Here is a 263,856-nt window from a genome sequence, read left to right on the forward strand (position 1 = left end):
TCAGGTCATGATCTCAAGGTTCATGAGTTTAAGCCCCACATTGGGCTCCGACCTTATAGCAATGAGCTTGTTTGGGATTCTTTCTCTCCCTCTCTCTTGCTCTCATGCTCTCATTCTCTCTCACTCAAAATAAATAAAACTTTAAAAAACAAAAAAGAAAATGCTTTTATGGAATGTAGAGTGAGACCTTTTCTTTGTTTTTTTGTTGAAGTGAAATTCACAAAACATAAAAACCATTTTAAAGTGCACAATTCAGGGGCACCTGGGTGGCTCAGTCGGTAGAATGTCCAACCTGAGCTTAGGTCATGATCTCACTGTGGGTTCAAGTTCCATGTCAGGCTTTCTGCTGACAGCTCAGAGCCTGCTTCGTTCGGATTCTGTCTCAATTCTCTCTGCCCCTCCTCTGCTCACACACTCTCTCAAAAATAAACAAACACTGAAAAAAAGTTAAGTGCACAATTCAGGGGTGCTTGCAATTATCTCCACCTACCCCCTCTATCTTGTTCTAAAACAACTTTGTAACCCCCAGGTGCAATCGATTTTTAAAAGGGTTCACTCATCAAGCCTGGAGAATTGTGGGCAGGCATTTTCTTTTTTTTTTTTTTTTAATTTTTTTTTTTAACGTTTATTTATTTTTGACACAGAGAGAGACAGAGCATGAACGGGGGAGGGTCAGAGAGAGGGAGACACAGAATCTGAAACAGGCTCCAGGCTCTGAGCTGTCAGCACAGAGCCCGACGTGGGGCTTGAACTCACAGACCGCGAGATCATGACCTGAGCCGAAGTCGGCCACTTAACCGACTGAGCCACCCAGGTGCCCCTTGGGCAGGCATTTTCTAACAAGGAAATTGTGGGGGGAATTATTTCTAGAATGCTAGCAGTTGGGATATGAAGCATCTCAAAGGGAAGGTAGTGTGTGGGAAGGAGGCCTGTAGTAAGTCTTCTTAGTACAGGGATGCAGGGTCCTTCCTCTTCCAAGTTAACAAATACTAAACCTTTGTTATCAATCCTTTTGTTTCTCTGATAGAATTGTTTAGAATTGCACAAAATAAAAGCAAATGGGTAGTGACTGAGAAACCTAGGTTAGAAATAACCCAGAACCAGGCATGTAAAAGACAAAAGCCCTGTGGACTTGGGACAGCCTGGCAACAACTGAGGAAACCGGAGCTGGAATCCAGGTTTAACACCTTTGCTGAACTGGAATTTTTTTTTTTTTAATGTTTATTTATTTTTGAGACAGAGACAGAGCATGAACAGGGGAGGGGCAGAGAGAGAGGGAGACACAGAATCTGAAACAGGCTCCAGGTTCTGAGCTGTCAGCACAGAGCCCGATGAGGGGCTCCAACCCACAAACTGTGAGATCATGACTTGAGCCGAAGTCAGATGCTTAACCAACTGAGCCACCTAGGTGCCCCATGAACTGGAAATTTTTTTAACCAGTGAAGTAATTTCAGTTAAATCAGTAACTTTTAAATCTCCCTGCTATGTTCACCTGTGCAAGTCAAACACTACCTAAACTTGGTGTGGTGGAATGAGAATAAACACATAGCCCGAAAACGGTGCCTGGTACCTAAGGGCACTGAACTACTGGGTCCTTCTCTTGGGGCACCAAACTCAAGGACAAACTGCTTGAAGATACCGGATACTTAAAATGTAAATAACCAAAGCCAGAAATGTGACATTTCTATCCAAGTAACCTCTCGGAAATGAGAAGTAAAGGCTGAGGCACCAGGCAAAACAAACAAACAAACAAACCCTTTCATTTTAACACATGAGAACTAGAGATCAGGGTGGCATATGCATAACTGGGCAAGCCAGTGCCTGAACTCACATTTCCTCACTACCAATTTAGGACTCACCTGTTCTTTCATGCTGAAACCAGATTATATATCATTGCTCTGACATATCAGGTGTACTTACAGGAACAGGCAGGCATGGCCTTACTCCCTAACTGCCTCTCCTTTTTGTCAGCTTCTCCAGTAACATCCCCATTCCCCCCTCTTTTGAGGCCACCCTTACATAAGGTCACCCCCCTCACCAACTTGACACCACTATGTCAGTAGCCTGTAATTTTTTCTGCATCCACAGACCCAACCCACTCATACCAAGCATTTGTTTCAACTCTCCCAAGGATACCATTCGCTTGAAAGAAATAGATCACAAGGCAATATACAGACATACTTCTCCAGATCCCTGACCTTTATCTAAGATACAAATTACCATTCAACTTTAGACTAACAAGACAACCTATCCAAATTATTCTAACCTCAAAACAAAACACAGAAACAGTCAAGATAATCAAATTATTGAGTTTATTTACTCTACAGAAAACAGTCAAAACAATAAAACAAAAAGGCCTGAGTTTGGGATGAATATTACAAAAAAGAAAATGCACAAAAGATGGCAGTATAAATTCTTGCTAGGTTTAGACTCTACAAAAAAAAAAAAGGAACTTCATCATTTCACCAAAGGAGACAGTCGAAACTTGGCAAACAAGTTGCAAAGTTGAGAGGTGATGAAATGCAGATATATAAGGCAATACAAAAGGCATGAATCCCAACCATCTCCTCAACAAACACGAGCAATCTGGGGAAGAACTCCTAATCCACCTCCTCAATGGTGGGGCCTGCCCCAGAGCCCCCTCTGGGGGCCTGAGCCCCAAAGCCACCAGCCCCAGGGCCACCCGCCCCCTGGTACAGTCCGCTGATGATGGGGTTACACACCTGCTCCAGCTCCTTCCTCTTGTGCTCAAACTCGTCCTTCTCCGCCAAGGTGTTGGCGTCCAGCCAGGAAATGACCTCCTGGCACTTGTCCAGCACCTTCTTCTTGTCGGCCTCGCTGATCTTCCCCTTGAGACCCTCATCCTCCACGGCACTCTTCATGTTGAAGGCGTACGACTCCAGCGCGTTCTTGGCAGACACCCTCTCGCGCTGCACCTCGTCCTCGGCTTTGTACTTCTCCGCCTCCTGCACCATGCGCTCGATCTCCTCCTTGCTCAGCCGGCCCTTGTCGTTGGTGATGGTGATCTTGTTGGCTTTGCCCGTGCTCTTGTCCGTGGCCGTGACGTTCAGGATGCCATTGGCATCGATGTCGAAGGTCACCTCGATCTGGGGCACTCCCCGTGGGGCCGGGGGGATGCCGCTCAGCTCGAAGCGCCCCAGCAGGTTATTGTCCCGCGTCATGGCCCTCTCGCCCTCGTACACCTGGATCAGCACTCCGGGCTGGTTGTCCGAGTAGGTGGTGAAGATCTGCGTCTGCTTGGTGGGGATGGTGGAGTTGCGCTTGATCAGGGCAGTCATCACGCCGCCGGCCGTCTCCAGCCCCAGCGACAGGGGCGCCACGTCCAGCAGCAACAGGTCCTGCACGTTCTCAGACTTGTCCCCCATCAGGATGGCCGCCTGCACCGCCGCCCCGTAGGCCACTGCCTCGTCGGGGTTGATGCTCTTGTTGAGATCGCGCCCGTTGAAGAAGTCTTGCAGCAGCTTCTGCACCTTGGGGATGCGGGTGGAGCCCCCCACCAGGACCAGGTCGTGGATCTGGGCCTTGTCCAGCTTGGCGTCGCGCAGAGCCTTCTCCACCGGCTCCAGGGTGCTCCGGAACAGGTCCGAGCACAGCTCCTCGAACCGCGCCCTCGTGATGGACGTGTAGAAGTCGATGCCCTCGAACAGGGAGTCGATCTCCAGGCTGGCCTGGGTGCTGGACGACAGGGTCCTCTTGGCCCGCTCGCAGGCGGTGCGCAGCCGCCTCACGGCTCGCTTGTTCTGGCTGATGTCCTTCTTGTGCTTCCTCTTGAACTCCTCCACGAAGTGGTTCACCAGCCTGTTGTCAAAGTCCTCCCCACCCAGGTGGGTGTCCCCCGCCGTGGCCTTCACCTCGAAGATGCCGTCGTCGATCGTCAGGATGGACACGTCGAAGGTGCCCCCGCCCAGGTCAAAGATGAGCACGTTGCGCTCCCCCTTGCCCGTCCTGTCCAGGCCGTAGGCGATGGCGGCGGCCGTGGGCTCGTTGATGATCCGCAGCACGTTCAGCCCCGCGATCACCCCCGCGTCCTTGGTGGCCTGCCGCTGCGAGTCGTTGAAGTAGGCCGGCACGGTGATCACCGCGTTGGTCACCGGGTAGCCCAGGTACGCCTCGGCGATCTCCTTCATCTTGGTCAGCACCATGGACGAGATCTCCTCGGGGTAGAACGCCTTGGTCTCCCCCTTGTAGCTCACCTGCACCTTGGGCTTATCTCCGTCGTTGATCACCCGGAAAGGCCAGTGCTTCATATCCGACTGCACCACCGGGTCGCCGAACTTGCGGCCGATCAGCCGCTTCGCGTCGAACACGGTGTTCTGCGGGTTCAGCGCCACCTGGTTCTTGGCCGCATCCCCGATGAGCCGCTCGGTGTCCGTGAAGGCCACGTAGCTGGGGGTGGTGCGGTTGCCCTGGTCGTTGGCGATGATCTCTACCTTGCCGTGCTGGAACACCCCCACGCATGAGTAGGTGGTGCCCAGGTCGATGCCGATGGCTGCGGTTTTAGCCATGTCGGTGTCCTGCTCCCTTGCCCGGCGCTGAGGTTCAGCCTTTGTGAACGTCGGTCGGGATACGCGACGCGGAACTCGGTCTGTTCCGAAGCTGCAAACTCGAACTTGCTGGGAGCCCGACTCAGCCGGTCTGCGGAAATTGCGCTAGCGGTCACCGCCTGAATCCCGAAGGTTTCTCTGCAGGCTTGCTGTTTTTCGGGACGGGGCGGCTCTGTGTTTATAACGCCTCATCGAGCCCCACCTTTTCTGTCCTCAGCCAATCACGGAGCTCTGCGGGGCTGCCAGGCCGGGAATATTCCAGCGGTTTCGCATCGCGTCCTGCCTCCAGGCTTTCTGGGACCAATCAGCGTTCTGGGTGCCGCCCCTCCCAGAACTCTCCAGACTCTTCTGGGGCTTGCTGGGCTTGCAAAGCTTCGAGGAGGGCGGGGGTCGGCGCGAGGAGGTGGGAGGGGCTGGCAGGGCAGGAGGCAGGGCGGGGGCGGGTATGTTGACGCTGGCTCCCCAGACGCGTTACAATGGGGGTGCTGCCTCTGACCTCATGGGCTATTTAGGAATCGGGATGGTAGGGGATGGTAAGTCCGGAGTCCGCTCAAAGTTGTAGGGCGGGGCGGGTGGGGGGTGGGGGAACACCGGCTGCGCCGTTTGGATGTTAAAGGAGCCCCCCACGCACAGGGGCTCCGCAGTTGGAACATTATTAAACTGGATCGAAGGCGGCGGGACAATAGGTGAGCCAGGAGGGCTCTGATTGAAATGGAATGATAATAGGCAAGACTAGTAGATCCATGTTTGAGAAAGTGCTGGAAAGTTCTGTAGTTTCAATCTATGGGGTGCATTGACTAATCAGGGAAGGGGGAATCCTTTGGTAAGGAGTCAAGGTGGGTGGGATTTGTCAGAGCTGCTGGAAAGAAGTGGAGGAGCTGATCTGTTAATGTCTTCAGATAGTTTTATTCCAGAGAAGATTGGAGAGATTGCTTGTCACGCTTTATCTCGTCTGAGAAAGTTTGTGAGGGTTAGATTAGGTTCCTAGTAGCCATTTTCAGACTAGCCCAATAGTATGCCAACTAATGCCTAATGGAGGGTAAAGGAGTTGTGGAAGGTAGCTAAACCGAAAGATGGAGATTAATGTCTGGTGAAGGGACCAGAACATAAGATAATCTTAGTTCAGCAGGAGACAGTTACAATCTCAGAATAAAATATCACAGATAAAGAAACAGGACAATGAAGTTACACTCTGTGAAAATTAAACAGAATATATGCCAACTGTCCTCCCTCTTACTTCCAATTCGCTAAGAATACTTTACTCCAAAAAGCACTCTCCGTGAGAGAAGAGACTGGAATAGTTGTACACTAGCAATAAACTTGTTCATGGAGTTTATGACAGCACTATTCTCAATAGCCATAAGGTAGAAGCAGCCCAAGTGTCCAAGGAAGGAATGAATATACAAAATGTGCCCCATAAATAATGCCCCTATATATATATATATATATATATATATATATATATATATATATATATAATTAATATTATTCAGGCTTAAGTAAACTCTGACACATGCTGTAACACATACTTAAACTTTTGAGGATATCTTGCTAAGTGAAAAAAAAAGTTACAAAAAGAAATTACTGTATAATTGTATTATTATGAAGAACTAGAGTAATCAAATTCATAGAGACAGAAAATAGAATAGTTGTTGTCAGGGGCTGGAGAGAGAAGGGGAATGGAGGTTTGTTTAGTGAATATAGAATTTCAGTTTTGAAAGATAAAAAGATTTTTGGAGGTTGTTTGGCCAGCAATGTGAATGAACTTACTGCTAAACAGTACACTTAAAAAATGGTTAGGATGGTAAATTTCACATTATGTGTATTTTAGTACAATGGAAAGTAATAAGGGTGCCTGGATGGCTCACTCCGTTGAGCATCCAACTCTTTTTTCAGCTCAAGTCATGATCTCAGGATTGTGGGATCAATCCTGTGTTGAGTTCCATGCTGAACGTGAATCCTGTTTAAGATTCTCTCTCTGTTCCTCTGCCCCTCTCCCTTGCTCGTTCGTGTTCTCCATCTGTCTAAATTAAAAAAGTAATAAAGTAAAAAAAAAAAAAAAAAAGCACTCTGCCAAAACTTTATCTCATTTCTTTCTTCTCAGGCCTCGGAAGACCATGGCTGCTGCTAAGGGAATGGCCATTGGCATCGACCTGGGCACCACCTACTCATGTGTGGGGGTGTTCCAGCACGGTAAGGTAGAGATCATTGCCAATGACCAGGGCAACCGCACCACCCCCAGCTATGTGGCCTTCACCGACACGGAACGGCTCATTGGGGATGCGGCCAAGAACCAGGTAGCCATGAATCCCCAGAACACTGTCTTTGACGCCAAACGTCTGATTGGCAGGAAATTTAATGATCCTGTAGTGCAGGCAGATATGAAACACTGGCCTTTTCAAGTAATCAATGAAGGAGGCAAGCCCAAGGTAACAGTGTCCTACAAAGGGGAGAAAAAAGCTTTCTATCCTGAGGAAATCTCTTCTATGGTACTGACAAAGATGAAGGAGACTGCTGAGGCCTTTTTGGGCCACCCTGTCACCAATGCTGTGATAACTGTGCCAGCTTATTTCAATGATTCTCAGCGTCAAGCCACCAAGGATGCAGGTGTGATTGCGGGTCTGAATGTGCTAAGAATTATCAATGAACCCACAGCTGCTGCCATTGCATATGGCTTAGATAAAGCAGGTCAGGGAGAGCGACATGTCTTGATCTTTGACCTGGGTGGAGGAACATTTGATGTGTCCATCCTGACCATAGATGATGGAATCTTTGAAGTAAAGGCCACAGCTGGGGACACCCACCTTGGTGGAGAGGACTTTGACAACAGGCTTGTGAGCCACTTTGTGGAGGAATTCAAGAGGAAGTACAAGAAGGACATCGTCCAGAACAAGCGAGCCGTGAGGCGGCTGCGCACCGCCTGCGAGCGGGCCAAGAGGACTTTGTCGTCCAGCACCCAGGCCAACTTGGAAATTGATTCACTTTATGAAGGCGTCGACTTCTACACGTCCATCACCAGAGCCCGATTTGAAGAGTTGTGTGCAGACCTGTTTAGAGGCACGTTGGAACCTGTGGAGAAGGCTCTTCAGGATGCCAAGATGGATAAGGCTAAGATCCATGACATTGTTTTAGTAGGGGGCTCCACCCGCATCCCTAAGGTTCAGAGGCTGCTACAGGACTACTTTAATGGTCATGATCTCAATAAGAGCATCAATCCAGATGAGGCAGTGGCCTATGGGGCTGCTGTACAGGCAGCCATTTTGATGGGGGACAAATCTGAAAAGGTACAGGACCTGCTTTTGCTGGATGTGGCTCCCTTGTCCCTAGGGTTGGAAACAGCCGGGGGTGTGATGACTGTCCTGATCAAGCGCAACTCTACCATCCCCACCAAGCAGACGCAGATCTTCACCACCTATTCAGATAACCAGCCAGGGGTATTGATCCAGGTGTATGAGGGCGAGAGGGCCATGACCCGAGACAACAACCTGCTGGGGCGCTTTGACCTGACTGGAATCCCTCCTGCACCCAGGGGAGTGCCTCAGATTGAAGTGACCTTTGACATCGATGCCAACGGTATTCTCAATGTAACAGCCATGGACAAGAGCACGGGCAAGGCCAACAAGATCACCATCACCAACGACAAGGGCCGGCTGAGCAAGGAGGAGATTGAACGCATGGTCCTGGATGCTGAGAAGTACAAAGCTGAGGATGAGGTCCAAAGAGAGAAAATCACTGCAAAAAATGCCTTAGAATCTTATGCTTTTAACATGAAGAGTGCTGTGAGTGATGAGGGCTTGAAGGGCAAGATTAGTGAGTCTGATAAAAAGAAAATACTGGATAAATGCAATGAGGTCCTTTCGTGGCTGGAGGCCAATCAACTGGCTGAGAAAGAAGAGTTTGATCACAAGAGAAAGGAATTGGAGCAGGTGTGTAACCCAGTCATCACCAAACTCTACCAGGGAGGATGCGCTGGGCCTACCTGTGGGACAGGGTATACTCCTGGAAGGGCTGCCACAGGCCCCACCATCGAAGAAGTAGATTAATCTTATCTGGAGCTGGAGGGCTCTAGGGTGCCTCTAAGGTGAATTTTGTTCCCCTCATCTTCAAACATTGTTATGATTCTTGAATTGACTGGACCTGAACCTGTTACCATCCCTTTCAGATTCTGACAAAAGAGTCTTGTATACCACCTTTTCACAATCCGTGTTTCTGACTCTTAGGAAAACTAGGCCCCTCTTTGAGCCATTTGATGAATTTGAATGTCTGTTATTTATTTCCAACCTTCCCAACTTTCTTCTTCCTGTGTGGATGGTTATTTGTCACTCAGTAAATTTGTTCCTAAAACAAAAATTTTTTCTGGTATCTTTATTTTTTTATTTTTTTACCTTTTTAAAGTTTATTTTTATTTTTTAAAATATATTTAAGTGCATTTAGGTCATCTTTACCTCCAACGTGAAGCTTGAACTCATGACCCCAAGATGAAGAGTCACATGTTCTTCCTGCTGAGCTAGATAGGTGCCCCTCTTCTGGTATCTTTAGACTGTTACTGTACCTTGAAAATAGGAAAAGAAGAATCAATGAAGAGAGAGTGTGTGTGGTCTGATTGTGAGCTCATTGTGAATCATTAAACTGGTAAGTGGAAAGTATTTGAATTTTCATGAGCTAATTGTTTTAAGCGGGAAAATAGCTTTTTGTAAAGTTTATTTATTTATTCACTCGGAGAGTGAGTGACCACAGGGAGAGGCAGAGAGAGAGAGAGAAGAGAAGAGAGAGAAGAGAGAGAATCCCAAGTAGGCTCCACACTGTGCCATTAGCGCAGAGCCTTATGCAGGGTGCGAACCCAGGAACTGTGAGATCATGACTTGAGCTGAAATCAAGAGTCAGATGCTTAACCAGCTGAGACCCCCAGGCGTCCCTGAAGCAGGAAAATAACTTTTGATCATCAGCCTCCTTTAGCTCCAGGTAGAGCAGTTGCTATGCTTGTACTCAGTGATAGAGTGGTTTAGGTGCTTAGGGTTCAGCTGGGGGGCGGGGGGTGGGGACAAACTTCTGCTTGATATCCTTATGATACTTATAGTGGGGTCAGAAGATCCAAGATCTGTGTATTCAGAGTCGATTATTACATCTTTTACATGCAGAAAACATTTCTACAACAAAGTGCTGACAAATGGGTACTTTTGTGCAAGATGAGAAATGGAGGATTTGTAGTCTTATTGAAAAATATTTTCACCTATTGTGTCATATCCCATATTTATAAAACCCTTGGGGACAGGAGCATAGACGTATGTGTAACAGCACTTGTGTCCCTTTGTGTTTTAAGTGAAATGTTACAATGGGAATTTCTAGCCCTGAGCAAGTTTCTGTTTGGTTTTACTCAGTCCTTTACAGGCAAAAGGGTCTGAGAAATATGGACTGAGATTGGGTCCTTGGGAGAAATATGTTACTGGGAGCCTTTGATAGAATCAAGGAGTGCTCAGGCTCCTGATTTCGGGGGTTCTGCACCATGTTATTTTCTAAAGTTTTTATCGAAGTGTGACAGATATAGAAAAGTGTACAAATCAGGAGTTTTCGCAAATTCCTCCACAGTTGTCAGCAGAATGTAAGGTGTGAGCAATCGTGCTGTGGATGGCACTGTCAGTGAAAAAAACCTCTAAGAGGCGGTGTACCTCTTGAAACAGCTGGGGCCCGCGCCTGCGTGTTTGGAAGCCCGCCACTCGGGAGGAAGTGGAAAGGCAGGAAGACCCGCCCTTTCCCGGCTCAAGCGCCCCCTCGGCTCTCCCCTGCTAGCGCTCCCAGCGGTGCGACCCTGCCGCGTGCCGTAGTGCTTGCTCGGAGTTCCCTCCGAGCTTCTCGTGGCGCCTGCGCGACCCCGCCCATTCCCACGCGCGGGCTAGCGTCTCGGTTGCGGTCCGGCCCCAGTCCCGCGGTTCCCGGCTCTCGCTCTCCCGGCCCGGCCGGCAGCGGCTTGAGCACCATGGTAGGTACCGTGACGTCACAAGGGGGCGCCCGGGCGGAGCGCGGGCGTGCCGGCGGTTAGTAGTCGGGGTGGTGTCTAGGCTTTGACCCGCGGGGTCGGAGTTGGGCCCAGGGGTCTTGCCTCCATCCTTAGTTCTCACGCCTCAAATTCTGGGGTGCGGGGGAAGACACCTGGGAGCAAATGGGGATTTTCCTTCTTCTGTTTCTTTCTTTTTAAACTTATGAGGGAAACAAAACAAACGCGGGAGAGAGTTGGAAACAAGGGGAGGGAAAAAGCGAGACCTCAGAAGGCTTTGGGAGGGTGCGAATGGGATACTTTGTACAATTCTGTTCACTGGGGCGAGTGGACAGGGCCCCAGGAGAGGTGGGGGATTGAGAGACGCACCCGGAGAGCCCGAGGAGTGCAGGGCAGAGCGTCTCTCTGGGGCTTTCAGCCAGGGGCTCAGTGAAGGGTGCAGAATCATTTGCGCTTCAGGCGGTCGTCCCTATCAGTATTCTTTCCTGTGAAGTTTTGAGAACTTGCCAGAGATGTGGTGGGGATCCCAATACCAGTATTTGGGGATACTGGCAAAGGAGCACTCCTCCCTACTGTGTGCCTTCCCATATGATGGTTTTCCCCCTCTCGCCCAATAGCTCTTCTATTCCTTTTTCAAGTCCCTCGTGGGCAAGGATGTGGTCGTGGAACTCAAGAATGACCTGAGGTAGGTACCCATTCTGTAGGGGGCGAAGATATGCAGGGCTCTGGAACCTCTTTGACAAGTATTTGAGGGCTGGGCACAGTGGGAGAGCTACAGAAGAAATAAATGACCAGTGCCTTAAGTTTAAAGTACTAGAAAGAGGGCAGCGCAGGCATCAGTAACATTTTTTCCTTCTTTGCGAAACGAACATAGTTTTGGTTTTTTCTGACCAAATCATAGACTCCTTTGACCCAGCTTACAGAAATGTACGAATCCGTGCCACAGGTAAAGATGTATGTGCAAAGAGGTTTGTGGTTTTACTTTCAATAGCCCCAAATTGGAAACAAATAGCTGTCTACAGGGAATGGGTTGATTGAGTTGTGGTACTTCCATATTATACAGCTGTCACAGAGGAATACGATGCATTGATATGGAGAGCTGTTGCAGAATAGTATATATGGCACAATCTTCCTTTTGTTAAAGAAAATGTAAAGGGTAAGCCAAAGACCAATGCAATCCCTTAGGTCTATGCTGCTTTTACATCCTCTACCCCCTTGTATCATTAGTTCCTAATTACTGTTCAGGACTTGGAGTAAGTGCTGTATCCTTGGAGACACTTTTTTCCTGGTCCGTCTAGCCATATAAAGTCTGTCATATAGTCTAATTTTCTTCCTAGTGGGTGCTTCTCAAATTGTGGTTTCATAGAAATGTTTATGGTTTATGTCCTGTCCTTCCTACAGGGCCAGAACCTCAGCTCACCATTGTGTATCTAGCATAGGCCTGGTATATAGTAGGTGCTTAATAGCTGTGTGCCGAAAGAAAGAAAAATAGCTAACATTTGAGAACCTTCTATCAACTAAGCACTATTCTGAATACTTTGTATGTATGAATTTATTTAATTCTCATAACATGTCCATATGACATATACTATTGTTGCTGTCTTACACATGAGGAAACTGAAGCATAGACATACATGTTAAGAAACTTGCTCAAGTCTACACAGTTAGTGAATGACACAGTCAGAACTGAAGTCCAGTTCTGTCTGGTGTGTGCACACGTGCGTGCACGCTCCCTTAAATTAAAAACAGAGCAAGACAAATACCATATGATTTCACTCATACATAGAATTTAAGAAACAAAACAAATGAACATAGGCGGTGGGAAAGAGGCAAACCAGAAAATAGATTCTTAACTATAGAGAATAAATTGAGGATCACTGGAGAGGAGGTGGGCAGGGAGTGGACTAGATGAGTGAGGGATATTAAGGAGGGCACTTGTGATGAACACTGTGTGTTGTATGTAAGTGTTGAGCCACTAAATTCTACACCTGAAACTAATATTACACTATATGTTAACTAGAGTTTAAATAAAAACTTGAAAAAAAGGGTCATATTCTTTATGCAGTTGTGAAACTTGCTTTTCATCTGACAGTATGTTGTGGATATTTTCCATGTCAATAAAGTTGATCTTTAACATTCTTAATGTCTGTATGGCATTTTTATTCGCTGGCTGGAACTACTTTAACCGACTTTGCTGTTGCACATTTAGGCTGTTTCCAGTCCCTTGTTTTTATAAATCATGCTGCCCTGGACATCCTCATGCATGCATCTTTGTTCCCATCTCTTTCTTTAGGAAAAAAAATCCTTTGAAGTGTACATTTAAAGTATCATTACTTATTACCTGACTCTCCTTTAGAAACTTTATTTTTTTAACTTTATTTTCCAAGTTTTTATTTAAATTCCAGCTAACATACAGTGTAATATTCGCTTCAGGTGTAGAATTTAGTGATTCATCACTTAACATACAACCAGTGCTCATCACAAGTGCCCTCCTTAATACCCAACTTTTTTTTTTTAATATTTATTTATTTTGGGGAGAGCACAAGCAGGGGAGGCGCAGAAAGAGGGGGACAGAGGATCCAAAGCAGCCTCTGTGCTGATAGGCTGACAGCAGCAAGCCTGATGTGGGGCTTGAGCTCACGAACTGCGAGATGGTGACCTGAGCCGAAGTCAGATGTTCAACCAACTGAGCACCCCAGGTGCCCCTCAATTTTTTTAAGATTTTATTTTTAAGTGATCTCTACTCCCAGTGTGGGACTCAACCCCACAACCCCAAGGTCAAGAGTCACACGCTCTACTGAGACAGCCAAGCGTCCCTCTTTTAGAAACTTTGAATCAGTGTATTCCCCACCCCCAACAATATCTTCCATGTTTCTTTGTGAGGTAATTTCTTAGTTGGGGAAACGTTGATGTCGTAAGGAATGATGAAGAGAGGGACTTGCCTTTATTTATTTTTAAGATTTTATTTTTTAAAGTAGTCTCTACACCCAATGTGGGGCTTGAATTCATAACTTCGAGATCAAGAGTTGCGTGCTCTTCCGATTGAGTGAGCTAGGCACCCTAGACTTGCCTTTTAGATCAGAGATTCCCATTTATGGCACTAGTGATGCATATGGTATTGATGGTATACAGGTTGGGGCCATATAGAGAGACAAGTGTGGAAGCCAAAACCACCCTAGGCAATTCTGTGAGATGATTTGTTTTTGGTTTTCCTCTTCTCTCCTTCCTGGGTCTTCTACATGGCAATAATAGCTTATGTCCCGTGCCCTACAACAGGGACTTACAAGATTTGAAAGTAGTCCATTGGGTTGGGGGAAGAGCTTGTTTCTCTCATGCTTGATGTCATACTATTTTTCTGCCAGATACTGTTAAAGGACTGAATGAAATGACACCACCTTACACAATTCCTGAAAGTTACTTCGCTGTTACAGATGGTAGTAGGGTGCTCTCAAAGGCTTTTCAGCAGCCAGGGATGTGGGGAAGCCACCACTGAGGCAGTATGTCTCTGGATTTCAGAGACTTAGAATTTAACAAAAATTGGGGTCCACAGAGAACTGCCAATTTATTTTTGGCAAGGACATTTCTAAAATTACCATTTATTATAATCATTTTTATTAAAAATTTTTGTTCATACCAGAAAGTAAGGGCAATTAAAGAGTTATTCTTAGGGAAGAATATTGGTAATCTTTAGCACACTACATACACACTCAACACACGCTATATTAACTTGTGTTTTGTTTTTAATGTTTGTTTATTTTTCAGAGAAAGGCAGAGCGTGAGCAGGAGAGGAGCAGAGAGAGAGGGAGACACAGAATCTGAAGCAAGCTCCAGGCTTTGAGCTGTCAGCACAGAGCCCGACTCGGGGCTCGAACTCACAAGCAGTGAGATCGTGAGCTGAAGTCAGACGCTCAACTGACTGAGCCACCCAGGCGCCCCAACCTGTGTTTCTTTTGTCACAGACTTAAGAAACCTTTGAGCACACATCAGTGTTTGAGAACCACAGTCCTAAGGAACATAGAATTGTGATGACATGCGGGGCGGCCAGGATGGAAGCTGACCTGGATTGAGGTGTAATTAGACCTTGGTTTGTAGAAGTCAAATTGGAAAGAGAATTACGGAAATGTTAGAAAAATGTCATCAAATGATGGGGACATGGGTCATGGAGGATGGTGAAGTACTACTCAGGATTTGAGGTTGTAAGACTGTTGAAGCCATTGACAGAAATTAAAGAGGTTGGGAAAGAGAGGTAGCATGACTTGGAGTACTGGTGTTCTGATAGCATTCCTCATTCACATTTCAGAGGGCCCAGGGATTGAGGAAGGGACAGGACATCCCTGTGCCTGCATCAAGAACAATGTTAAGCTATTTTGTCTACTTTACCTATGGGGCTCTGGTTCCAAGGCAAGAAATGTTTGAAAATAGCTGATGGTTTGGGGAATCAGACAGACCTGGACTCAAGTCCCTGTTTGTCCTAAACGTGGGCACCTTACACAATCTCTGAGTCCCTAGAGGGTAATGGCTATCTTGCAAAGTGGCTAGAAAGACTGCAAATATGTGGAATACAGGTCTAGTGCATGACAGTTGTTTAATGGTAGCTGTTAAGAGTGAGTTGGTTTGGGGGCGCCTGGGTGGCTCAGTCGGTTAAGTGCCAACTTTGGCTCAGGTCATGATCTTGCAGTTTGTGAGTTCAAGCTCCATGTCGGGCTCTGTGCTGACAGCTTGGAGCCTAGACCCTTTTTGGATTCTGTGTCTCCCTCTCTGTCTGCTCCTCCCCTGCTCACACTCTGTCTCTCTCTCTCAAAAATAAAAAAAAAATTTTAAAAAGTGAGTTGGTTCTAGGAGAGGAGACATGAGATCTAAAATAACACATTGCATGGGTACCTGGGCAGCTCAGTCGATTAAGTGTCTGACTTTGGCTCAGGTCATGATTCCACAGTTCATGAGTTCAAGCCTCGAGTCAGGCTCTGTGCTGACAGCTCAAATCCTGGAGCTTGCTTCAGATTATGTGTCTTCCTCTCTGCCCCTCCCCCGCTCATGCGCTCACGTTCTCTCTCTCTCTCAAAAATAAATAAACATTTAAAAACTAAATAAGTAAAATAACATATTGCAGTAAAAGCATTGTCTTTCTTGCTCCTGGGTTTAGGAATGCCCCCTTTTGGTTCTACGTTTTCTGGCGTCCTTAAGTCCTTGACTTCCCCCAACCATGTTCTTATCCATGCTCTGAAGACATCTCTGTTTATTTTGGTTTAAACTGATTTGGTTCTCTCCTCCATCTCCCCCGACAGCATCTGTGGAACCCTCCATTCTGTGGATCAGGTGAGATATCGTAGGAGCCTAGAATTGGGTCTTGGGGAAGGAGAGGGGAGAGTTTCGGTGCTGGGTACTTGCATGTTTTCTCTAGAGCCGATGATGCTATTCATCTTCTTTTCTTAGTATCTCAACATCAAACTAACTGACATCAGTGTCACAGACCCTGAGAAATACCCTCACATGGTGAGTTGGAGATGGTGAAGAGGAAACAGAAGCAGGATGCTCCCGGGTGGATAGCAGATATTTTTAAGGGTGTTTTCACATTTGTCTATCTTGGTCTAGTTATCAGTGAAGAACTGCTTCATCCGGGGCTCAGTGGTCCGCTATGTGCAGTTGCCGGCAGATGAGGTCGACACACAGTTGCTACAGGACGCAGCAAGGAAGGAGGCCCTGCAGCAGAAACAGTGATGGTTCCTTCTCCTCCCTGTCCCTCTTCTATTGGTGACCTTTAACCTCAAGTCCCAGCCAGGACCCCTCCCTCCCCATATTGAGGATTTGTTGTCTTTTTTTTTTTAAATAGTGGAGCCTTTTTTTTTTTTCCTATTATTTCAGCGATGAGTGGATGAGAGGAAATAGTGTGGAGCAGCTCTCCTCTGTTGAGGAGGGGAGGATAAGTAGGCTGGGGAACTGCAAAGTCTGCCTTGTCCTCAGCATCTGTCCTTCTCACTCCTTCCCTGGAGTGGGAAGAATCTCCTAGATTCTGGTGGAAGAATCTCCTAGATTTCTCCAGGGCACCATGTGATTCGTTTTGGGGATGGAAGGAATCTGTCCCGCATCGGGAATAAACTTATGATGCACATTTGAGTTCTAGTTCTGTGTGTGTTTGGGGAAGGAGCCTGGAGGGTGGGAAAGGGATGTTGCATTCATCCAAGCCCTGCTACTCTCATCACCTCAGCCAAGAATCCAACCCAACTTCCCAGCATTGTCTGCCCCTCTTCTTGGCGTAAACCATGTAATACCTCACCTGGCTACACCATGTTTCTTGAACATGCCCCTGCCTACCGTGGTCTTCTGCTTATACCCACAACGAGTACTTGCTGCCCTTCCATCTCTGTCCTTCTGTTAACCTGACAGTTAATGAGACACCAACATGCATTTGATGCTGCTCTATCATGCCGCCTCAACCCAGCCAAATCACTACACGCTTCCTGAATATCTATAGAGGTTTAACATAAGTGACAATTTTTATTGTGGAGAGTTTAACTGGGAATTAACTGAATTCTTAACTGGCTGATTCAGCAAATAGGAGTTTTCTATACAGATGAGTTCTCAGCGCTAGAGGACCTTACGGGCCCTCCAGCTTGACTCCCTCTTCTTTGCGGAGGGAATGAGGCTCCGAGAAGAGGCGGGGCGCCCTCTTGGCCTCGGCCGGCAGGTTCCCGGACTGCCCGCTGGGCACCGCCCTCCTCTGGCCCGCCCGAGGACCCGTGCAAGGTGCCCGCGGTGGCGCCTGACCGAAGAGCGGTTGCGGGGCCGTCCTCCGCTCCCGCGTCCGCGTCCCGCGCGGTCCCTCGTGAGCGCGGTCGGCGGCGGGTGGCGCGGCCCCGGGCCAGTGTCGGGCAGGGCCGCACCCGCACACGCAGGCGGAGCACGGCCGCCCGCGCCAGGACCCGCGGGCCCGGAAACGCTTGTTGTCACAAAGGGGGGGGAACACGTGGGCACACACGGCCCGGCGGCGGTCGCAGGGAGCTAGGATCGCCCGGAGAACCGCCCACCGTCCCTGCCCGCCGGACTTCTCGGCCCCGGCCTCCAGGCCGGTCCACCTTCGGCCGGCGCCCGGCCGTGAGGTGGCTGTCCGGCTGGGCCTGACCACCTCTCTCCAGTACGTACCGGCGGCCCGAGCCCGCGTCCTGCCGCTCGCCGAGGGTCTATCCCGCAGTCCCCGAGCACGCGCGATCCTGGGGAGTTTCCCACTGGCACTGCCACTCCGAGAGCCGGGCCCTTGGCTTTTAAGGCCCTATCAGACCTCCAGTCCTGGGGGTCTCGGGCACCTGCGGTACAGGAGTCCCCACGGGGGTGCCCTCTCTCCTCCAGTAGGACGCCCCTGGGTTCCTCAGTCTTCCCGTCTTTCCTTCTCCTTAGGTTTTTGTCCACCTCGTTCGGACCCCCTGAGTAACCATGTCCATCCTGTATGTCTCCCCTCATCCCGATGCCTTCCCCAGCCTCCGTGCCCTTATCGCTGCGCGTTATGGGGAGGCCGGGGAGGGACCGGGCTGGGGAGGAGACCACCCCCGCGTCTGTCTTCAGCCACCCCCGACCAGCAGGACTCCCTTTCCCCCACCCCGCCTGCCCGCCCTGGAGCAGGGGCCCGGCGGGCTCTGGGTGTGGGGGGCCACCGCTGTGGCCCAGCTGCTGTGGCCAGCAGGCCTGGGGGGCCCTGGCGGTAGCCGGGCCGCCGTCCTGGTCCAACAGTGGGTCAGTTACGCCGACACGGAGCTAATACCAGCTGCCTGTGGAGCATCGCTGCCGGCCTTGGGACTCCGAAGCTCTGCCCAGGACCCCCAGGTGATTGGGGAGAAGGGAAGAGGGAGAGGGGGAAATTTAGAAGAAAGTCGGTGGAATGGGTAGTGAAGATAGCATGTCAGATGTGGAGAAACACTGATCAAATCCCAGATTGCCGCCTGGTATGATAACCTTGGGCCGGTTTCTTAAACTCTGAAGCCTTGGTCTTCCCGTTGATGAAAAGAGAAAGTTTCATGTTGAGGAACTCGAGAAGATTAAAAGAAGTGTGCAGAGCAGTCTGGTGCCAGGTGTTTTAAAGTCTGGGCACAGAAGTTTGAGGAGTCTGAGGCTGATGAAGGCCGTGGTTACTGTGAAGTGTAGAAAATAAAGACTGGGTGAAGGAGAGATGAGAGGCAAGTGGGGTGCGAGAGGTGGCCCCTGCTGGAAGGAGATGAGGGAGAGGGAAATGAGGAAGGGCTGGAAGGGAGAGGAGAGAGAACTGTACCAGACTGTAGCCAGGAATTCTTCAAAGCAACCACCTCCTTGCAGAGTTTTGAGCACATGGTGGATACTTCATATTTCTTGAATGAATGAATGAATGGATGAATGGATGAATGAAATGAATATATGACTTAGACCCTGACTTGCTTCCTTATATCCTGCTTATTCTGTCTAAAATAGAGGTTCCCTCTCTGGAATTCCTTGTCCCCACTTCAGCCTGATTTATTTTTCTTTAGAGCACTTAGGAAGAAAAATAGGGTAATGTGTTATATATTTGCATATGTATTGTCTGTCTCCCCCACTAGAGTGTTAACTCCACCAGGCAGGGTCTGTTTTCATCTCCTCATTCTTAGAGAAGTGTCTGGCCTGTAGTAGGTACTTAATACTTCTTGAAGCAGTTACTGTGCTGTCTCATGTAATCTTAACATTAACTTCTTGTGTTTGATATATTGCATCTGACACATAGTAAGTGTTCAGCAGGAATTCATTGAACAAATGGGAATATTTTTATGACCATTTGACCTCAGAGGTGGTGATTTGTGGAGTAGAAGGGGGTCACCTGGATTGGGTGGGGATAAGGGGTGGGATTGAGGTGGGCCAAGCCTTATCATATTCATAACCTCTTCCCTTTCCTGCTAGGCTGCCCTGGGGGCCCTGGGGAGGGCTCTGAGCCCCTTGGAAGAGTGGCTTCGGCTGCACACCTACCTGGCTGGGGAGGCTCCCACTCTGGCTGACCTGGCGGCTGTCACAGCCTTGCTGCTGCCTTTCCGTTACGTAAGTCACCGGGGCCTAGAGAAGAATGACAGAAGCTCCCCTCAGACCTCATTATAGGGTGACTAAGGCTATTTCAATTCTTGTCACCATCCCAGGTCCTGGACCCCTCTGCGCGCCGGATCTGGGGTAATGTGACACGCTGGTTTATCACCTGTGTCCAGCAGCCAGAATTCCGTGCAGTGCTGGGGGAAGTGGTTCTGTACTCAGGGGCCAGACTGCTCTCCCAACAGCCAGGTGAGTCAGGGTAGGGAGTAAAATGGGAGGGGTCCCTCTGGGCTTTCCGTGTAGCTCACTTTCTTTTTTTTTTTTCTTATGAATGGTGGAATCACTGGGGAAGGGGCCTGAGGAAGGGTGAGATGGGAGACCAGCATGGAGGAGCACTTGGGCAGCTGGAATAGCCCGTCTGAAACATAGTAGTAAGGTTCACAGAGGGTCCCCAATGGGCCAAGTTGGCATTTCTGTGCCTCTGCCTAGGCTCTGAGGTCCCTGCACCCCCAAAGACTGCTACGCAACTCAAGAAAGAGGCAAAGAAACGGGAGAAGCTAGAGAAATTCCAGCAGAAGCAGAAGAGCCAACAGCAGCAGCCACCCCCAGGGGAGGTGAGAAGCTAAGGGTAGGACTGGAAGAAAGCTGGTAGCACACATGGGTGGATGATATCTGTGCCTGTATCTCTTCCCTCCCAAGCAGAAGAAACCAAAACCAGAGAAGAGGGGGAAACGGGATCCTGGGGTCATTACCTACGACCTCCCAACCCCATCTGGGGAAAAGAAAGGTACTAGAAGGGGGTAGGGACCCCAGCACTTCACATCCACCCTCTTCTGCTGCTGCGCAGTGTTACCTCTTCCTACTCTGCCGTTGCTCCCACTGCTTGGCTTGTGAGGATTTGCACAGCCCCTGGATCTCCCAATGCCTGTCCTGTGATGTAAGCACCAAAGGCCCATCGGCCCAGCTGCTCCCAGCCTCAGGCACTGACCCTCCCCTTCTCTCCCCCAGATGTCAGTGGCACCATGCCTGACTCCTACAGCCCTCAGTACGTGGAAGCTGCCTGGTACCCTTGGTGGGAGCAGCAGGGCTTCTTCAAGCCCGAGTATGGAGTGAGTGGCCTCCACTGCCCAGGCCTGGAGGAGATGTGGGAGGGGGACAGCAGGGCCAGAGAACAGGTTGCCTGGGAGGGGGCCGGGAGAGGTGACATGAGGCCTTATCATGTGCCCGTCCTTCCTCCCCCATCAGCGTGCCAGCGTGTCAGCACCAAATCCCCGGGGAATCTTCATGATGTGCATCCCACCCCCCAATGTGACAGGCTCCCTGCACCTGGGCCACGCACTCACCAACGCCATCCAGGACTCCCTGACCCGATGGTGAGTTCCTGTCCTCTCCTTCAACGGGTTCCCTGTGCCTTCTCTGGCTTCTCACTCCTGTCCTCCCTTCTGTTCCCTGACAGGCCATCTGTCCTCCCTTCTTCCATATTGGCCCTCAGCTGTGCCCCCTGGTGGTGCTACACTTCTCTCGTAATCATTCCCATCATCCTCAGCATGCTCCCCCAGTCAAGCAACCAACACCCCTCATTTGCAGATGCTGTTCTCTCCCTGCTCTTGCTATGGAAAATAACATTATTTTGAGTTAAACAAGAAATCTGTGAATATGTTTTTGTAAGAAATTTAAAGCTTCAAGTCTCTTTGCGTCTCTCTAGACCTACTCCCTCCTGAAACATAGCCATTATTACCACTTTGATGTGTATCATTCCAGATCTTTCCTATCTACTTACAAATATGCATGCCCATAGAACTGTATAATTTTTCTTTTGAGTGGGTTTTTCTTTTTCTCTTCTTTAACATAAAGGGCTCACCCCAAACATATTACTCTACGACTTTTTTATTTTTTTTTTACACTTAGCAGTTTACTTTGGAGATCTTTTCCTTGTTCTTATACATAGACTGATCTCATTCTCTTTCATTGCTCCATAGCATTCTATAATGTGGCTGTGCTGTAATAATCACTTTTTTTTTTTTTTTTAATTTTATTTTAGAGTAAGTGCACAAGATGGGGAGAGGAGCAGAGGGGGAGAGAGAGAGAATCTTAAGCAGGCTCTTAAGAGTCAGTCATTGAACTGACTAAGCCACTTAGGTGCCCTGGAATCACTTTTTTATTAATGGCTGTTTCTGATTTTTCTCTCGAAAACCTTGCTGGAATACACATTCCTGTATATGCTTTCTCAAGCGCGAGTGGAAGGATTCTCTGATATACTATCAGGAAGTGAAACTTCTGGGTCTGAGGGACATGCTTATATTAAGTTGCCCCCAAAGCAGCTTCAGTGATTTATACTTCTGTGAACTGCATGTGAGAGTATTCATTTCCCTGTTCCCTTTCCGACCCTGGACATATCCGTGTTTGTTTGTGATTACTGAGTCTGTGCCTGTTCATGTTTGGGCGGTCAGGTTTCCTTTTATATGAATCGTCTGTACCCATCTTTTGTCCATTTTTCTATTGATTCTTTGTTTTTTGGTTTTTTTTTTTCTTTAATTGGTTTGTTGGAAGATTCTTTAATATTCAGATATTGATTTTTTTTGGTTTGTTGTGTATGTTTTCTCCTGTTCTAGTACTTGTTCCTTCCTAATTTTTACTATTTTAATATTTTAATTAGTTAACAATTTATATAATTTAATATTCCAGATGGCAAGTTTCTTTAAAAATGTACTTAATTCAATTTATTTATTTACTTTTATTTTAGAGAGAGTGCTAGCAGGGAAGAGGGGCAGAAGGAGACAGACAGAGAGAGAGAGAGAGACAGAGAGAATTTTAAGCAGGCTCCACACTTAGCAAAGAGCCCAAAGCAGAGCTCGATTCCACAATCCTGGAATCATGACCTGAGTTGAAATCAAGAGTCAGATGCTCAACCGACTAAGCCACTCAGGTGCCCCTAGAAAAGTATTTTAAAACAACTTTTTATCTTTAGAAGCCAGGGTTTATTTAATTTTAATTTAAGTTCTGAGAAATTTTTCTGGAGTCTTATTTACTAACTTAATTTGGTTGGGAGTACTTACCAGGCATCACGATGTGCCAGCTGTGCTCTGGGCACTAGGGATACAACATCAGATTTAGAATTTTGTGAGGAATTGAAAGCTGAAAATACAGAGTTGTGTTAAATACATGTAACATACAACGGTCAACTTAGTAACACTAGGAAAGAATGAACACTTCTTAGAAAACTTTTTAAGGTGGGGCCCCTGGGTGGATCCAGCTCTGAGTCAGGCTCTACACTGACAGGGCAGAGCCTGCTTGGGATTCTCTCTCTGCTCCCCTGCTCACATTCTCTCTCTCTCTCTCTCAAAATAAAGAAATAAACTTAAAAAAAAGAAGCAAATGACATTAAAAAAAAGAACTTTTAAGATAGCAGCCTTTTTTCTAATGAACATGGCCTAAATAAAATGTTAGAAACTCCCATTTACTTAAATGGAATAGATTTCTATCAACATTTTAGAATCAAAAATAACAGGGGTGCCTGGGTGGCTCGGTTGGTTAAGTGTCCGACTTCGGCTCAGGTCATGACCTCGTGGTTCATGGGTTTGAGCCCCACATTGGGCTCTGTGCTGAATGCTTGCTTGGAGCCTGGAGCCTGCTTCAGATTCTGTGTCTCCTCTCTCTGCCCCACCTCCACTCATGCTCTGTCTCATTCTGTCTCTCAAAAATAAATAAATGTAAATATAAAAAAAAAAATAACATGTGAAACACAACATTAAATATTTCCATCAACAAAACATTATTAATAAAAGTGGGTTGTATATCTATATTTTTTCTTTTTCTCCCCAGCAGAGAATAGGGTACTTTCATGCAAATACCTATGACATTTTACTGATTTTTTTTTTTTTTTTGGTCAACTTTATACAAACCCTGAGAAATGCTTTTAGTAAAATATTCTTTGTGTTTTCTTTTTTTTAATGTTTATTTTATTTTTGACAGAGAGAGACAGGGCATGAACAGGGGAGGGGCAGAGAGAGAGGGAGACAGAGAATCCAAAGCAGGCTCCAGGCTCTGAGCTGTCAGCACAGAGCCCAGCACGGGGCTCGAACTCACAGACAAGACCGCGATATCATGACCTGAGCCGAGGTCGGACGCTCAACCTACTGAGCCACCTAGGCGCCCCTATTCTTTGTATTTTCATTTGTTATGCTTTACTTCTTTGGTAATACCTAACAAATACCAGATTTCATAAAACATATTTGTATCCAGTACATGTTTTTATTTTTGAGACAGAGACAGAGCATGAGCAGGAGAGGGGCAGAGAGAATGGGAGATACAGAATTTAAAGCAGGCTCCAGGCTCTGAGCTGTCAGCACAGAGCCCGATGCGGGGCTCAAACTCGAAGACCGCGAGATCATGACCTGAGCTGAAGTCAGACGCTTAGCCGACTGAGCCAACCAGGCACCCCTGTATCCAGTACATGTTTAACCAACACTTTGAGGATCGAAGAGCTCAGGAGAATGGAGTCGCTTTAGTCCCTATTCCCAAGGACCCAAGGAGATCTAACTGTAGTGGGGATGATCAGATTATAAAGTAATGAATATAATATAGTTTGATGAGTCTTTGAAAGTGATGTATAGGTAGTGTTTCTTTGTTATTTTTTTAATATCTTTATTTTATTTTATTTCATTATTATTATTTTTAAGGAGGCTCCAGGCCCAACGCAGGGTTTGAACCTGAGATCAAGAGTCAAAAGCTGAATGGGCTGAGCCACCCAGTTGCCTCTGTTTATATAATAATTTCCTCTCCCCGCTTTAATGTGCTTAGTTCGAAAAGGTCACAGAAAAGGTCATTGGAATTTAATGGCTTTATGTGCCACATCAGCAGAGAGCTTGAGCATAAGCTGCACGAACTTGAACCAGAGCGTGGCAGATGTAGCCCTGCAATGCTACTCTATTTTCTCTAATTCACCTCCTGATTAGTTCCCTAATGTGTTATTAGCTTCTAGTCACTTCCCCCTAAATGGCCTATCACTTGCTTTTTAACTTTACTTAGGGGTCTTATTCTGAGATTTTTACATTTTGGTCTAGTTGATTTGTCAGTGTTCTTTAGCTTTATCTTTGCATCTTGTTAACAAAGGCCTCTCTTACCTCAGAGTCACAGTCTCATCTGTGTCTTGGTCTTTTTTTTAGTTTGAAAAGTGTGTTATTTTTTTCTAATGCTTTTCTGATAGTGTTGAGTTCATCAGTCTGATTAGAATTTATCGTTGTTGAGTGTTGGGAAGTAGGGAACTAATTAGCTAGCTGTCCTAAACAGACTTATTCAGTAGCTCATCCTTTCCCTACTGATAAGAAATGCGACTTTTGACAAATACTGAATGTGCTTGCATCTGTTTTTAGACCCGGTTTGGTTCCCTTTATCTGTAACTTTGTTTCTATGTAGTAACTTACTGTTTATTTTTTTTTATTTATTTATTTATTTATTTATTTATTTATTTTTTAGTAACTTACTGTTTAATAATCATAACTTTCTCATGCGGCAAGAGCGTCTTTGTTTCTTTGTTCTTTTGCCAGATTGCTCTGGCTGTCCTTGCACATTGCTCCCTGACTAGAACATTTAAAAAAAAAATTTTTTTTTTTAACATTTATTTATTTTTGAGAGACAGAGACAGAGCATGAGTGGGGGAGGGGCAGAGAGGGAAACATAGAATCCGAAGCAGGCTCCAGGATCTGAGTTGTCAGCATAGAGCCCAACATGGCGCTCGAACCCATGAACCATGAGATCATGACCTGAGCTGAAGTCGGACACCTAACTGACTGAGCCATCCAGGCGCCCCTCCCTGACTATAACTTTAGAATTGGGCCCCTTTCTTTCCTGAGTCCATTGACTCCTTGCCCAGGAGCCCCTTCTTCCTTTGATGCCAGGTCCACCAGCCCACTCCCCTTGGGTCCTCGTGTTCTTCCCATAGGCACCGCATGCGAGGGGAGACCACCCTGTGGAACCCTGGCTGTGACCACGCTGGCATTGCCACTCAGGTGGTCGTGGAGAAGAAACTCTGGCGTGAACGGGGGCTGAGCCGGCACCAGCTGGGCCGAGAGGCCTTCCTACGGGAGGTCTGGAAGTGGAAAGAGGAGTGAGTATGCAGCCCCCCCGCCCAACTCCTGTCCCCCTGTCCAGATAAGATCTCTGTAGCCTCTGGCCTTGGCTGCAGAGCCAGACCCTCATGGAGGCTGAGGGTCAGTGGGCTCTGGGGCCCAGGTCATTTTCAGAGGGACGGGTGAAAATACCCCATCAGCTGCTCAGTGTCTCTCTCCAGCCCAGGCCTGAGTGCTGATCCCGGCCTGTTTGTCCACTTCCAGGAAGGGTGACCGGATTTACCACCAGCTGAAGAAGCTTGGCAGCTCCTTGGACTGGAATCGAGCCTGTTTCACCATGGACCCTGTGAGTAGGAGGGGTCTTGGGGCTGAGGCAGGACAGGGAAGCTCCCAGAGCACCCACAGAAGAGAGCACCCTTCCCCTAGGAGGGGAGCCCACTGCTCATAGGAAACCACTAAGGGCTCAGCTGCAAATACCACTTCTTGCCCCTTATCATGGCCCTTTGTCACCCAGTCTGGGAGCTCACATTCTTTCAGGTGGCACACATTTGGGGCCTCACTCTCCTATGGAGCCTGAACTCCCAGGATTCTCTTCACCAGCACCTGTCCCTAGCTGAGTGGCTTCCCTGCCATCTTCAGAGTCTTCAGGCTTGTTGCCTGCCTTTGTGTTCCCGTAGTTCTCTCTCCTGCTCAAGAAAAATACTTCTGCCCTCTAGCCCTCAAAGGGGTCTGTGTGCTGACGGTGGGACTCTGGACAGCCCAAGTCTTGCCAGATCCCACTGCTTTGGCAAGTCTGCCTGGGTCCCTAGGCACCTGGGCCCATGCGTGACTCCCCCTGCTCCCTAGAAACTCTCAGCAGCTGTGACAGAGGCCTTCGTCCGGCTCCATGAGGAAGGAGTCATCTACCGCAGCACCCGTCTCGTCAACTGGTCCTGCACCCTCAACTCTGCGATCTCTGACATCGAGGTGTGTCCCCACCCCCACCCCAGGCTCTCTCCATCTCCGCGCCCCCACTCCAGCTCCCTGGCTATTTAACACCCATCTCACAGGTGGATAAGAAGGAGCTGACAGGTCGCACTCTGCTCTCCGTGCCTGGCTACAAGGAGAAGGTGGAGTTTGGGGTCCTTGTCTCCTTTGCCTACAAGGTCCAAGGCTCAGGTAGGAGCCAGGGGCATCAGGGTCCCGGGCTGGGTGAGGTAGGAGGTGAGAAGGGGCCAGAGCTGAGACCACAAGTCCTCGTGTCACCCTAGACAGTGATGAGGAGGTGGTAGTGGCGACAACTCGGATTGAAACGATGCTGGGAGACGTGGCCGTAGCTGTGCACCCCAAAGACCCGAGATACCAGGTGTGGCAGGGGTGCTGCCCACAGCTGGGGAGGAGTGCTGGTTGGAAGGGGCTCCTACACTGTGAATGAGGTTGGGATGGGCGCTCAGCCTCTTGGCTGAGAGAAAATTGCATCAGAAACTCATTTTCAGCTCCTTTTTGGCCCTGGGTGTTGGGACAATCAGGGACCTGGGTAAGAGGAATTGGGTCCAGCCTGTTTTGAATTTTTTTTCATCTTTGAAATGATTTATTGTTTGCTTTTGCCTTCTTGTATTTTTGATGTCTCCCTCTGCCCCCAGCACCTGAAGGGGAGGAGCGTGATTCACCCATTCTCGTCTCAGAGCCTCCCCATCGTCTTTGACGATTTTGTGGACATGGAGTTTGGCACAGGTGAGCCGGGGGCTGTTCTCTGGAGAGAGAAGGAGGCACCCTTTGGTCATTCATCTTCCCCCTGGAAGAAAAAGAAGAAGCTTTTCCTAAACCAGCAGGACTTGGGCTGGGTTTCAGGGGGCTGTACTCGAGAGGTGGGAGACAAGGGTGGTCTGGGGGCCACATCTTTCAGCAAAAGAGGGTGTGTATAGAGACTCCACTGAGTCCTCGTGACCCCGGCACCCCCATGTACACCCCAGGTGCAGTGAAGATCACCCCCGCACATGACCAGAATGACTATGAAGTCGGGCAGCGGCACGGGCTGGAGGCCATCAGCATCATGGACTCCCGAGGGGCCCTCATCAACGTGCCCCCGCCTTTCCTGGTGAGACTACCTGGGGTGTGGTGGCCAGGTCGAGAGATGGTGGGGTACGTAGGCATGGCCGTGATGAGGCCTGTCTCATACCCAGGGCCTACCGAGGTTTGAGGCCAGGAAGGCAGTGCTGGCGGCACTGAAGGAGCGGGGACTGTTCCGAGGCATTGAGGACAACCCCATGGTGGTGCCGCTTTGCAAGTGAGGACGGGGGCCTGGGAAGAGGGCAGGGGAGGGGCTCCTCAGGGTGCTCACCTCTTGATCTCCCACCCGTGTGTTCTCACAGCCGGTCCAAGGACGTGGTGGAGCCTCTCCTGCGGCCACAGTGGTACGTGCGCTGTGGGGAGATGGCCCAGGCCGCTAGTGCTGCTGTGACACGGGGTGACCTCCGCATCCTACCTGAGGCCCATCAACGGACATGGCACGCCTGGATGGACAACATTCGGTGCGTCAGGGCCCTTGATGTGGGAGGGTGATTGGGTGAGAGGCTAAGCAGGGCACAGGCCGGGGCACCTCCCTCCCCTGCCTGATTCACGTCCCTTCCCCCTAATCCCCCTACCCCCCACCATTTGCAGGGACTGGTGTATCTCCCGGCAGCTGTGGTGGGGCCATCGCATCCCAGCCTACTTCATCACAGTTAGTGACCCAGCTGTGCCCCCAGGAGAGGTGAGAACTGGGCCAGAGCTGGACACTGGCACATCTCAGGGAATTGTGGGTCTGTGGGGTCCTTGCTGGGGGGAGGGGTCAGGGCAAGGCAGAGGGACCCCCTTGGCACTCACCCTACCTCCGGCAGGACCCTGATGGGCGGTACTGGGTGAGTGGGCGCAGCGAGGCCGAGGCCCGGGAGAAGGCAGCCAAGGAATTTGGAGTGTCCCCTGACAAGATCAGTCTCCAGCAAGGCAAGTCAGGACCTTGGGGGTGAAGGGCAGAGCTGGGGTTCTGATCCTCATCTGTGTCCCCTCTGATCTCTGACCTTTGGCCTCCCTCAGATGAGGATGTGTTGGACACCTGGTTCTCCTCTGGCCTCTTCCCCTTCTCCATCCTGGGCTGGCCCAACCACGTATGTTCCTGGGGGACCAGCCCAGGGTGGAATGGTGGTCTTGGAGGTGGTGCTTGGCTCCCCATCATGCCCTGCTCTGCCCCCAGTCAGAAGATCTGAATGTGTTCTACCCGGGGACGCTGCTGGAGACGGGCCATGACATCCTGTTCTTCTGGGTGGCCAGGATGGTCATGCTTGGCCTGAAGCTCACTGGCAAGCTGCCTTTCAGAGAGGTGATAAGACTGCCGACACCCTTCCCACAGTCCCTACCATCACCCACCCTCCTGTGCCACAGCTCAGGCTCAGCACACATGGGGACACAGCACAGCCCACGGACAGCTGTGGGTGGGCCTAGCGAGGGAGGGCTTGTGGGGACTGAAAGCCAGCCCGGGTTCCACTCAGTGATTCCGTGCCATGGCTTCCTAGATGAGGGAGCGCCTCTAATTCCCATGAAAGTGCCAAATGCACTGGCAGGGGTACCGTGGGGGCCTGAGGTTCAGAACGGGGCAGACCGGATGCAGGGCCCCGGCAGGCATTGTGGTGTGGGTGAGGAGACACATTGTCATGGGCCTTCCCTGCCCTTGCTTGTCAGGTCTACCTCCACGCCATCGTGCGAGATGCCCATGGCCGAAAGATGAGCAAGTCTCTAGGCAACGTCATCGACCCCCTGGACGTCATCCACGGAGTCTCCCTACAGGTGGGGCTGCGCCCTGGGCTGGGCTGGGAAGGGCTGTGGGGCTGTGGCCACGGCCCCCTGACCACTCCCACCTCACCCTCAGGGCCTCCACGACCAGTTACTGAACAGCAACCTGGATCCCAGTGAGGTGGAGAAGGCTAAAGAAGGGCAGGTACTGAGGACAGGCTCTGGGGCTACAGTGTGGGCTGAGGTAGGTGAGGCTGCCTCAGGACGCCCTCGACTGACTCCTCCCCACAGAAGGCAGACTTCCCGGCGGGGATTCCCGAGTGCGGCACCGATGCCCTCCGGTTTGGACTGTGTGCCTACACGTCCCAGGGTATGGCCTCCAAAACCTCTTCACTGAGTCCCTCCTCCTTCCCTGAGCCCACCCTTCTCCTTCGCCATGGGCACGAGTTGGGAGGGAGAATAGTGAGGAGTCATACTTCACACCCGCCCAGGTCGCGACATCAACCTGGATGTGAACCGGATATTGGGATACCGCCACTTCTGCAACAAGCTCTGGAACGCCACAAAGTTTGCCCTGCGTGGCCTTGGGAAGGGTTTTGTGCCGTCACCCACCTCTGAGGTGAGGGCCTGGTAGGCGGCAGGGTGGGCAGCACCCACACAGGCAGCTTGTCTGCTGCTCAGGCATCGAGCATGGTCCGTGCTGTGTTGCGATTGTAGCCACTGAGTCAGGAGGCCCAGCACCTGCCCCGGAGGAGCCTTCCTGTAACAGGCGGGACAGATAGATACAGGGAAAGCCTGAGCATCGGGGTCCTCCGAGAAGGGGGTGGGGGTCCTTTTTCCTCCAGATGCTGGGCACATGGTGGTTGCTTCAGACGTATCAGGTTGCTGGAATGCCGATCTGCCCATGGTTCCTGCCGCCCATGGGCTTCTGCCTCCTTCCCCCTTGGGCTTATGGTACTTCCTCGCTGATGTGCCTCTTCTTCCCAAGCCTGGAGGCCATGAGAGCCTGGTGGACCGCTGGATCCGCAGCCGGCTGACTGAGGCCGTGAGGCTCAGCAACCAAGGTTTCCAGGCCTATGATTTCCCAGCTGTCACCACTGCCCAGTACAGCTTCTGGCTCTATGAGCTTTGTGATGTCTACCTGGTGAGGAGGAGCTGAGAGACGGGTGGGGGGCGGCAGAGCCCCGGACCTCACGTTGCCAGTGGTTGGCCACGAGACCTGAGCCAACCTGTCCCCTTCCTGGTCCTCACAGGCACAGTGAGGGCTGCAGGCTGGGCCTTTTCCGTCCCTGAGCCTCGTGCTCTGTGCTTCCTGGTCCCCTAGGAGTGCCTGAAGCCCGTGCTGAATGGGGTGGACCAGGTGGTGGCCGAGTGTGCTCGCCAGACCCTCTATACCTGCCTGGACGTTGGCCTGCGGCTGCTGTCACCCTTCATGCCCTTCGTGACCGAGGAGCTGTTCCAGAGGCTGCCCCGGCGGACACTACAAGCTCCGCCTAGCCTCTGTATTACCTCCTATCCGGAGCCCTCGGAGGTATGGGGTGTAGCCTAGAGGGGGGCTCTGGCCTGCCCCCCTGCCTCCCTCACTCCTTCTCCCATCCCACAGTGCTCCTGGAAGGACCCTGAGGCAGAAGCTGCCATGGAACTGGCCCTAAGCATCACACGAGCTGTGCGCTCCCTGCGTGCCGACTACAACCTCACCCGGATCCGGCCTGACTGTGAGCCACCTCGTCCCACTGGCCCCTCAGTCCACTCTGGGACCCTTGTCCGACGTGGTTGCCTCCTCTCGCGTCTCCTGGGGGCCACATCTCACCTTCCTCCCTCCCCGCAGGTTTCCTAGAAGTGACTGATGAGGCCACGGGCGCTCTGGCGTCGGCTGTGTCAGGCTACGTGCAGGCGCTGGCCAGCGCGGGCGTGGTGGCTGTCCTGGCCCTGGGGGCTCCCGCGCCACAGGGCTGTGCTGTGGCCCTGGCCTCTGACCGCTGCTCCGTCCACCTGCAGCTGCAGGGACTGGTGGACCCGGCCCGGGAGCTGGGCAAGCTGCAGGCCAAGCGTGGTGAGGCACAGCGGCAGGCACAGCGTCTGCGGGAGCGCCGCGCTGCCTCGAACTACCCTACGAAGGTGCCCCTTGACGTCCAGGAGGCAGACAAAGTCAAGGTGTGTGGTGTGGGTGGGCATTCCTTCTCCACTGCCCACACCATCTGCTCCCTCCATCATCAGGCCCAGCCCTGGGCAGCCATGGGGGAGCAGGCCGCCCGGGCTCCTTGCATAGGCGGGGCCCACGTAATCCCTCCTCTTACATGAGAAAGGGTCAGCAGCAGAGGCACAGCCCAAGGTCACACAAGCAAGGTGAAGACAGACCTAGAACCAGGTATCCTGCCTCCCAGCCAGAGCCCTCGTGCCCCACCCAGTGCCCAGAACATCCTGAGTGCCTGGTGCTGGTCTCAGGACCAGTTACAGCCAGGAAGCCTGGCGGGCTCACCTGGGATCTCTCCAGGGAGGAGCAGTGGGGTGAACCACATGGACGCAGAGAGAAATGAGCGGAGGCTGCGTTACGGAGCCTTGGTCGCTGAGCAGGGCTCAGTCCAATCTCCCGGAAACCTGCTCAGGGCAGGGGGTGTCCCCATTGCCATTTTACAAATGAAGGCCCAGTGCCTGCCTGGGAGGCTGCGTCCCTAACCCCTGTGTGCTGCCGTCCAGCTGGGGGTCAGGCTGCCGGCTAGGGTACATGGGCTCCTTTGTTTTGGGGGACTGACCACTCTGGCAAAAGGCAAGACCTGAGAGGCCAGTGATGATGGAGGGGAAGGTGGGTGCTGATGGGGAGGTTGGTGAGAATTTGGAGGGAACAGGCCAGCCGAGCTCACACAGTCCCCAAACTACTCCCTGCTGCGGTCCCCACCCATCTTTCCAACTGGGACCCCTGTGCCATCGCGAGCATTTGGAGGTCTCTCTTGGGCCTGAATCCTCACCACCCACCACCCCCTTTCCCTTGTTCCACCCCCAGCTCCAGCAGACAGAAGCAGAGCTCAGGAAGGTGGACGAGGCCATCGCGCTATTTCAGAAGATGCTGTGATGCACCCAACTCTGACCCTCATAACCCCCAGCAGTCCGCCATGGGGGTGGCAGCAATAAAATATTTTGCCACAAAATCATCTCTTGTCTGTGTGTGGTGGGGCCGGGGAGGGGCACTGAGGGCCCGTGTCTGGGAAGGTAGTGGAAGGGCGGCAGGCTGAGCAAGAGGCGCCGGGTGGGCAGAGAGGTGCGTCTGCCTGGGTCTGTCCCTGGCGCTGAGCCAGGCCTGAGTCATGTTGCTCACTCATTCCTCCCAGCTCTTCTCCACTCACCTCTGCACTGCTGCTGAGGGAGCCCCGCCCTGGTGCCGGCTGCCGCTTGTGGCCTCGGGCGGGCACGAGTAGAGGGGCCAGGGGCTGTCTGGCCTGCCCCCATCCTGCCGGTGCCTCCCTCCCCCTCCACTCGTCCTGAGTTAATTATAACTCTGACCTAAGTGCCCTGTGACACCACGCCCCAGCGGCCCTGCGGGAGACCCAGCAACCAGGTAGGGGAGAGGCCTAGAGAGGAGGCTCATCAGGTTTTCTGTGCTGGGTGTTTGGGGGTGTGGGTGTCGGTCTGGGGGTGGGGAAGGGGGTCTTGGGGAAGGAGCCTCAGTTCCTTCCTGCAGGTGTTTGTCCCCATTAGCCCATTAAGGCCCTCAGGTTGTCTAGGCAACTGAGAGGGGAGGCCAGGCTGGGGCAGATCCAGGTGCTTCAGGCAAAGCAGAGGAAGGGCCCAAAGCAGGTGCCGGTGGAGACAAAGAGCTAAAGAGCTGGGCCTGCCCTGGACCCGCTGCTGCTTCCTGCTCTCGAGAGCCTTCTGTCCCTCAGGTCCATGTCCCAGCCATGCTCCCTGCAGACGTGCCCCTGGCCCACCTGAATCCTTCACTGCTGCTGCTGCTGCTATTGCAGCTGCTGCCCCCTGCAACCTCCTTCTTCCCCAACATCTGGAGCCTCCTGGCTGCCCCCGGGTCCGTCACCCACCAGGACCTGACCGAGGAGGCGGCGCTCAATGTCACCCTGCAGCTCTTCCTGGAGCAGCCACCCCCGGGCCGTCCCCCGCTTCGTCTTGAGGATTTCCTGGTGAGCGTCCCCAGGTCCTGTCACATCCCAGCTGGACTCCCCAATTCCCTGGGACTTCTACTTCTTCAGGGCCCTGCTGGCCAAGAGGAGGGACATCCTTCTCTTCCTTGGCTACCCACCTCTACCCCTTGCAGTAACAATACCCAAGTGTCCTGGTCCTAAAATCAGGAGTCCCCCCCCCCCCCTCCTCCTTAGAAAGGTCCAGAATTGCCCTTCCTTCGTAAGGCCCAGGACCTTCAATTCCCTGCACACCCAACCTGAATGCCAGTTGCTAAGAAAACGTGGGCAATGGTGCAACCCAAGGGTCCCCTCTCCCCTAACCCACTCTCTCCAGGGCCACACCCTTCTTGCTGACAACCTCTTTGCTGCCTACTTTGGACCTGGGTCTCCTTCCCGGAGGTTCCGAGCAGCCTTAGGTGAGGTCTCCCGTGCCAACGCAGCCCAGGACTTTCTGCCAACATCCAGGAATGACCCTGACCTGCACTTTGATGCTGAGCGGCTGGGCCAGGGGCGCACACGCCTAGTGGGGGCTCTCCGGGAGGCCCTGGTGGCAGCCAGAGCTCTTGACCACACCCTGGCCCGCCAGCGCCTTGGGGCTGCACTTCATGCTTTGCAGGTGAGAACTGCATAAAATGGGCAGGGGTTTCTTCACCCCGGGTCTTCCTGTCCCCCAGATACAGACTTCCTCCTGGCACCTCCTCCTTCTCCTTCTTCTCCTCCTCCTTCTTCTTCTTCTTCTTCTTTTAATGTTTATTTATTTATTTTGAGAGAGACAGAAAGCAGGGGAGGGGCAGAGAGAGAGGGAGAGAGAGAATCCCAAATGGGCTTTGCACCATCAGCGCTTGATCTTACCAACCACAAGATCAGGACCTGAACAGATATCAAGAGTCTGACGCTTAACTGACTGAGCCACCCAGGCGCCCCCTCATGGTGCCTTCTTAATCACACCTCCCCCAACTCAAGAAGTGATGGGGCACTGCTTGCCAGTGCCCTGAGACTGGTCCCTAGTTCCCCCACCTCCAAACTGGCAGCTCTCCCTGTGGGAAGAGCCAGGAGGCCATTGTGGCTGGAGAAAAGCGAGGAGGCGTGAGGTTGGGAGTGGGCCTTGAAGGCCACCGGAAGGCCTTTGGTTGGACTCTGAGTGGGATGGGAGGAAAAACCGGGAGGCTCCCACCTGGGGAGAGCTCTGTTCTGGGCGACAGGCAGAGGGTGTGGAGGGCACTTGGGGTATCTGACAGCAGCAGCAGGGGTAGGAGGAGGCTTTCCAAGAGGAAGAATAAGCGCTGGAGATTGTGAGAATGGTCAGACAGCGCCTCATTCCCCTTCGCCCTCCCTCCCCCCAGGATTTCTACAGTCACAGCAACTGGGTGGAACTGGGACAGCAGCAGCCACACCCTCACCTCCTCTGGCCTAGGCAGGAGCTCCGGAGCCTGGCACAAGGTACGGCCATGACCCTGGGGGATGGGGGAAGCCCACTAAAGCCATGTCCTCTCAGCCTCCCCAGACACTGTGTCACATCCTCAGGTCACATAGGATGTGACATGGCTTCTTCTCTGGAACGACCTGTGAGGTCCCCCAGTCCAGCCAAAGGCCAGGTCAGTTAGATAGCTTCCCCAAGGTCACAGGGGTGGACAGAGCCAGGACCAAGGTCTGCAGACCTCAGCTGAGTTCTCTCTCGTGTGGCTTCCTCCCCCAACATGGGATGGAACATACAGGGCTGTTCCTCACAGTCCCCTCATCCTTCCACCTGAGCTATGACGCGGCCTCCTGTCCATTACAAGTTCACTTCCTGTCCACAGCTCACGCTTCCGGGTTTCCTAGCACAGTCCCGGTCTCACATATTCAGTCTCATCACTAGATGACCTCTAGGTTTTTGTTCAGAAATCCTAGAAGGGTACATTTGGGCTTTTGCCAGCTCAGGGAAAAGCCAAAGTTTGGATGGATGGGGATAAAGGTCAGTGGTGGCAGGATCTTGGGATCTAGACCCCTGTCCTCTCTTCCCAGTGGACGATCCTACCTGCTCTGATTGCGAGGAGTTGAGCTGCCCCGGGAATTTGCTGGGCTTTACACTCCTCACCTCTGGCTACTTTGGAACTCATCCCTCCAAACCTCCAGGTACCAGGCAGAAGTAAGGGGAGAAAGTCACTTCCTTTCCCCTGACCCTCTCCCTAGGGATCTCAGAACTGTAGGCCCTTGTCCCATTTCCTATGGCATCACTTCTGGAAGGAGTGGATGCTGGGGATGGGGTAGATGGATGGAGGCCCACTGAGGTGGCCATGATTGTTGGGTGGGGGAATATCTTCTTATTCAACCAGTAAGACTTCTCCATTACCCAAGGGTAGCTTTGGGGGATGGACTGGAGGGATTAGGGGATCCACCATGTACTGTGATGACTGACCCCTCTGGATTTACTCCAGATTGGCCCTCCACAAATGTCATCTTTCTTGCTGATCCTTTGCTGAAGAGTGAGAGGTCAGGCCAGGTCAAAAAGGGCCTCATTTTCTTAGGAGGCAGTGGGTTTTTTACCTCCACCCGCCAGATCTCTTTCCCCAAACCAGGGAAATGTAGCCATGGGGGCCGTTTTGACCAGAGCAGCTCCCAGCCACCACGGGGAGGCATCAACAAGGATAGCACATCCCCAGGCTTCTCTCCCCATCACATGCTGCACCTCCAGGCAGCAAAGCTGGCCCTTCTGGCCTCCATCCAGGCCCTCAGTCTCCTGCGAAACCGGCTGGGAGACAGGGGTTTCTCCAGGTGAGTGGCCTCTGGGCGATGTGCTCCTTAATGCGCATGTGGTCCTAGGGGAGCTGAGTAAATGGGGGCTGGGGACAAATGTGCAGACTCCTCACCGTATCTCTGGCCTGCTCCCCAGGCTCCTGGACATCAGCCCAGCCTCCAGTCTGAGCTTCGTCCTAGACACCACAGGCAGTATGGGTGAGGAGATCAATGCTGCCAAAATCCAGGTTCGCCACATTGTGGAACAGCGACGGGGCAGCCCCATGGAGCCTGTCCACTACATCCTGGTCCCTTTCCATGATCCAGGTAACTGTGGTCTGGCGAGGATAGCGGAAGGAAGGAAAGTCTAGGGCAAGGGGTAAATGCCACTGGTGGGGGAAAGGGCCTCATGGCTCCACTTCCTTAAAATGGTGACGTTTCCTATGGTTGAGCCTTTACTGGTACCTCTGTGTGTACGATCGGCCACTTCTTCCTCTGTTTCCAAAATGGCAGCACTTTCCATATGAGGTTAATCATGATCTGTGCTTAGCCAGGGGCCTCTGCTTTCTTAGGCTTCCATGTTAATCAGTGATTTTCAATTCTCCCCATTTTCTGTACACAGAGGTTGGGATGAGGATGGGTCCAGGCCTCTGTGAAGCCTCTGAGACAGATTGGAAGTTAGACCGACTGACCCGGGTTGACCAGTCACTGTGCATGCTTAGGCTGATCATTTAGACTTTTTTTGCCTCAGTTTCATCATCGATAAAATGAGTCAGTACTTGACCCATATTATCTGATGGCCATTTCAACCCTAGAAGATAGGCAGGATTTTCTAGGGTTGAAATGGCCATCAAATAAAATAGCTACAGCGCTGAGAATTCCCTAAAGGCAAGCGTTGAGTCTGATTTACCTGCATAAATCTCATAGTAGCTGGAATTTAACGGGGGTTTATCACATATTATTTTTAATTTTTTTTAATGTTTATTTATTTTTGAGTCAGAGAGAGACAGAGCATGAACAGGGGAGGGTCAGAGAGAGGGAGACACAGAATCTGAAGCAGGCTCCGGGTTCCGAGCCGTTAGCACAGAGCCTGACGCGGGGCTCGAACTCACAGAGTGTGAGATCATGACCTGAGCCGAAGTCAGACGCTTAACTGACTGAGCCACCCAGGTGCCCTGGTTTATCACATATTTGATGAAGCTTTGAGTTTAGCATTAATTATATGTCAAGTCACTATTCTAAGGTTTACAAAATCAACTCATTTAGTCCTTCTAATGACACTCTGAGGTAGGTACCATTATCTCTCTGGTTTTTCCGGTGAGGAATCTGAGGCCCCAGGTGTTTTTTTATACTTATGCACATATCCAATAAAGACCCTCTCAGGACCACAGGAAATGCTGCCATTTTGTTAAGGAAATGAGGTCCACTTCCCCGCAAAGGTAACTAGCCCTTACCCAGCCCTGCCTATAGAAATATCAGAGAATATTATTATTTCAATACTTGTTCACCCCAGGAGCACAGCGAGGCCTCTTGACTGGGGGGTGAGAGGTGGCCCTGGGTAGGGATGAGGGGAGACCTCTCGTCACTCATCTCAACCTTCTTTCTTCCTCCCCAGGGTTTGGCCCTGTCTTTACCACCAGTGACCCTGACAGCTTCTGGCAACAACTCAATGAGATCCATGCCTTGGGGGGTGGAGATGAGCCCGAGATGTGTCTGTCAGCCCTGGAGGTCTGCCCTCCCCCTCCCCCTTCCCTTCTTCCCCCTTCCTTTCCAGTTCCCACCACCAAGGGGAACTAGAGGCTTCCTGGGACCTCCACCCTCCACCCCACCTTCAGAGCCTAGTTCCACTAGCTTCACTCCAGGGTTCCAGGGCCATATTTCTTTCTATTCTGCCCTCCCTTCCTCTACCCATTCCTCTGCTGCTGCCATTTTTAACACAAGCACTTTCCCTCTCTGCCAGCTGGCTCTGCTGCACACACCTCCACTCTCAGACATCTTTGTCTTCACTGACGCCTCCCCCAAGGATGCCTTTCTCACCAACCGGGTGGAGTCCCTGACTCAGGAGCGGCGCTGCAGAGTGAGCACAGCTGATGGGACATCCGATGTTAGCCACCCAGAGATATGGGGTTTCCCATACCTTGTTGATGACTATCTCGTAACAAGGATCACACCACACCCTGGTGGTTGAACCAGCCTTTGGCATGGGGTGGGAGAAGCAGACAATGAGTATAACACATCCTGATCCCTTACATGATGCTGAATGCATATTTGAACTGGTCTCCAATAAACCATTTGAAGAACTGGAGATCTAGTTGCCAGCAATCCACTGTGGATGACAAATGGAGACAGTTACAAGGGAGTGGCAACTACTAACTGAAGGCCTGGGGCTGTGTCATTGGGAGACTCTGCAGGAACAGTCAGAGGGTAGACCAAGACCTTACTCCTCCTCATCAGCTCCGCAGAACACTTGAGCACAGATCCTCATTGACAATGGTAGACAGCACTTGGAGTACTCAGTACTGGCCTCTTTTTCTGGGCACAGGTAACATTCCTAGTGACGGAGGACCCATCGAGGGTTCAGGGCCGAGCTCGGCGTGAGGTCTTGTCCCCTCTGCGTTTTGAGCCCTATGAAGCAGTGGCCTTGGCCTCAGGAGGAGAGGTAATCTTCACCAAAGACCAGCACATTCAGGATGTGGCAGCTGTTGTTGGGGACAGCATGGCTGACCTGGTAAGTATGAGGGCCGGAGTATGCTTTTGGCTCAGAACTGAGGGTACAGGTAACACGGCACTGCTCTTTCTCATAGGTTAATAGTTTAACACTGCTTGCTGTGTTGCCACTGCAGTCAGAAGGGTGGGAAAGGAAGTTTCTCTCTCTCTCTGAGATCCATGGCTACCCAACTTCCACGTTGCTCCTTCCCTATTAGCACCGCCCCCTGTCCCCCAGTCTTGGCCTCCAGTAGTCTGTCCTCGGAAGTCCTGCCATCTTTTAAGGAGGGACAAGAAGCAATCACCTCACCCTTAATCCCTTGCCTCCAATTTGTTGTTGACCGTAACTTCATCCCTGGTCCTGGGCCCCTCTTTCACTGGTATCCCTTCTCCATGTGTGACTTAGTTTCTTTCTGTCTCCACCTTTCTCCTGTCTTTGTTCCCACTTCATTCAATGCCTCATCTTCTCCCCTATTTTTTGGCTCTGCCCATCCCTCTAGGTTACCCTTCCCCTGGAACCTCCTGTTGTAGTGTCTGGAAGGCCACTTGTGTTCAGCGTGGATGCACTGCTCCAGAGGGTCACAATCCGGATCCATGGGGAGGTCAGCAGCTTCTGGATCAGGAACCCTGCAGGTATTTCCACGTGTGTGTCTCAAGGCAGAGGGAAGAATGGAGAATGAAGGGTGACATCCTAAGGGACAGGAGCTAGCTCATGTGCCAATCTCTTGCTCCCCCACCCCCATCAGGGGTCTCCCAGGGCCAGGAGGAAGGCGAGGGACCTCTAGGTCACACTCGCCGCTTTGGGCAGTTCTGGATAGTTACCATCAGTGACCCCCCACAGACAGGGACCTGGGAGATCCTGGTCACAGCCGAGAGCACACCCCGGGTGAGAGTGCAAGGTAAGGAGGGAGATATTGCTGGGAAGGGAAGGGACGGGAAGGCTGCAGAGCTCAGAGAGCGGTATCAATCACATTCATCTCAGAAAGGTCTCTGATTGCCTTGGCCCTCCTCAGCCCAGACATCCCTGGACTTCCTCTTCTACTTTGGGATCCCTGTGGAGGATGGCCCCCACCCTGGCCTCTACCCCCTGACTCAGCCAGTTGCAGGTACGTCTACCCACCCCCCCAACTTGTCCATTAATATATATACATGTATATATTGTATATGTATATGTCTCTCTCTATATATATGTATTGTATATTGTGTATGTATATTATGTGTGTGTGTGTATATATATATATATATATATATATATCCTTTTATTGGAGTTATAACTTGCATATAATGAAGTACACTAAACTTAAGTATACAGCTGGGTGGATTTCATATAATGCACTCATGTAACCATCACTCGACTCAAGATTTAGAACATTTTCAGCATCCCAGAATCTTTCCTGACCCTGCCCAACAATAGCCCTCCGAGGTAACCCCTTTTCTCCATTCATACTCATCCCCAGAGGTAACCCCTATTCTAAAAGCCGATCATTCCTTTCTCCCTGTCTCTGAATCTCATGTGGACCAGTGTTCTCCCCTCCCCTCCCCTGTCCCAGGCCTCCAGACCCAGCTGCTGGTAGAGGTGACAGGGCTGGGCTCCAGAGGCAACCCTGGAGCTCCTCTGCCGCATTTCTCTCACGTCGTCCTACGAGGGGTCCCGGAAGGTGCCGAGCTGGGCCGGGTGCCTTTGGAGCCCACGGGACCGCTGGAGCGAGGTTTCCTCGCCGCCTCACTACCGTCCGCACTTCTGTCCACTGTGGGACCTTTCTCTCTGGAGTTGATTGGCCGGGACGGAGAGGGGCAGAGCCTGCACCGAGCTGCTCCCCAGCCCTGCACCGTGGTCCCTGTCCTTCTGGAGGTGAGACGCAGGAAGAAGGTGCAGGTAGGGCTGAAGAGAGCTGCAGCCTCCTCGCCGCCTGACCCGCTCCTCCTCGCCTGACCCGCTCCTCCTCGCCTGACCCGCCCTCCTCCGTAGCTCAGCGGCTCCCCGGGATTCCTGGCTCCAGGCAGCAAGGCCCCGCTCAGCCTCCGCATCGCCAGCTTCTCGGGCCCTCAGGATCTCGATCTTAGGACATCTGTCAAGCCCAGCTTCGCTCTCACCTCCAACCTCTCCAGGTATTGCCCCTGAACTCTCCGGTTCAGTTCCGGCCCACCTTTCGGTTCCCCTGGCGTGGGAGCTGGTACTTTAAGCCCCGCCCACAGCAGCCACTTTCGCTTGGCCCTCAGATTCTCGCCTCCCCTCCCCTCCCCTCCAGCTTTGGGCGCGGATCCTGGGCTCTCAACTATTCGAGAGCTTGGGCCTTCAGCCCGGCGTCCGTACTCGACAGGGTTCGCCTGGAACCAAATGAGACCGCCTGGGGGCGCCTGTGGTTGGAGATCCCGGACTCAGCGGCTCCAGACTCCGTGGTGATGGTGACTGTGACTGCGACAGGTCCAGAAGCCAGCCCAGTGCCCCCGACCCATGCCTTCCTCCGGCTCCTGGTGCTGGCCCCCACCCCGCAGGTGAGGCACCCCCACTTTCCATCGCAGGATAAGCAGTGTAAGGGGTGGTAGGTGCAGGCTTAATTTGGGTGCAGACACGCTGACCGGCTCTCCCTCTTCTCCCTAGGACCCGCTGGCTGCCCCTGCCCACTCATCTGGCCCTATCCTCGCCTCCACCAGCCCTGCCTCCACTTCGGTGACTCAGGGAAGGGCTGGGGGAGGGCTGGTGGGCAACCCCTGGTGGGGCACAGTTGGAGGGGTGCTGCTTCTGCTAGGCCTGGCCTCCTGGTGACACCAGAACCCCTAGAGGGATGTGCCTGCAGCGCTATTTTTAGTCTGGCCCCACTGGTGAGAAGGCAACCGGGCCTTGGGACCCGACCTCTCCCAACTGGGATGGAGGTTTTCCTTCTCACACACTTGTCCCTCTCTTTCTTTGTGAGATTGGGATAGAGGGCAATGGACTTTCCCACAATGCACTTTCCCCAACCCTGCTGGGAACCAAAGCAAATACTCCTTTTTGGAGAAAATTGGCCTCTATTTCTCTGTAGCAAAATCTCTTTACTCCACTATTTATTCATGCTTTCCTAAGCTCAGGTAGAAGGAAAGATATATGGGGAGGAGACTAAAGTTGAGAGTGGGGGGTTTATAGAATTGTTCTTACTTGAAATTCTGAGGAAGCTCCTATTTTATTTTTGTATTTAAAGCTGAAGGACAGTTTCAATAAACATGTCTTCTCTAGAGAGGGATTTCAAAGAAAGATCATTTATGCAGATCACTTAAGGGCGAGTGAGGGCATAAGACACCAAGCAGATGAAATGAAGTTTTCAGTTGTGGAGAAGAAACTTTACACCAAGATGTTAGGAATTCAGTTGGCCCACCACCTGGAGCCATTTATCTGTTAAGTCAAGAAGCAGGATAAGGAGACTGGGGGTTCTGACTCAGCCTCCCCTGTCACCAACTGAGGAAATCGAGAGGAGGCTTCACACACGGGTGGGGCCCCTCCGCATATTGGGGCAGCCCAGCTGAGCAGTCTCCCCTTTGGGCTGAGTGCCTCCTTTCTGCTGCCTTGACAACTGGAGAGGAGGAGAGAACCGGTGTGGGCATCTGTGCTCCTCTCCGCCTGCGGGCCGGGGCTTCCGCCCTGCCCCCCACTTCCCTACAGTTTACCTGCTGCTGCCATGCCGTCTGCTTCCTTGGCCTTCCCTTCCAGTCCTGGGTGGCACAGGAACTAGCCTGATTCGAGGGATGTGGGGAGAACTGGGAGGGAGAGGAGGCTGGGATTTGCTTTTCTCTGTTAAACCAGTGCTGACCCCAAGTCCCCTCTCTACCCCCACTTCCCGAGAGTACACACTAAAAACAATAAACTCACCTTCTCCTGAATCAGATTCTGCAAACAGATGTTCATATTTTGAATCTGGGCTAACTGGGGGCCACCAGGCTCTGAGTGTAAATCTGATAGAAAATTCTAAAGGAGGAGTTAGAGGCTGACAGCATGGTGAAACCTTGAGGTCCATCTGCCGCTCTTCTGTCACCACAGGCCATTACCTCTCCAGCTGGATCCCCTCACCACAGAACCGCCCCCCCCCCCCCAGACAGGTAGAAAAATCCAGTACTCTCCCTACCATCTCTTTAACAGTCCCGTTTCAACATCCCCCTCAGGTGGGATAGTACCCCTTTCCCTGTTCTTTATGGATCCTCCCTGTCCAGTCCTGACCCATTGGAATAATCCAGGCCACTCCCCCATCTCAATGGAGTGATCCAAATCAGGTCCCTCTGAATGGAATGCAGACCGGCCTCCTCCAATCCCGACAATGAACACCAACCTGCACTTGGTGGCATCCAGTCATTACAATTCATGATCCCTGCCCATTAACTCTTGCCTTTCCAGGGTGGTGCCAGGCTGTGTCCACATGTCCCCCGTGCCCCCAGAGCCCCCCTGCGCCGCACAGAAGCCCCGTACCTCACCAAGAGCCCCCAGATGCAGCTGTTGTTGCTGTGCCTCCCTCAGACGGCCCTCAAACCAGGCCTGGCCGTGCTCCAGCAGCTCCAGCCCCTGCCACAGGGCGTCCTGCTCCCTCTCCAGAGCCTGCATCTTCTGCAGCTGGAAAGGCCAGAAGCAGAGGCTGACTTGCTCCCCAGCAGGGCTCTGAGCCCCGGCCGTTTCTCTCAACCCTTGGTTGGGTTCACTGGTCACTGAGTGTGAACCCAGACTGACCACTGAGCTGGAGGGCAAGGGGAAGCAGGGGAGAAGACTTACGGGTCCTGAAAATTGAGTGGAAATGTAGGGGCAGATCCAGGAAGTAGGCTTCCCTGGGACCTCTTGCTGGGCTAATACTCACCCAGAGGAAGAAGCTCCGGGCCCCTGGGTCTTGGCGGCTTGTCCCTAATGGCAGCAGCAGAACTGTGTAGGGGGCCTGTACCAGGGGCAGCCCTCCGGGCCCCTGGCTCCCCATGGCTCGGAGGTGGGAAGGGTGGAGCCACGCCCACTGGTGCTCAGGGTGGGTCCCTCCCCTTCCCCCTGCCTGGTGCCCATCCCACCTTTTCAGCCTCTCAGAGCCTTTCCTGCTGTGTCTCTGAGGCTGGGGTGTTCCTACTTAAGGGGAAAAGACCACCTCCATTGGGTTTCTCTGTCCTCCTTCTCATCTGCTTTTGTAGGGTCTGTTGAAAGAGCTGGTTCTCATGAAGTCCCCTGGGTAGAACCCAAGGGTCCCCCTACAGCAGTGTCACTGTGTTGTTTTAAGCTTGTTTTTTTAAAGTAATCTCTACACCCAACATGGAGTTCCAACCCACCACCCCGAGATTGAGAGGCACACGCTCCTCTGAGCCAGCCAGGTGCCCCAGTGTCACTGTGTTCTTAATGAGGCAGGGCAGGCCCCTCTGTGGACTTCTGCTTGGTGCTTCATGTCTTTCCTATTGTTTTGTGATGGCTGCTCTAAAGAAACAATACCTTGCTCTGAAATAAACTTTATTCCTAACGTGAAACAGAATTTCCAGGAAAATTGAGAATTTTGGGCCTGAGGGAGACCAGGAAAGAGACAGGGCATGGCAGCTCGCTGGGGTCTTGGGAAGTGGAGGAAAGCCAAGGAGGGACTCTCAAAGGATGCCAGTGGCAGCCGGCAGCACTTCCTGACTCATGAAAATGTCCAGGTCCAAGTTGGGATCTTCCAAATCCAGTTTCAGAAATTTATCTACCAATGTCTGGCAACTAATGGGAGAGAGAAAAATGGGATTTATGGGAGAAGAGATAACTGAGTCCCCAGGCAGAGGAGAGAGGCTGTGGCACAGGGAGCCCAGGAAAATTTAGGGATTTCAGGATAAATCGTGGGTCTCTGAAGGACAAAGAGGCTGAGTCCCTGAAAGGGGGAGAAGAGCTGCAGACATGCTAGAGAGAGCCGGGACACTGGGCCACACACTTACTTTTCCATTTGCTTCTCCTTTAGCAACTCCTTGACAGGCTTGATGGGTTTCCCACTGCGGATCAAATCTGAGACCTAGGAACCAGAAGGAGGGTGGGGGTGGGGGTGGAGGTGGGATGTGGAGGAGGGGGAGTTGGGTAAGAGAACTGGAACTAAGGGTCAGAAATCCCATGGACCCAGAAAGCCAGGCTAACGGAAGGGAGCCCTGATGGAGGTACTTGACGTTTGGATCTCACCTCCTTGCCACGGGCAACGAGATTGCCAGGAAGCCCAGCCTGGGCAGCTGTGTAGGACGCATGGCTGGCATTGGCAATACCTTCACAAACCTGATAGAAGAAGACTAGGTCGTCCCCATCCTCACAGGTCTCCATGGTCTTAAAAGAGATACAAGGGGACAGTGTGTCATCAATGTCTCTGCTTCCTGCCCTGAAACCCTTGGCCAATCCCTGTGGGGAGTGAGAAATGGGAAGGGACGTGGTTCCTGTGCTCAGGGAGCCCCTGTCGTACCTGAAGAGCCTGTCCTCAGTTCTGGTAAATGCTCATCCTATGGATCCCTAGAGGGCTAGATGGGTTTCCTTACCAAATACTGCACAAGGGGCCCCTGTGGCAGCAGCTGTAGCTGAACAAGGCTCAGAAAGTTGGTGGCCACAAAGATGTGAGGGCACATAGGTCCAAGTGCCAGCCAGTGTCGTAGCACAGCAGCTAGAAGCGCAAGCCCATCCACCTGCACAGAGGGCAGGGGTGAGGGTACTGAACCAGAGGTGCCCTGTGTACACCTCTCCACCTGCCCTGGCCTGCCCCATCTCGCACTTTTCTGTTTCTTTCCTGCCCCATGCACTCCTGTTCCTTTCCCGAGGCACAGCGTCACCCTCATGCTCCTTTGTCTTCCCCCGGCTTCCCCTCCTCAGTTTCTCATCCTTTTGTCTCCTCACCGTGTTGGTTCCCTTTCCAAATTCATCAATGAGGACCAGAGACTGCTTGGTGGCATTGTTCACTGCTTTCGCCACCTGCTGGGTACCAGGTGGACAAGGGAGAATTTCATTGGCATTCAAGCCTGTAATGCACTGACCACAGTCTGCCTGTGAATAAAGCTGCTTATATATGTGTCCACCCTACTGGACTGCAGGTTCTTCAGTGGTAAGACACACATTTCATTCATCCTTTCATTGCCAACAGTGTCTCATGCAAATCAAAGGTTCAGTAAAAGTTCATGGTATTGATTCTCCCAGTCTCTGAATTTGGTGCTTCCTGCCCCTAATACAGAAGGCATGCTGCAGAATGAAGATTTTTCTTGTTCTGATCATTTTTCTTTTTAGATTTTTTTTTTCATTTAGAGAGAAAGCATGGGGGGGGGTGTGAAGGGGCAGAGGAAGAGAGAGGGAGGGAGGGAGGGTGGGAGGGAGAGAGAGAGAGAGAGAGAAGAAAATCTTAAGCAGGTTCTATGCTCAGCATGGAGCCCAACACGGGGCTTGATCCCACAACCCTGGGATCATGACCTGAGCTGAAATCAAGAGTCAGACGCCCACCCAACTGAGCCACTCAGGTGCCCCTGATTATTTTTCAAGAGTAGAGTTCCTTCCTTACTAATACCCTCCCACAATCCCACCCCCCCTTTGCTCCCTTTGACCTGGTTAAGGTCGATCATGAAGGTGGAGAGGCCCAAGGAGATGGATTCGCAGCTATGAATCCGGGTGAAGATGGCATCTACCGCCCCAATTTCGGCTTCCTCTGCTGGCACAAAGCTGCCCACCAGGGCCATGAATGTGATCAAGCCTACCTAGAAACGGAGGAGACGGGGCCTGGGGCCTGATGGTGTGGGCTGGGGTAAAGGTGAGTCAAGGCTGAGGGGTGAATTATAGATCAAAGAGGGATGGACACAGTTTAATAGGAGAGTAGAGCCCCTTCAGCTTTCTTTAGAATCAGGAAAAAGGAAGGGGGGAGGGGGCAGAGGCACACCTGGGAATGGCATGGATCTATCCAGAGATGGGGGAGAGGATTTCAGGGCACAGAAAGATCTGTTAGAGCATGGCTCTCCCTCAAGTACAGAATGGGAACACGTGAGGTAGAGGAGCAGGGAGTGTGGACTACAGACTTTTCATGACAGATCGGGTCAGAACACAGGGGAAGAGCTGTAGGGACCCATGTTTGCAGGCAGGTGGGAGATGGAGACAATGAAAAAGATGCCAGAGGCCCAGTGTGCAGGGATTCTCCTCACTTGTTTTTTATTTTATTTTATTATTATTTTTTTATTTGGGGGAGAGTAGAAGTAGGGGAGGAGCAGACAGAGGGGGACAGAGGATCTAAAGCAGGCTCTGTGCTGACAGCAGCGAGCCCGATGTGGGGCTTGAACGCATGAACTGTCAGATCATGACCTGAGCTGAAGTTGGGTGCTCACCTGACTGAGCTACCCATGTGCCCCTCTCCTCACCTGTTTGAGGTATATGCTCTTCCCTGAGGAGTTGGGTCCGGTGATGACTTTGATCCTCCCTTTGTCCCCACCACACTCTGCAGAGTTGGGCACGAAGGTTCGGGCACAGAGTTCCATCAGAGGATGTCTGCAGTGGGTAGAGAGTTACCTCACACATGGCCTGTGAATCCAGATAAATGAAGGCACCAGAGATGGGGCCTTTGGGCCCCTTGTGTCTATGCCTCCAGTCTCTTCTGTTCTCACCTGCCATTCAGGATTCGGACCCCAAGGAGTTGGGGGGAGTAACGGGGCCTTGAGTAGCCATAGTCCCGGGCAGCACTGGCAAGAGCCAGCAGGACGTCCAGGCGGGAGGCAAGGTCCAACACACGGGTCAAGACAGCTGCCCGCGCCAGCACCTGACACTGCAGCTGGTACATCAACAGGGTCTCCTGGTCTAGAGGTAGGGGAGGAAGGGGGTGGACATTAGCTCCAGGAGAAAATGAAGAAGAGACAAAGAAGCCAGCAGAAAGACCTGGAAATAGGCTTGCAGAGAAAGAGTCTGAGACACCCCGAGACATTGAGAAGAAAAGGTACAAAGTCAGAGTGAGAGAGCAGGAAGAAAGGAGCCTGTTAGAATATCCTCCAAGCTGCCCGCTCCCCTCCAGCCTTTTGCTTCTCCTCACCCCGGATATCACAGTGCAGGTCCCCCAGCAATGCATCCAGCTCCTTGGTTCGAGCACTACGATAGTGCAGCTTCTCCTCTGACAGAAACTGGGTGCAAGGGTTCAAAGCTGTGGGCCTTGCATTAATGGTCTCCATCTTCTCTAACATCACCTCCAGCCCCACCCCAACTTTTTTTTTTAACTTTATATTTTATTTATTTAAAAAATTTTTTTTAAATGTTTTTATTTATTTTTGCAACAGAGAGAGACAGAGCATGAGCAGGGGAGGGGCAGAGAGAGAGGGAGACACAGAATCGGAAGCAGGCTCCAGGTTCTGAACTGTCAGCACAGAGCCCGATGCGGGGCTCGAACCCACAGACCGTAAGATCATGACCTGAGCCGAAGTCGGACGTTGAACCGACTGAGCCACCCAGGCGCCCCGTTAACTTTATATTTTAAAATAAAACAGGGCGCCTGGGTGGCTCGGTTAAGCATCTGACTTCTACTGAGGTTGTGATCTCATGGTTCCTGAGTTTGAGCCCCACGTCGGGCTCTGTGCTGACAGCTCAGAGCCTGGAGCCTGCTTCGGATTCTGTGTCTCCCTCTCTCTGCCCCTCCCCCGCTCACAGTCTGTCTCAAAAATAAACATTGAAAGAAAAAAAACTGAATTAAACAAATGTGTAGAAGAATTATTATGAGGCAAATACCCTGTGACTAACCATGTAGGTTACAAATTGAGTTAAGAAATTAAAATTTTGCCAGCTACCCCAGAGAGCCATCCTATCACAACCTTCTCCAGCTCCTCAAAAGTAACCTCTATTCTGACCTTTCTGGGAATCAATTCTTTATTTTCTTTGTAAGTTTATCACCCAAATATTCATTCTTAAACACTAGTTTAGTTATGCCTCCCCTTGATAATTTCTGATATATATATTTTTAATTCTAGTATAATTAACATACGGTGTTATATTAGTTTCAGGTGTACATATAGTGATTCAATACTTCTATGTATACTGTTCAGTGCTTATTAAGGTAAGTGTACTCTTTTTATTTTTATTTTTAACGTTTCTTTTTGAGAGAGAGTGGGTGAGTGGGGAAGGGGCACAGAGAGAGGGAGACATAGAATCTGAAGCAGGCTCCAGGCTCTGAGCTGTCATCACAGAGCCTGACGTGGGGCTCAAACTCACGAACCCTGAGATCATGACCTGAGCCGAAGTTGGATGCTTAACCGACTGAGACACCCAGGTGCCCCAAGATAAATGTACTCTTAATCCACTTCACCTGTTTCACCCATCCCCCCACCCACTTGCCCTCTGGTAACCATCAGTTTGTTCTCTATAGTCAGGAGTCTGTTTTTTGGTTTTGTCTTTTTTCTTTGTTCATTTTTGTTTCTTAAATTCCACATATGAGTGAAATGATATGGAATTTATCTTTCTCTGACTTATCTTACTTAGCATAATACTCTGTAGATCCTTCCATGCCATTGCAAATGGTAAGCTCTCATTCTTTTTTTATGGCTGAGTAATATTCCATTGTGTGTACCACATCTTCTTTATTCATTCACCTATCAGTGGACACTTGGGCTGCTTGCATAGTTTGGCTATTGTAGATAATGCTGCTATAAACATAGGGGAGCATGTATCCCTTTGAATTAGTGTTTTTGTATTCTTTGGGTAGTCAGCAGTGTGATTCCTGGATCATAGGGTAATTCTATTTTTAATTTTCTTTGGAACTTCCATACTGTTTCACACAGTGATGGTACCAGTTTTTGTCCCCACCAACAGTGCAGGAAGGTTCCTTTTTCTCTACATCCTTGCCAACACTTGTTGTTTCCTGAGTTTTTGATTTTAGCCATTCTGACTAAAGTGTGGCTTTAGGTGTGAGGTGATATCTCATTGTGGTTTTGATTTGTATTTCCCTGACAGTGAGTGATGCTCAGCATCTTTTCATGTGTCTGTTGGCCATAGATGTCTTCTTTGGAGAAATGTCTGTTCATGTCTTCTGCCCATTTTTTAATTGGATTATTTGTTTTTTCTTTGTTATTGAGTAATATAAGTTCTTTTTTTTAAATTGTATTTATTTAAGTAATCTTGGGGCCCCTGGGTGGCTTGGTCGGGTAAGGGTTTGACTTCAGCTCAGATGGCGATCTCACCATTGGTGAGTCTGAGCCCCGCGTTGGGCTCTGGGCTGACAGCTCAGAGCCTGGAGCCTGCTTCAGATTCTGTCTCCCTCTCTCTCCCTGCTCCTCCCCGCCCTCTCAAAAATAAATATTTAAAAAATTTTTTAAAGTAATCTCTACACTCAACATGGAGCTCAAACTTACAACTGTGAAATCAAGAGTCGCATGCCAAACGCCCCTATAAGTTCTTTACATATTTTGGATACTAACCCTTTATCATATATGTCATTTGCAAATATCTTCTCCCATTCCACAGTTGCCTTTTAGTTTTTTTGGTTGTTTCCTTTGCTATGCAGAAGGTTCTTATTTTGATGTAGCTCCAATAGTTTATTTTCACTTTTGTTTCCCTTGCCTCAGGAGAGGTATCTAGAAAGATGTTGCTACAACCAATGTCAGATAAATTACTGCCTGTGCTCTCTTTCTAGGATTTTTATGGTTTCCTGTATCACATTTAGGTCCTTAATCCATTTTGAGTTTATTAAGTAGGCTTCATGCCTGGCGTGGAGCCCAATGCAAGGCTTGATTCACGACCTTGAGATCAAGACCTGAGCTGAGACCAAGAGTCAGTCTGACTGACTGAGCCACCCAGGTGCCCCTCTCTATTGCATATTCTGGGCTTTCTATTCTGTCCTATTGATCTATGTGTGTATTTTTGTGCTAGTGCTATATTGTTTTGATTACTACAGCTTTGTAATAAAACTAGAAGTCTGGAATTGTGATACCTCCAGTTTTCTGTTTTTCAAGATTGCTTTGGCTATTCAGGGTCTTTGATGTTCCATACAAATTTTAGGATTCTTTGTTCTATTTCTGTGAAAAATACTGTTAGTATTTTGATAGGGATGGCATTAAATCTGTAAACTGTAGTATCAACATTTTAACAACAATTGTTCTTCCACTTCCAGAGCATGGAATGTCTTTCCATTTCTTTATGTCATCTTCAATTTCTTTCATCATTTTATAGTTTTCAGGGCACAGGTCTTTTATCTCTTTCTCACCTGACTTCTTTCTCTTTTATCTCAGAGCTGGTAAAGATCAAAGTATAACTGTAGAAGAGACATCCCATATTGGGCAGTGCTGATGGGGGAAGGCCCTCCCTCAGCTGCTGACTCATTTCCCTCATCACCCTCCCCCCCCGCCCCGCCATAGAAGTCAAGGGCCTTACCATGAAGTCCAGTCCTTCAATCTCAAAGTCACTAGCCTCTACCATAAAAGGCAGGCGGGGAATACAAAGAAGAAAGCCAATCTGGGGAGAGTGCAGAGGAGTTAAAACAGGGAGTAAAGTACTGGGCACCTTATCTCCCTAGAGGATGCCAGAGATCCCAGTATTCTCCAGTGCTTTTCTCAAGGGCCTAAAGCCACCACGGTGTTCATATTCTTCACACTTCCCCAGGGGTTTTCTTATCCAGCAGTGTGTCCTTCATAAACCTAATATCTCCCATAAAAGACCCCTGGAGGCTACACCCGTCCTCCTACCCTCACCAGAGGGATGTAGATGACACTGCATGAAGGAATACGGGAGTCCAGATTCTCTAGCTCCTTTCGGGCAACCTCAGTGAGGAAACTGGGAAGTCCCATCAGCCTTCGTTTTTCTAGGAGGGTGGAAGACATATGAGTATCGAAAGTAAGGTTCCTGCCCTGTTTGCCATGGTTAGTTAGCCCCAGTTGTAGTGGCCACCTACTGATGATGGTACCCCATCACTGGGCAGGCTCGTGTTTGGGGCCCATAAGCCCCACTGCACACCCAACACTCACTCTCATCAATTTCAGGATCTATGTTGGGGAGGACTGTGAAACGATTTTCAGCAAGACTGCCCTCAAAATCCACCTGAGGAGATAAAAAGTCCAGTTGCTCATCACCCAGAACCATCTCCCAATCCTGCTCCTCACCTCTACTCGGGTCCCAATCCTCCCTGCAGTTCCTGCTTTAACCCTAACCCTCCAAGCAGGTCTCTGACATTCTGACACTTCCTCTCACCATCTCATTCTTTGGTCATCCAACTGACTTTGATGTCTCTCATCTTCCATAGCACATTCCCCAGAGCACAGTCCTTCTGTGTCCTCCAATCCCACCTCTCTTCCCTAGGTCCCCAGGGGTTCTGCCTCTGTCTTCCACTCACCACTTTCCCAATGAGGCTGGCAATATGGTGCAGGTCATCAGAGAACTCTTGGGCAATGTCCTGAAAGAGCTGGATGGACTGGGGCAGGGAGCGGCAGGCATCCCTCAGGCCCAGGGCACTATACACAGTCTGCAGCAGAAATGGACAGAAAATGGGCTGAGGTGAGGGGACAGGGATGGACTGAGAAGAACAGAGAGCAGCAGGGGGAAACACAATATAAAAGACAGAAGATCTCAAAGGCAAAAAAGAAACAGTGAGGAAAATGTCATCTGTAAAATTCTGTGTCAGGCACTACACTAAATAGTGAGACTACAAAGAACTAAAATGGGCCCTGTCCCAGATGAGCTCTTGGTCAAACGAGGAAGACAGAAATACACCCAGAAGATTTAAAAATAGGGGCACCTGGGTGGCTCAGTTGTTTAAGTGTCCGATTCTTCGTTTGGATTCAGGTCATGATCTCACAGTTCTTGGGTTCGAGCCCTCTTGGATTCTGCACCGACAGGGTGGAGCCTGCTTGGGATTCTCTCTCTCCCTCTCTCTGCCCCTCCCCTGCTCGTGCTCTCTCTCTCTCTCAAGAAAAATAAATAAACTTAAAAAATAAATAAATAGGGACACCTGGGTGGCTCCGTTAGTTGGGCCTCTGACTTCAGCTCAGGTCATGATCTCACAGTTTGTGAGTTTGAGCCCCGCATTGGGCTCTGTGCTGGCAGCTCAGAGCCTGGAGCCTGCTTCAGATTCTGTGTCTCCCTCTCTCTCTGACCCTCCCTGGCTCATACTCTGTCTCTTTCTCTCTCAAAAATAAATAAACATTAAAAAAAATAGTAAATAAATAAATAAGTAAAAATAAAGTGGTAGGTGCTTCAGTAGAGGAAAGGATCTTTTAAACTTTTTATTTATTTTTAGTGTTTACTTATTTTTGAGAGAGAGAGGGAGAGAGAGTGCACATGCGCACGCACACAACAGGGGAGGGGCAGAGAGACAGGAAGAGAATCCAAAGAAGGCTCTGAGCTGTCAGCACAAAGCCTGACACAGGGCTCGAACCCATGAACCACAAGATAATGACTTGAGCCAAAGCTGGATGATCAACCAACTGATCCACCCAGGTGCCCCTAAGAGGAAAGGATTTTATACCGAGGAAGGAGAAAGAGAAGTAGAGATATGGAAGGCAGAACAGTAAATGAGCAGAAGGAGCAAGATAGCACTGGGGAAAGACAGCAAGAAGAGAGAAAGGGTGAGAGTCACTGACAGTTAATTACCCAGGGTGAAGCTCAGGGCCCTGAGGTGGCTGCCAAGGTTAGACTGAGCAGACAGACCAAATCCATAGGGCATCTACTGAGCCTTACTTGGTGGTAGAAGATATATGAAGTAAATAAATCAAAGGGTTTATACTCTAGCCATGATGGAAATAAACAAGCAGCAAAAATAATGATACCCACAAAACAGATTGACCAAGTTATGGAACTGATTAAAATTATGAAATAAGTTCAGAGAATAAGACTAATATGGACTAGGGTGCCTGGGTGGCTCAGTCGGTTGAGCATCCGACTTCGGCTCAGGTTATGATCCCGCGGTCTGTGAGTTCGAGCCCCAGGTTGGGCTCTGTGCTGACAGCTCAGAGCCTGGAGCCCGCTTCTGATTCTGTGTCTCCCTCTCTCTCTGCCCCTTCCCCGCTCATGCTGTGTCTGTCAAAAATAAACATTTAAAAAATTTTTAAAAAAAGACTAATATGGGCTATCTTTACAAAAAAAAGGAAATGAACTTGGTTGTGAATAAGGCTATTCAAAAGGAAGGAGAGTATTCTGTTTGAAAGCAAGAGCATGAGTAAATGAATAGAGGTAGGAGTAAGAGCCAACACTTATTGAATGCTTACTAGGTGACAGGCAATGTTCTAAATTCTTCACATATGTTAATTTCATTCATCCTCAAAATAATCTTAGGAGATAGGAATTATCTCCATTTCACAGAGGAGCAACTGGAAGCACAAAGAAATAACATAATTTGCTCAAGGTCTCACAGAGTAAATAAAAGAGCTGGGATTTGAACCCAGGTGTCTGGCTTTTAACCACCACGCTACGTTGAGAACACAGTGTGCAGAGTCCCTGAATGCATAGCCTGGCCTGGCTGATGAATGTTCAGTATTGAGAATGGAAGATACAAATAGTTCCACATATCTGTTCATGTTAAAAGAAACCTGCTGAAGATAATAAGAAGCAGGTTTCTCACTGGCAGAGAAGGAAGTTACAAATGAGGAAAGGAGGAAGTCTGGAGTGAACTCTGTGGTATTGACTGTGGTATAGAGTGAACTCTGTGGTATCAGAGGTATGAGTATGAACTCATGGATTCTTATATAGATAGATCGATTCAGGAATACAGATGTATATGCATGGGTTAGCATACTACATTTATTTCTTTAGCTCTGTCTGTGGTGAAAAGAAGTGACAGATACCCCAGTAGCAATAACCACATCTAGTGTCCAGATCTTGGTTTCTAATACTATTCTCCAAAGAACGTAACCAGGACTCCTTGGAGAAATGGTTGATTCTAGGGCTTAGGCAAGGAAAATATAAGATGACTCTGGAGCATCTTGTAGTGGTAAAAAGTTAGGAAGTGCTCAAAAATGGACTGGGGGCCATGTCAGAAGGGCATATCAAAAGCCTGCGTGAATCTGAAAAGCCAATCTAAAAGCTAAATGGGCATATTTAAAAATACACTTTAAAAAACTATTTAAAAAAGGCGGGGTGTGTGCCTGGGTGCCTCAGTCGGTTAAATGTCGGACTCTTGACTTCAGCTCAGGTCATGATCTCGCGCTCATGAGTTCGAGCTCCACATCAAGATCTGTGCTGGGTGCTGGCAGCACAGAGCCTGCTTGGGATTCTGTCTCCCTCTCTCTGTTCCTCCCCTGCTTGCTCTCTAGCTCTCTCTCAAATAAAAATACACTTTAAAAAACTATTAAAAGATAAATAAATGGGTATATTAAAAGTCAATCTGAAAAGAACTCTTAAGGAACTAAACTAGAAAAATTTGAGTAAAATAAAAATACAACACTGAATTATAACTCATACAAGATTTCTGACATAACTGTACTATGGTTATGTCAACACTGTTTTGGTAATATGTTAACATTAAGGGAAACTGGATGAAGGATATGTGAGAACACCATGTACAATTTTTGCAACTTTTCTTTACATCTTAATTATTAAAAAAAAAAAAAAGAATTTAAAACAAAGCAACAGAAGGATAAATCTTAAAAATTTTTTAAAGAAAATGTTATCTATAGGTGGGGGGGTGGATAGAAATTAGAATTAGTTGACTACATAATAGTTTGGAATTACATAAATATTTTATGTAATTATAAAAATAAATGAAATTTAAAAAATTCTTAAAAATCAAAAATAGAATGAAACAAATGAACATAAATGTATGTCCAGATAGTGACATAACTACACAGAGAGGAACTATTCCAAGTGACTAAAACATAGTAATTTGACTGTATATCCTTAGTAGGGACAAAAAGAACTTCCCTTCTCCTCCCAAAAAATCTTAAATTATTTTCAATAATATCATTGATAGTAGTGCTAGAAGTGTTATACTAAGATCGTTGTGGATGTAATGTAGGAAAAGGCAAATGAATGATATTCTAATCTCCTCATTGCTAGTGTTATTGAGAACCAGAATTTTCAGTATGAAGAAGAAATACTGAAGAAGAGAAGTAAAGGAATATATAAGGTAAGGATGCTGTGCTTCTGAATTTAAATCGGTGGTATCAGTACCAATTTTATCATGCATGTATTTTACTTTTTAAAAGTTCCTATATATGTCCACAGAAAAGTCTTAAAAACAATAAGTAAAACATGCTGTGCACCTCTAGCATTCAGACTGAGACAGCCTGTGATACAATTTTTCACTAAAAGGAACCAGGGCTCCTTGGAGAAATGTCTCATCCTGGGTCAGAACCAGGAGATATGAGATGGAGGGGCACCTGGCTGGCTCAGTCAGAAGAGCATGTGACTCTTGATCTTGGAGTCAAGAGTTCAAGTCCCACTTTGGGTGCAGAGATGACATAAAAAATAATAAAATAAAATAAAATAAAATAAAATAAAATAAAATAAAATAAAACCAGGAAATGTGAATGATATTTTTGTTAGATCCCATCAAATCAGAGAGCAGGAGGGAAGCTGCCAAGTGGGAAAGTCTACTGGGGTCATGTTTAAAGGACTCAGAAGCCAACAGGAAGAGGCTCCCATTGGCCAAAGATGGAATAATCTGAACATGTAGAAAGACTAAAATTGCAGAGGACTGAAACACACGCATAAATCTGAGTTCATGATGATACACAACAACAAAAAACACACTGGCTACCTTGGAGGATGTTAGGGAACCAATTTCCTATATGCTGATAGCTGATAAATAAAAGCAGGGGGAGGGAAATCAAGCAATTTCTATGATATGAAATATATCACTGGGAAACCAAAAAGCAGATGTGAGGGTTTCTCTTTACAGAAATGTTCTCGCTAATAAATGAAGAAAGGATGACAGAATAATACTACTTTGCAATCCATAAGGAAATAATGGACTTAGGTATTAAACATCAAAAGCTGCTAACATCACAAAAGGAGAGACAGACACATGAGACATTATATTCCTCCACTTATAAAACAGTACTGAAAAAAATCTAACTTGGATTTGATCGATCTTCTAGGTTCAACTATTTACTTACAGAAATTCTAGAAGAGCGTAAAACATGTCAAAAACACCTACTGATTACATTCAGCAAAATCCAGGCTAAGGGAAATTCTGTCGGACAAACAATCTAACTTCTTCAACAAATAATTTGCAAGGGGAAAAAGAGAGATAAAGATTGAGATAGAGATGGAGGGAGAATTGTGAAAGGCAAAAGGAACCCACAAAGCAGACTTCAAGAGACATCAAACCATTGGCATATGTTGAACATATTTGCATCCTGATTAAACAAAATGTAATGTTTTAAAAATCATGACATTTAAGAGAGGATAGAAATGTGAACATCAGGAGGGCCTGCATGGCTCAAGTCAGTTGGGCATCCTACTCTTTTTTTTTTTTTTTTTTTTTTTTTTTTTGAGATACAGAGCAAGAGCAGGGAAATAGCAGAGAGAGGAAGACACAGAATCTGAAGCAGGCTCCAGGTTCTGAGCTGTCAGCATAGAGCCCCATGTAGGGTTCGAACTCATGTACCACGAGATCATGACCTGAGCGAAAGTTGTACGCTTAACCGACTGAGCCACCCAGACGCCCCATCTGACTTTTGATTTTGGCTCAAGTCATGATCCCATGGTTCATGAGTTCGAGCCCCAGTTGGGGCTCTATGCTGACAGCATGGAGCCTGCTTGGGATTCTCTCTCTCTCTCTCTCTCTCTCTCTCAAAATAAATAAATAAACATTAAAAAAAAAATGTGGGGCACCTGGGTGGCTCAGTCAGTTAAGCTTCCAACTTTGGCTCAGGTCATGATCTCATGGTTCATGAGTTGGAGCCCCGTGTCAGGCTCTGTGCTGACAGCCTGGAGCCTGCTTTAGATTCTGTGTCTCCCTCTTTCTGCCCCTCCCCCAGTTGCGCTTGCTCTCTCTCTCTCTCTCTCTCTCTGTCAAAAGTAAAACATTACAAAAAATTTTTAAAAACCTGCTCTTAAAAAGAATAGAAATGTGAACATCGGACAATTTGTGATATTCAAGAATTATGCTGATTGTTAGTAAGATAATGATATTGTTATTCCTTTTTATGTTTTTTTAAGTTTTTATTTATATTTATTGTGAGAGAGAGAGCACCCACATAAGTGGGGGAGAGGGACAGAAAGAAAGGGAGAGAGAGAATCCCAAGCAGGCTCCAAAGCATGGCTCAATCCCACAAATGGTGAGATCAAACTTGAGCAGAAACCAAGAGTCTGATGCTTAACTGACTGAGCCACCCAAGCACCCCCATTATTCCTTTTTAAAAGTAGTTTTGGGGGGCACCTCTCTCTCGGCCCCTCTCATGTTCATGCTCTGTCTCTCAATAATAAATAAACATTAAAAAAAAATTTTAAAGTAATTTTTGGGGCACCTGGGTGGCTCAGTCAGTTGAGCATCTGACTTCAGCTCAGGTCATGATCTCATGGTTCATGAGTTCAAGCCCCACATTGGGCTAGCTGCTATCAGTGCAGAGCCCACTTCTGATACTCTGTCTCCCTCTCTCTCTGCCCCTCTCATGCTCATACTCTTTCTCTCAAAAATAAATAAGCATTAAAAAAATTTTTTTTTAATGTTTATTTCTGAGAGAGACAGAGACAGAGTGTGAGTGAAGGAGGGGCAGAGAGAGAGAGGGAGACAAAGAATCCAAAGCAGGCTCCAGGCTCTGAGCTGTCAGCACAGAGCCTGATGCGAGGCTTGAATCTGCGAACCGCAAGATCATGACCTGAGCTGAAGTCAGACGCTTAACCGACTGAGCCACTCAGGTGCCCCCAAAATAAATAAGCATTTAAAAAAAAAGAGAAATTTTCTTTTAGAAATCATGTTAACATATTTATGGGTGAAATTATATGATGGCTGGAATTTGCTTCAAAGTAATCCAGGAAGGGGAAAGCAAGGAGAAGATATACATGAAACAAGATTGGCATGAGTCCAAGTGTCAAAGCTGCATGGTGGGTACATGGAGGCTCATTATATTACTCTAAATTTTTTTTTTCACAACTTCTACAATACGAAGTTTTTTTCTTGTTTTTTTTAAGTGTTGGGATAGGGTGCCTGGGTGGCTCAGTCGAGCATCCAACTCTTGATTTCAGCTCAGGTCATGATCCCAGGGTCTGGGGAATCGAGCCCCGAGTCGTGCTCTGAGCTGAGCATGGAGCCTGCTTAAGATTCTCTCTCTCTCGGGGTGCCTGGGTGGCTCTGTCGGTTAAGCATCTGACTTCAGCTCAGGTCATGATCTCACGGTCTATGAGTTCAAGCCCCGCGTCGGGCTCTGTGCTGACAGCTCAGAGCCTGGAGCCTGTTTCAGGTTCTGTGTCTCCCTCTCTCTCTGACCCTCCCCGGTTCATGCTCTGTCTCTCTCTCTGTGTCTCAAAAATAAATAAATGTTAAAAAAAAAAAAAAAAAAGATTCTCTCTCTCTCTCTCCCCCTCTTTTTCTGCCCCCCCCCCCCCCCCCCCGGCTCATGCTTGCTCTCACTCGTGCACTCTCTCTCTCTCAAAATAAATAAATAAAAAAAAAAAGTGTCAGGATAAAGTTGGAGAGGGTGACCAGAGTACAGAAGGTCTGGATCACATGCTGAGGGACTTAACTTGGACTTCTGGGATTCAAGAAGGAAGAACTTACCTTGTACAGAACTTGCCAGTCGCTGACCTTGGTGTGGGACAGCTTCATGCGTTTCAAAATCAGCTACAGTCAAAGGGACAGCCATTGTTTTCCCTCTCCCACTCTAATGCTCCTCAAAAAGCCCCATGTCCAATATTGACCGTCAAACTCCTTCCCCACCTCCCGGCCCCCACCCCTGGCTCACAGGCACATTCTTGATATGACCCAGCAACCGATGCAGCATTTGAGCCATGTCCAGATTCTGGGGTAGTAGGAAAAACTGAATGACATCCAACCGAGAATTTAGCTCTCCCAGGTCGTGAGTCGGACGTGTGAACCATAGCCTGGAAGTGAGGCATGACACGGGGGGTGGGGACAGAAATTACATCTGTTCTCGTTGTTGTCTTGATCCCAGTTTGTGAAAATGTGTGTCTGGAGGTCCCTGGGGATTGGGGTAATCAGTATCTGTACTGGCAAGTATCTATGCGGGCGTGTTTACACAGATCTACTAAAAATCTCTGCATGTGAGCACGACTCTGTTTATCATGGTTTTGATGGATGTAACCATGTGTCATTCCATGTGGATATGTAATGGAGCTTGTCAATATTTAGAGGGAGTGTAGCGTATTGAGGTATTTGTGTGCCAACACTCTAGTTCTCTCTGCAGCTGAGTAGGAGACGGTGAGTCAGCGTGAGTTTATCTGCATTTAGCTGTGAAAGTGTCTCTGGGTGTAATTGCACACACGTTCATCTTCTCTTGTTGTTCTGTAAAAGTATATAACCATTCCATGTGGAGTGATAATCCTCAATTCATGATAATGGTCATCTCTGCAGAGAAGGATTGGGAAGGATACTGAAGAGGCTTCAATGACATTGTCTTTTTTTTTTTTTCTTAAGTAAGTTCTATACCCACTCTGGGGCTCAAGCTCATGACCCCAAGATCAAGAGTCATATGCTTGGGGTGCATGGGTGGCTCAGTCAGTTGAGCGTCTGACTTCAGCTCAGGTCATGACCTCGCAGTCTGTGAGTTCAAGCCCTGTGTCGGGCTCTGTGCTGACAGCTCAGAGCCTGGAGCTTGCTTTGGCTTCTGTGTCTCCCTCTCTCTCTGCCCCTCCCCTGCTCATGCTCTGTCTCTCTCTCTGTCAAAAACATTAAAAAAAAAAATGTTTTAAAAAAAGAGTCATATGCTCTACCAACTGATCCAGCCAGGCGCCCCTTCAAAAACATTGCCTTATTCTTAAATTTGTTCGTGCAAACATAGACGTTTGTATTATTATTACTTCCACATTTTGTGTGCCTGAGGTATTTCCTAATAAATTAGTATATGGTAATAAATGTTTCTTCTGTGTTTGTCTAATTCTGGGTGCCCCTATCTTCTCTATGGCTATGAAGAGTGTGAGACTCTGCAAGGACCTGTGAGCCCATGAATTCTTTTCTGTATTAGAGCAAGCCATTAGGCATGCTATTTTACTTTATTTATTTTTTTAATGTTTATATATTTTGGGGGGGAGGGGCAGAGAGGGAGGGAGACAGAGGATCCAAAGAAGGCTCTGAGCTCTCAGCGCAAAGCCCGATGCAGGGTTCAAATCCCCAAACTGTGAGATGATGACCTGAGCCAAAGTCAACGGACTGAGCCACCCAGCCACCCCAGGCATGCTACTTTATATAAAGAACCAACCTATGGAGACACTATGGCCTGAGGATATGTATCTCACACTATATAGTCTATGGCCAGTTACCCTGGGTTAGAACACCTCAGGTTAGAGTAAAGTGGAGAATTAGGTTGGATTCGAGGGTAGGTTTTAGGCACCTCTGCTCCTTAGCCACAGAGAGCTCCACCAGCAGCTGTGTAGGTCAGTCTGTGAATACTCTTCCCCACCTTGGAGAGTATAAGCAGACTTTCTTGTAAAATACCTAGGTTTTTCAGGGCGCCTGGGTGGCTCAGTCAGTTAAGCATCTGACTTTGGTTCAGGTCATGATGTTGCGGCTTGCAAGTCTGAGCCCTGAATGGGACTCTCTGCTGTCAGCACAGAACCCACTTTGGATTCTCTGCCCCTCCTCCACTTGTGCTCACACTAGCAATCTCTCTCTCTCTCGCTCTCTCTCTCAAAAATAAATAAGCATTAAAAAAATACTTAGGTTTTTCTGACTCATGTACTGCTAGTGCCAGGAGAAATCTTAGTCAAGCTGAACCTCCTAATTCTATAGCTGAGGAAATGAAGCCCTTAGACAAGCAGCTTGTCCAAAATCTAGAGCTGGGTCTCAAACTCAGGTCTCCAGACTGTGAGCACAGTGCTCTTTAGAGCATAATGTGACATTCAGTCACCTTCCTGGTGCCCTGTCCAGTTGGAGGCCAACTGGGTCCTTAGTTCATGATTCAGGTTGTGATTCCATGCCCTGCTGGATCCTACCTGGGGGGATCTGCATTCCTCCCCTCCCCTTTAATGCTGATCTCTTCTCCCCTGAGAATTCCTTCTCTCTCATCCCTGGTTGAGATTAGAGATCTGCACCTGTAGAATGCGTGGGTAATGAAGGCATCCCAATTACCTGGAGATGACCTCAGATTATCCTAAATTAACCTCTAAAAGACACACAGTGCAGGGCAGGTGAGGTGGGTAAAGGATTGCGCACCTGTAGGCTAGCAAAGGTTTCAGCTCTGAGTTTGTACAGATGACTTGACCAATGTGTTTGCATTTGTGTACCTACTCACTCACTCGGTGCTACTACATACAAGGCCATGTGGCAGGCACTGAGGTAACAGGAATGACCGCTGTACGGAGCTCACAGCTATGAGAACAAGCAGATTCACCGACCGCTAACTCCAACCTGATGTGACAGTGCAACTAGAAAACAAACAGGCAACGTGAGAGCAAATGGGAAGGTGTGTGTCAGTCTCCTTATGGGTGCCTGTGAAAGTTTCACCACGAAGGTGATAGTTGGCTTGTACCTTGAAGAAGATGTAAGATTCTGACAGGTGAAGAACAAGGGAAAAACTTTCCAGAGGGAACTGCATAAACATGGGCATGGTGTATTTCCATGATGGAAAGTGGCCCAAATGACTGGACTATAGGGCAGATCCAGTAAGGATGGATTTAGGAAGGGCTTGGGAAAATAATCATGGAAGTTTAAATTGGGGTGAATGGGAGGGGCCCTGAACATCATACTGCTAAAGATGTTAATCTCCATCCCACGGAGAACGGGGAAGTCTGAGGTTTATGTTATTTTGTTTTTACTTAAGGTTTAAAAAAAAAAAAGTGGAGTGACATGCTCAGATCTCTGTTGTGGAATGACAAGTATTTTAGAACGAAGGACAGATTGGAAAAAGAAGAGATTCAAAGCACAGAGACCAATCTGAAGGTGAATACAATGCCCAAGGTTAGAAATGATTGCAGCCAGAGTTAGAGCAGTGGAAAGAGGGAGAGAGATGGCTGAGAAAGACATTTCAGGGTACAATCAATAGGCCTTAGTGAATAATTGAATATGAAGGGTGAAGGAGAAGCATCAATCCAAGGTTGAGAAGCAGTACTGCCAGCGATGCCATTATGCAGATAAAAAAGGATGCAGGAAGACGAACAGGTCGAGTGGGCATCAGTTTAGATGCTCTGAGCTTGAACTGCCTATAGAAATTGCAACTGGTGATGATGTGCGGTGAGCATCCCACATATACAGCTCAGAAATAGAGACACAATTTTGAAAGTCAACAGACAATAGCTCAAATGTGAAGTGTGGTTTTTATAATTAAAGATAGTACCATGTGGGGCCTGGCATGTGACTCTTGATCCTGGGGTCATGAGTCTGAGCGCCACGTTGGGAAGTTGATTGTACTTAAAATAAAATTTAAAAATCTTAAAAAAAGTAAAGATAGTACCATATGAGGTCGAAACTTCCAGTTATTAAAAAAAAGACACAATGTATAGCATAAGGAATATAGTTAATAATACCGTGATAACTTTAAATGGTGACAGATGGTAGCTAGAGTTATCATGGTGATCACTTCGTAACGTATATAAACACTGAATCACTATACTGTATACCTGAAACTAATATAATATTGTATATCAACTACACTTCAATAAAAAAAGATATTACCATGTGTGCATTAGTGTTTTGTGATTGTTTCTGCTGCTTGCATGTGTGCCAGTCTGTACCATCAATGGGCATACGTATATCTGTGCTGACAACACAGAATGAGGATACTAGCTACCACACGGGATTGGTGTGAGGATTAAACGCGTTTAGCCAGCATTTGGGAAATGGCAGTTCTCAGCACTATGAGATGGGGTGGTTTGTGTGAGTCTGTAGAATGAATGCATTAACGTGCAGCACATGTGTGAGACTTACCTGAGCAGCTTCTGTCCCCACTTACAGTGGCATCTATTGAGGATTCCTGTGGGGAGCAGGGGCAGGCAGTGAGCTTGTTACAAGGCAGCGGCAGAAAAAGGAATGTGTGGGTGTGTCTAAACTGAGGCATCCGGGCCAGAGGTTCGGTTAGGACAGAGTTCGGACAGGCTGGCCTGGGGGCGTTCCGCAGATACAGAACACAAAGGCAGCTAAAGCCAGCGACTGGCCACAAGTCTGAGCCAGGATTACCGTCCGTGGGCTTAGGGAGGGATAGCCACTCACAGGAACAGTTGGCCAGAAAAATACACAGAGCAGCTGTGGTTGGATTCACAAAGAGGCCAACACATATATGTAAACATTAGACACAATCCACTGAGGTATGCACAGTAAAACCATGCGGCTACTTGGGGAGATGTCCCCACTACACCCTAAAGCCAGAGACAGCAGACAAAGACTCAATGCAAATAAGTTATGCATAAGTTATGGACAGTTATGCAGTTATATAACTTTCCTCTAAACATAGGGACTCCCAAAGTCCCTAGACAGGTGCACAACCAGCAGAAACATCCATAGAAACCCAAGGAAGGAACATGGAATTGGTAAAGTAAGAGATGATATGCAAATGACACTGGACAACTATGGATGGGGGGGCGGGGAGGATGCCCAAGCTCAGGGAGGGTACAAGGAGCATCAGAAAGCTGGACTGGAGTGGAAGAGACATCTGGCAACAGGAGTGAAGTGGGAGGGAAGAGGGACTGGGACACATGTCGGGAGGCAGCTGCTTTTCTGGCAGCATTTTGTAGTGTGGGATGAGGGAAGGGGCATACCTACCAAACAGACTGAGCCCCTCCTTCAGTCCACTGGCCACTTTGTACACTGAAGGGTGAGACTCACTCTTAAATATCTGCAGAACACTGTAAGGGAGAAGTGAAGGAGCTTGCGGTAACTTGGATTTAAAAAAAATTTTTTTAAGTTTATTTTTGAGAGAGAGAGCAGGGGAGAGGCGGGGGGGGGGGGGGGCGGGCGGGAGAAAGAATCCCAGGCAGGCTCTGCACTGTCAACATGGAGCCTGACACGGGGCTTGAACCCTGAACCATGAGATCATGACCTGAGCTGAAACCAAGAGTCAGACACTTAACCGACTGAGCCACCCAGGAGCCCCAAGGTAACTTGGATTTTTTAAAGGGAATTGAGAAGATGGAAGGGAGATTGGGAACATCCTCCTGAGATAAAATTTTGTTGTAAGGTCTGTCCCTCACTTCTGTATCAGTTTTTCTCTTTAGAAAAGGAAGGTGACACCTTTGGGCTTTTCTCCCTCTCTTCCCTTTTCTTCAAGGAGAGAGACCTTAATAACCCCTGGATTAAAGAAACTGGAGCCTCACTGGGATTATTAGAGTATTAAACTTAATCCTTCTCTCTCCCCAGAGACGACAGCCTGCCTCCATCTCCTTACCTGTAAGTGTCTTGATCTATGCTCACCAGATGGGTCCTGAGGACAGAAAACAAGAAGAAAGAAAGGTGGCTGGGGTAGGAGTGGTGTGAGTTCATTCTTAGGTTCCACCCCCTAGATCCCCCTCCTGGAATACTGTCTCAGTCATCTCCCCGGAGCTCCACACCCCCTTCAGGTGCTCCTATGTGTCCTAGAGCACTTTACCTGATGGGTCACTGCCCACTCCTCCCCCCCCCCCCCACCTTGTCTTGCTATTAAGACCTCCCAATCCCACCTTACTTTGCTTGAGGTTAGGGTAAATCACCTACAACACAAATTTCTTAAAGCCCAGGATGGGGACGCTGACGTTATAATCTTCCAGTTCGACCCCAATTCTTCTTCGACCCAGGAACTTGAGCAGCCCTCCAAGTGCTCGAACCTGGGAGGAAATCAGTAATGGAGTTGAGGTAAATCTCAATGTCCTAGAGGCTGGACAACACCAGAGAAAACTATTATTTTCCAGGATTGGACTAGTACCTCCCAGGACTCAACCCTAGGAATGGGTATTGGTCCCTTTCTCCAACCAGCCCTCATCTCCCAGGACCCTTCCTACCGTGAGGAGGCAGTCAAAGGGAATAATAGAGGAGAGGAAGAGGATTTTCTCAGTGGTGGTCATGGAGTCTGGGATGAAGGAGTAGTTTCCAGCAAGAAGGCGCTGTTTGCTTATCTCCAGACCTATTTTGGGGGAAGAATGAGAGGGAAGGGAAAGGTCTTGTAGCCCAATTTTCACCCCGTTTTAAGAATGAGATGATAGAAGCAAGAGAGAGGATGTGACTTGCCAAGTTGCACAGGCAGTTAATGGAAAGCTGAAACAAGAATCAAATCTTCAGGGGCGACTGGGTGGCTCAGTTGGTTAAGCTTCTGACTCTTGGTTTCAGCTCAAATCATGATCTCATGGTTCAGAGCTCGAGTTTGAGCCCTGCATCTGTGCTGTCGGCATGGAGCCTGCTTGGGATTCTCTCTCTCCTTCTCTGCCCCTCCCTTGCTCACACACTCTCTCAAAATAAAATGATGATGATGATGATGATGATGATGATACTAATAATAATGTACCAAATTTTCAGACTTAGTCTAATTATCTCTTTATTTTACCTAGAATATAAAGATCTTTGGCTGAGAGCACAACCTGAGAAAGACAAGTGATTCAGAATATCTATTCCTAAGGTATCTATTTGGAATTTGGGGTCAAAGGATCATATTAATAGAGGAATGAATAACACTAATGTCTTAATATCTAAGTAGAATAGAACATTCCTTATCTTTTTTACAAACCTGGGAAGGTTTTGTAAAACTTTTTACAAACCTGGGAAGGTTTTGTCTATTTTTTTTTTTTTTTAAGGGACAAATGGCTTTGGCTTAAAGGTAAAAATCCCAACAATCAAAGCTATCCACAAAGTGTCACCACTTCCTCTTCTCAGGGAAGGCCCTCATCCCTAGACACGCCTATGTGGAAACTTCACAAGGTTTCAGGTTATTAAAGGGTAAGGAGCAGGAGAGATCCTGAGGAGACTGCTTATGGGACTTGGAGAACACAAAGGGTTAGGATAAGATAAGGCTGAGGAGAGACTTCTGATGGAGCTCAAGTAGAGTAAGGAGAAAGGGGTAGGAAAAATGGGATGAGGAATTGGGCAAAGGAAAGGAAGTACCAAAATCCACACTTGGCAAAAATACAATTTCAGGTCTCTTAGGCTCTCTGTGTTCCTGGGAGGCTGTGGGGGAAGCAGAGAAAGGGCCATGAGTCTGAACATCTCAGTCCTCTGCCTCTGTCCCACCTTCCCTCTCACCCAATTCTGGCCTCCTGGCTGTTGCTCCTCCAAGACCCTTTAGTCTCCTGGAATATTCCACAGTTCACTCCTTTCCCATTTTTGCTTTTCCCTTTACCCAGTCCTTACCAAGCTTCCCTAGAAACCGAGTCATATTCTCATCCTGTTTGGCACTCGTAACAACAGACCGGGGATTGATTTCATCCAACACTTGGAAGAAGAATGGAGACCAAATGAGTAAAAGGATCCTCTAAGGGGGTATCCATAAGGCCTCCCCTTGCTATTTCCTTCTACTCCCTCCAAAACAAACAAACAAACAAACAAACAAACGCACCCTCATTTCCTCCCTCTAAAAGTAAGAGGTGCTCTGCACATTGGGAGCATAGGTAGGAGTCAGGCATGAGATTGAGGAATGAGAAGACTGGCAGGGTGGCAGGAGGGAAGAGTGACCTGGAGATTGTCACTAGACTCCAAAGCCCTGCAGGACGGACATGACTGATATGCCCAGCACCTGATACATTATAAACAATGTGTTGAATAATGAAATGAATTCCTATAAACAACAGGGGGAACTTCTGGGAGTCAATAAAATAAATTGAGACAGGTAAGGATAGAAGAGTGAAATACACTTCCAGTCTCAGAGTAGAGGAATCCATGGTTCTGCTCCCACCTCTCTGGAGAAGCTTGAGACTCTCATGGTCTGGGGCATCTGGCATGAAGTGGATGATAGAGTCACTAGTGTCATAGTAGGCGATGCCCAAGTATCCTGAAGTCCACAGCGCACACAGATAGATCTATCCCAGGAAGAAGAAAGGAAACCGACAGGAAAGGAAACTGCTGGTAAGTGTAGGGTTATGCCATGTCCTACTTAATTTTAATCATTTTATCAAATCCCTGACTGAGATAAGTATCATCGTCCCCATTCAGTCAGTGTCAAACAGAGCAGAGGCAAGTGACCTGCCAGCTATTCCAAGCCCATTGATTCTAACATCCCGAAGTTCCAACCAACTCCCTGCTCTCAGGATCCAAGCGCCTGCTCCACCAGACATCAGACACCGCCGCCCCAGAGACCTCCGCCGGCTCTTGCTCGTTGTCCTCCTCCTCCTCAGCCTCCCCACGGCCCGACACTGGGGCCAGGCTGGGAAAGCTGGCCGAAGCTGCCCCCGGCTCCGGGCTCTGCGGCGTCCCGCCTGGGATCGTTCCTACGGAGAACATGGCCTAGGACGCTCTGCGGGCGCAGAAAACGAAGACGGTTCAGGAGCGGGATTTCACCGCCAGGAGGCTGGGATAGGGGGTGCGTAGACACGCAAATCCACCCGAACTGGGAGAGGGCTGAGGCGCAGGGCTGCAAGGGCCGGGGAGAGATGCGGTAACGTTTTGTTTTTAACATCTGCGGACATTTTGACGGGCGACTTCTTAGGTATATCACCAAAGTCCAGACTGCAAAACCCCACGTGCCCCACCCACATTCCGGTCACCCGGGGCTTGTACTTTGGCTGGTGGGCCCTGAGGGCCGAGTCTGCACGTCTCCTCTCCCCGCCTCTGCCAACCACGCCCCCACTATCGCTGCCCTAACTTCTCGACTTCCCACCCCAGTTGCGGAAACTCGCGGCACTTTCCCGCGTTTTCAGTCACCTGGGTAGCTACGTGCGCGAAACCGCGTCACTAAGAGCCGCGCTCCCGCAAGAGAGGCACACCTGAGTGGGGGCGGGGTGCGCGCGCACACGCCCCGCCCCTCCAAGCCGCTATTGGCCGGAGAGATCCGGATCCTGCTTAAGATTTCGACAGGACTGGAGGGAGGAGAGGATCGCTGTTGCTAAGACGGCTGGACGCTGATTGGTCTATTCGCATATGGGGCGGTGTCCGAACGTTCAAACTTCCCGCCGCCTGTGCCGTTGCTTAGCACACGGGCCTTAGGCCTTCCCGGTTTGGGCTTTGATTGACGCGGGGTGGAGCCTGTGAAAGTCGGAAGCGGAGCTTGAGTCAGAGCCTACAGAACTAACTGGTCTAGGCGGGTTGGGGGGAGCAGCCTAAAGGGGCAGAGGCGAATTGCATTTTTTTTTTTTCCGGAGAGCGAAGATAAGCACATTATTAAACCTGTACCAACAACTCTAAATTAATATTTGTACCCACTGAACTAGTATTTATGAACAGCTTAGAATAGTGCCTGGTAAACTTACTAAAAGCCACGTGTTTTAAATAAATAAACAGAAATAAGCAAGACTCCTATCCTAGTCCTCTTTTGCCTATATCCTTGGTTCAGGGTATTACCACCCCAACGAGGGAGCTACTGGGTCTCAATTATAATTTTTGTCTCCCACAAGGAAGTGGAAGCATTCGAATTACACCAAAGTCTGGTGGAGAGAAGTAGACCTGATAAGAACAGCTACACTCCTGCTGAGACATGTCTGTACCCCTCCTACAGATGCACACACACCCACATCCCTAAGTACAGAGGGGTGTTATTCATTCACTCAGCAACTATTTAGTGCCTATTCTGGGTCAGGTGGCAGACCCAAAGTACTGAACATTAATTAAGTATGGGCTTCATGAAACTTACTTTTTAGTGTGTGTGACGGGAGGGTAAGTGAGAAGATTGTGAGGGGGACAGAAATAAACAAGTATATACTTTAAAAAATATATCCTCCTCCCCAACTTTGTCCAGGGTACCCTGAGATGGGGAGATCCCATCCAAGAGGTTAGAGAAGATGGTGGGATAATCTGGCTCTGCTAAACAATGATTGGAAAATACCCTCTAGCAAGAAAGCTGGGGAGTGAGTTAAGTGCTAGGTTAATGGTTACCCCTGGCAAACGGTTGAGCAATGGAGCTATGGAAACCTGGAAGAGACCATCATAACTCTAAGGCGTGTCAGAGAGGGACACACCTTCCAATCTGGGGTGAAAAGAGATTAGGGACGGGTTTACCAAGCCAAGGAAAGGGAGGGAGTGAAAAAAGAAACCACCTTTCAAAGAAAAGGATAGATATTAAGATAGGAGAAAAGCAAAGGTAAGGAGATGAGACCAGAGGGACACTTCTCTGATGCAGGATTTGAGGCTGCAACCCCTGGTTTCAAATCCAGGGGGTTCTGCTGAATAGTACCGGGAGAGGGCAGCATTACCTGTCATCTGGGAAATTAAGGCAAAATACCTTTTGGGTAACCAAGCCAGCCAGCCAAAGTCAATATTGATAATCAAGCCAGCCCTAGCCAGAAAGCTGTAGGAGAGAAAAGAGAGGCAGAGAAGCTGCCAAAACCTGTTTCAGCTCAGGGCTGGCCCTATTTGCCTGAGGCGTCTCCCAGAAGGGAGATCTTTGTGGGGCATATTCTCTGATGGACATTGACCAGCTGAAACAGAAGAGGACCCTAGGAATAGGGCTGGTTTGACCTCCTTTCCTCAGATGGAAGGGGTCCTGTGTGCAGAATTTGAGGATAACCCATGGAGAAGACTCCCCCCCTCCCGCCCCCCCCACACACATACACACTCATGGAATCATTCTACAACCTTATAGGATCTTACTATTCAAGGAAGCAAACACAATATATCTCCTCTCTGGGGAGGAGAGAGATAGGCCTTCCCCCAGAGAGGAGAAAACCCACAGAAAAGGAAGCAGGAGAGGAAACCACTAACTGTTAGTTTCCAGGAGCATGTTTCTCACTCTGCCCCAGTCCTCCCCCAAGTCTCTCCCTTTCTTTAAGTGTCAAGGCCTGTTTTGCTCCTATATGCTTGCACTCCACCATGTTTTTCTGGAACTGTAGGTCTCTTGTGAGCAAGTGGTGAGGAAGAAAGAGAAGGTATGGTAGGGTAGGAGGGAGATTCAGGATATGGAGGCTGGAATATATCCAGTTTGGAGGATGTATTATTAAGCCATTTTTCAGCAGATCATAAAGAGTTTGACAGAACCTCGAAAATCAAGCTACTCTTCCTCTGCCTCCCTACTTATTTGTGTCCCCAAGGACTCCACTTACATTATTCCATCTGATCTTTGCTTTTTTTCTTCCATAATAGGACCAGCTACCATCCCCTCCAGGATCAGTGCAGCTCTATTCTGTGGCCATAAAAATCCCACCCTTCCCCACTTCTCCCATCTTCAATCAATCAGTCAGAGAAGGACAAGGGGCACAGGAAGGGGCCCAGAATGGGGGCAGAAGTGGAAGTATTAAAGCTGACCAGGCTACTGAGGAGGAGCAGACCTCCCCCAGTGATGAGGCCCCTTGGCTCAGCTTCTTGTTTCCCTAGCACAAGGCCTGGTTGTCTCCCTTCCCATCCCCTGCCCTACCTTTCACCACTCTCTTCCCCCAATCTCAGTATCCATTTCCAGGTCCCTGTCCTCCTGGAGTCTGGAAGGAATATGGAAAAAGGAATAAACGACCACCTTCACATTCTAAAATTCCCTCCCTAGACCCTCATGGGCTTGACCAAGCTGCTGATGTTGTTTCTCGTGTGAGGGAGGAGTGCGAGTGTCCTCTGATTAATGCAGCAGGGAAACTGAGGCAGGAAAAAAAAATCCTGTGTTCAAAGAGACTGGCGGAGAAACGAGGAGGTTCCCAGGATTCCCTCTCTTTAACACCCCCATCCCTTATCCTCGAAGAGACCTGAGGATCTCCCCTCTGGACCTACTCCCTAGATCGTCGAGTCCCGCCCCCTCCAGTCCCCTCCCCAGGTTCAGGGCGGGGCGGGCCCGGCCCGTGAGTCAGCGGCTCCCCGATCTAGCCCGGGAGCGGATAGAGCTGGAGGAGCGGGGTGCGGGGTACGTTGGGCTGGTGGGGAGGTCGCGTCTCGTGTAAGCGGGTCTGATCCGGCTTGTGCTGCGCCGAAGGGACAGCCCTAGATCTGGGGGTAGAGAATCCCTGCCTGTGAGACCCGCCTTCCCTGGCCCGGGCCCCTCCCAGTTCCCCAGCGCCGACCGCTTCCTGGTCCCCGTCGCAACTATGGCTGAAGAACAACCGCAGGTCGAATTGTTCGTGAAGGTAGGAACACCTTCTCCCTCCTAGGCCAGCTTCCCAATTCCTGGAAGGCAACTCTCACCTTTACCCCGCTCCAGCCTTAACTCCCCAATCTCTTCCCTCCTTGACCCCCTCCCCAACCCCACGTGCAATCTTTAGTGTGTGTGTGTGTGTGTGTGTGTGTGTGTGTGTGTGTGTGTTGGGGGGGGTGGCTTCGGAAAGGGAAGACAATTGTCGTGTGTGTGTTTGTGTGGGGGGGTGGTAATGAGAATTCTATGCCCAATCCTGAAAAGTTTGTAGAAGTTTCCAGCAGCCTTAGGAGGGTTCCCAGGAGTTGAGAATATTGACGAGGCTGGGGAAAGGGTCGGATAGGAAAGACTGGGGGAGAATGGTGCAGTGGGACCCAACAGGGTTTGGAGGGTCAGAGGGAAACATCAGGACAGGTGGTCCTATGAGAAGACCAGAGTGAGGAGTGTCTTGGGGGGAGACTTGGAGAAATGTGCAAGTGTGTGTGTGTGGCAAGGTAGGTTTCAAGGGAGAGGGTGTGGTAAGGGAGGCCGAGAGGGGATCCATGGGGAAGGACTGGTAGGTGGAAGGAAGTGAGAGAGTGGAAGTGGAGTTATAGCAGCGGGGCTGGAGATGGGGTGGGTCCGGAAGGGTACCAGGGACTTGCAGAAGCCAGAAAAAAGGAGGTCGCTAGATGCGAGTTTAGCTGGGGCTCCCACAAGGATAGGTGGAGAGAGGTATCAGAAGGAGGGGGAAGCCTGGGTTAGGGCATTCATGGTTTGGGGGTTTTAGAAACAGGAGAAAAAGAGTCGCCCCAACTCTCTCCTCTCTCTGTGGGTGTGGATGAAGAGCGGTGGTCCTTTGGCCTTTGAGAATATGAAAACACAGACCGCAGACTCCACCGTTGCTGCTCTGCTCCCCTCCCCACTCCAGGGCATTCTTACCCAATCCTGGACCTCATCTCTGCACCTCCCTCTCCATCTGTGTCTCCTTGTTTTCACATTCTCCACACCCTTCACTTTCCTGCCGCCTTTCTCTCCACTTCCCCCTCTTTGTTCGTCCTTCTTTGTGCGTCCTGCCGCTTTCCCCCTTCTTTATGCTTGGGGCTTCTCGGGAAGCCATTCCCTCTCCCTGTGCCCAGCCGTGCCTGGGCCCGCCCCCCTTAGGTGTGGTCCCCACCTCACTCATACTCGCCTCAAGGGCTATTTTTATTCCTGGGTGAGGCTGCTCTACAGAGTCCTGTGTCCTGTGTGAGGACAGTTATCTGCAGCTACGGGCCATGTGCTGGGAGATCCCGCAAGTAGTGTGTGGGGAAGAGGGAGGTGGCCCTCCGCTGCCCAGGCCTCAGCCTCACAGGTCCCTGCCCCCACTCCTTGCCAGGAAGGAAGCTGCTAATGCCGGAGACACAGTGAGATGAATCACCCTCAGCCTAGAGGGAGGTCCCTTGGGGGATGAGGTCACCACTTGCCAATTAGAGGGCAGCCCCCCTCTGCAAAGCCCTCTACATCTTTAGGGTGAGGCTCTGGGCCCCTTGACTCCCCTACCTGGCTGCCAGAAACAGCTTGGTGGAGACATAAAGAACCAGAACCCTGGCTTCCAAACCCTGCTGCACCTTGCCAGTCTGCAGACTCTACTCCGTTCAGGAATCCAGGAATCCAGGCCTCTAACCTACCAAGTCCCTCTCTAAGGATGTGAGGATTAAATAAGTGTTTGTATGTAAAGTGCTGAGAATAGCATATAGAAAACTGCATTACTGTTTAGTCTTCCCTCTCTATGGTCCAGATCCTCCAAGTTCTCCAAAACCCCATCCCTCTGCCTCATTCCCACCTGTCCTGACCCTCTGGGGAACCAGAAGTTGCCCTTTGCAGAAAATGTTCCCAGTGATCTGCGCTAGGTTTGCTCTACCTCCAGAGTGGAGAGCCCACTTCTTGGGGGAGCTTTAACTGGTGAGACTGAATGTTATGATGAGGCAGAAAACAGCTAGATCTGGGAGTAGGAGGTTCAGAGAATGGCCTGGGGTTGGGTGGGGTGTACCAGGCCTAACTTTGGGGTGGGGGTTGCTTTTCAGGCTGGCAGTGATGGGGCCAAGATTGGGAACTGCCCCTTCTCCCAGAGACTGTTCATGGTACTCTGGCTCAAGGGAGTCACCTTCAACGTCACCACTGTTGACACCAAGAGGTGGGCCAATTTCTGTTCCTCTAAACACCCCTGGTGCACACATATGTGCACACATATATGCACACACATACACTCACCTAATCCTAGCCCTTCATCCTGCACCTCCCCCCCCCCCCCCGAGCTCCTTTTTCTTCCCACATCCCTCCATCTCCCCTTTCTGGTTCTCCCTGACCCCCTTTTCCTGTCCTGATGCCTGGCCTCTTCTCCAGGCGGACTGAGACAGTACAGAAGCTGTGCCCAGGAGGGCAGCTCCCATTCCTGCTGTATGGCACCGAAGTGCACACAGACACCAACAAGATTGAGGAGTTTCTGGAGGCCGTGCTGTGCCCTCCCAGGTATAAGGGCACTTGGAAAGGAGGGAGTGGGTAACTGGGAGACTCTAGGAAAAAGAGGTGTTGAAGAAATGGAAAATGGGAATGGTGATGGGCTAGAGCAGGGGAGCTGAGGCTCCTTCCCGGAAGATATCTTATCCTGTTTCTTCCATTGGCTTTCAGGTACCCCAAGTTGGCAGCTCTGAACCCTGAATCCAACACGGCTGGGCTGGACATATTTGCCAAATTTTCTGCATACATCAAGAATTCCAACCCAGCACTCAATGACAGTGAGTTTCAAGGGTTGGAGGCCAGGGTCCTAGGAGTAATGGAGAAGATCTATGGATTGGGAAACATTAGGAGCACCTGGAAATTCAGCTGTCAGGGAGATGGAGCAGATGTTGGCAAACCTTCACTGCCTCTCGCCCAGCCAACTTACTTTTACTTAAGCCCCATATTTCTTCGTATTTATGATGGCTGTGACTTTAAGCTTCTCTCATTTCTTACCTAGTCTCTCCAGCCCCACTGGGGACATTAGTTGGGTTAGCTGCTGGTCTGTTTTCTGGCAGAATAGATTGTGCTTAAGAACAGTAACTCTAGATCCAGACTACCTGAGTACAAACACTACTAGCTGTGTGACTTTGAGCAATTCATTTAATTTCTCTGTAAATCCATTTCCAGATCTATAAAATGAGGATAACAATACCTATTTCATGGGTTGATGTGAGAATTAGATGAGTTGTTGTGTGTAAAGTGCTTAGAATAACACATGGAAAACTACGTTCGTGTTAGGTATTATTCTCTTGGACTGGCCTCACCATTAGTATTCATTCACCCTCCACTCCCTAGGTCCTCCTGGACTATGTTGATCTTTTGATGTTCTTACCAATTCCCCTTTCTTGCACAGATCTGGAGAAGGGGCTCCTGAAAGCCCTGAAAGTTTTAGACAATTACTTGACATCCCCTCTCCCCGAAGAAGTGGATGAGACCAGTGCTGAGGATGAGGGTATCTCTCAGAGGAAGTTTCTGGATGGCAATGAGCTCACTCTGGCTGACTGCAACCTGTTGCCAAAGCTCCACATAGTGCAGGTGGGTGGTCATTGTAGGAGTAGAAGGTGGCCACTGGATGGCTCTTTAAGAAGCTCCCACACAGGTTTCCCATGACAACCACTCCTAAGGTGGTTTCTTTCTTGGGATGGTTTCTGTGGATTGCTACCAATAGCAGATACTACCCCATTCCTTCTCGTCAGCCATTGCTGCAGACCAGGGCTTGAGAGAATTACATTATGTGACATAGGCTGTGGGTGCAGCAGATTGGCCGAGAGTAACATATCCCAGTATTGCTATCAAGAGTGTTCTTCCTATCTCTGTCACTGCCAAATCCCCAGATAAGACAAAGCAGGCTTTTCCTAAAATCAGAGCTTTAACTCTTTTTATAGCATCAGTCTCTACTTCCTCTTGTGATGAAAGATGAAAACTGCCGGTTCCCATGTTTTTGTCTTAGCTTCAAAGCTATGGTTTAGTTTGTGAAACATGGGCCTAATGTCAGTCTGCTACAGACCTCTGTATTGAAAACTGTGTACTGGACGCTGAAAGACACAAAGATGTACAATGATTGGTTCTTGCTCTCAAAGGATTTGAAATCTAGCTGGGAAGATAAAACATTCACATGAAAGTGAATTAATAATACATGATAAAAGGGGCGCCTGGGTGGCGCAGTCGGTTAAGCGTCCGACTTCAGCCAGGTCACGATCTCGCACTCCGTGAGTTCGAGCCCCGCGTCAGGCTCTGGGCTGATGGCTCGGAGCCTGGAGCCTGTTTCCGATTCTGTGTGTCCCTCTTTCTCTGCCCCTCCCCCATTCATGCTCTGTCTCTCTCTGTCCCAAAAATAAATAAAAACGTTGAAAAAAAATTTAAAAAAAAATACATGATAAAAGCCAAATGAAAAATAGGGACAAAAGTTATTGTGGAAATTCAAGGGGAGAATTTTATGATTTGTGAATTATATCTCAATATAATCAAGGAGAGAACTGGCACCATGGAATGGGGTGGTCTGAAAAGGAACAGGTTATAAATGACCAGGATTTCAGTAAATGGAGAGGAAGGGTGAAGACAGTAGGAGAAAGCGAGGAGTTAGAAAGCCCATTGGAGAAAATGATTCATATGGGAGATAAGAATTACAGGAAGAGAAGCCAGATAGTAGAGGTTCTTGAATGCCTGGACAGGAAGGCTAGATTTTATCATGTAAGCCTTGGGAGAAGGGAAAGACCAAGAGCCATTGTGGCTTCCCCTGAGGCTAACATGTTGGTCCCTCTCCTCTCTGCACCCCCAGGTGGTATGTAAGAAGTACAGGGGATTCTCCATCCCAGAGGTGTTCCGCGGAGTGCATCGATACTTGCGCAATGCCTATGCTCGGGAAGAGTTTGCCTCCACCTGTCCAGATGATGAGGAGATCGAGCTGGCTTACGAGCAAGTGGCCAAGGCCCTCAAATAAGCCCCTCCTGGGGCTCTGTGCCCCCCCTCTATTTTCTCCACAAAGGCACCAGGTGGTTTCCACGTGGCTACCCAATGGACACACTCCAAAATGGCCAGTGGGCAGAGAATCCTGGAGCACTTGTGTAGGGCTGACTGGGGGGCTGAGGGGAAAGATGGGGAATCTAGGTAAGATTTTTATTGTGTGGGGGTGTGGGTAGGACAATGTATTTCAGTAATAAAATACAGAATGAAAATGTAGTGTCGTTTTGCACAAAGGGGGCTGCAGTGTGGGTAACACAGAATGAGAGGTGGGTCAGTGACCTTGAGCTCAGGGCAGAAGCCAGGAATTTAGAAGAGGGGTATTTGTGGTCAGGCTTCCATTTTTCGTGCCGGTCCACCATAACGCTGTCTTGCGGTCCATGTCGCATTTGCTGCCCAGCCGACAGGGCCCTCCATATCTGGGTGGGCCTGGGCAGCACTCACGGGGCGGGGCCGAGTTCGGAGAAGGGGAGCGCAGTCCCCGTGGAGCGGGCGCGGCGTAGCAGGGCGGAATGGGCGTGGCCTCGAGGAGCCCCGCCCCGTCCCGCTTAGACAATGCCCCGGAGCCGCCAGACAGTCGCGCCCCCGCCCCACCGTAGTTCTTGAGCTCGCCTCACCCAGGGACCCCTCAAAAGCCAAGAGCTCCAGCCCCCGAGGCTTGAAGACTAGGACTCCCTTCTCCAGCCAACTCTGTCCTCAGGGGGGTGGGGCCCCAGCCAAGAACACAAGAGCGCTGGAGTCTGGGTGGCCGCTAGAGGTAAGTCTAGGGGTTGGAGATGTCCCCCGGACCGTGTGCGGGCCAGAGTTTGAGGTTGCCGGGCCCGTGCCCGATACCCGACAGAGTGCAGGAGGCCGAAATTTGGGTGCGGAGCTGAGCTGGGTAGACTTTGGGGGAGATGGACGGGGAGACGGTCCTGGAGCCGGGAGTGGTGCCCGCTCCCTGGGACCACGCCCCCGGTTTCCCCGCCCCTTGGATTTCGTTTTAGACCTCTCCCAGTCCTCCGGGACTCGGTCTGGTTTCTACTGGGTCGTGCTAGGGGTAGCAGGACCGGCAGGGGTGGAGAGAAGATATTTAACTCCTTAGGCTCTAATTCCTCCCTCGTTGCCCCTCTCTCCCTTTCTTGTTGGGCATTCAGGACTTCCATCTCCCAGGCCCTGACCATCTTCCCAGCTGTCTCCTCCTGTCCCATAACCCCTTTGGGTCCCTTGCCTCACTTCGGGTCCCTATGGCAGCGAGCAGCTGAGGGTTAAGGGGGCGGGACCGTTGCATTTTTAGGGAGTGAGCGCATCCTAGCGGCTGCCAAGAGGGGCGCCTAGCAGGGACCTCGCGAAGCCCCCGAACAGGGGCAACAGGTGTTTTAGAGATTAGGGGTCCCGGTCTTGTTCCTCGGACTCCCTCCAAAGAAGCAGACCCCGAAGGGTGCGGGGTGGAATGGAGTTGGCGGGAGGGGAACGTCTGGAGGGGGTGGGGCGAAGTGGGAGGGGCGCCCGGAGATGGCAGAAGGAAGACCCGGGCGCTCTTAACCACCCCCTACGCCCTTCTGTGCATGTCTCTTTCTTTGCCCTCCTCCCTTTCTGTCTCTTCTTCCAGACAGGTGAAGTAAAAAGAGAAAACTAAGAAATCAGCGCGGCCGGAGGGGGAGACTGTGTGGATGGGATGGGGACGCCGGGGGAGGGGCTGGGCCGCTGCTCCCATGCCCTGATCCGGGGGGTCCCAGAGAGCCTGGCTTCGGGGGAGGGTGCGGGAGCTGGCCTCCCGGCTCTGGACCTGGCTAAAGCCCAGAGGGAGCACGGAGTACTGGGGGGTAAACTGAGGCAGCGATTGGGGCTGCAGCTGCTAGAACTGCCTCCTGAAGAGTCGCTGCCGCTGGGACCGCTTCTCGGTGACACAGCCGTGATCCAAGGGGACACGGCCCTAATCACGCGGCCCTGGAGCCCCGCCCGCAGGCCGGAGGTGAGCGCCAGGAGAGGGGTAGCTGGCCGTACGGGGTTTTAAGAATTGCAGGTGGGAATGTCTCTGCCCCGCGCCCTCTTTTCCTGCCCTAAGGTCGATGGAGTCCGCAAAGCCCTTCAGGACCTTGGGCTCCGGATCGTGGAGATGGGAGATGAGAACGCGACCCTGGATGGCACTGATGTTCTCTTTACCGGTGAGGCTGAGGTGCCTGCATTCCTGGGCTTTGCACTGGGAAGCAGAGTTGAGACTGGGCCATGTCGGGCCTTGTTTCCAACTCACTCTCGCTCTTAAACCCCCGCGGCCTCCCTGGGCTCAGGCCGGGAGTTTTTCGTAGGCCTCTCCAAGTGGACCAATCACCGAGGAGCTGAGATCGTGGCGGACACGTTTCGGGTGAGGAGCAGGACCAGCTTCGTGCTGGGGGAGCCAGGAGCTGATGGGGTAGGAAGGGCGCGGGGTGGGGCGCGGCGTAGGGAGGAGCCAAAAGCAGCTTGTGTTTTAGGGAATCCTCCCACTCCTCCCACTTCCCTGAATTCTTTCCCTTGTTGCCCCTAGGACTTCGCTGTCTCCACAGTGCCAGTCTCCAGCCCCTCCCACCTGCGCGGCCTCTGCGGCATGGGGGGACCCCGCACTGTGGTAGCGGGTAGCAGCGAAGCCGCCCAAAAGGCTGTCAGGGTGAGAGGCGGGGCAGGGGTGGGGCAGGTAGGGTTCGGCCACAAAAGTGGGTGTGGCTCCCGGCCCTAGAGGCTGAAAGCAGGGATGTTCAGAGAATTAAACTCCAAACCCTGCCCTCATGGGGCGGACTATCTAGTGTGAAAACCTGTGAGAAAGCAAGTTGTTATACTAGCAGGACAAGGACAGGGAACACAGCAGATTCACATCATCTTCCCGAGTTTCAAGTAACTCCCAAAAGATGGCAACTAAGTTATGACTTGAAGGATGCATGAAATTGACTGGGAGGGGCTGGAGAGGGGGAGAAGAGGGTTGGAGGTAGAAAGAAGTGCATGTGAGTATGAGGTGGAACAGAGGTAACTAAATCACTTAGAACACTGCCTGACACATACTAAGGGCTAAGTGCTTGCTAGCATTATTATACAGCAAATGTAACTGTGTCCTCAGCCCTCTGAGCTTCAGCACTTCCTCTTTCCTCTCCCTCAGGCGATGGCAGTGTTGACGGACCACCCCTATGCGTCTCTGACGCTCCCAGATGACGCAGCTGCTGACTGTCTCTTTCTGCGTCCTGGGTTGCCTGGTGTGCCCCCTTTTCTCCTGCACCGTGGAGGCGGGGACCTGCCTAATAGCCAGGAGGTGAGGGAAGGCAGCAGCTCCACCACTGCCACCAACCAGAGAGAGGGGTCTCAGGCCTTCTTAGTGGGAGGAAGAAGGGGTACCGTCTCTGGAAGCATGGGTGGTGCCACCCTGAGCTGGCTAGAAGAAGGGCCTGGCTGTGGCCTCAGGATCTTACTCCCCTCTCCTCACTTTATATCCTCCCTGCAGGCACTGCAGAAGCTCTCTGATGTCACGCTGGTACCTGTGTCCTGCTCAGAACTGGAGAAGGCAGGCGCTGGGCTCAGCTCCCTCTGCCTGGTGCTCAGCACACGCCCCCACAGCTGAGGGCCTGGCCTTGGGGTCCTGGCTGGCCAGGGGTAGGGCAGCATAGGGATTAGAAGGGGAAGGAGGCTTAGATAGAGGACAGGGAATAGGTAGTAGTAGGGAGAGGGCCCCAAGATTGGGGGGGGAGGGCTTAGTGTGGGAAAAAGGATAGAGTCCACTGGGTGAGTCATCTTCCTCAGAGATAATAAACAGAACCGACCTTTTAGACTGGGTTGTGGCTTGTGTCTTATTGGGGCAGAGGGGTAGGGGCAGGGCTGAAATCTGGGGTTAGTGCTGGGAAGGAGGCCTCCTTCATTCATCAAACCCTCATTAGGCACTTACTGACTCATTGCCCAGCCCTATCATAGGTGTTTGGGCACAAGATGGACAGGATAGAATTTCTATTGTGGGCAGCACATATGAGGGAGAGAAGAAAGAGTATGGGTGGATCACTCAATTTATCCAAATGTCAGATGATTCAGAAACTGGTAGATTACCAACCCACTCCTAGATGATAGAGAGGAAGAAGTGACACTTCCAGGGACATTCATTTTCATTCACTCATTTACTGAGGCTTAGCAGTAAAATTAAAAAGGGTCGGTCTCCTGATATCAGGGAACTCACAGTACATGAAATTGAAATACAGGTTGTGATGGAACAATTCACAGGATGTTGTTGCTATGAGATAAATAAGGAGACTGCCTAAGGCATCAAGATGTACGCAGAGGTAGGCAAAGAGGGTCAGGAATGGCTTCCCAGGAAAGGCTACATTTCAACTGAGGATAAAGAAGAATTAGCCAGGAAGGTGGTGGGGAGGAGGAGGAAGAGTGATCCAGGAAGAAGGACTTGCATTGCGCAAAGGCATATTTGGAGGCTGGGGAGAATCTCTCCAAGGCTGGCACGTTGTGTGCATGTGGAGTGACAGGGACAAACCTGGAGAGTAGGCAGAGTGCTGCAGCACCTTGTACCCAAAGCTAAGGCCCATGGCTCCAGAGCTGAAGGTTATGGAAAGAAATACTGCAGTTCTGGAATATAGGCCATGAGGAGTAGGTTACCATTTGGGGAGGACCCCTCTGGCTTGAGGAAGGAAGACAAGGGCAAGAGGATGAGGTGGGGCTATGGGTGACCAGGGAAGAAATGAGAGTACATTCAGGTGGTAGCCCTGGGCGTGAAGAAGGGTAGGATTTCACAGTGACATTAAAATAGGACTTGGTTCATTGTGTGGGAGTGAGCGGAAGAAGGTCTGCATGACTCCCAGTTTCTGGCTTAGGCAACTGGGTTGATCAACAGAGAATGCAGAGAAGTATTAAGTGACAATGAGTTGGGTTTTGGATATGCTGTGTGCAAAATGCCTACGGCCAACCAGACAGAGATGTCTCAGGGATAGCTGGGAGATCCCATTCCCAGAAATGTGAGCTGGAGAGAGTTCTGAGTTGTTTGCAGAGGTGAGGGCTGAGAACTGGCTGTGGATGGCAGATTCCCAAAGAGAGGGAAGTCCGATAAAGAAAGGACAAACCTAGAATGGTGGGGAATACCATGGTGGTAGGGAGCAAGGAAAAAGAGTCCAAAAGGAAGACACCAGCATTAAAGAAAAACAGAGCTCAAAGAAGGGCGTGATCAAAGACCAAGCCAGATGAATGCTAAAAAATCTACTGGGTGTGGCCATCAGGACCTCACTGGCAACCTCATGGAGAGCAGATGAGCAGTGGGGGTGGAGTAAAGGAGAAGAAAATATGGGTGTAGGCCCCTGGTTCAAAGAGCTGGACTGTGGAGGGAAGGGAAGAGTAGGACAACTATCTAGGAGTTGTTGATGTCTTAAGATAGGGAGACAGGGCTTGATCAGGTTTAGAAAGAGCACCAGTGGTGAAGGAGACAAGAAAGTTATGAGATGGGGTAGCTGAAGGAGCAAGATCAGTGGCAGAGATAGCCTGGAACCCAGGGCTCCTGATTCTCAGGCTAGTGCTCGATTCTATCCCATGGTGGATTCCTTTTCCAAGTGAGGAGTCAAGGAGGGGCCGAAAGTTGTGGAGAGCTGAGAAGCCCCAGCTTGCGAGGTTCGAGGTTTGGAATAAGGACTTCCCTTCAAACTACAACCGCATAGATGGTGGAGGCATCAGCAGGGACCACTGGGGTTAACCGGAGGGGCCTTCTGAGGGCCAGATGATCCAGGTCTGCATAGAGCAGGCTCTGAAAGGTGGGCAGGAAAGCAGAAGGGTCTCAGAGATCTGACTCCCTGGGGGACACAGGCTTTTCCTCGGGGATTCTGGCCAGCCGTCTTCCAATCCCCAGGCCCTTACCGGCTCCTGGTCCAGCTCCCCTGTGATCTTAGGCTCCTCCTCCTTTGCTGGCCTCTGGGTCTCGACTTTCACCAGTGGATCTATATGGGGGGGACAGAGCTGAAGAATTGAGAGAAAGTGACCAACTTGTCTGCTCCCAGGAAGGGCTCAGACTCAGGAGTTGAGAGATGGGAAGTGTGGGAGCAGTAGAAGGAAAATGAGGTGGAATTAGTCTCACCAAATCTGGGGAGTGGTTGAGGCGGGGGCGGGGGTGATCGCCTGTAACGGATGTGTAGGAGTCTTTGAGTGCCATCAGTTTTGTCTCTCGTTCTCCTCGGGACCAACAGCAACCCAGCAACTCGGAAGGGTCAGACCCACAAACAATTTGGGCTCCACTCCCACCGATAATCCCGCCCATGCTCTGATCCTCCTCCAGCTCTAGCTTCACCTTCCAAGCCAGGGCTCCACACACCAGTCTGTGGCCTTGGCCCAAGTTGTGACCTCCCCCATTTTTCTCTAAACCACATGCCCCAGCTCTAGATCTAGCTAAAGTCTGCGAAGGTTCTAGTCCTGCCCTTCCCGCCTCAAGCCCCTCCCATTGTGCTCACCTGCGCCACCACCAGACCACGCCCAACGCCCCGAGTCCCAGCACTAGTCCAGCGCCCAGCAGTGGGATCAGGAGCTGGGCATACATGGACCCTGGGGAAACGGAGGAGGGGATGGCGGTGGATGCCGAGGTCAGGGGTGCGAGAACAGAGAACTAGCTCTCCAGGTCAAGAACGTCCAGCCAAGGCCTCTCTCCCTCCCCAGGGTCTGTGTTCGAGTTAAGCCCCCGTGCGCAAAGACCTGGACCTACCGTGGGCAGGCCCCGGAGCCCTGCAGTCAGCCCCGTCCCCTAGCACATGCAGCACAGTACGGCTCTCCTCCTCGCGGCGGCCCCTGCAGAAAAAGGTGCCTGAGTCCCCCGCGCTCAGGAGCAGCTCCAGCCGCCGGATACTAGGGTCCAGGGCACGTAGGCGACCAGCAAAGGGCTGGACGGGAGACACAGTGGGGGTCCCGCTGGATGAGGCCCACAGGATTGGGCGGCGTCCTTTGGACAGGCCCCTGCAGGCCGGGAAGCTAGGCGCCCAGGCCCAGCGGATGGGATGCGAGACCCCTACGCAGGAGAAATTCACCCGGTCTCCAGGGCGGCCGTCCAGTGAAGCTGGGTTTGGAGGGAGCAGTGGTTAGGGCAAGTCCACAGTTAGAGACGAATCCCACTCCCGTCTCCTCTCTCTCCCCTCTCCTCTGCTCTCCTGCGCTCCTCATCTTTCCACACACACTACCCTCCCCTCCCCCACCCCGCGCCGCCCCCTGCCTCGGTCTTTCCTGGCACCTATCCCAACTTTCCTGGGGGCATGGCTTACCCCCGGGGTCTCCCTGGGCCCTCGCCAACAGCACCGGCAGCAGTTGCAGAACCAGGGCCATGACTGGGATGTGGTGGGGAGAGGAGGGAGTGATCAGCAGAGGAGACCGGAGGGAAACCAAGGGGTTGGTGGGGGGGGGGGGGGGGGGTCGCGGGTCTGGGCGCTCCGATAAAAGGAGGGCGGGGCTACCAGCTGCCGGGATCCCTCTGGGAGCCCTTCACAGCTCTCAAACAATACTCGGTTAAAAGTGGTGCTCGGGCTGGTGACAGAACACTTTCGCAAAACTTTAACTCCTACAGCTAGCAGGGGCCCAGAGCGTCCGGGCTGGCTGGCTGAGTTCAAATCCTGACTTCACGTGCGGGCAAGTCGCTTAACTTCTCTGGGCCTGTTCGCTCATCTGTAAAACAGGGATAAAAGCACCTACCTCATAGAGGATTGAGAAAGAAAAAGAGTAATACATGTAAAACACCTAGCACAATGGCTGACACATAGGAGCACTAAGTGCTCACCATTATTATTATTATTATTATTATTATTATTATTATTTCTATTCTTATTTTAGCTTCTATTTCACCTCTGTGCCCACGCTGTCCCTCCCAGCCAGTGGTGCCCCACCCAGACTGGCAGGTTTTGATTTGAGAGACACTTTGGAGCAGGTGCACATGCCCCACACCCTGGACTTCATTGGCCCTCACTGAACTAGAACAACCCAGGCCAGACCAAGCCCTAGTTTAGCCAGGGCAAGTTCTGAGAACCTTCTAAGGGCCTGAGGCAGCACCTCCCTAGCAGGCAGCCCCAGCCTATGCCTCTGTTCTTGTGACATCATGGAAGCCCCTGGTGACATCGCAAACCCTTCATCCTTTGTCTTGTGGCTAAGCAGGGATTGGGAAGATCAAGTCAGGGCTGAATCAAGATTAAGTTGGCCTCTTCCATCCTTAATTTCTTTTTTCTTTCTTCTTTTAGAGAGAGAGCACACAAGCAGGGGAGAGGGGTAGAGGGAGAAAAAATTTTAGGCAGGCTCCATGCTCAGCAGTGGAGCCCAATGCGGGGCTCAGTCCCACAGACCCTGAGATCATGACCTGAAATCAAGAGTCAGATGCTCACCTGACTGAGCCACCCAGGAGCCTCTCCATCCTCAGTTTCTGCTCACCTGCCCCTACCAGTTCCCCCCAGGGACCCAAATTTGGCAGTTAATGTAGGCCACATCCCATTGTCCATTTCCCAGGAAGCAGCAGGCACCGCCACCACAGCCACTGTACTATCACAGGGACCTTTGGTGATGCCTCTTCAGAGGACTGGGCAGGCAGGGCTGTCAGCTGGGAACCAGGAGGGGTGTCTTGACCTGAAATCAAGAACCAAAATGGAGTTGGCCACTAGTTCACCTATCCTCCGCTACCTCTCTCTCCCATCCCCACTCCTTCACCCAGTTCTGCTTAGTACCTCCCCATCCCTGGTCAGCTGTGTGTAAATAGAGAAGGAGGGGCCACCAGAGGCAGGGAAGGGAGGGGACCATTGGGATTATAAATTCCAAAAGGCCACTCAACTCCCAGAGCCGGATCCCTGAAAATCTACTGTCAGCTGCTGTACTTGCTACCATTCTCAGGATCCTCATCATGAAAGGTCTTCTGCTGCTCACCCTGTCTGCTCTGCTCTGCTGGGTCTCAGGTGAGCATCTAGGGGCCCCAAGGACTTCTACAGCTTGCCCCACCCACCGCCCTCCATTGCCCACTGCTCAGGATCCCAAGTGCCCCAACTGGTGGCTCAGTTCTCCTGTGCCTCCAGAACCAGGCTTCCCCGTCACAGGGTCTTTGCTCCATTTCTCAAGGATTCCTGGCTCCTTCATACTTCTCCCCACCTCCAAGACCTGCCAGGGCTCCAGGTCCCCTCTCCCCTACTCCGCTACCAAACTCTCTGGGACCCAGCTTACTGCTTTCTCCTCTTACCATCTGCACTCAGCAGAGTCCTCCCAGAAACCTAGGCATCCAGTCTGGGACTTCTTGTGCATCCCACCCTCCCCATCTACTCCATCAGATTTTGTTCTCAGTCATTCTGAGAGGCAGTGGCCTTTTCTAGTGCACCCTTGGGCTTCCCTGGGGAGCATACCCCCAGGGATACAAGCCTTCTGGAGGGTCCCAGGGATCTCTTAGAATCTCCTGGGAAACTGGGGAGATATCCCAGCCTCCTAGGGAGGGAATGCCAAGGCTGCTCACGCCCAGGGTGAAATGGATTTGATGCACAGAGGTGCAGTCACCAGACCCCTCTACTCTTGGACTGAACCCCTCCTTTGCCACACTTGGCTCACCCAAACCTGCAATTAGCTGAGGTGGGAACTTGGAGGGTGACACTTTCTGCTTCCATTCTCTCCCTTTTGGTAAGGTGCTCAGGTGGAATCTGATGATCTGGTTCCCAGATATTTTTCTTTTCTTCCTCAAAGCCGCCAGGATGACAGGATCCCACACTTACGGCGGTCCCAGGTGGTGAGAGTAAATTGCTAAAGCTGACCACGGGGGCACCTGGGTGGCTCAGTCAGTTAAGCGTCCAACTCTTGGTTTGGCTCAGGTCATGATCTCACCGTGAGTTCGAGCCCCGCATTTGGCTCTACGCTGACAGCGCAGCCTCTCTCAAAAATAAATGAGCTTAAAAAAAAAAAAAAAAAAAGCTGGCCTTAGGTGGCTTTCTTGCCAGCCTCAAGTTACAAGCCATTTATGCAAGTGCGGCAAACATCATTCTTATTTGTAATATTTCTTCCAATTTCAAGTCTCCATCTGTGACGTCTTCTGAATTCCTTTATCTTTTCCCCCACCTCCTCCATTCCTTGCCCACGGTATTCTCACATTCCATCTATCCCCAGCCCTGTGTTTTTGTTGGTAGCTCTACCCCTCTTGACTCATCCCCCATGGGGTGGGGTGAAGGACAGTGTTTAGTGTGTGGGCATTCACGGAGCAGTGCTCCACCCTCCCCTACCTCCACTGTTGCTGCTTTACTCACCTCCTCTGTCACTACCAAACCAAACAGGTTAGAACACCTACTTGATTGGCTCTTGTCCACCCTACCCCACAGCTCTGCTGGTCCCCAGGTGAGTCAGACACCCCATCACCTCAGCCTGACTTGTGTCTTCCCAGCTGACATTCGCTGTCACTCCTGCTACAAGGTCCCTGTGCTGGGCTGTGTGGACCGGCAGTCCTGCCGCCTAGAACCAGGACAACAGTGCCTGACAACAAATGTGTACCTCGGTAACATCCCCCTCTTTAGTGGGGAGAGGGGACCGGTGGGAGACTCTATTGGTGAGGGCTGAGGCCCAACTGTAGCTCAGACTGAGATGGAACAGACAATCACAGGAATGATGATATTTGGCCGAGGGTTCTTAGGTACGAGGTACCATTCTCTGACTTTACATGGATTGTTTGAGTTCATGTTCAAGAATCCTATGATGTGGGTGCTCTCATTACACTGAGGAGACAGCCTCAGAAAGAGACACTGACAAGTCCAAGGCCCCACAGCCAACAAGTGATAGGACCAAGACTGGGGTGAGGGGGTGGGGGAAGGAAGTGAAGGAGGACAGTCAGACTTACTGAGAAGAGATAAAGAGGGGAGGGCCAGGGGCAGAGTAGGGAAGGAAGCCTGGGTGGGTGCATGGGGAGGGGAGGTGGGCACAGGCATGCCAGGTGCCCATCCTAGCTGACCCCACTGTCCACTCCTACCCTCAGGTAAGATGTGGGTTTTCTCCAACCTTCGATGTGGCACACCCGAAGAGCCTTGTCGGGAGACCTTCAACCAAACCAACCACAAGCTGGGTCTGACCTATAACACTACTTGCTGCAGCAAGGACAACTGTAACAGCCCAGCCCCTCGGCCCACCCCGGCCCTGGCCCTTGTCCTCCTGACCTCTTTGGCTGGCCTTGGCCTCTGGCTGCTGCACTGAGACTCACTCCATAGCTGCCCCTCCTCCCACTGGCCTTAACTTGAGCTGAGCCCTGTGTCTCTGTGTCCCCCGGCTCCCTACAATGGCCTCTCCTTAGCTCCCTTTGCTCAGAAAAACATTTCTCCAGACTCTTCACATTTCTTTAATTAGACAATGGTCTCTCTACCCATCCTGCCACTTTACATCCTCCACTCTGCTTCTCCTGAGTCCCTGCCCATATCCCTCTAGACCATTCCAAATCTTCCCCAATAGAGTTCCTCACTCTATTTTTCCTCCTGCACTCTACCGTGCCCTACTCCGGGAGCGATGGGGACCTGGGCCTGAAATTGTCTTCTGTCCTGTCCCCAGTGAAGGCTCCTAGGAAGGACCTGATGACCTCACTGTCTGGGGTTGATTCCCCAAACCCTGGCCCCCATACATACCCCATTCCCATGATCACCTCTTTCCATTTTGTGTAATAAATGTCTATGTCTGATAAATTGTGTGTTTATTGTCAACAGACCTCTTGTCAGAGGCCCCCTCTCGGGAAATGATGTTTTCAGCTCCCTCCCTCCCCCAAGAGTCCTTCAGGGGTTTCCCTGAGAGGCTGGGCTGGGGCAAATAGAGAAATGGGTTTTTCAGGCCTCTATCCTTCCTTCCTGTGCCTGAGGTTGGCACACAGGTCTCAGTGTTTGGAGCGACAATTCTTATCCCAAATTTAGGCCACACCTCTGGTGTACTGCCAAGAAGGAGGTGCAGCCTGGCTTCAGGGCTCACCAAAAAGTGTAGGAGAGTTGCATGGGGATGGAATCCAGGACCCTCTTAACAGGCCTCAGTCCCTCAGGTTAGAGTCAAGGGCCTCACTTGGCCAGGCTACTAAGCAGGGCACCAAGCAACCCTCCTAGCATGGTGCTTACGTTTCCTTTCTCAATCCTATAGAGTCACGTTGGGAAGCAAGTGGCAAATGGGAGAAAGGGAAACAAACCCAAACAGTTTCTTTGATTTCTGATGACCCCCACTTAGCCCAGAGACCAGTCCCCTCATGCCCTCATGGTCCTCACTGCCGGGGAAGACTCTCCCTAGCAATAGGACCAGAAGTCACTTAGAGCAGATTCTCCATTGTCCCTTGGGGTTTCATTGGTTAAGGAGTACACCATTATAACTAAGTCCACTGATGCTTGATAACCCCTAAACTAGAGCATGGATGCCCCCATAATACTCCTGCAATTCTCCCATCAAAAAAGATAGAATTTTCCAGTCAGGTCTAGGGTGGTGGATAGATTTTAATGGCTCACAGAGGGCTGTTTGTCTTCTCACCTCGAATCTCCTTTGTTCCCTCGCTCCCTTGTGCCCTTCCCTTCCCTTGAGGCTACTACCCTCTTTACAGTGCTGGCAAGAGCCAGGCCAGTGTGGTGGCTGTTGCAGCCAGGAGGCATGGCAGGGCCACAGTGTTCGCGACGGCGCTGTTGCACAGGTCTCCGACGCAGCAGTCTCTGTGGGTTGTGTAAGTCACATCTCCCACCAACTCTGTTTCCACTTGATTGCAATGATGGGCCGCCACGCAGGCTGGATAGTGATGAATCAAGGTCACTGAGGCTGAGGAGAGAACGAGACTGGGTGTCGGACTCTTCGCATGAGGACTTGCCTTCTAGGGCAGAGTGGATGTGACTTCAAGGAGCCCAAAGGGATTCTCTGCCCCCCTCAAAAAAACAGCTCCATGAAACCAAATGACCCAAATCCACACACTGACACTGTGAACCCTCTAATTCAATGCACTGAAACGGACCAACATCACTTCTGTGCTGTTCTTGCCCAAAACTCATGACTGCAATCTAGAAATCATGAGAAAATATTAGATAAATCTAAATTGAGAGTCTATAAAATAACTTATCAGGACTCTTCAAAAGTGTCAAGGTCATGGAAGACAAAGACTCAGAACTGTCACAGATCAGAGGAGACTAAGAAGACACGAGAGCTAAAATGCAATGTGGGATCCTGGTCTGGGTCCTGGACTGTCAGTTCAGATGCAGAAATGAACACTACAGGTCCTATCAGCCCCAGGCACAGCCGGGCTGGCCAAAGGAACACGTAGCCTAGGCTCAAGGGATAGGAATGTTTGCGTCTCACTCGAAGGAACCTGTAAGACAAGTAATTAAAATCAGCACTATCCTAAAGATATGATCATTAGATGTACCTAATGAAATCTCTAACATAAAGAATAAAGATATTTTTGAGATTCCAAGTCTCTTGAGATGGAAAAGATGTCCGAGGACCAGACGAAGTAGCACTAGAACACCTGCTAGCATGACCTCATGGACTTCCAGTCAACAGTGTCCACTTTCTCAGAAGAACCCTATCCCCACTTTTGTCCTCAAAAACCCTCATGGGCAAGCAGTTGGGGAGGGGGTGGGACTTTGGAGCATCAGCTCCCCATTATCTTGGATGGCACCACACCAATAAATGGCCTATCTTTCTTCTCTGCCAAAGCTCGGTGCCTGTTTTTATTGGCTTGTTGTGCAGCAAGTGGATGAACTCTCGTTCGGTTTGGCTCTAGTACAGGACCCCAAAAAAAGACATGTGTAGAACAACTGGCTAAACTGAATAAGGTCTGGAGATGAGTTGGTAGTACCAGTGTTATTGTTATTTCCTGATTTTGATAATAGTACTGTGGTTATATAAAATGTTAACATTAGAGGAAGGGAGGTGAAGGATATACAGGAACTCTCTGTACTATTTTTACTAAATAGTAAACTCTCTATACTATTTCTACTAAATAATTTTCAAAAATTATTTCAAAATTACATACACACACACACACACACACACACACACACACACCCCTGGTCCTTATCTAATGTCTGCAAGTTTGGTTTACTATTTTGGTCCCTGACCTCAAGGGACAGAACTTTTTCAACCATTTGTGAGTGAATGGGCCTATGAGACTCTGGAGAGTTAAGAGGGGGAAGTAGGAACATAGGGACAGTGGGCTGCTGAGGGGCTGTGCCAGAGCCAGAGGGCTCTAAGACTGCTCTACTCTGCCATGGCACCATCTGCCCAGAGCCAGACTGAGCCTAGAAGGTTCTGAAAACCAGAAGGATCGAAGTAGGAGCTGGAGGCAGGGAAGGGCTGGGGGAAGAGGGAGAAACTGAGGACTCACGGTTTCCAGATAGCTTGTTCGGTCCCAGGCCTGGCTGGGGTTTGCGCTCCAGGAAGCCACAGCGTTCTCCCTCCCTGCAGGTGGCCACGGTTTCTTTGCAGGAGCTGCCGGGGCCTCCTTTGCAGTCATAGCACCTCATTTGGTTTCCTGGCAGGAAAGAAGAGGTGCTTGGCCCGGGCTGACTGAGGAGCCAGTGTGGGTAGAGGGGGATGGGCTGCTCCTTACCCAGGGCAGTCCCCAGCAGGGTGCCAAGCAGGACCCCAACAACTGGGGAGTTCATTGTGTCTGCCTGTGTCAGGATCACCTCTCTCTCCCACCCCCCCTCCCTGGCCCCGCTCTGCCAGCCTTATATCCCCCTTGCCTTGGGCTTTATAGGGCAATAAAAAGGGAGGAAAGAATCTCCCCCAGCAGGCACTGGGGCCCCATTGGGGACAGGGAGGGGCCCCCATGGCAGGAAGAGCCCTCAGCATCCTCTGGAGTCCCCAGATTCTTCCTTCCTCAGCAGCTGTTCTAAAGCTGTGGCTCCCGAATTCCTGGCCCTAAGACCCTTTTGGAAGGTCCTCAGTGTTCTTCCTTTTCCAACTTCATACCTACGTGAGGTCAGATTTTCTTTGTATACTTCGACCAAAACAACATATCCCAATAGACTTTGTGCAGAAGAAGATGTGAAAACCTGGCCATCTTCTCTTAAGCCTGACTTTTATGTAATTCCCCAAAGTGTGGAGGGATACTACTTTTCTATGTTGTTGGGAAAGAAGTTACTTTTCACAAAACTATGTTTTGTTAACATGTAATAGGTTTATTATTTTTATTTTTAAATAAACCTATTTAAACTGCTCTGTTTTGATTTCTAATATAGTAAATACCAATATTAACTCCCACAAAGAAAAACTCTGCTCTGTCTTCAGTAATTTTTAAGAGGTGAAGAGGTCCTGAGATTAAAAAAAAAAATGTTTTGGAGATCTGTCTCCTCTGCCTTCCCTCCTCTATCTTACTCCTGGCACATCCCTGTTCTGATGCCTCAGATCAGGCTCTCCTCCCCAATGTCTTAAACCCAGTTTTCCAGAATCTACCACCACCTTCTAAATCTTATCCCCACATTACTTCCAAGTCTTTCTGAGCCACACACCCCCCCCAGTAGAAACACATCTGTCCCTCTGGCCCCACCCATGATTAATTCCTCCCTCGTGGTAGTAAAGCTGGGAGGGATAATTATAGGGTACAAATGTTGAGGCTTGGGGGGATCAAAGGGATCTGAAGCTGGGTGGGGTCCCACTTAGACAGCTGAGCTTTGTGTGGAGGGGCAGGTGGAAGAGGGTAGTGTTCATTTCACATTCAAACACCACACTGGAGCCATTCTGGGTCAGGGCTTCCAGGAGGGTGACCTTGAGAGACTCAAATGCTTGGAGAGGGGAAAAATGGAGCAAACAAAGACAGGGAGCTGAGTTGACAGAGCCGAGAACAGCTTGAGAGGAGGGGAGGGAGGGAGGAGTGAGGGGGAAGGTGACAGACATAACTCTGGAGCGGCAGACGCAGCCAAGAGTAACAAACACAAAACGGAGAAGACCCTGAAGACTGGAGCAGACTAAAGTAGGGGGCAGAGAGGATGTGAGAGATGTGGGATGCAAGAGCAGAGGCCCAGGACCCTCCCACGTCAGGCTGGTGGATCTGGTCCTGGTTCCACCCCCCTCCCCCCCCAGATTCACTCCCTAGGTGTGTTTGTTTACTGGTCCCTCCCTGTCTCACTCAGATGCTCCAACTCTCGGGACCTCAGGGTGCAGATCACATTCTCCCAGACTCCTGAGCCCTGGGTCCAGCCATGCGCTCCTCCAGCATCTGTCTGTGCCTCCTGTTCCTCTGTGGGGCACTGGGTAAGGGTGGGGCCGGTGGGGAGAAGCGGGGAAGACTGGAGAAGAGAGTTGTAAGGGCTTTAGAAGGAAGAGCTACCGGGAATGGCCTCAGGCCAGGCGAAGGTGGAACAAGAAGTTTCTTTCCGAAGACATTTGAGAATAACTATCTCTTCCTTGCAGCATCTCTTGGACATGCCTCTGACCTCTGTCTCCCCTGTCCTTTATCTCATCTTTTGCTTCTTTACTGGGTCCCTTGGTTAGTGTCAGTGTCGGTTCTTAATTCGCTCTTGTCTGTGGCACCATTCACTTAACCTCTTTACCGCCACCCTGCCTTCCCCGGTCTGGCATTTTGTGTCACTCTCTGCATTCATCTCTGACTCTCGTGGCTTCTGTCATGTCTGTGCACTTCTCACAATCTCTGTATCCCTCTGGCTTCTGTGTCTTTCTCTTTTCCTGAGTTGTCCCCCCACCCTCCTCTGTGTCTTTTTTTCTACTTCTGCCTGCCCTCCTCCCTCCCTTTCACCACTTCCCTCTCCCCACTTTGTGTGTCACATCTCTCTGTGAATCCCTGTCGCAGGTCTGGGCTCGAGCCTCTCACTGGCCTGTTTTCCTCTCTTGATCTCTGCTGACCCCCCAGGTCTCACCACGTCCCCCACCCGGGGACGGCTCCGCTGTTACACCTGCAGCTTCAGCAAACCCTGCTATCCTGTTCTCACCGAGTGTCAGGATGACGAAGTTTGTGGCATCAGTATCGGCACCTCAGGTAGGACTCTGGTCCCATGGCTCTACTCCAGGCCCATCTCCATCCATCCATCCTGCTTTTCCTGCTGCCCCACACACAGTCTTTGCCTCCTTCCTGCCCGGGCCTCAGCATTCCCTCTTTGTCCCACAGAGCAGAGTGAGATCATCGAGCGGAAAGGCTGCCTCCCAAGGGCCCAGTGCCCTCTGCAGGGCCATGCCACCTACTGGTCACGCTCCTATGCTCTGCGGCACCACTGCTGTGAGCAGAACCTGTGCAACACAGCCACCATGCTGCAGCGGCTCCCCAGCCCCCTCCTCATCACCCTGCTCCTCCTCGTGGCCAGCTTCATGTGGGGAGCCCACCTACTCCACTAGCCTCAAACCAGGACTCCTCCACCATCACCACCACCCTGGAAACACCTCATCTGAGATATGCCCAAGAACCTGATTCTGAAGAGACCTCAGGTCTCTGGCCCAATACCTTCCCAGACCCTTCCCAAGGCCTGATTCCTACAGGCACTGCTCTAACCCCTATAGGTACCTGCCCAGAGCCCAGCCTCGTAAAGAACACCTGTTCTATGCCTTTTGTCTTTTCCAGTTGCCCGATGTTGATGCTCTATCTTAGCTCCAGGTCTTGGGCAAGGCAGGTGTTTTGATGGAGCTGTGGGTCCCAGGCACGGGGATTGAAGGGGCACCAGGTATGGTGAGGAGGACAGTCTTGCTAGGAAAGATTAATTTGGCAGGTTAGGAACTCAGGAAGGAGGTTCTTGGGGAACTATGAAGAGTAAATTTAATAAAAGTGCTATTTGTGAGTCTAGGACACTGCTCTGTGTGGTGTGTATGTGCGTGTGCTCTCTAAAAGCAAACTATAGCTGCTTGGTGGGTTTGGTTGGGGTGCTGGAACTAGAACCCTAACTTTCACCTCACTCTCCATCTGTGTCATTCCCGTCCTCCTCCTTGCTAACAGGTCAGCTTAAGCTGCTGTAGCATGAAGGTTTTTGGTGACACTCCTGTGAAAGCTTTTCTCCACGGAGGTCCAAGCTTGAGCACACAAAAGGATGTGGCTGGGAGTCCAGCTCCTTTCTGCCTGAGACCGGGGAGTGGACCAGTTGGGAGCACCAATGCCTGCTTGGCCAGCCCAGACTTGTCCAGGGTTCACTGACAGCCCAGCACACAGGGCCCAATTACACACCCCACCAGTGAATCCACCCGCCCACCCTTGCGGACACTCCCTCTCCCCAGGGAGATACCATGGGACTCTTGGAGCTCCCAGGATGTCAGGATGTTGATAAGCCTCTGCCACTCCGGATGCCACAATGAAGTGCTAGGATAAGGAGGGTGGCTCAGGGTGGGGGCTGAGCACAGCCACCCCTCATCCTGACTCAGTGCCCTCCCCTTCCATGCAAGGAAGTCTGGGGTCTGATTAAAGGTGCCTGTTCTCCCTCACCTTCTTCTCTGGGAAAATGAGACTGAGCAGGGATGAAGGATTGGAGGTGGGGGGTGGTCTGGCTTAATTTAGAGGCCACCTGAGTCTTCTTCCCATTCTCTCTGTCATTCCATCCTCCTACTTGATGCTTCCATTTGTTTCTCTCTGTCCATCTCTTCCTCTTACTTGAGTCCTTGCCTTTCTCTCTTCTTCATTTTCCTCCATTTATCCTTTGGTTTCCCCAAGACTGATACGCCACCATTGCTCAAGTCTCTGGATTCTTCTGTCTCCTCTCTGTCCATCCCCACCCTTCCACACCCCCTGCCCCCTACCCCAGGCTCCCCTCAATCCCATGGGACTGGGCACTTAGGGTCACCCCTTCACTGGCTATTATAAAACAGGAGACCACACTTTCTCATAGGTGATGTCACAAGATAATGCTTCTCCTTTCCTTCAGCAACCCCCCACAACACACAAGCATGCGTACACACACACACACACACACACACACACACACACACACAGCTTGACTGCTGGAGACCAGCTGGACTGTAAAGTAGCACTCTCAGCCCCTCCCCCCTTGCCAGGGTTTTCAGGCGAATCTTTCAGGTGCCAGATGGCTGGAGAGACAGCAGGTCACACTTCCCAGCAGATGTCATCGAGATCATCTGATCTTGTGGGCAGGTGGGCTGTGGGTTTTGTGAAGCAGAAAGATAGATTAAGGATACTTCCATACTCCACCTCCTCAGAATTAGGATTCCACACCCATCCCAACCCCAGTCTCCTCTGGGATTTAAGCCTGTACCCCCTAGTGTTTCTCACCTGAGACGGGCCACATGGATGTTCTCATAGACCTGGATTTCAGGTTTGAAATGAGGAATCGAGGCATCTAAGAAGAAGGAGCCATATGGGGTGCAGCAGAGAAATTATCAGATAATTCAGAGCTATATTCCTTACTGCCCTCCTCCCCTAGAGAAATAGGGTATAGAGGCAACCCTCTGCCTCACACCCACATGCTCTCTTCTTTCCTCTGGGAGGGAGGGACTCACCTCTGCACTGAGCCCTCTGGACCCTCTGTCTCCAGAGCATGATGCTGAGGGCCAGGATGGTGAACCCCTGACCTGCTGCAAGCAACAGCATCAGGATCCAGGATACATCCCAGCCCGTGGCACGGGCACAGAGGGCAGGGGAGGCATCCATGGAGGCTACAGTAGGGGCAAGACAATAGGGATAAGGAGGGAGGTGGTGAGGGGTCTGTTCCCATACCCCAAAGAAAGGCCTCTCCCCATACTCTGGTGGGCTCTTCCCACCAGAAGACCTCATATGCGTCTTTGCCCCCAGTTTCCACCAACCCACTCTGCCCATTTTCAAGCCTCTCATCCTGAGCCTGTGAACCAATAGCAATACACCCCCTCCCATATATGAACAGCTAACTCCAGAGCAGACTGGAAGCCATAACTGGCAGCCATATGAGCAATCTTTCCTCATATCCTTAATAGTAATCCAAAGTTTCAAGAGAAAGTAAAGTGCCTTCCATTCATTCATTCTTTCATTCATTCACTCCATAAGCATTCACTGAGTGCCCACCAAATGCCAGGCGCCACATTAGGTGCTGTAGATGTAGAGAGAAATAAGACCCAGGCACTGCTCATCAACTGGCCTTTGCCTTCCAAACTAATGGCAATTTTCTCCTCCCTCCTGCCTTGTAAATGGGTTATTCTACATCTAATGGCATTCTGTCTGTGTATAATGGATTTTTAATTGTAAAACAATGATACATTTTTTTCTCCTTCTCCTTTCACTCTCAGTAGGCCATTATAACATCAGTGCATATATCTTTTCTTCAAAAGACAACTCCCGGGTGCCTGGGTGGCTCAGTCGGTTAAGTGTCTGACTTCGGCTCAGGTCGTGATCTCCCGGTTCATGGGTTCGAGCCCCGCATCGGGCTCTGTGCTGAACGTTTGCTCAGAGCCCGGAGCCTGTTTCGGATTCTGTGTCTCCTTCTCTCTGCCCCTCCTCCACTCTCACTCTATCTCTCAAAAATAAATAAATGTAAAAAATTTTTAAAAAATTAAAAAAAAGACAAGTCCCCCATCAATAATTCTTATTTACTTCCTCTCTGAAATGGGATAGCCCACAAAAATCCTAGGTTACCCTATTTCTGAATAATGGCATATCCCACTGGAATCCTTCTTGTTCTTCATGGCCAATGGTCTATTCCACCAGAAAGGTGGCTTAATCAACCCCCTTCTCTGTTATAGAGTTGGCCAATGAGAAAAAAGCCTTCTCCCTACAGGTGATGGTCTGCTCCACCAGAAATCACCCCCAACCCAAATCTGGCCAATTACAAAGTCACGTCCTCCTCCCCTGGCCAGCAGGTGCAGAATGTGCCAGAGACAACATCCTCTCCCATATCCTCCTTCAGTTTACCTGCCAGGCTAAAGCTGACCCCTTTGTTATGAGGCATGAGGCAGCTGATGATTCTTGGTCTGTGTTCCCTGGACTCAGAGAGCTGTTCCCCAGGACACACCAAGAGCAGGGCAGCCCCATCGCCCCAAAATGACTGTACATGGCCCCTCACAGGACCCCTTCCCTCTAGCCAGGTCACAGAGTCTAGGCGTCTGGCAGGGGCCACAGAGCATAAAAGGACGGAGCAGGGGGATCCATCCACAGCCCTCGCGGATAGCTGGGATCCTGTGGGGAGAGAGGGACCGCTTAGTTTTTTGCTGGGCTTCCTGGCCCCCGGTGGCCCCCCCATCTGCATGCCTCCACTCACCTCTGAGCACGGAGACATCATACACCCTCCAGTTCTGGTACTTGTGGTGCTGACCCAGAACAGCACACCAGTACCGACCGGCGTCTCCCTCCTTGGACTTTTCCAGCCACAAAGAGTAGTTCCCCAGCAGTTTGAGCCTGGATGCCCTTACAGACTTCCCAGGTTCTGGGGAAGGCCCCCTCCCAGGCCTGGCCACTTGGACTTGGGCCACCAGGGCAGTGGAGGAGCCTGCTGCAGGGCTGCGGAACCAGGACAGGAGTTCGTCTCCACTCAGAGTGGGTGGTGCGGGACATGGCAGCTCCATTGCCTCCCCCAAGGCTACATAGATGGTCTGGATATTGTCTGTGGAGAGGGGGTTTTATGGTGCTAGAAACCTCCATCAGATCAACAGCTCCCACTTGACCTCTAACTCCTGGCTTCTGCTCCTTCTGGGGTCTCCCAGCATGGGTCTTGCTATGAGCACAATTCTCAAATGACAGCTATAAAAAAAGTTGAGGAGGGGAGAAGAGGGTAGGGCTTTCTTCCTCTCTCCTCCAGTGGGTGAGAGAATCTGAAGGCAAGAGAGAAAAGGCTGGAATAGTTGGCACATACCCTTCTCTCTTCCTCTCATTTTTCCTTTTCTAGAAGCACTTATGTGTCTATTCTTATTTTCTAAAGGAAACTGTCCATGATCTGGACGCTCATTTTCTCTGGATCTTCCCCAGAATTAGAGGTAGGGGGAAGTCAGTTGGGGTAAATCTATCTTCTTGAGTCACATGCCATCTGCAGGCCCCTAAGGAGAAACAGCAATAGTTCCTCACGACCTTGCAAATAGCTGAAGAATCCCCCACCTCCCGCTCCTTACCTGCAGCAGCCTGCGGGGGGCCACATAGGAACAGAAGGAGGAATAAGACCGCCATGGGGAGAGCCTGCCAAGTTCTCTTGCCCAGGACCTGGTGCCCCACGGAGGAAACAGAACCCAGATAAAGACTCACACTCCCCGGTCTGGAGTGACACGGTCCTCTTGAGGGGATGGGAATGCTGGGGAGATAAAGCCCAGCTTCCTGTCTACTGGGGAAAAAGTGACCACCACCTTCCAGTCCCAAGGGGGAAAAGACCCAGTCCAGTCTGTTCTGAAGATGATCTCCTCACACTTCTGACTCTACATCAGCTGAAGGACACAGATTAAAGACTCTTCATGCTAAAAAGCCTGCACAGAAGGGAGCACAGCTGTTCACCTCCATTCAGTCTGGAAGTACATTCTGTGCTCTCTCCTTCACCCTAAAAGATGCCAACCATAAATGCAGAAGCTGAATCTTCACGTTGGTCTCCACAGAACTCAGTACAAGACTGCACACCCAGCCAATACCCTATAAATAATTTAGAATGATTTTCCGTGTGGCTTATGGCACACCACACATCTCTTCTGAACCCCTGATGAGTATATTACGTTACTATTAAAAGAAGAGAATAACAAGCGTTTGCAGAATTCACCAATTCACCTCTCTACCCCAGGTAGGATAGGATTCTCAAAACAGATCTTCATATAGCTCTAAGAGTTTTTTTTTTTTTTTTTTGAGAGAGAGAGAGAGCACAAGTGAGTGAGGGGTAGGGAAAGAGAATTACAGGAGGGGCAGAGAGAGAGAGAGAGAGAGAGAAAGAAAGAGAAGCAGGGAAGCAGCGTTCCCCCAAAGCAGGGCTTGTGCTTACCTGATGTGGGACTCAAACTCACAAACTACGACATCATGACATCATGACCTGAGCTGAAGTCAGATGCTTAACAACTGAGCCACCCAGGCACCCTAGCTCTAATAGTTCTTAATGTGTTATTTACTTTTAAAAGTTATTTACTTTTAAAGTAGTATATATGGCATATATATTTTTATATTTTTATTTTTTACTGAGAGAAGAGAGAGAGCACGTGAACAGGGGAGGGATGGGGGGGTGTGGGGGGGTTACAGAGAATCAGAAGCTGGCTCTGCACTGACAGCAGCGAGTCCGATGTGGGGCTCGAACTTGTGAACTGTGAGGTCATGACCTGAGCCAAAGTTGTACGGTCAACTGACTGAGCCACCCAGGAGCCACTTTAATGTTTTTTTATTTTAATTCCAGTTGGTTGACATACAGTGTTATAATAGTTTCAGGTGTACAATATACTGATTCAACATTTCCATGCATCACAGGGTACTCATCCCAACAAGTGCATGCCTTAATCCCCATCACCTATTTAATCCATGTCCCCCCTGCCCCCGGTATTACCTGGATGCTGATTACATCGATATACTCAAATGGTGCACTTTTATGTATACATGCTTACTGCAATAAAAAGCTAAAGAATTTACATATAATGTAGGTGTAACGTACAAAGAAAAGACAAACCTGTCTATTTAATAACAGTATTACCATTTCAAAGATCCTCTATGCTGTGTTACACTATTCCAAATTTGCTCTTTATCTTGCACTTACTTGACCATTAAATTTTCTTTTTGAAACGGGGTGTCAGGTTGTATGTAATCTATGGCTTTCTTTTTTCCAGTCAGTACTACGGTTTTGAGGTTCATCCACGCTTAAGAACGATAATGTATCCTTTATTTTTTAAACCAGTATTTCACACACGTTAACAATACTGAGTCCTCCTATCCATATCCATGACTGCGACGTAGCTCTCCACTTATTCAAGCCTTCAGTTTACCTCTTTCAAAAACTTCTGTAATTCTTTTCATAAAATCTTGCATTTCTTTGATTTGATGTATTCCTAGACACCTTTTCTTTTCCGTTGCTCTGGTCAAGTGCTCCTAATCCTGCCTCTCGTTCCCACCTCGCTCGAGAGTCTGCCAATATTAAGGGACAGAAATAAGTGACTGGACTACACCCGATAAGGTTGTAATTCTCCGCGTTCCAAACGCCTCCAACTAATTTCTGACCATCGCTCTACCCGTAGGTCCAATTGCCCGAAGCCCGTCTCAGGCAGCGTGGAAAATGTCTCCGCTCGGCACGAGGCGGAGCCGGTACGTGCTGACGTCAAGGGCACGCAATACCTTAGAGGCCGGGGAAGGGCGGGGCCAGCAGGGGGACCTGCTGCTGGGAGAGCAGCGGCCCAAGCGGGGGCCATGGCGAAGCTGCTGAGCTGCGTCCTAGGCCCCCGGCTCTACAAAATCTACCGGGAAAGGGACTCGGAAAGGGCCCCGTCCGGCGTCCCCGAGACTCCAACTTCAGTCACTACCCCCCCTTCCAGCTCCTGGGTGAGTCGAGTTCTCCCCTGGTCAAAAACATGGTACGGCCCGAACCCCTTTGCGGCCTTTGCTCCCCAGAAGCGCCCATTATTGGAAATCGGGGGAGCCTGGTTGTCAAGCCAGTTGTCTGCGAAGTGCTCTTTGTGCTTCCTGGTTTAAAGTCACGCCTGCGGACTGGCTGCCTCCTTTATCGCGGTTTGCCACCGCTTTCTCATTCCGACTACCACTCCTTGCTTTTTCCTCTCGCGGCCCCCCACCCTGTCTGTCGTGGTTCGTGCTGGTCCCATTTGACTCTACGTCCTGGAAGAGACCCTGCGCTGATTCGAGAGCTGGATGATTTTGCCGTCAAACTCTCGATTTCTTCCTGCTAGGTGCCTTCCCTGGTTCTGTTTTATCTTCCCTTTACCCTGGCCTTGAATTTCAACATGACTTGAATATGTCACGGACCCGCTGCCCCCCACCCAACCGCCCAACCTACTTTGGAGACCCCAGGGTCCTTGCATTCGTGAAAGCTGAGGGTGGTGGTAGGCTGTGCCCCTACACGGTCTCCACCTTTTTATTGGTAGTCTCAGATTATGTTTACTGTCCTCTACAAACCGTCCACCCTCAGCCACATTCTCTTCTTTAATCACCCCACTGTTATTTCTGTTCTTTCCCTCTTAAAGTTGTTATGGTGCCTTTCCTTTCTGTTGCTCTAACCCCTCTCCCCATATGCACATGCCCACAACCCATCTGAAACTGGGAGCAGAAATCATCCAGTGATGTTTTCACTTTTGCTCCCAAGTCCAGCCCGGTATGTTCTCACGGTCTGGGATAGGAAATGAGGTTTGGAGTGGGGGTGGGGGGTGGGAAGAGGGGCTTCTGTGGGAGACAGGGATGTCCCAGGAGGGATAGCTTTGAAGGCTAGAACCAGAGGACACGAATCAGGGCTTTCAAAAGAGAAGGGGAAGGACTTGTCAATGGACACGGCCCTTGACACAGCCATCTGCTTTGGCAGGATACGTACTATCAACCCCGTGCCCTGGAGAAGCATGCGGACAGCATCCTGGCACTGGTACGTCTGTCCTGCCATCTGGGACTACTGCATCTTTTCCGACCCACTTGCCCTCCCGAATTTTCTCCCCCGCAGCTTGGGAGAAGGCAGTGCCCCCGGGGGTGGGGGATGTTCTGGGCTCTGCAAGAGACTTCAACACACACACGGATGTGCTGTCAAGTGCACATACTTGGCAGTCCCCTTTGGTGTGTGCATTTTTTTTCTCTGGGGCAGCCTGAGCCCTGAGGAAACTGTGCTTACTTTTGGGACCATCTGCAGGTGCTGAGTCCTGTGGTCCCCAGTGACCTGTCCTCCCTGGCAACTAACCTCTCTGGCTGCAAAGACAGCTGTTTTCTCTGGCAGGGTTCCTATGGTGACGTTTGTGCATCTCTTGGGGACCAGGCCAGGTGCTGTCCTGAGTGGGCCGAGTGAAAAGGCTTGATTAACTTGAGTAGAAAGAGAAACTGGCCTTTCAATGTGATGAAATTATGTCTGGAGATGAGAGGAAGAAAACAGAACCCGTACCTAATTTTCCCAGCCTCTGTTATGCTCTGATACGCTGCCTTTTAACAAATATTAAGCACCTACTGTGTCATGCACAGAATAGGTACTTGATATGATCTCCCTCAGGTTATCCACTTTGCTCAGAGGTTAGGCCTGGAAATGGCAGACCTCTGTGTGTGTGTGTGTGTGTGTGTGTGTGTGTGTATTGATTGCTTGTCCCCATCTCTCTGCTGCAGGCTTCAGTCTTCTGGTCCATCTCTTATTACTCCTCTCCCTTCGCCTTCTTCTACTTATACAGGAAAGGTCAGTGTGGTTTCAAAGGTGGTGGGCAGGTTGTTGGCAGCTGAGCTGACCCCCCCTAAAGAGGAGAGGGGACCTGAGAGGATGGCTTGGCTTCCCTCTTCCATCAGGCATCTTCTTCCTCAGAGGGCATGGCTATCCCAAAGAGAGGGTACGGGGTGGGGGTTGGGGCAGTGGGGAGAGCTTCTCATGTGATGCCTCTCCCCTCCCAGGTTACTTGAGTTTGTCCAAAGTGGTGCCGTTTTCTCACTATGCGGGGACACTGCTGCTACTCCTGGCAGGAGTGGCCTGCCTCCGAGGTAGGTTGAGAGGGAGCCTGGTTTGGATCTATCCCTCACTGGGTAAATATTTATGAAGTCACTTCTGCAAATACAGTTTTGTGTTGGGCCCTGAGGGGGAATAATTGGGAATGTTGAAGGCATGATCTTTTTCTTAAAGGGCGTGGTTGTAAGTATGAAAAGCTAATTGGCAGAACACTTTGCTATTATCTAGAAGAGATGCATATACCCTACAATAATTCCACATATGTCTGTATATATGTTTGTAATAATCCGAAACTGGAAACAAGTCCATGGCCACAAATAGTAGGATGGCAGGGAGTCTAGTTCTAGGGCAGAACACAATACAGCAATGCAAATGAACAAATTGAAGCTACACTGAGCAACACAGATGAGTCTCACAATTGTAATGTTGAATGCAAGAAGAAGACTACCAAGGGGCGCCTGGGTGGCTGACTCGGTTAAACGTCCGACTTTGGCTCAGGTCATGATCTCGCCGTCCATGAGTTTGAACCCTGCGTCGGCTCTACGCTGACAGCTTAGAGCCTGGAGCCTGTTTCAGATTCTGTATCTCCCTCTCTCTCTGACCCTAGCCCATTCATGCTCTGTCTCTCTCTCTCTGTCAAAAATAAATAAACATTAAAAAAAAATTTTTTTTAAAGAAGACTAACAAATGATGTATGCAGTGTGTTTCTACTTATGTAAAGTTCAAGAGGGATGCATACAGAAGTGGCAAAACACAGGCATGCTTATCTTGAAAGTCAGGAGAGTGATCACCTGGGAGAGGGAGGGAACAGGATGGGGAGGGCTCCTGGAGGGACGTGACTTTGTTCTCTTCCTTGACTTGGGTGATGGTCACAGGAATGTTTGCTTCGTATTTTTTAAACTGAATATATATTGGACACACGTATGTTATATCTCACAACTTAAAAATGAAGAGAGAGTCCAAATCATTGCCCCTCGGCCGATGCACGTGAAGAAAACTGGGTGAAGGGATGCTTGGAGAGAGGTGGTAGACTAGGAGCTGCATGGCTGCAGTCATATCCAGCCTGGGGTGGGGACCTTCTGCCTTCGGTGTCCTGCCTCCTGATCTCCATTGGGGTGGGCTCCCTCATCAGAGAGGCGTTCCCTGACCACCTCACCTAAAAGTAGCTCCCAGTCCTGGGTTTTGTCTTATTTTTAAATTTTACATATTTATTTAAGTGGTTTTTTTTGTTTGTTTGTTTGTTTGTTTTTTTGAGAGGGAGAGGGGCAGAGAGAGGGAGACCAAGGATCTTGAAGTGCGCTCTGTGCTGACAGCAGAGAGCCTGATGTGGGGCTCAAACTCAAGAACTATGAGATCATGAGTTGGATGCCTAACCAACTGAGCCACCCAGGCAGCCCAAATTTTATTTATTCTTAATTTGGGTACATAAATTAAATATAGAGAAGTCCAGAGAACAAAGTGTCATGAACTGAAATGCTTATATTCTGTCATGTAGCTTCACATACTTTTTGTCAATAAAGTTCTGAAGTATTGCATTCAGAGTTGGCATTCCTGTTGGAATCTTCCCCACTTCTGTGTTCCTCTTTCCCCAGAGGTAACCATTGTCACTTGGTGTGGTTTCTTTCCTGGTCCACATTTTTATCCTTTTATGAAAGATATACCTCATTTGATCAAATCTAAGCTGTTAGGAATTGTAAAATACATTCCAATTTCAGTTTTCAAATGTGAAAAACTATGCATTTTAGAATCTATGAAATATGGTAAGCATAAACCATATATAGCCATTCATTTGTGCATTTTGCCTTTTTGACACAAATGGCATCACATTATACAAATCATTCTGCACCTTCCTTCATTCTTAATATTGTCTGGGGTCTCTACCCTTGATAATAATAGCATTCTAGTTGATTCTGGTTTTCTTTTCTTTATAGCACTTAATCCTCTCTGAAATGTTCTTGTTTACTTGCTTATTGTCTTTCTCCAGCCCCACCCCACCCCCAGCCAAAGTGCTAGCTCTCTGGGCTGGGACCCGTGTGTCTTGTTTCCTGCTATCTCCCATGTCAGGACAGTGCCTGGCACATGACACCTGTCGGGTCAACGGAAGCAGAGAAGTCAGGGTTTGAGACTCCTTGGCAGTGAAGGGAGAGCAGATGTGATCGCCAAAGGGCCAAGTGAAGAGAGGAATGAGTGCAGTGTTGAGGATGGCTCTTATTTCAGAGAGGGAAGTAGAATGGAGGCAGGGGAGGAGCGGTCCAGGATTCAGAAGGTGGCAAAGATGGACCCAGGAAGCAGAGAAGGAGTCTCAGGGGACAGGAATAGTGTAGAGAGGCATAGTTGCAAGAGAGTGGGGATGGAGGAAGGAGACTTTGGATTCAGTGAGGAAGTGATTACGGGGCAAGAGCAGGAGCCATGAGGCCAGATGGCAGGGAGTTAGACTATACAGAAAAGAGATGGAAAGCAAGCAGTGAAGAAGGGTGGCAGGGAAAAAAAGAGAGACTCAGTGTTCACAAGGATGAACAGTAAGGTTGCATGACGGTGTGTTGCATGCAACAGTAAGGTTGCATGACTAGCAAAGTGAACATTCTGGAACGTTGAGGGTTGCCAGCCTATAAAGAAACAAACTGAAGAAGCTGGGTAGCAGAACACTGAAGCCAGTTGCTAGATATGGAGAAAGGGGGTCAGCTCAACTCTCCTATTTCCCCAGACCCTGGGCCACCTGTTCCTTTCCCTCCCACTTCCCTTTCCAGGGCCTTCTCCATGCCCATCTCCAATCCTCTTCCTGAAACTTACTCAGCTTGCTCTTCCCAGTTTTCCTAACACTGTCTCCTATCCTCTCTCTACCAGGCATCGGCCGCTGGACCAACCCCCAGTACCGGCAGTTCATCACCATCTTGGAGGCAACACATAGGAACCACTCTGCAGAAAACAAGGTAAGGGGTCCCAGGAAAGGTGCCAGACAGGTGCCCTGGCAGCAGCTTTCTCAGCTGCCTCTCCAGAGCACTGGGCACCAGCTTCTGCCAGGGCGAGGAGTTGTGTTGCCACCCGTGGCAGTAGGTTTTTGCTTGCACATTGCTGTAGCCCTTCTCCCCTGTGCAAGTGAACTGTCCACCCAGAGAATTTTCCTCCCTACCACTTCTAACGGGATGTTCCACTAGAACAATCCTCCACCCTTCTCCCCTCCATCTGTAAGAATTGTCTAGATGTGGAAATATTCCACATCTTAGAAGGGGGTCTTCTGTCACAGCAGCTCGGTTCTGTAAGTGTTGTTTATTTTGGCTGTGTGCATTGAACACCATGCTAGTTTTGGTCAGGGATGGGTCAAGATGGACAGGTGTGTCCACTGTTGTGCCCAGAAGCACAGCGTGGTGCCAGGAGGGAGAAAAGCCAGGGCATAGTGTCCTTGGAGTTGTGCCAGCCCAGCTGGTGCTGGAGTGTGATTATCTTTGAGAAGGGGCTTTGGGGCCCTATAAAGCTCTTCCCTGTTAGGGATTCCTGGGATCAAAGAGCTGTGACCCTACCATCATCGTGTTACTGGTTGTTCCACGCCGCCGTTTACAGAGCTACGTAATGAAGCTCTACCACGCTGCTGTCTGAGGCATTTTGCGTACGCCCTTCCCAATCCTCACAATAGCCACACGAGGTGGCATTATTATACCGCTGAGGACACAGGAAAAAAGAGGTTAAGTGACAAGCAGAGTCACAGAGCAAAGGAAGGGGCTGGGTCTGGATTTGAGGCCTGGTCTGAGCAAAGCCTGCTTGAAATTTGCTTTTCTTCCGTTTTGTTTTGTTTTGCCATTTACATTTTTGTACAGTGTTTCTGTTGTTCTTCCTTAGTCAAGTTATTTTTGAAAATGTCAAAAAAATTTCCTGTGACAGAAAATAAAAAGAGCTCTCAAAATAGAGCACTGGGAGCTCTCAGGGTGAGGGAGGGGGTACAGCAGAGAGTCAGACACAGCTCCCGCCACCCTCAGAGAGCACGTGGACAGACTTCGTGGGGTGACTGGAGGCATCGATAGCGTGGCTGGCATCACCAGCCCATGGCTGCCGAAGGTGAGAGAAGGGAGATGGCTGTGAGGATGGAGCAGAGAGGGCTTCGTTCAGGAGGTGATTCCAATGCAAAGGAACCACTCACTGTAGACATTACTTTCCCTTGTTCCCTCTCACCCAACCTTAGGACAGTCATTTTGATCCTCTAGGGCAACATCATGTAAAGGACCCGGTGGGGGAAAGGGGTATGACCAGCCAACAGACCCCGCCCCCACTTCCTCCCTGAAAAGCACCAGCACCTCCAGCCACCCCTTCTTGGGGTGGGTCAGTTTTATATTTTGGAAAAGCAAAGAGTGTTGAGTAGTTCTTCTGGAAGCAGACAGGCCAGTTTTGATACCTGATAGGGTATCCTCTCTTGCCTGATTTTTCTGGCTGTGACAGAGCTTACCCTCTATGAACTAGGAGTGTGTTGACCTCGACTTGTCTCCCTATGATGTGTGGGGGCCAGTCCTGTGGATGAGGGTGCCAAGGGTGGGTAGGTGGGCCTGCCCCAATTTCTTAGTTTCCCTTTTCCCCCCCTCCTCTTTCTCTCCCTGCCCACCACAGAGGCAGCTCGCCAACTACAACTTTGACTTCAAGAGCTGGCCAGTGGACTTCCACTGGGAAGAGCCCAGCAGCCGGTGAGGCCCCAGTTCTTTCACTCCATCCTGCTCTGTCCTGTCCCACACCTCCATCCCCATCTTGGGCCCCAGGGCCTCCTTTCCAGTGCCATCTCCTCATTCCTGGACCTCAGCTTGCTGCTTCTGACTCCAACCTCCCCTACATCTTTCCATCCTCAGGAAGGAGTCTCGAGGGGGCCCTTCCCGCCAGGGCGTGGCCCTGCTTCGCCCAGAGCCCCTGCATCGGGGGACAGCAGACACTCTCCTCAACCAGGTCAAGAAGCTGCCTTGTCAGATCACCAGGTGAGAAGCAGCAGGGAAGAGAGGCCATCTGGGGTGGAGGGGACATCAGGTGAGGACTCCAGGACTGGGTGCTATGGATAAAATAGCTGCCATTTATTGGGCCTAGTGCTATGTATTTTGTATTATTTGTGATGGTTTTTAATCTACATTTATATGTGAAGAAAAGAGGCTCAGGGAGGTGTAGTCTCACAGATGGTGAATGAAGGGTTGGGATATTAATAATTCTGACACAAAAGCTCTTTTATTTTATTATTATTTTTAATTAATTAATTTACTTGTTTATAAATGTTTATTTATTTTTGAGAGAGAGAGCTGGGGAGGGGCAGAGAGAGGAAAAGACAGAGGTCCCAAAGTGGGCTCAGTGCTTACAGCAGAGAGCCCAGTGTGGGGCTCGAACCCGCGAATGGCAAGATCATGACCTGAGCCAAAGACAGACGCTTAACTGACAGAGACACCCAGGTGCTGCTAAAATTTATTTAAGTAAGCTCTACACCCAACATGGGCCTTGAACTCACGACCCCAAGAGCAAGAGCCACATGCTTTACCGACTAAGCCAGCCAGATACCCCACAAAAGCCCTTCTAACAAGGCTGAGAGAGAACAATGAGGTTGAGAGTGTGGTGGAGACACATAGCCTTAGCTGGAGTGGCATCTGGTGACAGCTGTGCCCCTGACCTGGCCTCTCTACTCCTAGATTCTTCTGCCTTAAGCAAGCTACAATTTCTGCATCCATGAATAATGCACTTTATAGGATTGGTATATTAAGTAGAGTAACATATTCAGAAGGGTTACTACTTTGCCTGGGTACTTGACAGCAAAGCCCAAGTTGTGGCTACTGATGATGTCAGAAGTGACAACAGTAAGCCTTCCTCCCTTACAGTAGAGCAGATGCTGTGGTAATTTTCTATTGTTGGGGGCTGGGAGGCAGTTCCAAGATACCAAGGAAAGGGATGGATTTAGTGATCAGTGTTGCCTGTGTGACGATTGGTCAGAGGGACAAACCAAATTTGCAGTTTTGAGGGGATGCTGGACAGGGTGGTACATACCTGTTTTTTTCTGGGGACAAATCCTATTTCAGGATTAACTGGAAATGGTTAATTGTCTTTTTCAGATACCTACCACAGCTTATCTGTCTAGATTAGTGCATTTGTTCAGTAAATATTTATTAAGCCCCTCTTTGTCAGGCTCTAGCCACCTGCTACGTGGCAGAATAGGGCATATTGCAGAACAGAACAGTCAGGTCTCTGCCCTAGTGGAGTCTGCAGTCTAGTGTGGTGTATTTCAAACTACCGTCCATTCATGAATCTTGAAATCGAGTGAATTACAGCTGTCATTTTTTAAAGTATTATAGGGGGCCTTTAAATAAGTTGCATTTATACATTAACAGAATCATAGTTGATAATAACTTTGCTTTGGGGTCCGTGTGTGGCTCAGTTGGCTGAGCATCTGACTCTTGATTTCGGCTCAGGTCATGATCTCACAGTCGTGAGATCAAGCCCCGTGTCAGGCTCCACGCTGAGTGTGGAGCCTGCTTGCGATTCTCTCTCTCTCTGTCTCTCTCTCTCTCTCTCTCTCTGCCTCTCTCTCTCTCTCTCTCTCTCCCCCACCTGTGCACGCACTCTCTCTAAATAAATAAATAAACATTTAAAAATTAAAAAGAATAGGGGCGCCTGGGTGGCTCAGTCGGTTAAGCGGCCGACTTTGGCTCAGGTCATGATCTCACGGTCTGTGAGTTCCAGCCCCGCATTAGGCTCTGTCCTGACAGCTCCCAGCCTGGAGCCTGCTTCCGATTCTGTATCTCCCTCTCTCTTAATTAATAAGAATTACTTATCGCATATAGAAAATATTATCTCCTAAAATTTTCAGTATTATAAATATAGATGTGTGTACTGGGCCACAATATAAAATGTGCATATTATAAAGGTTGTAGTAAAAAAAATTTTGAAGAACACCATCCTGGTACATATATTACTTCATTATGTCCTGAAAGAGGAGAACAAAGCTGTAAAGGTCAAGAAACAAAACTGTAAAGGTCAGGGGTGAAGCAGGCCCCAGAGTCTCTGAGTGCTAGGGCTAGGATGATCCCTGGGTCCTACTGAGGTCAAGGGTTCGTTAACCCCATGTTCCCCACAGCTACTTGGTGGCGCACACTCTGGGGCGCCGGATGCTATATCCAGGCTCAGTGTACCTGCTCCAGAAGGCCCTCATGCCCATGCTGCTGCAGGGCCAGGCCCGGCTGGTGGAAGAGGTGAGGCCCCCTGCCCCCACCCCACCCCCGATGGTCCTTCTCCCCCTACCAGGGATGTGACCTCCTGCCCCTCACAACATCTCCCCCACTCAGTGCAACGGGCGCCGGGCAAAGCTGCTGGCCTGCGATGGCAACGAGATTGACACCATGTTTGTGGACCGGCGGGGGACAGCTGAGCCTCAGGGACAGAAGCTGGTGAGAGGGAGCAGGGAGCCCAGCCCAAAAGTGGTGCGGGGAGAGCAGTGGAGGTTCTGGGGACCTCAGTTCTACAGCAGCCCTAAGAAGTACATCTGGGGATAATCCCATCTCCCACCCCACCCTCAAGACATGTTGGTGTAGGAAAACCCTACCACAGGGAAATAGATGAAGTAGGAGTTGACATTCAAGGACCAAAAAGTAATCTTGTAATAGTCACCACTTAGACAGCATTTATCACATAGAAGGCATATATTTAATCCTCAAAACAACCCTGCAGAAGAGGTACTATTTTTAGGAGAGCCCATTTTACAGATGATGAAACTGAGCCTGGGATAATTTTCCCAGACCACACAGTAAGTGAGAGAGCTGGGATTTGAATCCAGGTAGCCTGGCCTCCAGTATATCCTGCCTCCATGAGGGAGCCATGGAAAGAGCACTGAGTCAGCAGTCCAGGGAGCTGACTCCTGGTTCCGGCACTGCCCAGCTGCTATGAGAATCCATGCAAGCTCCACCATCTCTGAGTTTGGGCTCGGGGCCCCATGAAATTAAAGTTTATCTGACTCTAAGTCTGGGGCCCAGAGATGGAAAGTGATTGGCATGCCACACAAAAGAAACAGTCATGAAAAAAATAGACCCAAAAACTAGAAAGGAAAAAAATATCCATAACCCCATTTCTGAGAGCTGTCCTCCTGTGGTCTTCCAAGGAAAACGACACTGCTGAGTGGTCGAGCAGTTCGTCTTCCTCAGTTTGCTAAGCTTTTGCATCCACTCTGCCTCTCATGCACCTTGTAAAATTAGAAGTTTCTATTCCCGTTGAAGACAACAGGCCCTTTCCTCTTCCCTGTAAAGCTCCCACGTCCTGCCACACGGGGGATTTTCAGTCCCAGCTTGGCTCCTTCCCAGCCCTCCTTCCTGCTTCCTTCCGTAGGTGATCTGCTGTGAGGGGAACGCGGGCTTCTATGAGGTGGGCTGCATTTCTACACCTCTGGAAGGTAGGCCCAGGGCACCATACTCGTCTCTGCCCTTTGGAATGGAATGTCCCCACCTTCCCACACCAGTATAACTTCCCTGGGCCAGATCACCTTGTCTGAGTGAGGTTTGAAAGTCTCACATTTGGGGGGAAAGTTTACTCCCCATTCGCTTTGCCAACCTTACATTCCCTCCCTTTGGGCTGTGTCCCTAACATTATGGCCTTCATTCTGTCCCTATGACATAATCACATCTCTCCCTTCTGCTGCCTCAGAACCTCTGGTGTCATCTCCCCGTTCTGAGAAAGCTTGGAGTTACTCATCTCTAAATTTGGGGTTGTTTAGAGCTCCCATGTTGTGTTGGTCTTTCCCCCGGGGCTGGAGGTGGGGGAGGTGTGGGCCACAAGGTCATAGCCCCTCCTCCTCCTCCTCCTGTGTTGCAGCTGGATATTCTGTCCTGGGCTGGAATCATCCAGGCTTTGCTGGAAGCACGGTGAGACACTCTCTGAAATCCCTTTCTTTTCCTGAATTTATGGTTATGGTCTGTCTCCCTCTGGTCAGCCACTGGAATTAGGAAAAGGGGTGTATATTTCTCTGGTGGCTCTCACTCATCTGTCACCTGGGTGCCAAGGACAGGGAACCATGACGCCACCCCACAGTGAGAAGTGGCATTTCTGGAGAGTGCGGGTCCTCTCGCCACCCTTTTCTTCTGCACCCTCTGTCTCTTGTAGGGTAGCTCTGTGCTGGAAGCGTGCAAGTGGCCCATGAACCAGCCTCTGGTGCTAACCCACTCCTGAGTTTGCCCTTCTTCCTGCAGGGGGTGCCATTTCCTCAGAATGAGGCCAATGCCATGGATGTGGTGGTCCAGTTTGCCATCCACCGCCTGGGCTTCCAGCCCCAGGACATCATCATCTATGCCTGGTCCATCGGTGGCTTCACTGGTACCAGCCTACCCCCCTCCCCGGGCAAATTATGCCACCCCCACCTCCCTCAAAGAGCAGTAGGGAAATGCCCTGAGAGCCCAGCAGTGGGGTAGAGGCTTAAGGGAGGAGAGGACGGAGGAGGGATATCTGCGTGTGTCTGGAAGATGGTATCCTATTTGTATACGTTCACATTTCCTTCTACCTTATGCCCATTATGAAAAGAAGCAGACCAGGGTCCTGGAGGGGGGAGATCAGGGAAGTGAAGTTTTCCTCTGCACGTGGTCTTCGATGCACTTTGATATTCCCTCTCCGTCTTCTCCATACAGTGCCCTGGCCAAGTGAAGTGAGGGGTTAAGGGGGACCTGGGGCTAACCTAGTAGAGATGATGGTGTCAGCCTGTAGGGTCAATGGGACAAAGGTGGGGTGGTGGGCAGGAGCCCCTCAGTCCTCACCTTTCTTCCTTGTTCTGGTACCAGCCACATGGGCAGCCATGTCCTACCCAGACATTAGTGCTGTGATCCTGGATGCCTCCTTTGATGACTTGGTGCCCTTGGCCTTGAAGGTTATGCCAGATAGCTGGAGTGAGTGCAGCTCCCAGGCCTGCCTTTCCAGGGAAGGGGTGGGCTGGAACTGGGAACTATTCTAACTGGAGATGGTTCCTTTTTATGTAGGTGGGGAGTGGGTCACCCAACGGGATGAAAAGCAGGAGGGCTCCCCTGTCTGGGGCCTTAGTTTTCTTTGTGAACAGTGGGGAACTATATGTTGTGCAAGGGCTTTGTCTCTGCCATCCCGTCACTCTGATCCCACTCTAGGGGGCCTTGTGACCAGGACCGTGAGGCAGCATCTCAATCTGAACAATGCAGAACAGCTGTGCAGGTGAGGGCAGGCCAGTAACCGGCGTGTAACTCCCTTCCCCACTTCCCCACTGTACAGGCTTTGCTGGGTATTCAAGCAGATCTCCCAGTAAGGCCAGAATGTGGGCCATGCCTGTTCTTAAATATTTTCTCACCCCTGAGTGAAGGGCTAGCCTGTGGGGCCCTGCTATAGTAGGGGGTTAGGCTGCAGCCAGTGCAAGGGTGGGGTGGCCACTTGTCCCCTCTCCCTCTGAGCACCACACTGTCCTCTGAAGGTACCAGGGCCCTGTGTTGCTGATCCGCAGAACCAAGGATGAGATCATCACCACCACGTGAGTGCCTGGGAGCCTCTGCCCTCCTAGATCCCAGATGTAGCTAGGAAGTTGCCCTTCCCACCTCTGCCCACCAGAAACCTAGGTATCCAGACCCTTCCTCCCCAACCTCCAGCCCCTCCAGTGTACACTGTTCTCACCCCCAGGGTTCCTGAGGACATCATGTCCAACCGAGGCAATGACCTCCTGCTGAAGCTCCTACAGTATCGGTAAGCGGGAGTGTGTGTGCGTGCGTGCGCGTGTGCATGTGTTTACTGACACTGGCGTGGCAAGGGAGGGAGGGAAGAGGGTTTAGGGATGAGGAGTGAAGAGAATTGGGTCCTGATCTCTCGTCCTGGTGCTCCCTCTGTAGGTATCCCCGTGTAATGGCAGAGGAGGGTCTTCGAGTGGTGAGGCAGTGGCTGGAAGCCTCCTCACAGCTGGAGGAAGGTGCAGGGGGATGCGGTGAGGCCTTTGGGTGGGGGCCTGGCCGGGCCAGGTCACTGACAAGCCCTCCTTTCTCTCCCTGAGCAGCCTCGATTTATAGCCGTTGGGAGGTGGAGGAGGACTGGTGCCTGTCCGTCCTCCGCTCCTACCAGGCAGAGCACGGGCCTGACTTCCCCTGGAGTGTGGGTAAGGACGTCCTGTGGCAGGAGGGGGTGTTGGGAAGAAGCCAGGAAGGGGGATGAATACCCAGATGTATGGCTCATGTGTGAGCGGCTCTTCTCCACAGGGGAGGACATGAGTGCAGACGGAAGGCGGCAGCTGGCCTTGTTTCTGGTGAGCTGAGGGGTGGCGGGCAGGAAGGGGGTGCCGGGATGGCCAGGGGGCTTGGAGACAGGGATACCATGTAAACATTGGAAGTGGCAGCTTGTAGGGTGTGGGAGGTGGTTTGAGGCTGTGGAGGTGTTTGGGGGTGCTGTATACTGCGGTGCTCTGCACCCCACCTGTCCTGCCCTCTTCCTTCAGGCTCAGAAGTATCTGCACAACTTCGAGGCCACGCACTGCACCCCGCTCCCGGCCCCGAACTTCCAGATGCCCTGGCACCTCTAGGGACCACAGTGGGACTCGTTCTGAAAGAGTGGGATAGGAGGAGACATGAGGAAGGCTCTTCTTATTTGTGATTCTCTGTGTTCACGTTGCTATTTATAGTTTGTGGAAAGTGGGGGGCTGTCCCCCTTCTCACTGCCCTATTGCACGTTTCCCCTCATCCATCTGGCAGTACCTAACCTTCCCCAACATATACCCCGCATTCAGTGAATGGATTATTCCTAATAATTAATAAAAAGGTATTTTTTCTACAGGCTGGCTAATTGTGTGACTTTCCAAGTGTCCAGGAGCTTGGGGCCGGTAGTGGTGACAGCTGAAGCTGCAAAGAGCCAGGCTTCGGGGAACCTGACTCCAGCCGGCCAACTTAACCCTCCCCATCCCTGCTGTTCTCCCAGGCCTCCAGCCCCCAACCTGAGCTCTCCTCATGTAGTGGGTCCCCAAGCCTCCCCATTGGCTAGTGTGTCTAGTAGTATCACACCTGCAGCCTCCCTAGCCTGCGCCCCAGTCCTTCCTGCATAACCCTGCAGCCACTGTAGGAGCTCACGGTTGCCCCCTCTTTGCTAAGAGCTCCAGAGCTTTCACTTACAAAGTGTTTTCTAGTACCTGATTTCCCCTACTTGGCTCTTCTACAGATTTCCAGCTCCAACCTGCATGGCTTCACCTTAAGTATCACCAGTTTTCTTTACTCAGCTCTTGCTGTTCCAAGGGGGAGTGAGGAACAGCCCACTCCCCATGTCTTCTGCGGCAAACCCTACACACCTCTTCACCGTGCCTTTGTTGCTTTCACGCATCTGTTGCAGTTCAGTGACAGGGCCTGCCAGGGACTGAGACTTCCCAGAGCCACACTTCACCTTTCTGGACGCTATTAGAAGAAAATCCCTAAGGTGAACCCAAGGAAATTGGCTTCCTGTAACTTCTGTCCTATTTCCAATCCTCAGACTTCATGGAACAGAATGAGTTTTCCTCCCACCTGTCAGTTTGTTGCCTGGCCACCTTCTTCTTGGGAAACCTCTTTTAGCTGAAACGCTCCCAGGGTTACCCTCCTTGGCCCTCTGTTTTGAACAAGCTCAACGTGGGCAAGCAACAATGTTCTAATATCCTAGATAGCTTCTGGCTAATATCAGTGTCTCCTGGAACCCCAGGGCATGAAGCTCCTCCTCAGTCTCTGGGCAGAGGCTGTCTGCCCTCACCAGCTCACCAGCTCCTTCAGTGGGGGCATACTGAGTCTCCACTGGAAGGGTGATCTGAGACTTGTCAGGTGATATACCTGATAATTGGGGTCAAAAGAGAAGAGGTGGCCACAGCTCCAGAATGCTCCACCTTTAGCAAACACTGGAGAGTTGATACTGGCACTCTGTTCCTCTGTCCCATCCCAGGGGGCAAACAGGTTGGGGAGTGTGGAGCATGAAGCTGTAGGTCCAGCTGGATGGTTCTGAACCTCACCTTCCAGGATACACCAGGACAGTTAGCCTCCTGGAAAACAAGTCTGTTCAGTTAAGGTAACAACCTCCTTGAATGCAAATAGGGGGCACTTAGCCCCACCTCCCACACCCTGGAGACAAAGGACTCCCCCTTCCTGGCCAAGGCCACTAGGGACTCTGTTGACTGACCTCTACCATCACCTCCCCCTTCCCCTTCTTCCTGCATAAAGAACAGTGGATGCCATGAAGAGCCCTCAGATAACTGAAGTGGTTGGGGACAGGGGAGGCTTAACATTTGAATTCTGGACCACCGAACCCCAGGGGCCTCAGTCTACCTCCTTAGATTACTCCCCACGTGATAAAGCTCACATCAGCTCTTTGTTTTTAGAACCACCACCACACACCACCCCCTGCCCCCGGTTGGACCAGCTCCCTGTCCACTCCTCACCCTATATAGCAGGGTTCCAACAGTCCCAGGAGAAGAACAGCCGAGATGCAGACCCCACATCTGCTGGAACTCTGGACCTTGCCTTACTGGGCACCAGGCAAGGTCTGGACGTCCAGGCGCCCCCGAGGAGCTGGGTACACGGGGAGAGAGGATGGAGGCTGGGACAAAGAAGGGTTAACACCTGGGCAGGAAACCTGGGAAGGAGAGGTGGGCCCTGGGCTGGGCCCGGGCTCGCCCTGCGCTGCTTTCAGTGTGAGTTGCGGGAGTAGGCTCAGGGCTTGGTGATTGGGCTGAGGATTTGTTCGACTCCCCCGAGAGGGTCAGGTGTTTCCCTCCCAGCTGTCACAAGTGAGTGAGGGCCAGGTACTTATCCGTTCATTCATCCATCCAACAAGCCATCCCAACTCCCTCAGGAACCAAGTCTTTTTTTTTTTTTTTTTTTTCTTTCATTCATTTATATGCGGGTTAAAGATCGCTGCTCTCTAGTTCCACTCCAGACTGCCTGGTCTAGCTGCTCCGCGAACAGAACTTGGCTCCCCGCCCCCTTGTTTGCCCCGCCCATAGCCCTGACTGTAGCATTCTCTCCTCAGGCCCCACCTCCTTTGTTTCGTCACTCGGCTGCTTACCCCCACTGGTATCCCGCGTCCCCAAGGCACTCCGCGCAGAAACTGTCCTCGGCTGCTATCACCATGGCGACTACAGCAGCGCCCCGCCTCTTCACCCCTGGAAAGCCTCCACCAAGCCCATCACCGCGGCAACGAACTCACCAGGCTCAGCAGGCGCTCTGGCCGCGCCCAGCCGTTTAGACTGAGGAGTAGCAAAATGAAACTGGGACTGGATTAATGGCCCTGAGGCCACGCCCCTTCCGTGGAACCACTCTCCTAGCTCGCACCGAACCCAGCCTCGAAATAACCGCCCCTATCTTCCCTCTGGCTATCCGCAGGCCGGGTTCAGAGGACGCTGTGAAATTCCTTTCTAACTCCTTTCTGCCCCGTTCGCTTCAAGAGGAGCCTCCGCTCTCTGATTCTGTCTACCACTCTGTCGTTCATTCAGCAGACATTTATGCAGGTGCCAGGCGCTCCTCCCCAAATCTTCATTACTCCGACTTTTCAATAATACAATTGTCTGATTTCATTTATCCCAAGGCTCTTGGGCACGCAGTGGCGTGCGTTTTCCTTTCGTATTCTTTCTTTCCTGTCCGTCTTTCTTGGCTCAAATCTGAGTCCATTTCTTCCCATCTTCCCCATCAGCGCCCCGAGGCCACATGATTCTCGGATGGTCTGGGACTGTAAGCAGGGAGCCCTCCCTCAGGGCCGCACCCCAAACCTCCAGACCAGAAACTGGAGCAGGTGGTTCGCTCCTGTACGCCAAGCTCTTCCTACAGCACCCCCGACCCTTAAAGGGAAAACCCTGAGTCTCTCAGAGACCCTGACCTGGCGAGGTGCGTGCTGAGCTGGTCGCTTGAAGGAGCTCAGCGGGCGAACCCTCCAGTAAAGGCGGCCTCCAGCAAAGGACGTGGGCGGGGCTCCTGGGACGCCCACCTCTGCTCTTTGGTTGCGGCGTTAGCCTCCGGCCGGGTGGGTTGGTGGTGCCACAGCGCCTCCTTCCGGGGGAGCCGCGTGGTGCTCTGGGCGTCTGTTAGGGGCGGAAGGCTAGGTCTGACGCCAGGCATGTTTTCCCAGGTTTCATTGCCAGCCAGCCACGCCCCCCCCCCAACCCCCGGCAGAGAACTGAGCGTGGCCAGAGGGCCGCCCCCGCTTCCTCCTGGGAGCCCTGAAGTGCAGTCAGGCCCGGAGAACGAGAGCCCGGTGCCGGAGCCTTGTGGGCGCCGGAGATCAGAGTTACTGACCTGCAGCGGAGCTTAGGCGGGGTGGGGTAAAAGGGGGCGTAAGGAAAGGTGCTGGCTAGTTACCTGGAACCCACAGGGGCCACTGGGCTAAATAGGTCAGTCGGGACTCAGGTGTCCTCGCTTCTAGATTTCTGACAGTTCCACGTTGTTCCCATCTTGAAAAATGGTACCACCAATCACCTCCTTGGGCAAGCCTATCCCCCACTTTTCCTCTTTCCATATTCAGTCTAACTGCAAATCTGTCCAGTCTTCCTTCTAAATAAATGTCAGATTCATTCGTCTTTTCCTTGCCTCTCTTCTGCCAGACCAGGCCGCCATCTTGTGACGGGACTCAGGAATAGCTTCCTAACTGGTTTCCCGGCCTCGGCAATCTTTTACAAACAGAACTCTGATCTTGTTGCTCCTTTGGTCAGTGCTCAGAACTGCCCAGGTGCTCCCGGGAAGTACTCATCCTTCCCCCTCCATCCCCCCATCATTGTTTGTTGTCTCCCCCACTAGACAGCTCTGTGGGGGCAGGGATTTTGTGTAATGTTGTATCCCCAACACCTGATACAGTGATTCAGTAAACTTCTGTAGAATAAATATGAAAAAAAAAAGTTTCCCTCTCATTCCCCTTTTGTCTGGGTCCTGTCCCCAAGCCAGGATGTTAGGTCTTAGAGTGGCCGTGGGTGAGGACACTCTGTTTCTCTGGCTGTTCTGGGACTGATTTCCACCCCAAATGGGTGTTGCCTCTCTCTTTGCTCTTGGCCAACTTCTCTTTCACCAATATAAGCCCCAGCTGGAGGCTAGTAGGCAGCAGGCCCTGCAGTTAGCCGGAGTATGGAGCCCATGGGCCTTCATAGCACCTCCCAAGCCCTGTACATGGTCCTTTTAATAGTGCTGGTCATGAGGAGCTTGGTGTTTGGTAAGTGGCTCTAAGGGGTCAGAAGGGTCTCCTGGTCTGCTGGATAGAGAGACCCACAGATACCAGGTGTCTGGGCACATCTGCCCAGGATGCTCAGGTAAAACCAAGCAGAGGGAAAGATGGGATGGATGGACTTGGTGAGATAATGCCTAGGGACTGGTAATGGACTGCTGTTCACTCTGAGGGGTATCTCTAGTTATTACCCCAGGGCTGTCTCAATAGCAGTGACCTAAATGCAGATACTGAAAGGACTCCATTTAAATCTGGGGCAGTACAGAATAGGGAGGATTCCGAGAACATGCTAGATAACAGAACCGGGATCCACCCAGTAGAACAAGGCTGAATCTAGCCTGATAACCTCCTCAACATGGCTGCAAAACACCGTCTATATAGAAACAGGATTCAAAGTGTTTGTTCAGTATCTGCCTCCCACTAAGTGTTCTGCTGGGTCTGGGGACTCACTGACATGTGATCTGGGCCTGGAACAAGAGGAAGAGGGAGCATATATACACGTAGGTGGGGAAGGCTTTGGTGGACAAAGTTTAATATGGGTCTTTCCAGTGATTAGACCACCAAACAAATAATGTGATGGGGGGCCACTCGAAGTCTCCTGTCCACACAAAGCATAGATTCCTCTTGTCCTGTGGTGATGCACTCTTGTTTTCACTGAACATTACAGATTAAGAACGCATATTCAAAAGGGGGTCCATAGGGGTGGGGAGACTGTGAAACCAAGTCCCAGAAGAAGAACTGTCCTCACAGAACTGCCCAGGCTGGAATTAACTGCCTCTGCTTAGTCTTTGAACTTAGGAGCTTGCCGAGTGCTGGGCACATGGTAGTACCTCAAAATACATGTTGAATGAGTAAATGAATTCCTTAATGATTTCCTTATTTCAGGAGGTATAAGAGCAGAGAATGGAGGTTTTAAAACTGACGAAAGCCTGTGATAGAGGATTAAGCCAGATGGTTTTAAAGAACGGGTGATTTCATGGTTTTCTGAGACGGGAAGCTGGGGAGGGAAGAATGGGCTTGACCAGCCTGGAAATTAGGTGGGGTTGGAGTCAGTGTTGCTCTGTGTTCTAGGTAATTTTGATCCTGTCAATCCGGAACCCCCTCATCCAGCTCAGTTCTCCAAATATCTGCGCTGCTATCGATGCCTCTTGGAGACCAAGGAGTTGGGATGCCTTCTGGGATCTGACATCTGCCTTGCCCCTCCTGGCAGCAGCTGCATGACTCTGCTCATAAAGAACAGTGAGCTGCTTGTCCTTGGCCCGACCCATTCTTGAGCTGCATCTCTCAGCTGTACCCCACAGTCTGGTTCCTACAACCCCTACCTAGATAGTGCTCGTCATGCTCTCTCCTTCCTCACCTTCAGAGCCATTCTGTCTCCACTTCCACCCCTCCTGTTCCCTCATGGGGCTGGCTGGTGTCCACATTTCTTTTTTTAATGTTTTTATTTATTTTTGAGACAGAGAGACAGAGCAGGGCAGGAGAGGGGCAGAGAGAGACGGAGACACAAAATCCGGAGCAGGTTCCAGGCTCTGAGCTGTCCGCACAGAGCCTGACGCGGGGCTCGAACTCACAGACCGTGAGATCATGACCTGAGCTGAAGTCAGACGCCCAACCGACTGAGCCACCCAGGCGCCCCATGGCGTATGTGTTTCTTACAGCACCCGGCCTTGTGGGGGAGGCTTGTGATCACTAGATCCCCTGGCTTCTCCTCAGGCTGCCTTCTCTCAGTTCAGGGAGACCCCTAATGGTTCACGTTCACCAAAATTTAGGCATTAGCTGTCTTCCCACTTCACTCTCCCCAGAGGATTTGCTCTGCTTCCTTATGAATGTGAATGTTAGGCCAAATTGTCGTGTGAAATTGCCCTCTGGACAGCTCCACCTCAGTTTCAACTTCCTGAAACTGCAGTCCCTGTTTCTCATGCCTGCTCTTCCACACGATCCCTCACTCCCCGCCCTCCACCCCTGCTTTTTTTAGTGGGCTCAATGCCCAACATGGGGCTTGAACTCACAACCCCTAGATCAAGGAGTCCTATGCTCTACTGACTGAGCAGCTGGGGGCCCCTCCTCCGCTCTTTTTAACAAACACAGAACACATTATGTGCCAGCACTGTTCTAAGCACTTACCACCCTCTCAGACAGGTTTTTTATTATTGTTATCCCCATTTTACTGATGAGGAAACAGACGCCCAGAAAGGTCAAAATCTTGCCCAACTCTCCTAGAAGCTGAACCACAATTTGTGGTGATTCCAGAGATGGTGCTCTTAACAACACTGCATAAACTTGCCTTCAAGTCCTTTTATTATACTTTTGGTTCAATATCAGAGTACTCAACCGCATCAAAGAGAAGTCTCCCTCCCACTCCTGGCACAAGCCACCCAGCTCTCATGCACAAACAACACAAAACTAATCTTCCTAGTCTCTTTTTTTTCCTAAAGACTTTTTTTCATTTTTAAGTACACCAAACGTGGGGCTCGAACTTACAACTCTGAGATCAAGAGTCACATGCTCTACTGAGCGAGCCAGATGCCCCACATCTTTCCACATTCTTGATATCCTTTCTGTGATCTTTTGTGAACATCTCACTCTATGCAAATATGTTGTTTCACCTCTTTTTCTTTCCTCCATAAACAGTAGCATACCACTGTAAACACTGGTGTGCACTTGCTTTTTATACATTTTTATTAATTAAAAACTTTTAAAAATGTTTATTTAGAGGGGGGGCGGAGAGAGAGACAGAGAGAGAGAGAATCTGAAGCAGGTTCCAGGCTCTGAGCTGTCAGCACAGAGCCCAATGCAGGGCTTGAACTCACAAACCACGAGATCATGGCCGGAGCTGAAGTCAGATGATTAACTGACTGAGCCACCCAGGTGCCTCTATCTATCTATCTATCTATCATCATCTATTTATTTATTTTTGAGAGAAAGAGGTAGAGACAGAGGGAGTGAAGGAGGAAGACGGGGGGGGGGGGGTGGAGAGAGAGAGGGAGAGAGAGAGAGAGAGAGACAGAGAGAGAGAATCCTAAGTAGGCCCCACGCTCAGCACAGAGACCAACGTGGGCCTCAATCCCATGACCCCAGGATCACGATCTGAGCCAAAATCAAGCGTCAGATGCTCAACTGACTCAGCCACCCTGGCACACTGTACTTGGTTTTTTAAAATGAACAGTCATGGGAATTTTAAGTTTCCATATCAGTTTGTAAACAGCTTCCCTGTTCTTCTGACCTGCTGCATGGTTCTCCATGGCACGGGCATAGCAGAGTTTGACAATCCCATTATTGACGGATCTGTAGGTTGCTTCTAATTTTTTCCTCTCTCAAGCAGGGCAGGAATGAATGTCCCTGTGAACACATTTTTTCCCCCTCTAATATATATATAATAGCAAGAGATACCATCTTCTCTTTTGTTCCATAAAATAATGACAAACACCTTTTCTTTGCAATCTGACCTCCAATACATCTCCCGACTTTTTTTTATATGGTCCCAGCTGAAGTGCTGGTTCTCCCCCAGCAAGACCCAACTCAGCCCCCTCCAACCATCACTGTATTTTTAAAAAAATTTTAATATTTATTTATTTTTGAGAGAGAGAGACAGAGAGAGCACAAGTGGGAGAGGGGCAGAGAGAGGGAGATACAGAATCTGAAGCAGGCTCCAGGCTCTGAGCTGTCAGCACAGCGCCAGATGCGGGGCTTGAACTCACGAACTGTGAGACCATGGCCTGAGCCAAAGTCGGATGCTTAACCAACTGAGCCACCCAGGTGCCCCGCATCACTTTATTTTGAATGGCTCTTTCCCACCAACCTTCCACGGGATCCATAGCTGGTGACTCCCTGGCATTCCTGCCCCTGTCCAGTTCCAGGAATCTTGGCATTTGGGGGGGGGGGGGGCGGTCAGGGAAGGGTGTGGAATCAGTGATGGTAAGTCCATGTGGAGGGAGGGGATGGAAGAGTCTGGGATTGTGCCTGGGACCTGAGATGTCTGTATCACTGGTTGCTGCCATCCTTCCCCAGGCAGTGGTTCTGACATCATGGTGAGTGACTGCTGCCGCAAGGAGCAGATGAGTGATTGTTCGTATACCCGCTCTTCTCCAGTGTTTGGCTTCTGGATATTTTCTCGATGCTGCTTCCTGGAGTCTGCAATAACCCTCAGAACAGAGTGTTCTATATTCCTTAGAACTTCCGCAGAGACTTTTAGAATAAAACCCTGCTAGTTGCCATCCATCTTCCTGATTTCCATCTGGGTGGCAGAGCCAGAACAACTTCTAGTCCCTTTTACCGGCCCTATTGGCCTCCTAGTTGACACCCAACACCCCTCTTCCCACTCAGCCCCTCCCCCAGGTCCCCTCTCCAGAATTCTGAGTTTTCCCTTCAAGTCCTCCCGGTTTGATGGCTTTACTCTTCTCTCCTCCCATCTCTCAGCTGCTTCTTGGCCTTGCTTTGCCCCTTCTCCCACCATGGGCCTCTCTAGCCTCAAGTCCCCAGGTGTTCCTCGCAAATAAATTGGTGTACAAACTGTAGAGCTCGTCTCTCTCTTCTGGTAGTTGTGGAGGCTGAGGAAAGCTGAGGTCCCACCTGACTGCCCCACCTCGGGGCTCCCAGCTCTGTTGAACTCTGCTTCTGCCCGACCTCCATGTCTTGGATTCAGCTCTAGGCACAAAAGGTGAAGAACTGGAAGCCTTTCTGTGGCGAAGGGCAAAAGGGCAGTGGGCACCCTTGGCAGTGCTATGTGGGGCCTGGGTTGGGGGAGGTCCACGGTGTGGGAGGTGAGCGCTGGCGGGAGTGGAGCTATGAGGCCTGGGACCAGGCCCAGGGAGAGGGTGGGGGGAAGCACCCTGTGGAAGAGCCGCTAGATCTAGTGGAGCCCTGGCCGGAACCCAGGCTCAGCTTCCCTCTTCAAGGACCATGTGGGAAGTTACTGCCGAATCTTGGGTCTTGGGTTCCTCAGCCTCTGAGACCATCGTCTAGTTTGACTTGCTAGAGCTGTATAAACCTAGACTTCTACACTGAAGTCAGAGATGATGGGGGGAAAGTGGGCCCAGACAGGGGGGCACACTGAAGGTTTGTACTTATTTTTGTACACCTCCCCCCCACACACACTGCTCTCTTACCTACCAATTAATATTGGGGTTTCCTGCCAGAGCATAGGCTATTTAAAGGGCCAGTGATCTCTGCTAACATATGTGCAAAATGTGTAAGAGTATATGCTGCATGATGCCCTTTGTACCAAGCACACAGACAAAATTCCTCTAAGCAGCTACAACTCAGGACAGCGGCTACCCAAGTTAGAAGTGCCTGGGAGGGTGCATGAAGGTTGCTTTGGGTGCTGATATAGGCCTTTATAGTGACTTGAGGACTGGTAATCTGGGTGTGAAGTTTAGAAAAACCCACATTATGGTATGTGTAAGCTTTGGTATGTTTTGGCAGAGGCTTAAAAATAGGCCAGGGGTGTCTGGCTGGCTCAGTTGGTAGAGCATGTGACTCTTGAACTCGGGGTAGTGAGTCAAGCCCCACATTGGGGATAGAGATTCCTTTAAAAAGTAGTGGGGCACCTAGGTGGCTCAGTTGGTTAAGTGTCTGACTCTTGGTTTTGGCTCAGGTCATGATCTCGTGGTGTGAGTTTGAGCCCTGCCATTGGGCTCTGTGCTGCCAGCACAGAGCCTGCTTGGGATTCTCTCTCTCTCAAAATGAATAAAAGTTTTATTTTATTTTTTAAGTTTATGGATTTGAGAGGTCAGGGGAGAGAATGAGTGGGGGAGGGGCAGAGAGAGACACAGAGAATCCCAAGCAGGCTCTATGCTGTCAGCAGAGCCGACGTGGGGCTCAATCTCACGAACTGTGAGATCATGACCTGGGCTGAAACCAAGAGTCGGATGTTTAACCAACTGAGTCATCCAGGCGCCAGTATAAACAAACATTTTTTTTAAGTAGTAGTAATACATACATACATACATACATAAATGCTACAATCTGTAGGTACCTTTGTCCCATGTGTCTATTTTTGAGGCTTTAATTTTCACCTGTGCACACAAACATGCATTCTCTCAATCCTAGGAAGTACTATCCCTCCTTGACAGGTGACCAAAGTGAGACAGAAACCAACTTACCCAAGTGGCAGAGGAGCTGGAATTGGGTCCCCCAACCACAAAGTGCACACTGCTTTTTAGAAAAAGGTTTCACAACCCCAGCACTGGGTTGTGAGATTCAGAAGGGTGGGCACCTGGCTGTACTCAATAACACCACACCCAGAACAGTGTGTTTAACTGCATGTATGAAAAAAGTTACGAATATTCACTACTGTTTTCTGTAGGCTTGTAGTTTTCCAAAAATAAAACATTAAAATCAAAGACCTAAACTGCAGCCTCACCTGTATAAGTTGTGAACATCCCCAACCCCCAAACCTAGCTCCCTAAAGAGGTGGTCCTGGGTGCCAGGATCCTGAAAGAACAGGCAAGAACCCAGGTTCCTCAGCACCAGGGGACTCTCAGATACAGGCCTGGACCCTTTGGTTTGCTCCTGAGTTTTTCTGGTTTAAAGGTGAGTTTTTCCTCCTCTGTTAGATGGAAAAGCCAATGTAACCAGGGTTTAATTCTCTAGGTTTTGTAGGGCAAAGTTTTTTGGTTTTGTTTTGTTAAAGATTTTAAGTAATCTCTACACCCAATGTGGAGTCCAAACTTATAACCCCAAGATTGAGTCACACGCTCTACTGACTGAGCCAGACAGGTGCCCCTGTGGAGTAAGTTAAAGGCTGGGAGAAGTCCTAGCTAATCAGAAGGTGGATGGATACAAGCCCTTTGGGGGCAGGTCATGAGAAAGCCACAAAGGCCAAGTGGAGTGGGCCAGGCTGTAAACTGTTTGCTCCCCATGCCCAATTAACTTTAACAGGTCTACACTTGTCCACACCTGAGCCTGACCCCATCAACAGTGTGACACAGACTTAGCCCAGTCCATTTATTGTGGAGGTTCTGGAGAGTAAACGGGAAATATAGTGCAGAGCAGGGCCGACCCTCGCCTCTCCTCTCCCCTAGAACCCATGGAAGTGGGTGTCAGGACTCAGTGATGTGAAGTGGGGCTGAGGAGGCCAGAGACGGTGGCAAAAGGAGAGAAGCAGGAAACCAGGGCAGGAGTAGAGGTGGAGGCAATGAAGTAGGGACACCAGAGTGCCTAGTCAGGAAATCTGCACAGATGTCTATGCTTCATTCTTCTTGCTACAACTTCAGTCTGGGTCTTAAGATAGGCATGGGCTGCAATCTACAACCAGACCTGAATGGAGATAGCAGGTGGCCGGACTGACAGGGGATTGGAAAGATGAGGGGGCTGATGGACTTGGAAGATGAGAAAGGCACGAGGAAACCACTGTGCCTTCCCTAGGTCAACCTGGGCAGAAAGTGAACTTGGTATTTTCTAGGAGAAAGAAGAGTACTGGTGCAGTACCACAGCGGTTTCTGGGAAGGAAATGAAACCTAAGCCATACAGATGCTGGAAGCACAGAGAAGGGAGGCCTGGAAAATCACAGACCAGAGAATGTGGGTGTTCTAGGAGGGCAGCATTAGGTGCTGGGGTGTTAGGAGAGAGATGCTGGAAGAGTAAAATCCAAGAAGGATAAGGCATCAGGGCCCAGCCCAGGGAAGAACCAAAAGTCCTGAGCTGTTGAGAGACAAGTATACGTGGCGCAGGTCAGCGATGGACAAGCTCAGGTTCAGGGGCAGGGTGGCCAGGGGGTCGAGGCCTTCAGGCTCCTTCCCAGCACGGAAGGTGGGTAGGGGCAGTGAGAAGTTCAGAGCCTTGTAGAACCACTGGATTTGGAACTCCGACAGGGGCAGGGCCAAGGTCCCAGCAGGGGGATCAGGCAGGGAGCTCTGGAGCTGGGGGCTGGACCAGGAGTTGCAGTAATCGTACTGGCAGCACTGGGCCTGGTACCAGTACTCCGAGAAGTAGGTATTGCGTTTTTCCTGGCAGCGGTAAGAATTGTACTGTCCACAGCCTCGGATGAAGAAACGTATCTTGGTATCTGGAGAAGAGGGAACAGCTAATACCCCTGCTGCCTCCCATGGTCCCCAAACCTGGTATCCTCACCCTAGACTCTCCCCATCCCTCACCCAGACCTGACTTCTAGCCCAGACTCCTTCAGAATGGGCCAGAAAAATTGGCTTAGCTGACCCCCGAGAACCCCAGACTCCTCTTTTCAGGATCCTCCTGTCTTCTTCTTGCACCCCAGGCCCTAAGCAGCCCTCATCTATGAGAGGAGAGGAGACCAAGCCACGGGCTATCCCACCAGCAGCTCCCTCCTGGGACTTGACTCACCATAATAGATGGTTATCACCATGCATGGCGACGAGCTACTGATGGTGCACTTCTCTGAGCCGGAAATGCACCCTGTAGAAGGGTCTTCTAAGAGGCAGAGGTGACCGGTCCGGACTTCAGAAACAGGAGCTGGGGAAGCAGAAAACAGGAAGGATGGGAATGTTGGCTCATTCCAAGTTCTCTGCCTTGCAGGGAGCCTGTGAACCTCCGCCCTTCCTGGACTCAGTCACCCCTCCCTCCTTGCCCCTGGGCCCCACTTACCCTTTCCCACTGTGAAGCCCACCATGACCAGCACACCTACAAGTACATGGAACTTCATGATGGAATTCTGAGAAGAGCAGTCCCTGAGGGGTATCCTGAAATCCCACCTTCCTGTGACCATGTTCCTTGCAGGGTGATTTTGATAGTTTGAGCAGGAGCTGCTGTAGACGTAGAGCTATATTCCTTGGCTGGGGGAGGAAGTTATTAACTTGGCTGGAGGGACGACATGTCCTCACCCACAAGGTCAGGTTCCTGGACGTGGGAACAGTGGCCTACACAAGAACAACACCTGGGCCTTTATCCAGTTGTCTATCTGTCTCTCTCATGCCCTGAAAAAATCTATTCCCACACCTCAAGGGTCCATGGACCAGTGTCTGTCTCTGGTACCACCTGCTGTCCTCCCCACACATACAGCGAGTCCCTACCATGCTGGGAAACACTTGGGCCAGGCGCCCAGGGTCCCTCTCCTGAGATGAGCGTGTCAGCTCCCCCAGCAGGGGGCGCACAGACACCACCCAGCAGCAACTCTGGACCTTGTCCCTCTTTCCACCCCTTACCGTTCTATTTATTTCAGGACCACTTTCCCTGTAAAATCAAAACCGAAATATTTTGTTGTTGATTATACTCCTTACAGTATAAATGTACAGCCATAGGTGGCCAAAAAAGAACAAATTATGTCTCCAGTCTTTGAAAGTGGATTTTCCCCTAGGTCTTTTCCATGTGACATTGCACATCTCCGCATCCACTGCTAGTTCTGCTCTACTGCTAAAAACATCACCCAAATCCACTGGGCACAAATCTGTGCTGGTTTTCAACTTGAGGGTGGGCTGGGCCATGAGGGCCCCTGGGATCAAGCACAGCACTACCCTCCCATCCCCCATCCCCAAGCACCAGCAGACCAGCTCATGGCCTTTTCTTCCACTTTATTTCATATTCCCACCACAATAATGACTCCTTTAATTTAAACTAAAAACCATAGAGGGTTCCTGAAAGGGTGGCAGCAAAGGAATAGAGGTGTTAAAGGCAGAGGGACAGGTTGGGTGGGGAATCAGCGAATCGTCTTGACTGGGCTCTTGAAGTTGCTGGCGGCTTGGAGCTGCAGCTGGTAGGCCATTGGATGGATCTTGAAACCGTAGAGCCTGGGCCAGGGCACAGATCAGAGGCAGTAGGGTGAGCCCCACTCTGGCCCTGCCAGTGGCCTGCATTTCCCCCTCCCCACCCCAGCTTCTCCATGGGTCTGCTAAGTGCTTAAGGACAGTGGTTCCCAAACATCTTCCCTCCAGAATACTGGGAAATATACCTTGAATAGCCATTAAAACTCTTATTCTAGGATATACGTAAACATACACACACATACAGGAATGTGACTGCTTGCTTCTGTATGCACTTGTTTCAACAGAACACCAAACTGTTCTTCTCAGTACACATGATGTTCCAGGAAGATAAACCACACTTTCTCCTGGCAAAAGGCTGAGCGCCCGAGATGATGGCAAAAAGTTATCGTTTAAATGGTACTTCCAGTGCCAAATGTTATTCAAAGCAACTCACTATTTAAATATACTCTGTCAGGTATATTTAAATACACTCCGTCAGGCAGGTACTGTCATCACCCCTGTTTCATGGATAAGGGAACTGAGGCACAGGCAATCAAATACCTTCCCCAAGGTCACTTCTTGTGGGAGAAGCAAACCTCAAGAAAGGACCATGCCCTGTCCTCCCTTCTCTCTGGGGAATCCCGAACCTTTCCTTTGACCCATGGTGACTCTAGCCCTGCTCCCCACCTGGGCACAAACTGGTTGGCGGGCCGTTTGGGCCGGTACTCAGGGTGCACCATGAAGAGCATGTGAGGGAAACCGGTGCCGAAGTAGGCGCCGTCCGTGTGATGGTGCCTCGATGACTTGGGTGTGTACACGTCCATGCACTTGGGGCAGTAGAGCTTCACCATGGCCTCACCTGGGATGTCCGAAAGGCCTGGGAGACAGCCAGACTCAGCAGGCCGGGCATCCCCAACCCTGCCCAACCTCCCTCCCACACAGAGGCCCCGACTTGCTGAACCCCAACTCCTTCCCAGAGGACCTGCCATTTGATGTGGCCTCCTTACCCTTCTCTAACACTCACCGATGGGAAGCATTGGCTGATTCTCACAGTACACACGGGGACAGTAGCCAAAGTCTCCTTGCTGGTACTTTTCCAACTGAGGTGAATAAAATGAAAGGGGTTGGTAGGTAGGTACAAAGAGAAGAGGCAATCCCCTCCTCAGCCCAAGCCACGTCACTCTGTCCCCAACTCCTGCCTCTGTCCAGAGACCCCTTCTAAGCAGGCCCAGACAGGCCCTCATACTCCTCTGCTTCCTTTCCTCCAGTTAGGCAGGGTACAGACCATCAGAGCCATTCGCTGTTTGTTCCCTAAGGAAAAGGCAGACTGCAACAACTCCCTGTCCAAGGTCATGTCTCCCTCCCCAAAAACACCTCAGTCAGCACAAACCCCAATTAGGATTTAATTCCCAAGGCCAGGTTGTGGGGTTCTTCCCCTCTTCTCCGCTACATTCCTTGACAAGGTTGAAACATTTGACTCCCGTGCTGCAGGAACCTCTGTTTCCCTTATTGCCTCAGAGGAGTCAAGTGGGAGCAGAGAGGCCTCACCATCTGGGCAATGCCACGGTTGGTGAGGATATAGCGGGCGTGGATCAATCCATAAAGCATCTCGGCTGCCTGCTCAATCAGGTCGCTCTGGTTGGGGTTGTCTTCCAGCTCTTCATCTGAAACATAGCCCCGGCCAATTGCAACCACTTGTCTTACAGCTTTCTTAGATGCCCCACCCACTGCCAGGGATTGCCAGCTACTCAGTGTGCCCCGCACCCATCTTTAAGTCACCCATCACCTGAGCATTTGACCCAGAAACCTGGGCCTCTGACCCTTCCACCAACCCAAGGCAGCTCTGCCTTCTTTCCACATCTCTTCAGCCTCTGCTCTCTCTCCCTCCCAACCCCTCCTCAACACATAAATGCAAAGATGTCAATGCAGAAGATGAAACTGAAAGGTGAAAGGCAAAAAAAAAAAAAAAAAAAAAAAAGCAGGAAAGGTGACCCAAGGAGAAACTAGCATTAGGAGACAGAGCCAAGTTACAGGACCAGAGTGTGGGAACAGGAGGTGTAAGTCACAAAACTGGGCAAGAGTCAGATGGGAGACCAAAATGAAGTAGGGGACTTTGGATAAAGACAGAGAACTAAAAGGAAATATGGAAATCCAAGAAGCAGATAAACAGGAACATGAAAAAAACAAAAAACAAAAAACAAAACCACGAACATATACACACTAAACAACACTGAGGGTGCCTCACCAGGCTCCAGGTCCAAGATCATGTCTAGAGCTTGTCGATAGTGAGGCACTTGCTCATTGAGTCCAGTGAGGTTGAATTTGTCCTGGATATAGTCTTCATCCACCTGTCAGGATGTGGAAGTCAAGATGAAACCCACAGCAGAATCCTCAGCTTTGACTTGGGCACGTTGCTCTAACTGGTGCCTTATTCTTAACACAACTGCTTTGGTTTCCCCTTATTCCTCAACCCCAGCTCAGCAGAAGTACTTGAGTCTCTCTCCCCAGTTCAGATACATAGCCTTCCCATAAAAGCTTTGGCTTTTCTTTTCTACAGATAAGCAGCTACAACAATCTCCTACTTAAAGAGACATTCCTTTCAAAAGCCCTGTTCCCACTCCTGCCCTCACCCCTAGGAACCAGTTTTGTCCTCTCCTTAAGAGCAGCTAGGTCTCTAAGGAAAGTGGAGACTCAACAGCTTCAGTCCTGTGGATAGTTACAATCCTTTATATTATTAGTAGACAACTTTCCACATTACAAAGCATTTTCACATGTGACATTTTAATTCTAATAGACTCCAACGGGAAGCACTCCCAGTACCAGTCTAATAATAACTTTAATAACAATAAAAGGGTTGACTTGTCCCATGTTACAGAGGGTAGCAGGTTTGGGACCTGGGAAGTCTTGCCACTTCACAAATTAGTGAGGGGAGTTACTGACGGGACTCTTCCTTGACAGGAAAAGTTTCTATGGAAACTTGTAAGAGAAGCGTGTGGAAGCTAAATATGTGGGGAAATATAATGCCAAACTTTGTGTAGAGACAGCTGGGAGACTGAGAACTCACTTCACAGAAGAATTCATTGCCACGGAGCCCACAGAACCAGGAAATCCAGGACACCTCCTCTGAGCTGCTCATCTTCACGTCAGCTGGGAAAAAAGAGAGTGTAAGTTAAGTCCAAGCTCTCCCACCTTGCCTCTGGTATCCTCCCTCCTCCCACACTTAGATCTCTAACCATGGAAGAATTTGGGGCAACCTTTTCTTAAAGGATCCCAGACTCTAGAGCACCTCTCTCCGGCCCCTCTTATTCACATCTCAGCCCCTTTTCTCTGAGATCAGAGATTCTTTGGAGTCCCACCGCTTTCAAGAAACCGACAGGTCTTGACCCACCAGTCCTACCCACATCCCTATCGCTCCAGAAGACCAGCCCACTCTCCCTTCCTGTCAACTCCAGCAGAGCCCCAGGCTCGAGCTCCCTACCCCGACGGTCTCTGAATGTCCCTGGCGCCTTTCCCAAGGGTCCCGAAGTTTATCCTTTCCGTGCAAGAGCTGGGACCCTTTTTCTCTCATGGCCTGGGGGTGGCCGTGAAGTCCCTTTCACAGGAGTCCCCACATGCCACCTCCGCCCCTCAGGCCATCCCTCTCTCCCCCGGTTCCGGACCGGGTCACTTCCTTCCCCACCCCCACATCAAGGCGCGGAGACCCCATGTGCCGCGCCTAAGGGCAGGGGGCTAGGCGCGGCGACTACCTCAGACTCACCGGCTGGACGGGGACCGGGACCAGGGTGGGGGAGGGGAGTTGCCGCTTCCAAGAAACCGCGACGGCTACAACGCAGGCCGCGGACCCAACCGCGGCAGGCGAAGTGGGGTGGGGGGAGTGGAAATCGGGGAGGGTGGGGAGAGGGCAACGCGCAAGCGCCAAGGGTCGGGCGCCGCAGCGAACGCCGGGAGATGGAGTCCCCGGTAAAAAGAAACTGGCGAAGCGAGGGAGAGGTGAACTACGAATCCCAGAATGACCCACGCACGACCCTTGTGTCGCGAGGCCCCTGAGCCAGACGCTCGGGGGCGAGCGCAGCGGGGTGCCACCGGAAGCGGAAGTCCAGTACCCGTTCTGGGCCGGGGAGTCTGGGAAATATAGTCGTAGGATCCCGCGACTGAGGGGCCGTGAGGGGGCGGGGAAGTGAACGAGGCTGGCTGGCTTGTTGGTTTCCTGCAGCTCCCCTCACGCAGCGGGGTTGTGTCCCAGGCGCTCCCCTCCTACTCAGGGGACTGACCTCATCCCCGGCTAACCGGCCGGTCCTTATTGCCTTCGAGCCCCTCGCCCGAGTTAGGCCCGCCACTGGAGGCTTCGCGGTGAGGGGGGGGGGGGGGAACTTTGTGTTTCACCCCGGGGTCTGGTCTCCTCGGGCGGGAGGTGAGGCCGGGCTCCCTGCTGAGGGACGTCGGTAGGGTGGGCTCGGCTGAGGTGAGCGATGTGAGAACCGGGACGGCCCCGTGCTCTAACCTGAGGTGGCGCCAGCCATTCTGTTGCTCGTCCCCTTGCACTTCTCCATTTCCTCTTAGGGCTTGAAAGGGGCCTTATGCTGCGGGCACTAAGTATGACCTTCGAACCCTGGTCAGAATAATGGTGAGGGGCAGGGTGATGTTATTTCATTTCACAGCTTCTGTGCATTCCACAGGTTTCCTTCCGCCAACTCAGAGCCTTTCTTAACTCAGAGAGTGGTTTCCCAGTTCCAAAAAATGAGCTCGGAGAGGGGGGCCACGTTCAGGGAGGCAAGAGGCATTGTGGGGGCGTTATGTAAAAGTAGGACCCCAACCGACAGACTGTCCTCGCGCTACTTAAGCACGTGGCATTTTGAGCGGATGCTCTGGAAAAGGTCCCAGGGTGGGGAAGCTGAACCTGGCGCTTAGCACAGGCCTGCGTCCTCAAGTAATGTTTTGTGTTGTTTTGTTGTTTTTTTCCAGTCCCGCATGCGTGTTAGGGGTCGTGTGGCTATTTGATCGTCAGCTCCTTTGCTTAAAGTAGTGCTATTTGCCGTGCGGAGACTACCAAGACTGGAGCTTCTCCCTTAAATCAGCTTCTTGCTTCCGTAGAAGTGTTAAAGTCTGTTCTTGTTTGGGAAGAATACCCCGACCATAGGATCAAGGAAGATTTAAAGGGCCAGGCTGATTGTTTCCTTAATGGTATGTCTTAACTGGTGGTCAAATAGTTTTAGATAGAAGCTGTTTTTATTGTTGTTGAGGATGGGGTTGGTGGCAACTCTCACTGAGTCTTTGTTAAATTAACCTTTAGTAAGGGGCATGGGCTGTTATTGTAGGGTTCTGTTTTTCCACATGACCTATGGTCCTTAGGCCCTGCAGAGTCCTAGGTTGTGGGCTCACTTAGGGAGTGAGAGGGTTTTTTGACTTTAAGGGTATTTTTCCTCATCCCAGCAGGTCTCCGGAGGTGGCTCTGGTCAATGCAGAGCCACGAAGCGATTGGCTTGCTTGTCTCAGCCTCCCTTTGTCTAGTCTCATCCTCCCAGTTTACCCAAGAGCCATGTCCAGGCCCTCCCTCATCACCTTCACCCCGGCCACCAGTGCCAGTGACCTCTGGAAAGATGGACAGCAGCAGTCACAGCCTGAAGAGCTGGAGCCCACCCTGGATGGGGCTGCAGCCCGGGCGTTCTATGAGGCCCTGATTGGCGACGAAAGCAGTGCCCCTGAATCCCAGAGATCTCAGCCTGAACCTGCCAGTAAGAGAAAGAGGAAAAAGAGAAGAATAATGAGGGAAGCTGCTGCAGGAACCTCAGGAGGACATGGACAAAGGAGATCCCTTGAGGCGGAGGACAAAATGACCCAGTGGATACTGAGGGCAGCCCAAGAGGGTGACCTAGCAGAACTAAGAAGGCTGTTGGATCCCCGTGAGGCAGGGGGAGCTGGGGGCAACATCAATGCTCGGGATGCCTTCTGGTGGACCCCCTTGATGTGTGCTGCTCGAGCAGGCCAGGGAGCTGCTGTGCGCTATCTCCTGGGCCGTGGAGCTGCCTGGGTAGGGGTCTGTGAGCTGGGTGGCAAGGATGCTGCTCAGCTGGCTGAAGAAGCAGGCTTCCCTGAGGTGGCCCGCATGGTCAGAGAGAGCCATGGAGAGACAAGGAGTCCAGAGAACCGGTGAGGGGAAGCCTTAGCCCATGCCTCTTTCAGTGTGTTGTCTTTCCTAGCCCCTCTATACCAGAGGGTCCAGAACAGAGCTGAAGGGTTCTCTCCCCGATCCCCCAGTGTAGGCTGATAAGGCAGTGTAGTAGAGTAGTAATGAACATGATCTCCCTGGGTCCAAATTCTGACTACTTGCTTGGGCAATTAATCTAATTTTTATGTCCCTCATTTTCTTTATCTGAGAAATGGGGGCAATAAGATCACTTTTGTTGTAGGGTTGTTAGGATTTAATGGACCAATATATGTAAAGTACTAGAATGATGCTTCCCGTATAATAAGTGCCTTATAAATAATTATGCTTTGCCAAGAGCTTGTGAAGCCTGGTTGCTATTTCTTCTCCTAGCTGTTCCCTTCTGGGTCCCTCATTGCTAAGTGGATTGGAAGGCAGTTTGTTTTTTAACAGAAAGACTAGAAGGACTTCCCACCTTGCCACCCCCCTCTAAGGCCTCAACCCTTCCCCTGCCCTCAACTCTCTCTTTTTTCTCTGCAGGTCACAATCACCCTCCCCCCGGTACTGTGAGACCTGCGATGCCCACTTCCAAGACTCTAACCATTGTACATCCACTGCTCACCTGCTGTCACTGTCCCGCGATCTCAGGTCCCCCAACCTGCCCCTTGGGGTGCCCACCTCCAGCCCAGGCTTCAAGCTGCTGCTGAGGGGAGGCTGGGAGCCTGGAATGGGGCTGGGACCCCGGGGTGAGGGCCGCACCAACCCCATCCCCACTGTCCTCAAGAGGGACCAAGAAGGACTAGGCTACAGATCAGTGCCCCAACCCCGAGTCACACACTTCCTGGCTCGGGATACTCGGGCTGTGGCTGGGAGGGAGAGGACCCCTCGGGTGACCACACTGAGCCGCAGGGAGGAAAGAAAGCAGAAGGAGAAGGACAGGGCCTGGGAGCGGGACCTAAGGACATACATGAACCTTGAGTTGTGACCTTGGTAAGGTCTGATCATGGTCTATTGCTAAGTCTGAACTTGGACATACGCACTTTGGCTTTTACTTCCTGGGGTCTGCCCAGTTTCTAGATCCTCAGGTTTTCTTTAGTGGGCTCTGCCTTTGGGAGAGAGGGGCTGAGCATTGAAAAATAAATCAATCTTCTCCCTCTTTTGTGTTTTATTCACTTTTCTGGAAGCTATTGTGGGAAAACCAAACAAGTCTAGGGGCCACACGCAAGTCCCACCTCAGCCAGGTGGCATAATAGGGTCACCTCCTTGCCAGTCTGGTTCGCTTCCACGTCCTAGCTCCTGCCTGGAATGCCCCACCTATTCTTTGAATCCTCTGAACCAGGAATGGCCCAAGTTCTATGCAAGTCTCACCTACCCCAGGAAGGATCTGACTACTCTAGCCAATTCAATCATTGTTTTTATTCAATCACTGATTTTAAACAAGTTCGTATACTATGTGCTAAGAAGAGTAATAAAAAAAATTCCCAACCTTCTAATTGCTCATAGAGGAGGAGGTGGCTATGTGATCAATATAAAATGCATGGTGTTAGGGGAAACCTGGGAAGGCTGACAGAGGTCATGAGAGTAGGTAGGATCTTGCAAGAAGAGGCCAATGGGTGGGAGGGCCTAGGAATATACATCCTCTACTATGTTAGCTAACCTAGAGCCAGAACTCTGGCCTCCCAAATGTAACCTTTCAGTCAAGGTTCTTCATTTTACTATCTGAAAACTGAGGGCAAGCAGCACATTCTGTTTGTCTGCACTTGTCTTTCCCTCCCTCTTCCCCCTCCTTCCCGCTGCTCATGCCAGGTGCCAGGCACATGGAGAGCTCACTGTTGTCAGATCCAGGAAGTAAAATCTGCGTAGAACGGCAGGGAAGAGCTACACGAGTCCCAGAAAAGCACCTTTCTTTTTCGGAAAACCCTTCCATGAAGTCCTGGACATGAGAAGGAGTGGTGGTGGTGGGGGGTGTTGCAGGGAAGAACCAAAGGGCAGGGGACTAAAGGGAGCGGGCGAGTTTAGGGGAGCACCTGTGGGCGACGAAAATGGGGGGCTAGGTTTACACTCAGGCCCTGGCCCTGCCTGATCTCCACTCGCGCCCTGCGGAGTGGCGCGTACTAAAGGCGCGGGGGCGCGGGGGGCGGTGGATCCGCAGGGTCCGCCCCGCGAGCTTCGGGCTCCGCCCCCGTCTGTCCCTCCAGCCCCGGTGCAGCTGCTTCCGGGCTCTGCGGCTCCAGAAGGCTTGGTGAGGCCGCGGCCCCGACGCCGGGCCCGGGAGGGGTCGCAGCGCACAGCGCCCGGACGCCTGGATCCCCAGGCAGGCCCGCGCTTGGCCTCGAGACGAGGATCTCCCAAGATATTTCTGGCCTGACCTTGCGGAGGCCGCGTCTCAGCTGCGTGCTCGGGTCCCGGTCGGGCCGCTTTGTAGGATTCATAGGTCTCTAAATCAAAGGAAGAACGCTGCTGAGTGGAATTTGCTCAACACCTCTCTCCTAACCCCCCAATAGGAGACTGCCTATTCTTGAGCTCCCTTAGGTCAGCAGTTCAGGACTCTCCAGATTGGGAGCAGCTGAGAACCCAGGGCCACCTTCCTTCCTTCTTGGATGGAGCACCGCCTCCCCAGTTTCTGGGGCACCTTGGGGCGTGGCCTTGGTGAGTGAAACTTGGGGTGCTGCCTGCAGGAAAGGAAACCCGGAAACGCAGGGAGGTCACCGTGGGGGTGACCCAGGCCTTGTCAGATCCTGAGATTCTTGTTCTGAATCTTGTGTGGTGGGGTGGTCGGGGGGGGGGGGGTGGTGGTGGTGAATGAATTTGGATGTGCCTCTCTTCTTTACCTCAGAACTGAAAAGGAAACAAGCTGCTTGTCACACTTGAAGCTGCACGACCATTCAGGAAAGTGTGGAGCCACTTCTGATTTCAGAGTAGGAATCACCAAAAAGATAACAGTTCTTCTGAGCTTGAACAGATCCTGGCTTTTGAGGAGACACTCAGCCCCTAAACCTGAGAATCTAAGCAGTGCTAGGAAGCAGCCGCAGAATTTGGGGGCTCATTACACATCCCAGCCATGTTCCTGCGACGACTTGGTGGCTGGCTACCTCGCCCCTGGGGCCGCCGGAAACCAATGAAACCTGACCTGCCTGCCCCAGAACCCAGACCAGTGGACAGCTCCTCTGAGAATTCAGGGAGTGACTGGGATAGTGCCCCAGAAACCATGGGAGATGTGGGGCCTCCCAAGGCCAAAGACCCAGGGGTACGGAGGAGCTATGGGGCTGCTCCACAGCCAAGCAGGGAGTCCCAAGATGAGCAACTGGGAAGCAAAAGAATGGATTCCCTCAAGTGGGACAAGACTATCTCTAACACTCAAGAGTCTGGGAGACTGGAGACTGGAGGGACCATTCCCAAACTTGGACGGGATCCTGTGGACTCAAGTGGCACCAGGAGATCTGGAGTGTCCCCTGAAGGGGGACTGAGCCCCACCAGGCCTGAAGCCCCAGTGGAGAAGCCAGGGCGGCATCAGAAACTGCTGGGCTGGCTACGGGGGGATCCAGATGGGGGAGCAGGGGCTCCCTTGCAGTACCTGGGGGGCCCAGAGGAGTGTCTGCAGATCTCAACCAACTTGACTCTGCACCTGCTGGAGCTGCTGGCCTCAGCACTGCTGGGGCTGTGCTCAAGGCCTCTGAGGGCAGCTTTGGACGCGTTGGGCCTGCGTGGACCCGTGGGCCTCTGGCTGCATGGACTGCTGTGCTTCCTGGCTGCCCTGCATGGGCTCCATGCTGTGTTGAGCCTACTTACTGCTCACCCCCTGCACTTTGCCTGCCTCTTTGGTCTCCTACAGGCCCTAGTGCTGGCTGTCAGCCTCCGGGAGCCCAGTGGGGATGAGGAGGCCACTGACTTGGAGGGTGAGAAGTTGGAGAGGGAGGGTGAGGAGTGGAGGGGAGATCCGGGAAAGGGGCTGTGACTGCGGGATAGGGGGTGACCGTAGTGCCCCCACCCTGAGTGGGGTGGGAGCAAGGGTGAAGATAGTGTGGCCTTTAGGAGGAGAGTGGGGGTCATGACCCAGATTGTAAGCACAGGGACCTCAGGGATGGGGAATAAACCCCAGGGTATGAGGGCACAGGGCCCCCCCTTCACACACAGGGGAGAATAGAGCTGTTTAGGGTATCTGTTTATGGACAATGGGGATATTGCCCTTGAATTCACCAGCTGTTGTTACTTTTTGCTTTTACGTTTCCCCCACTTTCGTTTTTTTTCTTTCCACCTCTACTTTTTAAAAGAAAAAAAAAAGTGTGGTGGTGACAAATAAAGACTAAAGGGTCCTCTTTACCTTTCAAAACTACCCAGGGCTGGAGGAGACCAGAGGCAGGACAGACAGACCTCTGACTAGGGTTAGAGGGTGGTTGGAGCCACAAGGGATCCCCTTAGATCTTGGGATCTGAGCCATCTAGAGGAGAATGGGACTGTTCTGTGGGTGGATTAGGGGGTGTGGATAGGGACCCCAGGTGACAGGGAGCCTGCAGGGAGGGTCTGGGTGTTCCCAGGAGCCAGGGGAAGTGGGAATGGTGCAGGCAGTATTGGAAGGAGGGCCAGTTCAGTGGGACTGGCAGCTCAGACAGGCAGTATGGGGAAGCATTGGAGCTTGCAGTCTCCACTCTGGGGTTAGGGGTTTGCACACTCAGCAATAAATAACTGTGTCACACCAAATCCTAAATATATCACTACAAAGTGAGACATACCGCCACTCAGTGTCCTTCCTGACGCCGTCCAGCTGGGGGTTTAGGTGGCAGAAGACCCAGGGGGAGTACTGAAATGGAGGTAGTGGGATTGGTGTCTGGAGACAAACCCAAAATGAGATGAGGATTGAAAAACCATCTTTATTACTCTTGAAAGGGAGCTGGGAGTCTCCGGCTTCTCCCTGCAGCACAACTGCAGCTCCCACCATATCCATCTGGGGCACAGATGAAGCCACAGGTCAGTCACTGGACAGCGCACAGGCCTCTGGTGGGAGGAGGGAGAAAAGAGGATGTAAAGGAAGGAAATCCAGGAAGAAAGGCAACACTGGTGGTAACAGGGTAGAGGAGAATGCATTCCTGCTTTTCCCCACATCTAAGAAGGGGTCTCTGAGGCCTTTCCCCCTACATCTCTGCCCCTCTGCCCCATTTATACACCACAAACTCTGAAACCTCTCTTTTGAGTAGCCCAGAGCCCATCCTGGCTCCCTTGGGTGACATCATAGCTCTTGGCCACATCCTTCTGATGCCATCACAGCCTATGACACAAACGGAGGTGTCAACACCGCCATTCTAATGATGTCAGCCTTTGGCCATGTCCTCCGGTGACATCACTTGAGTCCCTTTCATCTGGCACAGAAGACTTGGTGAGTCCTAGTCCTCTTCTGTGGGACTTTACCCCCTCACCTTGATTCCTGGGAGTCAGTAAGAAGGCTTTGGAGTCCAAACAGGAGGTCAGGGACTGAAATTCCTCCACACACTTCTCAGGAGGGTGTGGTGAGCGATCTGGAAGAGCAAGGCAGAACCAGGCAGGCCTATCAAAGTCCCTGCTTCTTAGCACCACCCTGGTGAGGACCTCATGGAGGCACCCAGCCCTTCCTGGGATGATATCATAGGACCCAGAGTGAGAGGCTCCTGCCCTCCAAGTGTTTCCTCCAACCCTTCCTGCCTGGCATCTCCACTCACTGTAGAGGAGGAAGCGCTGATAACCCTGGCCTGACTCTTTCAGCATGATTCCACCTGGGCATGAGCTGGAGAAGAGCTTGGTCTTCATGTCTGGGCGCCCTGTTTGGGGCGGGGAGGTGGGGAGAGTGTCAGGGCAGAGATGCAAAACCAAGCAAGCCCAGGGGACTTGGGGAGCATGAGGGCTGGAGAGAACCAACCTTCAGTTCTGAGATCTGTGCTCCCCTCAGTCAGGTGGTAGATCCATTTCCGGGGCACACAGAGCCCATTTTTCCTGCAGAAGTGGTGACAAGGAGGGAGGGCTGAGTGGCACCCCAACCACACAATACCAACCTCTATTTATCTTACTTCTTTTTGAAGCCTGGATCCCCTTGGTAGTATCAAGCTACCAAGGTATGGTTGGTTAGGCCCATCTCTCTTCAGAAGGAAACTAATAGAACTGTTGACTCAGTGGGCCAAGAATAGCAGATACCCCAAAGAGCCGAGTTCTTTGTGGGTGGGTGCTCATATTTTGAACAGAGACTGCACCTACTGGTGCCTCTGCCTCCTCACCACTCACGTGCGGATGGTAGCACGAAGCTGGAGCTGTGTGGGGGCAGAGCCTGAAGCCATGTTGAAAACAATGTTGTCCACAGGGTCAAAAGTCGCCAATTCCTCCTTGGTGGGAGCTGCCCCTGCGATAAAGTACCACCGGCCCAGGTGTGGCTCTGGGAACTGCAGAGAACCAGGTGGGGGGGAGGGGATCAGAAAAGGGTGGGTCCCCACTACAAGATCCATTCAACCTCTTCATCATCACTCTTAAGACAGCAAGACTTAGGAGTGGAGTGGTGGCTGTTTTTTTCCAACTAAGGTTTGGGTCATGACAGGGAGCCATTAAGTGAGTTTTCCTTTGTCTCCTCTCAATCACCTTGAGTAACCACCCGCCCCCAATTCTACCATGTCTCCACATTGATGGCCATACTACTATTTTTTTTTACTTGTTCTTGCATTCATTGTCACAAACACACACGCCCTTTCTCCCTTTCCCAGTGTGGCATCCGGTCACTCAAGGCCACCCACCCAAATCCTTCAGAGCCCCCACCATAAGCTCCCCCCATTCGCAGTCCATACCTCTTTCCCATCCACTCCCTGAGTTGTCAGTTGACTGAACTCAGGGCACTGGTAGATGGAGTTAAGGAGAATACCATAGAGGTAGAATAGAGCTGCCCATATTTGGTAGAACATCTTCAGGCAGGAGGGAGCTGGTGCTCTTCGTGAAGTGGCTGGTGCCTTAACTGCTCTCTCCCCCTGCTAGTTACTCAGTCCACTCGGCTTCCAGCCCCCTTGCCTTGACCCTTGACCCTTTCACCTGCTAATGAGTAACTTCAACCTTGTTTTCCAACCCAAGCCTGGATTACTTACAGTGTTTGGGCCTTCCTCCCCCTCTTCTAGATGCCAGTACTCCAGAATACACCCTGACATGTCCAAGGGTCTCTCAAGAATTAGGAAAGCTGAGCCCTCTTAAGTAGAAGCCTATGGCCTTTCAACTTATATCTGAGCTGGGTTTCTGCTGTGTTGTGCAGCACTGAAGAGAGGTGGACTGATTCATTCATTCACTTAGCAAACTGTTTTGAGTCCCAGCTGTTTGTCAGCTAAGCCCTAGGGACATAAAAATGAATTACATAGTCCCTGGCCTTGAAGCAGTAAAAGGAAAACTAGCTCTGTAAACAAAAATCATTGCAATACAACCTGGTAAGTTCTTTAGAACAGGTATGAAATAGGCGCTGGGGCCTGGTGGATGGAAACCTTTCCCTCTGAAGCTTATAATTGGGGAAACAATATGTACACCCCTGAGAAAGTTCGCGGACATGAGTCTATTTGCTCAACATTTATTACTACAAGAGGCTACATAATGTAACGGTTAGAGGATAGGTACTGGTGTTAGAGAGGGTGCAAACCCTAACTCCACTATTTGTTAGATCTTGGACAATTTTATGAATCTCTATGTCTGTTTTAAAATGACCAAATCATCAACCTGCTAGGATTAAAAGAGACAATGCACATAAAGTCCTTAACAAAGGCCTGCACATAGTTAAGTCCAAAGTAAATATTCGCTATAACTAATGCTTGTAAAAAGCACTTACTACAGTTTCTGGTGGTTTTTAGGTTCTCAAATAAGAGTAAGGAGAGCCAAGTGGGTGGAGCAGTTAATGCAATGAAAGATGGCTTCCTTAATAGATTATGTATAACCCACAGACTGCCAAAAAATTTGTTCTGAGAGGTGAGGTTGCTATGCACTTGCGATTTAATTAAAAGAACAAAATTTGGGTGATGGGTATATGAGGGCTCATTATTACTATTTAAAGGTAATGTTTGTTACTTTTTATCATAAAAAACAAATACATGTAAAATACAACAACTTATTGGTAGAAGTGCTCTACCCGGGGTCTGGTAGGTCTGGATTTGTCAGTTCTGCCACTTACTTTCGCCTACGTATATTCATCTATAAATTGTAAGTATTAACTATCCTAGGTGTTGAAAGGCTTTTAAGGACAGTACGCAAAACCCTTAGTAAAGTGGCTGACCACAAACCAAGAGCTCTCTAAACAGGTGTTTATTAGAACTCTTAACTGAAATGGTCCTTGGGACCTGGGTAGAAACTACGAATCCCAGAAAGGCTATGGACACCGCAGGCAGGCACACCGGCAGCAACCGGCCTGGCTGGGAAAGTTGCAGCGCCAGGGGGCCAAGGCCCTGGCCCGAGGGCAGCGGGTGGGCTGGAGGGCTTAGGCAGCGAACACCGTCCCGCCTGCCCGCGGACCCGGGGCTTGCGGAAGCCCTTCAACACCCCCTTCAAAACCCCAGGGTCAGATTCTTGTGTTTCGGTCCAATCTGAGTCCACTTGCTCCTAATTCCCAAACTCTGAGGTCCCCTTTTTGACGAAAGTCCTAAAAAACAGTAAATCCTAGTTTCTCCAAAACATGGCGCGTCCCCTTGGCCGCACATCGCCGGCGAGGAACATGGCGCCCACAGCCCGCCAAACGCCCACCGAGCAGAACCGAGGTCAGCCCCAACGACGCGACGGCACGCCCAGCTCGCGAACCACCTCCAACCGTCTAAAGAAAAGATGACTTCCGGAGGCGCCGAAGGAGTAGAGCCTCGAGGGCCAGAGTGACAAGACAGAATTTTAGGAGGCCAGGACAGTGCCGCCTTAAATTCTCTGCCGGCCACGACTTTAATAACATGGATTGATGAGGCGCAATCCCTAGTCCCCAAACTCCAAGTTGCATACAACTGTCCAAAGCTTCTCGAGGCGTAGAGTCTCATCTAGTAATTTTTTTCAGGCATTTATAGTAGCCACCTCAACCTCCCACAGCTCAAGCGCGTGCACAGAAGAAATGAACAGCGTCAGCGGGGGTGGGCGGTGCCTAAGAGTGTACGCATGCGTAGAGTGACGCACGCAGGCGCAGTACGGTCCCCCGGGCGACGGTGGCCGCGGCTCCTCGGGGTGCTCGGCTCCCTCCCATCCAGGCCGGCCCCGGCCCGTCTCGCCCCAAGGAACTCACTGTTGGGGGCCGCGAACTTCCTCATCGTGCCCCACAAAAGTAAATCTTGGGGACCTGGGGGAGCCGGAAGTACCGCCTTGCGATCCCCAAATACTATCGGGGAAACGGAAGTGGCCATCGGTGGCAAGTTGGGGGAGACCGGAAGTGACGGTACCTTGGGGAAGTCGGGGGCGGAGTCCGGGGTGGTGGTAGTGTGTTTGGGGGTGTGGGGGGGGGTGTGTTTGGTGTGTGTTGGTTCCGGCGCTCTGCTGGAGCGTCGAGGGAAGGTGGAAGAGGGGGGCAGTCAGCTAGCCAGTCTGGCCCCCCGTGAGTGTCCGTCATCTCGGGTCTGTCGTGACTTAGGCGGGTTCGATGGGCGTGGCGCGCGTGCGCGAAACCACTGTCTCCGCGGAGTCTGGCGCGACCCCCCCCCCCCCAGCTCTCGCGTGTCCCCCAGGGTTTGCCGAACTTTGGGGCCTTTGTCGTATCGCGACTGATGATGACACTGGTCTCCTTATCTTTCCTGCTTCCTAGCCTGAGTGGCCTTCCCTTACTGTGATTGGCACTGTGGAGCCCCTCCCATCTCCCCGTCTTCCAGCTCTCTGTGCCGTCGATCTTCTGCCCTTTGTGTTTCTCTCCCTGTGCCCCGGAATCAGAAGGGGGATGGGGGCGGGTGTGTGTGTGTGTGTGCTTGTGTGGGAGAAACTCTTTAGGTATTAGGGCGGAGACTCAGGCTGGGAAGGCTTCCGGGTGTATAAAATCTGCTTTGGGCGACAGCAGGCCTCCCTCTCTCCATTCTTCCTTAGAGAGCTGTCGGCCATGGAGCCCAGTGATACTACCAGTACCACTACCAGTATGGAGGAGCCTGACAGCCTGGAGGTGCTGGTGAAGACCTTGGACTCTCAGACTCGGACCTTTATTGTGGGGGCCCAGGTGAGACCCCAGTATTTCTGGAAGACCCCCATTCACCCTTCCTCTTGTAGTCCCCTTATTCTGAGAGAAGAGCCTGGTTTTTTTGGGGGGGGTCCTCAAATCTTCTTTCATCGGTTCCTTTGTTCATGTTCTAGACAGGATACTTTCTGGTGTTGCTTGTTGAGTGGGAAGGTATGGATGAGGCAGATTTCATTCTGCCTTTTTCCACTGTGATAGAACTCATGCAGAGGGAAATATGGAGGAAGGGGGAAATCTATGCCATCATCATGAGGGAACCCCAGCCCAAAGGGACAGACCTAGCTCTTGCTTTTGGGAAGGGAAACAGAATGGAGATCCAAAACACAAGTCTTAAAAGCAAAAATTGGTCAAGTCTGTACTCTGTTTTTAAAGGCTGGAAATCAGAGCCCATAGTGCAGGTAGAGCCCTAATAGGCTATTGAGTGGATTTTCTAGTATTTGTGGCATAATTTGAGTCTTGATGTAATGCCACAGACACAGCTGTTTATGCCATTAATTCCTCTAATACTTGGAGAGAAAATCATGAGGTCTGTAGTTTTTAAAACACATACAAGAAGACCATGTAGACTTTTGTGATTAGATGTATGTAAACATTCTGGTACATCCCAAGAGTATGTTGTCCAGTTAGGAAAGTGTTTGCTCTTTTCTCTTTTTGTACTTAGTTTTCTGGCTTGATTTTTCCACCCCACCTTCCTTATCATTGCGTTTATTTTGGAGATTGCAGAGTTGTATCATTTTGTGTTTGGGGAGGGGTCATTGGTATCTTTAGACACACATTCCTTTGGGAGCCAGGGAGAGAAGTGAAGGTCAGTTAGCTTTTCTGTATCCAGCCATGTGATTTTCTTCTGGGCATATAACCTGAACTTTGTTAACATTTATTGTCTGTTTTGACAGGTGTTAACACGTCTTAGTTTGGGGCTTTGCACAATAATTACCTCACAATCAAGACAAATGGGTAGTGATTTTATGATTGGGTGATTTTTACCCCTCATGCCCAAAAGTCAGTTGTCCGCCTTCTGTCCTTTCCCTTTCCTACATTAGATGATAGTTTTTTATTTCTGTTACCTTGCAGATGAATGTAAAGGAATTTAAGGAGCACATCGCTGCCTCTGTCAGCATTCCCTCTGAGAAACAACGGCTCATCTATCAGGGACGAGTTCTGCAGGATGATAAGAAGCTCCAGGAATACAGTAAGAGTTTGGGGGAGGCAGTTTAGAGGTTGAGGCAGCTGTCTAGAGGGATGAACTGAGGCCTTGAGCTTACCTGATCATATAATGCTTTGGTGTGTATCTTTTTTTTTTTTCCTGCAGATGTTGGGGGAAAGGTTATTCACCTGGTGGAACGGGCTCCTCCTCAGACGCAGCTGCCTTCTGGGGCATCTTCTGGGATAGGGTCTGCCTCAGCCACCCATGGTGGGGGACCCCCGCCTGGTACTCGGGGGCCTGGGGCCTCTGTTCATGACCGGAATGCCAACAGCTATGTCATGGTTGGAACCTTCAATCTTCCTGTAAGCTTGTGTTCCACATAGGATGGTTTTTGTGGGAAGGGTGGTTTGGTTGTGGTAATGGCAGAGAGCTTATAAGACAGGTATTTTGGTCTTTAGATTGGGTTTCCAGGGCCCTGAGGTCTGATATGACCTCAGTCTTTGAGAAAAAGAGTGGGGCTCTAGAGAATGAGTTGAAGGTGTGGGGGCCTTAGTATTTGGCTTCTCCCAGAGCAACTTCCCTTACCCTTTTCTCAGAGTGACGGCTCTGCTGTGGATGTTCACATCAACATGGAACAGGCCCCGATTCAGGTATCACGGGCCTGGGAGGGTCAGGGAAGGGGATCTGGGAGAAGGAGGCCATGAGGTGGGGGTTGAACCTGGCCAAGGAGATGGCTGGGACCTGGTTCAGTGGGTGGTAGAGTTCATGGCTTCATCTCAGGTGTACCCTGATTTTCCCTCTCTTGTCGTAGAGTGAGCCCCGAGTACGGCTGGTGATGGCTCAGCACATGATCAGAGATATACAGACCTTACTTTCCCGGATGGAGGTCAGTGGACAAGGCTGGCTAGGGTCTGTCTGTCTCATCATTCTCCTTTACCCCTCTGGTGGTGAAGGCATGACTGGCCTGGTGGTGAAGGCCAGTGGTGGTGAAGGCATGGTGGTGGCCATATCAGTTGGATTTTCCCTGTCTAATCTGGTCTCTTCTCTGCAGTCTTCAGTCTTCGGGGCAGGAAAAAGTATCTTTGTCAGCCTATCTTGTTCCTGCCAATTCTCTGGGTGCCTGGTATCTGGGAAGTTTGTTTCAAACTTGTGAGATAATTCTCACGGCTGCTTCTTTCAATTATAGAAGCAGTTCGTGCTTTTTTAGTTTCTAAGTTGCTATAGTTGATACTATTTCCATTAGTTTGTGTTGTGGTTGTAGCTTGTGACCTTTCTTTCTTTTTTTGTGGGGATTTAGTGAACCATACTTTTTGTATTTTGCTAGTAATTCACAAGTACAACAGCTATTTGTTGTGCGTCTTATTTAAGTTTTACGTTGGTGGCTAGGGAATCAAAGAGGCCAATGCAAAGCCCTGCCTTCAGGGAGCCCAGCTAGAGCTCCTTCTCCACTCAGTCTCCTTTGTCCTGGGTAATTCTCTGCAGCAGTCTCATCCTGCCTTTGGTATCCTGAATCCCTCTTTAGTGTCGAGGGGGACCCCAAGCACAGCACAGTCAGCCGCCCCCACAGACGCCAACCGTGGCCCCGGAGTCTGTAGCCTTGAGTTCTCAAACATCAGAACCAGTTGAAAGTGAAGTGCCTCCTCGGGAGCCCATGGAGGCCGAAGAAGTGGAGGAGCGTGCCCCAGCCCAGAGCCCGGAGCTCACCCCTTCCGGCCCAGCTCCAGCAGGCTCAACACCTGCCCCAGAGACCAATGCACCCAAGTGAGAAACAGAGGGACCCTTTGGGAGGGGGTTTGGGGATCCCAAGTGAAGTGTGAGAGCCAAGAAGGGTATGATGGGAGAAGACGGCTGCTTGACAGTGTCTCCTGTAGGGCTATTGGGGGTGGGGGGGAGACAGGGAGAGGCTCTGGACCGGCTGATGAGGTTAGAGTTGGCATCTGAGCCAGAAGCACTGCTGTCCTTGGGGCAAGAAAGTCCAGATGGTGTTTCCTGAGCCTGATTAAGATTCTCTCTCTTGAGTTCTCACAGGCCACGCCTCTTTCTTCAGAGTTAGTTTCTTGTCATCACAGGTATAGAATCATGTGGTGGGAAAGGGAGAAGCAGTGTATTTTCTCTTGTCTTCCCGTGGGTACAGGTAAAGCACAGATGCTCTGCTCGTCCCAGAGGGGATTGGGCCAGGGGTCGGGGAGGCTGCGGACAGACAGGGCAGGTGTAGTCTGTGTCAACTTTGAGGTTGGGGGTCTGAGGAGAGCCTTGGCTCACTGCCTCTCGGGGTTGCCCACAGCCATCCTTCCCCTGCGGAGTATGTTGAAGTGCTCCAGGAGCTACAGCGGCTTGAGAGCCGCCTCCAGCCCTTCCTGCAGCGCTATTATGAGGTTCTGGGCGCTGCCGCCACCACGGACTACAACAACAACGTGAGCCCCGCCTACCCCCTCACCCCCATTTGTCCCAAATGGAATAGGCCGAAATACAGCTAATCCTTTCCCCAGAAAAAGACATTGTCTGCAACAGGATGATTCCTCTGTAGACTCGTAAGTGATGTTTTCCTTGTTTATAGGGAGGGTCATCATCTCTGTGATACCTACGGTCTTTGTACCTTTTCATACCTTGGGTTAATTAGGAGACTTAGGCAGAGTAAGGAAATTTAGCAGATGATGCTGTACTGATTTGCTGTAGGGTTTGTTGTAATAGGAAACTTTCCGTGTGCACGAAGTAGACTTTATTTATAGAGGTTGGGTCTACTTGGAAGCTTCTGAGGCTATGCCTGGGGGTGTAGAGAACGTGGTGTCATTCAAAGGTGGTACTGCTTTTGTTATTGACGTTCGTCCCAGCCTAATATTTTTGGTCTTTCTGTGCTTGACCCTGGGGATATAGCAAGAGGGCCGCGAAGAGGACCAGCGCTTGATCAACTTGGTGGGGGAGAGCCTACGGCTGCTGGGCAACACTTTTGTGGCGCTGTCTGACCTGCGCTGCAACCTGGCCTGTGCGCCCCCACGACACCTGCATGTGGTCCGGCCCATGTCTCACTACACCACCCCCATGGTGCTCCAGCAGGCAGCCATTCCCATCCAGGTGGGTCGGAGGGGAGGAGCCTGGTGTGAGGGAGACCGCATGGCTGGTGGTGGCATGACCCACGGTAGCTACCGGGTTTGACAGTAGTGAGAAGAGGTAGGGACTTTAGAAATACGTAGTGATGGAGAATGGGGGAGACTTCGGAAGTATATCACGGAGTGCCGTGGGTTAGGCTCTTATTTTACTCACTTCTGTGTCATTCATCTGTCTCCTCCAGATCAACGTGGGAACCACCGTGACCATGACAGGGAATGGGACTCGGCCCCCCCCGACTTCTAATGCGGAGGCAGCTCCCCCTGGTCCTGGGCAGGCCTCATCCCTGGCTCCCACTTCTACCACTGTCGAGTCCTCAACTGAGGGTGTTCCCCCACCAGGGCCGGCTCCCCCCCCGACCACCAGCCACCCAAGGGTCATCCGGATTTCCCACCAGAGCGTGGAACCTGTAGTCATGATGCACATGAACATCCAAGGTGAGTTAGGATTGGTTGTTGGTAGAGAAGAGCAACGTGGCTTGGGAGGGTGGTCTGTAGCGGGGTGTGAGAGAGGGAGGGTGGGGAAGGGAGAAGTCAGGGCTGATGGAGGTAGCAGGGTTAACCAGACTAGAAACTTTTAGTTGGCATGCGTGGGGAGGGGCAGGAGTGACTGCTTGTCCTTGCAGTTTTGTTTGCATGGTGAAGGGAGTGCCGCCTTCCTGTCTAGATGGAGGGAGAGGCAGGCTTTTTGGTGGGGGGAGTAGCGGCCTGAAGGACGCCAGTCTCAGGAGGATATAGTTAGGCTTTGGCCCCGCCTGTCTCAGGGCTACTCTCTCTGTCTCCTTGCCCAGATTCTGGCACACAGCCCGGTGGAGTTCCGAGTGCTCCCACTGGCCCCCTAGGACCCCCTGGTCATGGCCAAACCCTGGGTAAGAGTGAGGGCATCAGAGCAGGCAGAGCTCTGGGTAGAGAAGGGGTAGGGCCGAATGGGTGGGCTGAAGGGGGTCCAGGTTCAAGGTTACATCAGACCCGCCCCCCAGGCTCCACCCTCATCCAGCTGCCCTCCCTGCCCCCTGAGTTCATGCACGCCGTCGCCCACCAGATCACTCATCAGGCCATGGTGGCAGCTGTTGCCTCCGCGGCCGCAGGTAATGACCTGGAAGGGGAAGTTTGGGAGGCGGGCACGGTCCATGGTGGTGGGTGCCGTTGGCTGGCAGTCAGGGGCCCAGCCTTCAGCCCTCTCTGGTCTCTCCCCTCTGCCACCCACAGGACAGCAGGTGCCGGGTTTCCCAACAGCTCCGACCCGGGTGGTGATTGCTCGGCCCACCCCTCCACAGGCTCGGCCTTCCCATCCTGGGGGGCCCCCAATCTCGGGTACTCTAGTGAGTAAGGGTGGAGGGGTTCTGGTGGGGAAGTTCGGGGAGAGAATCCTGTGGTGGGGAATGAAAAGGGCAGGACTGAAAGCCTCCTTTGTTCTCCCTTCAGCAGGGCGCTGGACTAGGTACCAATGCCTCTTTGGCCCAGATGGTGAGCGGCCTCGTGGGGCAGCTTCTTATGCAGCCCGTTCTTGTGGGTGAGTCCTCGTTCTTCCCTGTCTCCAGCTGTAGTCACTCCCACGGCCCTGCTGATGCTCCTTAATCTCCTTACTGGTGCTTCCCAGTTCTCTTCATAGGTCCTTCGTTCTTGCTTTCCTGCTGGGAAGATCAGAATGGAAATGCTGTAGGGTCTCGTTTCTCTGGATTTCATCTTTTTTTCTTTTGGCCTCTGTAGCTCAGGGGACCCCAGGAATGGCACCACCTCCAGCCCCTGCCACTGCTTCAGCCAGTGCAGGCACCACCAACACAGCAACCACAGCTGGTCCTGCCCCCGGGGGGCCCGCCCAGCCTCCACCCCCTCAACCCTCAGCAGCCGATCTTCAGTTCTCACAGCTCCTAGGGAACCTGCTGGGTCCTGCGGGGCCAGGGGCCGGAGGGCCTGGCATGGCTTCTCCCACCATCACCGTGGCGATGCCTGGTGTCCCTGCCTTTCTCCAGGGCATGACCGACTTTCTGCAGGTAAGTGCCTACCTTGCTCATCACCTCACCCTTCCTTTCCCTTGGCTCGGCCAGGCGCTGGTGCCTTGTTGCTGTGGTATTGCTGCTGGGCTACAGTCTCTGGTGGCATGTTGGTGGGAGGGAGCCTTGGGAATTTGTGGACTCGGATTCCCACCCACCCCTGCCCCGATTCGGAGATGAGGAAATTGAGGCTGTGAAAGCGAAGTAATTGGTGTTGCTGCTTTGTAACCTACCCCATCGAGAGGGAGAGAGGGTCGGTGCTCTGCCCCATCCTGCCGCTGTGTAACTATGTGTGCGCATTGTGCTTTGGGAGTAAAGAGCAGATTACAGCTCTCCATCTTCCACGGTCCTCTTGGTTTGTGCCTTTCTGGTGTCGTTTTACATTCTTGTCTCCGTGCTCACCTTGTGTTCTGTTGTTTGTTCCTTCTCTTTGCCAGGCGACGCAGACGGCCCCTCCGCCCCCCCCGCCACCCCCACCCCCACCCCCAGCCCCAGAGCAACAGACCATGCCCCCACCAGGGTCCCCTTCTGGTGGCGCAGGGAGTCCTGGAGGCCTGGGTCTTGAGAGCCTTTCACCGGAGTTTTTTACCTCCGTGGTGCAGGGCGTGCTGAACTCCCTGCTGGGCTCCCTGGGGGCTCGGGCTGGCAGTAGTGAAAGTATTGCTGCTTTCATACAGCGCCTCAGTGGATCAAGCAACATCTTTGAGCCTGGGGCTGATGGGGCCCTCGGTGAGCAAATTGGGAGTGCCTTGGCCTTCTACAGGGAGGGATAGGTCGATGGTCTCTGTTGAGGGGTATTGCCGAGGTGTGATGAGGCCCATGGGCTTGTGGTGGGTGGGCAGGCCAGGTGGTAGAGGCCACTGCTGACTTCTGTCTCTGTCTCTAGGATTCTTTGGGGCCCTACTCTCTCTGCTGTGCCAGAACTTTTCCATGGTGGATGTGGTGATGCTTCTTCATGGGCATTTCCAGCCACTGCAGCGGCTCCAGCCCCAGCTGCGATCCTTTTTCCACCAGCACTACCTGGGTGGCCAAGAGCCCACACCTGGTAACATACGGGTAAATGAAGATCTTGGACCCCAGGGCTCTCTTTCTCGTCACTTTCTGTTATTTATTCCTGACTCTGTTTATCTGTCATCTAAAGCTATGATTGCTCCAGCTCAAGCCCTGGACTTACTGGAGGTAGAGGGGAGGGCAGTGTCTTGAGGGCTGGGGCTTGGATCTAAACTTGCGCTGTTTCCCCCATAGACGGCAACCCACACGTTGATCACAGGGCTGGAAGAGTACGTGCGGGAGAGTTTTGTGAGTACCCCTTCCACATTCCGTCTTCTCCTGGGTCCCGTCAGGGTAGCTCCTGTTCCTGCTACTGCTTTCGGTTCCTGGTCTCCCAGGGTTCCTGATTCGGAGGGTCTTTGTGTGTGTTGTTTCTCAGTCTTTGGTGCAGGTTCAGCCAGGGGTGGACATCATCCGGACAAACCTGGAATTTCTCCAAGAGCAGTTCAATAGCATCGCTGCTCATGTACTGCACTGCACAGGTCAGGGGCAGCGGGGCTGGGGGGCCGGGGGGCGGGGGTGTTAGATGTGCAGAGCTGTCGGGTGCCAGCATCTCCTCCTTGTGTCTTGCCCATAGACAGTGGATTTGGGGCCCGCCTGCTTGAGTTGTGTAACCAGGGCCTGTTTGAATGCCTGGCCCTCAACCTGCACTGCTTGGGGGGACAGCAGATGGAGCTTGCCGCGGTCATCAATGGCCGAATTGTAAGTACCACCTCTGCCCCAGAGCCGCAGCCTTCTGTTTCCTTGGGTTTCCATTCTCTCTGGTATCATGCGGTTTTTATTTTTTCTCCCCCAACTGCCGTCTTTTACTCTTTGACACTTTTCAAGAGCTCGTTGAAGATGCTGTGTTCTAAGGCTGCTTTTTGCCCTCAGCGTCGCATGTCTCGTGGGGTGAACCCGTCCTTGGTGAGCTGGCTGACCACTATGATGGGACTGAGGCTTCAGGTGGTTTTGGAGCACATGCCCGTAGGCCCTGATGCCATTCTCAGATATGTTCGCAGGGTTGGTGATCCACCCCAGGTAAGGGACCCAGATGGGCTCTGGGGTCAGGGGACTTGAGCGAACTGGAGAGGCCTGAGACAGCTTTCTGTGTTCTCCTTCTTTGTCCAATTTTATAGCCACTTCCCGAGGAGCCAATGGAAGTTCAGGGATCAGAGAGAACTTCCCCTGAGCCTCAGGTACCAGGGAGAGTTGAGGGGCCAGGTGATGTGGAGTGGGGGACCGGGGGCGGGAGGGCTGGAGCTGGGTGTGCTGAAGCCCTTGTCTTCCCACGTGTCTGGCTCCCAGCGGGAGAATGCTTCCCCAGCCCCTGGAACAACAGCAGAAGAGGCCATGTCCCGAGGTCCGCCTCCTGCTCCTGAGGGCGGCGGCTCCCGTGACGAACAGGATGGAGCTTCAGTTGAGACAGAACCTTGGGCGGCCGCAGTCCCCCCAGTAAGTGTCGGGAGGTGGGCCGGTGGGCCAAGGCAGCTGAAAGTTGTGCCAGTTACTCATCCCCTTTTCATCCCCAGGAATGGGTTCCGATTATCCAGCAGGACATTCAGAGCCAGCGGAAGGTGAAGCCGCAGCCTCCCCTGAGCGATGCCTACCTCAGTGGTATGCCTGCCAAGAGACGCAAGGTTGGTCTGCTTCTTCCCTGAGGATCTCTCTTTATCCAAATTCCCCTGTCGTGTTTAGAATCCAATTACTCAGAGTCAGAAGGAATTCTTCCTAGTTTAGTCCCGTCATTTAATGGCTGAGGACACCTTCCCGGGGATTGACTTGCTCACGGTCGCTGCAGCACACCTTCACGTTAGCATTTGCCAGCAGTCCTGTCCTCCCTCAGCTGCCCGGTGGCTAGGAATGTGACTAGGGCCTATTTTCCTTAAGGTGGGCTTCCTCTTGTGGACTAGCCAGCTCAGAGTGCTGGCTGGCCTGACTCATCCTGCCCCTCTTATTTTGAAGAGTGAGTCCAGCACACTCAAATGCCATGTTTCGGCCAGAGCCGAATAAAACTAGGAAGGTATCTCTGCTGTCAAAACCGCCTGGACTAGTCCCCTTCTCTCCACTAGCATAGGAACTCAGTGGTTGACTCCTGGAAAGGGTGAGCTGGGTGGTGGCACTGGATCTGACGTTGATCCTCTTTTCCCTCCCGACCCCCTGTCCCCCAGACGATGCAGGGTGAGGGCCCCCAGCTGCTTCTCTCAGAGGCCGTGAGCCGGGCAGCTAAGGCAGCCGGAGCTCGGCCCCTGACGAGCCCCGAGAGCCTGAGCCGGGACCTGGAGGCACCAGAGGTTCAGGAGAGCTACAGGCAGCAGGTGCCCCCACCTTGAAGCAGGATAGGGATGGTCTAGTGGGAGGGGTTGGGCTAGGGCCCCTCTTTTCTGATCCTTTCAGAGATGAACTGGTCAGTCTGGGGCTACCATGTGATTTTTTTAAAGAGTTTTTCCCTAGTGGCATCTGGGAAGGCTCGGCGATACCATATTGGGCTGACAGTGTGGCTGGTGGGGAAGTGTTAGCTTCTAAGGGATGGCCTTGCGTGCTTGCTGGGATCCTAGGGGCCTGGCCGCTGCCCCTCCGACCTGCTTGCTCTCTCTCTCTAGCTCCGGGCTGATATACAAAAGCGACTGCAGGAAGACCCCAACTACAGCCCCCAGCGCTTCCCTAATGCCCACCGGGCCTTTGCTGATGATCCCTAGCTCTTGTGGCCCTCCCTCATCAGGGGACCATTTCCCCCATCTTCCTTCACAGTATTTAAGAAATAAAAGTCAGATTTTCCTGGCTCTTTGGTCTCTAAATTGTCTTCCTTAAATAGCCTAAGTACTTCAGGGGTGTCTGACTCCGACTCCGGTCATAATCTCAGGGTTCAGGAGTTTTGAGCCCCCATCTGGCTCTCTGCTCTCAGCCTAGAGCCTGCTTCAGAAACTGTTCCCCCTTGCTCTCTGCCCCTCCCCCACTCACACACGCCCTCTCAAAAATGAAAACAGTACATTGTCTTCTCTGAACTTGTTTAAAATTAAGAATTTCTAGGAACCTAGCTGTGTAAGACCACTTTTAACCTTTCCCTGGGAGATGGGCACTACCATGGTTTACTGTTCATGTAGCACAACACTAAAATGAGCCTGTTGACAGCGACAGCCCTTTACAGGGAACATTTTCATGCAGTTTTTTTTTTTTTTTTTTTTTTTAATTTAGAGTGAGGGCCTATGCGTGCGAGTTGGGGATGGGCAGAGAGGGAGAGAGAATCCCAAGCAGGTTCCCGGTTGTCCTTGCCAGAGTTCCACTATTTGGGGCTTGAGCTCACAAACTGAGATCCTGACCTTTAAACGCCTGAGCCACCCAGGCACCCCAAAAGCATTTTACATGTGAATAAAAGAGTTCAGAGAGAACAAAACTTACTCCAGGCTAGCATAGGGCTGTCAGACTATCCAGTAAAAAGCCTTTTAGCTGCAGACCTCAATACACTCTTAGCAGGCCTAGCCAAGTTTGACAATGGTGGAACTCCTCTACCTGGTCCAAGGAGCCTACTGTTCACGCTTGAACGGAGTCCATGACAACTTTAAAGGCATGTCCTCTCAAGTTTGTAGCCAGGACCAAAAAGACACAAGGATGCCAATCCTTTGCTACTCCCTTTGAGATGCAGTTGTGGTCCCCTCCCTGTTTGTTAGCTCCGTGCTGGACCAACTGGATGTGGCAGAAGAGCCCTGCTAAGGCCAGGTCCTACACTTTACAGCAGCCACCAGGACCTCTTTGAGCACTAGCTCAAGGACATAATTGTCACTAATGTCCCTAGTGACAGTCCAGTGGGATTCTACCTTCCAGGTGTGCCACCAAAGCCCCAGACACCTGAGGGTAGCCCTATGTGACCAGCCCAACCATCAGCTGCAGACTGGTAACCAACAGACCTCACTCACTGGCACAAGAAACCGATCGCCCAGTGGAAGCCAGCTCTAATTCCCAGTCCATAAGACTTCAATATACAATAAAATGGTCAAATTTTGAGATAGCTCGTTACAACAGATCACTGGGGTAAGTAAATTCCGTAAAACCACTTCACTGGGGACTGTACTATGGTACAAAAAGATTGCAAACAACCAACCCATCCCCAAAATCATTTCAGAAAAATTTTTTAATCCTTTTATTACTCTTTTTTAACAAACGGCCCCAGGGATAGGGGACCAGGGGAGGGGGGTGGAGGGGAAGTGGGGCCCCAGCCCCACAACCCCTCCCCACCCACCCCTTTCCCCCTTATATATTTATAATCTATATACAAGCCCCGGGGGGTGGGGGGCAAGGGGAACTCCCTCAGCGGGGTGGGGGCAACCCAGGATCCTTGTCCCCTCGAGACCCAGGCTCCTCTGCCCGTCGGGAAGGCCCCTCTCGAGAAGGTGGCCCTGTCCGCTCCCAAGGCTTCGGCATCCAGCGCAGGGCATCCGGTGGGGAGGCCTAGGATACAGGTACATAGAGGTCATACTGGGAAGTCAGGGATGGAAAAGACAGGAACTCAGATGGTAACTCTTGGATTCAGACTTGGGGCCACAGGGGTCTCCCCTTCACCTGCTGGTAGAGGTCGATGCGCTGGGTGCGGAAGACTCCGCTATAGGTAGATGGTGGGGCCTTGAGACGGGAATTGAGGCCAGAGAATGACCTAAAGGAAAAAGTTTTTAAGGCAAGCCTGACCCTTGTTCCCTGGCCCCTTAGTAAGAAAGCCCTTAAGGGTGAGCAGTCTGCATCCCCACTCCCTCCTCTTGCCTTCCAACTGGGGGAGTACGTGACGACCCAGGTCCCCCAAGGTTGCTGCTCAGTTTCCGATAATCCTGGAAGGGCTTTAGTTCCACTGGGTGCAGCTGAAGGAAAAAAAATTCATGAGCCTCCTGCCTCCCAACCCAATTCACCTGGAGATTCTGAATCCCTACCCCTAGCTCTTAGGAGTTCCCTCACACTTCAGTTCCTATACCTTACCTCGGCTCGCCCCAAGCTAGGGGGGAAGGGTCTGGCAGGTGAAGGCAGCACCCGAGTAGCAGGAGCAGGTGGGGGCCGCACAGCCAGGCTGGGGGGCTGCAGAGCAGGGCCCACAGGTAACAGAGAAAGGGGCGGTGGGGCAGGAGGTGGCGCTGGTGGCAGGGAGCCAAAGTTCACCACAGGCAGCTGTGAGTCTACCATGGGTAGAAGCATCTGTAGTTAAGAAATAATGTCGAGGGGAGGGCATTAAGGGCAGGGAGGAATGTCATAAAACCAGAAACAGAGTCAGACAAAAAAGCTAGAAATTGGGTAGAGAAACAATGAGGGACAAGTAACAAAAGGTACCTGTTGGGCAGGGGCCCCTGAGGGGAGGAACCCACTTTGGCCACCAGGTTGCAGAGGAGAATAAAAATCTGAGGGGGATGGCAGATCCTGGCGCACCTGTTGGGAGACAACAGGGAGAAATGTCAACTCCCAAAAGCATTCTCCCCCACCCCTAACTCCCGAAGCCCAGCACCTGCCCACCTCTCACCTGAAGCAAGGGTGGGTCGGGCAAAGGGCTGGGGCAGAAAGCTGGAGAGTAGAGGAAGGAAGGTGGAGGGTAGAGGATTCCCCCAGCTGGCAGCTTCCCCAGCTCTGTTGCTTGCAGTGCGGAGAAATCCAAAAACTGGCCCTTGACAGCTACCCCAGAAAGCAGTGCCGAGGGGGGCGCTGGGCCCGGGGGGAGGTACAGGGGCTGTGATCTGGAGGGGGGGGAAAAAGTCAGGTGGGGAGAAGGAGTCAGGAAACCAGAATCGTTTGTTCCAAGTTAAGTCTACTAGTGTTTCATACCCCAGAAACAGGTCTTCCCCTTCCCTCCCACTGAGACACAGTTGCGTGTCCTTCTGAGATCAACAGTCATTGAGTCTCACCTGTAAGGGTGAAGTGAGGGTGTCCCAGGGCGGAAGCCTCCATTGTTGGGATGTAACTGAGAGTCTATGGCTCCCCCTGAGACCTGAGGGAGAGCAAGGCTGGAATAGCTCATTTTTCTGGTCAAGAAAAGATCTCCCACCCCACCTACTACAGTAAAAGCCAAGGAGAAAAATGAAGTAACAAAATGGCATTTTACAACTACATAAATCAGAAAGACAGACACTAAGGGGCAGCAGGCAGAAAGGGGTCATGGGACAGGAAATAGGACCTACCTGAGAATTGGGAGGCCCAGGGCTGCCATAGAAGACCTCAGGGTACAAACGCTGGCCTGAGGAACTGGGCTCTGGGCCACAGTGCCCAGGACCCAGGTTCTTGGACTGTGGCTCAGCTGAGGCAGAAGCACTGGGGAGTAACTCCCAATCTCGGGATACAGGGATGGCCTATGAGGAAAAAGCCTTGTCAGAAGCAATGTTTGGGCTTCCTGGATTCCAGGTCACACCCAGACATTTTTTCCAAAAACCGAAGGCCTTTCCACCAAACTCATTCTCCCACTCACCTCAGTGACTGATGCTAACTCCTTCTCTGCTTTTAAACTGTCTCCTACCACTAGGCGCAAGTCCGAGTCCTGTGGTAGTGATGCAAGGGAGATTGTCCCATGACTCAAGACCTGTATCCTCCACATCCCACCTCCAGATTTTCCCCTCTTCACCCAACCCAAGGTACTCAGATCCTGCCCATGCAGACCTGGTCACTGGTGCCAAACTGGACCGGGGGCCCAGATCGATGGGACGGCCGGAGGGAGCCGGGCTCTGGGCCTCGGTCCGAACGCTGCAACCGTTCTGTGCCAATGGGGCCAGGGGGCAAAGGCTGCTCCCGGGGCAGCTCCTACATTGGGGAAGTAAAGGAAGTCAAGTCACGTCTCCCAAATGAAAGAATCCCCAAAACACAGAAGCACAGAGGAGACGACAAATGTAGGGCCAAAGTCAGAGGCCCAGAAACATTCCTCTTGTTTTTGGTCTTTTACCTTTCTGTCCCCATCAAGGGGAGCAGGTGGCCGTCTCCTAGGAGGTTCAGAGGATTCAGAGCCAGGTGAACCCTCACCAGGAACAGCATTCAGGGGTGAGGGGTCTCCAGGCCGCTTGGGAGGCCCCTCTGCTGCCCCCTTGAGTCCTCCATCAGGGGAACTTCGCTGGCTGCAGGGACCTGATGACACCTGAGAATCCCCACTCAGGTCCACCCCACTGTCAGACTGACTCATCTGAGAGGAGTGGAAAAAAAGTTAAATCAAAATAAGTCAAGTCAGCAGTCAGTACCTAATGTTTACAAAATATAAACTGAAGAAAAGGGAGAAATTATGTGAGCAAATAGCCCTGGACAACCCAGACCAGGTGGAGAAGCACTACCAGTGCTCAAGAGAATCCCAGCTCAGACACTCCCTTCCCATCGTCACTTACCTCTGTTCCAGCAACATCCTCAAAAGGGCTCAAGGGTTCCATCCAGGGCTCCATGGAGCCAGGCCGGTAACTCTTCCGGCTAGCGGCTGGGTAGAGCACCAGACAGCAGAGATGAGAGGCAGTCCAGAGGCCACCTTGCCCTCTTGGCTCTTTGACATCGCCCTTTTCAACCACTGCTCACTTGTACTCACCAGTATGTAAACGGTTCCAGATGTGAGGAGTCAGGGCCTCTGTCCCTGCCTCTCTGCACTCTCCCTGAGGGCCTGGGCCCTCAGGCTTGGGGCCCAAAAATCCAGAACTATGAGACTGCGGCAAAGATTCCTAAAGGTGAGAAAGGCCAGAAACAAAACGTAAGTGAGGTGGGAACTGGGGAGTGGAAGTGGCTGGGCCAGAATGAGGTGTGGGACAAAAAGGGAGACAAGAAGTGACTAATAATGGAGAATCTGGGGGTAAGGACGCAATGACAGAACAGGAGAAAGTGGAGAAAACATAAGTGAGAACCTTCAGGAGTAAGAGCAGTGAAACACAATCTCAAGCTCCATCCCTCACCTCCTGCAGCAGCTCCGGTTTTCTGGGAGGCCGCTCCCGCCGTTTCGGGGGGAAGGGATTAACCCCGGCAGAGTCCCGGGGAGTTCCGCCCACCCCCCTCACCATCAGCCCTGGCTCCTCGAAGTGGGGGTCTGGGGAAAAGGGGAAATCCGTCAGCATCTGCCTTGGTCTACATCTGATCCTAGTTTTTCCTGTTAGCCCCTCCCAAGCCTTCCACCTTTGGTCAGTGCAGACACCCATCATCAAGGTCCCCAGGGCAGACTCTGCCCCCTTTAGCACCTGACCTTTTCTGGGGATGGAGCCCACCCTTAGCCCCTTCAGCTTACCCGAACCGACGCTGTTGTTGGCCCTCTGAGGGTCATATCGAGTTGGGGGCCGAGGGGAGGGGCCCTGGGGGGTTTGGGGAGGCCCAGGCTTGGGCCTTGGGTGCCCCCCTGGTGCAGCTGCACTCCCTTGGCGGCTGCTGAGTTGGGCCAGAGCCTGTTGGATGCCAGCAGGGTTGCTGTGGATAACTTGGTCCAGGCGGAAGACAGCCGAGCTGCTGGGAGGCGGGGGAGGCAGAGGAAGCCCTGGGGGACGCTCCTCAGGTCTGCTGAAGAGAACAGAGCATCAACTCTAATATTCATGGAATTGTTAACTCTTTCCCTACCAGTCAAGTCTTCCAACTTCTCCCACCTCCCTGTTAAAACCCAGGTGTTTCTAAGCACATCTAACAAATTCTAGGTGTATGGCATGGGTCTACAGAATAGAGAGCAAAGAACAGAGAATATGCATACAATACACACACACTCCAGACTCAATCAACTGCTTTCCGACTATTTTCCCTACATGTGGGTGTTCCAGCGCCCAGCAGCCCATGTGCCCTTAGATCTCAAAGTCCATGGTGCCCAACTTCCCTTTCCTTCAGATTCTCTCCCTTCTCCCTCAGTCTAACCTTAAAATAAACTTAATAGCCTGTCCCTACCCACCTTCGGTTCTTGGGAGAGGGCCAGCTCCTCTTGTCTCCTCGCCCTGGGCCAGTCCTCCCTCCAGGTCCCCCACCTCCTCCACTGCTGCTGCCACTGCTGCCAGCCTTGCTGCCAGGGACTGGGCGCCGGTTCTGCCTTTCCATGCCAGGCCGCTGACTTGAGAAGCTCCGCTTGCTCAAATCCTTGGCTCTCTGGCTTAAATCTCCACGGGACATGGTTGAAATGCCTGGTCCGGTTCCGCCTCCACTGCCCCCGGGAGTTCCCACAGCTTTGGGGGCCAGCAATGCTGGTGGGGGAGCCTCCTTGTCCCCCCTGCGCTCACTGGCAAAGTCGCTGCTCTCTGACGCAGTCTCCCATTCCTCGTTGGCTTGATCGGAGTTCTGGTTTGACAGATCGGGAGACTTGGCAGCTGCCCGGCGCGGGGGTGGGGGCATGGAAACTGTCGTGAGTGTCTCCTCCACTCCAGAGGCAGGGGCTGGAAGGGCTAGGGAAGAGGGCTTGCCCTCAGTCCCTCTGGCTGCATTCTCCCGTTCCTGTTTCAGCCTCCTGAACCGAGGCGGTTTGTCCTGCTGCTGAGCCCTCCCGTGCCTCCTCCGTCGGGGCCGCTCCCCGTCTTCCACACCCATGCCCACGTTGCTGCCTCCACTGCTGCCTCCCCGGGCTATGGGGGACAGAGGACCTGTGATCAGCTTCTCTTTCAAAGGCTCCTTACTCGGTGGCAAAGGAGCTGTCGGAGGCTTCTTGGGGGCCAGGGACTTGGTTGGAGGGCTCCAGCCTGGACAAATGGGCGGAGGGGGCCGCCCTCCTCCTCGACCCCGGCGTGACGGCACTCCCCTGGGAGTGAAGACGCGCCCACCACGGGCGGTGGAAAATCGGGCTGGGGCTGGTGAAGGAGGGGCTCCCGATGGTGGAGGAGCAAGAGGAACCTGGGTGAGCACTCCTTCCTTGGGTGGAGGAGCCTCCTTGTCTGAGGGGGCCAGATCGCTCTCATGGGTCTCACTACCCGTTTCTGAGCCCCGCTGCCGGCGCCGTTTGGGGATTTCTTCATACTCCGAACCCTCACTTCGCGTCTCGCTGGCAGTGCGGCCTCTGGGAGCAGGGGGATGGCTGGGTCCACCTGCACTACCTCCACGCCCGTCATCTCCTCGGAACTCTCGGTAACTGCGGAACTCTCGGCTTCGGGCTCCCCGCCCCCGGCCCCCATAGGTGCCCCGAAAACCCCTCCCTCTGGCAAAATACTCGCCTCGGCCCCGGCCCCGGCAAGAGGTAGGACCCACTCTTTCATAGGAGTAGTCCCTCCGAAGCCTTGGGGCAGGGGAAAGATTCCCACTGGGTGGGGTCTCCTTGGGGACCCCTATCTTCCCCTTTGCCGTCTTGAGGAGGTCTGGCTTTGGAACCTTGGGGCTTTCATCACACTGTTCCAGGGGTTTGGGAGGGAGCTCTTCAGCTTTCGTAGGTGGCAGGGGTTTCTTTATAGGCCCAGCACGGCGGGGAGGGGCCCCTGGTTCCTCTGGAGGGATCCCACGACGACTACTGCCTGGGCGAGGACCCCAGCGGGTCTCAGTGCGGCTCTCTCTGCGAGGTGGAGGGGGGCCTTGGCCTCCAACTCCTCGGGTAGGCTTTCGGTTGGCTTCTGGCCCCGTCAGTTGTGGAGTCTCCTCCTTGGGGGTTTCCTTCTTCGGCGGGGGAGCTTGTATTTTGGTGGCTTCATCATTGCCTGGGGGCCAAGGGAGTGGACGAGGCCCTGCAGGAGCTGGTTCATCCAGAGGGAAGCGAGGGATCGGGGGCCCAGTGGCTCCATTCTCAGGAAAGCCTGGATAACTGGCCAAATAGGGTGGTGGGGGAGGTACTGGAGGAGTCTCACTCCTAAAAGGGCAACAAAAAAACTGGAAATTAGAATGAAAAAAACTGCAACTAGGTGGTGAAAGAGAACACTTTATTACCACCCAGACGCTCCTCTCACACTTATTCCTGTCACTGCACCAATAATCCAAAGAACCTTTTCTCCTAGCCCAGACCCTTTCAGTGGCAATGCACTCACTTCACTACAGACTCACCTCATCCCCTTGTCATCCTCATCAGCCGCCTGGCGCAGTGGGGAGGTGAGCGGGCGGGGGTCAGTGGGCGTGGTGGTGAAGACATCTCCTACCCAGGCCAACTTTGGATCCACTGGTGGGGTGCCCCGATCCCGCAACAGGGGAGGTGCATGGCGCTCGAACGGCTCTGAGCTTGAACCCCCACTGTCTGAGCGCTCCCGGGGAACTAAGCCTAAGAAAACAAGAGGGATGAGAAAGCTAACCCTCTCTTGCATGACAGGCCCTGCAGCTCAAAAAGCATCTCCCCAATCTGCTTCTGTCAGTCACATCAATGTCAACTCCTCTCTTATACCTGCCAAGTCTGGGCCTGATGCACACTCCTGAAAGAGTTACCCTATCCACTCAGTTTCCCCAGACTAAATCAATGAATCCCCCCAAGTAAATCCTGGCCAATGAAAGACCACCGTTTCTTTCCCAAAGATGGTCCTGAAACAAAGAGCCACCTCAGCAATACAACCACATACCTGCCCCAACCTCCTTCACCGGTGACCCTTTATTCCCACAGCAAGATGCTGATACCCACTTCCTAGGACTGAAGTGTCCCCTACCCACTCCCATGCAAGGGCCCTTACCAGTGGGATGCACACCAGGAGGGTAGAAGTCCAGAGGGGGCCGGCCCTGGAGGAGCCGGGGGTCCACATAAGGAGGAATCATCATCCACCGGGGATCAAAGTTCATTGGGGGCATGGGTGGGGGCCGGCCCAGAGCACCTGGGTACAGGGCCTTGGGGGGTGGGGGCGGAGCCTGTGGAGCTGGCACAGCCCCCATGGTCACAGGCTGGGGCGGTGATGGTGGTACCGGAGCGGGTGGGGCAGAACCCTGTTGATGCTGCTGCCACTGCTGCTGTTGCTGTTGCTTCAAAAGCTGCTCCTGGGCAAGGACAGAAGAGGGGATGAGAGAGACCTCCAAACCCCCACACCACCCTCAACAGAAAAAGAGAAACACACAACAAGGCAAAGTTAATACACAGATGTGATCAACACTTGGACGACATGGAAACCAAAGAGACACAAGAGAGACAAGAGGTAGTAGAGGGACCCGGAAGGCAACTTACAAACAGGATAAACATCGAAGCCAGGGACAGAAACAGCTCTTAATGGGGGAAATAACTTGATCTCACCTGCTGCTGCCGCTGGAAACGAGGTGGCAATGACTTCTGATATTTGGGGTAGCCCAAGCCCTGGCTGAGGGGCTGTCGGCTGGGACCAACCCCATCACCCTTGGGTTCCACCTTTGGGGCAGGGGTTGTGGCAGGAGAAGGAACCTCTTCTGGTTGTTCAGAACCCTCTTTTGAGGATAGCTGGGGTTCCACTGCGTTGATAAAAAAGATAATCATCAGTGGCCCAGTACACCAACAGGTATGCCACGAATACCCATCACCTCAGCTCTCACCTCCCTCTCTCAAGATAAGCACCTACTTTTAAGAACAATGACGGTGGCATTCAATTCCCATGAAACCACCAAAATGACAGACGCCTTCTACCCCTTGCTCCAAACTGAGCTTATACGAAGTGGTTTTAGGTCACTACATATCCAGGAATTCAAATATCCACACGAGCAAAGAGCTTTTTTCATCTGCCACAGTCCAATAAACCAACTTCATTTCCTCCCACCCATACCACCTGTACCCTCAGCCCAAACACTGAAGAGCTGGGACACCTGGTAGTACCCTAGCCCCATCTCCATACCTGGGCTGGCTTCGAAGCTGCCACTGCTGGTGCTACTGGTACTGCCACCACCACTCACCAGGGTGGGAGCTGGAGCCACACCTGTAGTGGGGGTGGACTGGGCAGGAGGGGCCTGGGCCGGCTCTTCTGGTTCTTTTTCTGGTGTTGGGGCTGGTGCTGGTGGAGGAACTGGAGGCGCAGAGAGTTCTTTGGGGACTGCAGGTGGTGGAGCCGGGGCAGGAAGGGCAGCAGGTGGGACAGCAGGCTCTGCTTTGAGCCGCTTGTCGGGCGCCCCAAACTTCTCATCAAGTCGCTTGAGCTTTTCGGCACAGGCTGCCCGGCGTTCCTCCTGCATGCGGCGCTCTTCCTCTTCTCGGCGTCGCCGGGCCCGCTCCACAGCCAAGGAGATCTCTGATGAAGATTGTTTTCGCCGCTGCCGCCAGGCCTCATCCTCGTCTTCGGGTGCTGGGGGCTTGCAGGGAGGCCCCCCCCGATCCTGTCAATGGGCAGATCCGGCAAGGCCAGACGTGTCAGTCGTCAGGTTTTTGATCTTTGCACAGACTGATCAACTGTCTCTAGCTGCGGGTGCAGGCACCGGCCTTGGGTTGGCGGCCTCTCTGGGTAGGGGCAAACTCATCCTAATCTTGTTTCTTCTCTCCTTTCAGAGACACCCAGGTCTCCTTGTTCTTCCTCATTAGCATCCCAATTTCCTTTTATAACCCAGACTCCCTTAACACCAAAGATGTTCCAGACCTTTGCAGAGATACTCTACCGCTCTACACGTCCTGTAGCCCATTCTTGGCCCTCCCTCCAGTTTTCTCTATTACTACTGCTTCAACTTCTCAGCCAACACTCATCTCCCACAACTGACCCTTCTTGACCCCTCATTGTAGACACTCACTGGGTAGTCCCCAGGGGGGCCCCAGTTCCCGGCGGGGCCCCGGTGAGGTGGGGGTGGGGGAGGCTTTGGGGCAGGAGGCCCCGGCTCTGTCTCTGGAGGCCGAGAGGTCTCTGCCCAGGCCGTCTTGGGAGGGGGCGGTTCGCTGCCGGGGGAGTTGCCCTTTTTGCCATCTGCTTCAGGGGGCCGTTCCTCACCAGCAGCTGATTGGGACTCCTTGCTGTGAACAGACCAACAGTGGAATTAAAATCAGCTGTAAAACAGCTCACTTAAGAGTTTATTACTTCGAGAAAAACTGAGCCTCTGAACTCACTGGCCCTCAGCTCCCTCCTCATCAGAGTCTCGCCCATCTTCCTCATCACTGAACTTGAGCTTTTCAGTGTAGTCAACCTCTTCATGGGCCCCTGAGGGAAAAGTGAAAAGCAATAACCCAAGTGTTCTCTCCAATCTCAGGTAACTTTCAAAGGGGTCTAGAACTACGTAACAGGATGCACTACTGGAAACGCCAACCCCCCTCTGAGTGAAGTGAATGCCACTGTGAGTCTTGGCATTCCCACACCTCCCAGTTCTTTACCAGGACTTGGCTTTCCCCCCGGTGTCTGCCCTACCCTTTGGTGTCTCCTTTTCTCCCAACACAACCCCCTATTTATTCAGGGGATTTTGCCTTTTGAGACCAAAACACTTCATCCTTCATATCCACTAACCTGCCCAACCATCATCGTTCTCCTGGTCCAACTGGTCAAACTCTTTGAGATTATCCTCTTTAAGAATCGAAGGCCGACCCACAGGTTCTACAAGGCGCATCGGCGGCCCTGAGCCCCGAGGGCCCGCCACACGAGGGAAACGGCTGCATATGAAAAGACAAACGGGAGAGAGAGTGTAAAAGCATGTTACAGAACCACATACAAGAGGTGCCTGGGTGGCTCAGCCGGTTAAGTGTCCAACTCTTGATTTCACTCAGCTCATGACCTCACGGTTTGTCAGTTCTTGTGAGTTTGAGCCCCACATTAGGCTCTGTGCTGACAGTGTGGAGCCTGCTTGGATTCTCTGTCTCCCTCTCTCTCAGCCCCTTGTCCGCTTGCTCCCCCTCTCTCAAAATAAGTAAATAAATGTCAAAAACAAAAGAAAACAAAACCAAAAAAATACACATAGAAGACTCTGGGCCTTGAAGATCATCTCCCTTCCTGGTAGGCTTCCCGTCCCCAATCACAAACCCAGAGCTGGGTTACTCACCTGGGCCCATCAGGAGTAGGATATCGGTAAGGCCCCTGGGGTCCATAGGGCGGAGGGAACGGGAGATACGGGGGATACATCTGCAAAACGTCCCAACAGCAGCTGCTTAGAGGGACAAAGAGCCAACCAGCTCCCTAAACCTATTGTCCTCCCCTCTGTCATAGGCCCCTGCTTTCTCTCTGCCCCCTCCAAAAACTAAGTGCTAATTGCTAAATCTCAAGCTTCAAGCACAACCACTCAAAAACTAGATGTGCAAACTCACAAAGGGCGGCATCATTCCGCGGTATGGAGGGAACTGGGGTGGGCCTGAAGGCTGTAGCGCCCCCCGGGGATCATGGCTGTGATGAAGTTTGGAGTCTGGGCCCTCCAGCTCATCAGGGCCACGCCCACCTCCGTCCCTCCAAGTTGTAGAATCTTTATTTTGGAAAAAGCAAAGGAACATAACTTTAAAATGATGGAGAAGAAGGTGAATAAGCCAACACTTGGCTCTGAGATAGAATAAGGTGTTGCTCTGGGCAAAAAATAACCAACCACTCACCACCCACTCAACTCACAAATGGCAACCACTCACTTTGGGGGCGGAGGCTTGGTCCGGGCCCAGACGACTGTTCGGCAGACTCCCTTTCCTTGGCAGCCTTGTCCTGGTCGCCAGCCGCCTGCAGGGTCGGAAATTCCTCGCGAGAGAATCGTGACAGTAGGCTTGATGCCCTTCCACCTGTTGGGGTTGGGGTGCACAGAAGACAGAAGCATATTTACCATGAAACAACGTACCATGAAAGTGGAAGGCTCTGATAGGCACCAGATCATCAAGTTCCTGTCTTAAAATTCACCCCCTACGCACTGCATACTCATTCCCCAAGAAACAAGGTCAGCTCTGGAACACCACTTCACCCTCCAGTAAAACACATGAATTTGCTTATGTGGCCCATGAAACTGAATACGGGGCCCAAAATTTAGCCAGAGGACTGAGAACACCTTGCTGAAGGTATAGTGCAGGGCTCCTACCTACCACAAGAGCACTGAGCAAGCTCCCCAAGCAGCCCTGCACTCACCATCTCCATGTGCTCCATGGGTGACGCTGGCTTGTGCCCAGGACTTTACCCCGCTTGGAACCGAAGGAGCGTTCTGGGGAAGCAGAAAAATAAATCGTGATGGTGGGTGGTGGAGCTACAAACCATTCTTGCCTCCAGCCCTTCAGTAACATCCAGTTCTTCACATACCTCGGGGGCTGCTGGGGGTCGTTTCTGTTGGTTGGAGGCAGGCGTCTGTGAAGCCGGCAGTGGCTGCGATTCCGGCGGCTGAGCGGTTGAGGCATCGGAACTAAAGGGATGGTAGGACAGGAAAGTTATCCAGAATCTGCGATGCCCTCCCCTACTTCTCCGATTCATGGAGGATAAGTGAACCCAGGCCCATTTGTTACTGTTCACAAGTATTTACGACAAAATACTATAACCTAGTTACCCTATGTAGGCTGTCTGTTGATACCTTCCTGCCACCTGACAGAAAGCTGAAAGTGTCATTCCTTAGTCCTCTAACAGGAGTCCTGGAATAGCCAAGAAAGGGGCTTCCCTCTGTCTCTGGATCTTATGTGGCTGGGCTAGACCAAGCCCCAACTCATTCTGAAGTTCAAAGTTAAAATACTCATCACTCTAGATCCCCCAGGCCTCTGTCTACCTCTTGGGGTCGGACTGCTCCTGTTTGCTTGCCCATCCTGTTCCGTCTTTCGGCACTAGTGAGACGTTGGGGTCATTGCCTTTGTTCTCGGCTTTCAGGCTTGGAAGGTTGGCTGGGGGTGGCATACGCCGGGCAATGGCAACTTTCCCGAGACTCTGCAGGCCATGGCGAGGGGCAACTGGAGAAAAGATGAGAGGGTGAAAAAACATCCCACATGGGTGATCTGACAGCTTTCTCTCCTAAGTCCCGTTTATATGCCCTTAATGTCTTATAGCCCAACTCCTTTTAGAAACCACTCCTTTCTTTGCCTTCAGCAATCCCTGAAATTCCACTGGAAAAACTAAGATGCATTACACTTGATGCTTCTCTGTTGGATGGTTGATCTTGAGCCTGCAGGAAGCAAGCTGGCCCCAGACTTCTCCAAATCCACGTTTTTCTTCCTCCGATTCTTACGTGTCCAAAGACAGGGAACTACAGACACGCCTTTGTAGGAGGGTAAATGGTGTTCATCCAAAGACCAACGTCCCCTATGGGACCTAAAATAAAACTCGGAAGTGTCTAGTGTTTCTCTAGTCTTTTGATATTTGCACTATAACCATTTCCCTTCAAAGAGCTTTAAAATGTATGCCCAGCCTCTAGGAATTAGGAACATCTTCGCAGGACCCTCACCAGCGGGTTTCTGGATCTCTAAGGACTTGCCCTTATACGTATCAAACAGGTTGAGCGAGGAATACTTCTTTCCATCCTTCCCCTTGGCAGTCGGCCCCGAGCGATCGGACATTGCGCTGGAAGCTCATTGAGTACGTTGGGTCCTGCAGGCACCTCCCCCAAAACGTGCCGGAGCCTGTGGGCCAGATACCAAGTGTTTCAGTCTCTGCTCCCTTTACTAACTCCAAAAGAAACCTAGATGGTCCTTTTTGTTCTCATTAGGGACCCAGATATGTGGCCCTCTGGTGTCTTTGCCTCCAGCCTATTCAAAGTCCCCAGTCCCTTAAACTCCCACAGAGCCCAAATGCCATGGTGCCTCTTTCCCCCAGACACCTCTTGCCAAGCAAATCCGGATAAAAAATTTAGTATCCTCCTAGTAGTAAACACACTCTTCCTTTTGTGCCAGGCTATAAAGGGTAGCAGCTACTTCATTATCTCTCTTCATAATCTCTTCTCCCCCCACAGAAATCATTCCAGAGATGTACAATAAAACATGACAAGTCCCAGCCTTAGACAAAAGCAGAAAAAGGCATAAAGCTCCATTCTGCAAGTAACAGAACTTCAGATCCCCCACTTGTTAGACCACCAACTCCCTAACTGCGCCCCAGGTTCCTTTCCCAGAAGCCTCACTCCCATCTGGGGAGGTTTGCACGAAGGTATGCTGGGAGTTTAACAATTTTACGAGCTTGCTCAGCCAGACTGAGGGCTGGTGCCAGGTAATTCCTTATGGAACAACTGGGGCTCTACATACTCCCAAGCTACAGAACCCCAAGTATTTGGAACATTCACCCTATCATTTCCTGCACTTGCCCCTATCCCAGCTCCTGGAAAAAAATCTTGTGTCAAGATGAAATGAACACTGCTGGGCTCTGACTAACCCTACGTAGATGTGAGAAAAACAACATTATGGAGCTACCTCAAGCACACTCCATAATCATAGGGCCAAAACCAGAACCAACTTCATTTTCCTACCCTCAGTAAGAATATCCATCAGCAGTCATTTCTTTCCCCAATATCCCTTCCTCCCTAAGCAGGCCAAACTCTGCATCATCAGTCAGTTCCTGAGTGACCAGGCATTCATTTATAGGAAAGAATGGCGTACAGGAAAGAGATGGAAGGTGGTGGGAAATCCAGGCAAACACAGGGCAAAAAGTGGGTAAAATCAGGATGAAAATCAGGAGAACTTTAAGACAGGTAAGATGAGGGAATGGGGGTTGCTCTGTAGGTGTTTAAAGACTCCGAATGTTTGAAAATAAATATATGAAAGAAAAGGACACAGAAGAATAGTGGAATAACACTAATAAAGAAGGATCAACACGAAAGCAGATGGAAGATAATACACTCAAGCAGAAACGGTAAAGACAGAACAAAGTAAAAGGGCAACGTCAAGACACCCAAGAAGAAAACGGGGGTTGAGTCACAGAGGGGAAAAGACACAGGAAAAACTAAAAAGCAGAGGAAGACTGAGGAACGTAAAAATCAAGGATGCAGGATAAAAACAGGGTTCCAGGGTGGGAGTGACTCGACGCGAACAGGGGGGTCAAGAATGGGGAACCCAAGCACTGGTTGATGGTGGAGGAGGTCCAATATGGAGGAAAGGAGACACTCCGAGGATCGTCGGGCGCGGCCCACCCCAGAGTGGCGGTAGCGAAGGGGACCCACAGATTGGGGTGAAGAGGCCAAGAGCGCAACGGATGGTGTGGAGTTACCGGCCCAAGAAAGGGATCACTCCAAGAAACCAGGACAGTGGGTGATTAGGGGCAGGGCATACACTCTGTGTGAGGGGTTGGAGGTGCGGGTACCAAGCTGGGGGTATCGGAGGGGGAGGGGCAGGCAAGCCCCAGCAGCAGGAGGACAAAATGGCGGCGGCTAATGGCAGCTTCTCCTCCCCCCGGCCCGCCACTGCCGCCGCCGCCGCCGCCACCACCGCTCCCGCGCCGGAAAAGGGCGTTAGCACTCGGCTCCCCAGACTCACCTGGCCGGGTGCGCGGGGGTCCGGGACCGGGGCCTAGGGGCTCCCCGAGGTGGGATGGCGGTGGGGCGGGGGCGGATGGCGGCGGATGGCGCCGGGTTCGGCTCCTCCCGTCTCCCTCGCTCACTCCGCGGCTGGGCTCCGACTAACGGCCCATCCGGGCAACCGCCGCCCCCGGGAGCACCCCCCCCACCTCCCGCCTCCCTCAGCGCACGACACGCCCCTTGATTTGCATAAAGGGCGGGGCACTTCCCACCCTATCCTTCTTTACTTCGAGGGCTGTCCCTATTTAAAAAAAAAAAAAAAAGCAGGGCGTGCGGAGCAGGCACAGGTTATTTGCATAAAGAGGAGGGACTTACAGGCGCTAGGACGCCGGTTGGCTAAAGAGACGCGCCCCCGGCGTCGGCCGTTAAGACGCGTAGAGGGGGCGGGAATGCAGCGTCTGTCGGCGGGGCGGTCGGGGCGCAGAATTTGCACGACGAATAGGGGCGGGTGGGGGGGGAGGGAGGAGAGGCGGAGCGTGCGTCGTGCGTTCGTGGAAAGATGGGAGCGGTGAGACGTAGGGATGCGAAGATGAAGGAAACGATGCAAGGCTGATAGTGCTTTCAGTGGAGGAGACCGAGCGAACGCAGGGGACAGAAAGGATTAGCTGCCGGAGGGCGGAGCCTAGATAATAGGGAAGAGTCCCCGACACACGCGTCCATTTGTAAAGGGCGAAAGCTCCAGAGGGGTGGGGCCTTTTAGTTATTAAATCACGTCATGCAAATGAGGTGGATAGACAGGCCAATCCTGAGGTCCAGGGGAGTGTATCGTCGGCACCGTGCACTGTAGGCATTCTTTCGATAGTTCTGTTTATTTGCATAATACATGCAAATCATTTGAACAAAGATAGGGTAGGAATAACCTCTTCATTAGCATATCAGCAACCAATGACTAAGACATTTAATTTTATAACAATTTTCATGACTGTATTTGTATATCTGATACTATTGGCAGTTTGTATTCTCTTCACAATGGGTTTTATTCTACGAAATGCGGTACTAGTTTCCTCCTTTGTCTTCTATTACTGTGCTCCAATCAGACCTACTAACCGTTCAGTAAATCCTTCGACAACTGTTATGAAGCCGCCGGAGACATCCACAATACATTCTGGAAGTAGAGGAATACAATCATATCCTGCCTGGGGAGGTTCAGAAATGCTTCTAGAAAAACTTGACTCTTACAAAAAAATGTGAAGAACTAGTTAGGATTTAGCCAAGTTTGAGGAAAGGGTGCACAGCTCAGGCCCAGTGAACTGATGAGCAGAGGCATGGTTTTAGGGATCTGTGCCTCAGCTGATGTGACTAAATTAAGAGACTGCCTCTCTAGTATGGAAAATTAGAGCAGAAAAATTAGCAAGAACCAGGTAAGAATTTTATCCTGAGCTTCATTACAATAGTTGAGATGAGTTCAGTTCTTAAACATTCAAAATGATTCTCTTATCCCCTCTTCCAGGTCTCCAACCACAGCAAAATTTTTTGGAAGAGTTATCCATACTTACAGTCAGATTTCCTTCCTGCCATTCATTCTTTTGTCTTTTCTTTTCTTTTCTTTTTTTTTTTAATTTTTTTAAATGTTTACTTATTTTTGAGACAGAGAGAGACAGAGCATGAATGGGAGAGGGTCAGAGAGAGAGGGAGACACAGAATCCGAAACAGGCTCCAGGCTCTGAGCGGTCAGCACAGAGCCTGACACGGGGCTCGAACTCACCGACTGTGAGATCATGACCTGAGCTGAAGTCGGACGCTTAACGACTGAGCCACCCAGGCGCCCCTCTTTTTTTTTTTCTTTTTGAGCGAGATAGGGAGAGCGTGCAAGTGAGCAAGGGGCAGAGAGAGAGAGAGAGAGAGTATCCCAGGAGGGGCAGAGAGAGAAGGGGGGGCTTACCCTAAGTGGGGTTCATGTTCACCCAAAGTGGGGCTCATGCTCACAAAATGTGAGATTATGACCTGAACAGAAGTCATATGCTTAACAGACTGAGCCACCCAGGCCCCCTCCTGTCATGCATTCTTAAACTGACTCCAGTCAAGCCTTCACCTCAGCCCTTTACCCAACCTGCGTGTGTCATGAACATCAATCTCCTGACTTGAAATAGCATTTTTGTGCTGATGACTCCCAAATGCATATCTTCATCGCAGACTTCTCTCCCAAACTCCAGACTTGAAGACACATATGTGTACTTGACATCTCCTATTGGGTATCTAATCATTTCTTTTTTTTTTTTTTTTTTTTTTTTTTAGTGTTTTATTTTTTAGTTTTGAGAAAGAGAGAGAGTGCACGTGCCTGGGGAAGGGGCAGAAAGAGAATCCAAAGAAGGCTCCAGGCTCTGAGCTGTCAGCACAGAGCCCGAACTTACAAACCACGAGATCATGACCTGAGCTGAAGTTGGACTGAGCCACCCAGGTGCCCCTCTAAAAGAACATTTCAAAGTCAGTAGGTCCAACACTGAACATTTGATCTCCGGAACCTCAAAACCTGTCCTCTCCACATCTCAGCTGATGGAAATTAAAAATTACAGTTAAGCCAAAAACCCTGGAATCCTCATTGACTCCCTTCTTTATTTCACTCCCCACTTTCAATTAGACAGGAACTCCTGTCTTGAAAAAATACCTGGAATCCAGCTTTTTCACATACACTGCTTCTACCTTGATCTGAGCCACTCTCAATTTTCACCTGGGTTATAGCAACAGCCTCCTCACTTGTCCCTACCCCTGTTCCTACAGTCTGTCCTCTACACTGCACTCCGGGTGGACCTTTCCTCAAAGGAAGCCTCAAAGGACTCCCTTGCTCAAAGTCCTATAATGCCTCTGTTTCTCTCAAAGTCCTTGGAGTAGCCCACAAGACCCTAAATGACTTGCCCCCTGATTTTATTACTCTCCCTACCTCTACCAGACATGTCTCACCTTGGGACCCTTTTGTTTCTCTTTCCTCTGCCAAGTTGGTTCTTCCCCCAGAAACCCACATGCCTTGCTCCTTTACCTCCATGAGGTCTTGTTCAGTGTTAGTCATCTTCTCAGTGAGGCCTACCCTGATCACCCATTCAAAATTTTCATCTTCCCTGACCATCCTGCTACATGTATTAGTTTTACCCGATTTTGTACTGTATCCACATAGAACTGTACAGTAAGGGTTCTTTTGCATCTGTCTTCTTTTGTTTAACATTATGTTAATGAAATTCTTCCACATTGTTGATGTAGTTGTACTTTGTTCATTCTCGTTGCTGCATAATAATAGTCTGAGGTATGAATATAACCCAATTTATTTATCCTGGGTGAACGAATTATTTAAGCTCTAGATCCTTTGTATCCTCCCTAGTATCACCAGGGTTGTTGCAAAGATTAAGAGAATTAATATATGGAAAGCATTTAGGCTGGTATCTCACATATAGTAGGTGCTCAATAAAGTTAGCTATTGATTTCATTATATTCGGATATGTTATTCAACTTGAAATGACCTCTTCCTCATCTGAAGTCCCATACAGTTGTTACTGTAGCGCTCTTTAGGAGGCCAACCTGGCTTCACCATTGGGAAGAGCCAACAGTCTGTCCTCAGTACCTGAAACGAGCTGGGCTAATTGGATTACCTCTTCCCGGAAAGTCAGGAAATCAGAAGTAGTAGCCAGTAACTGGGAGTTGCTAAGTTAACTCATCTGGACACATTGTGTTACACAAACTGGTCTGGATCACCCGGCAGAAGAACCAAGCGGCACTCGGAGATCTTGGAAGGAAGGAGGCTTATTTACAACGGTGGGCTCAGAGGAGATCATTCTCCAGAGGTCTGAGCACAGAACATTAACAGAGGGGACAATTTATAGTCTGTTACTTCCGCGTTCCTCATTATTAGTAATTTGGCGCCTGAGGCAAGCAGGGTGGGAAGAAGAACCCGGAAGGGAAGTCTTCAGGCAGGGACTGAAATTCCCTGATCAGTCCTGTCAGCCATCATATAACAGATTTTTCCCTATCAGTTGGAGGAAAGGTCCAGTGATAGCCTCACTGAAGGCTCAGGAACTCTGAGGTTCCTGCCTTTCCTGGGACTGGCTTTTTAATCCTTTCTGCTACCCAGGGATTCAGTATCCCCTGTATCTGTTCTCAATAACCTCCTAATAGAAGCCCCCTTTCCCTTCATTAAACTTAGTTTCTGCAGGTTGTTCCCCAAAAGGACCTCAGTGACTAATTTAACATTTAAATTATCAGTTGGTTAAACCTCTGACTTTGGCTCAGGTCATGATCTCACAGTTTGTGGGTTTGAGCCCCATGTAGGGCTCTGTGCTGACAGGTCACAGTCTGGAGCCTGCTTCACATTCTGTGTCTCCCTCTCTCTCTGCAACACCCCCCCCCCCCCAACTCATGCTCTCTCTCTGTCTCCTTCTCTCAAAAATAAATAAACATCTTTTAAAAATTTACAAAGACTAGTAATGGAGAATATCAGTTCAAGGTAATCATTGCTCGAGATGACTGCTGGCTCAGTCAATAGAGAATGTGACTCTTGATCTCGGGGTTGTGAGTTGGAGCCCTATGTTGGGTGTAGAAGTTACTTAAAAAAAATAAAATCTTAAAAAAAAAAAAAAAGATAATCCTTGCTTTTCCTTGTGGACCTGAGTGATTTTTTGTTTGTTTGCACATGTCTTTTTGTTCCATCTAAATTCCTTGAGATCAGGGCTATCATATATCTGGAATCTCCCTTGGAGTACAAAACCATCTGCTGTGGTTGACACTTTACAAAATTGCGGAAGGAGGGGCCCCTAGGTGGCTGGGTCAGTTAAGCCTCTGACTTGGGCTCAGGTCATCATCTCATTGTGAGTTTGAGCCCTGTGTGAGGCTCTGCACTGACAGCTTCAGATTCTCTGTCCTCCTATCTCTCTCTGCCCCTCCCCCCCTCAAAAATAAATAAACATTTAAAACAAAATCATGGATGGATTGTTCAATTGGGCAAATCCTCGCTGCCCTTCCCTCAAAGGGCCTCACTTCTCCCTAAACCCAGGATAAAATTCCCCCCAAACGGAGACCGAGCTGACTTGATCTGGAGAAGGAGGATAGTTTATTTAATTTAGTGTAACTGTGGCTCACAATTCTGTGTTCTTTTTCCATGCTGGGGTGATTAGGAACCCCATCAATCCCACCACATCTCCCCTACCATAAATCAGGGCAATTCAGAGATATTTCTCTTGGCTGGGGGACCTGCTGGCTTCTCCTGTTCTCTTGCTTTCTCCTCGTACATCAGGATCCTGGTTGAGATGGGAAAAGACAGAGGGATCAGGAGATAGCCTTCTCAAGAGAATACGTTTTAGGCTACTGTGAAAGTCTGGAAGGGGCGCCTGGGCATCTCAGTCAGTTGGGCAGCCAACTTTGGCTCAGGTCATGATCTCACAGCTCATGAGTTCGAGTCCCACATAGGGCTCTGTGCTGACAGCTCAGAGCCTGGAGCCTGTTTCAGATTCTGTCTCCATCTCTCTGCCCCTCCCCTGCTTGAGCTCTGTCTATCTGTCTCTCTTTCTCAAATATAAAAAATAAAAAACATTAAAAAAAAAACCTTTTAAGAAAGTCTGGAAGAGGATGGGGGTTGTTATGGTGGGAGGAAGAGGAAGGAAAGTGGAGATGGGAGAGCTTGGGGATGTGGGGACTAGAACAAGGGGTAGGGATAGGAACTTGGAAGGATCCCTCACAGAAGGGAAGAAATGGATGCTGAGTAATGTGTAGGTGAGCCTGGGGACGGGGATAGGGGTGAGGGGAAAACAGGTAAGTATAGGAGAGGTTGGAACAGGACCCTCACATTTTTAGGATGGCAGATCTCTTTCCCAACATCATCTTGAGAAAGTCAGAGTAGCTGAAAGTCTCCCCAGAGCCGCTGGACACCTCCCTGATTAGTTTCTTCAGCTCCAGGTGGGTCTTGGGGACCCCGAGTTTTTCCAGCATTCGCTTCAGGGACATGATATCTAGAGGCAGAGGATGGGGGTGAGAGGAGAGGAGCCTCTGTCTCTCTCTGTCCTCACCTTCACATTCCCATTCTCCTCCCTCCTACTCTGGTAGCTGGGCCCTCTCCCAAACCACTAAGAACTGCAGGAGACACCTCCCTCTTCCTGGGTCTGCACACTTCCCCAGATCACTCTTTTCTCACCGATATCTCCGTTTCCATTCAGGTCAAACTCCATGTATTTCTCTGGGTGAGGGGAGAAAGCAGATAGGGTCAGCGCTGGCTGGAGGGTCCTCGGGAGGGGGCACGGCAGGGGATTGAGAAAGGAGTTGCTAACCAAGCCCTAGGTGGGGAAGATGTGAAAGGAGGAGGTAGGGCAGCCTGAGGAAGTGCGGGTCGGGTAGAGGGGCCCTGTTAAAGTGTAGGGAAACAGAGAGGGCGCTGGGCAGGGCAGCCCAAGGAAAGGGACGGCAACTAGGGGGGCAATAGGGGCAGCCTCCCTTCTTCCCACCACAAATGTAGATTTTGTGTCTCTGCTGTCCCTTCTCTGTCCTTGGGGAAATCCTGCCCTCCTCACTCCCCCCCCTCCCTCCCCCCGACAGTTTTCCCCTCACTCTTGAAGGCTTCCAGTTTGGAGAGCAGATCCTCATCACTGCTATATTTGGGATCATCCAGGAATTGCTGTTGGGGGGGGGGGGGGACAAGAGGCAGGATAGGTCCCCTGGTCCAGGGTTCCCTTCCCACAGGCCCTGCCCCCTTAGATCTTCCTTTTACCTTGTTGATTTCATCCAGTCTGTCTTCCTGCTGGGCCTTCAGCAGCCCGAAGGCTTTTCCTCCTGAGGGGGCACAAAGGTTAATGCTTCCTTACCTCTCATTCCTCTTCTTACCCCCACACCCGCCCAGGGCCATCACATTTCTGCCTTCCTAGGCCTGCTCACCACCCCCTAGCCCCCGCCCAGGTCTGTCCATCTCTTTACTCTCATTTTAGGCTCTGCCGATTCTACCTTCCCTACCTTGTAAATCTCTGGTGTGGCTCATAGCTCAGCAGCTGCTGGAGAGGCCGGTGGACCGGTGGGTACAGACTAAGCTGGCGCCCTCTCTGTCTCCTCTCCCATCAGCCTCTTCTGAGGCCTCCCTCCCAGACTTCCCCTTTCCCCTTATTCGCTTTTCCTCTAGTCCCAGGCTTCACTTCCCCATCAGCTTTTGCTGACAAGAGCACCCCAGAAGGAAGGGGGGGGGGTGCTGCAGGATGGAGAAGAGAAAATAGCATTCTCCCAAATTCCTCTTAAGGAGAGCCCAGTGTGTGCATGAAAGAAAGAAGCCTTGGGGGCGCCTGGGTGGCTCAGTCTGTTAACTCTCGGACTTTGGCTCCGGTCATGGTCTCCCAGGTTCGTGAGTACAGCCCTGCATCGGGCTCTGTGCTGATAGCTTGGAGCCTGGAGCCTGCTTCAGATTCTATCTCTCTCTCTCTCTCTCTCTCTCTCTGACCACCAACCCTCATACTCTCTCTCTCTCTCTCTCTCTCTCAAAAATAAATCTTAAAAAAGAAGAATAAGAAAGGAAAGAAGCCACTAGAAGTATGGCGGTAGGGAGGGACGGAGGAGTATTTATTCTCAGGAACAAATGGTCTTTGAACAGGTCCAGAGGGTCAGGTAACCCTCAAGGCTTGCATTTTCTCAGGTTTCATGAGTCTGGGTATGCAGGTTTGGATAGACAGCTGAGGAAGGGCTGACTGAATTTTTCTAGGCCATGAATGGGAGAAAAATCTGAAGTCCACTGGCACATCTGGGAGGAATGCAAGATGTGAGGGATCAGAAAGGGAGAGAAGCTTCACTCTCTGGTCTGGCAGTTCCACGGAGGCACTTGGAAATGTGGAAATGTCTAACAAATGAGTTTTTTTTTTAAATCTTTATCATTTATTTTTGAAAGACAGAGACAGACAGACAGACAGACAGAAAAAGCTTGAGTGGGGGAATGTCAGAGAGAGAGGGAGACACAGAATCTGAAACAGACTCCAGGCTCCGAGCTGTCAGCACAGAGCCCCACGCGGGGCTTGAACCCACAGACCACAAGATCATGACCTGAGCCGAAGTTGGACGCTTAACTGACTGAGCCACCTAGGTGCCCCCAAATGAGTTTTATTTGTTCACTTTAGGATGTGCACTGTAACCCACTCATCTTATCTCCTTTGAAATATTTAGTGAAATCTACAGAGCTCAGGAATTTGAGAATTTAAGTGGATTCTTTGGAGGAACTGAAAGTGTTACTGAGAGAGACAGCATTTGTAGACACAAGAGCCAGGAGGTGAAGCCAACATTAGGGATGTGTGTGTGCGTGTGGGGGGATGCCAGTCACCGTGGGTTCAAGAGAGTGGATAAGTAACCTCTAATAAATGTCTTCACTACATATATATGCTTTCCTTTTTTTGCTGTATGGGTAGTTGCTTCTAGAGGAGGGGAGGATAGCGCATTCCCCTCACTGAGACATTTTGTTCAAACTCCCCACCCAGAGCTCTACCCACCCTGCCCCAGCATTGATGGAGACACCTTTCCTTCTCCTCTTCCTTCCACCTTATTTCCCTTTCTGCAGCCGGGAGTATTTACTTCTCACTGCCCTCTCCCTGACCCATGCAGGTCAGGGGAGATGCTGGGGTGAACTCTGACTTTTTGACTTCCCTTTATTGCACCTGCCTCTAACCCTTCAGAGAAAGCTGCAACCCTGCGCTCAGGTCTCAGCGCCTAGTGGGGGGAATTCATTTCCTTATTCATACATTTATTCAACAAATATTTATCAAGTACTTACAATATGCTAGCTCAGTGAACCAAACAAATGTCAGTTCTTGTCCTCATGGACAGTGTAATTGCGGCAGACGGACAATAAAAATAAATATATTAGGGGACCTGAGTGACTCAGTAGGTTAAGCATCCGACTTCGGCTCAGGTCATGGTCTCGTGGTTAGTGAATTTGAGCCCCGCATCAGGCTCTGTGCTGACAGTTCAGAGCCTGGAGCCTGCTTTGGTTCTGTGTCTCCCTCTCTGTCTCTGCCCCTCCCCTGCTTGTGCTCTGTCTCAGTCTCTCAAAAATAAATAAGCTTAAAAAAATTTAAAAATAAATAATTAAATATATTAGAGGCATCTGGCTGTCTCAGTCAGTGGAGAATGTGACTCTTGGTCTCCGGGTTGTGAGTTTGAGCCCCATGTTGGGTATAGAGATTACCTAAAAATAAAAAATTTTAGAAATGATAATCATTAAAGGTGGCAGGAACCTATGCGGAAAAACAAAGTAGGGAAGGGGGACAGGAAGTGCTGTGGTGGACTGTAGTATTAAACAGGGTGATCAGGAAGGCTTCTCTGAGAAAATGATATTTGAGCAAAGATTTCAAGGAGCTATGGAAATAAGCCCTGTGGCTATATGGGAGAGGAGCATTTCAGGCAGAGGGCACAGCAAGTGCAAAGGTCCTGAGATGAGAATATGTCTGGCTATCTGGAGTATTCATGAAGCAGCAGGATGGCCAGTGTAGCTGGAGCCAGGTGTGTGAGGGGAGACGGCCAGATTGTGTAGGGCTTTATAGGCCATTGGGAAGACTCTGGTCTGTATTTAGGGTGTGACTGCCTTCTAGACTGTTCTTTCCATCAAGGATGGTTTGGCAGACTACCACAGTGGGATAGAGCTGAAATGTCTGGGGATAAAGTGTCCCTGCTCTGACGTGGGACACAAGTGAAGAGAAAGACTCTTTTGAAGGGCAAAAGGGTAGAGAACAAATCCCAGCCAGCACACAGCTGTGGGGAAAGCCTGTGAAGAACAGACATGCAAGAAGACATCTCCCACCCCAACTCAGGGCGCTGCCCTCTCAACTGCAGAGAAGACTAGCTCATAGTAGGTAGGGGTAAAGGGAAGGTGGGGCTTCTGGGCACAGGTGGGAAATAGCTGTAGGGGTGCATTTAGGGGCCTGCTGCAAGGAATCCACGAGAACTTGGACATAGGGGAAGTAGATAGCTCTCTGACAGGCTGCAAGATCTAGAACTGAGCTGAGATGTGCAGAATCCCCTTAAGATAGTGGCTCTCAGTGAGTGGCCCTTCCACCAGCATTAACATAGAAGCAAGTTAGAAATGCCCCTTGTTGGGCCTCAGCGCAGACCTACTGAATCAGAAACAGTGGGGAGTGGTCCTAACACACTAGCTTTTTAACAAGTGCCTCGAGTGATGCTGATACACCCTCAAGAGAACCACTGCCCCAAAGCAACAGAGGTGCCCAAGCCTGCAAGGCTTGCTGAACCCAGGCTGGAGGTGTCAACTTAGCTTAAGCTTGGTTTAGAGGTCAGCCTTGGAGGAAGAAAAAAAGGAGTCACTGAGGCCAGAGTGTCCAGCCAAGGAGTCAGGGAGATGGTGCTGAGCTGGCTCAGGAAATGACCCATTAGATGGGGCACCTGGGTGGCTCAGTCAGTTAAGCCCCGACTTAGGCTCAGGTCATGATCTCACAGTTCGTGGGTTCAAGTCCTGTGTTGGGCTCTGTGCTGACAGCTCAGAGCCTGGAGCCTGCTTTGGATTCTGTGTCTCCCTCTCTCTCTGTCCCTCCCCTGCTCGTGCGCACGCTCTCTCTCTCTCTCTCTCAAAAATAAGTAAACATAAAAAAATTAAAAAAAAAAAAAGAAACGACTCACTAGAACCCCATGAGAACCCCATGAGATTAGAATCCCATATGAAAGTAGCACTGTGTTGCTAAGGGCCCTTGTTATGATTCCGTGCTCTCCTGGGTAACTGCTGCTTAGAATTAGGCTCCACGGAGTGTGCTTACAGGACAAAAAATATACTGGCCAGAAAACTTGTCTGTGTGTGTGTGTGTGTGTGTGCTGGAAGTCTTCTGTTTGCCCCTCCGCTCTCCCTCTCCCACACTGCTCTCTGCCCCAGGAAACTGACCTGTACAGACCACACCAAGGGCACCTCTGGCTTCTAGCCAGTTTTGGCTGATGGAGAGCCTGGCACATTACATGTATTGCCTTGTCAAAAACCACATCACAGTTTAAAGTTCTTTGTAAGTTTATTTATTTAATTTAATTTAATTTAATTTATTTTTTAATGTTAATTTATTTTTGAGACTGTGCGAGAGACGGAGTGCAAACAGTGGAGGGGTTGAGAGAGGGAGACACAGAATCCGAAGCAGGCTCCAAGCTCCGAGCTGTCAGCACAGAGCCCAATGCGGAGCTCCAACTCACAACCGCAAGATCATGACCTGAGACAAAGTCGGACACTTAACTGACTGAGCCACTTAGGCGCCCATATTTATTTACTTTTTAAAAGTTTATTTAAGTAATCTCTACACCCATTTGCGGCTCAAACTCATGACCCCAACTTCAAAACTCCCATATTCTACTGACTGAACCGGCTAGGCACCTCCACAGTTTAAAGTTCTTATTTAAGGGGCGCCTGGGTGGCTCAGCTGGTTAAGCGTCCCAACTCTTGATTTTGGCTCAGGTCATGATCATGGTTTGTGAGTTCAAGCCCCACGATGTGCTCTGTGCTGACAGCTCAGAGCCTGGAGAGCCTGCTTCGGATTCTGTGTCTCCTTTCTCTGCCTCTCCCCCGCTCATGCTCTCTCTCTCTCTCTCTCTCTCTCAAAAATAAATAAACATTAAAAACATATTTTCAAATAAATAAAAACCAAATGTCTTGTCTTTTAGGGGTGCATGGGTGGCTCAGTCACTTGAGCTTCCAACTCTTGATTTTGGTCCAGGTCCTGACCCCAGAGTTGTGAGATCTAACCCTGCATGGGGCTCTGCACTGAGTGTGGACTTTGCTTAAGATTCTCTCTCTCCCTGTCCGTCACTTCCATTCACTTGCTCTCTCTCTAAAAATAATAAGGGGCGCCTGGGTGGCTTGGTTGGTTAAGCATCCAACTTCGGCTCAGGTCATGATCTCACAGTTCATGAGTTCAAGCCCTGCGTCTGGCTCTATGCTGACAGCCCAGAGCCCAGAGCCTGAAGCCTGCTTGGAATTCTGTGTCTCCCTTTCTCTCTGCCCCTCCCCTGCTCACACTCTGTCTCTCTCTCTCAAAAAATAAATAAACATTTGGGGCGCCTGGGTGGCTCAGTCGGTTAAGCGGCAGACTTCGGCTCAGGTCATGATCTCGTGGTCCGTGAGTTTGAGCCCCGCGTCGGTCTCTGTGCTGACAGCTCAGAGCCTGGAGCCTGTTTCAGATTCTGTGTCTCCCTCTCTCTGACCCTCCCCTGTTCATGTTCTGTCTCTCCCTGTCTCAAAAATAAATAAAACGTTAAAAAAAATTTAAAAAAATAAAGAAACATTAAAAAAATTAAAGACAAGCACTTTTGTTAAAAATAAACAAACACAAAAATTAAAAAATTACAAATGTCTTTTATTTAATGTGGCAGTAAATAACTGCATGATTTATCCTATTGCAACTTTTTATTTTTTTTATTAAAAATTTAAAAAAAAAATCTTGATTTATTTTGAGAGAGAGAGAGACAGAGCGTGAGCAAGGGAGGGGCAGAGAGAGAGGGAGACAGAATCTGAAGTAGGATCCAGGCTCTGAGCTGTCAACACAGAGCCAGACGTGGGACTCCAACTCATGGACTGTGAGATCATGGCCTGAGCCAAAGTCGGATGCTTAAGTGACAGAGCCACCCAGGCACCCCGACTGCAACTTTTAAAAAAGTGTTTAGTTTGAGAGAGAAAGAGAGTGGGGGAGGAGCAGAGAGAGAGGGAGAGAGAAAATTGCTTGCAGGCTCCGCACTGTCAGCGCAGAGCCCAACTCGGTGCTTGAACTCAGGAACTTTGAGATTACGACCTTACCCGGAATCAAGAGTCAGACAACCGACTGAGTCACCCAGATGCCCCACAACTTTTATTTTTGAAGATATTTATTTATTTATTTATTTATTTATTTATTTATTTATTTTTAGTAACCTCTAACCCAAGGTGGGGCTTGAATTCACAATCCGAAGATCAAGAGTCACATGCTCATCCACCTGATCCAGCCAGGCGCCCCTCTATTGCAACTTTTAATTAATATTTTTGTAACTATAATGGGTTTACTTTGTTATATATTTTTTATTTTATGCTTTACCAGAATGCCAAAGACATCTGCGGTACAAAATGAGTTAGAATCTCTGCCGTAATCTTTTTCTTCCCTCATTCCTTTGAACCTGGGGTGGTAATATCCCTTGTGATTCCCCTCTACCCCACTCACAGCTTTGTAAATAAATGAGCTCCTCAACCTAATTTGAGGGTGCTGTTTCCTGTTTTCCCCCAGACTCTGACTGATGCCGTGCGCACACGTCTGTATGGAGGGAGTGTGAGGGTCTGGGGAGAAATGGATTTCTGCAGCTCTGTTTCTGTCAATGGGTAAAAGGGTTTCCTGGCATGTGCACCAGACCCAGGGGCTTAACAAGATGCTCTCCTTGAAGCCAGGTGAAAACCTCGGCCTTACTGAAAGCCTTTTCTTTTCTAAAAAGCCTCCTTGTAGGGCTTTGAGGGGAGCACAGCAGCAGTTTACTTCTAAATTTCACCTCTTGTCTCCTGGAAACCATACAGAGCGATAAGGAGATTGGTGTCTCACACACTCACACACACACACACACACACACTACATTTTCACTGAAACTAGGACACCCGACACACCTACAGACTCCAAATTATGAGTACGTGTGCCCAAATTCCACACTGAAAAGGCAGAGGCAGTCCCCAGCAACGTGTCAGGGAAGATTAGGGAGAGAAGGAGGGTCCAAGTGACAGCTCTGAAAAAAACAAATACTCCTTCCTGGGAGGAAGGGCATCACCCGGAGAAGGAAAACCTGAGCGCAGGGCTGACTAAATGGACTCGAGTATTGGTAAAAGGTGGAGAGAGAATGTTTTAAAGGAGAGAGAATGTCAGCTCCTGCGCTGACAGTGCGGAGCCCGCTTGGGATTTTCTCTCTGCCTCTCTGCCCCTCCCCTGCTCTCTCGCTCACAAGTGTGTTCTTTCTCTCTCTCTCAGTATAAATAAATAAACATTTTAAAAATAAATAAAAATAACTAAGTGCCCGAAGGGACCCAGAAGTGGCAAATATCAGAAAGTGCCAGCAAAATTCTTTTATTTTTTAAAATTTATTTAAAGTTTATTTATTTATTTATTTATTTATTTAGGGAGAGAAGAGAGAGAGAGAGAGCAAGAGAGAGAAAGTGGGGAAGGGACAGAGAGATGGGGAGAGGGAGAATCCCAAGCAGGCTCGGAGCCATCAGAGCAGAGCCCGACAAGGGGCTTGAACTCCCAAACCACGAGTTCATGACCTAAGCCGAAGTCGGACACCCAACCGACTGTGCCCCCAAATTCTCCTTAATGTTAAGTACATCACCCAAACATTATGCACATTTGGGTGATGACGGCCTGTGAGGCCTTCTGGGAAATAAAGAAGCGTCAGGTTGGGGGTAAACACTTGCTTAACTAGGAGATGCTCTCAGATGCAGAGAAGGTAGTGGCCGTATAGGAGTGCCAAATTAAAAAAATTTTTTTTTAAGTTTATTTATTTATTTTGAGAGAGACAGAGACAGCGTGAGTAGGGGAGGGGCAGAGAGAGAGAGAGAGAGAGAGAGAGAGAGAGAGAATCCCAAGCAGGCTCCACACTGGCAGCACAGAGCCTGAGGCAGGGTTCAACCTCAAGAAACTCTGAGATCACAACCTGAGCCGAAACAAACTGAGACTCAGTAGCTTGACTGACCGAGCCACCGAGGCGCCCTAGGGGTGCCAAATTTTAAGGAAATAATCCACTGTTATGGCAAAAGTGGAGGGGCCCTTGAACTTGTAAATCTGGAAATCCATCTTGGACTCTCTCCTCACCCCCCTCACAAGGCACTCCTGCCAACAGTTGAGAAAACTCGATCTCGTTTAAATATGAGTGACGAAAAGAAATGAACATTTGAAAAAAAAAAGCACCTGGCTGGCTCAGTTGGTAGAGCATGACTCTTGAACTCAGGGTCCTGAGTTCAAGTCCCACATTGGACATACAATTTCTTTAGAGAAAGAAAAAGGAAAAAAAAAAAAAAGAAAAAGAAATGAACAAAGACTGTATTCCATTAGCTATGAGAAAAAAGGTAAAAAAAGAGCAACACAATTTACTGACAGATGACAACGCACCAGAAATACATGGCCAAAACCTCGTGGAAATTGTAACCCAAAATTCCATCATGAATTGAAACACAACAAAACTTGGGGTAGCCTTTTAGCAGTGAAGGAAGGACCCACATCAGAAATACAAGTACTCAGAGAACAGATGATAGATAACAAGAGGGTATGAATGCAAACAGGAAGAAAGATGCAGAAGAAAAATACAAAACTATTTCAAAAGTGAACACTAGGGTGACTTAGTGGCTCAGTGGGTTGAGCGTCGGACTTCAGCTCAGGTCAAGATCTCGCAGTCAGTGAGTTCGAGCCTGTTGTTGGGCTCTGATGGAGCCTGCTTCAGATTCTGTGTCTCCCCCTCTCTCTACCCCTCCCCCACTGGTGCTCTCTCTCACTCTGTCTCTCAAAAATCAATGTTAAAAAAAATAAAAACAAAAGTGAACACTAAATTTCATGGGAGAATAAAGATGTACATTCATAATTGTTTTTTTTTTTAATTTTTTTAATGTTTACTTATTTTTGAGACAGAGAGACAGAGCATGAACAGGGGAGGGTCAGAGAGAGGGAGACACAGAATCCAAAGCAGGCTCCAGACTCTGAGCTGTCAGCACAGAGCCCGACACAAGACTCGAACCCACGGGCTGTGAGATCATGACTTGAGTCAAAGTCGGATGCTTAACCAACTGAGCACCCAGGTGCTCATAATTTTAAAAATCATAAATGACTTGTGAAATGGGTTTTTTCCTGCTTATAGAATTTGAGTAGTTATCATGAACAAAATCTGTCAACCGCTTTTATTGTATTGACTGCGATGGTCAGATGGATTTTCCTCCTTAATCTCTTAATGCAATGAATTGCATGAACAGAATTAGAAATTGCATGAATAGTGAATTACTTTCCTAGGATAAACACTGGTTAGGTTGTTTTGTATTATTTATTCAATTTTGGTTTAGGTTTTTTTTTTTAATTTTTTTTAACGTTTTTATTTATTTTTGAGACAGAGAGAGACAGAGCATGAACGGGGGAGGGGCAGAGAGAGAGGGAGACACAGAATCGGAAGCAGGCTCCAGGCTCTGAGCCATCAGCCCAGAGCCTGACGCGGGGCTTGAACTCACGGACCGCAAGATCGTGACCTGAGCTGAAGTCGGACGCTTAACCGACTGAGCCACCCAGGCGCTCTGGTTTAGGTTTTTAAATATTTTTATTAAGTTCTTTTTTTTCTTGCATCTATGTTCATGAGTGAAATTGTTTTATAATTTTACTTTCTCAATTTGCCCTTGCCTGGCTTTTGTATGAAGATTACATTAATCTCATGAATTAAATTGAGAAACTTTTCCTGTTTCCTGACAGCTAGAATACTTTTTATATGACTGGAATGATCTCTGGTTTGGAAGTTTCATACCCATCTGGGTTTGGTGATTTTTTTTGATGGCTAAATTTTTTTTCTAAGTTTATTTAAGTAATCTCTACATTCAACATGGGGCTTGAACTCATGACCCCAAGATTAAGAATCACATGCTCTTCTGACTGAGCCAGCCAGGCACCCCACTGGTGGCTAAATTTTTTTTTTATAAAGTTTTTATTTATTATTTATTTATTTTGAAAGAGAGAGAGAGAGCACAAATGTGGAAAGGGCAGAGAGAGAGGGAAAGAGAATCCCAAGCAGGCTTGGTCTTGTCATCTTGGGGCCTGATGCAGGGCTTGGGCTCAAACCCACAAACTGTGATATCATGACCTGACCCGAAATCAAGAGTCACGCTTAAGTGACTGAGCCACGAAGGCACCCCTGGTCAGAGATTTTTTAATATTAGTAGCCTTTGTAAATATATATATTTTTTCTGCTCTATTTTTTCTTTTCTTTTCTTTTTTTAAATGTTCGTTTTATTTTTGAGAGGGGTGGCAGAGGGGCAGAGAGAGAGGGAAACCAAGAATTCGGAGCAGGCTCTGTGCTGTTAGCACAGAGCCCGACCAGGGCTCGAACCCATGAACCCTGAGATCATGACCCGAGCAGGAGTTGGATGCTCAATCCACTGAGCAACCCAGGCACCCCTCTATTTTCTTCTATATTTCATTAATTTTTTTTTAATGTTTTAACGTTTATTTATTTTTGAGACAGAGAGAGACAGAGCATGAACGGGGGAGAGGCAGAGAGAGAGGGAGACACAGAATCAGAAGCAGGCTCCAGGCTCTGAGCCATCAGCCCAGACCCCGACGCGGGGTTCGAACTCACCGACCGCGGGATCATGACCTGAGCCGAAGTCGGACGCTTAACCGACTGAGCTACCCAGGCGCCTCTATATTTCATTAATTTTTAAAAATTTTTATTTGAAGGCAAACCATAAGAGACTCTTGAATACTGAGAATAAACTGAGGGTTGATGGGGGGTAGTGGAGGAGGGGAAAGTGGGTGATGGGTATTGAGGAAGGCACCTGTCGGGATGAACACTGGGTGTTGTATGGAGACCAATTTGACAATAAATTTCATATTAAAAATTTTTTTTATTTGAGAGAGACTGTGAGTGGGGGCCGGGGTAGAGGGAGAGAGAGAATCCTAAGCAACTGTGGGCTCAATTTCTATCTCACGAGTGTGAGATCACTATCTGAGCCAAAATCAGTTGCTTAAGCAACTGAGCCACCCAGGCTCCCCTATTTCATTAATTTCTAAAAGTATATTTTTTATTTTCTTTCTTAATTTTTTAGGATTGTTCTGTGCTCTTTTTCTAATTTCTTGAAATACCTGTCCAATTCAATGACTTTCGAATTTTCCTTCCTAATATACACATTTATTTTTTTCATGAATTGTTCTAGCTACATTCCATAGTTTAGATAGGCAGTGTTTTCACTGTCATTCAGTTCAAAATATTTTATTTTAATTTTTTTTAAGTTTATTTATTTTGAGAGAGAGAGACAGAGAGAGAGGGAGAAAACAAGTGGGGGAGGGGCAGAGAAAGGGAAAGACAGAATCCCAAGGAAGCTCCATGCTGTCAACATAAAGCAGGATGTGGGGCTCAAAACCAGGAACCTAGAGATCATGTCAAGATCAAGAATCAGACACTTAACTGACTCAGCCACCCAGGTGCCCCCAGTTCAAATATTTTAAATTCTATTATAATATCTTGTTTAACATTTTCATTACAGGTAGATTCTAAAGTTTAAAAGTACATTAAAAAACATTTAAAAAAATCTCCAAGCGTATAATAAATATTCTTTGTTATTGTTCTTAAATTGTCATGGCTTTTGGGCAGCAATTGTGGTTTATATGATTTTGATTCTTTTTTTTCTAAGTGTCTATGTTGTACCTGAAAAAAAAAAATACATATTTTCTAGTTTTTCTAGGATCCTACATATTTCTTCTAGATCAAGCTTGTTAACTATCCAGTTTCACTCTTCTGTGTTGTTAGTAATTATTTGCCTGTTTGATTTGTCAGTTTCTGATGGACGTGAGTTAAAGTTTTCCTTTAATATTGTAGCTTAATTTTTTTTTTAAAGAATCTTGTACTGAGAATCTGAGGGCATCTGGGAGTGGTCCCAGCCAGTCTGGTGGAGTCAGGGAATGCTTTTTGGTAGAAGTAGCAATGGGTCCCCAGAGGAAAAAAGGTGAGTGTGTTGCCAGCTTTGGCTCATTCCCCCACCCAGAGAGAAATGGGGGGGAAGAGAGTGAGATGGGTGGGGGAAAGAGATGTGCTGGAAGATGGGGAAACAGAAAGAATATAGAGAGAAATGGGGGAAGAGAGAGACAGGACTGGAGAGATAGGTACCTGGCACATGGTAGGCACTCACCAAATATTTGCTGAATGAATGAATTAGTGAATAAGCAAATGTATGTGTGTAGGGGTGAGGGGGGCTGGGTAAAGATGTGTAGAGAGATATAGGGTGTGGATAGAGAGATAGGGAAGAAACAAGTTATACGAATAAAGATAGTGAGAAGAAGGAGTTGTGGACACAGATGTGGGAGATACAAGAGAAGGGGAGAGGTGAAGAAAGACATACGGAAGATGAAGACAGAATGTCTGGCGTGTGGACGGAACTCAGTAAAAGCGTTGTTGAATGGATGGTTGAGCCTCCACGCTTGGAGAGGGAGGTGTGGAATGGATATTGAGAAGAAACCACACTGTCCATTAGAGAAGCAATTGTACTAGTTTCATACTGAGGTAACGAGGGCCTTGACTAGCAGTGAGAATTAAGAGGTGGGAAAATACCCAAGGTATTTCAGAGGCAGAATGGACAGGATTTGGAGATGGATAGGATCGGGGAACTGAGGGAGAAAGTAGAAAAACACAAATCCCAGGTTTTTTTTTTTTTTATGTTTAATTACTAATTTTTGAGAGACAGCACAAGCCAGGGAGGGGCAGAGAGAGAGAGAGAGACAGAATCCCAAGCAGGCTCCAGACTCTGAGCTGTCAGCATGCAGCCCGACGTGGGGCTTGAACCCACAAACTGTGAGATCATGATCTGGGCCGAAGTCGGACGTTCAACTGACTGAGCCACCCAGGCGCCCATATAAATCCCACGTTTTTACCTTAAGTGATGGGGTGGACTGTGTTTCCATTCACCGAGATGGGGAATATAGGAAGCTGACCCAGTTTGGGTGGACACGGATGATTTTGAAATGCCTGTGAAACACTCTGGAGGAGATATCTAGAGGGCAGGTAGATATTCTGGACTCAGGTGTCAAGAAAGAGGCCTAAGGGGCACCTGGGTGGCTCAGTCGGTTAGGCGTCCAACTTTGGCTCAGGTCATGATCTCACGGTTTGTGAGTTTGAGCCCCGCATCAGGCTCTGTGCTGACAGCTCAGAGCCTGGAACCTGGCTTGGATTCTGTGTCTCCGTCTCTCTCTGCCCCTCCCCACTTGTGCTCTGTCTCTCTCTGTCTATCAAAAATAAATTTTAAACGATGTAAAAAAAAAAAAAAAGAGGCCTGAGGTGAAGGTGTAGACGGAGATGGAGATACAGACTGGAGACTTGACAGGGAATAAGAAGTAGTAAAAACTGGCTACGTACAACAACATTGCCTAGGTGAGCCCCATGGTAGATGCTCAAAATTTGTTGAATGAAAGTGAAAGAGAAAAAACTCAGAAGTCTCCAACAGCTGAATTGTGTGTGAAAGCACATGCATAGGTTACAGGAGTCTGGAGGGACTCAGGCCTGATCGATTTATGTCCCTGGGAAAGGGGAGGTAAGATTCCAACCATGGTAACATGATTTACAGTGTAGGCCATGTAGAATCAAGGTGGTGGTTGTAGTAGACAAGGTAGAGCAACTGTGAAATTAGTGTATTGAAAGATCATTTGCAAGACATATGAGAATGTTCATACAACCCAGTTGCACATCATTAGATGAGTGGATAAATAAACTGTGGTACATCTGTATTATGGAATACCACTTGGCAATAAAAAGGAACAGGCTACTGGGGCACCGGGGTGACTCAGTCAGCTAAGCATCAGACTCTCTCTGTCTCTCTCTTTTTAACGTTTATTTATTTTCGAGAGACAGAGAGTGAGTGGGTGAGGGGCAGAGAGAGAGGGAGACACATAAGCCGAAGCAGGCTCCAGGCTCTGAGCTGTCAGCACAGAGCCTGATGTGGGACTCTAACCCAAGGACCGCAAAATCATGACCTGAGCTGAAGTCAGATGCTTAACTGACAGAGCCACCCACATGCCCCAACATCAGACTCTTCATTTCAGCTCAGGTTTTGATCTCACGGTTTATGAGTTTGAGCCCCACATGGGGCTATTCACTGACAGCGTGGAGCCTGCTTGGGATTCTCTGTCTCCTTTTCTCTCTGCCCCTCTCCTGCTCTCTTTCAAAAATGCATAAATAAGCATTAAAAAAAAAAAAAACAACCAAGCTACTGATACATGCAACAATAAATGAATCTCACAGACATTATACAGAATGAAAGAAGCCATATGCAGGAGTGTGTACTATATGATTACACTTACATGAAGTTCAAGAATAGAGGCATAATATAGGGATATAAATCTACAGGGGTATAAATCAGTGGTTGGTTCTGCGAGGGGAGAGGGATTGACCGAAAAGAGACATGGGGGAATTTTCTGGGGTGATGGAAATGATCTGTATCTCATTTGCAATGTTGTTTACATGGATGTGTAGATTTGCCAGAGGATATCAAACTGTACATCTAAGATCTGTGCATTTTACTGCAAAGAATTACACCTCAATGTTTAGAAATACCATTTACATGGACATTGAGTCTCCCAGAGAGATAGCAGAGGCTGGAACAGAGAGGAAGCTAGAGAGTTAGGTGCCTGCTCTTGGTGAATGTGAAGGAGATTAGACAATGAGGGCAAGGAGACTGAAGGTGGTGAGGTCCGATGCAGGAACCTCAAGAGTAGCTGTGGTTAGAGGTTGAAAGTAGAACCTGGGGGCCACGAATTAGTTGAAAATCTTTAAAAAGACTTGGCCAGAGGAGAAGTCCACCACATCTCACCACTACCAACACAGGAAGGAACCCCAGGTGAGGTGGGGTGGCTGTGCTAGGATTCCAGAGTTCCTTCTGTGTCTTCACCTTTTTTCCTGCTCTGAGCTCTGAGTTATTTGTTAATTGGTCCTGGCCACCCTCAAGGCAGCCTAGAGTGAGGTGTTAAAGAAGCTGGATCAGAGGGGTGCCTGGCTGGCTCAGTCAGTAAAGCATGGACTCTTGATCTTGGGGTTGTGAATTCAAGCCCCGTGTTGGGTATAGAGACTACTTAAAAATAAAATCTTTAAAAAAAAAAGTTGGTTTCAAATAAATAAATAAATAAATAAATAAATAAGATCACAGATGTACATACATCGACTTCACAACTTCTTTATTCATTGGCTTTCCTCTTGAGTCCCTGGTAAAAGTATCTTTGAAAAATTCCATCCTTGTGCTGATTAGTGCATCAGTTCCTGTCCTGCAGGTTAAAGTTCCTTAGAGAGTCTCAGAGTCATTGAAAAGTGTCCTTGAATCTACACTTCTACCAGGATTTATTGTAGATGGACTTAAAAAAAAAAATCCAAGTACAATCTTTGGAATCCACAATATTTTTGGATATTGGAAATCTTAGGTACAGAAAAGAGGTAGAGAGAGCAAGATACCCTTGAGTTCAGGCAGAGCTTAACCATGGTCATCCTAGCCCCAGACTGGGGAGGGGCTAGGGACTAACATACACTGAGCATCCAGGACAGTGAAGTCTGGAAATTGACAGATGCTATTCACATTCACAGATGTGTAAGCAGGGGAACCAGGGCTCCAACTTAGGCTGACTTGACTTCAAAGCCGCATTGTCCTGAGACATGGAGCAGTGCCATGTGATTGAGCGTGTACTGTAGAAGTATGGAGTTTTATCTTCAGGCCAGTGGCGCTTCCCAGCCCTACAACCCCAGTCCACTGGTGGTGATTTCTGCTCCCTCCTCAAGTTGCTTATCATAGTTGAGTAGAAGAAACCATTTCTTCCACATTGACTCTTTGGGGTGGAGATGGTCTGTTGATAGGATGAGGCAAGGTAAGGGACTGGATGGAAGCTGGAATTCAGGCCCTTTTGAGAAAAACCACTTCTGGGTGTCTCAGGACTCCCCAGGCTCCATGACCACCAGGGGGCAGCCCTTGCCTAGCCATGACACCTCAATTCCACGCCCTCAGGTTAGAGGCCCTGAAGAGGAAGCCAGTCTCCTGATGGAGAAAGATCGAGTCAGTCCTTCCCAGATTATGTGGCCTATGTTCTTGTGCAGGTGGTTCAGAGAGGTTAAATAATTTGTTCAAGATCATATAACCAGTTTGTTGGGGATTTTGCATTTGAACCCAGCCTGACTCCAAGCCAGCATTCTTAACCATGCGATTACTGTTTCCCCAAGACAAAACTCCAGATCACTGCAGGGAAGACTGGGAATTGCAATCCACGAATGTATTGTGAAACAGAGCTAGAAACAGGGACACAAAGGGAAGAAGATGTATTAATATAAAAGGAGCCAGAACTGTGGGGTGAGGGTTGTTAACCCTAACCCTAACCCTAACCCTTTGTGCCCATGTCTCATGAGGAGCATTGTATACGTAACCCTCCTTTTCTAGGTGCTGTGCTATCTCATTCGGTGTGTAATGCATTTACAAGAATGTGTGGTATATTCTTGTACCATTCCCTATATAACCCTGGAGTTATGAACTCAATGTCTTTCCTTCTTGTCTGTAAGAGTATTTTTCATGTAATGAGCACTTGGTAGTTTCTCAAGAAATGCTAGCTAAGTAGTGAATAAAATAATAAATAAGTCGGTTTACTGGTGGGTGATAAGTGCTTGCAGAACACAATAGGGTAAAGCAGCCCTCAGCGAGAGGTATACTCCTTTAATGGAGACCTGAATATGAAAGAGTACAAATCTCTCCATCCCTTGCACTTGGCCAAACCACCCAAGTCCACACAATCTAAGTAAAACAGGTTGATTGCTATGCAAATGAACCTTCCAAAGACCCTAGCAACCACCTGCTGCCACCACCAATCAGCTTGCTTCTCCTAATCCCCTCCATTATAGAATTTCTAGAGAAGCCTTGGGGGAGGGCCAGCCTAAAGGGAACAGATGGGATGGGCCTGGGCACTGCTGAGCCAAGATGAGGGGAAGTAGGTTAGCTCTGAGCCCAGGAGGGTTTCTGGAGCCTTATTCTGAGTAAAGCGTTGGTCTTCTTGAACCTCAGAAGATAGGGGAACCACATCCTGGTCTCACCCACCCACCCTCGTGTTAGCAGCCATCTAAGCCCCACCCTAGCCCTCAAACACTTGGGTCACTTGACCATGTTTTGCCCCTACCTCCTAGTGACCCAGATATTGCCATTAGCAGCATCCTCTCTCCTCAGGGAGGCAAGAATTTGATGCCTGAGGTCCTAGGCAGTTGAGGTCTTTGACAAGTGATGTGAGAGTCCCGTGTGTCATAGGAAGCTCCCCACCTCCATCTGGCAACCCTGGCCACGAGTAGTAGGTTGTTCATTCTCCACCCAGAGCTTACCGCTCAGGTCCCCCTCGCCAATTGAAACAAACACCCTCTGACATGCCCCGGATGCTGCTGCTCCTCGTTATCATGGTCCATCCAGGTGAGAGGGCTTTCTCCCAGAACCCTGAGGGGGTGTGCGGCTGGGAGGAGGGTGGATGGGGGGAGGCTGACCTGGAGGCCTGAGGGGAGTGGCCAGGAAAGGAAACTGGGAGCAGGTGGGGCCCTCCATAAAGCTGATGCAACGCGGACACCCCCCAGTTCACAATTCCCTCCATGTCTCCGTGTTGTCCGCTGGGAGCGTCACTCCCCAGCTTCCGTCCCAGAGGCCCTTTCTTCTCAGCTGCCACCCTAGTAAGATAAAGTTGAAAGAACCAGTATAAAGGGCTTAAAGAAGGAAGAGGTGAATGTTTTTTCTGAAGGGGTCAATTTTAATTTGATGAGCTTAATAAGCCTATTAAACAAGTCTTATTACCTAGGGTCTAGATGTAATTAGGAGTTTGGGAGACCTAATTAACTCTAAGGGAAGTTTCTTAATGAAACTGATTTTAATTAACTGAGAGACTTTAACTGTGAGCCATATCCATTAACTACATGCAGTGTGGACTCCAGACCCAAAGTTTTAGCATCAGCTGGGAACCTGGGGCAAATTCTCAGGCCCTACTCTTAAACCACTGAGTAAATGTCTCTGGGGGTAGGGTCCAGGAATCTATTTGAACAAACACTCTGGGTGATTCCCATGTGCTCTCAAATTTGAGAACTTCTGAAATAGAAGAATGGCAGGTGAATTTCATCGACTAGAGAATCCAATTGGAGATTTTACTAATTGGTTTAATTCATCAATTTGGATGAGTTAGATAGGGATTTTCATCAATTAGAGCCACGTCGTCACCAGAAGACTTAATTAGTTGATGCTCTTTAACAAAAAACAAAGTAGCAAGGGTGGTGTACTATATATAGTATGTCACTGTTGTGAAAATAATACCTGGAATAATATAGTTAATTATTAGTTAACTAGGGAGCCACGTTCATCAATGAACTTCAATTTTAATGTGACAGGTTAAATTTCAGCAAGAACCTACTAGTGAATGTAGCAGGGGAGTGATGGGAGGGGGCAAGGATGACAGTTGGTATAAGAAAGAATTTGAAAAACTAATTTTTATTATTTATTTATTTTAAATATTTTGTTAAAGGTTTATTTATTTTGAGAGAGAGAGAGAGAGAGAGAGCATGAGCAGGGGAGGGGCAGAGAGAGAGATAGAGTGAGAATCCCAAGCAGGCTCTGCACTGTCAGTGCAGAGCCCCACATGGGGCTTGAACTCACAAACTGTGAGATCATGACCTGAGCTGAAACCAAGAGTCAGGTGCTTAACTGACTGAGCCACCCAGGTGCGCCAATATTTATTTATTTTAGAGAGAGAGCATGATTGATCAGGGAAGAGGGACAGAGGGAGAGAGAGAGGTGGGGAGAGAGAGAATCTTAAGCAGGCTCCACACTCAGCACAGAGCACGACATGGGGGCTCCATCCCGTGACCCTGGGTCTGTGTCAAAATCAAAAGTTAGATGTTCAAGTGACGGAGCCACCCAGGTGCCCCCGAAAAACTATTTAAATAAGCAATGTTAAGAAATTAGCCTGGTGGAGAGAAAAGGGTTTCATGAGGTACCAAAGTGCTTGGCCCTCTGGGTCCTCCGTGAGTTGGGGACACAGCTGGGATATTCTACGGCAAGCTCTTGGTCCTTTTTCTTTACTGTAAGTGGGGAGGCATTTCTCTGGGTCTTCTCTCTGCCTGCCAGGATCCTGTGTTCTCTGGGTGTTCCAGCCCCCTGAGATTCGTACCCAGGAGGGCTCTGCTGCCCTCTTGCCCTGCTCCTTCAATGCCAGCAGAGGGAGACTGGCCATTGGCTCTGTCGCGTGGTACCGGGACAAGGTGGCCCCAGGGAAGGAAGTGAGGAATGAGACGCCAGAGTTCAGGGGCCGCCTGGCCCCTCTTGCCTCTTCCCGTTTCCTCTGTGACCACCAGGCTGAGCTGCACATCTGGGATACCCAAGACTGTGACACTGGAGTCTACGTGTGCAGGGTGGAGGTGCTGGGTCTTGGTGCTGGAACAGGGAATGGGACTCTGCTGGTGATAGAAAAAGGTGAGGTGGGAGGCCCCTCTCCCCGGAAGTTGGGAATCTTTCCCTGAGGCCTCCTGCTCTCTGTCCCTCCCTGAGCCTGTGCATGCTTCTTCCTGAGGCCCCCCCCTTACCAAGCCCTTCCTTCTACCGCCTACATTCAGGACCTCCTTGGCTGGGGGCCAGCACAGTCCTCCTCCTTCGGGCGGCATTCTATGCCTTCAGCTTTATCTCTGTGGCCATGGGCAGCACCATCTATTACCAAGGCAAATGTAAGGAATGGGGCCAGGGCAATGGTGGAAGAGAGCTGGAGGAGGGGGAGACAGAGACCAGGAAGAGGAGGGCTGTGGCGATGGGCAACCCCTGTTGTCTCTCCTGCAGGCCACTGTCACCTGGGAACATGCTGCCACTCCTCAGATGGCCTCTGATGAGTGATTCGAGACCTCAGCCATCCCAACCCTCTTCAAGAGACCCCAATAAATCCTTCTCTGCCCTACCACTAACTCCTTATGAGTCTCATGTTTTTCCTTTTCCATTCTCCAGGTACCCAAAAATGTCCCTCTCTGGGGTCCCCTGACTCTTCCTAACTCTCCCTTCTGCCAAGCCTGGCCTGGAAAGGTCCAAGGAGCGACCTTCCCAGTAACTGTGTCTGGAGCCTCTCCCATCACCATCCAGGACTCAACACCTCCACCTCTCTGGGGTGCAGGGGGCTAGATCTGATTCTCCTGAGAAATGGGGCATATGGGATCGGATTAGCCCCACCTGTTAACTCCCCATTCCAGCCAGGCTCACACATGTACTCTTTCTGGCCTTCAGGGAAGCTTGGGTTCCTAAACACCCGAGAAATCACTACTCAATCCCAGAGTGGGTGGGAAGATAACCTTGCTTAAGTTTTGATGGCGGTCATGCTGAAATGGGACTGAGTTGAGTTGAACTGAGAACCCCAAGGCACAGAAGGTGGTGAGACCACGGTCTTTACTGGGTGGACCACAGTCCTGGGTTGGGGGAAGGCGTTTGGGGGAGCTCAGGTGGATTAGTTCTTGGCAATGCAGGCATAGTCACTGCTGGGGTCCTCCTTGGAGCCTTCCCTTTGGCTGAGGCCAGGCCCCTCACGGCAAGGCACGGACAGCAGAGATGCGTAGTGGAGCTCTTGCTCTGAGAGCTGGGCCTGGGGTGGAGGTAGAAGGTGCTGCTGGGAGGTCACCGGAGGAGCCCCCTCCCCTGGGTCCCTCCTTGTGCTGCTGCCCACCCCGCTGTACCTCATTTCCTCCTCAGTGCTCCCTGCCCTCTGTCTCTGCCAGCCTAAACTCCTGCTCATTTCTCTCATTGCCTTCCTCCCTGCGTCTCTGTTGTCATTATTCTCTCTCTTTTTCCCTCCCCCTGCATCTCTCTCCTTCTCCATCTGATTTTCTCTCTCACTCTCTGTCTCTCTCACTGCTTCCACACTCTTTCTCCTTTCTTATTACCTTTTCCTTTCTCTATACACTTTCTCTCTGCTTTTCTTCTCATCCTTATTTCTCTTTTTCTTCCCCTTTTTTTCTCTGCGTCTCTGGCTCTCTTGTGCCCCTGTGTTCCCTCTCTTCTCTTGCTCTCCCTTCTCAGCCCTCAGCCTGCTCGTCCCCATCACCCACTCCCCCGCCCCCGGACTCACCCAGCTCCTCTCCAGCCTCCTCACTGGAAGAAAAGAAGAAACTCAGCAGGGCCCCCCCCCCCCCCCCCCCGCTTCCCCCATCACTCTCCCAACCCCAGCGGTGTTGCCTCACTTGCTGACATCTCTGTGGTTCCCATGGCCCAAACCAAATGCCCGCCTGCCTCTCTCTTTGGACACCGTCCTCCCCTCTCTCCCACCCTCCTCTCCCAGGGTGTGTGGGAATTGACGGGGCCTTCTGGGAAAGCAGCGGGAGAGGGGGTGCGTGGGGGCAACACGGGGCATTGTGGTGGGCGAATGAGGGAGGTGAGGCTGGGGCTCACCTTTCCGATGGAGCCGACACAGACAGGCAGACAGAACGACCACAGCCAGGAGCAGGAGTCCCCCCAGCCCCAGGCTGCTGCCAAATAGGTAAAGGCATATACCTGCGGCGAGAAGGGGTAGGTATCAGGGACCCATTTCTCCCTTCAGCTTCCCCCATCCTCCTGGTTGGCCGAGGGTATCTCAGCTTCCCTATCCAACAGCATTAGAGGCAGAAAAGCAGACTCAGATTCTTCATCCGGATCTGGTTTATCTCACCTCCTACCAGAGGTGCCCACCTCTCACCTGTTACCTCACCCACACCCATGACCACCGGCCCCTCAGAGGCTTCCCACTGCCATCTGTGCCATCTCTGGGCCTCCCCATGAGGTCCCCTGCCCACCTGGACCGAGTGTCCTCTGACCACCTACTCATGAACGCACACACTGCTGTTTACCCACAACCCTCCCCTGTGCAGAGGGCTACCTTACCCTCTTTCCATTCCTTATAAGCTCCCATTAGGTCGAGCACTGAAGACTGGCCTGGAAGTCAGGAAACCTGGTCCCTGCTCTGCTAACCTAAATGGCCCGGGGAGAGTCACGTGCCTCAAGTTCCTCATCTGTGAAGTGCGGGGCCCTCTGTTACAATTGTTCCAGGGCTGAGGAGCCCCACTTATGTGCCAACCCTGAACCGGGCACTTTCCATTTGTCACTGCGAATCCCCACAACGTAGGGTACTACGGTGCCTGTTTCCCTGGTGGGGAACCTCAGGCTTGAGTTCAGACTCTTACTTACAAGGAGGTCCAGCCCAGAAGTGGCAGAGCTGGGGTTCAAAGCCAGCTGTGTCAGCCCCAGCATATACCCCTATTCCTCTGCCCTCGGCTGACCGGGTAGTTCATAGGGGCCTCTCCAGCACGGGATGGTTTTAGGTTCTGGTGAGTGGCTGTTGGAGGAGGAGGAAACACGGTTTTGAGTGTATGTGTGGACCCGTGAAAAACAGGGAGGGTGGTGTCCAGGACTACCTGGCAGTTGGGGCTGCTCCCCAGCCCCAGAGCCACTCAGGAGAGCAGGGCCCAATTCGGGTGGAGAGCCACTTCCCATGGGCAGATACTGCTAGGGCTGAAGTAGGGCATGGAGGAGTGTCTGGGCCCCATAACTTCCCCTCAGGCACTTCCTGCCCCGTAACCACTGGTTCCTGTTTGAGGACAAAGAGGGGGTAGCTGACTTCACACCAGAGCCAGCTGCACTGACCAGGGTCTAGAAACTGGGACCCTCCTGGGTTCAAGAAGAATGCTGGGGGTGTGCATGTGGTTGGATTGGGGAGCAGAAACACAGGTGGAGAGGAGAGAGCCTGAGGTAGCCACGAAGAGAAGTGGGAGCAGAAGTGGATTGTATTAAATTCTTTAGGGAGCAGAGGCAGAGGCTGGACAGCAGATGACTCCAGGGCCCCGGGAACCTCAAAGCTGTACTCTCTTCCCTCAGCTTCACCTCACTGTGGGGTGTGACTGCCTCACCTCCCCCTCCCCTCTCCCCCCCCCCCCCCCCCCCCGCTCCCCAGGGTTCCTGCTCTCTCGCGGCTTATCCAGAGTCTGCGGCCTGCTGGTAGACAGACCAGTAGACAGACGAGAGACTAGATGTACATGAGTACTGCTGATAGTCTAGACAGAAAGCTGATGGCGAGTCGGTGTTGGGAAACGAAGTGTGGACAATCTAGGTGGACTTCTTGTAGGAGGCAGCATTCTGCGGTTGAGCACAAAAATAAGGGCAGTGATCCAAAAACTTCTGGACAGAGACCTGGATGAAGGCCTCTTAGTAGTACTGAGATGGAGAGGGAGATGGGTGCTGGAGGACTGCACACCCAGTTCTTGAGGAGGGTGAAGACTGGGGACCTCATGTGGAGGCAAGAGGAAAAGAAGGATGTCTGATGCTTGGGTCCACATGCATTTGCATTTCCTTCTTCAAATTCAGAAACTTCCTGGCATTTCTTCCCCCTCCCCCCCACACAAGGTTCCCCATGCTGGATGGTGGGCAATATTTAGGGTTGTTTTTGAAAAAAATTTTAACACATTTTATTATTATTAAAATGCTCAAACAGAACAAAATTGAGACAATTTTACAGTGAACATATCCCTACCACATAGACTCTAAAACCGACATTTTCTATAGTGCTTTATTACATACCTATCTATCTCATTTTTTGATACCTTTCAAAGTTGCAAACATCAGTACATTTTACCTCTAAACCTTTTTAAAAGTTAACTAATTTTTAAACGTTTATTTATTTTTGAGAGAGAGTGAGCGCGCGTTGTGCAAGCAGGGGAGGGGCAGAGAGAACGTGACAGAGGATCTGAAGCAGGCTCCCTGCGTTGACAGCAGAGAGCCTGATGCAGGGCTGAACTCATGAACCGTGAGACCATGACCTGAGCCAAAGTCAGACGCTCAATCAACTGAGCCAGCCAGGCACCCCTGCCTCTAAACCTTTTTACCATGCTTATCGTTGACTTGAGTCAAGCTTTTGTTTCCCCATTTCTTTTTTGGGGGGCTGAGGAAGGCAAGATTTACATACACTAAAATGCACAAATCTGAAGTCAGCACTCAGCTTTTAAAATGTCTTGTGGTCAGGGCTCTGGAGGCAGACAGCCTGGGTTCAAATCCTGACTCTACCACTACTGTGTGGCCTTCTAGAAGTTCCTTAACCTCTCTGTGCCTCAGTTTCTTAAGGTTTGTGTCAGGATTAAAAGAATTTCTATGCATAAAGTGTGTAGGTCTGTGGCAACCATATGCTAACTGCTACTTGTATAATAGCATTATTATTATTATTATTATTATTATTATTACTTGATGACAGAGATGGGGCGATGATCTAGGACCACCTCCAACTTCCTTGGACCTGGTCCTTCCTCCCTGTAACTCCCACTGCACTGTCTACCATTACTATTTGTTGGATCCTTGCTGCTTTGTTTTGCTCATTCATTCATTTGTCCTTTCTTCATTTATTCATAAACATTTAGTCTCACCTACTGAATGGATGGGGCTCATGCTAGACAGCAAGGCTCTTTGAGGTGGGGCTATGCCTCACCGCTCTCCTGTCTACACTCTGTGTAGCAAGGGAGGTGATGCTCATTTCCATCCCTCCTCAGCGAGATGATAGTCAGTGGTGAGGCTGAGGCCCCTTTCAGCTGCTATTTCTGTGGACGGGCTGAACTCTGCTGCTCACCAGGCTCTCGGGGTTAGGGATGAGCAAGGGGATGGAAGGAGGAGGTTGGTCCAGTGTGGGCAGAAGTTCTTCTCAGGAATGCAGCCATCCATCCCTCAAGTTCTCAAGGACATGGACACAGTCCTTCCTCCAGCACCCACCACCGGGGTGTAGAAGAATGCAGACTGTCCTGGAAATCTGGACTTCTGTGTTCTCATTGCAGCTTTGTTGCCTGACTTTCTGTAAGGTGCCTTCCCTCCCTGGGCCTCAGTTTCCCTCCCTGCTGAACCAGATGATCTCTAAGGCCCCCCTCCAGCTCTAACCTGCAAGCCTGTCTCTTCACCCCAACTCCTTCCCCAGTTCAGAGAACCCGGGCATCCAGCTGCCCCACCCCAGCTCTGGGTAAACAGGAAGCTGGGTGAGGGGAGCAGGGGTGTGCGGAAAGTCCCAGCCAGGTGTGTGGGTCTATGGGGAGGGGGTGGCCCCACCCCTAAGGTATGAAAGCCCCCCTGCCCTGGCCCTGGCTCAGTCTCCATGGGGACACTGGGGCTAGAGGGCCGGGGTAGGAGGCCCCAGGGGAAGGGCTGCCTCCTGCTGGCTGTGGCAGGAGCCACCTCCCTGGTGACCCTGCTGCTGGCTGTGCCTATCACTGTCCTGGCTGTGCTGGCCTTGGTGCCCCAAGAGCAGGGAGGACAGGTGAGTAGCTGCAACCAGCCCTAGGAGGGCTGTATGTGGCTGAGACTCACTTATCTCTGGCTATGCCCGGGGGGCCTCTTGCCCCATCCTGCTCAGTTAGCCTGGCTGTCCTCGGTGGGGATGCCTTGTCTGTCTCTTTGCTGGCCCTCTTTCCAAGATCCTGTGATGCTGTTGTGTTCTGATATCTCCAAGCTCCTTCCTTGCTGTCTGGCTGGCCGTTCTCCTCTTCCCAAGACATACTCAGGCCTCTGTCTCTGCCCAAGTACACATGTTCTGCTTGTTCTCCCTTCCAGGGAGATAGACGTATGTTGGGGATGGGACTGGTAGGAAAAACCCTAGGCCTGGAGCTTGGGTTTATGTTGGGAGGGGTGGGGTTGGCATCAGCTAAAACTGAACTCTGGGCACTGTGACCCCACCCACCCAGGTAACAGGGACGGCTGACCCGGGGGCACAGGCCCAGGCCCAGCAGCGATTGGGTAAGAGCAGACCATCACCCCCTCCCCTGCTCCAGCCCTTCAGGGATGCCCAGCTCCCATTCATCTGCATCCCCAGAAAAGCTTTTCCTCCCGGAATCCAGGTGCCCCATCCTTGGGCCCTGGCGCCCGGTCCTCTCAGGGGGACCATGCATGGATGGCCACCCTGGCCCCCAATCGTGGACTCTTCGCCCCTTCCAGGGACACAGGTGCTGCCAGAGGAAGAGGCAGGAAGAGATTTCAGCTCCAGGCTCCCAGCTGCCCACCTCATAGGTAAGGATCTCATAGATAGTCCAGGGTGCAGTTCTGCCCACCCGAATCCCTTTGCTCCGTTATTGCGGGGCTGTGTTTCCGACCTGCTTCACCACCGCTTGTCCCTAACCCTTCTCCCCTATTCGCTTCTTGCTTCCCTCCTGGAGCAGGCAAAACCTGGCCTGGATCTCCCCACAACAGCGCCCCGTACCCCACACTCTGGTGCTATTAGTCCCCTTAGTCATAATCATTGCAGGGGTGGCACCACGGCCTTCGCCCCCCACCACCCCCCACTCCCGGCTCGGGCGGGGGGTGGGAGGTTGAAAGTCCCTGCAGGGGGTTGAAAGTCCCCATTCTCCTTCATGCTCACCCTCCCAGAAGTCCCGGGCCTAAATCATTCCTCTGGGATGGGGTTCCCGAGAGCCGACAGGCCCGTTTCTCCGCAGGTGCTTGGACGAAGGGGCAGGGGCTAGGCTGGGAGGCCAAGAAAGAAGAGGCGTTTTTGAGGAGCGGGACGCAGTTCTCCGGCGCCGAGGGACTGGCGCTCCCACAGGACGGCCTCTATTACCTCTACTGTCACGTCGGCTACCGGGGTCGGGCGCCCCCTGCCGGCGGGGGCCTCCTTGACCACTCGGTCACGCTGCGCAGCCGGCTGTACCGGACGGGGGGCGCGTATGGACCGGGGACTCCCGAGCTGCTGCTGGAGGGCGCAGAGACCGTGACCCCGGTCTTGGACCCGTCCCGGACGCACGAGTACGGGCCTCTCTGGTACACGAGTGTGGGCTTCGGGGGCCTGGTACAGCTCCGGAGGGGCGAGAGGGTGTACGTCAATATCAGTCACCCCGATATGGTGGACTACAGGAGAGGGAAGACCTTCTTTGGGGCTGTGATGGTGGGGTGAGGGCCGCTTGCGGCCCCGGGGAAAGCGACTGCATGGCTGGAATGTGTGACCCAGCCCAGATATTGGGGACCCGGCCTCCAGGGACCCCGTGGCAGTGGGAAAAATGTAGGAGACTGTTTGAAAACTGATTTCGAGCCTGAAGAAAATAAAGAATGTAAACCTTTAGTGTTGCCAAATACAGATGCTGAGATGCTAGTATGTCTTAATTCAGGGTTGGTAAAGAAGTGTTGGTAAAATATTCTTTTTCTGGTTGCTTGAAACAATCAAATCAATTCCTATGGCCTCTACTGCTGAGAAGGCCATCTGTGGCGTTCCCACCCACCTCCTGCCTCCGAATGCACTTGTCCCAACCTTAGCCCATTTGGAAGGTGGAAGAAGGGGATCTCAAACCGCAAAGCATCTCCAACCATCCTTATTCTCAGAGCCACATAGTCCTCAGCAGACTCCACACTGCATTTTCTCTTGGGTCCCTTCTATCAGTGACAGGGGTCATTACAGGGGAAGGCAAGCAATGCTCTGGAAGACGGAGCACAGAGTGAGGAATGATCCCTGAGGGCCTAGAACTTCTCCCCTGCTGCCTGCCTGGTTGCCCGAGGCCCCTTTAGCCACTACCTTCAAGGAAAAACACAGCTCTGGGGAGTGAAGGGAGGAGACTGAAAGAGAGAGCTGGGGCAGGGAGGGTACCTGAGGACACCAGGGAGAACTCGAGGAGGAAACTCTGTTGGCCACCTGGCCCTGTCTAGGGTGAGATGGAAAGTCCTCACCCCTTGTTCGCACTTCAGCTGTGCTTTCCATGCACTGGCAAGTATTGGGGCCCCGGGGTGAGTAACAACAGCCCCATCACCCCATGACACACTTTCAGCTCCAGGCTGGAGGAGGCAGAGAGGGACCCAAGGCCCTATCTAGGTCACCCCAGTGGGTTATCCCACTGCGGCAGACCACACGGTTTCCCCCTGCCTGGCAGCCCTGGCAGGAAGGAAGGGCCAACTTCTGAACCCAGTGGGGACTCCCACTCCCTGGGTCTTCATTTCTGACTCCATATTTGTCTTTGACTCTGTGTCCAGAAGAGTCTTCCTGGGGACAGAGAGTGCTTTTTTTCTCTTTTCAGCTCACTCACCTCATGTCCCTCCCCTCATCATTCACCAAGAAAATCTGTCAGAGTTTGCACGTGAGTCCTTCACATGCACCTTATTCCTCTTTTTAAATTTTCCTTCGTCTCTTCTTTTTTTTTAAAATTTTTTACAATGTTTTTATTTATTTTTGAGACAGAGAGAGACCGAGCATGAGCAAGGGAGGGGCAGAGAGAGGGGGAGACACAGAATCTGAAGCGGGCTCCAGGCTCTGAGCTGTCAGCACAGAGCCGGACGCGGGGCTCAAACTCACGAAGTGTTGAGATCATGACCTGAGCTGAAGTCGGACGCTCAACCGACTGAGCCACCCAGGCGCCCCTCCTTCGTCTCTTCAAGTCCACCCACTGAGAGACCGAAGCAGAGAGAACAGCTGGGGGCTGTATGAAGGAAGAAAGTCAGAATTCACTGAGCACTTATTATGCCATGTGCTACGCTAGGTGCTCTCACGTAGTTTAGGTCCTCTATTCTCTCGTGGCCCCACATGCAGAATCTTCATTGGGTGGATGAAGCTTAGCAACTGGGTCAGGTTGCACAGTTAGGGCTGCTGGCGGAGCCCGGGATCAGGCAGATTTGGAGCCCTGATGCCTGAAGGTCTGAAAGTCCTTTGGCTGTGATTCAGGCGCCTGAGAATGTGGCCCTTCCCAGGCTCTCTTGCTGGCTGCAACAGCCGGAAATCTCACCTGAACACTTAAGGAGTAGGACTTCCCCGGTGGAATTGCCAGAGTAGGAAATTCCCATGCCCTGAGGGAGAGGTAATTAGGTTCAGGCTCCAGTTTCCTGGAGGAGGGGCATTTGTGGCTTGGCTTTGTTCTAAGTAGGGTCTCCTGAGTCCCAGTAGTCTAAGGAGTGGGGACTGGGTTCAGGGATCTTTTTTTTTTTTTAACTTTTATTCACATTTATTTTATGGGTTCAGGGATCTTAAGCCATAGAGAGAGAGAGAGAGAGAGAGAGAGAGAGGGGACTTCAGGGAGTGGCTCCCCACCCCCAAGGAGAAGCAGCCGCAGAATTAATGCCAACAAAGAGACCATGTGTCTTTTCTAGGTACATTTTATTTCTCGCCACTGAACAGTAGGGCGGTTACAGACATAACTCCCCTGGGGAGCAGAGGTTCAGCGATGTAGCGACAGTCAGTCACCAAATCAGCATTAATTAGACAACTCGATCAGATAAATATTTTTAAAAATATATAAGCAAAAGGAGGCACAGAGGCCAGGAGGCCAGGAGGGAAGAGCCTAGAGTTCAGCTCCGTTTTCACAGAAAACATGTCCGAGTCAAGGCATCCCCTTCATTTGGTCTCCCAGGACACCCCAACCTCCCAAATAAATATATTCATCAGTAAATAAATAAATAATAAATAAATAATAAATAATCACTAGTGCAAATATAAATAGAGGGAGCTGGCCCCATGAGGGAGGGGCTGGGCTTTCCATCTCAGGGAAGAGTCTGGAAACATCTGAAGAAAGGGGGGCCTGAGGTCCACTCATGTCAAGTTGTAGGTGAGATCTTCTTAAGGGATGTGCTGAAGTGTTTGGCCAGAAAGGTTCCCTGACCCCCGAATTCCAGGTGTCCCAGGTTGCGTTGAGGGATCCAAACCTGAGATCTCCAGTGAATGCTGGAAGCCCCAGTTTGAATTCTTGCTGGTGGCCAATGCTCCAAAGTCCAGGTCCCTGGATCTTAGGTTTCTAAGTGTTGTTATTTAAAGTTCTAAGCTTGGGGCCCAGCCCTGAGCCCCTAATTCTCTTTCTAAGCCAGAAGGGGATGAGGGGGTCAGAAGGAGCAGATAACAAAGGAGTTGAGGTGGGCAAGGATGGATGTCCAGCCCCCTCACAGGGCAATGATTCCAAAGTAGACTTGCCCAGACTCGGCAAAGTCAAGATAGTCAGGCAGATTGATCTCAGCGCTGAGTCGATCACCCTTCTCCAGTTGGAAGACCCCTCCCAGGTAGATGGGCTCATACCAGGGCTTGGCCTCAGCCCCCTCTGGAGTCTCCCTCTGGCAAGGGCTCTTGATGGCAGAGAGGAGGTTGACCTTGGTCTGGTAGGAAACGGCAAAGCGGCTGATGGTGTGGGTGAGGAGCACATGTGTGGAAGGACATCCTTGGCCCCTGAAGAGGACCTGGGAGTAGATGAGGTACAGCCCATCTGAGGGCACCTTCAGCTGGTTGTCTGTCAGCTCCACGCCATTGGCCAGGAGGGCATTGGCACGCCGGCTCAGCCACTGGAGTTGCCCTTCAGCTTCGGGGTTTGCTGGAGGGAAGGAGAGAAGGAGGGAGGGGTAAGTCAGTGTGACCCTGTCAGTTCCACTCTCCACATCCTGGCCCTCAAGTTCGGCCCCCCCCCACATCCGGTTCCTGTCCCCTCTGTCTGTCCTCCCACGTCTCATGTGGCCATGAGGTTCTGAGTGTCCCCCTCAAGGCCTGTGCTCTTCCTTCACTCTCTCCTTGAGCTCAGTGAGTCCTTCTCATATTATCTCCAAGGCCTGGGCTCAGCCTTCAGCCTGGGCTCAGCCCCCAAATCCTAGCCCTCTATGTCCCACCTGCTTCGCCATCCTCCAGCTACAGCCTCAGAAGTCTTACCTACTACATGGGCTACTGGCTTGTCACTCGGAGTTCGAGAAGATGATCCTGAGGAGGAAAGAGGAAAGAAAAAGGTGAGACCCCTACGCTTCCTGGAAAATATCCCACTTTGACTTCCATTCCTCCTCCCCTCAAACCCAAACTCTGAATTTCCCCCTCTGCTGCTATCCCAGGACTAACCCCCACCCTCACCCAAGCCCAGAACCAGGAGAGAAGCTTTGGAGACACTTACTGAGTGTCTGGGGCAGAGGGTTGATTAGTTGCAGGCCATGTGGGAGCTGTTGGGGAGAAGGAGGTTGTTTAGCATCAGAACAAGTTACCCCTAACCGAGAAACAGCTAGGTTGTTTATGCAGCTCATACTCTGGTTCTCTCTCTCCGTTCATCGATTGATTCATCCATTCATTCATTCAACAGCACTTTCACTGTCTTCCACGTGACAGACATCTGTCTGTCTTTCCTTATCTCTTTTTTCACCTCTTTCCTTATCTCTCTCATATCGCCCACATCATTGTGTCTCGCATCTTTATTCCCATCTCTCAACCCACACCCCACATCTCTCCACACATCTCTCTCTCTCTCTCTCTCTCTCTGTCTCTCTGTCTGTCTGTCTATGTGTGTGCTCATTCATTCATTCAAGAAGTGCTTAGAGAGCACCTTTGGTGTGCTCCGTCCCTTCTCTCTTCATCGCTCTCCACATCTCTTTCTGCCTCCCCGTCTTTCTCCACGTTTTCTCTCTCACCCATCCCCATCAGCACACCTCCTTCCCCCACCCCATTTCTTGCCCTCCTGCTCTCCCATTTCTCTCTGGGTAGGAGAATGAGCCAAGTCTGGTGTGGCACTCACCTCTTCCCTCTGGGGGCCGATCACTCCAAAGTGCAGCAGGCAGAAGAGTGTGGTGGCTCCTGCGACGAGGAGGAAGGAGAAGAGGCTGAGGCACAAGCACCTTCTGGAGCCCTGGGGGCCCCCTGCCTTCTTGGGGAGTGCCTCCTCGGCCAGCTCCACGTCCCGGATCATGCTTTCAGTGCTCATGGCGTTCTTCCCAGGGGGCTAAAGTCCAGCTGGGTGATGGTAGAGCCCTAAGGCAGCGTGTGTGAGAGGGAGAGAATCGCCTGGCTGCTTTCTGGGGGTGTGTCGTCTGAGATGTTATTTCCGGGGGGGTCTGGAGTTGCTTCTGTCTCTCTCCTGGCTGGTCCCCTGGTGTCTTCGCTGAGGAAGCTTCTGCTGACTGGGTGTGCAGACAGCTGCATTTATATACCCACAGGGCAAGAGGAGGGCGGGGAAAGCTCTCATTCAACCAGCGGAAAACTTCCTTGGTGGAGAAACCCATGAGCTCATCTGGAGGAAGCGGTAGTGGGCCCTACACCTTCTGTCTCGGTTTCTTCTCCATCGCGGGGGTGGGGGTTTGGAAAGTTGGGGACACCCAGGCATCAAGGATACTTCCTATCCACCTCACTCGGATTCTGAGGGAGGCTTGGTGCATATGTAGGACCCTGGAGGCTGGACCCCAGTTTCCCACTGCCCCCAATTCCCTCCATTTTTTTTTTTTTCTTGAGGATCATGTCCATGGCCTGTTTCCCTCTGATTTCCAGACAGGACTTAGGTAGGTGTAGAGCTAGAAAGGGGAAGGACTTCAGAAAGCAGAGTCCTTGGTGGGGAGAAACCTGGCGGGGGGGGGGTGGTTTAGGGGGGAAAGTTGTGTTGGGTCCTGAGACATGTGTTTGGGTCCCTGGGGGAAAAAGAAGCTTGAGAGAAGGGAGCTTGAGAGAAGGCTGGGGATGTGAATAGGGGTCTCTAAAAGGGCTGGGGAGGGGGCGGTAAATAGCAGGGACATGCCTGGGACAGCCCCAGTGGGAGTGAAAGCAACCCTGGGAATTCACGAACCCCAGGAGGGCAGGCCTTCTCCTTTCATTCTGACCAGGAACTCAGCAGTGATAGTTTCATTCTTGGCTTCCAAGGGAATCTGGAGCCCTGACTTTTTTAAAAAAAATTTTAATGTTTATTTTTGAGACAGAGACAGAGAGACAGAGTATGAATGGGGAGAGAGCAGAGAGAGAGAGACAGACAGAATCTGAAACAGGCTCCAAACTCTGAGCTGTTAGCACAGAACCTTATGAGGGGCTCGAACTCACGAACTGTGAGATCATGACCAGAGCTGAAGTTGGACGCTTAACTGACTGAGCCACCCAGGCGTCCCTGAAGCCCTGACTTTTGCATGAAGCCCCCATCCCTCAGAGCCCCTGTGTGGGGCCATGTATCCCAAAGAACTCCAACTCCTTCCAGATTTCTGGAGGTAGCCCTAGCCCTCAGAGCCCCTCTGTATCACCTTGTCCCCTAAAGTGTCCCCTGGGTGCCCCCCCCCCCCCCCGCCTTGGGGGCTCTCCCACTCCTCAGGGCCCTTGTACAGCCATGTCTTCCAGAGGATCCCCATGTCCACCCCCATGGTCCTGAACACCTTTGGTGTGATCACTTCTCCCTAGAGGCCTCCTGTAACCCCCTTTCCTCAGAGCCTCGACATGTGGCCGCATCTGCCGGTGGCCCCCCTGACCTCCACTCCTCCAGACCTTGGACCCCCATGTTTCCCTTTTCTTCCCAGCTTATCCTTTGGTTTCCCTGCAGTATCTCTGGTTGCCTCACCTCTATGACTCTACCACATTCCCCCAGAGCTCCTTAGGCCCCTTTATCTCCTTGTATGCCCACAGTTCCTGTCTCTTCAGGGGCCTCTGTCTTCCTTCCGTCCCTTAGAGACCTGGGAAATTCTCCCCTCCCAGACAGACAGACATAGACAGCATTTCAGAGAAAAGAGGTTTATTGGGCTTCATTGAAGGTGCAGATGTCTCCTCATGGGGTGTCTAGTCAAGCAGTGGCTGGATCTTAAGAGTTTCTTGCTTCCTTCTAGAGCTCCCCGGTGTCTCAGATTCACTTGTTTTCTCTCTCACTGGGTTATCCTTATGCTGATGTTCTCTGGCTCTTCATCTCTTGGGTGTATCTCTCTCTCTCTCTCTCTTCTGATGGCCCTCTATTATTCCCTTCCCTCCATCCTCCATAAATAAATAATTTAATTTTTTCCCTTTATAAATAATCCCCCCTCCCCTGCCTCCTGTCATCCACTCAAGCTCCTCCATGTGTCTGCCTCCTCCACGTGCAAGGCCAGGCCTTCCTTAGATGGGCAGGACAGATGAAGAGCTTTGGCTGGGAATTTCTAGGCAGACTTGAAATCCTCAGCCTCACATTGGTGTAGTTCAGGCGGGTGTGGTCCCCCGGGCTGCCTAGAATTCCTTCTTTGGAAGCTCCAGGTAAGATGAGCAGGGGAGACTTGAGACACGTGGAATGGTCGAAAGAGGTGTGGTGACACCCTTGAAGTGGTCAGCATGGAGGCAAAATGGGAGAAGGTCTTGAAACCAATTAGTTTTCTTTCTGGAGATTTCTACAGAGCAAACGCTCCAAAGAAGACACTACTGGGGCTGAGGAGTAGGTGGGAGATGCCATCTGTGTGAGTGGATAGCTGATCTCCCTGGGTGAGCAGGAACACAGCTCCCTGGTACACAGAGCGCACCCAAGGTCCCTGTGGCCCTGGGCACACGGACTTCTGAGCACTGAGGAGAGGCACGTGGAAGGGGTACTGGGAGGAGAAGAGCTGGACCTCATGGGCCAGGTAGAGAGGGGTCGGGGTGGCCTTGGGGAAGCAGCCTTCCCCAGAGAAGACCACCTGAGAGTAGACAAAGTAGAGGCCACTGGTGGGGACCAGGAGGGAATTGTTGCTCAAGGAGAAGCCATGGCGGAGGAAGGCACGATCTGTGTTTGCTCTCCAGCGCAGTGAGTTCTGGGTGCTGGGGTCTCCTAGGAAGAGCCATAGGGGATGGGAGAGGTCAAGAAGCTGGGGGTCAGCAGTCTTAATCCCTGAGGAAGTAGGTGCTGGACTGGGTTCCTGGGGGGATGGTTGGGAGGACAGATGGGAGAGGGATGCCCCTGTTTTGGGAGGTGGAGAAAGTTGGGGGAGGGGTGCGGTAGATGCTTGGTTCCTTGAGGGGGTGTAGGAGGAGAGCTGGGGACTATGTGTCTGGAGGGCCAGATGGTGTTTACCAATAAGATGAGCAGCAGGTTTGAGGGTGCCTTGTGCGAAGTGCTTCTGAGGGTGCTGATAGGTAGTCCGGGCAGCTGAGGGTGAGATGCCAACACCAGGAAGCCCCTAGGGGAGAAGACGGACGAGGATGGCTCTAGGGCCCAAAGATGGGCTGGGCCACCCCTGCTGCCCCCGTTCTCCTGCTGCCTCACCTGGGCCTCAGGCGGCAGGGCCAGCAGCAGCCCCAGAAGGAGGAGGAGGAGGGGGGCGCTGCACACCCGCAGGAGGTAGAGCCTTCCAGGTGGTGTCATGGGGAGAACCTGCGGGGGGGAGAGAGACAGTGAGTGGGGCGGGGCAAGGTGCAGATGACGGCCTCCTGCCTGCCCGCGGAGAGATAGCCATCCGAGAGACAGGGCAAAACGGATAAGAGAAGGGGACAAGATGCAGTCAGGGAAACCCCAAGGTGAGCAGGGGGAGACAGAAAGAGAAACAGAGACACGGGAAGGGAACAGAGAGGACTCGTGGCAGAAACAGAGAAGGTGTGATAGAGACAGGGAGAAAATGACTGATGAAGAGTCGGAGGGAGGAGAAACCAAAACCAAACCCACCAAGGCCCAGCCTCAGGCAGGAGGTACAGGAGGGGGGCCGGGGCGCAGGCGGAGGGGCAGAGTGCCCAGGGGAGTCCACCCCCCGGCAGCCCAAGGAGACGGGGCGGGAGAGTCTCACCTGCTCTGTGGGGCCCCTGGGCCCGGACGCCTGGGTCCCTTTATAGAGGAAGCTGCAGTGGCAGCGTGGCAGGCGGCGGGCGGGTTCTAGGCCCTGGCTGGGCCCGGGGAAGCCCCCAGGGCTTAGAAGATGCTGCTGTTTCAGTCGAAGGCAGGAAAGGCTGAGGCCTAGGAGTGAACCGCAGGCTGGGGGCTCAGACGACTGAGTTCTGGGAAAGGGAGTGGGGTCAGGGGAACCGTGGGTTGGGAGGGGCAGGGAGCAGGGTCAGGCTTAGGAGTTCCAGGGAAGGGACGGACAGTCAATTCGGAGAGGAGGGGGGAGCAGCTGGGGCGTGGGCTGGAGGCCTGGTTCCCTGAAGAGCGATTATATATAACACCTCTGCACCCTTGGTTGATTACAGGCTACTCTCTGTGCCCATTTCCTCCTCTGATGCCCCCATCCTTGTCCCAAACAGCTCAACTCACACTTGTCCCAGTATGTGGACTTTCCTGGTCATCTGGCAGGTTTTATATCAAGAAGTTCCATGATCTACCCCCTTGCCTGGGACATTCTGGTTTATGCCTGCTGTCCTGGTGAAAATGTTCATGGATCTCCCTTTTGCTCTCAGAAGTGTCCTCGTTTGGAAGATAAATGTTATGGTTCCCCTTCTCAGAGATGTCGTCACATACTCACATACGATGAGGTCTCCTCTCACTGTGGAAGGATGTCTTCTACCTTATCTCCACCTTAGGCAGCCCCCCCCCCCCCCCAGATCAGATTTGTATAACCCCAAACAAACACACACTCCGGGATCAAGGAATGTAGCAACTTCTGAAGTTCTCTATAGGGAAGACTTTGGAGGGTGGTGAGGGGCTGGAGGGTGGTGAGCTAGGGTAAGGTGGGGACAACCACAGGACTTGTCTCGAAGCTGCATTTGCAGAACCAGTATTCTGTTTTAAAATTGTTAAAGATTTCCCCTTTTTAACTTGGGTGCAGTAAGGTGCACACCTCTTAAATTTACAGCCTGTTGAACATTTCCATCTGCTGATAGCCATGTAGCCACCATATTTTTCAGATCCCCAGAAGGTTCTCTCATGCCCCCTCCCAGGTGATACCCTCCAAAGATAACCAACCACTTTCTGGTCACCATTGATTAGTTGTTCCTGCTTTTGTATCGTATAAATGAAGTCACACAGAATGTACTGGTTTGGGTTTAGCTTTTTTCACTCAACATGATGTTTGTGAGATTCATCCATGTGGTTGCATGTATCAGTAGTGGCTGGTTTGTTTCTCATTATGATGTCATGGTCTATTGTGTGAATATGCTCTAATTTATTTACTCATTCTTCTGTGGACGGACATTTGGTTTGTTTCTAGTTGTTGGCTACCATGAAAGATATTGATATGAACATTCTTTTGTTTTTATTTTTTTTTTACTTTTGTGAGAGAGAGAAAGTTCGAGCAGTGGAGGGGCAGAGAGAGAGAGGGGGAGAGAGGGAATCCCAAGCAGGGTCCTCACTGTTAGCGCAGAGCCCGATGCGAGGCTTGAACCCACGAACCGTGAGATCATGACCTGAGCTGAAGTCAGACGCTGAACCGACGGAGTCACCCAGGCACCCCTATATGAGCACTTTTATACATGAGCCAGTTTTCACTTAATTTGTAAGTATGAAAAGCAAGATTTCTAAAGATGATTTTATCCATGTTTCATAAGATTGAGAAAATAACAATCTGCTATGTCAAATATCATCATTATTATTTTTATTATTTAAAAAAGTTTAGGGGCGCCTGGGTGGCTCAGTCGGTTAAGCGTCCGACTTCAGCCCTGGTCACGATCTCACGGTCCGTGAGTTCAAGCCCCGCGTTAGGCTCTGGGCTGATGGCTCAGAGCCTGGAGCCTGCTTCCGATTCTGTGTCTCCCTCTCTTTCTGCCCCTCCCCCGTTCATGCTCTGTCTCTCTCTGTCTCAAAAATAAATAAATGTTAAAAAAAAATTAAAAAAGTTTAAAAATTTTTATGTTTGTTTATTTTTGAGAGAGAGAGCATGAGCAGGGGAGGGGCAGAGAGAGAGGGAGACATGGAACCTGAAGCAGGTTCTAGGCTCTGAGCTGTCAGCAGAGAGCCTGATGTGGGCTCGAACCCACAAACTGCAAGATCATGACCTGAACTGAAGTTGGACCCTTAACTGACTAAGCCACCCAGGCGCCCCCCTTATTATATTTTTTTAAGTTCATTTATTCTGAGAGAGAGACGAGGGAGGAGAAGAGAGAGAGGGAGAGAGAGAATCCCAGGCAGGCTCTGCACCATCCGCGCAGAGCCTGATGCAGGGCTTGAACCCACAAACTGAGATCATGATCTGAGCTGAAACCGAGAGTCGGATGCTTAACTGACTGAGTGACCCAGGCACCCCAACTATCATTATTTTTGTTGATGTTGTTATGCTTTCATTTTGAGGGTTTTGAACGGCTAAAGCCCTCCCTCTGTGGCATTGGGCATATTGCTGTTCTCTGGCACAAAGTTTGAGTGGTCTGGGGTCCTGTGACAGGCACGTAAGTAACATTCAGGGTGTGTATGATTCATTTCTCCTGTTTTCCTCCCCTTTGCTTTTCATGCCTTCCAAACTCATCTATTATTTCTTTTCACTCTCCTTTTGCCTCTTTGCCTTTCTCTGGATTTCACAAACATTTCCTGAGTACCTTGCACAAGGCAATGAGGATGCAGACGCAAAAGACAGTCCCCTGGCCTCCGGGAGCTCAAAGACCCGTGCAGAAGACAGGAAGGTTACCAGATCATTACAACAAAGTGTGTCGGTGGGCAGCCCACAGAAAAGCCATCAAACTTGGCCTGGGGGAGGGGTGTCAGGCATTAAGTGTTGAGGGAAAGAAGATGGCGAGGAGTATTCCAGATGGAGGGAACGGTATGTGCAAGGACTGGAGGTAAAAAAGTATGAAGTATGCCAAGAGGTGCAATTGGGTACAAATAGAAGGAGCAGAGAAGAGGCTTGGGAGGTAAGCTGAGAATACATTCTGAAGGGTTTAAAACCAAGAAAAGAAGTTTTGTTTCTTTCTAATTATAATGGGGAGCCACCAACAATTTTTATTTTTTCTTTTTTAAGTGTTTTATTTTGTATTTATTTTTTGCATTTATTTTGTATTTATTTTGTATTTTTGTATTTATTTTTGTATTTATTTTGTATTTATTTTTTTAATGCTTTATTTTTTGGGCACCTGGGTGGCTCAGTCAGTTAAGCGTCTGACTTCGGCTCAGGTCATGATCTCATGGCTTGTGGGCTCGAACCTCGTGTTGGACCCTGTGCTAACAGCTGGGAGCCTGGAGCCTGCTTCCCATTCTGTGTCTCCCCGTTTCTGCCCCTCCCCTGCTCGCACTCTGTCTCTTTCTCTCTCAAAAATAAACAAAAAATAGGGGCGCCTGGTGGCTCAGTCGGTTGAGCATCCAACTTCAGCTCAGGTCACGATCTCGTGGTCTGTGGGTTCGAGCCCTGCGTCTGGCTCTGTGCTGACAGCTTGGAGCCTGTTTTGGATTCTGTGTCTCCTTCTCTCTCTGCCCCTCCCGCATTCATGCTCTGTCTCTCCTTTCTCAAGAATAAATAAACGTTAAAAAATTTTTTACAAAAAATAATAATAAATATTTATTTTATTTTTGAGAGAGAGAGAGAATGAGAGCAAGAGGGGGAGGGGCAGAGAGAGAGGGAGACAGAGGATCCAAAATGGAGCCACCGACATTTTAAAGTGAGGCAGGGACTCACGCAGATTGGTACCTCAGAAAAATGAGTCTGGAAGCTGCATGAAGAATGGACTGGGGTATGGGAGTTAGGGGGCTGGAGGCAAAACCAGAAGTGGAGCCTTGTTAGGAGAGTTGTGCAATAACCTAGGAAGGAGATACAAGAGGCAGCAGCAGGAGGATGGACAGGAGAGGTTTTTTTTTTTTTTAATGTTTATTTTAGAGAGAGAGACAGACAGAGAGAGCGTGAGAGGGGAAGGGGAAGAGAGAGAGGGAGGCATAGAATCTGAAGCAGGCTCCAGACCCTGAGCTGTCAGCACAGAGCCTGACGTGGGGCTCGAACTCATGAATGGTGAGATCATGACCTGAGTCGAAGTCGGATGCTCAACCGACTGAGCCACTCAGGCGCCCCAGGAGGAGAGTTTTTGAGGCAAAATCTGCAGGTCTTGGTGGCTGACCAGATGTGATGGAGGAAGAGAAGCCACAGATGCTCCTTTTAAACATCTTGTCAATATGTTGGCTGGTTCTTATTCTTTTAACCTATTCTCTCTTATGTCCCTGTTGGTTTCCCTCTTGGTCCCTGCTCTTTTCCTTTTCTCTGTGTCCTTTTTCCTCTGCGTTCCTTTTTCTTCTTGTCTCCTTCTGCCTCTCTGATGGTAGGAGCCAATGGACTAAGAGACCTCATTTATATTAAAATATAAAACAATGTTGCAATTAATGATGAGAAACTGAGATAGGGAGAAACAGGTCAGAGAGGAAGACTGGGGCATTGAGGGATAAAAAGGGGAAGATGAGAAGGAGTGATGGGGAGACGTGAGAGACAGAGAGGAAGGAAGGGCAAGAACTGGGCTGAGGCTCAGTGTCACAGGCATTTGTGATGTGCTGAAGGGCGCTCCTTGCGATGGGCCAATCTTGGTTTCAATCTCAGTTTCGGAGGTTGTGTGAAATTCGGTTTCTTTCTTGGGGAGGCCAGCAGTTGGTTTGGGGCTTTCCCTGGGTGGGAGGGGTGATGACTAGAGTCTTGTGCCCCAAACTCAGGGAAATACAGTCTCTACAGTGGGCTCTGTGGAGAAACTAGTGAAATCTCTGAGGCCTCCAAATGAAGCTGAAATGACGTTAGCTTCAAACTTGGACTTAGCCTAACCACCTAAGTTGAGATTTAATAAGTTTAACCGTAACTCAAATTTAACCTCAACCCAAATTGCAACCCAAACTCAACCCTAACCTCAAATCTAAACACATCCCAATAAATGAACCTGAAAGTAAACTTAGCCTCTAAACTAACGTAACCTTGTTTCCTATAGCTAAATCTTGAAATCTACTCATCTCCATAACTGACCCTATAGTTAAACCTGACTCTAAAGGTAAGTCCAGTTGAAGCCACAGACCTGAAGTTGAGCTTTCTCCTGTTTCACCCCATTATTTATCCATCCCTCCATTTAAGAAATTTTCATTGGGGCCCCTGGGTGGCTCAGTTGGTTAAGCATCTGACTCTTGATTTTGGCTCAGGTCATGATCTCACGGTTTGTGAGTTCAAGCCCTGAGTTGGGCTCTGTGCTGACAGCGTGGAGGCTGCTTGGGATTCTCTCTCTTCCTCTCTCTCTCTGCCCCTCCCCCGCTTGGTCTCTCTTTCTCAAAATAAATAAACCAACTTTTAAAAAGTTTTCATTACGTGCTGGGCACTGTTCTAGGTAGTAGGAATATGGTGACAAACAAATCGGACATCCTAGCAAGGCAGAAAGGAAATAATACTGAAGAAGTCAGTAAGTAGTGCTATGAGGAAATAATACAGGGCATGTGATGAATGGCAGAGGACTACTTGAGACACAGTGGTCAGGAAAGTCCTAAGTAAGTGGCATTTAAGCTGAGACCCAAATTACAAGTAAAAGTGACCAGGTGAAGGTTTAGGGGAGAAGCATTCCAGGCAAAGGGAATAGCCTATTGCAAAGGCTGGAAGGTAGAAATGAGCTGGGGGTGTTGAGGAACAGAAAGGAAGCCGGTGTGGCTGGGGCAGAGAGAGAGTGGGAAGCAGTGGGGGATGAGGTCAGAGAGAGGAGGCAGGAGCCAGATCACACAGGGCCATGCAAAGGGAGATAAAGCATCTGGCTTTTATTCAACCATGGGAAGCCTTTGGAAGGTGTCAGTGTGTATGTGTGTGTGTGTGTATTAGCAGGGGAAGGGGGGAATAGGGGATGTGGAGGAGGAGGAGGAGGGAGGCAGAGGTGATTGGATTTATATTTTTATTTTTAAGTTTTTAAGTTTTATTACAAAAATGTTTTTGAGAGAGAGCCAGCTTGCACGTGCAGTCACCTGAGCAGGGGAGGGGCAGAGAGAGAGAGTGAAGAGGGAGAGAGAATCTCAAGCAGTTTCCACGCGAGGCATGGTGCCCCTACGTGGGGCTTTTTGAGGGGCTTGATCTCATCACTGTGAGATCATGATCTGAGCTGAAATCAAGAGTCTAACACTTAGCTGACTGAGCCACCCAGGCAGCCCTGGATTTATGTTTTTAAAAGATCCTGTGTCTAGACTGGATTGTAGGAGTAAAGAGTGAAAGCGTGGACACCAGTTAGGAGGCAATCGCAGCAATAGCAGGAGAGAAGATGGTGGCAGCCATGAAAATGGAGAGAAGTAGATACCTTTGGGATATGTTTCAGGGGTAGAATTGCCAGGACTAGATGATAAATTGGATGGCAGGGGAGTGGGGGTGGAAGATGGAGAGACAGAAGTGGATTCTGATGGGATGGGAGAACCAAAAGTTCAATTCTGAATAGGTTAAGTCTAAATCTTTGGGGCAGACATCCACGTGGAGATGTCACTTGGCAGTGACATAGGAGTCTGGATTTCAGAGGCAAGGTCAGAACTAGAGAGACAATGCTGGGAGGTCATCAGCATGAAGATGGCATTTAATGCCATGGAACTGGAAGGGATACCTTGTCTTGTGCATCCTCTTAACACCCCCTTCAAGGTATTTATGTTTTTCCCCTCATAATAAATGTTATGTACCTTCCATTTTAAATTCCAGAAGCAGGGACCTGCCTCCTGTTTCCAGAAGCAAGCCCCTCCAGACTTTGTCGTCTTCTCCTGAACTCTCACTGGGATCTAACCTCCCTGGATTAGATTCCTTACACCACAAGGACACTTCTACCAATCAATTTCACAGTATTCTGTGGAATTCCTTAAATATTCTAATTCTGTTTCATTTTGGAAAGAGTCTTCCTCTGGCAGTATTTACCCTAATGATGCTCCTTCTCTTTTGTGGTGAAGTCTGCTCTTTCTTCCACCCAATCACTAGGAGGCAGGGAGCAGAGGAGACACCATGATTCTGCACCACTGATAACCTCCTTTTCTTCTCTTGAAGCCCATGCCTTTCGCATTTGCCATGCTCTATCTGCACAGCACAGTCTTCTCCACCAACATCTTTATCACACTCTTAACATCTTTATATCTAGCTCAGTTTTTCTTCGTATCTCATCCCCACCAACATCTTTAGAGAGTTCAAAACCACACAGATGGATCTCACGCTCTGTCCTCTCAGTGCTTCAACTCTCAATTACAACAGCTCTCCAGCCTCTTTCCCTACTTTAGGCATCCATGAGCAAGGTTGTCTCTCAAACCTCAGCCTCACTTGGAAGGGCTACATCTTTGAGATCTTGAACTCTGAATTCTCCCTCTCATCACGACCACTCCGCTTTCACAACCCCAACTCTTCCCTCCCATCAAATTAGTTCTCCATTCTCACTAAGACTTCCAACCCCTCTTCTTTCCTTGTTTTCCTTGTCCATTTGGTTTAACTTGCACTGCATGGTCAACAATTTCAACTACTTTCACCAGCACTTAAGAATCACTTGGTGTTCTACGAAGATGACCTTGAAAAACTTGACTTGGGTAAACTCAATTGTTTCATTCTTGGGGGCTTCTCCTGGGCTGCCAAACACCGCAGGAGGGAGTCATGTCACCAAAAGGGGCCGTCTGCTAATCCTGGCCATCTAATCTCAGAACACCCTCAGTGTTTCTTAATCCTTTCTTGATTCCCTGTTATACCCCTGCAGGCGTTGTTCTAAAAATCCGTGCCTCTTGACCTCTTTACTTTCAGTTGGTGATACTATCATCTATTTTATTGTGCTCAAGGCCCGCCAAGCTGGATCTCTTCACATCCTTCTTTTCCTTCACTTTATTTACATTTCATCTTTCTTTTCTTCTGACTCAGAGAAGGACTCTCCTGTCCAAGGCTGATCCTTTGCACTGTGTATTCCACTTCCTCTGTCTTTACTATATTCTTTCCCCGCTTACATCTTTAGTATCTTTCTCTCTTCATGCACCTGGCTTGCATTTTACAAACATGTTTTTGTAATATTGTAATTTCTTGTAAATAAGAAAATCCTTCCCTGGACTCTGTTTTTCCTTCAAATGTCCATCCCATCTCTCACTTTCTTTTTCTGTGTGATGTCTCCACAGACTAGCCCCTTTGCCCACTTTTTTTGGGAACTGGTAAAATTTTCTTTATCTGTAAAATTCGTGGGTTGAAGCAGAGATGATTCTTAGTTATCTTCCACATTCACCATTCTATGACTTTGTACCTACCACCCCCCTTTCCTCACCTCCCACTCATTCCTCAACCTATGTAAAGTGATTTCTGCCCCTTTGGTAAGTGGAAACTGTTTTCTCAAAATTTGTAATTGTCTAGTTCCTGAACCCAAAGTATCTTTTCAACCTTCCCCTACTAGACCTCTTTGAAGGATTAGATGTGGGTGCCCTGTCTCTGCTTGGCACACCCCTCCCTTGCCCTACTCCTCTTTCCCCACCTCCCCCCTTTATTGATTCTTGTTGCGCCTACCATCTTCAGGGGCTCTCCTGGTTACCCTCTCTCGGGGATCCTGTCCACTCAGGGGCTCAATCTCCACTAGGAAGGGAATGATGCTCAAATCTACCCCTCCAGCTCCAACTTTTCTCTTGAGCTCCAGACCCACTTGCCGGAAGTCTCCAACCTGAGTGTTATGTTAGCATCTCAAATTCAGCAGGCCTTCTTTGAGCACTTTATTACTCTAAGCATTACTTAGGGTAATTACCTGTAGTTGTTACTTACATATTGTTTATTTTATTAGAGTGTAAGTTCAGTGAAGGCGGTGAGTTTATTTCATTTAAACCCTTTGGGGGCGCCTGGGTGGCTCAGTCGGTTGAGTGTCTGATTTTGGCTCAGGTCATGATCTCACGGCTCGTGAGTTCAGGCCCCACATCCGGCTCCATGCTGACAGCTCACAGCCTGGAGCCTGCTTCAGATTCTGTGCCTCCCTCTCTCTCTGCCCCTCCCCCACTCACATTCTGTCTCTGTCTCTCTCGAAAATAAATAAACATTAAAAAAATTTTTAAGTAAAAAAACACCCTTTGTTTTGCAGAGTACCCTGATCCTATCCGGCACTTAATAAACTTTTATTGATTAGGGGCACCAGGCTATTCAGTTAAGTGTACAACTCTTGATTTCAGCTCAGGTCATGATCTCAGTCATAAGCTCGAGCCCTGCATTGGGCTTTGTGCTAGGTGTGGAGTTGGCTTGGGATTCTCTCTCAAAAAAAGAATTATTGATTCAATGTCTGAAACTGAATTCCTTATCTTTTCCCTCAGCCAGGTGTCTCCTTCTAGGCGGAAGGCATCATCTTTCTAATCCCCTAGGTTCAAAACTCAGAGTCACCTAAGATTCCTCTTCCCTCAGTCCCACCATCCCAGGAGTTGTCTTGTGCTAATGACTTACCCTTTCAAAGTTTCTAAGATCCGTTCCCTCCTTTAATGCCATTGTTACTGGGGCCTAAGTGAAAGTACACAAGTTTCAGAGTAAGATGAGCTTCGTGCTAATTGCACTACTTTTTGGAAGTTCAGTACGTTTATGAGCCCTTGGTTTCTTCTTTATAATAGAGATCCACCACCCACCTTCTGAACCGTTTTGGCAGAATTACTCATGTTAGGAACATGGCAGGTGTTCACCGAATGATAGTTGTTTTCTTCTTTACTCTTTGTCTGTAACCCCTGCAGCACTCTCGTGCTCTCTCTCTTCTGCACAGCTGTCACTATGGCACACAGGATGAAGGCCCAAATCCTTCACCTTGGCCCTCTGCGGTCCTTTCTTCAACATGTGCACACTCACACCTGTGCTCTGTCTACCTCACGACATTCATCTTTTTCCTCAATACGCCGTTTTTTTTGACTCCTGGCCTAAGCTGAAGCCATTTCACTTATCTACAGAGCCTTCCCCACCCATAGAAATTGTACCTATTCACCAGCACCAGCTCAAATGCCTTCTTCCTGCTCAGAGTCCGCCGCCCCCGTGCTTTAGGATGGAATGCACCTTCCCCTTTCTGTATCCACCATGTCTTACGCTATAAGATTTACTCAGCACCCTGCCCTGAGTCACAGTTAGGTGTGGGCCTGCCTCCCCTGTGGGACTTATATTGAAGTAGGTTGGGTTTCTTTCGGCTACCTGATGCTCAGTTGAACTACACTGAATAGAGTCCCTCCCAAACCCTTTTCCTAACTTAACCCAAACCTGCTGCAACCCCAATTCCCCAACTGACACTCTTTTATCTTGCTAGTCTTGTTCCCTAATCCCGTTTTTCTAACTGAACCCCAATGCATCATCTTTCACTGAGAACTGATTCCTCCTTCCAGCTCTCGAGAGCAGATACACTCACACCTCCCCAGTGTTTCACGGGAGGCACTGAGTCATCCCTTGGGGACCCCTGGGCCTCCCTCCCTGCCCCCATCACAGTGGACAGGATGCCTGCTGCCTGGCCCCAGGGGGTCAGAGGAAGCCAAGGCCTCTAGGGCTCAGTATTTTTATCAACCTAGGAAGCAAGAGACACAGAAGCGGAAACCCTGTGGTCAGAGAAAGTGAACAGCCCTCATCTCAGGGGAACCCCCAACAGGGCCGGGGGCCAGACACCAGGGAGGGACGTTGAAAAGAAGGAGGTTTGGGGGGCCAGGTATCAGGGCTTATCTTGCTTTTTGGTTTTATGTAACTCTGGCAGAAGGGAAATGACTTGAAAACCAGAGAAAAATCTCCTGGAAGAGCAAATTTGGACACCAGAAGTTTCTATTGCTTACCTGTCAAGCCCCAGCTTCGGGATCCTAACCCCAACTCCCCCCGACAACAAACATGGGCTCTTTGCATGCCACTTCCGAAACCTCCGGCCTGTGAGAGGAACCGGACGCCTGGGTTGCTCACAGCTCGCCGGCTCTTCTCTGAATCACAGCAGCTTCCTCTCACAGGATCTTTCTCACCAGCCCTTCCTCCTCCTGCCCCATGAACAGTTGCCTGGTCCCTGCGAGGCCTTGGGTCTCTGAGCTGTCTTCTCCCAGGGTCTTGCGCCCACCCCGTGTGCCCCTGCTTCCACGGGCTTCCCCTCCACCTCCACGCCTGGGACTCTCCCGAGTACATGGGGCCTCCAGATCTGAAAAATAGGTTTCTGACCCGTAAGATTCTCTGCGGTAGACCTGTGCAGACTGTACACGCCAGCGCATGCCTGTACCGTCTCTTCCTTTCACGGAGTTCCCTGTTGTGTCCTGGGGAATGGAACTGGGCTTTGGTACTGTCAACAGCTTCCTCTCCCTCCAACCCCCAGGACCTTTTTCTCAACTTCAGGAAAAGATACTTATCCGGAAAGCCAAGCCTGGACTGCCCAGAGATGAAGCCCAGGTCTGCGGTGGGGGCAGAAGCTGGGTAGAGAGGAGGATTGGGGCCCTGGAGGTAGAGAGATGGACTGAGGAGCTATTGGGGAGATGGCCTTGGGTGTGGATCCCTGGTTGCCCAAGAGCAGACAACCCAGGTTACATAATTTGGCTCTTTCCACCTCCCTCCCCAGCTCCTAATTTTAGCAACCGAAATTCCACTCCCCCACAGGGCTCTTCCTCTGTCTGTTCTGCTTCTATCCCGTCCTCCCACAATCTCCTCATGGCCCCCAGCTCCAGCTGCCCCCAACTCAGAACGTTCAGTGACTCAGCAAAGGGAAAGCCCTGTGCCGGGGGAAGGGGGTGTTAAGTGGGGAGGAGGATGTGGTTCTGCCCCGGGGAACTGGGGAGAGGAGGGAAACTGGTTTTGTTCCCTTTTTTGCCTCTGTTCACATCTATTTCTCCACTCACTGCCTGCAGAGTAGAGGAGCCCAGCGCAGGGAGGGGAGTGAGACTGGGGGGCAACATGGGTCTTCTCCGGGCTGCCTAGGTATGGGGGTGGGCAAGCAGGGCCTTCCTGCCTCCAGCTGAGAGCGCGGCTCAGTGTGTGCGTGAGTGTTGCAGGTGTGTAGGAGCTGCGGGTTTTGGCAGGCGGGGTGGGAAAGGAGATGTCACGTATGATGAAAACCACAGCAATGGAAAAAGGCAGAGGAGACACTGGGAGTGAGATGTGGAACCAGGTCTTATTAGGAAATGGAGGAGTCAAGGAGCAGTGGCGGTGGCCCATATCCTCCCCACCCCCACTCGTTACAAGTTTCACTCCCACCCCATATCCTTCGCGCGGGGCAGCATCGGCCTCTTCCTCGTCACCCCTGCCCTGACCTGCCCCTTACTATTGCCCTGCCTCTAAGGCTGCACTCCCTGCAGTTTCTCACTCTTTCCCTGGGGTCACTTGAGGGCCTCCGCGTGGCGATTCAGGGCTTGAGAAAGGGCCGTCACAGCTCCCATCACGCGGCCCAGCTCCCAGGTCTCAATCTGGCTTCGGAATCGCTGCAGGAAGCGGTCAGGGTGCCAGCGGACCTGCTGGACCCTCAAGTACCTCCTCAGAGCCCCCTGCTCCTCCAAGGGGGGGCCCCTGGCCACCAGGGCTGCAGCCATGGCCTCTGGGTCCCCTCCCCCAGGGCAGGGCCAGGGCACATCGCCAAAGCGCCAGAGGCTGCCCCTCCCTGCTCCTCTTGGGTGCTCTGCCCTGGGCCCAGCCCTGGCCGGCTCTGGCCCTCGGTCCCCACGAGCCTCCTGTGCCCTCTTGGCTCGGCTCTCACGCAGTTCTTCCTCCTTGGCCCGGGCTCGCTCTCGGAAGAGCCGCTGCTCCTCCTCCTGCTGTCGCCAGTTGTGACCGGAGCCCTCAGCCCGTGGGGGTCGGCGGGCTCCCTCTGCCTCGTGCTGCTGCTGCTTCTGGGCATGTTCCCGGGCCAGGCGATCTGACCAGGCTGAGAAGGACTCGGGTTCCTGGGTCTCATGGGAAGCATCATCTGTTTGGGAGGGCAGGATGGGGGTGGTCGGGGAGATGCTGTGAAAAGGTGACAGGCAAGAGCGGCAGGGAGGTTCAGAGAAAGGGGGCACAGGAAGCCAGTGGGAGCACCCATGCGGTGGGTACAGGAAAAGCAGTCAAGGGGAAGAAGGGCAGCTATGGATGGGAACGGATTCCTTACCTTCAAACCTCCCGATGACCTCCTGCCACTCATCCTCCAGTTCTCCCTGCAGCTTCTGCCTCCATTCCCGCTCCTTAGAGGCCTCGTCTTCTTCCTCTTCTTCCGCAGAATCCCAGGGAGGTCCCCAGCCCAGAATTTGCCCAGGGGTCTCCCCATCCTTATTCTTTATTCCCATAGCAGACGGGCAGCGGCTCAGCAGTGGCAGGAAGAAGTCCGTGTAGGCTGTTGGTGGGAGAGCAGTGAGCAGAAATTAGCTGGGACTCCCACTCCTTGGCAGGCTGCCATCTTGAATCCTGCTGGTCACTCCCTCCCTTGGTCTTAGAGCAACGGAAAGGGTTGCCCACATGGAAGTCTCCTGGGCATTAGGAAATCACGGTCACCGACAAATATCTGCTGATAGTTTACCACATGCGTGATAAGTGTGGTAGTTTACAATATTATGACCTATGTTCCCACAAACTGTTTCAGTGTCCTGGGAGTTCTGCTATGTTAAATGACATTTTCTAGTCTGCGTCCAGCCACCTTGGGCAATGTCAAAAACCTCTAACTATGTACTTCGTTTTTAGTTTGAAAATACTGTCACTTTATAACCCTTACTGTGTTTCTCATCCAAAACTAATTCAGACTGGTTAAATACCTGTATGTTTTACTCTGTACCATTATAGATATACAAATAAATAAGAGGTGCCTTTGTACATGGCTTTTTTTTTTTTTTAAAGTATTTACCCATTTTGACAAAGACAGAGACAGCGTGATTGGGGGAGGGGTAGAGAGAGAGGGAGAGAGAGAGAATCCCAAGCAGGCGCCACACTGTTAGCGCAGAGCCTGATGTGGGACTCCATCTCATGAAACCATGAGATCATGCCCCGAGCCCAAACCGAGAGAAGGATGTCTAACTGACCCGAGCCATTCAGGAGGCCCTTACAATGCTTTTCAATGAACTGAGTAAAATAAGTGTTTTCAGGGGAATTTCTCTCAGCCAACCTCATACGGGGCATACTGGAAGGGGGATTGGGAAGTAAAGGGAAATGTTCCCAGGAACAGAGCAAGGTTGTTCCAAATGACTGCTGACCTAGGGCAGGGGAAAAGGGCTGACATAGAGGGTCCCACCCAGGGGCTGGCTGACAGGAGGCTGGGGGTGAACAGCAGAGGGACTGACATTCCTGAACCCCCCTCTTCCTGAGCCCTCACTGCATCCACTCTAGCATCAGCAGAAGGCCATGCTGCTCACTTCACTACCAACCCAGCCCTCTACCCCTGGTCAAGCCCACCCACCATGGCCACCAAGCACCTCTTCACTCCGGGGACAGAGGAAGGTGAGTGAAGTACCCTCCCTTCCTATGGACCTACTTTCTCTCCCTAGGGCAGGAGGAAATGGGCCGGCAGTCCTTAAATCCTTATTTTGTGGTGCTGGGAAGTACTGGCCACCTGACAAAAGGATGGGACAAGGGAAGGATTGTCCTGTCACTGCCAGGAAGGCAGGAAAACAGAATGGGCCAACCTGGGCTGGCCAAGGCCCATCACCCCCCACCCATCACCTCTTGGTGCATCTCTGAGCGCCGCCCAGCCCAAACCATATCAGGATGAGGGAAGGGGGTACTTATTACTGATGTGACTGGTCACAAGCCCTCCCAACTTGTCCCATCCAGCAAATACCTGGTCCTGTCTTTCAACTGTTTATTCCCCATTAGGGTTCACAGCCGCGGGAGGGTGGGTGGGTGCTCAGACTCCCATAGGAGGTTTTAAAATTCATAGATTTTAAGGAGTAAGGCCTCCAACTAAAAAACAGGGCAAGTAAAATATGGTACAGCATATTAAATAGCCACTAAAAATGATGCCTGTGTGAGGAAAAAACTGGCTATAAAACCATACATGGGATCCAGTCACAGCCATGTGAAAAAAAGAGGCCAAATCTTATGGTTAAAAAAAATAACTAGAAGGAAATGTGTAAAAATTCTGGTCTCTGTGTGGTAGGACTATGGGTAAATATTTTAATGTAAACAGGATACAACTGATGTGAAAAAATTTTTCTCTTTTTAAAGAATGAAGAATACATTTAATCACTGTTAACAGTTTGCTGTGGTCCCTTCCAGTCCTGTCTTGGTGTGTATAAATACATATATGGGCATCTTTTTTTCAGAGGTATGTGACCATGCTATTTCTATTGTTTGGCAACTTGCTTTTTTCACTTAACGTCTCATTTGTATTTTTCCACAAGAGTATACACAGCCTACCTCATTCTTTTTTATGACTGTGTAGTGTTCCGCTATGCGTATGAAACAAACATCTCCCACCCCCAGTCAACAGACTTTGTTTCCAAAAATGTTCAGCCTCCTACATATATCTCTGTGGACAAGGAGTGGGGTAGATTCTCGGAAGTGGAATTTCTGAGTCAAAGAATGTGCGATTTTACTGAATTGCTCTCAAATTTGTGCCAACATACGCCCTGATACAGAATATGAGTGCCTGTGTTGTCCTTTACTAAAGTTGAGTATCACCAACCCACCCTTTTAATTTTGCTCATCTGACAGAGGAAAAGATTTCATTGTTTTTTTTTTCCTTTTTTAATGTGTTTTGGCCCACTCTTTCTTCCTTTCTCTTTCTTTCTTTCCTTGTGTCCTTCTTTTTTAAAAGATTTTGTTTTTCAGTAATCTCTACACCCAACATTGGCTTGAACTCATGACCCTGAGATCAGGAGTCACAATCTCTACCAAGTGAGCCCGTCAGATGCCCCTGGCTCTTTATCTCTTTTGTGAATGACTTGTTCATGTTCTTCATCTACTTTTCCCCTGGAAATTATACATGTAGACATGAGAGCTCTTTATACTTTGTAGTACACTTTGTATACGTTTATACCTTGTGCCAAGTATTTGTAAATATTTTCTCCCATCCTTAGAAAGGTTTTATGCAGTTAAATATGTATCAATATTTTCTCTCATTGCTTTTGGCTTTACGTCATCCTTAGATAGGCTTTCCCCACTCTAAGATTATAAAAATATTCTCTAGTGTTTTTTTTCTACTAATTTTTATTTTTAGAAATCCAAACAAATTTAAAAAGTATAGTACAATAAGCGCCCCCACTCCTCCCACAAGGTATGTTACTGTTCTGTCATTTTTGCAACATTATTTTGTATTAAAGAAATAAAGTATCATAGGTAAAGTTAAAGCTTTCTCTAATATTGCCTTCTGAATATTATTCCCCATCTGCCTCTCACTGCCAAAGGAAATGTCTCCTGTGAATTTGCTACATACCCTTCCTGTCATGTTAAGATATTTAAGATGCTGTAATTTATTTTAATTTTAGAGAGAGAAAGAGAGCGTGTGGACAAGCGGGGAAAGGGGCAGGGAGAGGACAGAATTTTAAGCAGGCTTCATGCTGGTCGTGGAGCCTGACATGGGTTTCAATCCCACAACCCTGGGATCACGACCTGAGCCGAAATCAAGAGGTGGATTCTCAACTGCTTGAGCCACTCGGTGCCCCCGTTATTGATTGATTGATGGATTGATTGATTATTTTTGAGAGAGCAAGCACGAGAGAGTGTGAGCGTGTGCACGCACAAGTCGGGGAGGGGCAGAGAGAGAAGGGGCAGAATCTGAAGCATGTTCTGTGCTGCCAGTGCAAACCCCGATGTGGGGCTTGAACCCACCAACCATGAGATCATGACATGACTTGAAGTCGGATGCTCAACTGACCGAGCCACTGAGGTGGGCCTCCGGTAATATACTTTTGAGTCAGGGGTGAGGTAGGAGTCCTTTCCTTAGATGAACCAAATACTCCAAAATTGTTTCTTAAATAGCTCACCACCCACCAGTGATTTGAAATGCCACTTTCATCATCAATTTAGCAGTACAAATCGACTTCCCAGGGTTCTTTAATATGTTGTACTTTAATATTGAGAAAAATCTAGATGAAAAAAAAATTTTGAAGTAAAAACACGCTCTGTGTCTTAGTGGTGGAAGCACTGTTCTTCCCTTCCCCATAACGAGGCATGATTTCTATTTTAACATCACGTTCACACTCACTGGTCCAACACACTTGTATTTGGGGAGCCTAGGTGGCTCAGTCGGTTAAGCATCCAACTTCGGCTCAGGTCATGATTTCACTGTTTGTGAGTTCGAGCCCTGCATCAGGCTCTGTGCTGACAGCTCAGAGCCGGCAGCCTGCTTCGGATTCTGTGTCTCCCTCTCTCTCTGACCCTCCCCAGCTCATGCTCTGTCTCTCTCTGTCTCAAAGATAAATAAAAACATTAAAAAAAAACACACCAATATTGTAAGTTTATACTGAGTGATGGTTGATAGAGGCACAGAGGAAGAAAAGGTAAAAGTGGGTAGGGTGGGGACACCCGGGTAGCTCAGTTAGTTAAGTGGCCAACTCTTGATTTTGGCTGAGGTCATGACCTCACCATCCGTGAGCTTGACCCCACATAGGGCTCTGTGCTGACAGTGTGGAGCCTGCTTGCTGTCCTCTCTTCCCCTCTAGTTCTCTTTGTCTCCCCCACTTATTCTCTCTTTGTCTCAAAACAAACAAACAATTACAAAAACAAAAAGTGGGCAGGGTGGTCTGAGAGGGCTCCAAAAAGGAGGTGGGGCTTATGTTGGGCTGGAAAGGGAGGATAACTTAGCAAAGTGGAAATCAGGTGGATGGGAAGGCAGTCTTGTGAAAACATGCCTGGGGTCACTGAAGACAGAGCTGGGTAGCTGGAGTTGCAGGTTTGTGGTTGTGCCATGGTAGGTAAGGCTGAAAGGCAAATGGAACATAAACCAGATGGCTCAGCTATCTGCAAAATGGGCCACCGCTTACACCTACTGTGTAGGTCAAAGTGAGTAATAGGTGGGTGATGTCAGGTACTGTGCTGGCACAGAACAGAAGTACAGTAAATGTTACATAAAAAAAACACACACAAAGAAAACAGGCTGGCTTTGGACTTGATTGTTTTCGCAAAGACCGTTTCTTAGTGTCCACTAATTCTTGTTGTACGCAGAGAATGGTTATTGTCTGACTAAGGTGTGTTTATACGGGGGTCTTTGGCAGCTAAGACCACTTCCCCATGAGGTGATGGGTCCCAAAAAGAAGTTACCAAAAGCCATTCACTGGCTTCTCATCGGTTGTGACCGCGCAGCCAGACAATCCAGCATGAACTGCCTCATCTCTCACCTAATGTGGGAATGGGAGAAAACCTCCCCTCCTCAGGGGATCCTGGGTCATTTCATCTGGTCAAAGGAAATATTTGCATTTTAAGACAGAATGGTCTCTAGAGCAGCTCAAAGCTGAATGAGACGGGCCATTTTACCAAAGAGCCAGAAGGCCACCTGGTGGCTGGACCGTCAGGGGAACAGGAGGAAGTAAGGCCCGAGAGGACACCACAGCTTGGGAATGACCTGAGAGCAGGTCCCCCTTAGGAAAGACAACAACCTGTCAGTTATGAGATTTCAAAAAGTTCCTGAACTTTCTGGGCCCTGCTTTCCTCATCTGTAATGAGATAATAGTGTCAATCTCATATGCTTCTTAGATGTCAATACGACGAAGGAAAATCCTGCCACGCTAGGAGGTACTTTTATTACTCAAAAAGCCATAATTGGAAAACATGAGAATAAAAATAACAATACTTCTCATCTAGTGAGCGCCAAATCTGCCAAGTACTTGCCTCATTTACTTGTCACAGCTTTCATTTTAGAGAAGCAAGTTAAAATATAAATAATAATAATAATAATGATAAAAAAGGCAAATTAGGGTCACGGAAGTTAAGTTGCATGTTCCTGTTACACAGCCGGTAAGGGGTAGAGGCTGAACTTGGAGGAGGTCTGGGATCTGCCACAGGGTCCTCTGCTCTCTTGCCATGTATAACGTGAGCTGTCAAATTAGATGCCTGCATTTTGCACACCTGCTCTTTTTGTTTTTAACAAAAAATCTGAATATGCCAGCCTATCTCATTATGTTAAGGGGAATTAAAGGGGTTTTTTTAAATTTACCATATGGGAAGAAGTTTTTGGGGTGAGAGGTTTCTGTTGGGGAGCTGGAGGATGGTAATAGCAATCAAACTGAGTTAAGGTTGTTCATTCCAACCCAGATTTTCCTCCAACGTTCTCACTAGGAAAATCTCTAGAGGGTTTTATTTTTCTAAGGGCTATTATCTCTACTGAGCTGCCTCCGCTGTCAATAGGTCCCCACCTGAAACCCTCAGTGTCAAAGGTTTCTCAGAACTCAGATGTTTTTGGGACTTGGTAGGGCTGACCTGAAAGTACATACATCGTATCTTAGGTAGCCGAGGAGGGCCTGGGTAGCTCCGGTAACCAAACACGTGAAATGTTTCTGCAGGGAAACGCCATCAGTAGGATAAAAATGAATGATAGATAGTCTCCCTTTAGTTCAGGTTAGGTTTTCTCTCCAAACGAGTCTGGTGGCTGACTGATGAAAAATGTTTGGCTCTTAGTGTTTTGAGTTGCAGAACTGAGGCTAAGGGAGTATGGATCTGCTGATAACGGAAAGGACGTCCAGCATCTGCTGCATGTTAATCACAGGCCGGGTGCTCTAATTGCATATGGTGTCAGTTCATTCTCAAAACATACGTGACAGCATGGGTGCTTTGAACATGGGCACTATCATTGTATAATTCTGTAATGTATCACACAGGATAACACAGTCGTTACAGAGTACAGAGGGTCTAGCTAGGCTGCCTGGGTTATAATCCCTGCTCTACCACTTTGTCGCTGGGGGACTTTGGCAAGTTATTTTACTTCTCTGTGCTGTTTTCTCATGTGAGAAATAGGGGATAATATTAATTCTTATAGTTTCATAGGGTTGTTGGGAGGACTAGATGAGTGGTTTTGTGAGAAGTACTGGAATATAGCAAGAGTTATTTAACTCTTTGCACGCGGGCAAACTAAGCCTCAGGTAAGTTTAGGGAGTTGCCCAAGAATACTCAGCTGTTAAATGTGGAGCTGGGATTTGAACCTAGGCAATCTAACTGCAGAACCTACCCTCTATCCTACTTTTTGTACTGCAGGCAAACAACCAGTCAAGACACACAGTAGCTACTAATGTAGAAAGATGTGAAAATTGAAGTTGTTGTTTCGAGAATGCTGGGTCTTCAGAGAATGAATGGTAGCTCAGTAACCTAAAGGCACAAATGACTGCCACATGCCAACGTGGACAGCTACTTTCCTCTGCATCGCTAGCTTATTTTTCATTTGTTGGCCTTCATCTCCTTCCCGTTTAGTTAGTCGCTCATGACCTTGTTCCCCACCAGGCAAACTCACCATCAGGGCCCTGGCGGGCAGCAGCGTGCAGCGCCGTGTCCCCGTGGCGGTCCTGGTGGGCAGGGTCAGCCCCAAGCCGAAGAAGCAGGCACAGGGCAGGGGCATCGTGCCGGGCACAGGCCCGGTGCAGTGGTGGGGGTTGCCCAGCGTCTACGTCAAGGCCTGGGTGTCTCTGGAGGAGGGCTTGGGCCCGGACCAGCCGTCCTGCAGACAAGTAACGACGGAAGCGACGCTCTCGGCGTTGGCGGCGGGAAGTGGAGGCCATGGAAGTCTTGGGCTGAGGAAGAAGGAGAAAAAGGCAGCAGTCAGGGCCCCAGCCTTGCCTGGTCCCTCCCCCACCATCCCTGACATTCCATCTTGTTCTTCCCTTCGGTTCCCCTTCTTTTTGCATCTTCAGGAACAGATGAGGCCTATCCTAACGCTCATCCCTTAACCAGATGATAGGTTTGAAAACAATTTTGAAGTGGGCTTGGGTCACAGACATTTTTAATGTAAAATTTGAGAAAAGGATAAATAATTGCTTTTGAGGCTCACTAGCCCAGGTAAGTTTTAATACGGGGCTTTGAAAAAGACAAATAAAGAATGATGGGGGACATTTTAATCAACAGAAATCTGAATTTAAAAGTCACAGATAATTTCAAATAATGATCTAGAAATTGAATATAATCTACCCGGCAGACAGATGTGGAGGCTTCTCCCTCTGGGACCTGGGGGGAGGGGTTACTCATCAGACCTGCCCCCCGCCCCCCTAAGTACCCCCAGAGCTGTAGGCCCGAGGCCTGTGTTTAAGACGCTCGGAAGAAGGGAGGCGGGAAGGGCGGAGACACTGTAGGCTGGCGGAAATGGCGCACGCCGAGACGCAGGTAAAGGGCGGAAACGCACTTGGAAGGCACGTTACCGGATGTCGTCTCTCTCCGAGGGGAAAGGCGGGGATGGGGGGGGGGGTGTTCCCTCAGTCTGGCCTCGAGGGGAAACTAGGGGAACTTAAGGTAAAGGGTCCGTCTGAAACCGTAAGACTGGACGGTAGACGCGAAAAAGGAGCCGAGCAAGGGAGGGTAAAAACGGTGATTTAGAGATTTCGCTTCCCCTCCCCCAACAGGGAAGAGAGAAGAGATGGTTCAGAGATAGATAAGAGAGAAAAAGCAGGGGAGATGAAGAGGATTAAAAATCATGGTGAAAATGGAAAACCAAAACTAAAACCACGGTGAGGCCAAGAACTGGGACAAATCAAAAAAGACATGTGTGAAAGACATTGAAACAAAAAAAGTGGGGCGCCTGGGTGGCTTGGTCGCTTGAGCGTCCGACTTCGGCTCAGGTCATGATCCCACAGCTCGTGAGTTTGAGCCCCACGTCGGGCTCTGTGCCAACAGCTCAGAGCCTGGAGCCTGCTTCGGATTCTGGGTCTCTGGCTCTCTCTACCCCTCCTCCACTCATGCTCTGTCTCTGTCTCAAAAATAAATAAACATTAAAACAAAATTAAAAAGAGTAGGACAAGGCAAACGGAAATTTGGACTTGGGAAAGATACAGAGAAAGAGAAAGGGGAAGTAGGGAAAAAAAAGAGAGGAAGAGAAGTAGGAAGAATTCAGAAACCCAGCATACTCTTTTCCCAATTAACGACACATGTTGACTTCCTTTCCCTCTCACCCCATTTTCAAGCCCTCTATGCCTCCTTTTCATTCCTCTTTGCCCCTGTCCCGGTTGCTAGACATCGACCCGGAAAACCCTGCACCTGCGGTGATGATAGTGAGCAGCTCTGGGCCTGGTCTCTGCTGCTCCCAGGTGGTCCTTCTGGGTACTGCCTGTGGGAGAGGTGGGAGAAGAGACCAGCCATCAGTTGGAGGATCCGTTTGGGGGAGACACCTGGTGCAGCAGGCTTAGCGGAAAAGGGGAGCACTAAGACCCAGGGACAGTGGAGAATTGCAGCGAGAAGCTGGTGGAAGAGGAGTAGGTGGTGTGTATGTGTGTTGGGGGTTGGGGGAGCCTTCTGGTACCTTGGTAGCATCCGAAACAGCATCAGCCATAACGACAGAAATGGCCAGTCAGTCTCAGGGTATCCAGCAGCTCCTGCAAGCTGAGAAGCGGGCGGCTGAGAAGGTGGCAGATGCCAGAAAGAGTGAGTTCCCTTTTCTCTCCCTTAGGAGTCTGGAAAGAAAATTGGGGTGCGGGGGGACAGCAAACATTTGAGTCCCTGGGAAAATCCAAGGCCGGGGTGGGGTGGGGGAGAAAGCTGGGGCTGGGCTGGCTGATTAGGAGGCTGATTAGGAGGGTGATTAGCGGGGTGGGTGTTAGAATCTAGCACCTGGTCAGCTGAGAGATGGCAGCAAAACTTTCTGGAAAGGAATGACCCCTACTATCACATTTTGTGAGGGGGTCTACTCCCACCCCCTATCCCTTCTTCTGCTTCCAGGGAAGGCCCGGCGTCTGAAGCAGGCAAAGGAGGAGGCCCAGATGGAGGTGGAGCATTACCGTCGAGAGCGAGAGCAGGAATTCCAGAGCAAGCAGCAGGCGGTGCGTTGTGGGAGAGTTGAAATGGGATCCTGGGGTGCAAGTTGGTGGGTGCATCTGATGAGGTGTGTATGGGGTGACCCTAGAAGAAAACAAGATGGTAAAGGGCTGAAGGGGACCCTTGGCAGGGACCACGTTATTGTTCAAGGTATGTGAGATATATGAGAATCTGAGAGTTTTGAAAGACTTGGATGGCTTGTGGGGCGGGGGGGGGGGGGACTTGCCACTGTCTGTGTGGAGTACGATGTCATTTGGGGTGGAAGGCAAAGTTTTATGGTCACGTGTGGTGAGGTAGTGGGGGTTTTCCAGTTGTTTTAGGATGAAGTTGCATGTCAAATCTCAAAGGAAAGGGAATTGTGTTGCTTTCTTTGGTGTCTGGATATTTCCATGGGATGGGGGTGGTTTTGGCAAGGGCTTTTCTTCCTAGCCTTGCTCCAGGACTTTTTCCTCCACATACCTGTACCCTTCTTTCTGTGTTTCTGCTTTTGCCTTTCTGTCTTCTGCCCCTTTCCCGATCCCCCAGGCCATGGGCTCCCAGGGGAACCTCTCAGCTGAGGTGGAGCAGGCTACGAGACGCCAGGTACAGGGCATGCAGAGCTCCCAGCAGAGAAACCGTGAACGCGTCCTGGCCCAACTTCTTGGCATGGTCTGTGACGTCAGGCCCCAGGTCCACCCCAACTACCGGATTGCTGCCTAGAATTCACCATAGGACCTGACTGTTCCCTTCCAGTTCCCTTCCTCAAAGAAACCCCCCAAACAAAATTACCACCTGCCATCTTCACTGCTTCTTTCCTATTTTCTCTCCTTTCCATTCCCTAGAAATTCTAGGGGCAAGATCCAATAACTCTGTGAAAAGTACCCTGCTCAGGTCTGAGTCTCCTTACTGTTCTTTAACCTTCACTGGGACCTTGTAAACTCCCAAGTCACTCTCACCGAAACCCTCTGTGAAATTTGTAGCATGGATAAGTAGGGATGTGGAAAAAACACTTTGACTTCAGAGCCTGGAAGCCTTGGGTTCCTTTCCCAACCCTGCCACTTTCTGGCTGTGCACCTAGGACAGCTACTTAATCTGTAGTCCAGTGTCCTCCTTTGCAAGACTGGCATGATGCTGATGGTGATAATAACAATAATACCTACCTTACGGGACTGCTGCAATGATTAGGAATCACTCTGTAAAGAGCCTAGCATGGTTTTTGGCATGTAGTTGCTGTGATTCCATAAATGTCCGCCCTATGATATTATTACCACCCGTTGCCCACCGTCAAAACCAAAACACAACTGTTTCCTCACATTTGTCAATGGCTGTCTAAATCACTCACTCATTCTGTGAACCTAGTAATTTTTCTGAAGAATTGGTTCTTCCCACCTCTCTTTTCCCAGAGACTTTATGGTCCCTGAAAAGGAAATGAAGACCTCGTTTAGCCTCTCTACTGTGGTTCCAGGAAGATGTTGCATTTCGTAGTCTCTCTTTTTGTCTCTAAATTGGTCTTTCTTTTTATTGGATTTTTCCCTTTCCTTTTCCGATTTCCCCAAAGACCCATCAGATGCTCACTGCTTCCTGAGATGTAAAGTGATGCTGTGTTCCTTTGTATGCATGGCCTCCCTTTCTACATCCTTAACATCCTTTCCTTTGTAACAATAAGAAAGTGTCAATAATAATAATAAAAATAAAACCTATGGGAAAATCAGTTGGTGTGTGGAAGCAGCTTCCTTTTTGCTTCATCATTTCTCACTTTCATTCACTCTCTTGTTCCTTATTTACATATTCCCCAAATACCCCAAAGTGCTGTCCTTTGAAGCTTGTTGGAAAAGATAAAAGCAACTAGTATGTTATTGTTTCTCTTAAATGAGGAACATATGTGGTTCCTCGTTGGGAATCCGAGAGCTACAAATGGCAACTATAGAGAAAAGCTGGGGTGTATTAACAAGCACTCTTTGCTCCTTATTTTGCATTATTTTTCTTCATGGCACTTATTACTACTTGACATTTGTTTATATGTTGTCTTCCCTGGAATGTGAACTCTGATGACAGGGCTGTTCACCGAGTCCCCGGATCCTAGGTTAGCGGTTGGCACAGGATAGGCAGCTGATAAATACTGTTGAATCAATTGATACTTAAAGTCGGAAACATCATCCTTGGATCACTGTTCCTTCTCTTGGCCGCAGAACAATGCCTACTTCACCAAAGACTTGAACCAATGAGGTAATCCATAGGGTAATTATTAACCGGACTCTTCAAGCAGGGAGGCAGGATACAATAGAGACTAAACGACGTTTAAACAGCTAGCTTTATTTTGGATCTGTTGCTTTGTTTGTTGTAGAATGGCAATAATGGTACCTATTCCTTACTGTTAAGTGGCTAACTGGTAACAGGTAAAGAGCCGAATGTTTGCTGTCATTTTTGTTGACATCACATCTGACTTTGGTAGCATATCAAAGACTGGGTTATCAAATGCTTCATTAAGGAAAAAATTCAAGCTCAACAATGGGGCTGCTGGAGGCGGGGCTAAAGACATTCTGGCCGAATTAACAATATTTATATAATGTTGCCTAACCCTCAAGCCCCACCACTTCTTTAAAACCTGAGGCAGAATCCACTCAGTGGATTTAGAACACCTTCCAGACTCGAATTTCCTGTCCCATAGCCTCAGGGCCCTTGGGGCATCAACTACATCGGCCAACATTTTGGGCAAGGGGAAAGGGTAGGACCCCTACGCGCGGCTCAGACTCATTCCTCCCCTCAACTGGGGTCCCACGTTCTCTAGCTCCAACGCTGACGCACCCGGGTCACCTTGACTACCAGGCCAAGGACCCCGTGGGAACTCTCAGTCCCCGCCACCCTTTTTCCACCGAGCGGTGAGCCTACGGAGGGGTGCCCGGAGAGAAGACCTGCCCGACAACAACCTAAAGGAAGAGGTGAAGTATATGGAGTAGAATAGGGCACGAGAAAATATATAACAGTAGGAGAGGATGCCAGTTTCCTTTATGCCCTTTGTTACTTGCAGTAGCGGAGGAGTTAGAAGTGGCTTTAAAAATTTTTTTCACACAGGCATTTTCTAAAGGCAACCCCGGAGCGCGCAGAACTATGGGATCGTGAAAGGGTCGCCTTCCGGTCCCTTGCGCCTGCGCGCTGGCAGCCGAGAAGGCGGGAGGCCCTGGTAAGAGGGAAGCCGAGAACCGGAAGTGAAGGCAGATTCCCTCCTTCGTCGCTGTTGCCGCCGCCATATGCGCTCGCCTTGCTCAGGTAAGCTTTGGCCTTCTTTATCATCCGCTTCCATCTGCCTTTCTCTGCGGCCATTCTGCCTCGTGGACTCCTGATACCCCTTCCACAGACTATGGTCTGGTCCCTGGGGCCTAGATGGGTCGTTATTTCCATTGCTTGCATCCCTTTTGAGAGCTCTTAAGAGTTCCGGGGGGGGGGGGGCAGGGAAGGTAGGGGGCCCAATCCAAGATGGTGGCCCTAGCGCCATTGTGTTCCTTTTGCTCCCTGCTCCTTCGTTGGGCTCCTCGTTTATCGGATGCCCCAGCGATGGTGAGAGGCGGCGGTAGGTGCTCTTTGTTTCTGGGCATTTGCGGAGGGTGGGGCTCTTTTCACCTTCCTTCTCATCTCTGGGTCCTCTTAATGGCCCAAGGTGGGAATAGGAGGAGGAGCCGCCTTACGGGCCTGGTTGGACTTTTCTTACCTCGATTTACCAGCCTTTACTTGGAACATTTTCCAAATGTTTATGCGTGATGTCATTGTGTGTTTATAGGAAAGGAGTCTCACCTGAAGAGTAACGAAGGGTGATGAGATCCCTTACTAGAGTTTGTAGTAGAGCTGGAGTGAGAGTTTATCTCGAGTACCTTTTTTCCTATTAATTGTAGCGGAGGGAAGATAGTATTCATCTCCGACCTAGTCATTCCTCTTACTCTACTCTTCTATCCCCCCCCCCCCACATTAATTACACAGGGATTTCTTAAGCACCAGAAGGAGGTTACTGAGGAGTGGGACGCGGATGGCAGCCAAATGATGTTTATATTTTGGGAAGTGAGCACTTTGCGCAATGATGACCTTAATCTATCACCCTTGACTGATGGCTGCCTTGTTAGGGGTCAACACTTTGAGATGTAGGGAAAGCAAAAAGTCTTCCTTTGACGGTTTTTTAGGACTTGTCTTTATCTTGTTGTCTCCATTCTCCACTCTCTTGATTCATTTTGCTTTTCATTATCTATTTTCTTCACTGTTGTTACTTAACAGATCAGGAGTTCATATGCTGGTTCTCCCCATCCTGCTTTCTGGTTTATGCTACTCTGATTCTAATCTCTTTGGGAACTTGTGTCTTAATCGCCTCACCTGGGACCACTATATTATGTTTGCTTTTATGTTTTGTGTTCTTGTTATTTTTCTTTCCAGATAAAGGTGTCAGTACAGGGAAAGTGGGAAAAGTGTGGGGATGGAAAAAAGGTGGTGAAGGCTCTGCTCACGACTAATAAGTCTTTTGTTTTTCTTGTTTGTTTTTTTCCTAGCTCTTCTATCAGAAACTAGGTTTTTTGTTTGTTTGTTTTTTTAAACTGTTGCTCAAGCCCCCACTCTCCTCCCTTGTTTTCACTTACTCTGCGTGAACCCTTCCGGAGACTCCTCCCCTTCTCCCCCTGCCGGCCCGGGAATGGCAGAGAACGATGTGGACAATGAGCTCTTGGACTATGAAGAAGATGAGGTGGAGACAGCAGCAGGGGGAGACGGGGCTGAGGCCCCTGCCAAGAAGGATGTCAAGGGCTCCTATGTCTCCATCCACAGCTCTGGCTTTCGTGACTTCCTACTGAAGCCAGAGTTGCTCCGGGCCATTGTTGACTGTGGCTTCGAGCATCCGTCAGAAGGTAAATTTTCTATTGGGCCTAGAGTATTCATTAGGTTCTTTAAGGGAACAAGAAACAGGTGTGTAAAACAGTTCCTCAGATAATACATGTTTATTTAGGGTATATCAGGAAATAAAGTATCAAGAACTATTTTAGCAGTAGGAAAGATTTGTATAGATTGGTTTTTCATTCATGGTAAAATGAAAGAGCTAGTGACCTAAAAGCAGCTGCTGTTAGTTGTTGTGACTGGCTTTTCTCTTTGCCTACTTTTTTCTTTTAAGTTTATTTATTTTGAGAGAGAATGAGCGGGGGAGGGACAAAGAGCGAGGGGGAGAGAATTTCTCCCAAGTTGTCAGTGCAGAGCCCAATGTGGGGCTTGATCCCATGAGATCTCATGAACCGTGAGATCACAACCTGAGCCAAAACCGAGTCAGATGCTTAATGACTGAGCCACACAGGCGTCCGTTTGTCTACTTGTTTTTAATTTTGTTACCTAGGCTTCTAATTTTGAATTTCCAGAGAGGAGCTGGTTGGACCTTTAGTCTCTATTGGGCCAGGCCAACTATGGTCTCTGGAAACCTTTGTGGCTGATCTAAAATGAGTTGCTTTTGGGTCAGCTACCACACCCTTCATTTGTGTCCAGGGTTACGTGGCCTAAAGATGGTAAGCTAAGTAGGAGAAATGGCCTGGGGCAGGCACTCAGATGTCATGGATTGTTACAGATTAAGGGAAATAGGGACAGAGCCAGGAGCACCAAAGGTGAAGTCTTGGTGGGTGGGAGAGGCCAGGCACTGGAGTTGGAGGAGGCCAAAGCCAGGAGGAACTAGGAAGGTCTGCTTTTGGGATGAATTTGATGGAGGGAGCAGAAAGGTAGAAAGGGTCTGGAAGTTGATGAGAACCATTTAAGAATTGAGTGGTGAGAAATGGGTTTGGAATGGTGAAAAAGGTTGTGGAGTTACTGAAGACTGAAGTGTAATTTATCTCTCCCCCATCCCTCCTTCTAGTCCAGCATGAGTGCATCCCTCAGGCCATTTTGGGAATGGATGTTCTATGCCAGGCCAAGTCAGGCATGGGAAAGACAGCAGTGTTTGTGCTGGCCACACTGCAACAGCTGGAGCCGGTTACTGGACAGGTACGTTTGGGGAAAGTGCTGTGGAAGACATTTTGGTTAGGAATTTTTGAGAAGGGTGTTTTGCCTCAGCCACAAGCTGCAATCAGAGCCACGGGTGTTTGTTGCAAAGGTGACCTCGGTTATCTTTTTCTGATGGCCATGTGGGATATTGCATAGAAATTATGTGGTTAATGACTTAGATCTCAGAATTGAGGTCATTTATAATCTGTCAAATGTATTTTTGTGACCATCACTTCCCCGAGGAGATAGTAAAGGGATATACTGTTTGTCTCTGTCTGCTCTCCCCACCCCAAGGTGTCTGTGCTGGTGATGTGTCATACTCGGGAGTTGGCTTTTCAGATCAGCAAGGAGTATGAGCGCTTTTCTAAATACATGCCCAATGTCAAGGTAAGCCAGGGTAAAGACACCTGGGAGGATGAGGGTGGGGGGAGTTGTAGGCATTGAAGACTTGTAGGTCAGCCGTCTTCATGTCCATAGATGTTAAATTATCTTTATATGAATGTCATTTGCATGTTCTAGGTGGTAAGTTTCTGCAAACTTTGGTATGCAAGGGATTTACAGTTTACGGTTCATTTGAGTACACATTATAATTTCTGAGATGTTTGCTTTACTCTAATTTTGGAGAATCTTTAGTTTGCTTTAGTTTTTAACAGATTGGACATAGCTGTGCAGCAGGAGACTGCATGGTTAGGCTATGAAGGGTGCTCACCATGAGACCTCGCTTTTGTTTATTATTTCTTTACACTGACTTTGAATGATTTCACTGTGCTTTGGTTGAGTTTGAGAATTTTGGGGTGTGTGGCAAGAGAAGCTGGAAACTCCAAAACATCTCTAGTGTGGTGTGTGAATTTAGAGGATTCCTGAAAGTGGCAGAAGATTGAAAGATGTTTGGTGGCCACAACAGAGTAGGCTTGGGTTGTTTTCTGTATATAACCTTGGTTTTTATAGTGTGGTTTCCAAACCCAAAGTTTCAGCATCATTTGGAAGCTTGATGGCAATGCAGATTATATGGGTACCACCCCAGACCTACTGAGTATGAATATGTATTCAAATAAGATCTCCAGGTAATTGGAGTTTGAGAAGCACTGATGTGTATAACTTTCTACCTCTCTGGCTAGGATGTGGTAAAGAATAGTACTTCTGTTTGGATTGTTGTGATATTCTCCTGTTTCTCATTATTTTATGTTTTAAAGTAACTAGGAATGTTGAGTCCTAGTGCTAAACTAAAAATAATTTCTTAAAAACCAAAGTAATAATGATCAGTATCTCGTGGTAACATGTTTTGAGTAAACTAAAAGGTTTCATAACAAAAAGATTTGTATTCTCCTGTCTCTAATTGCACTTTACGGAAGGTAATCACTAGTTAACCTTTATTTTTTTTAATTTTTTTATTTTTTTGCTTTTTTCCCTAATGGTTCTGTGACACCAGGTATTGGCACTGTTCTCTCAGTTTATCAAACTTCAGGTGTTTATGATTTCTTTTCATGAGAGATGTTTGTTCGTATTGTTTTGTTATTTGAAAATTTTAATCCTTTAAAAGTAATCTAAATGTTATGTATGTGTGTGAAGTAATATCTCTCTTCTTAAATTGTCAGCGTCATTGACATTCACTTTCTGTCCTTTAACTGGACTGGTCTTGCTGCTGGTTGATTCTAAAAAGTTGAAAACCAGAAAAACGGTTTCCATTGTTATGACTGGAAACATGCATTGTTGGGCTTATTAGTGAGCTAGAATTGTACTTCCTCCTCTATAGGTCCAGCTAATCAGCTCATGTGGCTCAAAAGAGAACCTTTTTTTTTTTTTAAGTTTATTTCAGTAATCTCTAACCCAACGTGGGGCCGAAACTCATGACTCCAAAATTGAGTTGCATGTTTTTCTGACTCAGCCAACCAGGCGCCCCAAAAGAGAATATTCTTGGTGTTAAGATCAACTGCAAATTGTCATGACATAATTCTTACTTTTGTTTAAAATTGTGCTAAAGTGATTCGTTCAAAAGGTTGGGTTAGTTCTATAGAATATCCTGTCTCTGGATTTGTCTGGTTACTCCCTTACGTGGTTCTTTAACTTGTTTTTTCCCCTTAGTGTTTCCTTTAACTGAAATACGAATTTGAAAGCTCAACTGACTGAAGTTAAACATTTTTGGCAAGAATTCTTCATAGTTGATATTTTGTGTACCTCCTGTTTTGTTGCAAACTTGGTTGTTCCGTAATGAGTGATTTTAGCTTCATTGTGACAGTCTGATCCTGTACTCGATCTTCTCTCCTTGAAACTAGAAAGCAGTTTCTGGTGTCATGTGATCCTATAGTAAAGACTAGATCCTCAGCAGATCTTTTCTTAATGTTTATAACATGGAGTAATGTGGTCAACTTGAAACCGTAATTTCATAGGGTTTGTGAAGGGGCATTTAAAAATCTGAGTTCGGTTAGGAAAACTTGATGTTCATGAGCTTTTTATGGTGCTTTGCACTCTGGTGATTTCTTGCTGTCCTTTCTTACAATGAAGTGTGGCCATAGCATCATGGGAAGGAAGATTATTAGATTAAGTCAGAAGAAAGTGCTAGTCCTGACTTCCTTGATTAGCCACATAACTCTGGGCAAGTTACTTATGTTTCTTAGCTTCAGCGTTTGGGGAATGTAATAAGAATTTTAGGTCAGGTGGTCTTTGATGTTCGTTTTACCTTTGAAATACTCAAAGTTCACTTAGATTAAACTGAAAGGATGGGAAGTGCGGGGAGATTGGACTGTTTCCTCCCTTGTGAGACACTGTTTTTTTCTGGGTTAATACAGGTCGCGGTGTTTTTTGGTGGTCTGTCTATCAAGAAGGATGAAGAGGTGCTGAAGAAGAACTGCCCGCATATCGTCGTGGGGACCCCTGGCCGCATCCTAGCCCTGGCTCGAAATAAGAGCCTTAATCTCAAACACATTAAACACTTTATCTTGGATGAATGTGATAAGATGCTTGAACAGCTCGGTGAGTGGCAGTGTTGGCAAGGGGGCTGGTGATCAGGGAGTTGCCCTTTAGAGCCAAATGATGTTTTTTTGATTCAGGAGCACTTTAGTGCTGGGACGACTCTTCATCTATCACCCATGACTGATGGCTCTGGCTCCCCTGTCGATTTTTGTGAGGCCTTTTAAGGAACTTGGGTGAGCAAGGAGAAGTGTGTTTTGTCCTGTGATAGAGGTTTTGTTTCTTTGAGAGGAGTGACTTTGCTGATCTTAGACATTGCTCACACCACTATTCTCTCCTTTACAGATTCTTATACTGGGTGTCAGGGGTGGGGTAATAAACTGAAGGAAGAAGCCATTTACTCTCTGGCATTCTCTGCACAGCATCTATCAGTTTATAGCTGAGTAAATCTTTAGACCTAAGTTCTAGGATTAACGTGGAGAGTTTATGGGGTTTTTCTGTATTTCAGTGTGTCACGTGCGGTTAAGAAAGGAAAATTGTGAGAACTCACATTTAATAAATCAGAGCGTTGGGATGGACGTGGCCCCAGGGACAAGTCGTTCCAAATGATTGACTCCTAAAAAAATTTTTTTTTTAATGTTTAATTTTGAGAGAGAGACAGAGCAGGAGTTGTGGAGGGGCAAAGAGAGAGACAGTAGCTGAAGCAGGTTCCAGGCTCTGAGCTGTCAGCACAGAGCCCGATGCGGGGCTCGAACCCGCAAACTGAGATCATGACCTGAGCCACCCAGGTGCCCCTGATCTTTGACTATTTTAACGTGAGCTCTAAGATGGGCTCCAGGTAGAGATGTCTTGTTTGCCTGGCTGGATAGGAAAGCATGATCCAGAGGAGCCACGAAATGGACTCTGACAACTGGAATGTAATTTGGTGCGCAATATTTGTAGACAGCAGGGGTGTGGGGAGAAAGTATGGACAAGGGCCTTGTAAAGAATTTCTCAAGGGTCTTATGCTTGTAAGTTTATGCTTATGCTTATACTCAAGAGCCTCTGCAGTGGGCCTTATCTCCATATCATAGTTGTGAGCTTTGGGGTTTTTTCGTCTCATTTCTTGTCTGGTTAAAACAGCTGGAATCTGATCCCAAGTCTTTATTTCAGATTCCACTGTGTGCTGTTTCTATTGTGTTATTACAATGGATGTGATTTTACGGTGGTCGGAATAAATGAAGACCTGAGACAAATCTTATTGTGAAATGACTGTTCCTTACCCATTTCCAGCAGCCATCACCTCATTGGGCTGTCTCTGGTCTTTGTCTATGATGTATGCTACTTGTCTTACAGTCTTCTTCCTTTTTCTCGTAGACATGCGTCGGGATGTCCAGGAAATTTTTCGCATGACCCCCCATGAGAAGCAGGTCATGATGTTCAGTGCTACCTTGAGCAAAGAGATCCGTCCAGTCTGCCGCAAGTTCATGCAAGACGTAAATACCCTTCTACCTTCTCTCCCTCCACTCCCCGCCCACTGCCTCCTCCCCTTCCGCGCCCTCTTCCTCCAGACTCCCTTGTCCTTCAAGTGCCAAGAAGGGGGCACGTGCCCATCTGGGAGTGATGACTCCTTGAAGAGACACATAGAGGCAGAGACAGCTAGTGTTAGGGTCTGCGCGGGCGCCAGGGAAACTCCGGAAGACTTGGTCGGGTTAACTTGAGAGCGGGTAGTGTTCGACCTTTTTTTTTCATCACAGCATTTTTGAACCTCTTCTTCCTTTTTGGGGGAGGGCAGGATTTTCTGCCCTACCACCCACCCATCGTCTCCTATACACCCCTTTACAGCCACGCACCCTCAAGGTGGCATCGAGCACACAGTTGGAGCCTTCTGCTCCTCAAAACTCATAACCTCCCGGTGGCAGGAGAGCAAGAGAGGGACAGACAGATGGCAGGGCATGTCCAAAAGAAGAGCAAACAGCACAAATGAATCCGCTCCCTCCCCGCCTCCAGGGGTGGGGGCCTCTGGCACCTCAGTCCCCGATCCCTTACTCCTTACCATCCATACCTCCTCGCACCCATCCGGAAGCTCGGTTGATGTGAGCCGGCAGCGGAGAAGCACCGTGGAGCGGCGGGGGAAATGCAGACGGCACCAGCGGTGGATGGCGGCAGCGGAGGCCGCGGGGAAACCTGACCAGGAAGCCGAGGACCAAACCAGCCTCTTTTTCCGTTCCCGGTTTTTTTCCTGAATCCAAGGCGTGCCGTGCTCCCCGTTTCCCCCCATATGTGTTGGGGGGAGGGGTGTCCTGAAAGGGGGGGTAGATTTTTTTTTTTTCTTTTTTAAGACATTTTTTTTTTTTAATACTCAAAGGAGAGGGATGTGGGAAAGGTAAAGTGAGGAGCTCCACTTGGAAGTAACCAGGTGGGTGTTAGGGTTCGGGGCTAGACGGGGCCTGTCGTATAAGTAGTGCAGTGTGTTCTTTTCCCATCCTGTACTGCTCCGCCCCATGGGATGTTTGCTATTTTTAGCTATACGTGGGGCTAGAATTAGATTTGAAGGAGATCATGGAACTTCTTTTTGGAAAGCCTGCCTTTGCTATCCTGCTAGCTTTCTGGGATTGGGCTTTTGGTTTTCTCCCGTGGCACACATCCTTTCCTAAAATCTTGGACCCTGGGTGTTCATGTTAATTATGTCCCCAGGTTAGTGAAGAGTGCTAGGAAAGTTGGGCTCTAGAGTGGAGTCTTGTGTCAATTTGTGTTTTTATTTTTTTATGCTACCTTCCTCCCCTTCAAGGGTTTTGTGCGTGTGTGTGTGTGTGTGTGTATTTTTTTTTTTAAGATGAGTGTGTATCTACTGCTCTGAATTTGTTTCTTAGCACCATCTGTTGGTACCTTCCATGTAACGCTATAGTTGGTTTGGCTCTTAGTTCAGAGACCAATGTTCTGTTCCCTTTGTTCCCTTGTGGTCTGAGGGCAAGTTGTTACTCGCCTTGAGTAACGTTTGCTTCTCTTTTTATGGCATTTTGACTATCCATTGTAGTATTCTGATCTTAACAGATATCCACCCTCCTAATGTGGATATGATTCTCTTAGTTGGGAGGATACTCGGAGCAATTTCTGTTCTCTCCCTTGTATTATAACCAGCTTTGGTGGAGTTATTCTGACCTTGAGTCACTGTGTCCCACCAATTCCCAGGTGTTTGGATCATATTGGCCCTTTGGGGATCATCTATTGTTTTCTTTCCTGTACCACCTCCCTTTGAGGTAATGGCATCTTGCCATTGGGTGGTCTCACTGCTCCTTTACCTCCCTGCAAATTTCCCTTCCCATGACGGTTTGTAGCTGGGCAGTCTTAAGACTTGATAGGAAGGAAATTAGATCTAATGTGGAAGAGACCACATTAAAATGGGGGTATTTTTGGGGATGTGGTGGGGTTTTCAATCTTCTCTCTTCTCCCCATCCCCCCCATGGGGTGTATTGGAGATCAAGTTCCTCCACCCCCCCAGGTTTAACCCCCCCACTCTGCCCTCCTCCCGTTCCCCACCCCTTCCTCCCCCCTCCCCCCCAGCCAATGGAGATCTTCGTGGATGATGAGACGAAGCTGACGCTGCATGGGTTGCAGCAGTACTACGTGAAACTGAAGGACAACGAGAAGAACCGGAAGCTCTTTGACCTTCTCGATGTCCTTGAGTTCAATCAGGTCAGTTGTTTAAGGTCCAGTAGAGGGATGAGCACGTCTCCAACTGTAGCAGAAACCTGGTTAAGTACCCTTTAATTGAGGATATGACCCATGCGATGTGAGAATGGTGGAGAAATTGTCTTTAAATGAAATTCTCTTAAGTGAGAATTCAGATGTCTTCTGGGGCTGAGCATGAACAAGGTGTGAGCAGCTGCTTTCCTGTTCCATGGCTGTCACAGCCGGGTATTCAGTAAATAAAAATCTCAATGAAGAAAATCCTTGAGGGGGTTTAATCTTGTAAAAGTTCCAAAATATTTTAGGTTTGTTGGGTTCTTAAATTTGTTTCTTGTGTTATTTACCGAGAAGAAGCGTTTCATCACTTTACCTGTTGTGTAGTTTATCTGCACCAAAAACTTTCTAAAATTAAGGTAGAATTCTTATGTTGGATGTTCTTGATGAGCAGGAAATATTGGTCCTGGTCTTTCCAGACTTTAGTTTTAATTTTTACCACTTTCTCATGAGGTTGCCTCATTCTTGTCTCTCAACACACCTGGTAGTTTTGGTTATTTTCTGTACCTTCTCTGCAGCATGTCTGCTTAGGAGACGTCAAGAGCTGAGTGAGAAAGGCTAAGTTGTATTTAGATCAGAAGAGGAATATATGGGAGGGACTAGGAGGAATTCCTTTAGAAAAGCATAGTTACTGAAAACATTCCTTGCACGTACGTAATCTCTCTAACATTCCACATGGGCCCACATCCCCCTACTCTCCACACACAGGTGGTGATCTTTGTGAAGTCTGTGCAGCGTTGCATTGCCCTGGCCCAGCTTCTAGTGGAGCAGAACTTCCCAGCCATTGCCATCCACCGAGGGATGCCCCAGGAGGAGAGGTGAGTCAGAGATGGAAAGATGTTTTGTGTCCTTGGGAAGGAAAAGAGACCATTGAGAGAAAGGACTCAACATTTTTCTAATTTCCTTTCTCACAAAGGCTTTCTCGGTATCAGCAGTTTAAAGATTTTCAACGACGAATTCTTGTGGCCACCAACCTATTTGGCCGAGGCATGGACATTGAACGGGTGAACATTGCCTTCAACTATGACATGCCTGAGGATTCTGACACCTACCTGCATCGGGTAAGCTGCACGCCCACACGGACATCCCAGTGTCCCCTCCCACCTCCCGATTTCCTATGTCTTTATACCGTATGTTCTCATCCCTCCTTTTGGGTGTCTTCCTACTTTTGGGTCTTCCCAGTGCCACCCTCTGTCTCCTTCCAGGTGGCCCGAGCAGGCCGGTTTGGCACCAAGGGCTTGGCCATTACGTTTGTGTCAGATGAAAACGATGCCAAGATCCTCAATGACGTGCAGGATCGCTTTGAAGTCAATATTAGTGAGCTGCCTGATGAGATAGACATTTCCTCCTACAGTGAGTATTGATCTCTTGAGACTGGCTCTTGTCTCCTTGTTCTTAGTGTGTTTGTCTTAAATCCCATTTACGTAAATAAGGTCTCTGGTGCATAACAGGCACTCGACAAGTTCATGTCCCCTGATCTTGATGCCCTTGTTGGGATGTGTAGTTGTCCTCTGTGTGGGGTCTTTTTCTCATGACAGATTATTTCTGTCCCCACTCCCAGTGTGTCCTCTGCACCCACAAACTACAGACATCTGCATGTAATGGGGGGTGTTTCTGCCAGCCTCGCCATTTCCATGTCTTATTCTAATTGTGCCATGTTTTCTCTTCAGTTGAACAGACGCGGTAGAGGACTCACCCATAGTTTTGGAATGTGACCGTCTGTCCCTCTTCAGGAGATGACAGCAGGCATATGGGGGTGAAGGAGACACTACTGCCACCTTCCCTGGCAACCCCCACCCCCCACCCCACGACTTCCCCCTTTTGCATCACCACCACTCCTAAACTCCTGTTTCCTGAATTGTCTGAATTTTTTTTAACAAAACTAAAAAACACATGTGTCTGTGGTGTCTATAAATGCTCCATCCCTTTATTGGATTTAGGGTGAAGTGAGGCCATGATTCAGTGTATATTCCTATAAGGACTGGGTGCCCTACTGTGGGGCCCAGGTCAGTGGGGAGGGATCAAAGGTAGGGGGATGTGACTAAGAAGACTGCAGAGGCCATGGCTCCCTGCTGCTTTCCAATTTCTGCCCTTTTTGGAGGTGTTTTCCATTTTTCTTAGTGGCCTGGGAGGGGCTGGGATGTTTCTGACCCGAAGGCCCAGTGTGGGTGGTGTGTAGTGTTTCCAGTGTTGGAAGGTAAAGTGGGAACTGGTGGAAAGCTTAGGCGTCTCCTAGGCTCTCTCGATGTCTCCTCATCTGTTCCTTCAGCTTCTGGATCTTGAGCACCAGGGCCTGTGCTTCCCAAGCCCCTTCTTGCCCTTCCAGAAGGGCCTGGTACAGCTCCAGCTGCTGCTCCAGCAACTCTTCAGCTTGGGCCAGCTCAGCTGTGGGGCTGGGCCGGGGACCCTGAGTGAGGGGGGCAGAGGGGAGGGAGCATCAGCCAGGGTAGGGGGCTGAGGCATGCTGGAAGTCAGGCCTTCTGCCTCTAACCTTTCGATCCCATTATATTAAGGTTACCTATACTGTGAAGCCAGGGTAGATTTTGGTCTTGGGGATAGGCCTCTGGGGGGCAGTTTGCTCAGGGGCGATAACTGAACTTGTGTAAGGAGAGGTCATGAGAGGTGAGGACTGGCAGTCCCTTCACCTCCTCCCCTCCCGCCCCCAACTAAGAAATGATTAACTGTTAGGTGAGGGGAAATTCCTGTTCAAGGACTTCATGGACTCTGCAAGGAGAGAGCTCTGTGGGGAGAGGGAGCCCTGAGGTCTAGAGTGGGGTGGGGGTGGGGAAGGTGCTGGGGATCTGGGGATGGGAAGTAGGACACAAACTTGGGGGGGGGGTGGCATCTACTTGCAGGACTGTGACAAAAAGGGATTCCTTCATGCCAGTCTCCCCCCCCTGGTCTCCCCACTCTTGGTGCTACTTACCCTTGGCGGTGACCTCATCTTCTCACTGCATGTGGAGCTGGTCTGCTCTTTTGTGCTTGCCTTAGGGCTCTGGGAGCAGCACCTCCAGGAACCCTGGGGCCCCAGGGGCCAGGAAGGCAGGAGGAGGCGACGGCAGCAACATGAGAGCCAGGGCAGAGGGAGGACCATGGCTGATGTAGCAGGGAGCTGTGTGAGCTGCCCAACAGCCACCAGGAACTGGCTCTTTCCCTCCAGGCCTTGGCCTCGCTTCAGTGACTGGCCCTGCCCAGGGCCCTGCCCCTATCTTCACCTCCCTCCCAATCTGGCCCTAGACAGTCTTCCTGAGGTGAAAACATTCCTGCTAGTTTAGGCAGAATTTGCTTTAGAACACCGGTGCCCAGCCTACTAGGACTTAAGTCTGTTTTTCCTAGCACTATATCTTTTCTCATTTCAATTCTGCAAGGTGCAAGTTACATTGCTAGTGTCAGGAAACTGGCTCAGAGGGTTCCCTTCAGGATTCATTCAGTGAGTACCTACTGGGGCCGTCTCTGCCACATGTGCTCAAGGTCCACAGCTGGTTGGTAGAGAAACCTGGAGAATTCATGCCCAGTTCTCTCTGACTTGAAAGGTTATAGCTGGCTTAAGTATTGGTTACTAAGGTCTTTCCTTTTTCTCTTGCTGCCCAGAATGGCATTTTTTCTTGTCTGTTGTGCACTACATGTTGTAGGGGTTTGCATTCTCTGGTAGTTCTGGGCACTGTTGTGTCACTCTAACCTCGGCTCCTGACAAGAGCCTGACACTGGTAACGGGTCTCAAGCTTTGTTGAACTCGTGAACCCTTTCTTCAAATGTGCATGAGAACAAAAGCTCTGTTCACACACCATGTGTGGTGTGAGCATTTATACATGTTGACTTTCTTGCAGTATGTTCTGAAATGTCTTGTGGCTGGATACCTCATAAGGGAGTGGATGGTCCCAATTTTGATCATCTGGGAAAAAGGTAGACTCTCAGGCAGAAAAAAATATATCAGAAGACAAGATGGCTGGAGGATGGACAGCTGCTAACCAGCTCACTATCTTTGTGACATCATGCTGAATTTGGAGGGAAGATGGCCTTTGCCATAGCATGGGGATCCAGGAACAGGGAGGTTGACTTTCCTGGAGGTCAGTGGCTCTCAAACTTGGGGGGGCGGTGGCTGAAGCAACTTTAGATGAGGCCAAAGACCCCACATTCCCCATTAGCTGACATGTTCCCACTTTCAAGTGGAAGAGCCAAGAACTTTGGTAGGATTTGAGGAGGAAAAGAAGCTTCTTCATATTTCTTAGTGATAAGGTTATGCATGATTCATATTTGACTTGCAGTGTAGGCGTGGCTTAAAATCTTATTTTTTTAATGTTTATTTTTGTGAGAGAGAGAGACAGGAGCAGAGGGAGACAGAGACAGAATGTGAAGCAGGCTCCAGGCTCTGAGCTGTCAGCACAGAGCCTGATGCGGGGCTCAAACTCACAAACCATGTGATCATGACTGGAGCCGAAGTTGGACGCTTAACCAACTGGGCCACCCGGGCGCCCCTTAAAGTCTTAATTATTAGAACACAAGAGGCCCTAACTACTGTTATGGTTGTGGGAAACTATCCAGTATAAGGTTAAACTATAAGCAAATAACATTGAAGCTAAACTAACCACATTTATAAATTAAAAGCAAGATTAGTAGCCATTAAGAAAATACAACAAATAAATTCTGTAAGACAATCTAAATGATGCACTAATAGCAAAATATCCTTTCTGAAAACTAGGCATCTGAGGTTCTATTTTAGGTTATGAACTCTAAAATGGACTAACCTCTAATACTTTGCAGTGGGTGGTCCTAAACCCCGAGTTAAAATAGAGTCTATGGATTTGGGTTTTGTTCATCTGTGAGAATTGGTATAAAAGAAAGTCTGCTACTTGAGTCAGCTCAAATCTATTGAATGAGTTTTGGATCTCATAATGATGGAAATAAATCATGGAAATCATGGAAATATATGTAAGCTAGATTACCTAAATTTATGTTACGGTGTAGATTTATTTTTGTTATTCTTGGGTGTCTCATAGTGTCTTAATAGAGTCTTCCCCCTCCCCCACACCCCCGCCCCTTTATGGGAAAAGTCTTTAGGGCTAATAGACACTTAATCAAATGAGAGTTGGGCCTGGCTTTTGTAGGAGGAGCCTGTCTTCAGCCAGGCACAAGCAGAGGATTATGGGAAGCATCGTCCACAAGGTCAAAGGGCTGCAGAGCTCCCTGAGGCCAGTGTGCTGATATTGCATGCTTACCCAGTGGATTGGCAGACTGAGGTGACTGACATGAATTACTGTGTCCTTCAGATGAAACTCTTGTGGAGGTGGGGTACTTAGAAATATTGAAGTCCACTGAGCGTGCTCAGCAATTTTGTTCCTGTCATAGGTGATCTTCAAGGTTTTATTAGAAATACTTGGTTAAAGTTATTTTTGTCACACTTCTCTACTATAAAGTAGTAACTTTGCATTTAGTAGTAATTTTTTTTTTCCTTTCTATATTTTATTCTTTGGAAGTGAGTCACGAAGTCCAGCCCACATTCAAGGGGAGGTCAATCAAGCTCCACCTCCTGGGAAGGGAATTCTCATATGTTACTTGGAATTATTCTGTAAGGAAGATTTGTCTTTTTTCTCCCCATTTTTATTTTTTTTTAATTAAAAAATTTTTTTAATGTTTATTTTTGAGAGTGAGAGAGCATGAGTGGGGGAGGGACAGAGAGAGAGAAGACACAGAATCAGAAGCAGGCTCCAGGCTCCAAGCTGTCAGCACAGAGCCCGACGTGGGGCTCAACCTCACGAGTGGTGAGATCATGACCTGAGCCGAAGTTGGATGCTTAACTGACTGAAACACCCAGGCACCCCTTTCTCCCCATTTTTAAATGTATCAATCATTTATATATATCTCTATGGGCTCAATATTTTAAAAAATATTTTGGGTTCCAATCTATGGCTATTTTGCTGCTCCTATTGTTCCAGCCCTGTTTACAGGGAGTTCTTTCACATTGGCCCCTGTGTCCCTTTGACATGTCCTTTTTTGGGGGAGGTGCACTTCCTCCCTGGCATCACAAGACATCCTAGGCTCATCCTGTAGTGTTTCTGTCTTGGCCATAGAGTCAGCTTTTTTTTTTCTCGGGAACCCTGGTTCCTTTTATTGGAGAATGATATTTAGAGACCAAGATCTGGGTACTCATGTCACTTTTCTCAAGAGGACAAAGAAGTTCCAAGAGCTCCTGAAGCTCACACAAGCAACGAAGTAGCTTCCATTTCAGTACCACATTGGAGTTTGTTCAGTGCAGCCTGTAGTCCCTAGTGTATGATGGCCAGTTCTCCATACATGTCTTTTTTTTTTTTTTTTTTATAAATTAAAAAATTTTTTTTCATGTTTATTTTTGAGAGAGAGAGAGAGAGCGCGAGCGAGCAGAGGAAGGGCAGAGGGTGAGGGAGACACAAAATCTGAAGCAGGCTCCAGGCTCTGAACTGTCAGCACCGAGCCCGATGTGGGGCTTGAACTCACGAACCGCAAGATCATGACCTGAGCTGAAGTCAGACGTCTGACTGACTGAGCCACCCAGGCGCCCATCACCTTGCATTGATCGTCAACTTTGAGTTATTTTTTCCTCTAAGTCTCTAATCACTAACATACTTTGAAGGTTTCTTTTTCAAAGATGGCCATCTATAATATTTTACCATCTATCTAGAAGTGGGGCCTGATTTCCCTCTTCTTGAATCAATGACTTTTGTTTCTGAGAGAGAGAGAGAGAGAGAGAGAGAGAGAGAGAGAGAACATGAGCAGGGAAGGGGCAGGGAGACAGGGAGAGAGAGCAGGGTCCACGCTTAGCGCAGAGCCCAATGCAGGGCTCAATCTTGTGACCCTGGGATCATGACCTGAGTCGAAATTAAGAATCGGCTGCTTGCACTCTCAACAATAGCCAAATTATGGAAAGAGCCTAAATGTCCATCAACTGATGAATGGATAAAAAAATTGTGGTTTATATACACAATGGAGTACTACATGGCAATGAGAAAGAACGGAATATGGCCCTTTGTAGCAACGTGGATGGAACTGGAGAGTGTTATGCTAAGTGAAACAAGCCATACAGAGAAAGACAGATACCATATGGTTTCACTCTTATGTGGATCCTGAGAAACTTAACAGAAACCCATGGGGGAGGGGAAGAAAAAAAAAAAGAGGTTAGAGTGGAAGAGAGCCAAAGCATAAGAGACTCTTAAAAACTGAGAACAAACTGAGGGTTGATGGGGGGTGGGAGGGAGGGGAGGGTGGGTGATGGGTATTGAGGAGGGCACCTTTTGGGATGAGCACTGGGTGTTGTATGGAAACCAATTTGACAATAAATTTTATATATTGAAAAAAAAAAGTCGGCTGCTTAACTGACTGAACCACCCAGGTGCCCCATCAATGACTGTTTTTTTTTTAAATTTTTTTTTTTAGCGTTTATTTATTTTTGAGACGGAGACAGAGCATGAATGGGGGAGGGTCAGAGAGAGGGAGACACAGAATCTGAAACAGGCTCCAGGCTCTGAGCTGTCAGCACAGAGCCCGATGTGGGGCTCGAACTCACGGACCGTAAGATCATGACCTGAGCCGAAGTCAGCTGCTTAACTGACGGAGCCACCCAGGCGCCCCAATGACTGGTTTTGATGACTAGAACATGAGACGGTAATACGGCTTGACTTCTGAGTTTCTGACATAAAATGGCTTGTGATTTCTGACTTGGCTGCTTGAAACACTCCCTCCTGGAACCCAGGTGCTGAGCTGGGAGCAGCCAAGCCATGTGGAGAACAGGTGGAGGAGAGCCTAGATCACCCTGCCAGTAGCCCCAGAAAGCTGCCAGCTGATGACAGTACTGCCTGCAGCCTCATAAGAGAATGCTCTTGAATGTTCTGGATCGACTGGGCCTCCAGATGACTACAGCCCCAGACCATGTCACAGGGAGCCGAAGAGCTTCCTGCTGAGCCCAGTGAATGCAGAGAATGAGAGCTACTGAAAAGGGATTATTTGGGACTGCTACCTAGCAATCCGTAACAGGAACACATAGTATATAATACCACAGTAATACTCTTATTATGTTTTTATTCATCGTCTGTTTTTCCTGTCAGACCATGTCAGGAGAGCAGGTGTTTTGTCTGTTTTGATTAAATGACTACCAGGCCTAGAATCATGTCTGGAACAGAGGCACTCAATGAATATTTGCGAAGAAATGAATAAATCCTGTGACCAGATTCCTTAAAGTGTGTCTGGGACTGAAAGAGAGAGCTGAGTGGGGGCTGGTTTTGGAGCTTGTCTTGGTCTGCTTGAGCGTTTGTCACAAAATACCACACATTGGGTGCCTTAAACAACACACTCTCTGAAGTCTCTTTTATAAGGACCCTAATCCCATTCGTGGGGCTCTACTCTCATGATTTAATCACCTCCCAAAGGCCCCACCTTCCAATATTATCACACTGGGGAGTAGATTTCAACATATGAATTGGGGGGTGGGGCACAGTCTATAGCACCACCAAGGTTTTGGGTCCCTGGTCAGGGTAGAAATGAGATTTAGGACTGGGGAAGCAGCATGAGCTTCTCAGTTCAGGGTCTGCGGGGTAGCAGAGAGCAGGGCCTGAGGGGTCCAGTCTGAGGGTCTGGGGACTTGGGTCACCAGGGAGAAAAAGTGCAGGACCCCAGACTCCTCGGCGGTGAGTTATGGAAGGTGTAGGGACCGTTACTGGGAAATGGGTGGTCAGTACCCTGGGTCCTATTGCTCATGTACTTGTAGCCTGTATTGGTGTCCAGCCCACACTGCATGTTCAATACACGGTCCTCAGGGGCCTCTCAGCTTGGTGTGCAGGCCCCTGCTCGTCATAGAGGAGGAAGGGACAACTGAAGGCCGTGACAACTGGCTGCTCTGGTCTGGGCTCAGCCCTGGTCATGAAATATTAACACAGGGAGTGGGAGTTTGGGATCAGGGTTGGTCCCTACAGGGCTGGCACCACATCTGCCCTTCACTCTCTATGGTCCAGTACCCAGAGAGCCCTCTGTAAACACAAACAGGTGTTCCTTAGGCCAGCCCTTCCCGTGCCACTCGTTCCCTTGACTCCTTCTTCCCTCCTTGTAACATCTTCCCCTCTGATGTCCTTATTTACACCCTAGCCTCATTTCCCCAGGAGCATCCTCCCTTTTCTAGACCCAGTGCACTGCAGACTTCTGCCTCTCATCTTTCATGACGCGTTCTGAGACTTACTGAACTGAGTCCAGCCCCAGAGGCAGCGGCAGAAGTGACAGGGCCTTAGGAATCTTAAGTCCTATCTTTGGAGCAGGGCACCCAGTTTCTTTGTGGGGTACATCCCAGACCTGGGAACCAGCTGCTATTGCCTGGAGACCTTCTGCCGTGCCGTGCAGAACCAATGGGCACTCAGTGGAAACATCTAGGTTATTTTGGGTTTTGGGAAACATTTTGCACCCAAGCCTGACACGGACAGGGGCAACTCTTGTGTTCAAAGCCCTATTTTGGTTGCAAGAGCAGAGGGCGACCCTGGGAGGTCCTGGCTGAGTAAGAGAAAGGGAGCTGGGTCCTCATCTCTGTGACCACACGGGGGCGCTGCTGCTGCACTGAGCAGCCTGGGAGGGTCTGGGCTGTAAGTTGCTCAGAAAAGGCTGACCTGAAGGCTGGGCATCTTCAACAGGGGCGTGAATCAGCTTCTGAGCAGCACTGGACGCCCCAGTTGTCAAGGTCAGGAATGGAGCAGGGATTGAAGGAGAGAAGAGCTCAAGGAGCCTGTGCCATCTCTGAGGCTTGTGTCGTCTCTGAGGTTTCCACCTCCCCGCTACGACTCATCTCTGCAGCTCCCTGATGACAACACCCAGGAAAACTGAAAAGAAACATTTCCTTTTCCTACTTCTTTTCAGTACTCTTTCTTGATGCCCACAATAACATTTGTATAACTTTTTCTCAGGAAGGATACATGAGAAGTTGGTCGACCTGTGCATCTTTGGCAGGACACCGGGGCCCCTGGGTTCTTGGAAGGGAGGAAATTTTCCTCCTGCAAGCCCTTTGGAATGAATTTGAATGATCTCTTCAAAATATTTTACATTAAAAATCCCTTTCATCTGCATGACCCTTGCCAGTGAATGTACAGTTTGCTCGGCTGTGTCTGTGTGATGGGCCCATATCCAGGCCCTCCACTGCCTGGTTCCTCCCGCACGCCCAGGGTGTTCACACCTCAGAGCCTTCACTGCCCTTCCTGGCCTGAAAACATCTCTCTCAGATAGCACTTCCTTCCCTGACATTCTTTTCCAATGTCCTCTTTGAGAGGCCCTCCCTGCACTAGCCTCCCCATGTTGTCCCTCCCGCCTCCCTCTGACCCCTGCCCTCTTTGCCTTTGTTCACACCCTGTTCACTGATACACATTTTAAAGTATATTTCATTGTTTATTGTCTGCCCTTCCTCGAGAATATAAGCTTTACAAGAGGACAAGAGTAGAGATTTTCATTGTTCACAGCTGTATCTCCATTGTGTTGCAAGTGCCTGATTGTTGAATTTAAAACGTTTATTGAGTGAATGAATTAGTGAATGCATGTTCAGACTGACTCACAGACATGCACACTGCTACACACCAATACACAGACACCGTCACTCACACTGACACCTGCACACAGAACACGTATCGTCACTCTAGCCGGTCTTAAGGGCTTACTTCAAGTTTAACACACACCTTACTTGCTGACCTACGGCCCTTGATCTGTAACAGAACTAATTTAACTGATTTTCTTGGAGCTTTGCAGACAGTTGGCCTTGAGGAATGAGGGACCAGAGCTTTCCCAGGCTGCAGAGGCCAGCAAGTCTGTTAGAAGCTGCCTCAGCTTTCTGATTAGTCTAGCAATTCTTTTAGCAAAATGTTTGTTCTTTTTTTTTTTTTTTTTAGGTCACACAAATGATTTCATGACCTCCCTTTGTTATCTGTAGACCTGGCCCTCTCTTGCAGAAAGAACAGAGTCCTCCTGCACATCATGCAACAAGAACCAGACTCTCACACAAACCCCTTGCACAGAGACTATTTGGAACTGGCCCCATCCAGTCTGCATGTGGTTAAGAAATGTTGCAGGCCACTGCATTCCCTTTGCTGATTAAGTACCCTGAACCCCTTTCAAAACCCCCGGGCCAGGCAGAAACCTTAGAGTTGGCTTTTGGTCAAGAGTCTTCCTTCTCCCTGGGTTACTGGCCTCCTGGATAAAGCTCAAATTCCTTTCCAATCAGAACTCATCTCTTAAGTAAGGATCTTTCAGGCTACCAGCAGCTGAACTTGGATTTGGTAACACACACACACACACACACACACACACACACACACACACACACTTCGATGCCTAATTTTCATTCCACATTATGTTGTGAACATGTCCCAGGTCTTTATGAACGGTTTGAACAACTTTCTCCAGATTATTGTGAAATTTCCAAATGTACCTAAAGTTTGAAAGAATAGTCCCTAGCACCCTAGACTTAGTCAATTTAATATTTTCCTCATATGTGTAATAAATTGTATTTATTTTTTTAGGTTTTAAAATTTATTTTATTTTCTTTTTTGGCAATAAATTCTATTTCTGTAATTCTGCAGAAATATTTGAAAATTACTTACCAATCTCAAGACCCTTATCCCTTAAGTACTTCAGCATTCATCTCTTAACAAATTAATTTTTTCACTCAATATTGTTATACAATCCTCTTATTGTCCAAAAGTCTTCTATTTGGAGGACAGGGGAACTCAGGGGTGCTTGGGCCGTCTCTGAGGTTTCCGTTTCCTCCAGGCAACCCCTCTTTCCAGTTCCTTAATGGTAACAGCAGGAAAATGAAAAGTAGAAACATTTTCTTCTATTCCCTAATTCTCAGTTTTTGAACCTTAGTTTTTTATTTTTTTAAAAATAGGTTTTTTTTTAATGTTTATTTATTTTTGAGACAGAGAGAGACAGAGCATGAATGGGGGAGGGTCAGAGAGAGAGGGAGACACAGAATCTGAAGCAGGCTCCAGGCTCTGAGTTGTCAGCACAGAGCCTGACGCAGGGCTCGAACTCACAGACCGTGAGATCATGACCTGAGCTGAAGTCAGACGCTTAACCGACTGAGCCACCAGGAGCCCCTAAAAATAGTTTTAATGTTTATTTACTTTTGAAAGAGAGAGAATGAGCAGGGAAGGGGTAGAGAGAGGGAGACAGAGGGTCAGAAGCAGGCTCTGCACTGTCAGTGCAGTCTGATGTGGGGCTTGAACTCAGGAACTGTGAGACCATGACCTGAGCTGAAATCAAGAGTTGGACAGTTAACCCACTGAGCCACCCAGGTGTCCCACGAATATCCAATTTATTAAGGCAGTGTGTGCAGAAGGCTTGTGGAAGGTGAGATTTGAAAGGGGATTTGAGGTCTCTTTGTAAGGAGATGGGAATATGAAACTAAAGAATTTGGGCTTTAATTGGGAGCCATGAGAGTTGTGTTGTTTTTGTTTTTTTGCAAGTGCTTCTTAAAACTAATTTTTTTTTTTTACTTTGAGATAACTGAAAATTCACGTGCAATTATGAGACATAATATAGGTCCTGAGCAACTTTTACTCAGTTTTCCTCAATGGTAACACCTCACAAAACTGTAGTCAATATTAAAACCAGGATATTAACATTGATACAATCCACTGTTCTTACTCAGATTTCCCCAGTTTTACTTGCATTCATCTGTGTATGTACAGCAAAACCTTGGTTTGTGAGCATAATTCATTCCAGAAACATGCTTATAATCCAAAGCACTTGTATATCAAAGCAAATTTCCCCGCAAGAGATAATGGAAACTCAGATGATTCATTCCACATCCCAAAAATATTCACATAAAAATGATTACAATACTGTAATACAATATAAAATAATAAAGAAAATACAAAATATAAAGAAAAATAAACAAATTAACCTGCACTTACCTTTGAAAACCTTCGTGGCTGGTGTGAGGGAGACAAGAGAGAGGAAGGTGATTGTATCAGATGACTTTCACTATCACTAAGGGAATTACTGCTATCTACTGGCTCAAAGGAATCCTTTTCTGCAAGGGGGTCATTGTATACACTCACATGGATGTTGACTACAGTACAATATTAATAAACCCTTGGCATATACCGTATATAATGTAACTGGCAGTGAGGCAGCAGGGGAAAGGGTCTATATCTGCAGGCAGCCTGACCTAGAATGAAGCAAAGCATTCCTAAGTTTACTCTTATCTGGAAAAGCAAAGGACTGTCCATAGGTGCTTTGAAGTGACAAAAAATACACTAGTGCCAGTTGTGGGCACCTTCCAACGTTCTGAAAAATCACTGATTTCTGCCAAACACAGTGGCCTGAGACCGAGCATCTGCCATGGGAGATGATCACCCACAATCCAATGAAGAGAGAGACAGAGAACCATTGGCTCAGTTGTGACCATGTGATGTTCAGTGTCACATTACTGCTCGTATTGCAAGACATTGCTCATTTATCGAGTTAAAATTTATTAGAAAGTTTGCTTGTCTTGCGGAACACTCACAGAATGAGTTACTCACAATTCAAGGTTTTAACTGCATTTAATTCTTTTTCTTTGCTTTTCTTTTCCTTTTTTTTTTTTTTTTGTCTGAGAAGGAGCTCGCTTTTTGGGGAGTAGAGCACTGCATGTGGCCAACACACCACACATCACGTTCCTACACATCACGCTTAAAAAGTATATGGGAGGTTTTGCTAAGAAAGATCAACTAGAACATGGGTTCCTCTGGGCAACTTCCCCATCCCTCCGAGGAGTCGGCACATTCCCAACCATTTCCTGGAAGGCAAATGTGGATGCTACACGTAGAGCCCCCGCAGGGGTGCCTTCTTGTTTTTTATAAAGAACATTTTCTTTAGATTTTTTGAAGTCTTCATTTGTTACTTTCATCCTACAGCCCAGCTTCTGTATGGATTACCTTGATGTTGGTCCCAGAGAGGTCATCTTTAGCCATGATCAAGTTGTTCAGGGTTACATCATTGGTCAGGGTCATCCTGCTTGTATGGATCTGAAAGATGGGCTTCTTAGTCTTTTCATCTGGCAGGGGAATTCAATTTTCCTGTCAATGTGGCCTGGTCTGATAAGTGCTGGGTCCAAAGTTTCTATTCAGTTTGTGGCCATGATAACTTTCACATCACCCCTTGAAACAAATCCATCCAACTGGTTCAACAGTTCCAACATTATTCATTGAATTTCTCTCTCACCACCGGAATTTGAGTCTATCTTTTTGTTCCAATGGCATCAATTTCATTAATAAATACGACGGATGGTGCATGTTCTTCTGCAACTTGAAACAATTCCTGAAGGAGTTTGGGCCCATCACCTAGGTACTTCTGAATAAGTTCAGAGCCAACCACTCTTTTAAAAAAATTTTTTTAAGGTTTATTTATTTTTGAGACAGAGAGAGACAGAGCATGAACGGGGGAGGGTCAGAGAGAGA

At 50.0% G+C, this 263,856-nt stretch overlaps 33 protein-coding genes, 3 non-coding genes and 1 pseudogene across 97 annotated transcripts; 19 read left to right on the plus strand and 18 right to left on the minus strand.

Annotated features, from left to right (window-relative positions):
* Positions 1-2,298: 2,298 nt before the first annotated feature.
* LOC128315663 (heat shock 70 kDa protein 1) lies at positions 2,299-4,738 on the minus strand. The gene has a single exon (XM_053223036.1). The coding sequence runs from the start codon at positions 4,524-4,526 to the stop codon at positions 2,601-2,603; it is 1,926 nt and encodes a 641-aa protein (XP_053079011.1). The 5' UTR covers positions 4,527-4,738; the 3' UTR covers positions 2,299-2,600.
* A 209-nt stretch (positions 4,739-4,947) lies between these two features.
* On the plus strand, positions 4,948-8,934 carry LOC106983975 (heat shock 70 kDa protein 1-like). 3 transcript variants are annotated; one of them, XM_053223034.1, is made up of 2 exons: positions 4,948-4,968; positions 6,670-8,934. In XM_053223034.1, exon 2 carries the CDS (start codon positions 6,683-6,685, stop codon positions 8,606-8,608), a length of 1,926 nt encoding a protein of 641 aa, XP_053079009.1. In that variant the 5' UTR covers positions 4,948-4,968; positions 6,670-6,682; the 3' UTR covers positions 8,609-8,934. The 3 variants fall into 3 exon arrangements, with proteins under 3 accessions (XP_053079009.1, XP_026913903.1, XP_014937654.1); XM_027058102.2 differs by lacking the exon at positions 4,948-4,968 and adding an exon at positions 5,037-5,098; XM_015082168.3 differs by lacking the exon at positions 4,948-4,968 and adding an exon at positions 5,148-5,251 and having other exon boundaries at positions 6,670-8,933.
* Positions 8,935-10,209: 1,275 nt separating this feature from the next.
* Positions 10,210-16,671, plus strand: LSM2 (LSM2 homolog, U6 small nuclear RNA and mRNA degradation associated; the record flags this gene model as incomplete). The annotated part of the gene is made up of 5 exons (XM_015082165.3): positions 10,210-10,542; positions 11,175-11,242; positions 15,843-15,873; positions 15,991-16,050; positions 16,150-16,671. Coding segments are annotated over 5 exons (618 nt in total), but the record flags the coding sequence as incomplete, so codon positions are not given.
* An 885-nt stretch (positions 16,672-17,556) lies between these two features.
* Positions 17,557-32,530, plus strand: VARS1 (valyl-tRNA synthetase 1). 2 transcript variants are annotated; one of them, XM_027058093.2, is made up of 30 exons: positions 17,557-17,689; positions 17,950-18,372; positions 19,450-19,584; positions 19,680-19,818; positions 20,059-20,183; positions 20,269-20,356; positions 20,578-20,678; positions 20,815-20,942; positions 25,511-25,675; positions 25,902-25,983; positions 26,484-26,603; positions 26,687-26,795; positions 26,888-26,982; positions 27,260-27,350; positions 27,590-27,714; positions 27,800-27,903; positions 27,989-28,147; positions 28,278-28,368; positions 28,496-28,601; positions 28,692-28,762; positions 28,849-28,974; positions 29,334-29,438; positions 29,521-29,589; positions 29,676-29,754; positions 29,876-30,003; positions 30,373-30,528; positions 30,709-30,915; positions 30,988-31,099; positions 31,213-31,538; positions 32,386-32,530. In XM_027058093.2, exons 2-30 carry the CDS (start codon positions 17,986-17,988, stop codon positions 32,452-32,454), a joined length of 3,798 nt encoding a protein of 1,265 aa, XP_026913894.1. In that variant the 5' UTR covers positions 17,557-17,689; positions 17,950-17,985; the 3' UTR covers positions 32,455-32,530. The 2 variants fall into 2 exon arrangements, with proteins under 2 accessions (XP_026913894.1, XP_026913895.1); XM_027058094.2 differs by having other exon boundaries at positions 20,272-20,356.
* Positions 32,531-32,625: 95 nt separating this feature from the next.
* On the plus strand, positions 32,626-42,148 carry VWA7 (von Willebrand factor A domain containing 7). Of its 8 annotated transcripts, XM_015082172.3 has the most exons (17): positions 32,626-32,937; positions 33,263-33,514; positions 33,849-34,130; positions 34,858-34,954; positions 35,519-35,629; positions 36,073-36,268; positions 36,387-36,556; positions 37,845-37,957; positions 38,190-38,306; positions 38,772-38,957; positions 39,436-39,568; positions 39,682-39,834; positions 39,949-40,041; positions 40,486-40,787; positions 40,905-41,044; positions 41,185-41,431; positions 41,538-42,148. In XM_015082172.3, the coding sequence occupies exons 2-17, from the start codon at positions 33,278-33,280 to the stop codon at positions 41,700-41,702; spliced, it is 2,742 nt and encodes a 913-aa protein (XP_014937658.2). In that variant the 5' UTR covers positions 32,626-32,937; positions 33,263-33,277; the 3' UTR covers positions 41,703-42,148. The 8 variants fall into 8 exon arrangements, 6 of the variants coding, with proteins under 6 accessions (XP_014937658.2, XP_053078998.1, XP_014937660.2 ...); XR_008298666.1 differs by lacking the exon at positions 32,626-32,937 and having other exon boundaries at positions 33,024-33,514; positions 39,918-40,041; positions 40,910-41,044; positions 41,538-41,674; XR_008298667.1 differs by lacking the exon at positions 32,626-32,937 and having other exon boundaries at positions 33,024-33,514; positions 39,918-40,041; positions 40,910-41,044; positions 41,257-41,431; positions 41,538-41,674.
* A 63-nt stretch (positions 42,149-42,211) lies between these two features.
* SAPCD1 (suppressor APC domain containing 1) lies at positions 42,212-44,217 on the minus strand. Its single transcript, XM_015082180.3, has 5 exons — positions 43,750-44,217; positions 43,371-43,511; positions 42,780-42,875; positions 42,578-42,667; positions 42,212-42,483 (listed from the first exon to the last, which is right to left on the minus strand). The coding sequence occupies exons 1-5, from the start codon at positions 43,861-43,863 to the stop codon at positions 42,391-42,393; spliced, it is 534 nt and encodes a 177-aa protein (XP_014937666.1). The 5' UTR covers positions 43,864-44,217; the 3' UTR covers positions 42,212-42,390.
* A 145-nt stretch (positions 44,218-44,362) lies between these two features.
* MSH5 (mutS homolog 5) lies at positions 44,363-68,851 on the minus strand. 9 transcript variants are annotated; one of them, XM_053223027.1, is made up of 25 exons: positions 68,722-68,851; positions 68,158-68,314; positions 67,757-67,880; positions 67,216-67,296; positions 66,970-67,032; positions 65,877-65,998; positions 65,593-65,702; positions 65,288-65,323; positions 64,666-64,748; positions 63,835-63,880; positions 59,699-59,837; positions 59,515-59,577; positions 52,192-52,320; positions 51,827-51,899; positions 51,554-51,663; positions 51,237-51,317; positions 47,917-48,004; positions 47,498-47,687; positions 47,255-47,381; positions 46,454-46,603; positions 45,759-45,833; positions 45,407-45,550; positions 45,063-45,272; positions 44,828-44,901; positions 44,363-44,615 (listed from the first exon to the last, which is right to left on the minus strand). In XM_053223027.1, exons 2-25 carry the CDS (start codon positions 68,299-68,301, stop codon positions 44,504-44,506), a joined length of 2,574 nt encoding a protein of 857 aa, XP_053079002.1. In that variant the 5' UTR covers positions 68,302-68,314; positions 68,722-68,851; the 3' UTR covers positions 44,363-44,503. The 9 variants fall into 9 exon arrangements, with proteins under 9 accessions (XP_053079002.1, XP_053079003.1, XP_053079005.1 ...); XM_053223028.1 differs by having other exon boundaries at positions 68,158-68,431; positions 68,722-68,813; XM_053223030.1 differs by lacking the exon at positions 68,722-68,851 and having other exon boundaries at positions 45,063-45,152; positions 68,158-68,702.
* A 2,930-nt stretch (positions 68,852-71,781) lies between these two features.
* Positions 71,782-77,253, plus strand: CLIC1 (chloride intracellular channel 1). The gene is made up of 6 exons (XM_015082163.3): positions 71,782-72,053; positions 74,104-74,213; positions 74,423-74,548; positions 74,708-74,814; positions 75,432-75,613; positions 76,857-77,253. The coding sequence occupies exons 1-6, from the start codon at positions 72,015-72,017 to the stop codon at positions 77,016-77,018; spliced, it is 726 nt and encodes a 241-aa protein (XP_014937649.2). The 5' UTR covers positions 71,782-72,014; the 3' UTR covers positions 77,019-77,253.
* A 146-nt stretch (positions 77,254-77,399) lies between these two features.
* On the plus strand, positions 77,400-80,808 carry DDAH2 (dimethylarginine dimethylaminohydrolase 2). The gene is made up of 7 exons (XM_015082164.3): positions 77,400-77,795; positions 78,630-78,992; positions 79,086-79,185; positions 79,309-79,382; positions 79,545-79,664; positions 80,148-80,297; positions 80,487-80,808. The coding sequence occupies exons 2-7, from the start codon at positions 78,696-78,698 to the stop codon at positions 80,601-80,603; spliced, it is 858 nt and encodes a 285-aa protein (XP_014937650.2). The 5' UTR covers positions 77,400-77,795; positions 78,630-78,695; the 3' UTR covers positions 80,604-80,808.
* A 320-nt stretch (positions 80,809-81,128) lies between these two features.
* On the minus strand, positions 81,129-84,422 carry MPIG6B (megakaryocyte and platelet inhibitory receptor G6b). Of its 5 annotated transcripts, none has more exons than XM_027058107.2 (6): positions 84,265-84,422; positions 83,715-84,062; positions 83,467-83,557; positions 83,097-83,137; positions 82,880-82,959; positions 81,129-82,769 (listed from the first exon to the last, which is right to left on the minus strand). In XM_027058107.2, the coding sequence occupies exons 1-6, from the start codon at positions 84,323-84,325 to the stop codon at positions 82,665-82,667; spliced, it is 726 nt and encodes a 241-aa protein (XP_026913908.1). In that variant the 5' UTR covers positions 84,326-84,422; the 3' UTR covers positions 81,129-82,664. The 5 variants fall into 5 exon arrangements, with proteins under 5 accessions (XP_026913908.1, XP_026913909.1, XP_026913912.1 ...); XM_027058108.2 differs by having other exon boundaries at positions 82,880-82,978; XM_027058111.2 differs by lacking the exon at positions 83,467-83,557 and having other exon boundaries at positions 82,880-82,978.
* A 473-nt stretch (positions 84,423-84,895) lies between these two features.
* LY6G6C (lymphocyte antigen 6 family member G6C) lies at positions 84,896-88,665 on the plus strand. Its single transcript, XM_027058115.2, has 3 exons — positions 84,896-85,929; positions 87,387-87,497; positions 87,972-88,665. The coding sequence occupies exons 1-3, from the start codon at positions 85,878-85,880 to the stop codon at positions 88,184-88,186; spliced, it is 378 nt and encodes a 125-aa protein (XP_026913916.1). The 5' UTR covers positions 84,896-85,877; the 3' UTR covers positions 88,187-88,665.
* A 765-nt stretch (positions 88,666-89,430) lies between these two features.
* On the minus strand, positions 89,431-91,664 carry LY6G6D (lymphocyte antigen 6 family member G6D). Its single transcript, XM_015082186.3, has 3 exons — positions 91,548-91,664; positions 91,323-91,469; positions 89,431-89,761 (listed from the first exon to the last, which is right to left on the minus strand). Exons 1-3 carry the CDS (start codon positions 91,600-91,602, stop codon positions 89,547-89,549), a joined length of 417 nt encoding a protein of 138 aa, XP_014937672.1. The 5' UTR covers positions 91,603-91,664; the 3' UTR covers positions 89,431-89,546.
* Positions 91,665-92,836: 1,172 nt separating this feature from the next.
* LOC106983983 (lymphocyte antigen 6G6e-like) lies at positions 92,837-94,730 on the plus strand. 4 transcript variants are annotated; one of them, XM_053223040.1, is made up of 3 exons: positions 93,033-93,295; positions 93,810-93,935; positions 94,065-94,730. In XM_053223040.1, exons 1-3 carry the CDS (start codon positions 93,142-93,144, stop codon positions 94,286-94,288), a joined length of 504 nt encoding a protein of 167 aa, XP_053079015.1. In that variant the 5' UTR covers positions 93,033-93,141; the 3' UTR covers positions 94,289-94,730. The 4 variants fall into 4 exon arrangements, with proteins under 4 accessions (XP_053079013.1, XP_053079014.1, XP_053079015.1 ...); XM_015082185.3 differs by having other exon boundaries at positions 93,037-93,193; XM_053223038.1 differs by having other exon boundaries at positions 92,837-93,295; positions 93,810-94,730.
* LY6G6F (lymphocyte antigen 6 family member G6F) lies at positions 94,687-99,117 on the minus strand. 2 transcript variants are annotated; one of them, XM_015082147.3, is made up of 6 exons: positions 98,960-99,117; positions 98,116-98,457; positions 97,770-98,033; positions 96,389-96,544; positions 96,162-96,228; positions 94,687-96,028 (listed from the first exon to the last, which is right to left on the minus strand). In XM_015082147.3, exons 1-6 carry the CDS (start codon positions 99,012-99,014, stop codon positions 96,004-96,006), a joined length of 909 nt encoding a protein of 302 aa, XP_014937633.1. In that variant the 5' UTR covers positions 99,015-99,117; the 3' UTR covers positions 94,687-96,003. The 2 variants fall into 2 exon arrangements, with proteins under 2 accessions (XP_014937633.1, XP_026913906.1); XM_027058105.2 differs by lacking the exon at positions 96,389-96,544.
* A 2,017-nt stretch (positions 99,118-101,134) lies between these two features.
* On the plus strand, positions 101,135-115,179 carry ABHD16A (abhydrolase domain containing 16A, phospholipase). Its single transcript, XM_015082162.3, has 20 exons — positions 101,135-101,336; positions 102,325-102,381; positions 103,101-103,167; positions 103,377-103,463; positions 106,273-106,358; positions 108,022-108,095; positions 108,255-108,377; positions 110,510-110,624; positions 110,718-110,819; positions 111,751-111,814; positions 112,234-112,283; positions 112,608-112,731; positions 113,190-113,294; positions 113,526-113,589; positions 113,843-113,899; positions 114,046-114,108; positions 114,252-114,328; positions 114,413-114,511; positions 114,612-114,658; positions 114,848-115,179. The coding sequence occupies exons 1-20, from the start codon at positions 101,205-101,207 to the stop codon at positions 114,929-114,931; spliced, it is 1,677 nt and encodes a 558-aa protein (XP_014937648.3). The 5' UTR covers positions 101,135-101,204; the 3' UTR covers positions 114,932-115,179.
* Positions 115,180-119,289: 4,110 nt separating this feature from the next.
* Positions 119,290-124,393, plus strand: LY6G5C (lymphocyte antigen 6 family member G5C). The gene is given in 5 exon segments (XM_053223401.1): positions 119,290-119,310; positions 119,439-119,550; positions 120,634-120,801; positions 123,571-123,690; positions 123,693-124,393. Coding segments are annotated over 5 exon segments (462 nt in total). The 3' UTR covers positions 123,734-124,393.
* A 2,635-nt stretch (positions 124,394-127,028) lies between these two features.
* Positions 127,029-128,889, minus strand: LY6G5B (lymphocyte antigen 6 family member G5B). Its single transcript, XM_015082157.3, has 3 exons — positions 128,122-128,889; positions 127,861-127,989; positions 127,029-127,567 (listed from the first exon to the last, which is right to left on the minus strand). The coding sequence occupies exons 1-3, from the start codon at positions 128,240-128,242 to the stop codon at positions 127,167-127,169; spliced, it is 651 nt and encodes a 216-aa protein (XP_014937643.1). The 5' UTR covers positions 128,243-128,889; the 3' UTR covers positions 127,029-127,166.
* A 138-nt stretch (positions 128,890-129,027) lies between these two features.
* CSNK2B (casein kinase 2 beta) lies at positions 129,028-133,127 on the minus strand. 2 transcript variants are annotated; one of them, XM_015082158.3, is made up of 7 exons: positions 132,973-133,127; positions 132,280-132,362; positions 131,461-131,563; positions 130,764-130,879; positions 130,240-130,315; positions 129,903-130,092; positions 129,028-129,260 (listed from the first exon to the last, which is right to left on the minus strand). In XM_015082158.3, exons 2-7 carry the CDS (start codon positions 132,349-132,351, stop codon positions 129,170-129,172), a joined length of 648 nt encoding a protein of 215 aa, XP_014937644.1. In that variant the 5' UTR covers positions 132,352-132,362; positions 132,973-133,127; the 3' UTR covers positions 129,028-129,169. The 2 variants fall into 2 exon arrangements, with proteins under 2 accessions (XP_014937644.1, XP_053079034.1); XM_053223059.1 differs by lacking the exon at positions 132,973-133,127 and adding an exon at positions 132,694-132,810.
* A 172-nt stretch (positions 133,128-133,299) lies between these two features.
* Positions 133,300-136,513, plus strand: GPANK1 (G-patch domain and ankyrin repeats 1). 6 transcript variants are annotated; one of them, XM_027058121.2, is made up of 4 exons: positions 133,300-133,446; positions 134,178-134,396; positions 134,646-135,362; positions 135,898-136,513. In XM_027058121.2, exons 3-4 carry the CDS (start codon positions 134,752-134,754, stop codon positions 136,340-136,342), a joined length of 1,056 nt encoding a protein of 351 aa, XP_026913922.1. In that variant the 5' UTR covers positions 133,300-133,446; positions 134,178-134,396; positions 134,646-134,751; the 3' UTR covers positions 136,343-136,513. The 6 variants fall into 6 exon arrangements, with proteins under 6 accessions (XP_026913922.1, XP_014937640.1, XP_026913921.1 ...); XM_015082154.3 differs by having other exon boundaries at positions 133,321-133,626; XM_027058120.2 differs by having other exon boundaries at positions 133,321-133,565.
* Positions 136,514-137,391: 878 nt separating this feature from the next.
* On the plus strand, positions 137,392-140,080 carry CB2H6orf47 (chromosome B2 C6orf47 homolog). Its single transcript, XM_015082149.3, has 2 exons — positions 137,392-138,006; positions 138,194-140,080. Exon 2 carries the CDS (start codon positions 138,419-138,421, stop codon positions 139,310-139,312), a length of 894 nt encoding a protein of 297 aa, XP_014937635.1. The 5' UTR covers positions 137,392-138,006; positions 138,194-138,418; the 3' UTR covers positions 139,313-140,080.
* Positions 140,081-140,205: 125 nt separating this feature from the next.
* On the minus strand, positions 140,206-145,316 carry APOM (apolipoprotein M). Of its 3 annotated transcripts, none has more exons than XM_053223060.1 (6): positions 145,087-145,316; positions 141,604-141,758; positions 141,245-141,318; positions 141,048-141,146; positions 140,769-140,867; positions 140,206-140,349 (listed from the first exon to the last, which is right to left on the minus strand). In XM_053223060.1, exons 2-6 carry the CDS (start codon positions 141,654-141,656, stop codon positions 140,324-140,326), a joined length of 351 nt encoding a protein of 116 aa, XP_053079035.1. In that variant the 5' UTR covers positions 141,657-141,758; positions 145,087-145,316; the 3' UTR covers positions 140,206-140,323. The 3 variants fall into 3 exon arrangements, with proteins under 3 accessions (XP_053079035.1, XP_053079036.1, XP_014937636.1); XM_053223061.1 differs by lacking the exon at positions 145,087-145,316 and adding an exon at positions 144,073-144,218; XM_015082150.3 differs by lacking the exon at positions 145,087-145,316 and adding an exon at positions 142,155-144,053.
* BAG6 (BAG cochaperone 6) lies at positions 144,472-155,573 on the plus strand. Of its 17 annotated transcripts, none has more exons than XM_053223043.1 (26): positions 144,472-144,739; positions 145,375-145,501; positions 146,591-146,708; positions 146,829-147,025; positions 147,260-147,313; positions 147,475-147,549; positions 148,186-148,424; positions 148,948-149,077; positions 149,538-149,735; positions 149,953-150,205; positions 150,559-150,636; positions 150,748-150,855; positions 150,977-151,089; positions 151,193-151,280; positions 151,478-151,761; positions 152,199-152,490; positions 152,648-152,817; positions 153,007-153,060; positions 153,191-153,293; positions 153,389-153,513; positions 153,685-153,831; positions 153,930-153,989; positions 154,099-154,245; positions 154,323-154,430; positions 154,962-155,108; positions 155,394-155,573. In XM_053223043.1, exons 2-26 carry the CDS (start codon positions 145,388-145,390, stop codon positions 155,487-155,489), a joined length of 3,498 nt encoding a protein of 1,165 aa, XP_053079018.1. In that variant the 5' UTR covers positions 144,472-144,739; positions 145,375-145,387; the 3' UTR covers positions 155,490-155,573. The 17 variants fall into 17 exon arrangements, with proteins under 17 accessions (XP_053079018.1, XP_053079020.1, XP_053079024.1 ...); XM_053223045.1 differs by having other exon boundaries at positions 151,196-151,280; XM_053223044.1 differs by lacking the exon at positions 144,472-144,739 and adding an exon at positions 144,750-144,895.
* Positions 155,574-156,901: 1,328 nt separating this feature from the next.
* PRRC2A (proline rich coiled-coil 2A) lies at positions 156,902-172,077 on the minus strand. Of its 3 annotated transcripts, XM_053223042.1 has the most exons (31): positions 171,887-172,077; positions 169,873-170,047; positions 169,204-169,381; positions 168,750-168,849; positions 168,582-168,654; positions 168,101-168,244; positions 167,792-167,943; positions 167,530-167,609; positions 167,001-167,143; positions 166,610-166,700; positions 166,300-166,516; positions 165,420-165,894; positions 164,852-165,042; positions 164,304-164,601; positions 163,693-163,903; positions 161,636-163,501; positions 160,994-161,259; positions 160,668-160,798; positions 160,310-160,439; positions 160,119-160,204; positions 159,689-159,922; positions 159,409-159,549; positions 159,221-159,289; positions 158,937-159,104; positions 158,664-158,746; positions 158,285-158,495; positions 158,098-158,193; positions 157,753-157,965; positions 157,543-157,637; positions 157,348-157,438; positions 156,902-157,236 (listed from the first exon to the last, which is right to left on the minus strand). In XM_053223042.1, exons 2-31 carry the CDS (start codon positions 169,982-169,984, stop codon positions 157,096-157,098), a joined length of 6,486 nt encoding a protein of 2,161 aa, XP_053079017.1. In that variant the 5' UTR covers positions 169,985-170,047; positions 171,887-172,077; the 3' UTR covers positions 156,902-157,095. The 3 variants fall into 3 exon arrangements, 1 of the variants encoding a protein (XP_053079017.1); XR_008298668.1 differs by having other exon boundaries at positions 157,348-157,637; positions 160,994-161,256; positions 171,887-172,076; XR_008298669.1 differs by lacking the exon at positions 159,221-159,289 and having other exon boundaries at positions 157,348-157,637.
* On the minus strand, positions 169,569-169,699 carry LOC113598992 (small nucleolar RNA SNORA38). The gene has a single exon (XR_003419746.1). It is a non-coding gene; the product is annotated as a small nucleolar RNA SNORA38 (small nucleolar RNA).
* Positions 172,078-176,936: 4,859 nt separating the features above from the next.
* On the minus strand, positions 176,937-179,312 carry AIF1 (allograft inflammatory factor 1). Of its 3 annotated transcripts, XM_027058131.2 has the most exons (6): positions 178,846-179,222; positions 178,607-178,668; positions 178,447-178,513; positions 178,037-178,078; positions 177,692-177,854; positions 176,937-177,146 (listed from the first exon to the last, which is right to left on the minus strand). In XM_027058131.2, exons 1-6 carry the CDS (start codon positions 178,868-178,870, stop codon positions 177,062-177,064), a joined length of 444 nt encoding a protein of 147 aa, XP_026913932.1. In that variant the 5' UTR covers positions 178,871-179,222; the 3' UTR covers positions 176,937-177,061. The 3 variants fall into 3 exon arrangements, with proteins under 3 accessions (XP_026913932.1, XP_014937634.1, XP_026913933.1); XM_015082148.3 differs by lacking the exon at positions 178,447-178,513 and having other exon boundaries at positions 178,037-178,175; positions 178,846-179,312; XM_027058132.2 differs by lacking the exon at positions 178,037-178,078 and having other exon boundaries at positions 178,846-179,298.
* Positions 179,313-195,446: 16,134 nt separating this feature from the next.
* On the plus strand, positions 195,447-198,510 carry NCR3 (natural cytotoxicity triggering receptor 3). Of its 2 annotated transcripts, XM_015082187.3 has the most exons (4): positions 195,448-196,003; positions 197,696-198,040; positions 198,181-198,288; positions 198,398-198,510. In XM_015082187.3, the coding sequence occupies exons 1-4, from the start codon at positions 195,961-195,963 to the stop codon at positions 198,442-198,444; spliced, it is 543 nt and encodes a 180-aa protein (XP_014937673.1). In that variant the 5' UTR covers positions 195,448-195,960; the 3' UTR covers positions 198,445-198,510. The 2 variants fall into 2 exon arrangements, with proteins under 2 accessions (XP_026913934.1, XP_014937673.1); XM_027058133.2 differs by lacking the exon at positions 198,181-198,288 and having other exon boundaries at positions 195,447-196,003.
* LST1 (leukocyte specific transcript 1) lies at positions 197,843-200,584 on the minus strand. The gene is made up of 4 exons (XM_027058134.2): positions 200,456-200,584; positions 199,988-200,089; positions 199,668-199,690; positions 197,843-199,184 (listed from the first exon to the last, which is right to left on the minus strand). Exons 1-4 carry the CDS (start codon positions 200,481-200,483, stop codon positions 199,050-199,052), a joined length of 288 nt encoding a protein of 95 aa, XP_026913935.1. The 5' UTR covers positions 200,484-200,584; the 3' UTR covers positions 197,843-199,049.
* A 2,499-nt stretch (positions 200,585-203,083) lies between these two features.
* On the plus strand, positions 203,084-205,661 carry LTB (lymphotoxin beta). 2 transcript variants are annotated; one of them, XM_027058135.2, is made up of 4 exons: positions 203,594-203,855; positions 204,280-204,331; positions 204,530-204,601; positions 205,027-205,661. In XM_027058135.2, exons 1-4 carry the CDS (start codon positions 203,694-203,696, stop codon positions 205,479-205,481), a joined length of 741 nt encoding a protein of 246 aa, XP_026913936.1. In that variant the 5' UTR covers positions 203,594-203,693; the 3' UTR covers positions 205,482-205,661. The 2 variants fall into 2 exon arrangements, with proteins under 2 accessions (XP_014937631.1, XP_026913936.1); XM_015082145.3 differs by lacking the exon at positions 204,280-204,331 and having other exon boundaries at positions 203,084-203,855; positions 205,027-205,165.
* Positions 205,662-207,479: 1,818 nt separating this feature from the next.
* Positions 207,480-210,400, minus strand: TNF (tumor necrosis factor). The gene is made up of 4 exons (XM_015082146.3): positions 210,031-210,400; positions 209,419-209,464; positions 209,187-209,234; positions 207,480-208,857 (listed from the first exon to the last, which is right to left on the minus strand). The coding sequence occupies exons 1-4, from the start codon at positions 210,214-210,216 to the stop codon at positions 208,436-208,438; spliced, it is 702 nt and encodes a 233-aa protein (XP_014937632.1). The 5' UTR covers positions 210,217-210,400; the 3' UTR covers positions 207,480-208,435.
* A 1,556-nt stretch (positions 210,401-211,956) lies between these two features.
* On the minus strand, positions 211,957-215,650 carry LTA (lymphotoxin alpha). Of its 2 annotated transcripts, none has more exons than XM_053223062.1 (3): positions 213,974-215,650; positions 213,460-213,567; positions 211,957-213,373 (listed from the first exon to the last, which is right to left on the minus strand). In XM_053223062.1, the coding sequence occupies exons 2-3, from the start codon at positions 213,556-213,558 to the stop codon at positions 212,612-212,614; spliced, it is 861 nt and encodes a 286-aa protein (XP_053079037.1). In that variant the 5' UTR covers positions 213,559-213,567; positions 213,974-215,650; the 3' UTR covers positions 211,957-212,611. The 2 variants fall into 2 exon arrangements, with proteins under 2 accessions (XP_053079037.1, XP_026913938.1); XM_027058137.2 differs by having other exon boundaries at positions 211,958-213,024; positions 213,268-213,373; positions 213,460-215,634.
* A 10,422-nt stretch (positions 215,651-226,072) lies between these two features.
* NFKBIL1 (NFKB inhibitor like 1) lies at positions 226,073-235,175 on the minus strand. 2 transcript variants are annotated; one of them, XM_053223365.1, is made up of 4 exons: positions 235,074-235,175; positions 234,318-234,594; positions 227,061-227,282; positions 226,073-226,880 (listed from the first exon to the last, which is right to left on the minus strand). In XM_053223365.1, the coding sequence occupies exons 2-4, from the start codon at positions 234,580-234,582 to the stop codon at positions 226,297-226,299; spliced, it is 1,071 nt and encodes a 356-aa protein (XP_053079340.1). In that variant the 5' UTR covers positions 234,583-234,594; positions 235,074-235,175; the 3' UTR covers positions 226,073-226,296. The 2 variants fall into 2 exon arrangements, with proteins under 2 accessions (XP_053079340.1, XP_014937668.2); XM_015082182.3 differs by having other exon boundaries at positions 234,989-235,157.
* A 147-nt stretch (positions 235,176-235,322) lies between these two features.
* ATP6V1G2 (ATPase H+ transporting V1 subunit G2) lies at positions 235,323-238,511 on the plus strand. Of its 3 annotated transcripts, none has more exons than XM_053223368.1 (3): positions 235,323-235,521; positions 236,726-236,826; positions 237,347-238,511. In XM_053223368.1, exons 2-3 carry the CDS (start codon positions 236,767-236,769, stop codon positions 237,518-237,520), a joined length of 234 nt encoding a protein of 77 aa, XP_053079343.1. In that variant the 5' UTR covers positions 235,323-235,521; positions 236,726-236,766; the 3' UTR covers positions 237,521-238,511. The 3 variants fall into 3 exon arrangements, with proteins under 3 accessions (XP_053079343.1, XP_026913941.1, XP_014937647.1); XM_027058140.2 differs by lacking the exon at positions 235,323-235,521 and adding an exon at positions 235,566-236,262; XM_015082161.3 differs by lacking the exon at positions 235,323-235,521 and adding an exon at positions 235,573-236,431.
* A 1,103-nt stretch (positions 238,512-239,614) lies between these two features.
* Positions 239,615-251,313, plus strand: DDX39B (DExD-box helicase 39B). 2 transcript variants are annotated; one of them, XM_027058138.2, is made up of 12 exons: positions 239,615-239,739; positions 239,873-240,067; positions 241,330-241,680; positions 242,664-242,791; positions 243,086-243,178; positions 245,578-245,761; positions 247,055-247,173; positions 249,242-249,373; positions 250,130-250,239; positions 250,338-250,482; positions 250,627-250,774; positions 251,092-251,313. In XM_027058138.2, exons 3-12 carry the CDS (start codon positions 241,470-241,472, stop codon positions 251,106-251,108), a joined length of 1,287 nt encoding a protein of 428 aa, XP_026913939.1. In that variant the 5' UTR covers positions 239,615-239,739; positions 239,873-240,067; positions 241,330-241,469; the 3' UTR covers positions 251,109-251,313. The 2 variants fall into 2 exon arrangements, with proteins under 2 accessions (XP_026913939.1, XP_026913940.1); XM_027058139.2 differs by lacking the exons at positions 239,615-239,739; positions 239,873-240,067 and adding an exon at positions 240,231-240,368.
* On the plus strand, positions 240,825-240,902 carry LOC113598976 (small nucleolar RNA SNORD83). Its single transcript, XR_003419731.1, has one exon. It is a non-coding gene; the product is annotated as a small nucleolar RNA SNORD83 (small nucleolar RNA).
* Positions 245,814-245,890, plus strand: LOC113598977 (small nucleolar RNA SNORD83). Its single transcript, XR_003419732.1, has one exon. It is a non-coding gene; the product is annotated as a small nucleolar RNA SNORD83 (small nucleolar RNA).
* On the minus strand, positions 248,469-252,734 carry MCCD1 (mitochondrial coiled-coil domain 1). Its single transcript, XM_015073328.3, has 2 exons — positions 252,348-252,734; positions 248,469-251,828 (listed from the first exon to the last, which is right to left on the minus strand). The coding sequence occupies exons 1-2, from the start codon at positions 252,513-252,515 to the stop codon at positions 251,643-251,645; spliced, it is 354 nt and encodes a 117-aa protein (XP_014928814.1). The 5' UTR covers positions 252,516-252,734; the 3' UTR covers positions 248,469-251,642.
* A 7,047-nt stretch (positions 252,735-259,781) lies between these two features.
* The window catches only part of LOC106975940 (26S proteasome regulatory subunit 4-like), a 7,196-nt pseudogene continuing 3,121 nt past the window's right edge, over positions 259,782-263,856 (minus strand).

This window comes from Acinonyx jubatus, chromosome B2 (assembly GCF_027475565.1).
Source record: "Acinonyx jubatus isolate Ajub_Pintada_27869175 chromosome B2, VMU_Ajub_asm_v1.0, whole genome shotgun sequence".
Lineage (NCBI taxonomy): Eukaryota > Metazoa > Chordata > Mammalia > Carnivora > Felidae > Acinonyx > Acinonyx jubatus.

Bases quoted from the DNA above. Each gene is read 5' to 3' on its own strand.
- LOC128315663 (XM_053223036.1), bottom strand. From the start codon at position 4,526: ATGGCTAAAACCGCAGCCATCGGCATCGACCTGGGCACCACCTACTCA.
- LOC106983975 (XM_053223034.1), top strand. From the start codon at position 6,683: ATGGCTGCTGCTAAGGGAATGGCCATTGGCATCGACCTGGGCACCACC.
- VARS1 (XM_027058093.2), top strand. From the start codon at position 17,986: ATGTCCATCCTGTATGTCTCCCCTCATCCCGATGCCTTCCCCAGCCTC. The intron at 28,148-28,277 runs GTGCGTCAGGGC...CACCATTTGCAG, and splicing joins GCCTGGATGGACAACATTCG to GGACTGGTGTATCTCCCGGC. The intron at 31,100-31,212 runs GTGAGCCACCTC...CCCTCCCCGCAG, and splicing joins CACCCGGATCCGGCCTGACT to GTTTCCTAGAAGTGACTGAT.
- VWA7 (XM_015082172.3), top strand. From the start codon at position 33,278: ATGCTCCCTGCAGACGTGCCCCTGGCCCACCTGAATCCTTCACTGCTG. The intron at 38,958-39,435 runs GTAAGTATGAGG...CCATCCCTCTAG, and splicing joins GGGACAGCATGGCTGACCTG to GTTACCCTTCCCCTGGAACC. The intron at 40,042-40,485 runs GTACGTCTACCC...CCCCTGTCCCAG, and splicing joins CCTGACTCAGCCAGTTGCAG to GCCTCCAGACCCAGCTGCTG.
- SAPCD1 (XM_015082180.3), bottom strand. From the start codon at position 43,863: ATGGGGAGCCAGGGGCCCGGAGGGCTGCCCCTGGTACAGGCCCCCTAC. The intron at 42,876-43,370 runs GTACGGGGCTTC...CTCCTCCTTTAG, and splicing joins ATCTGGGGGCTCTTGGTGAG to AATTTTCTATCAGATTTACA. The intron at 42,668-42,779 runs GTGAGTTTATTG...TCTCCCTCCCAG, and splicing joins AGAATCTGATTCAGGAGAAG to TTCTCCCCACATCCCTCGAA.
- MSH5 (XM_053223027.1), bottom strand. From the start codon at position 68,301: ATGTTCTCCGTAGGAACGATCCCAGGCGGGACGCCGCAGAGCCCGGAG. The intron at 67,033-67,215 runs GTAAGGACTGGG...CTTCCCCCACAG, and splicing joins TCGGTTTCTAGGGAAGCTTG to CCTCCCAGGAACACAGAGAG. The intron at 47,382-47,497 runs GTGAGAACAGAA...TACCCACTGCAG, and splicing joins GTCCGAATCCTGAATGGCAG to ACATCCTCTGATGGAACTCT.
- CLIC1 (XM_015082163.3), top strand. From the start codon at position 72,015: ATGGCTGAAGAACAACCGCAGGTCGAATTGTTCGTGAAG. The intron at 72,054-74,103 runs GTAGGAACACCT...GTTGCTTTTCAG, and splicing joins AGGTCGAATTGTTCGTGAAG to GCTGGCAGTGATGGGGCCAA. The intron at 74,815-75,431 runs GTGAGTTTCAAG...TTTCTTGCACAG, and splicing joins CAACCCAGCACTCAATGACA to ATCTGGAGAAGGGGCTCCTG.
- DDAH2 (XM_015082164.3), top strand. From the start codon at position 78,696: ATGGGGACGCCGGGGGAGGGGCTGGGCCGCTGCTCCCATGCCCTGATC. The intron at 78,993-79,085 runs GTGAGCGCCAGG...TCCTGCCCTAAG, and splicing joins GCCCCGCCCGCAGGCCGGAG to GTCGATGGAGTCCGCAAAGC. The intron at 79,383-79,544 runs GTGAGGAGCAGG...TGTTGCCCCTAG, and splicing joins TCGTGGCGGACACGTTTCGG to GACTTCGCTGTCTCCACAGT.
- MPIG6B (XM_027058107.2), bottom strand. From the start codon at position 84,325: ATGGCCCTGGTTCTGCAACTGCTGCCGGTGCTGTTGGCGAGGGCCCAG. The intron at 83,558-83,714 runs GTAGGTCCAGGT...CCGTTTCCCCAG, and splicing joins GGCTCCGGGGCCTGCCCACG to GGTCCATGTATGCCCAGCTC. The intron at 82,960-83,096 runs GTGAGACTAATT...CCCCCCATATAG, and splicing joins TCAACCACTCCCCAGATTTG to ATCCACTGGTGAAAGTCGAG.
- LY6G6C (XM_027058115.2), top strand. From the start codon at position 85,878: ATGAAAGGTCTTCTGCTGCTCACCCTGTCTGCTCTGCTCTGCTGGGTC. The intron at 85,930-87,386 runs GTGAGCATCTAG...GTGTCTTCCCAG, and splicing joins TCTGCTCTGCTGGGTCTCAG to CTGACATTCGCTGTCACTCC. The intron at 87,498-87,971 runs GTAACATCCCCC...TCCTACCCTCAG, and splicing joins GACAACAAATGTGTACCTCG to GTAAGATGTGGGTTTTCTCC.
- LY6G6D (XM_015082186.3), bottom strand. From the start codon at position 91,602: ATGAACTCCCCAGTTGTTGGGGTCCTGCTTGGCACCCTGCTGGGGACT. The intron at 91,470-91,547 runs GTAAGGAGCAGC...CTTTCCTGCCAG, and splicing joins CCTGCTGGGGACTGCCCTGG to GAAACCAAATGAGGTGCTAT. The intron at 89,762-91,322 runs GTGAGTCCTCAG...TTCTCTCCTCAG, and splicing joins GAACAAGCTATCTGGAAACC to CCTCAGTGACCTTGATTCAT.
- LOC106983983 (XM_053223038.1), top strand. From the start codon at position 93,142: ATGCGCTCCTCCAGCATCTGTCTGTGCCTCCTGTTCCTCTGTGGGGCA. The intron at 93,296-93,809 runs GTGGAACAAGAA...CTGACCCCCCAG, and splicing joins TGGCCTCAGGCCAGGCGAAG to GTCTCACCACGTCCCCCACC.
- LY6G6F (XM_015082147.3), bottom strand. From the start codon at position 99,014: ATGGCGGTCTTATTCCTCCTTCTGTTCCTATGTGGCCCCCCGCAGGCT. The intron at 96,545-97,769 runs GTAAACTGAAGG...CCCCTACTGTAG, and splicing joins GGTCAGCTTTAGCCTGGCAG to CCTCCATGGATGCCTCCCCT. The intron at 96,229-96,388 runs GTGAGTCCCTCC...CCTTCTTCTTAG, and splicing joins CCAGAGGGCTCAGTGCAGAG to ATGCCTCGATTCCTCATTTC.
- ABHD16A (XM_015082162.3), top strand. From the start codon at position 101,205: ATGGCGAAGCTGCTGAGCTGCGTCCTAGGCCCCCGGCTCTACAAAATC. The intron at 110,820-111,750 runs GTGAGAGGGAGC...TTCCTTCCGTAG, and splicing joins AGCCTCAGGGACAGAAGCTG to GTGATCTGCTGTGAGGGGAA. The intron at 114,329-114,412 runs GTGCAGGGGGAT...CTCCCTGAGCAG, and splicing joins CTCCTCACAGCTGGAGGAAG to CCTCGATTTATAGCCGTTGG.
- LY6G5B (XM_015082157.3), bottom strand. From the start codon at position 128,242: ATGGTCACAGGAAGGTGGGATTTCAGGATACCCCTCAGGGACTGCTCT. The intron at 127,990-128,121 runs GTAAGTGGGGCC...CTGCTTCCCCAG, and splicing joins GGGCTTCACAGTGGGAAAGG to CTCCTGTTTCTGAAGTCCGG. The intron at 127,568-127,860 runs GTGAGTCAAGTC...CCTCTTCTCCAG, and splicing joins GGTGATAACCATCTATTATG to ATACCAAGATACGTTTCTTC.
- CSNK2B (XM_015082158.3), bottom strand. From the start codon at position 132,351: ATGAGCAGCTCAGAGGAGGTGTCCTGGATTTCCTGGTTCTGTGGGCTC. The intron at 130,093-130,239 runs GTGAGTGTTAGA...GCTGTCTCCCAG, and splicing joins TCAGCCAATGCTTCCCATCG to GCCTTTCGGACATCCCAGGT. The intron at 129,261-129,902 runs GTGGGGAGCAGG...GCCCTGGCCCAG, and splicing joins GCCAACCAGTTTGTGCCCAG to GCTCTACGGTTTCAAGATCC.
- GPANK1 (XM_027058121.2), top strand. From the start codon at position 134,752: ATGTCCAGGCCCTCCCTCATCACCTTCACCCCGGCCACCAGTGCCAGT. The intron at 135,363-135,897 runs GTGAGGGGAAGC...TTTTCTCTGCAG, and splicing joins ACAAGGAGTCCAGAGAACCG to GTCACAATCACCCTCCCCCC.
- CB2H6orf47 (XM_015082149.3), top strand. From the start codon at position 138,419: ATGTTCCTGCGACGACTTGGTGGCTGGCTACCTCGCCCCTGGGGCCGC.
- APOM (XM_015082150.3), bottom strand. From the start codon at position 142,268: ATGTTCTACCAAATATGGGCAGCTCTATTCTACCTCTATGGTATTCTC. The intron at 141,319-141,603 runs GTGAGTGGTGAG...CCACTTCTGCAG, and splicing joins CTTCGTGCTACCATCCGCAC to GAAAAATGGGCTCTGTGTGC. The intron at 141,147-141,244 runs GTTGGTTCTCTC...CGCCCCAAACAG, and splicing joins CACAGATCTCAGAACTGAAG to GGCGCCCAGACATGAAGACC.
- BAG6 (XM_053223043.1), top strand. From the start codon at position 145,388: ATGGAGCCCAGTGATACTACCAGTACCACTACCAGTATGGAGGAGCCT. The intron at 147,314-147,474 runs GTATCACGGGCC...CTCTTGTCGTAG, and splicing joins TGGAACAGGCCCCGATTCAG to AGTGAGCCCCGAGTACGGCT. The intron at 148,425-148,947 runs GTGAGAAACAGA...GGTTGCCCACAG, and splicing joins CCAGAGACCAATGCACCCAA to CCATCCTTCCCCTGCGGAGT.
- PRRC2A (XM_053223042.1), bottom strand. From the start codon at position 169,984: ATGTCCGATCGCTCGGGGCCGACTGCCAAGGGGAAGGATGGAAAGAAG. The intron at 165,895-166,299 runs GTGAGTGTCTAC...GCCCATTGACAG, and splicing joins GCCCCCCTGGGGACTACCCA to GATCGGGGGGGGCCTCCCTG. The intron at 164,602-164,851 runs GTGAGATCAAGT...GTCCTTGCCCAG, and splicing joins GTTTCCAGCGGCAGCAGCAG to GAGCAGCTTTTGAAGCAACA.
- AIF1 (XM_015082148.3), bottom strand. From the start codon at position 178,870: ATGAGCCACACCAGAGATTTACAAG. The intron at 178,176-178,606 runs GTAAAAGGAAGA...TTCCCCACCTAG, and splicing joins GACTGGATGAAATCAACAAG to GGCTTGGTTAGCAACTCCTT. The intron at 177,147-177,691 runs GTGAGGGTCCTG...CATCTCAACCAG, and splicing joins AGATCTGCCATCCTAAAAAT to GATCCTGATGTACGAGGAGA.
- NCR3 (XM_015082187.3), top strand. From the start codon at position 195,961: ATGCCCCGGATGCTGCTGCTCCTCGTTATCATGGTCCATCCAG. The intron at 196,004-197,695 runs GTGAGAGGGCTT...TCTGCCTGCCAG, and splicing joins CGTTATCATGGTCCATCCAG to GATCCTGTGTTCTCTGGGTG. The intron at 198,041-198,180 runs GTGAGGTGGGAG...GCCTACATTCAG, and splicing joins TCTGCTGGTGATAGAAAAAG to GACCTCCTTGGCTGGGGGCC.
- LST1 (XM_027058134.2), bottom strand. From the start codon at position 200,483: ATGGGAGCTTATAAGGAATGGAAAGAGG. The intron at 199,691-199,987 runs GTGAGCCCCAGC...CTTTTCTTCCAG, and splicing joins GTGTCGGCTCCATCGGAAAG to TGAGGAGGCTGGAGAGGAGC. The intron at 199,185-199,667 runs GTGAGTCCGGGG...CCTCCACCCCAG, and splicing joins GGAGGCTGGAGAGGAGCTGG to GCCCAGCTCTCAGAGCAAGA.
- LTB (XM_027058135.2), top strand. From the start codon at position 203,694: ATGGGGACACTGGGGCTAGAGGGCCGGGGTAGGAGGCCCCAGGGGAAG. The intron at 203,856-204,279 runs GTGAGTAGCTGC...CCACCCACCCAG, and splicing joins CCCAAGAGCAGGGAGGACAG to GTAACAGGGACGGCTGACCC. The intron at 204,332-204,529 runs GTAAGAGCAGAC...CGCCCCTTCCAG, and splicing joins CCAGGCCCAGCAGCGATTGG to GGACACAGGTGCTGCCAGAG.
- TNF (XM_015082146.3), bottom strand. From the start codon at position 210,216: ATGAGCACTGAAAGCATGATCCGGGACGTGGAGCTGGCCGAGGAGGCA. The intron at 209,465-210,030 runs GTGAGTGCCACA...TCTCCCCAACAG, and splicing joins TCGGCCCCCAGAGGGAAGAG to CTCCCACATGGCCTGCAACT. The intron at 209,235-209,418 runs GTAAGTGTCTCC...TTTCCTCCTCAG, and splicing joins CCCTCTGCCCCAGACACTCA to GATCATCTTCTCGAACTCCG.
- LTA (XM_053223062.1), bottom strand. From the start codon at position 213,558: ATGACACCACCTGGAAGGCTCTACCTCCTGCGGGTGTGCAGCGCCCCC. The intron at 213,374-213,459 runs GTGAGGCAGCAG...CTTCTCCCCTAG, and splicing joins CCCTGCCGCCTGAGGCCCAG to GGGCTTCCTGGTGTTGGCAT.
- NFKBIL1 (XM_015082182.3), bottom strand. From the start codon at position 235,045: ATGAGTAACCCCTCCCCCCAGGTCCCAGAGGGAGAAGCCTCCACATCT. The intron at 227,283-234,317 runs GTGAGTTTGCCT...TCCCACCAACAG, and splicing joins TGCCCGCCAGGGCCCTGATG to CCTACACGGACTTCTTCCTG. The intron at 226,881-227,060 runs GTAAGGAATCCG...CCTCCCAAACAG, and splicing joins GGTCATCGGGAGGTTTGAAG to ATGATGCTTCCCATGAGACC.
- ATP6V1G2 (XM_015082161.3), top strand. From the start codon at position 236,350: ATGGCCAGTCAGTCTCAGGGTATCCAGCAGCTCCTGCAAGCTGAGAAG. The intron at 236,432-236,725 runs GTGAGTTCCCTT...TTCTGCTTCCAG, and splicing joins GGTGGCAGATGCCAGAAAGA to GGAAGGCCCGGCGTCTGAAG. The intron at 236,827-237,346 runs GTGCGTTGTGGG...CCGATCCCCCAG, and splicing joins TCCAGAGCAAGCAGCAGGCG to GCCATGGGCTCCCAGGGGAA.
- DDX39B (XM_027058138.2), top strand. From the start codon at position 241,470: ATGGCAGAGAACGATGTGGACAATGAGCTCTTGGACTATGAAGAAGAT. The intron at 241,681-242,663 runs GTAAATTTTCTA...CCCTCCTTCTAG, and splicing joins CTTCGAGCATCCGTCAGAAG to TCCAGCATGAGTGCATCCCT. The intron at 250,483-250,626 runs GTAAGCTGCACG...GTCTCCTTCCAG, and splicing joins CTGACACCTACCTGCATCGG to GTGGCCCGAGCAGGCCGGTT.
- MCCD1 (XM_015073328.3), bottom strand. From the start codon at position 252,515: ATGGTCCTCCCTCTGCCCTGGCTCTCATGTTGCTGCCGTCGCCTCCTC. The intron at 251,829-252,347 runs GTAAGTAGCACC...CCCCTCACTCAG, and splicing joins AGATGAGGTCACCGCCAAGG to GGTCCCCGGCCCAGCCCCAC.